Source organism: Heterodontus francisci, chromosome 36, assembly GCF_036365525.1.
Source record: "Heterodontus francisci isolate sHetFra1 chromosome 36, sHetFra1.hap1, whole genome shotgun sequence".
Classification (NCBI taxonomy): domain Eukaryota; kingdom Metazoa; phylum Chordata; class Chondrichthyes; order Heterodontiformes; family Heterodontidae; genus Heterodontus; species Heterodontus francisci.
Window position 1 is genome coordinate 32,874,236 of NC_090406.1, and position 288,358 is coordinate 33,162,593.

Sequence of the window (288,358 nt, forward strand, 5' to 3'; positions counted from 1 at the left end):
AGTGGTTAGCACCGCAGCCTCACAGCTCCAGCGACCCGGGTTCAATTCTGGGTTCTGCCTGTGTGGAGTTTGCAAGTTCTCCCTGTGTCTGTGTGGGTTTCCTCCCACAGCCAAAAGACTTGCAGGTTGGTAGGTAAATTGGCCATTATAAATTGCCCCTAGTATAGGTAGGTGGTAGGGAAATATATAGGGACAGGTGGGGATGTGGTAGGAATACGGGATTAGTGTAGGATTAGTATAAATGGGTGGTTGATGGTCGGCACAGACTCGGTGGGCCGAAGGGCCTGTTTCAGTGCTGTATCTCTAAACTAAACTAAATGTCAAAGACATTTTGGTCTTTTCTATACCTCCTACTTATTTTTTCATCCTCCATCTTTTGAATTATACTCTTGCCCTTCATTAGCCTTGATAACAAACAGAACAATCTTTCCACTAAATATTTTTAGCTACTGTGTTATGACCTCAGTGAGACCGTTAATGTTAAAACACAAGATATAAATCCCCAGACCAAAATAAAGAATTACGCACGATTTCATGTTTTAAGACTTTTATTTTAACAATTAAATTTTAAAAATCCCCATTAACTAAATAGTACTTTGTGGCACAGTGGAGCAGTGGTTAGCACCACAGCCTTACAGCTCTAGTGATCCAGGTTCAGTTCTGGGTACTGCCTGTGCGGGGTTTGCAAGTTGTTGGTTGTTGCGGGAGGTTGGAGGCCTCTTGGTGGGACCAGAGGCCTTGGGGGGGGGAACATAAGAACACAAGACATAGGAATGAGAGTAGACCATATGGACTGCCAAGCCCGCTGGCCATATCCCTTGATTCCCTGGAGACCAAAAATTTGTCTATCATAGCCTTAAATGTATTCAACGATGGAGCATCCACAACCCCCTGGGATAGAAAATTCCAAAGATTCACAACCCTTTGAGTGAAGTACTTTTTCCTCATCTCAGTCCTAAATGATCGGCCCCTTATCCTGAAACTGTGCCCTCATGTTTTAGATTCCCCGACCAGCAGAAACAATCTCTCAGTGTCTACCCTACCCAGCCTCTTCAGAATCTTGAAAGTTTCAATGAGATTACCTCTCATTCTTCTAAACTCCAGAGAAAATAGGCCCAATTTACTCAGTCTTTCATCATAGGAGAACTCCCTCATCCCAGGGGCTAATTTAGTGAACCTTCACTGTACTGCCTCCAATGCAAGTATATCCTTCCTTCAATATGGAGACCAAAACTGGGAAAGGTGGTGGGGGAGGGGGGAGGTTGGTGCCCAATTGCAGAGCCTTCTCAGAAGATAGATACCTCCAAAATTTATCAACCCCTTGCCTGTAGGAAGATGTCAACAGCAGTTAAAGTTGAAAAGTAGAATGACATTGAGGCTCACAAAGTTCCAACCTCCTCGGAGGGAGTTGTTCCCCTGCCCACCTTTCAGCCTCAGTTAAAGCTGGAAATGGGTGGATATGAGGCGGGTTTGGGTCAGGAAACATATTTCTGAACCTTTAAACCACCCCCCACCCGACCCAAACCCGCACATTTTTTAAAAGTTAAAATTTAGCTCAAAGTCTTTGCTCTCAACGAATACTAGTATTTGGGAAATTCTTGGCCTTTTTCAAACTCCAGTATTTATCCTCCTACCATCTACAAGATGCACTACAGCAACCCGCCAAGGATCCTTCGACAGCACCTTTCAAAGCCGCAAACTCTACCATCCAGAAGGGCAAGGGCAGCAGATACATAGGAACACCGCCACCTGCAAGTTCCCCTCCAAGCCACATATCATCCTGACTTGGAAATATATTGCTGTTCCTTCACTGTCGTCAGGTCAAAAACCTGGAACTCCCTTCCTAACAGCAATGTGGGTGCAGTTACACGAGATGGACTACAGCAGTTTAAGAAGGCAGCTCACCACCACCTTCTCAAGGGCTATTAGGGATGGGCAACAAATACTGGCCTAGCCAGTGATGCTCACATGCCATGAAAGAGTAAAAAAAGGTGTCCAACCCAACACTTCTGTAACTCTCTTCTAAAGTAGAATTTTCCAGATATGCTCCACCGTGCTTTATTTTATTGGAACAATCCTGTGGGCATTGTGGCTTTTGCTACCATTGCCAAGGAAGGAGGAAGTTGGATACATAAAAGGAAGTTGGATAATAAGAGAAAAACTTAGAGAGGTCAGTGATGGGAAGGAAAGAGATAGAGGGAGGCGGAAGATAAGTGTTGCAAATACTGACTTGTGTCAATCTTACTCATTATTTAATATGCTCTGTTCTGTGAACATAACTGTGTTTGGAGTTTGGTCAGGAAGTTGAAGACCATGCAAACTTGTACTTAGTTGGATCTTCACACTATGTACGATTGACAATGGTGAAACAATATCTCACATCATTGTCACTTTTATTCTTGGAAATCTATGTGACATATGAGTGAGCATTTCAAAATTATCCTGTCAGACACAATGGGCTGGATTTTCGTTACGGAGGCAGGAAACAGGAACCAGGTCTGGTTTCAGGTCAGAAACCCGTCTCCGGTGGGAAACTGATTCAGATTGAGATTTTCAAATGTGTAAGCCTTTAATTGGTAATGAGACAGGTTTCCTGCCCACTTACAGCCAGTGGGGCCAGGAATGGAGGTGGATTAGATCAAGTGTGGGGCTTATGTCGACTCCCACAACAGCCATCCACGACAGGCTGCTGGTTGTCGTGAGGGAGTGATCTGCATTTTGTGCCAAACTCTTCCACAGCACCAGAGGGAAGTGAGATGTCACAGGGGAGCTGGAGGCCTGGCACTAGGGGTAGGGCTGACTCTCGCGTCATTGATATAGACCTAGATCTAATCCTGGAGGACATGAGGAGAGAGGTGGCAGAAGGAGGCCACCTCGTTGTGCAGCAGGGGCACTTCTCTGTTCAGTGTTCTTCCCCCTCTGCCTCCTCTCTTCCTTCCCTCTTACCTCCTGCTTCTCCCCCGATGAGCTGTCTCATTCTAGGGCCTCACTGTCCTCAAGGTCCACACCTCTCTGGAGGGCCATGTTATGGAGAGTGCAACAGACCACTACAATGACTGAGACTCTTGCAGGCAGGTCTTGGAGGCTTCCGCCTGACCAGCCCAGGCACTGGAATCACATCTTCAGAAGCCCGATGGCCTGCTCAATGGTTGGCCTGCTGAGCAGCTGGCATTGCTTGTGTCACCTTTGTGACACTGTCTGGGGCTCCCGTACAGGGGTCAGTAGCCATCTCGTCAAGGAATATCCTTTGTCCCCTTGGCTCCACCCATGCACTTTTGGGGTTGGAGTGAAGATCTGAGGCAGCCTGGACTGGCGGTGGATGAAGGAATCATGGCAGCTGCCTGAAAAGTGAGCACACCCATAGAGGAAGCTCTTGTTATTGTCACAGACTAGTTGTACATTGAGGGAATGGAAGCCTTTCCTCTTCAGGGATCTCACTGGATGGTCACTGGGTCCCTTGATGGCAACATGGGTGCAATTGATGATGCCCTGCACTTGGGGGAATCCAGTGATGGAGGTGGAACCCAATGCCTTCCATGCCTGTGCGGGCACATCTGTGTCAAAGTGGATGTATTCCCCCGCCCTCCTGAATATGGCATCCGTGACTTAGCTGACGGCATGATGAACTGCTGTGTGTGACATGCCACCTAGGTCCATAGCTGATCCCTGGAATGAGCCAGCTGAGTAGAAATTCAGGGCGACGATGACCTTGATGGCTGCAGGTAAGGGACTGGCATGGGCCACGAGGTCTCAGGTCAATGTGGATCAAAGCACACAAGTCTGAGACTATCTGCCTGGATAGGCGCAGCCTCCTATGGCACTGGTGCTCTGTTATTTGCAGGTATTTGACTCTTGGGCAGTAGACCCGGTGTCTAGGGCACAGCCTTCTTCTCCTTGTAGCCCCCTCCTATGCTCCTCTGGCCTCCTGCTGTCCAGGAGTGTGCATCAGCTGAAGCACAACCTAGCTACTTTGTTCAATGTCAGAGTTGCTTGTTCCCATCCGAACTGCCTCATTCACTAGGCCTTCCCCTGCCAACACCAGCATACCCAAGTGATGCCAATAGCCTCACATCCCTCTCCGGATTCCTACCACTCACCACTGAGAAAAGCAATTCTTACAACTGCAGCAATGGCTACACTGCGGTGTAGCTGAGCTTTATCTCGGGCCTCTGCATTATTTAAATCAGCCCATCCCATAGCCCTCATGGCTCCCCACCTCCCCCCCAGTGTTCACAACTTGTACACCCTGCCGTGTTCCAGGCATGGCATTTTCCCCATTCCCTTCCTTTGAAAATTGAAAACTACTGCTAACAAGCCTGTTAATGAGCTCCACAATGAGCTCAACAGGCACTTCATTGGAGGCAGCGAGGTTGCCATTCCTTCTCTCCCAGGCATCCCTTTAAAAATGGTTTTGCATTCTGGAGGCTGTGGGACCCGATGCCAACCTCCGAGAACGCGATCTTTAAATCGCGCTCACACCTATGCCTGCACCCCCCCAAGCAGGCTTTAAAAATCCGGCCGATAGAAATATTATTGAGAAACTTGCTCAGACTGTCCTTGCAAGCTACCATCCCATCTCCAAACTCCCTTTACTCTTCAAGTCCTTGAACATGATGTCACCTCCTAAATCAGTACCTATCTTTGAATCCCTCCAATTAGGTTTCTGCCCCAGCCACAGTACCGAATCTGCTCTTATCGTAGTCACAAATTACATCTCATGTGACTGTAACAAAGCTAAACCATCCCTCCTGGACCTTCCCGACCTGACTGCTTGATCTGTCTGACCTGTTTGACAAGGTTGATCACACCATCTTCCTCCAAAGTCTCTCCACAGTCATCCAGCCGGGTGGGACTGCTCTCACCTGGTTCCATTCTTACTTATTTAATTGTAGCCAGAGAATCACTTGTAATGGCTTCTCTTCCTGCTCCTGCACCCTTACCTCTGATGTCCCCCAAGGATCTCTCCTTGGCCCCCTCCTATTTCTCATCAAATGCTGCCCCTTGGCGACATCATCTAAAAACACAGCATTAGTTTTCACATGTATGTTGACATCACTCAGTTCTACCTCACCACCACCGCTCTCGACACCTCCACTGTTGCTAAATTATCAGACTGCTTATCCGACATCCAGTCCTGGATGAACAGAAATTTCATCCAATTAAATATTGGGAAGACTGAAGCCATTATTTTCGGTCCCTTCTCCAAATTCCTTTCTGTAGCTACCAACTCCATCCCTCTCCCTGGCTACAGTTTGAAACTAAACCTGCCTGTTTGCAACCTTGTTGTCATATTTGACCCCGAGATGAGCTTCCGACAACATATTTGCACCATCACTACGATTGCCTATTTCTATCTCTGTAACATCGCCTGACTTCACCTCATTCCAGCTCATCTGCTGCTGAAACCCTCATCCATGCCTTTGTTACCTCTGGACTTGACTATTCCAATGCACTTCCAAATGGTCTCCCACATTCTACTCTCTGTAAATTTGAAGTCAAACAAACTCTGCTGCCCGTGTCTTAACTCGCACCAAGTCCCGTTCCCCTATCACCCCTGTGCTCGCTGACCTTCACTGGCTCCTGGTCAAGCAACGTCTTGCTTTCCAAATTCTCACCCTGGTTTTCAAATCCCTCCATGGCCTCACCCCCTCCTTGGGCTGGATTCGGTGAGCTCAAAAACGCCAAAGAGCCGTCGCAATCTCAAGCAGGTGGCACATTTGAAAAGCCGGGGTGGCCCCCCCCCCCCACCTCCCAATCCCCACACAATCTTATGCAGGGGGCGGGCTGTCTGTCCCCGGCAATGGCGTCAGCTGCTTGTGCACAGGTGCCATTTTTAAAGGGCAGCCAGCTCTGCCACCTAATTTACATTTTTAAACACATGCCCCCCAAAATTAAATCAATGAATTTCTTATGCCCCTTTCCCACCCCCCCCAAAAACCATTATGTTAACTATTTGCTCTTCCCCCCCAAAATACTTACCTTTTACATCTGACTTTCTCCCCCAAACTGCATCAAGTTTGAAGTTCAATCCTTACCACCATTCCCTACACCCATTATGTGCATTTGACCTGCTTCCCCCCCCCCCCCACACCCCACCACACTGCAAATCTTACCTCCTCCCCCCTCCCCACCAGTGTCACGCCGGCTTTCCCCGGACGGGGAACTAAAGGCGCAGGAGTGGCAGACGCCGCACTGAAGATTGCGGCAGGCTTGTAAGATCCCAGGTAAGTGGATATAATGGATTCATCCTATTCATTTAAATATTTAAGTCCAGGTCCTGTCGCCCAGCGGTGGGGGGGGGGTCACCACGGAGCCTGACCGCCAGTGGGGAGATCGGGCCGAGCCCTCTCGGTGTCGAAGTCTGTGGCGGGCCTCATCCGGAGCCATCTTCAGGGCACCCCCCCCGTCACGGAGCCTGAAGTCGAGGGCTTGGTAAAATCCAGCCACCTATCTCTGTAATCACCTCCAGCCTCACAAACTTCCAAGATATCTACACTTATTTAATTCTAGCCTCTTGAGCATCCCCGAATTTAATCACTTCACCATTGGTGGCTGTGCCTTCAGTTCAGCCCTAACTTCTGGAATTCCCTCCCTACACCTCTCCACCTCTCTACTTCACTTTCCTTCTTTAAGACACTCCTTAAAACCTACGCCTCTGACCAAGCTCTTGGTCATCGGACCTAATATTTTCTTATGTGGCTCGATGTCATATTTTGTTTTATAATGCTCCTGTGAAGTGCCCTGGGATGTTGCATTACATTCACGACGCTATATAAATACAAGTAGTTGTTGTTGTTGGAGGAAGCCATCCAGATGTTGGGAATTCAGCAAATCGCCTAATTGATACTTGAGACAGGATTGAAGGTTTTTTGTGTCCTGATTTTATCCTGATAAATCTGACCATTCACACATCTGCTGTAAACACATCACGTTATACAATGGAATAAATACATTTTTTCACATCAAAGAAATCATTAAATCACAGAAACAATCCCATTTGATCTTTTGAGTGAAAGATATTGGCCGAACATTAAGTGAACCAAACAAATCAAAATTTGTGACAACTCTATTCATAGAATATAAACTACAGTGTGGGAAAAGGCAGTTTACAGTCCTCGGATACCGTTCCAGTGGCATAGGCAACCCTCCGCCCCTTGCCCAAGTGACCATTATTCAGCTGTGAACATAGACAATAAAAGTAAACAGGATATTCAACCACAGAAAGCATCACATGGGGCCTAATCTTGGCCTTATCTGGCAGCCACTGTGCATTTTCCATCCGGGGTAATGGGTTAGTGATCAGGTGTCATGACTGAATTTTCCCATCTCTGAACCAATGGTGCTGAGGCCAATTATTGTCCAGCACATTCAATTCAGCACAGATTGGGGCTGGAACCTGATTACTTTACAGTCTACGTGGCTCAGTACCGGCATGCCATTGGTAGCAGCTAAGCTTCTAAATGGCATAATGTAGGATAAAATGAATACTCTGCTAGGAGGACACGGGTTGATTAAAGACAACCAGCACAGATTTGTAAAGGCAAATTGTGTTTGACAAATTTAATAAAGTTCTCTGAGCAAAGAAATCTGAGTGTGATGAAGAAATTGCAGTAGATGTTGCATATATGCATTTTCAAAAAGCATTTGATTAGGTGCCACAGAGGATGCTTGATAAAATTAAAGCAATGGCCTTAAAGGGAGTGTGGCAGCTTGGATAAGAAGTGATTAAAGAACAGAAAACAAAGAGTAGTGGTTAATGTGTGTTTTTTTAGACTGGAGAAATATAAACATTGGTACCCTCAGAGATCAGCATCCGAACTGTTCTTCCCAGTATATATAAATAATCTGGGAACCTTTATAGAGGACACAATATCAAAATTTGTCAATGATACAAAAACAGATAGAGTGATTAACTGTGCAAGAACACTGTAAACAATTTCAGGAGGATAGTCAGGTTTCTAGGTTGGGCAGTTTGATGTCAAGTGAAATTTAATGCAGATAAATGTGATGATATATTTGACAGGAAGAATAAGGAAAGAAAATATACAATCTTTGAAAAAGAGAGGCTAAGTTAATAAAGCTGTTAAAAAAAGCATATAGGACCCTAGGTTTTATATATGGGGGCATAGAGTACAAAAGCAAATTAGTAACGCTAAATCTATACAAATCATAAGTTAGAAATTCCAATGAATATTGTGTCCAGTTTTTGGCTCTTTTAGGAGGAATGTCAAAGTCGTGGAGAAGGTTCAGATCAGATTGACTAAAATTATACCAGGGATTAGAGTTATGAGGGTCGATTAAAGAAACTGCATCTTATTTTACTTTACGGTAGAGAAAGATAAGAGATCGGATAGAAATGTTCAGAATAGTCATTTGTTTAAAGTTTTGAGGAGTTTTGATAAGATAAATGGGAAAAAAAACTATTTCTTCCAGAATGTAATCAGAATTGAGATAAGATACTGGATGTCAGCCAGCATCTGTTGAACCTACATCAGAGCGTGAGTCAACCTCTTCAAGAGAGTAGAGGTGAAAATTGAGAGACAGGAGGAGAGGAGAAAAAGTACCTTTTTGTACTTGTATCAACAATAGATAACTTTTCTGCAACCTGCATGTGGTACCTTAACCCCTCGTTAGCCAAAATCATTTCCCTCAGTGAAATTCCAATAATACCTCACCCTGAAATAGAAGCTTCACAATCTTTGACAGGTGGAGGTTAGTTTTCCACCAGCTGCAAATGTTCAGATTAAACAAAACTCATACACCAACCTTTGCCAGACCGCATCACCCTGTTTCTAGGTGCTTAGAAAGGGTGTGTCTGCAGAAAAAACATTGCACTTTCTGTTGCTCTGTTATGTTTGTGTTACTGAGGGTGTGTACCCAGTAATTTCTAAAGGACTTTACAAACCACCTGTCTGTGTGCTAACAGCACTCGGCTCATTCCTTTCATACCTATTCAGTTGAGTTAATCTGGTTTATGGAAAGACTTAGTCTGATGTAATGTGACACTGCGCGAGGGAACAAGATGGAGGACGTGTGACGAGTATAAGGGATTCAAGAATCTATGTAAATTACCTAGGAGCTGCCGTTAGGCAGAGGTGATGTTTATCACAGATTACCAGAGGAAACCTGCAAGTCGTGCCCATGTTTCTTAAATGTCAGCCATGGATCAGTGGGTAGCGCTCTTGTCTTTGAGTAAGAAGATTCTGGCTTCAAGTCCTATTCCAGAGACATAAGCACACAATCCAGGCTCAGTACTGAGGGTGTGCTGCACTGTTGGAGATGCCATCTTTCAGGGAATGTAAAAGGTCCCATAGCATTATTTGAAGAAAAGTATAGTTCTCACCAGTGTCCTGGCCAATATTTATCCTGCAACCAATATCACTTTAAAACTTTATCTGGCCATTATCAAGTTTCTATTTGTGGGACCATGCACAAATTGACTGCTGTGTTTCCTATATTACAACAGTGAGTACACTTCAAAAGTATTTCATTGACTGTAAAATGCTTTGGAATGTCCTGAGTTGTGAAAGGTGTTACATAAATACAGGTCTTTCTTTTCATTTCTGTTTTATTAAAAAACAATATAAAGTCGATACTAAGCCCTGATATTAACTGCTTCACTGTGGGGTCTTCGTTTATTCTTGCTCCTCTTTTTGTTTTGCTCAATCCTATATACAGTGACTTCCAGTTTCCAGCTCTGACGATGGCTGTTTAATCGAAACTAGAATCTATCTTTCCCCTTTTCAGATGTTGAAAGAGCTGCTTGAATTTCTAGCATTTTCTCTTTTCATTTATGATACTAGTGGATCTCTTGTGCTTTTGTTCACTGTAAGTTTATTATAACAGATGCCTATTGTAGCATGCAATGCAGTAATATTCTACTGATAGTGTATTATTCTGCTGCTAAGGTGTAGCTTTGTGTAAGTTGACTTGTCCCTTTATAGTCACAAAGTCTGATTATTGTAAAGAGGCATTACATAGAATATGCCGTCTTTTCCCATTGAGCCTTCGCGGTGGCTGCCCCAAGCTTTAGTGCATCCCTCAGCATGTAGTCCTGGATGTTAGAATGTGCCAGTCTGCAACACTTGGTTGTCGACAGCTTTTTGCACTGGAAGACCAGCAGATTTCAGGCAGACCAAAGAGCGTCTTTCACAGAGTTTGTGGTCCTCTAGCTGTTCATCCTTTCCTAATAGGTATAACCTCTTAGTTCTAGTATCATCCTTGTAGTTACTTTTACATCCTCTCCAGTCCCTCTATATCCTTTTTATAATATGGGGACTAGAAAATTACACAGTACTCCAAGTGTGATATATCCATGGTTCAATATAAATTTAGCATAATGTCTCTTCTTCTCAGTTTTATCCCTCTAGAAATAAAGCTTAGTGCTTGGTTTGAATTTTTTAAATTTCCTTATTGACCATCATCTCCACTTTTAGTGATTTGTGTATTTGTACCCTCAGATCCCTTTGTCCCTCTAGATAAGAAATAGGAGCAGGAGTAGGCCATTTGGCTCCTTGGGCCTGCTCCACCATTCAATAAGATCATGGCTGATCTGACTATGGCTTTAACTCCACTTTCCTGCCTGCCCCTCATAACCTTTGACTCTCTTGTAGATTAAAAATCTGTCTAGCTCAGCCTTGAATATATTCAATGACCCAGCCTCCACTGCTGTCTGGGGAAGAGAAATCCAAATTGTAACAACCCTCTGAGAGAAGAAATTCCTCCTCATCTCCATCTTAAATGGAGACCCCTTATTTCGATACTGTGCCCCCTAATTCGAGATTCCCCAGAAGGGGAAACATCTTTACAGCATCTACCCTGTCAAGCCTCCTCAGAATCTTATATGTTTCAGTAAGATCACTTCTCATTCTTCTAAACTTCAATGAGTATAGGCCCAATCTGCTCAACCTTTCCTCATATGACAATCCTTTCTTCCCGGGAATCAGCCTAGTGAACCTTCTGTGAACTGCCTCCAATGCAAGTATATCCCTCCTTCGATAAGGAGACCAAAACTGTACACTGTACTCTAGATGCAGTCTCACCAATGCCTGATACAGTTGCAGCAAGACTTCACTACTTTTATACTCCATCCCCCTTGCAATAAATGCCAACATTCCATTTGCATTCCTAATTACTTGCTGTACCTGCATGCTAACTTTTTATGATTCCTGTATGACAACACCTGGATCCCTCTGTACCGCAGCATTCATAAGAACATAACATAAGAAATAGGAGCCATTCGGCCCCTCAAGTCTGCCCCGCCATTCAATAAGATCATGGCTGATCTGTCCTAGGCCTCAACTCCTCTTTCGGGCCTGCTCCGCATAACCCTCAACTCCCCGAGGTTTCAAGAATCTATCTACCTCCTCTTTAAATACATTTAGTGACCTAGCCTCCACAACTCTCTGAAGTAGAGAATTCCAGAGATTCACCACCCTCTGAGAGAAGAAATTCCTTCGCATCTTAGTTTTAAATGTGTGCCCCCATATTCTGTAATTATGTCCTCTAGTTCGAGATTCCCCCACCAGTGGAAACATATTCTCAACATCTACCCTACCGAACCCCCTTAAAATCTTATATATTTCAATCAGATCACCTCTCATTCTTCTAAACTCCAATGAATAAAGGCCTAAACTGTTTAGTCGTTCTTGTTAAGACAACCTCTTCATCCCAGGAATCAGCCTAGTGAATCTCTTTTGAACTGCCTCCAATGCTAGTATATCCTTCTTTAAATACGGGGACCAAAATTGTCCACAGTACTCCAGGTGCGGCCTCACCAACACCCTGTACAGTTGTAACAAGACTTCCCTATTTTTAAACTCTAACCCCCAAGCAATAAAGGCCAAAATTCCATTTGCCTTCCTAATTACTTGCTGCAATTGCATGCTAACCTTTTGTGTTTCATGTACAAGATCACCCAGATCCCTCTGTACTGCAGTATTTTGTAGTCTTTCTCCATCTAAATAATAATCTGCCTTTTTATTCTTCCTACCAAAGTGGATGACCTCACACTTTCCCACATTATACTCCATCTGGCAAATTTTTGCCCACTCACTTAACCTATCTATATCCCTTTGCAGACACGTTGCGCAGGATTTTATCCTGCCCTTGGAGACAGGCACAGAGGCGGGGTGGTGGTGGGGCAAACAAAATGGCAGGGGACACCGTTCCCGATGTTGCTCGGGTTGCCGCCATTTTGTCTGGGGCGGGAAAGACCAAGGACAGTCTTCCCACCCCAGGCCAATTTTATTGAAGGCGGAGGGGCCCGCTGCTATGTGGAGACGTCGCCAGGTAAAGACTGGAGGCCTCATATCAGGGTTGGGTTGTGGCTGCCCCCCCCCCCCCCACCCCAACCTGTTGCTGGGACATGCCTGAACGGCCCCGGCGACCCTGACCCCACTCACCTCTCCTGGGGTCTTCGACACGACAGGGCCTCCTGCAGTACCAGCAATGGCCACTGCTTCCAGTGGTACTGCCTGTGCTCCAGAGCTGCCAGTCTTCCAACTGACTGGCAGCCATGGAGGCAGGAGCACATCCCTTAAAGGAACAGTGTCCCTGATGGCGGGCAGTTAATTGGCTACCTGCCATTGAATAGCTGCGGGGGTCTTACAGAGGGCCGATGCAGGCTTTCCCCCACCTTCCAGCATGTCGCCGGGGCCCCTGCGCCAGAATAAAACGGCGTCCTTTTGTCCTCCTCACAGTTTACTTTCCTACCTATCTTTGTATCGTCAGCAAATTTGGCTGCAATATACTCTGTCCATTCAACCAAGTCATTAATATATATTGCAAATAGTTGAGGTCCCAGCACTGATCCTGTGGCACCCCACTTGTTACAGTTTGTTAATTTTTTAAAAATTCATTCATGGGATGTGGGCGTCACTGGCCAGGCCAGCATTTACTGCCCATCCCTAATTGCCCTTGAGAAGGTGGTGGTGAGCTGCCTTCTTGAACCGCTGCAGTCCATTTGAGGTAGGTATACCCACATTGCTGTTAGGAAGGGAGTTCCAGGATTTTGACCCAGCGACAATGAAAGAACGGCGATATAGTTCCAAGTCAGGATGGTGTGTGACTTGGACGGGAACTTGCAGGTGGTGGTGTTAATCTGAAAATGGTGCACTTATCCTGACTCCTGTTTCCTGTTAGTTCGCCAATCCTCTCTCCATGCTAATATATTACCCCCAACATCATGAGCTCTTATCTTTGATGTGGTACCTTATCGAATGCCTTTTGGAAATCCAACTTCACCCACATCTACAGGTTCCCCTTTATTCACCCTGCTTGTTACATCTCAAATTTGTCAAACACGATTTTCCTTTCACAAAACCATGTTGACTGCCCCATTTAGCTTCTTATTTTTCAAGTAATATGTGATCTCCTTAATTTTTTTTAACCAAAATATACCTCACACTTATTTATGTTCAAATTTATTTGTCAATGAAATACCCATTCTGCAAGTTAATTAATGTCTTCTTGTAATTTAACTATCCACCACCACGCTCTCCAAATTTGGTGTTATCTGCAAAATTAGAAATTGTGTTTTTGATTCCAAAGCCTATATCGTTAATATAAATTGTGAACATGTTGAGAGGTCAGAGTTTAACTGCCTGTTTGGGGAGAAAAGTTTGCAGATTGCCAAACGCTTGTGCATTTCCATCTCCAGCTCAGAACCAAATAGCATAAAATTAAAGTCCTTTCTCTTTCAATACACTTTAAACTCTGATGTCAGAAGTACTTAACTCAAAATATTTATTTATATATCTCTAAAACTATTAAGTTTGTGACGACTCAGGTATCAATTAAAACAGAAGGCTGGAAGTAAATAAGTGATGGGGGGGGGGGGGGGGGTTGGGGGATAAAGCACACTGCTTTCTAATATGATGGAGCAAGAGAGTAAAACACATCAAGATGCCACACATTGTTTTGCTTTACAATAACCTATATTTTGAAAAATCATCCCAATCCCGTTATTCCGACTGTGCCCTGGGTATCTGGCCCCTCAGCTACCTGAGCGAAATTGTCATTCTTCATGTAAGCCTAGACAGTGAGTGTTGGTAGGCTATTTGACCAAGGAGGACATCACAATTTAGCCCGATCTGTCCTTACTACATGCACACACACACACTTTTCAGAAGTGGTCACTGGTTAACAGTTAGGAGTGGGGGAATCCCAGGGACACTGGGACCAATTGTAGCTCCCCAACTGCAGCCCCTGCTGTGATTGGCGAACTCAATACAGACCGGAGATTGTACTTTCCTGGTGGTGCATTTATCAACAGAGCCACTTTTAAAATCAGCTGGAGTAGCAATGAGTACAGGGAAGAGAGTCGGGTTGTTCAGACTGACTGGCACCATTCTGTTCCTGGGTGTGAGTGTGGAAAGAAACCAATGTTTATATTCCTGTAACTTTCAACTCATTCCCAGAATTTTTTTAAACCTCGTTACCATGAGAGTGAGATGCTTTGGAGCCGGGTAACCAGGTAACCGTGGAAACTCGTCACTATTCTGTTGAGTGAGTGGAGATTGCTCCTGACCGCCTTTTGCAGGGCAACAAAAAAAACATTCAATCAGAACCTGGCTGCAGCCGCTTAAAAGTAGTGATCCCAATTTTCCCCTCCTGCATTTGTTATCTATTTAAATAAATGTTCTCGAGTGGCCCTCCTGCTGGCTCATTTAGGGAATGCACTGCTCGGCGTTATATTAAGTTACACAGAACAGGAAGATTCCAGGTTCGATCCCAGGTCCACGCTGCATGAACTCATGTTACCAATTTGTCTCAGCACTTCTCAACCAGCGAGAGAGAAATCAACCAGGAAACAACAGCCACTGACACCTCCCCCCACCAGCTCCAAAGTGCCCATACACAGACATTGGATCAAAGCAAGGTCCAGTTTGCCTGCAATGCCTCCCACAGTCAAATAGCTTGTCAGCAATCACTGCCTGGACTCAGATAGGGGAAGAGCAGCCAAGGTCTATGGAATTATACCCCAACAAGAGGCAGCACCTTTAGGAGAGGAAGCGAGAACAGTACAATTTTTTTTGGCCCATAGACATACTTTGCAAAGACTGGAAATAATTTGCTTTGTGACATTCAGGAATATTGTATGCTTTTCATTTCCAGACAACAAAGCTTGTGCTGTTCTGTAATCTGGAGCACCTGAAATCTCTGTACATTTGGCACCAACAAGCAGCCCTGGTGAATATCGGCTCCTCGATCCTCAAACATTTCCTTGTGTAATCATAATGAGAAGGATTAGGCGGTATCAGAGAAGGGGGAAGGTTCAACAGGTGCCGTCCGCTCACCAACTGGACATCAGCCTGCTCCTGGGGCGCTGTCTGAACATCGGAGAAGGTTCCAGGGAGAAATACCCAGTAGCCCGAGTGGCTGAGACACAGAGGAAATGGAGAGGCAGCATGCGGCATCCGCACAAACCTGCCATTCAATCTGGTCAGGACGATAACATGTCCAAAATGGTGTGTGATGTGGGGCTCAGAGGGGCTGAAAGCTGCTTGATTGTCCCAGAAACTGTGCCCCCGAGCAACGTGCAGAGAATCACTGTTGATCTTCGCACAGCTTTAGCCAGAGTCCACGAGCCAGATGAGCCTGGAGAGGAGGTCCAGGATGAACACATTGTGTCAGAAGAGGGAAAGCATCTCCCCTTACCCACCCCCAGGGATACTCTGGCATTTGAGAAATACAAGAACCAGCAGCGAGCAAATACCAGGATCTCAGACCCCAAAGCCAGCCCAGTGTCTAAAGAAAATCGGAGTAAGAAAGATTCCTTTGAACTGTGGAAAATCAAAACGTCTTTGCCACCCATAGTAAAGCCTCCCAGTCAGAGAGGTGCCGCTTCGAACCGCCCTCTCAGTAACTCTACCCGCAGCACACAAATCAGCCTCCTTCAAGTTACTAAACACGGCAGCATGGAAAATGCAGACCATCACCCAGTGAGGTCCCAAAGTCACCACTCAGTTTCATTTCCGAAGATATTCCGAACAAATAGTTTGAATAGTGGCTCGGCCGTTGATGGGTGTACCTCCAAGAGAGCGGTGAGAAGAGTTTTACTTTGCTTTGAGCTCTGCTGGTAGTCAGTCCCTTTCTCGGAGTTTGCAGCCTCCTCCCCTCAGGTCCTGAAAGCACCCGCAGACTTTCATTGCTTACAGGCCCAGTCCTGTGAGTTCCTCTCCCATACCATGGGGCAAACCAGAGTCGACAGACTATCTGATCACAGGAGCATCATCTGGTCCTTACTTGACGTTCAGGCAGGTGCACTTTCCAGCATGAGTCAAAGAGCAGCAATCAGGAGCACCCTGCCTGACAGGCCCCTCTGCTGTTGCTCCAGCTGTGGTCAGATAATGCAGCACAGAGCAGGGATCCAATGAGGAGATATGAAAGAAAGAACTTGCATTTATACAGCGCCTTTCACATCCTCAGGGCCTCCCAAAGCACTTTACAGCCAATGAAGTAATTCCTGAAGGTAGGAAACACAGCAGCCAATTTACTCACAGAAAGGTCCCACACACACCAAATAGACAATGACCAGATCATCTGTTTTAGCGATGTTGAAGTAAATAATAGGGGTAAATAATGTCCCAGACACCAGGAGAACTCTCCTGCTCTTCTTTGAAATCGTGTCATGGAATCTTTTATATTCACCTGAGAGGGTAGGCAGGGCCTCAGTTTAATGTCACATCTGATAGACAACACCTTCAACAGAGCAGCACTCCCCCACTACTTCCCTTTAGTGCAGGTCTGGATGATGTGCTCAAGTCTGTGGGTGCTACCACTGAGCCACAGCTGACATCTTCTGCACTAGGTTTCCATCCCCTGATCAAAACCAGCGAGCTATGCTGAAAAGTGCATGTCAGGAATCCTGGATGTGGATAGGATCAGCCTTGGTTGTATGATGCTTCCCACTCTCCCATGATCGAATGCCTTGCCAATACTAACTGCCTAGATTTACCCATTAACACTGGCAACTTGGGCTGGGTTCTGAGAAATTTGCCCCAACACGAATCACTGTACTGTTCAATTGTTGGGTGAGACACTGACATAAAATGCAGCTCATTGTCTATCAGCTAAAACCTATCAGCCCAGGACTGAGACTGAAATGAGTAGCTGCTTGTCTATTCATTTAAAGTTCCAGAGACTTTACTCAGCCTAGCCCAAGATCATACCTTGTTATACTTCACCATGCTGACAGTTTGATGTTATCACATTGACAAATGAAGAGATTGGAACTGGTCTGTTACCCTGCATGAGCTCCCTTCTTGACAACCTAATTCAGAATCAGCCAGCAATGATTTCAGCACAGTCAGGTAATCGTAGGAGTGGCATGTTCTGCAAATGCCTACATTAAAATAACTCTCAGTCCTTTCGCCTCTGGGACCTGATGGAATAAAAGTCTGCATCTCTTCGCTGGCTGTGAGGGTCACACAGGAAATGAGTTTGGGCAGACTCATTCTAGTTCCTAGTCCACAGCTCAGATTGCTGTCAATTTAGTACTGAATTGGCAGTGTCACTTAAGGAGACCATATCATGTCTGGTGTGGAGATTGGAGGGGGTCCTTTAAGGTTGGGGCTGAGCCCTACTGAAGTGCAATGAGAGGTTCATTCGGTATCTAACCTCTGCTCCATTGACCTATGAATGTTTGATGGGACAATATGGACATTATAATTCTGTATGAGACCTTCTGTAACTGACCTAGGAAGGTTTGATGGGATATTGGGTTCCTTAAATAGTTCCATTCATAGAAACATAGAAAATAGGAGAAGTAGGCCATTCGGCCCTTCGAGCCTGTTCCGCCATTCATTATGATCATGGCTGATCATCCAACTCAGTGACCTGTTCCCGCTTTCCCTCCATATCCTTTGATCCCTTTAGACCCAAGAGCTATATCTAACTCCTTCTTGAAAACATAGTGTTTTGGCCTCAACTGCTTTCTGTGGTAGCAAATTCCACAGGCTCACCACTCTCTGGGTGAAGAAATTTCTCATCTCAGTCCTGAAAGTTTACCCTGTATCCTTAGACTATGACCCCTGGTTCTGGACTCCCCCACCATCGGGAACATCCTTCCTGCATCTACCTTGTCAAGTCCTGTTAGAATTTTATAGGTTTTTACGAGATCCCTCCTCACTTACATTTAGTTCCCTCATCTAAATCATTAATATATATTGTGAATAGCTGGGGTCCGAGCACCGATCCCTGCGGTACCCCATTAGTCACTGCCTGCCATTCGGAAAAAGACCCATTTATCCCTACTCTTTGTTTCCTGTCTGCCAATCAATTTTCTATCCATCGCAATACACTACCCCCAATCCCATGCGCTTTAATTTTACACGCTAATCTCTTATGTGGGACTTTGTCGAAAGCCTTTTGAAAGTCCAAATTAACCACATCCACTGGCTTGCCCTCATCAACTCTACCAGTTAGATACTCGAAGAATTCTAGTAGATTTGTCAAGCATGATTTCCCTTTCATAAATCCATGCTGACTCTGCCCGATTCTACCACTGTTCTCTAAGTGCTCTGCTATAAAATCTTTGATAATGGACTCAAGAATTTTCCCCACTACCGCGTCAGGCTGATTGCTCTATAATTCCCTGCTTTCTCTCTACCTCCCTTTTTAAATCGTGGGGTTACATAGCTACCCTCCAATTTGTAGGAACTATTCCACAGTCTATAGAATCTTGGGAGATGACCACCAATGCATCCATTATTTCGAGGGCCACTTCCTTAAGTACTCTGGGATGCATACCATCAGCTGTCAGGCCACCAGGTGGCATACTTACTCATTGAGCTGTCAGCCGGCCTCCTCACACTCACTTATGTTAGTTTAAAGTTAACTTCCTGTCAGAATACAGATTACTGTAACTGACATGCCTTAAACTTTCAGAGTATCTCAACTAACCCACAACTTAAGGGAATGGACCAGACTTTCATGAAATCTATTGACGAATCCACCATCCCATTTCATCAACTACTGCATCAAATGAGGAAAAAAACATCCAGTGTAAACCATGTGCTGATTACAGAGGTCCTGAAGTCTTTGAGGGAGGAACTGTGGTCAACTTCCGAACAACCAGAACACAGCCATCTGAATGAGTAAGTGTCACAGCTTCCTCTTGCCCAATGGCTCAGTGACCTCCCTGGTGTGGCACTGAGTCACAAAGACCAGAAGATCTCTGATTCCGCTGCCGATCTTTGCTGATTTTAACTGATTTCAGAGGAATGGTGGTAGGTGAATTACAATAGGCATCAGTGTCTCAGCTTAAGAAGGGGCAAAAATCTGTTCCTAGTCACTATGTGGTGACACCCTGCTGGAAAGTAAATGCCTGAACAGGATTGGGATGAGATGCGGTGGTGCAGACCACTCATGATCCAGGCTTACGCACAAAGTATGGCCAGTTAGGAAGGAGGCTAAGATCAGTGGCAGAATCCAACATTCACAGACTTACCATGGTGACAGGGAGCAGGAAGCACTGATGATACCCCTGCAGCCTAATGGGGAATCACTGGAATACAGGAACCCCCATATCCTGAAACTAGAGGTTAATTTTTAAAAATTAATTTTCAGGATATGGACAATGCTGGCACGGCCAGCATCTATTGCCCATTCCTAGTTGCCCTTGAGTAAGTGGTGGTGAGCCACCTTCTTGAACCACTGCAGTCCATGTAGTGAAGGGGCTGCCATGGTGCTGTAGGTAGGGAGTTGCAGGATTTTAAACAGCAACAATGAAGTAACGGCTGCTGCACTTGTCGTTCTAGGTGGTGGAGGTCACAGGTTTGGGAGGAGCTACCACGGTAAGTTGCTGCAGTGGACCCTGTAGATTCAGTCACCATGCGCTGGTGTTGGAGGGAGTTGATGTTTAAGGTGGTGCTGCCGATCAAGAGGCGATTGACATAATGACCTTCATAAGTGGCTAATCTTAGCTCCAGTTATTTTGAAAGACTTTCTGCAGGTTATCATTAGTGTTTAATTGTTTCTCACCCTTTGTTTCAGAGGAAGCACTATCAATACTCAATGCGTCAGAAGAACTGTTCCACTGTATCGAAGGGCTGAGAACAGAGCAGAGACCAAGGCAAGGTGCGTGTGTCCATCATCTGCTGAATTTGGAAACAAATTACCCTTCACGATCAGCTTGTTCAAAAACAGGTCTCTGTAGCAGCTGTGTGTGACAGTCACAGGGTGGAAGAGGCATCACCAATTAAACAAATACTCCAGACACATATTGGAGGAGCAGAGGATAATTGTAGCATCCAGTGCAGTACTGAACTGGTGGCGAGCTGCAGCCAAGTGGAGTATGAAGGCATGGCTGAAGAAAAGGGCTTGGGGCAGGTTTTTTTTTTAAACACAGGGAGGCAAGTAGTAAGGCAAATGGAATGAGGCCAGAGAGTGCAGTGACTGGAGACCGATGGATTAGAGAGAACAGGAGACAAGGATAAATCAGTGTGCAGATGGTGAGCCCAGGCAGGTTAATCTGCGAGAAATCATGAAGATGAGGGTGGGGGAAAGGGAGGGCAGTGGGGTTAGCAAAAGGGGAGGAGGCATTGAGGCAACTTGAAAGCCAGGATGAAAATCTTCTTGTCAGCTCTGTGGGGTATGGGGAGCCATTGGAGCTCAGTGAGTGAAGAAATGTCAAACTTTGAATTGTAATTCATGGAGTTGAGACAGGTTGAGTGTGTAAGAGAAACTCAGTCTAGAGGTAATAAGGGCATAGAGTAAGATACAGAGAGGAAAGTCCCAGGTTTATCCTTGATCAGTAACAAAAACAGAAGATGCTGAAAATACTCAGCAGGTTTGGCAGCATCTGTGGAGAGAGAAAGATCTTGACCTGAAACGTTAACTCTGTTTCTCTCTCCACAGATGCTGCCTGACCTATTGAGTATTTCTAGCCTTTTTAGTTTTTATTTCAGATTTCCAGTATTTTGCTTTTGTTGAATTATCCCAGGTCAGTGCTGAATAAACTGATTTTAGCTGCAGCAGCAGTTGGGGTGCTAGAATTTTCTCCAGAACCCTAGGGATAGGAAAGGATTAATCAACCATGGTCCCACTCCTGATTCCTCTACAGTGATGCCAGTATGAAAGTGTGTGGACAGGACCAGGCTTGGCTGTGCTGTTCCTTACCGTCTAGCTCAATAGCCATAGCTCACTGGCAGTCACTAAATGAACTGATGGGTGAGTAACAACTACTTTGCTAAGGATCAGAGGCTGCTAATTTCGGTGTAAACTTATGTGAGAAGACTATGAATTTTCAGCAGATTAGGAAGGGAACTTGCCGAATAAAATAGATCTATTTAAATACTTGTCAAGTTTCCCTTAATTTTTTTTCAACCTCTGTCACAGCCAATTTCCTTCACCTGCTAGGAGGTTTGTGACGTCAGCCTCAGCTACACCCCCACCTTGCTCCCCCACTCCCCTATGGACAAGCCCCCTTTCTGCTTACTAGGCCTGGCTGGCTGAGAATATGAATTTGTGAGTGGTTGCGGGTACAACTGGTCAGAGTTGGTAAGCTGTTTGGAGGAATTACGTCATTTGAGTCCATTCTGGGGATGCACTCTTCCTATAGAGATACCTGTCCGGTTGATCCACAGATAAAAGGATTCAATATTTATTCTCTGTGTCCTGCCTCAAAGTATAATAGTTAAACAAACCCATCACTTGTGCAATAATATTATAGAGAGAAGGACCACCAGCTTCAGGATTTAGACAGGCATGGGCTACAAGGCCAAAAGCACATTTGGACGCAGCATTCAGATTGAGATATCCTGGGGAAAGGTTCACTTATTTTCTGTTGTGTCAGCCGTGGCTCAGTGCTAGCACTCTTCCCTCTGACTCAAGGTTCTGAGATCAAGTTCCATTCCAGGACATGAGCATAAAATTTAGGCTAACATTCCGATCCAGTACTGAGGGAGTGCTGCACTATTGAACAGTGCTGTCTTTTGAATATGTTAAACTAATGTCTGCCCTCTGAGGTACGTTTAAAAGATCCCATGGTACTATTTCGATCAGCAGGGTAGTTTTTCCCCATATCCTGCCCAATATACATCCCTCAACCAACTCCTGAAATCAGATTGCTGCTATCACATTGCTGTTTGTGGGAATATTAAAACAGTAACTACACTTCAAGAGTACTTCATTGGTTGTAAAGAATTTTGAAACATCCAGAAGTCATGTAAAGTGTTACATAAATTCAAGTCTTTACTTCTTTTCAGATGCAGTATAAAGAGAACATTGCTGTCTTTTTTGTGAAACATGTTCTTTTAAACATGGGTTCTGTTTGAGAATGTAGAAGTGTAACATCGATGAGAATGACTATGGTCTACACTGCAGTCAGCAGCATCTTTTCAAATTGAAAAACCCAGGTGAATGGCTACAGTCTACTCAATAGGACAGCCACGGAGTTAGAAATAGGAGAAGAGAAAGTAAATTGAGAAACATTCGTTTGGGGTTTGAAAGACTATAGCTTGTAGGAAGAAGTGGCAAGATCAAGGGAGGAGAGAGGTTCCGCAGTTCAGAAACCCTAGGAAAGAATGAGTTTGAATAGAAGACAGTGCAATGAGAATGTAGGGAGGAAGGAGAGGATGTAGGATAAGGCATTTGGAGCTTAGGAGGAATAAAGAGGAACATTCAATTGACAACAGTCTTTTCTGACACTAATTGGCTGTTCAGTAAACCTAACATTGCTGATCAATTGTACTGACTGGATTTTCGTATTCACACTCAGGTAGAGACAATCATTGGGAAGACAAGAAAACATGGGAATTATTACAAGGAAATCTGAAAGTATTTTTCTGTCCTTGACAGACCAAAATAATTTTATAATAATTATTGCTTTGAGTTAAATTTAAGTCATTTTCTTCAACCACTTTACAATTTCCCATGTGCTGGACAATGTTTTTTTGTGGAATATTATAGCAGGTCACCTTCTCCTTGATACAAGTCTCCACTGCTCCAGAGCTAGGCCCTAGGAGATGTGAGATCAGGTTATCTTGTCTACAGATTCTGTCCTGCTCCTGGCATTGTTCTGGTGGCAGCAGTTGGATTCAGAGTTCCAGGCATCAATTGCTGTCCCGCCAAATGATCACCAATACAGTGTCACCTCTCTTGCAAGAACAAAGTCTGGGAAGATGCAATTGCAATGAGATCACAGTCACTCCCCATCAACATAACCTGTTTGCCAATGCTCAGTTTGGGTTCTGCCAGACTTCAAACCTGATTACAGCCTTGGTCCCAACATAGACAAAAGAGCAGAATTCCAGGGGAGGTCAAAGTCACTACCCTTGACATCAAGGCAACATTTGACCGAGTGTAACATCAAGGATTCCTAGTAAATTTGAAGTCAATGGGAATTGGGGGGGGGGGGGCACTCTCCAATGGTTGGAGTCATACCTAACACAAGGGAAGATGGTTGTGGTTGTTGGAGGCCAATCATTACAGCCCCTGGACATCACTGCAGGAGTTCTTCAGGATAGTGTCCTAGGCCCAACCATCTTCAGCTGCTTCACCAATGACCTTCCCTCCATCACAAGGACAGAAGTGGGAATGTTCACTGATGATTGCACAGTGTCCAGTTACATTTGCAATTCTTAAGCTAATGAAACAATCTGTGCACGCATGCAAGGCTTGGACAACATCCTGGCTTAGGCTGATTAGTGGCAAATAACATGCACATCAATCAATCAATCAACCATCTCCAGCAAGAGTCTAAACACCTCCCCTTGACATTCAATGGCATTACCATGTCAAATCCCCCACCATCAACATCCTGGGGGATCACCTCGATCAGAAACCTAACTGGATCAGCCTCAAATACTGTGGCTGCAGCAGCAAGTCATAGAATGGGTATTCTGCGTTTTCCAACCACAGGGGTAGAGGTCAGGGAAGCAGTTGGACTCTGTGTACACAGATCAAACAAACCTGTAATTTGTTGCTTCAAACCACTTTACAGTTGTTTTTCTGATGTTCCAGCTGCTGTCGAACCTGCTCAAATGCAAACAGTGTATTTTCTACAGCACCAGGCCTCCCCAACCCCACTCTACCCCCCTCCCTCTTCCTGCCCACCATTCTATCACTAGATACTGCCTTGAAGCATTTTTACAATAAACACTAGCACCTGCTTTCATCCATCTTTTAGCCTCAGTAATTCCCACCCTTGCATTTACCTTTGTTGGTCCTTTATCATGGGAGAACTTTCTACCTCGGGAGTGGGAACGGTGGTGTGAACTAATCCCTCTGCTCCAGCATCACAGCTCCTGTTGGCTAACATCCAGAAGCTCCAGTGATAGAGACATCAGACAGCAAGTCGCCCAGTAAATGGCAGAATTCAAATAAGTCAGTTTGCCAGAAATCAAGAAATTCCTGCAATTGAATCTGGAGCCATGTCTAAATCACAGCTTAATGTTTCTGAAAGCAGGTGCTGGTTTGATGATATATAATTTAGTATTCCTGTTAATTGTGCTTTAATTCCAAAAGTGCATTCAATTTAAAGGCCATTAACCAATATTTAGTTTGTTTTATTGTGTTTCTTTTAAACTGGATTAAAAATATAACTATTAATATCTTATCACACAGTGGGGGCACAGGACAACAATCCAGAATCCGATGGATTCCACCTTCTTTGCCCTGGGTGCTGAGGTCAATTATAGCCCTCCCTGCCCCCACACCCCCACCCCCCACCTCAGTTAGGAGGAGCTAAATCAGCACAGAGTAGGGATCAAATCTGGGAGCTTCTCTGCACTGGTGACCAGATAAAATCTAAATCCTTCTGTTGTGGGTGTTTCCTTTTGTGCTTGGTCAAACTCCAAATCCAAGATAACAACAGCCTATGGGGATCCTGTTGAAATCTGTCAGTTTCTTTATTCATCACCAGTGAAAGTGCTGATTGGTCAGATATCTGGAAATGTTACAGAATATTTAGCATCACCCACTGCCGGAGCAGGCAGCACAGACTACATAAACTGGTCATCAACTAGTGGAATTTTAAAGTAAGAGATCCTGTCTGCTCTCTCAGGCAGATGTAAAAGACCCTATGGTATTATCCAAAGAAGAGCAGACAAATTCTTCTGGTTTCCTGGCCAATATCTATCCCTGAACTAACATTTCTGCTGCGTTTTCTATATTTCTTCATTGGCTATTAAGCACTTTGGGACTGAGGTTATGAAAGGTGTTATATAAATGCAAGTTATTTTTCTCTACTTGGCTCAGTGTTTGATGAAGTAGAGGTGCTGGGGATTAAAACTTTCATTAGCATTGAAATAACTCAAAACTCAGGCCCTAATCCAAACCCGTCCTGCCCTTCTCCTCTCCCACCTTCTGTCCCACTTCAACAACATATACTTAGATAACAGTTTTAACATATATTCCGAGCTGCAACATCCTATCCCACCTGTTCCTGTATGCAGTTTCTATAATTCTGGCATTCTGGCAACATTCCACTGAAGTTTAGAGTGACATGGAAGTTTCCCTGGGCAGGCCTAGAAGCTAAAAACTTATAAAGCTTGTGCATGGAATGAATGGGGTTAGATTATCCTTTTACCATATCTCTTTACTCAAAGATGGACAGATGCCGACTATAACTGCATTTTCTACAATAGGCAGATAACCCCAAACTGGCACACCATCTAATTCTAGGTAAAACTACAAAATCAAACTTATTGCAAGATATAAATTTGTACAGAAAAGGTAGACAACATTACTGTAGTTCACTTACATCTATATCTCAAAGAATTTCTTGAAGTCAAAGTGTAAGTGTTTTGAAATTCTGATGGTTTCAACTAACCCTTGGATGAACACAAGACAAGTAAGTGGTTTAGGCTTACAAATTCTGTCTCACCACCATGATATGAACATACTGTTGAGTTGAGTGAACGAATGAAACTAGGGCTGTTGGCAGATACACCCCTGGATTGTTTGATGTGAAGCCTAGTTTCTTTGAAGAACACAAACCCCCATTAAAATTGGCCTTTCCTGTTAACCTTAAAGTAGCCCAGCAGGATCCTCCTTGATGGGTAATCCATTTTAGGAAGGATATCAAGGTTTTAGACAGCATGCAGAGAAGGTTTACTAGAATGGTACCAGGGACGTGGGACTTTGGTTGTGAGGAAAGACTGGAGAAGCTGGGGTTGTTCTCCTTAGAGCAGAGAAGGTTAAGGGAGGTCTTAATTGAGATGTTCAAAATCATGAAGGGTTTTTATAAGAGTAAATAAGGAAAAACTGTTTCCAGTGGCAGAATGGTCAGTTACCAGAAGACACAGATTTAAGGTAATTGATATAAGAACTAGGAGCGTGATGAGAGTTTTTTTTCAATGCAAAGAGTTATGATGATCTGGAATGCCTAAAAGGGTAGTGGAAGCAGACTTACTAATAACTTTCAATACAGAATTGGAGAAGTACTTGAAGGGGAAAATTTACCAGGGCTAGAGGGAATGGGCAGGGGAGCACGACCAATTGGATAGCTATTCAAGGAGCCCACAGTCACAATGGGCTGAATACTTCCTTTGGTACTGCATTATTCTATGATGGCAGTCCATCCAGACAACAGGTGAACATCCTTACACTCATAATCTCATGTAAAGGCAAAGGAAAGTCTTTCAGAAACAAGAGACTTAGCTCAATTTAAAATCCTGAAGCATTGATCCAGATAAAGTTTCCTATGAACAGCTAGAACATATATTATGATGCATTACCAAGCCCATCTCCATCATGTGCCCTCAAATACAAGACAATAATAAACTTACAGAATGGGCATGTAATTGGTAAATTAATTTAAACAGAGTGACATTTTGAAAGGAAGAATAAAGAGCCACATGCGCCTTGGGAAAATACGTGCCTAAATAGGGGAGAGGGGCAAAGGGATCTAGGGGTACAGATATTAAGGCCATAAAAAAAGAGCAAACCAAGAACTTGGGTTCATTTCTAGAGAGAATTGAAGAGCAAAGAAGTTATATTAAACTTGTTAGACCACATTTGGAGTACTGTGAACAGTTCTGGTCGTCTTATTATAAAAAGGATTGGGGCACTGGAGAAAGTGCAAAAGGTTTAAAGGATGATACCAAAACTGAGAGGATATACTTATCAAAAAAGGTTGAACAGACTGGGTCTCTTTTCGGTAGAAAAGGGAAGGCTGAGGGGTTACCTAATGGAAGGTCTTTAAGACTATGAAAGGGTTTGATAGAGTAGACAGCAAAGATGTTTCCACTTCTGGGGGAAACCAAACCATAGATATAAAATAGTCACCAAATAAATACAAAAGGGATTTCAGGAAAAACTCCTTTACCCAGAATGTGGTGAGAATGTGGAACTCTCTACCCCAAGGAGTAGTTGAAGCAAGTAGCATAGATACATTTAAGGAGAAAGGAATGGGATATTCTGATAGGGTTAAATGAAGGGGTGGGAGGAAGCTCGTGTGCAGCATAAACACTGGCATAGACCAGTTGGGCCGAATGGCCTGTTTCTGTACTGTAAATTCTATTTAACTCTCCACTTTTGGCTTCGATCAAATGTGGAAGCTGGATTACATCGCGAATGTGTGACAGTGCACAAGACCAAATGCGTGTGAGAGTACATGTGTAAATGTGAGTACAAGAAAGTGAGTAAACATGTATGTGTGGGTGCGTGGGTCAGTGAGTGTGAAAGTTAGCAAAATGTGTATGAGCTAGCAAATGTGTATGAATCAGTGAATGAGAGATTCAGTGAGGGTGCACGTGGCAGTGTGTGATCATGAATATATATGTGTGTGTGTGTCAGTATGAGATTCAGCAAGTATGTGTCTGTGTGGTGTTAGTTCCTCTCAGCCATGTACTGTAATATACACTGGAAGTAGTTTCCCAAAATACATCTCGCTGGGTGAGACATTTGCATTTACAGTTAAGTACAATCCATCCCAGTAAAAGGTGAGGTTTTCCCACAGGGATCGAAATAAGAGTGCTGAGAAATTCAGAGAAACACAAACAGTTATAATCCCCACCTTCTGAGACATGTGTGAAAAATGCAACTATATACATACTTAAATTAATTAAGTCTGGTTTACATTTGAGAAATCTCTGGACAACCAGAGCACCCGCTCTGAAACCCAGACTGGCAGAGTCCCTTATCAGTTGCATCAGGCTGAGAGTAGGAATGCAAGCATTCGCTTTGCTCCCAGTCAGTGAACTTGGCCTGGATGTTGCTGCAAGGCCACAAGTCCTGGCGGCAGCACCAGATGCAGGTGCTGCTTTTGTTCGGGTGCACAGCGGCCAGCCACATACAATGTCACTGCAGCTGGCCAATTAACTCAGAGGCGTGGCTGCCATCCAATTGAAGTGCAGAGGTGGGAAGCAAGGCGGCGAAATCGGCGTCAGCTGAGGCCGCAACTGGTGCTGGCGCCATATTTAAAGGGCTGCCAGCCCTGCATTCACTGGCGCCGTACCCAATGGACCTCTCCACCTGACTTTCCAGATTGGTATGTAGTGCATAAAGTCGCTGGCCCTCTTGAACATCGCATTGGTCACTTCCTTGATGCACTGATGGGCCACAGACTGGGAGATCCCACACATGTCCCCAGCGGATCTCTGGAAAGAGCTGGAGGTGTAGAAGTTGAGAGCCACAGTGACTTTCAGCGCCACTGGCATTGGGTGTCCACCAACCCCTCGTCTTGCAGCATGGTGCAGAAATCAGTAACTGTCTCCCTGGGGAGCTGCAGTCTTCACTGACAATGCTGCTTGGACATTTAGAGATAGATCAGCCCTGAACGGTAGACTCTCTCCTGGGTTTCGCCTCTTCTGTGCGCAGGTGGCTGTTGGCGTGCCTCTCTGAATCCTTCTCCGTGTACCCACCCTGAGGCTGGCCTGCTTGCTGGTACTGAGATTCCTGATGTACCCTTGCTGGTGCCAGGACCTCCCACCTTCCCTCTGATCTGCCTAACGGGGGCCCCGAAGCCTGGGTGGATGAAGCCCCTAGCAGGTGGCCTCTCTCCTAGTCCTTCTAGCCAGAAAGACCCCCTCTCCACCACCCCCCCTACCCCATACCTTTCCCAGAGTTGTTTCTTTGCAATAAGTACCACTGACCCAATATGACCCTGGCAATACACCTCCTCAGTGCTGGCACTTTCTCCTTTTCTGCTGCCATTTGACAATGCTCTCTGCACCATCCTTCCTGCCACTGCCTACTGGCTATCTCGATAGCTGCCTGAGAGCCAGCACTGAGCTCCCACTTTCTTGCTACCTCCTTTAATTAGCCGAAGTTCTGAAGCCCATGGTTCCTGTGTGCCATCAGTAAAATTCCAAAATGCAGCATAAAATTTCAGTTAATTGGCCATTTAAATACCTTAATTGCTGTCCTGCCATGTCGATGTGTGAAGTCCACCCTCCATGGTAAAATCTGGAAGCAACTTCTGGCCAAATACGTTCCACTCCCATTTTACAGCCGCCCCACCTCTGAACTCGTTCTACGTGGCTCAGTAAAATTCTGGCCCTTGTTTCTACCAATTGTTCTGCAGTAGGAAGCTGAGCTTGTCAGTTAACCTCCTGTTAACCAAGTACATGGCACTCTTTGCTTTGCCACAAATTCCAGAGGGTGCAGAGTTATTGGGTAATCCGGGCATACTAGAAATATCTTTTCAAATAGATGGCGTGGAACACAGCCTGCACAATGGCCAGGAACTCAACTCAAACACAACCGGCTCAAGCGATTAATGAAGATACCAGAGGCAAAGCAGTCTCAGTGTATGTCTTTATTTTCATGTCAAAATTTAGTACACTGTCCAATACAATAATAATAATAATGAGTGGGACCATGAACAGAAGCAACACTAAGAGCAGCTCGAGAGAGAATTAAAACCCAGCTCAAATACACATACTTTACTTTTGTGCAATGTGCACCCAGAAGTATCCGTATCTCACCCATAAAATGACAGAGGATGCTGGAATGTGCTTTTCAGGAACTGCATCTAGAATAGATCTACAGCAACTCCATATCAGCATCACTGTAACACTTCATGAACATTAGATTTTGAAGGTTCCAAACTCAATTCCCAGTCGCTATTCAAGCTCATGAATCAACAGGGCTCAGAATTGAGGTGCCATGATTGGCCTCAGTGTCTCTGACTGGGGAAACCCAATACTGTCCTCACCTGACAATCACACACACGCCGGTTCCATCAGGGGTCACTGATGGCTGTCAGTAGCGGGAATTTTGGCTAATTTCACCCCCTCCGCCCCCCAACCCTCGTGCAGTATCACTGATGTCAATAGTAGCCCTCCAGTCACCTGGCTAAAATCAGTTAATGTATCACAAACCAGAGATCGAACCTGGTATCTTGCTCAAAGCTGTTTTCACTTTGATCAATATTGGTACTGGGAAGGGAAAATTTGCCCTCTTTCGTACCAAGTCACAGAACTGCGCAGTCCCAGATCAGGTACAGTACTGCGTCAAAAACGTTCTTCAGCCCTAACCTCCAGAGCATTCCAAAAATAATATAACATTTCATTGTTAAATGCTACTTGTGTTCCTAAACTTGTGCAAGTGAAGAGGAAGCAAATTCTCTCAGAGAAGTCGTTTCTGCTCAAAACATTTCCCCCATTTCATGGAGAAAGAGATGGAAAAAATTTTGGTTGGCGTTTTTCATGCAGAGACCCTCGAGTTGAGAATCCCTCCCTGCTAGGCCGCTCCAGTGTTACCAGTGGCGAGGACCATCCCTGAGTGGCTTCATAGGAAACATTTCATAGGCCAAGGTTTTGGAGCAAATCCAAGAGCTCTAGGGCCGTGAGATACTATATCTCCACTGGGTTTGAGGTTTGCATCGGGTAAGAAAACCAACTGCTTTTAAAAATTTCTGGTGAGGACATCTCCTGTCAGACTTATGACAGCATTTTGAACAAAAAGTACCCCTTCTCCAGACATTCACGTCCCCTTCATGAGATAACAGAAAGAGCTGGAAAAGCTGAATTATATCTTGATTTACTGACAATTCCAGTGTTGTGACTCATTTCAGTGCCCTGCTCACAATCCTTTAATTAATAGTGATTTTATTCTCAATATACACGTGGCTTTTTGTTCTCTGCTTATTTTCTGGCTTATTACAGTCCATCTCAAATATAAAAGTGCAAAGTAATGAAGCAAAAAGTATGTAACCTGTAGCACGTTTTCAAATGTTTTTTTCCACCACCCATCAGTGCCACACAGAAATATCCAATTGAAGGTTGAAACCCTCACTTTGGCCCTTCACAGGAAAGCCATGATTAATTGGATTTTCCCAGTTCCACTCAATGCTCCTTATGCATCCCAAAGGCTACTTACCTATGGAGTGTGATGTCCACCGACTGACTAATGCTTCATGATCAAACACCAAGGTGAGATTCATTTCAAGGACCAAGCATCAATATTGCTAACTTTTTGTCAGGCCACAACCAGCGCTTTCTTCGAGAGGCAGGAACCTCGCTCTCAGTGATGGGACACGAGTCGGCACCCGTGATTCCCTCACACACTGAGCTCTGATCTCAGTCGTCCTAGTGTAGGCAGTTGTCAAATGGAGGCCCTTCCCCACAGGAAAAGAAACATTTACAAGCCCAATAGTTCTATTTTAGTGGGGCCTTTTCACTGGCCCCTGTGGAATCTGCAATAGTCCTACATCCCAATATTGTTTGTTTTCACAGCGGGTGGACAGTAAGGGGAGAGGGAACTGCACTAATGTAAGCTCTGTTAACATGCCATAGATACTGTGAATGGAGACCCTGAGATATGTGGACTAGCAGCTATGGTGAAGGCCGTAGGTGCAGGGTGGTGGGCTGCAAGCAGCTCCTGGCCCATGCATGGTTCAATTTCAACTTGGGTGATGGTGTTGCTTGGGTGAGAGGCTCTGAGGTGGGCAATAGACCAGACTCCATCACTGGTGTGATGTTAACAGTCAGGCCTCATTGACAGGCAACTTGTCAGCCTCATAGCTGAACCCAATACCTGGCCAGCAGGTAGGAACAGGACCTCGGGTGTTGGGTGACAGGAGGTTGCCAGAGTATTGCAGGAACGATCCCCATTACTTGATCTTGTTCGAGGAGTCATCAGGTGATCATGGTTGAGCGGGGGAGGTTTGCGGAGCTCTGGGCAGGGAAGGCCCATGATTTCCTTGTGGGACCCACAGGAACATGCCTGACCCTCCAGGCCCACAAGGAAAACTAAGACAACTACTTACCTCATTGAGCTTCTTCCAATCCTTGAAGCAGCTCTCAGTAGTTTTGGTCTGGTGGGGTACTCACTACTCACATCAGGCTAAAATCGCAGACAGATCTGCATATTCAGATGGAAAGAGAGGGCAGCTGCTCGAGCCAACATTCTGCTACCACCTCTATCAGCTGATAACTGATGTCCTCACTGTGGGAGAGCCTGCAAGGCTAAGATAGAGCTCATTAAACATCTGTGAACCCACAGCCAATAATGACATCTCACTTCCACCCAGCCATCCACAAGGAAGAATCATCTTCGACGCGAGGGATTGCCGATGATGATACTTAAAGCAGTGTACCGCTGTCTTCTTGCTGGCTGCTGTCCTCTTGGGCTTCTGAAAACAGCGGGTTATGTTCCAAACCCACGGGAAGGCAGTGGGTAAATTGCTGCCCTCATTTAGATTGCAACCCCCCCCACCAATTGGTTTTTGCCCTGTTGTGATGGTAGGGGGTTGGTTAAATTCTCCCCAGTAATGTTCACGGTGACATCCTTGAAACTTCTAGCCAGCTGCAACAAACCTTCATAGTGAAGTATCCAATAAACTGAATGCATCTGTCTTTGAAACAAAGATTGAGGTGATGCTGCTGGGGACAGTTATCCTGGATGCGCAGGTACATAAAGGATTCCGTCCCATTAACAGTTAAAAGCACACATTAAATATACAAGTTACTCTGATCTTGCACCCTAATAAAGGACACTTTCTATAATATGCATCTTTGGGTAAAGCTGCTTCCCAAGGGTAGTATTATAGCGAGAACCATACGCACTGATGAATGTCAGTCACACTCAAGTGCTTTTTCACTAGTACACTAGTGTCAGGTGTGGCTCATTCTGAATCACTCTTGCTTGAGTCAGAAGGTTGAGTTCAAGTCCACTCCAGGGAGCATTTAATCTAGGATGACACTTCCAGCAGGACAGTACACCCTGAGTACTGCACTGAAGTGCCATCTTTCTGATGAGATGTTAAACGTTGGCCCCATCTGCCTTCTGAGGCGGACGTAAAAGATCCCATGGCGCTATTTTGAAGAAAAGCAGGGAGTTCTCCCAGTGTCCCACCCAACACTGATACCTCCACCAACATTTGAGAGAGATTATCTGGCCATTATCAGATTGCTGTATGTTGGAGCTTGCTGTGCGCAAATTGGCTGCTGCATTTCTTACAATAGTGACTACACTTCAAAGTACTTTGAGACATCCTGAGGTCATGAAAGGCGCTATAAAAATGCAAGGTATTTTTTTTCTCTTTTTACACCTCCAGCTGTAAGGCATAGGAATGGACTGTCCATCTCCCAGTCACACAGACATTTTTGCATTGATTTGTAACAGAAGTGCAAATTCTTAGTAACTGATGCAACTCATTGAAACTTCCATTTATCTTTAAAAGGCTGACAGTAAGAGTAAACGACACAACTTTTTTGTGATCAATGGCCAGCTGTCCATTGCGCCTCTATTTGATCACTCCTCAGTTTAATGTATATATTTGGAAAAGGGACTTGTGTGGCTTGAAGTGGGGGTTGGGGTGAGGATTTGGTTTGAAGTTTCAGCACAAGTAATGCACTGGGGGAGACTCCCTTTAAGTGGGATCCAGTCCGCTCAGCTGCTAAATAAGATGCCAACAGGAGTTGTGCTTGAGCATTCATCCACAGGAATTGGTCAATGAGAGAGAGAGAGAGAGAGAGAGAGAGAGAGAGAGGTGGGCACTTTCTGCCTGTGCTCAGGCTGCCTGCTAATTTTGACGCTGAGTTCATTGATTAGAGGGAGCTCAATGTTGCAGAAATGCATACTGGAAATAGTCCCGCAATTATTTTAAAAAAAACTCAGATCCTTCAGGTAGAACATAGAGCTCAGATCACCATCTGGACTTGGGAGTAAAATGTGTGCAACCAGTGACATTTTCAAAACAGGTACAAGACGCAGCGATTTGAAACATCGGAAATATAGATACTGTGCCCAGCTGTCAGAATCACACTGATCAGGCAATACTTACGTATCAGACCTGAACTGTAAATAGAAAATGTTAAAAAAAAAGTTGTGTTAATTTAAGAGATAGAATTAATTTGTTTATTGCTTTCTTTAAAAATTAGAATAATTTATCTCAGAACAGCAAGAGCTGTGAGCCTGTGTGCAATGGGAGTCCCTAGATTGGAACTTGAACTCACAACCTCCTGACAGAGGCGCGAGTGCTGTGGTTGAGTTCTGTTCAGTGTAGAGGGTGCCCTGCTTAGCTTCCATTGTCTGCATGAAAACTAGATGCACACAGAACTGAGCAACATCCTGATTTTGGGATGGGGCTATGGAGAATAGGGAGGGGCTCCATGTAGCTGAAGCTGATATCTATAATTCAGTTTACAGCAGTTCAGGTAAGGAATTGACAGAATCTGCCAGCAGCCTCCAAACAGCAGATGGACCAACGTAATGGGCCAAATGACCCTTTCTTAATCTCCTCATCCCACACCTTATCCACTGCCCATAAAAGCCTTTAACCCCTGGATTCCTCCCTCTCCCTCCACACCTAGTAGTTTATCATCCTTTGTCAAACAAGCAAAACACTGTGGGTCACTCTGGCAGTATAGAACCACTAAAGTGGGATAAGTGGAGGTTTACTGTAATGTGGTCGTCATGATATCATTCATATTTTTTCTGTTTCAGAAAACTCCAGGACAAAAGTGCCAGGTAAACTTCAGCTGCAAGAGCTAAAAAACAAAACAAAAAAAGTACTAAAAGTGTAGAAAGAAACAGTATAAATAATGTACATTTGAACCATCGTTCATACAAATCCAGAAAGGAGTAAGGTTAGGAATAAAAGTTTTTTTTGTCGCAGGTTAATTAAAGGGAACTTGAAATGGGGACAATGGGGGTGGTTGGGAGAAATAGGTTTGTAGTTGAGAAGTTGGTCACTGATAGTCCAGTGATGGATAGTTCAGTCCTGGCACAACCCTCAACTTACTGCATTTTGGAATCTTCCATTTACATTTCAGATGGGAAGCGGTTTCACTCAAGCTTGGATCATACTGAACTCTCTCTCATATTTTCATCTGCTAAAAAGTTTGTGATGCGCTTTACTGTGTCCTTATATTGTGATCCATGCGTGAAAATGTCCTTCAAATAGTCGTCTTCACTTTGGTCCTTGGCAAAATTGACAAATACCTGGATGAGAAAAAGGAACGAGTTAAAAAAGCAGGAAATGGAAAATATAGGTCCAACAAGTAGAAGTATGTTTATTTTAATATATATTATAAAGAAATATTTTCTTGGATTTTAATTCTCCTTCTGCTTTCTTGAAAGTGCTGACCTTTGCTAGGACAAGGGTCCATTGGCATAGGAAATTCTCCATTACCTCACGCAAGGGGGCATTTCTCACTTGTGAGCTTGGAGAATGAATGTCAACAAGATAGTCAACCATGGGGAGTATTGGGAGTAACAGTGCCGATCCTGATGCTGTTCTCATTGTACGTCCACACATGCATTTTCTAGCAGCGATCAGGAACATTTGGTAATTTCCCCTCCCTGGCCCAGAGCATTGAAGCCAACTGGAGCATTACATGCCCCCACCCAACCAGTGAGCAGCTAACCAGTTAGCACAAACTGGAGATGAGATTTGGGATCTTCCTGCCTTGTATGGCTCAGTTATTCACAGCCTTTACAATCCAAGCCATGGACGACCAATTCTAAATGAAGCTGCCAGTAGAGATATTAAATACAATACATAGTTCATTAAGTCAATATTGTTCCTATAGCCCTATGAGCTGGTCCTTGAGCTCCACTTTCCACAGCGCAGACAGATAACGCAGAAGAGTGCGTAAACAAACTTCTCTTCACCTCCGCCACCCCTCGCTACTGTAGTTTGGTGATTCCACTTGACATGACAGCGGAAAGGGTAGAAAATAAGCTGCTGCACCCATTCATCTCTTGCATGTTGTTCAAAGCATTCACCCCACAGAAGAGTTTAAGTTTCTCAGCATTTACCCATCCAATGAGCCACATACTGCTAGAACTGTTCCCTTTTTCATACTGAAACATGGTCTCATGTGGGAGAATAACCCTCGCTGAAACTCAAGGGCAATGGACTGCAGAGTAACAGCGAGGGTCTGAAATTAGAGGGGAATGGGATGGAGAATAGCATAGACAGATTTTGGGATTGTATGGGGAGGGGGTAGATTGAGAACAACCGGGGAGGAAAGCAGAACAAACTGGTGGGGGGATTGAGAATGCACAAAGCAGTGATTGGGGGAGGGCAATAACTTGAGAACAGCTCATGGTCTCAGCAGCAGTTGGTGCACAGGGTGGGACCAAAGGTAGTTTTCATATGATAATTTCTACTGAACATTAAATGTGATGGGTGTCTCCAGAAAGCAGCCTGATACCTCCAGGGCTTTGTACCCACTGCAGTGTATCTGGATTTAGTGCAAACTTTAAAATGGCCTGTTAATGCAGTCTTGGGAACTATTTAAATGAACACATTGAATTTTAAAAATGTTTATCAAGAGTAGACACTAGATAGTAAAATTTAACTGATATGTGGACACTGGTAATCATAACTCCGTGTACACATCAATGGCTCGCCTTTCCCTGGCCAGAGACCAATATGGGAGCTGGCAGTGTGCCCATGTGTGCCGGACAGCAGTGTTCCGACCCTGGTCTAAGAGGTCCTGGTGTATGTGGTAAATGAGCTCTTACTTGATCTAATGTGGTTTGAGACACTGAATAATCTTCGATCTTCAGCTTTTCTTTGTTGGTTGTGAGGGCACAGAAGATTTTGGCCAGGGAGCAGCACCCAGTTGGTATCTGGTACTGCAGCATGCTGTGGTGCTTTTCCTTCAACACACAGCCTGGGAATGTGCACATCATGAACTCCTCGACAGGAGACAAGTCCGGCGTCGAGCCATCCATTCTCAGGATGATGGTGTAACCGTCTCCAAACCTAGGGGCAAACAATCATTAGTTTGACTGCAGAAAATTTCCAAATACAGACATAAATTGGAAGGTTTCTTAAGTTTGGCTTCCATTGCAGCTTTGATCCTCCCTCCTGCGACAATGCTCTGCAAAAATACAGTGTTTCACATGTGAAAATGTTGAGAACAAACAGGCGCTGAAGAACTGCTTGATCTTTGAATTGTGCCATGGAATGCTTAACATCCACCTGAACAAGACTGGGGCCTTGATTTCATGTTTTATCCACCGATGCAGCATTCCCTCAGTGCTGTACTGGAGTGTCAGCTTAGGTTTTATGCTGAAGTCCTGCAGTGTGATCTGAACCCACAATCTTCTGACTCAAAAGGAAATAATGCTATTGATTCAGGCAAGTCGACATTAAGTAGGTCAGACATGTAGGGGCCAGCACCATCAACGTTATTCGAAAGATTAATTTATCCTGATCTCGCCGTTCTAATTGTACAGGAGATGTTGAATGGCTGGCAGTAATTACAGGGCACTAATTCAATTAAGGAGTCTAGCTAACCAAAGTTAACCAAATGCTCAGTGGCGCTGAAACAAACACTGATGTTACAGTAATACTGAGTCAAACACCAGGAGCATGACTTTATTACTATAATATCGGTTTGTTTCCATTAGCCATTTAAATAAATACTGACAGCCCAGTTAAACTGATATTCCCCTCAACTGCAGACCATCTAAAGGTTCACAGAAGACTTTAAAAGTGGCTGGTTTATTTGACGTCTCTGGTGATTTCAATAAACTGATGTAACACGAGGACCTTGCGAAGCCGCTTCTTATAGAGTCATAGAGAGATGCTGCACCCAAACAGGCCCTTCGGCCCAACGAGTCCACGCCGCCCATCAACCACCCATTTATACTAAACCTACATTAATCCCATTTTCCCTCTCACATCCCCACTTTCCCTCAATTCTCCTACCACCTACCTACACTAGGGGCAATTTTTACAATGGCCAATTTACCTTACCTATCAACTCACAAGTCTTTGGCATGTGGGAGGAAACCGGAGCACCCGGAGGAAACCCACGCGGTCACAGGGAGAACTTGCAAACTCCGCACAGGCAGTACCCAGAACCGAACCCGGGTCGCTGGAACTGTGAGGCTGCGGTGCTAACCACTGCACCACCGTGGTGTAGGCTGTAGTACATTTCAAGAGTTTTTCTTGCAGCCTTATTAATAATGTTATGGCCTTGAATGTAATTCTAACAATACATAATATTCAACTTTATTTAATTTTTTAGAGCTTTTGCAGTCGGACTCTGAGCAGAGTTGAGAGCCGGTCACTGCTACCTTCTGGCAGCAGAGATTTTCTTGAAGCTCTGTCACATGGCAAGGAAGATGACATTTTGTAACTGAATGATGGTAGACCAGGATTATAGTGGGATCAAGTACGACAAACGTGAGCACTGTCCTGCATTAATTATAAAGTATCACATCTTGTTCAAGTTATTTTAGTTAGACCAATGTGTTGGTATTTTGAAATAGAACTCTGGTTGTTCGAATCTCCTTTGCTCTGAGGTGGGATGGAGATATAGCCTGGACAGCTATATCTGCTGCAACTCTCCCGGTTTTCAGTTCACTCAGCCCAACTGTATTTCCATATCATAGTCCTGAAGTGAGCTCCATGAATCTGCAGCAGCCACACTACATTCCACCAAAATACAGTTCAGATTCTGAAACGGACTCTGCTTCTGATAGTGATTTACAGAAGAATTCACTATTCAATGAGTTAGAAAGGTATAGCTTTGACTTATCCAAAAACTGTATCCTTGTGGTACAGAATATTAATACATCTCCTGATATTCTGTTTGTGTCAGAAATACACAACGTTAAATCGTACATGCTTGCATCGTAGTTTAAAATCATAGTTTGATTTGAAAGCAGAGGATGATGTTACCTGCTCTTCAGGTGCTGCACACTGCCCAGACAGCGGAATCGCCCATTCACCATGATGGCCATCCTCGTGCACAGAGCCTCACATTCCTCCATGCTATCTCGAGCAATAAAAAGGTCATCAGATATACACATACTGTCATTCTTTTACTGATACAAAGCCCTGCAGGTGTTGGCTAAACTTTCATCAGCCAAATCAGACAAAATATATCTCTATTAAAAATGTGGTGCTTATAATGAGCCAACATTGCTGATCAATCCATGCTAACCACATGAGTACACAATCCAGACAGATCCCCACATTATATGCCATTAAAAAAAAAATCTACTGTAAGTTTTCTATTTTTTTTCTCCTTTTTAAAATATTTTCCTCCGATATCCCACTTTATTCAACCTCTTTCCCTTGCCTGACTGGAATCACCTCGACCCACTAAACTTGGCTGAATGTTGAGCCCGCCCTCTCTCGCCTATTTAACCACTTGCATCTACACAGCATCTTTAACAGAGAACATTCCAAAGCATTTCACAGGAGCAGAATCAGACAAAGGCTGACATTGAGCCAAAGAAGTGGATATTAGGAGGGTTGACTAAAAAGGGTTTTAGAGAGTGGAATGTTTAAAGGAGGAGAGCAGTGAAGAGGCAGAGAAGTTTAGGGAGGGAAATTCCAGAGTGTACGGCCTAGAAGGCTGAAGACATTGTCACTAATGGTGATGCAATGGCATTGGGGCAAGTGGCCTGTCAGAGCAATGCAGAGTTCTCAATGGATTGCAGAACAGGAGTAGGTTGCAGAAATAGAGATGGACAAGGCCATGAAGGGATTACAAATGGTCGGCACAGACTCGGTGGGCCGAAGGGCCTGTTTCAGTGCTGTATCTCTAATCTAATAATCTAATCTAACATGAAGATACAAGTTTTAAATTGGAGACATTGGGAAACCAGGAACCAATGTAAGTTGACAACGACAGAGGTGGTGGGCGAGTGGGACTTGACATGAGTTAGGATATGGGTAGCAGTTTGGATGAGCTGAAGATTATTAAAGATGGTGGATAGGAGGCCTGCCAGGAGATCACTGGATTGAGAAAGTCTGGCAGCATAGATGAGGGTTTCAGCAGCAGATGGCTTGAGACAAAAGCAGAGATGGGTGCTGTTACAGAGGTGGAGGTAGGCCGTCTCTGTGATGGAGAGGGGTGATGTCAGAGACTTACCATAGGTGTTGGCTTCAAACTCTGAGTGGCTGGGGAGGGGCAGTTTTGAAAGGGAGGGGGCGCGTACCTCAGGAGAGGAAACCATCTACAAAGTCAGCCAGCATGGGGCCAGGTGGTCAGCAGTTTAGTGGAAATGGGGTCAATGGAGCACAAGGTGGGTCTCATGGATAATGTGAGCTCAGAGAAGGCAAGAGAGGGGATAGAATGAAGCTAGAGAAAGGCATGGATTCAGGGCTAGAGAGGTGGGGGAGCCTGGGGAAGGCTTGATGGGCAAGGTGAAGGAAGCAAATGGGCTCTGATCAGACAGAGTCTCGCAGATTTTTTTTTCTGGCTGGAAAGCACTGCTGATAATTGGAAACCAAGCAGAATCAGACCACTCCGAGATGCAATAGAATGCTGGCCATTCAACATATAGGCAGAGCTCCACTCCTCAGGTGGCTAATGTTTAATCAGAGGAGAATGGGGTGGGTGAATTACTTTCTGCCAACATCAAAAACATTCCACTTTATGTTGTCAAAGTTTTGAAAAGATCCACAAGACTTTTCAGACACTTCTAAAAGACTCATACTGGACAGGAGCTATGTCGTAGCTGCTGCAGACTAACTGGTGTCAGACAGGCCACTGGAGGGGGTTTTATACTGTGGGGCTGAGATTAGACCCAAGTGTTGACCCACACACAGCACTTCACATGGTGTGATAGAAGGAAGTGTAACTTGCACCTTAATCTCCTGCAGGAAAGTTCTGCATAAATACTCCCCAATCTTCCAAGGTATTCAAGCAAATCCCAGAATATTCCATTCATTCTATTTATTCATTATTTCTGCTATTTACCTCTGGCCCACTGCTCTCCACAAACAGCAGTCCCCCATCCCACCCCCCCTCTCCCCTCTCTATTATATTGAGTATCTGATCTGAGAGTGCTTGTTGGGACAGTGTACAAGGAGCTTTATGATGTACCTGACCTGGGAGTGTTTGATGCTGACACCATGAACCTGCAGCAGAAATGTTTCCATTCCCCAGGATTAACACTCCTCACTTTGATGAGAACAAAACTGACCAAAAGAAAATGTGAGAACCAGACAGTGGAGGATTTTAAATATCGATACACCTAAATCAAGAGAGAGAGAATTCGAGAGAGACTTGTAAAGGCCTAATTTCAAGGTATGTCATTTTAATCTAAATCATTTTCAGTCACTACAATTACACTACTCAAACTAAACACACAGCTGACAAAGCACCTTTCATTTTAGGCTAGGCTGCATGTGGGCCTGGTAACACACACATTTCACTAAGCATTTGTCTCCAATGGAAACAGCAGTGAGGGCACACTAACCTATGTGAGGTAAGTACCACAGATCTCCCTTCTTTGATCACACTCAAGATGCAATTCCAGAGGAACCGCCTGGCCTTGGGATCCATTCCCGTTGTAGGTTCATCCTATAAATGAAGGAGAAGAATGAGGCATAGTCCTTTAGTGACAATATTACTTTCAGCCCAACTTTTCTCCATCCTGTCCTGAAGGTGGTGACACTCAATGGGAACAGCTCCATAGACACCTGGGATCCTCCTAGAGCTTGAGAGCAATGGGAAATCACAGCTGAGCCTGGTCCTCTGCTCAGCCACATGGCCTCTCCAGTTCTTGACCACAATCAGCACTCTGACTGATTTTCGTTCTCCTCCCTCATGCAATTTGGAATGCTCAGTGAACAAACCAGCTCAAATCAGTAAATTTTGTACGTGGCAGGATTGACCCTTGAATCTGCCTGGTCTGTGTGGCCTTGGAACACTCTGGGCATGTACCAGCTGCGCCACAGGAAAAATTCATCAGTAATATTTGTAATTGCGTTTTGTTAAACTTTCTGAACCCTCAGCAACTTCTTTATTCCATTCATAAATTGTGTGGGAATTTCCTTAGAGTTGCTCCCACTCCACACCGTAACTTCCATGGAGGTACCGTGGAAATCCTACTTCTGCATCTAACCGGGATTTCCGCTGATGTCACATTGGCGGAGTGAGAAGCTCCGAGGAGATTCCTGGTCATTGCCTTTGTTACTCATGCGTCACAGGACTTCTCACTAACCAGGAAGATGACTGGTGGGCATCCAATCAGTGCGATGGCAGTCGACAGTTTCCGCTTGTTGCCACCGCTGTATGTCCCAGAAGGTCTGTCTGCATAGCGTGTCAGTCCTAGTTTCTTCATGCCCCATTCAGTGACCTACAAAACAATCCTTAAGGTAAACCGCAAAAAAAAACTCTCGTTTCATTGAAAAACAGCATTTCAAGCTATGGTGAAGACATTTTTTGAAAGCCTTGCTCAAGGAATTGAGTCTGCAGTGCAGGGCACCAGGTGAAGGATCCAGTTCCACAGCGCAGGGCACCAGGTGAAGGATCCAGGTCCACAGCGCAGGGCACCAGGTGAAGGATCCAGTTCCACAGTGCAGGGCACCAGGTGAAAGATCCAGTTCCACAGTGCAGGGCACCAGGTGAAGGATCCAGGTCCACAGCGCAGGGCACCAGGTGAAGGATCCAGGTCCACAGCGCAGGGCACCAGGTGAAGGATCCAGTTCCACAGCGCAGGGCACCAGGTGAAGGATCCAGTTCCACAGTGCAGGGCACCAGATGAAGGATCCAGTTCCACAGCGCAGGGCACCAGGTGAAGGATCCAGGTCCACAGCGCAGGGCACCAGGTGAAGGATCCAGTTCCACAGTGCAGGGCACCAGGTGAAGGATCAGGGTCCACAGCGCAGGGCACCAGGTGAAGGATCCAGGTCCACAGTGCAGGGCACCAGGTGAAGGATCCAGGTCCACAGCACAGGGCACCAGGTGAAGGATCCAGTTCCATAGTGCAAGATACTAAATGAAATGCTGAGGCCCACAGTGCAGGACACAACCAGGGTTGAAAAGAATGAGCGGGAGAAGACAAAATAACTTTTAAAACCCAGTAACTAAATGTTGCCAAGCTTCTGTTTCAAAAGTCTTCAGATTGCATGAGGATGGGAAGACTGAGGGAGGTAAGAAATGCAATGAAAGGAGGATTCAGGGTAAGATCTGACAACCTGGATTTCAAAACAGTGAGGATACAGGGAGAAGAAAGGGTGCGTAGGGAGGAGGGATCTGGATTTTACGAGGTAGAAAGGAAAGTTCTGATGAGCAATAACCTTGGCAGCACAGATAAAGGAAAAAGGAAAAAACGAACAGTACAGTAAGCCCAGAGTAAAAGTAAACCTCTTCTCTGACACTCCTCTTGCTCAGTTTAGGACTTGAACTAGTGATGCAGTTTAAGGGCCGGTGGCAGTGTACAGGAAGCTTTATTTTGCTTTGTGGTTGGCGTCAGTAGTTTTGTCTCCTGCAGTACAATATGGCCATATGACTTTGGTTCATACTTTGTAAAGCTCAACTTACTTTAGCAACCTCGTGCTCGGGAATGCCACGCAGTCGAGAGTAGAACTCTACATGTTCCCGTCCTGTTAGCAATTTGTTAATGGCATCAAACTGTGGACAATATCCTGTGTTCTGGTGAACGTCCTGGATGTGAGAGAGTATGCTAGAGGAGGGAAAAAAAACTTAGGCATTAAAATAAATCATTTTCAATTTCCAATTTTATCCACTTGCTCTGTCTTTCCATCCTCACACCATCAACTTGAGGTGCAATAATCTGGGCTCCAGACATCTTCATGGTTGCTCTCCATTCTAAGTGACATAAGGTCACTTTGTAGGTGTGAGGGCTCTGTGCTGCTCTGGTCACCTGATCACGTTCCTGCTCACGAGAGGAGACGACGGCATGATTTTGGGTATTGGGAATCTAAATTTAGGATGAAAGGCTCAGGAAGTTGCTTTTGCTTCCTTTGCTCAAGAGCAGACTCTAAACGGATCTAACTAAAACTTACTATGGACAGAATTGACAAAACCGATCCAGGCAAACTGTTCACTACCAATAAAATTGCAGGGGATACAAGTTAGAAATGTGAAATTAGAAGCAAGAAAGGAAGTCAGGAAGAACGTTGTAACCAGAAGGGTAATACACTACTGGGGACTGACAGTGAAGCAGACCATATAAATGGGATAAAGAGGTAATTATGTGGGAAATGTCTCTATTTTTGATATGCTTATGAATTTTATTGGAGTAAATCTCTCCTCAAATGTGTTTCTGGAGAGAGGGAGATTGCTGAAGATGGTGAGACGTTGTGTAGATGAGGATTGAAGGATATGGTAAAGGGTGGGTAGGAGATTGAGAGATATGATGAGGCAGTGGTGGATAGAGGAGATTTAGGGATATAATAAGATAGGTAGAGATGATTGAGGGACATGGTGAGATGGTGGGTAGGGGATTATTGAGGGACATGGTCAGATGGGTGGTGGGGAGGATTGATGGATGTGGTGAGATGGCAGATAGGTAGGGTTGAGCTATCCAAGGTTTACTGGGTCTAATGGCCTTTCCCTGTTTTAACTGTGTGTGTGTAGTTAGTTATTTAGCATAGGCATATCCAAGCTTTTTGTCTTCATGGGTCACTTAGGACCTCAGGGGCAATACATCAAGTTTAAATCCACATTTCCATCAACCTGTATTTATCTCAATCTGCTTATATTAATAGATCTTACCACCAATGAGACAACAGTGCTAAAACCAGACCTATCCAAACCTCTAGGCCCATGAAATTCAAACAGGACAAACTAGTGAGTAATATTCATAATTCCCAGGATTTTGGACTGGATATCACCCACTGGTTCTGGTTGGGACACCGTTTGCTTAGCAGGTTAATTCTCAGGAATCACCAAATACCATTTATAAAGGAATTTGTACCTATATCCGTCAAGGAAGGCCTCACCACTGCTGACCTCAGTGTCTCCTGTCAGCATCTTAAAGGTGGATGTTTTCCCAGCTCCGTTGATCCCCAAAAGTCCAAAACACTGCAATGGAACATTTACAGAAACTTCAGAAGAGATTTGTCATGCCAGCATCTACAGTACGGTTAACAAGAGCAGGGCAGAGAACAGCAGTTTTGTGAATCTACAGCTATCTTTCTATTAAGTTACTGGGTCCAGAGCTGCTACAAAAATATGAAAAATAATATAGGAAAGTGAATTTAGAATTTTTCTCCCTTTTGTTTGCTCTGCATCACCGCTAAAGGTATTTTTTGCTGGATATGGGACCCACAGGCAATGGGTCATCTCTGATATCCCACCAATTCCAAATGTGTTAGGCATCATCAGTAGGCTATGCTACCATGGAAGGACAGTAGAACTGAACCCAATCCTCTCCTTTCTTGATATCTACACAAGTACATTTCCCAGCAGGTGTCACTGGATAGGAAAACATGACACACGATATTGACAAAGCTATGTAACTATCTTATCCATTTGTAAATGTCCATGCTTATGCGCACATGCAAGCTCTCACCTCCCCTGGGGGAATTCCCACACATAATCGGTCCACAGCTGGTTTCTTTTTCCTTCTGTAAACCTGAGACACCAAATCAAGTGATTTATCATTAGATAATGGCAATGGTTTTATGATTTTTATTTTTGGTAACTGACATACAATAATCTGTCCCTAGCTTCAGTTTGCCATAAACAGAATGCACATTCTCTTCCCTCAAACCAAATCTGGAGAGACATTTGTTACAATCCCGTTCAGGACCATTAACTTTTAAAAACAAAGTTGAATTCCCTTTATACAGAAAGCTGAAAGAATTACGCCACAAGATTTCATGTTATAAACAAAAACTTTACTGAACAAGAGTTAAATAAAGCAAAACACTACAACTTCAGATATTTATACTTTAAACTTAAATTCTTACAGAACACTTTAATTTGACTTTTACTTCCATCCCAAAAAATCCCCTATAAGTTACAGGATCTTGGTGGTTTGTTCATTTCTCCTAGAACCAATCCAAAGTGTACCACAGTTCTTGGGAATTCACTTCGATTTCCTTAATTTCTCAGCTGTCTTCCGAGGTTTTAGATTTCCTGGGGATTTTCGCTCTAGCTTCAGCTAGGCAAATCCTCCATTCACCTTCAACACCTCTCAAATCTGGATTTCCCAGCTTGAGCATGGGCCTGCCTCAAAACAGAAACACCCCTGGTTCCCGAAGGCCTCTTTGCTCCTGAGTCAAACTGTCTTCCAAAAGCCAACTGCTTGTCTGAAGCCAATAGCTTGTCCAAAAGTGAATTGCTTTTCCATAAACCAACTAACTGTGTTAGCAAGCACACAGATCAAAAAATCAACAGACACCTCCTGCATCATATATCTCCATAGCAATGTGGTACATATGGGATGTACCAGATAACAATTTAAACTAATTATTTCCAACTCCAAATCTTCTCTTTGATTCCCGATACCCACATAAATAATTGATATTGTTAGCGATGACGGAACAAATTCGCAAACCAGGTGTTCTCATTTGTCTTGCATTAAAAAAAATCAATTCCCAAATTAAAAGTTAGCTCTAGAAAATTAATACAAACCATGAACCAGGTGATCATATCACTATGCACAGGTTGGCAAAGCACAGGGTACTGGTAAGCTACCCATTGTTTGTCGAGCTGGAACCGCCCTTGTCATTCGGGTGATGGCTTGTAGGGTTATCTGCAGCTGAGTGGGAAGGATCCCAAATCCCAGTCATTATCCTTCCCAATTCCATTAGTGAGCCAGGCTGCCTGGTCAATTAGTAGCAGTGTCGCCCAGTATTACAGATCGTCCTGGTTCTGCTACAGACTTGGTTCCAAACTACCATCATCAGTTTTGTCACCTTGAAGCCAACTCAGAAATTCCACTCACCACCACCACTGCCACACTAACCCTCAACAAGCAGGATAATCACTGATTAGTCATTCGACAACTGACAAGTACAGGTTTGACCCCGCACCTGCTGAATATTATTAGGTAACAGCAGCATCTCACAAGCAGTGTAACTCACCATTAGATATGTGGGTGCATTGCCACCATTCCTCTGGCATGAACACAATAGCTGTGAGGAGTGCCACAGTGCTTTCAGAAATGCCAAGAGCAGACACTCTGAAACCGTCTCAACAGAGATCAGATAACGCAACACAGAACAGAGTTCAAACCTGGGACTCGCTGCTTTGTTAGACTCAGTTGTAGTTGCCAACCGCGTCATCAGAGAAAGCTTTGTGTTGCGTTTCTGAATAGTGAACCTCATGTTTTGTGTCACTATGATCAATCTGTTGTAATTAGAATTATGCAGTCTTAACAGAGTGAACATAGAGCAAAATCTGGGATATCGCTTACCTTGGTGAGATCCTTGATGACTAGAATGTCACCCTCGCTCCCACCATACGTGACCCTCTGCCTCTCTCTGGCTACATCCTCATCTTCCGTTCCCAATGGTGGAAGCTTTAAAGACATAGGCCTGTGGAGAAACAGCAGTGGGTCAGATGCTTGTTGTAGTCCAATCATGAAGTAAAACCAAAACCTTTTGTGCCCTACACATGGATTCTTGAAAGTATAACATTGAAGATGATTTTACATTTCCCCCAGGGCTTCGGAATGTGATGTCAAACTGGCTCTGTGCTTCACCCCCACCCCCCCTGCATTTATCTACAGGCTGGTGCCTCTAGAGTCCTTTAGGCCCATTAATGGCTGATTTGGAAAAAGATCTGGTCTGATTTTGCAGTGGCAGTGGATAGCATAGTCCTCCTCTGGATTAAGAAAAATTCTTTTTTATTTTATTTGGAGATACAGCACTGAAACAGGCCCTTCAGCCCACCCATTTATACTAATCCTACATTAATCCCATATTCCTACCACATCCCCACCTTCCCTCAATTCCCCTACCACCTACCTACACTAGGGGCAATTTATAATGGCCAATTTACCTATCAACCTGCAAGTCTTTGGCAGTGGGAGGAAACCGGAGCACCCGGCGGAAACCCACGCGGTCACAGGGAGAACTTGCAAACTCCACACAGGTAGTACCCAGAATCAAACCCGGGTCGCTGGAGCTGTGAGGCTGCAGTGTTAACCAATGTGCCGCCCCAAAAACAAAAAACTGGTTCACAGCCCCTGATCCAGCCCAGTGTGTTTTACACACATACTCATCATTCCCCAGCATCCCCTCCCCGTAATATACACACACATCACCACATTCCATTACATTATACTGTCCAAATGCTCTGACCCTCCTATTGTGTTATACATACATACATAAATCACTCCCTGACCCAACTCACACATCACTCATACAATTTCCTTCTCCACTTTGTTGTGTACATACACACACATCAAGATGTGAGCAGGGTGGAGCTGACCCAGCTCAGCACATTGACCATCCCACCGAAACAGCTGCGAGTATCTGAGTGAGGCACCAGGAAAACTGGGGACGGGATTTAACATGAAGGCGATGCCCCGTCCGCCAGCTAGAAAGTTGGGGGCGTGCCCGCCTCCACCGGCCCAGGAAGCCACGACACAATTTTGCATGGCTCAGGTAATTAGTTGTAGCTTCTGCCTCCAAACGCTGCTGGCTAATTAGAGAGCCGGGAGCTCGCAAGTCCTAGCAGCGCCACTGGGAACAGTGGCCACTGCTGGGACTGCACCCAGCTAGCAGTGGAGGCCTGGAGTTCAGCGAAGCGGAGTGGGCTTGCTGGGGCCAGTCAGGCGAAGAGGGACAGGGTAGCAACTGGGAGGGTGGGAAAAATCAAGCCAGGACAGCCCTTTCCACTGGGGGCAGCCCTCTGTGGGCAGAGGATGCACAAACAGGAGGCCTTCCCAAGCTCACAGTCAGGCTGCAAGGGTATATTTGGCAGCCTCGCCACGTGATGTGGCACCCCCCACCCCCTCCCTCCCACCGGTAAAATACCAGCAGCGGGGGGCGGGAAGAGGCCCTTAAGTGGCCATTAATTAGACTGGCCCAAGAGCGGGCAGGCTGCCAGCCTGCTCCCGGTTCGGGGTGGGGGATGTGTTAAGAGCGGGGGTTGGAAAATTCCAGCCTGGGTCTTTGATACACAGAACTAAAGCCTGACTGCCCGACCCAAACCCGACAAGACCCCACTACATGCACAGGTTCGGGTCGACTCTTTATTCAGAGTCTAGCATTCAGGCTCGGGTCCGGTCGGGCTGGACAGCGCTGCTACTGGGAAGTCATGGGATCAGGCTTACCCATGATTCCCCACAACTCTATCTGCAGGAATAGCCTGCTGCTGGAACGGATGAACGATATTTGGGTCGGGTACAAAATAAAATTAAAGGACTTGGGCCCAGGTCGGGTTCGGGTTGGCTGTGGTCGGGTCTGGCTTCAATTTTATACCCGAGCAGGCCTTTACACAGAACTGAATGTGGGCCTGAGGTTGATATTTGGTAGGATGCCTAGATAGTGTGAGGCAGCTTATGAAGACTCACACAGAAAGAATGGCGACTTATTGCAAGGCGGCAGAGGTTGACTGATGCTGGTGGAAATGAACCGAGCAAAAAGTCCGTACCTTCAGAAGGGGAGGAGAGAATGCGGGAGAAAGAAAACCCCTTCTACACCTCTTCATACTGAAATAAACAGTGAGGTTCAGTTTGAAACCTGTGGTTAAGGAGAGTCAGGAGTCAGCAGCACTGTAACGTGTAAAATTAGATTCTTAAAAACTCGTACAGAAATATTTCATGTGGACATATCACAAATCAGTAAACTTGCAGCTAGTAACTTTGCAAACCTGCAAGTAAGATACAATTAGTAGATAACACTATGGGACAATAATCCAAGTAAATAATCCTTCTGAATTAGGAACAGTTTTGTAGTGTATTTCCACGCCCACTCGGAAGTGGACTGAAACTGTCCACTCTCAAGTCAGATAGGACCCTTACAACCAGCTGATGGAAGAAACTTTCATCCCATCAGTCAGGGCTGGATTTAGACCCTAGAGTTGAAAGGTTGGAGTTTAACCAATTGTTACCGTTTGCTAACACACAGTTCCACAATATACACTACAATAGAGGGTCAGGCCTACCATATTGCATTGTAAAAGAAATCCACAGTCACTGATTGATCATAAAGAACATTTCTAAGAAGCTGTTTGAGTAAAACTAGAAGCCACCAGCAGAGTACCTCACCTCATTTTGATGAAGAACTTGTACTGCAGTAGAATTGTGAACAGAAAGAAGACGGCTCCCTGGACAGCCATGGCAAACATGTTCTTCCCCACCAGGTCCCAGGAGAGTGGAGACATGAACTTCTTCTCACCTGCACCACAAATCACAAAATACTCGGGTGCAAATTTCTTACCCAGTTTCAAATCAAATCAATAGAAACATCGTCACCTGTACTAAATCTGCACAATTGGTAATAAAACTTTCTCCTGCTGACTTTGACAAAGTCACTGCCCTAATTGTCACATCCATGATGAACCATTAAAACAAAGACATTACTTTCAGTATTATGTTGCATTAACTGATTTCAGCTGGGGGGGATATTAGAGGCTTTACAATTGGCCTCAGTGTCCCGGAGTTCGAGAAGGTTTTCAGTAACCAACCTCTGTCTGCCCTCCTCACACCTCCCCAGGTGTAGCCCACATCTGGATGTTCGCCAAAGCCAGGATCAGGCTTGACTGTGAGGCCTTCCATTAACAGACAGCCTGCAGCCACTCACATGAGAAATGGTTACTCGGGTGAAGCAGCAGAGGGTGACTGCTGCCCATGGAACATGTAAAACAGCAGAAGTCAGCACCCTCAGAAGAGGGAGGGGGGATAAAAAAACAAGTTTCAGTCTGGGAAGAGCAGCGTAAACAGAATAATGCCTGTTCTTCCCCGAAATGAAGAGCTTATGAATGAAATTATAGAATCACAGTGCAATTTTAAAGCGGGTGCAGGTACAAGAGGAGAGAAACCTGGGAGTCTTTGTGCACTAATCTTTGAAGGTGGTAATTATTAACAGATTAACAAAGTATATGGGAACCTGGGCTTTATAAAAAGAGGCATATAGAGTACAAAAGGCGGGAAGTTATGCTAGATCTATATAAGGCATTAGATTAGATTTTTTAGATTAGAGATACAGCACTGAAACAGGCCCTTCGGCCCACCGAGTCTGTGCCGACCATCAACCACCCATTTATACTAATCCTACACTAATCCCATATTCCTACCAAACATCCCCACCTGTCCCTATATTTCCCTACCACCTACCTATACTAGTGACAATTTATAATGGCCAATTTACCTATCAACCTGCAAGTCTTTTGGCTTGTGGGAGGAAACCGGAGCACCCGGAGAAAACCCACGCAGACACAGGGAGAACTTGCAAACTCCACACAGGCAGTACCCAGAATCGAACCCGGGTCCCTGGAGCTGTGAGGCTGCAGTGCTAACCACTGCGCCGCCCATTAGTTTGGACCTAGCTGGAATATTGTGTCCAATTCTGGGCACCACACTTTAGGAGGGGCATGAATGCTTTGGAGAGGGTACAGAAGAGATTTACTAGAATGGGTCCAGGTATGAGGGAGTTACATTGTTAGATTGGAGAAGCTGCAGATATCCTCCTTGAAGCAGAGAAGGCTAATTTGATAGGGGTGTTTGAAATCATGAAGGGTTTAGATAGAATAAAGAGAAACTGTTTCTAATGGCTGAAGGATTGATAACCAGAGGGAACAGATTTAAAGGTGACAGGCAAAAGAACCAGAGGCGATATGAGGACATTTTTTTTCTGCACTGAGTGGTTAGGATTTTGAATGTGTTGCCTGATAGGGTGGTGGATACAGATTCAATAGTAACCTTGAAAAGGAATTGGGTAAATACATGAAGGAGAAAAATTTCCAGGGTTAGGGAGAAAGAGCCAGGGAGTTGGACTAACTGGATTGATCTTTGAAAGAGGTAGTGTAGACTCGATGGGCTGAATGACCTCATTCTATGCTGTACGATTAATGATTCTTCCTCATAATGAAGAGCCTATTAATGAAATCATGGGGTCTGTAGCTTTGTAATGTACAAGTGTTGACAAATTAATTTTGTCAGTCACTATTTAGAGTCAAATTGGATAATGACATTCATCAAAAGATAAACTTAAGGCTAGATTTTACCTTAGGCGGACGGGAATTCGCCACCAATGTAAAAGTTGGTGGCGAACCCGCTTCCGCCTAGCCCGGGGATCTGATCCGCATTTTACGGGTCCCCGGGTTTTAATTGTGCCGGGCGGAACCTCCACCCGCTTGAGGTAGGACGTCCCGCCTCAGTGAGCTATTGGCCAGTCAGTGGGCCGGCAGCTCTTAGACCCAGCAGAAGCAGTGGCCGCTGCTGGGACTGCAGCCCAGCTGACCAGATGGAGCCAGGAGACGAGGTAAGTTGGGTATGCCTCACCAGGGAGATCGGTCCTTTCCTGGAGAGGCTGGAGTGGTCCTTTGGGGGTGGGAGGGGTGGAGGGGGGGGGGGGGGGGAGGAGGGCATCTTGGGTCCTGGGGGTGGGTTGGGAGGTGGGGGCAGCCCTCAATCCGGTACCCTGTGCCCGACTGCCATGCAGCCCCCCCCCCCCCCCTCCGGCATGCAGAAAGGCTGGCAGCTATCACTGGGCGGCCTTTCACGTCCCCAGCATGCCCGCTTGCCATGGGTAAAATACCCATGGAGGTGGGCGAGGGCCTTTAAGTGGCCATTAAGTGGCCTCAGGTGGGCAGGCCATTTCTGACCCCCCACCATTCGGCCACCATAAAGTTGACTGGAGGCGGAAGCGGGGCGGTTAGGCCTCCACTCAATTTTACGCTGCCCCCACGCCATCATCTGACCCACTGGGGTGGTGTAAAATTCAGCCCTTAATCTCCAAGATCTTTATGTGCATGATATTTAAATTGACACATCTGATCATCTTCCCTTAATTGAAGCATTGATTTAAATTAATTACTTAATTAAAACGAATGGGTGTGAAACTGGCAGGTTCCTTTAAGGGCATTTGTACAATCTATGTGATTTTTCTAAACTTGCTGCAATCCAGTTGGCCCAGGTGCAGGAGAATCTCCTCCATTGTGTCTTACATATTATTACACTCCATATTGTAGCAGATTTATAGCAAGCGATGCCATGAGAGGCTCAGTATAGGAAATTGTATCACACGGCTATCAGGAAAGATTGAGTGGGTTAGGGATCTTTTCCTTGGAAAAGAGAAGACCAAGAGATGACCTATAGAGGTCTTTAAAATGATGAAGGGTTTCAATTGGATGGTGATGGAGAAACTGTTCCCACTTGTAGGGGAATTCAGAACAAGTGGTCCCAAATATAAGAAGGCCACTAAATGATCAAGTAAAGAATTTAGGAGGAATTTCTTTACACAAGGAGTGATGGGAACGTGGAACTCGCAGCCTCATGGAGTGGTCAAAGCAGATAGCTCTGATGCATTTAACGGGAGGCTTGACACATTCATGGGGGGTGCAGGATGGGAAGAAGTAATTAGATTGGGAGGAGGCTCGTGTGGAGTATATACACTGGCACAGCCCAGTTGGGGCTTCAAAATATCCAGAAGATTATAAGCTCAAACCACAAAGATACAATCTCCTTCTGTCCAGTGAAGAGCAGCACTGGCTGGAATGAGGAAAATCATTAGCAACAGTAACTGACCAAGCCTCTCAAAAGCGTCCGCCACAGCTTGATTCTTCACCATGTCAATCAGTCCTCGGCCCAGGCAAAAATGTGGGAAAATGAGGAAAACTTTCTTCAGGATTCGATTGACCTCATTCAATTTCTACAAAGATGAAAAATGGAGAGACAGTCAAAAATTAAACCCTATTAGTTCCACTTTCTTCCTTTCTTGAACACTGATTCTGATTCTTACTCCATGGGCACTGACTGCCTGCGTACCTCACTGAAGTACCCCTTATCCAAGTGTTAGTCTAGTCAGTGATGGTCAATAGGCTTTCAAATTTGGGGGGATTTTTCCATGTATGATCCTGTCCTTACCTGACATCCAATACACACTCTCCAGCAGGAGTAACCCGAAAGGTGATCAGGAGCAGGAGCCCCAGTTGATTTTTCTCTCCCCAGCCAGGCAGCCTGAGGCCAAATGCAGGGTCCTCATCACTGCCCCAGCCAAGATCAATCTTGCTTGGGAGCTCCTGGCTTTGTATGCCTCAGTACCACATTTACATTTCTCCAGCACAAACAGCAGCTGGTTATGACAAATAAAAATTGTGCAACCATTGTCTCACTGCTGCTGGCGAGGAATGTTGGTCAGAACACCAGGAGACCTCCGTCCTCTTCTTCTGACAGTGCCACAGGATTAACACCCAACTGAACCACCTGAGCAGACACATAGGGACTTGGTTTAATGTCTCGTCTGAAGGACAGCATATTGAACAATGCAGGGCACCCTCAGTACTGCACTGAAGTGTCAGCCGAGGCGTATGTGCTCAAGTACTGCAGTGGGGCTTGAAACTGCAACCTTCCTACTCAGAGGTGAGAGAGCTACCAATTAGGCCCAGCTGCAATTCATTCATTCCACCATTACTGCTTTCTTCACAGTTCACGTTTCTAAAGAAATAAAAACAAAAAATGCATAGTGGATCCATCAGCCTGTAAGAGAAATTGCAACTTTTTAATTCCAGTGTTTTTGTTTCGATTTCAGACATTTGCTATTTCTTTTTCAATCTCATGTTCATGGAAAGCAAATTCAAACTTCTTGTTGCACCAGGCTCAAGGCCTCACAGAAATTATGTGACACCACCACATCCCTCTCCCTTACCCTGCAGGAACTAAGGGCTGGATTTTAACAGCCCGCCACCAAAAGAAATGGTGGCCCGCACGCCGCCAAGATCCACAGTGTGCCGACTCATTTAAATACACGAGTTGGCCCCCCCCACCCAATCACGTGGGGGGGGGGGGGCAGGCTGGCAATGGCATCTGCTGCCTGTACGCAAGCGCTGGCACCATTTTTAAAGGGCAGCCAGCCCTGTTGGTCAATTTGAATTTTTAAAGAAGTATCCCTCCAAAATGTACCAAATAAAAATTGTAATACCCCTTTTCCACCCCCAATAACAATTACAATAAGTATTTGCCCTTCCCCCACAAAACACTTACCTTTGAAATGTGACCGCCCACCACCCCCCCCAAGACTGTACAAAGTTTAAAGTTCACCCCTTCTCACTATCCCCTACACTCATTACAATTATTTGACCCCGTTTCTCCCCCCCCCCACCGCACTAAAAATCTGAACTCTACCCCTCCCCCCCCCCCGCCCCAACCACCAGTGTCAAAAAGGAGTAAGCCATTCAGCCCATCAAGCCTGCTCCACCATTCAATATGATTATAGCTGATCATCCACTTCAATGCCTTTTTCCCACACTATCCCCATATCCCCTTATGTCATTGGTATTTAGAAATCTGTCAATCTCTGCTTTAAACATACTCAATGACTGAGCTTCTACAGCCCTCTGGGGTAGAGAATTCCAAAGATTCACAACCCTCTGAGCAAAGAAATTTCTCCTCATCTCTGTCCTAAGTGGCTTCCCCCTTATCTTGAAATTGTGTCCCCTGGTTCTAGACTCTGCAACCAGGGAAACATCGTACCTGCATCTACCCTGTCTATCCCTTCAAGTATTTTGTAGTTTTCAATAAGATCACCTCTCATTCTTCGAAACTTTAGAGAATACAGGCTCAGTTTCCCCAATCTCTCTTCATAGGACAGCCCCACCATCCCGGAAACAAGTCTGGTGAACCTTTGTTGCACTCCATCTGTGGCAATAATATCCTTACTAAGGAAAGGGGACCAAAACAGCACACAGTATTCCAGGTGCAGTCTGACCAAGGTTCTATACAATTGAAGCAAGACTTCACTACTCCTGTACTCAAATCCTCTTGCGATAAAGGCTAACATACCATTAGCCTTCTTAATTGCTTGCTGCACCTGCATGTTAGCTTTCAGTGACTTATTGACAAGGACACCCAGGTCCCCTTGTACATCCACACTTTCTAATCTCTTACCATTTAAGAAATACTCTGCACATCTATTCCTCTTGCCAAAGTGGATACCCTCACATTTTTCCACATTATATTCCATCTGCCATGTTCTTGTCCACTCACTAAGTCTGTCCAAATCCCCTTGAAGTCGCTCTGCATTTTCCTCACAACACACATTCCCACCTAGTTTTGTTCCATCTGCGAACTTGGAAATATTACATTTGGTCCCCACATCCACATCAGCGATATATAAACAGCTGAGGCCCAAGTACTGATCCCTGCGGTACCCCACTAGTCACAGCCTGCCAACACGAGAATGTCCCATTTTTTCCTACTCTCTGTTTTCTGCCTGTTAACCAATCTTTAATCCATGCCAGTATATTACCTCCTATCCCATGTGCTTTAATTTTGCTAACCAACCTCCTGTGGGGAGCTTTATCAAAAGCCTTCTGAAAATCCAAGTATACTATATCCGCCAACTCCCCAGATGGGGAACCAGGAGTGCCGGCTGCCACACTGAAGATCGTGGTGGGCCCAGAAGATTCAGGGTGAGTGTATTTAAATTTATTCATTTACATATGTAGATGCAGGTCCCATTGCCCAGCACCAGGGGGCTGCCATGGAGCCTCACTGCCGCCAGGAGAATCAGGCCCGGCCCTCCCGGCGTCAGGCTCCATGGCGGGCTTCAGTCAGAACGATTTTCCAGCCACCCGCCCCCGCTACGGACCCCAACATTGGGAGCTCCGTAAAATCCAGCCCTAAGTTATCAGCATCATGTCCAAAAGCATCACTGTGAATTCAGTATTTTTTTTTCAATAGCTCTGGGAAATAACAGAGCGTCTGCAGCCAGATTTAGAGGGAAATAAAAGAATTCATACCCAGAGATGCAGAGATATACAGGGGAAAACCAAGGCATCGACATCCAGTGGATAGTGGAGAATACTAGTATTGGTGGGTCTGTCAGTCATCGGTGATGGTGCAGTTTGAGGAGAGGAATTAAGCATTATATAAAAAGCATATCAGAAAATAGGAATAGGAATTGGGTTTAAGAGTGATTTTCCTGGAATATATCTGTATCAATACACCAAGAATGCTCAATGACAACACTCGCATATACAACCTCATTATGTTAATTACTCCAGACGTCCCTTGAGATTCCTGAACAATATTATAAGGCACAACTTATCATGCAACAAGCAGGAAAATGGTGGCTTACTTTGTCTAAGAAGAGCTCCAGGACAAAGGTGGCCACACTGCCATTGATACCGATGAACAGGTTAACACAGGTCAGAACCACATAAGCAGTGCTGGGGATGCTGAACAAAAAAGACGCTGGATACATGAGGGGAGTGATGGACCACCTGAAGGAACAGAATCAAGAAACATGAAACCAACTAGAAAGGGCACCGAGAACGTTCACAAGTTCAAATCGAAAATACTGCTCAGGGCTGAAAGGCACTGCTCACTTACCCATAGAGGAACAGCAGAAGAATCAGTGCTGGCAAATTGGAGGCAGATACATAAGATTTTTGTTGAAAACAGATGAAGATGATTACTACCAGCGTGGCTGGTACTGCGTAATTACACTGAAAAGGAAAGTATGGAATGAGTTAAGTCACTGGCTATCAGTACACTCCTTCTGAACAGCGATCCACCCCATCATGGACTCTATCTGACTCATTTAATCTCCTTTCAGCATCAATGTACACTCCACACAAAGGTTTAGAATGAAGAAGGAGCCATTCGACTACTGTGTGGCTCTTTGCAAAGACCATCCAAAACTAATCCATTGTTCTGCTCTCTGTGTAGCTCAGTTTCTTCCTCCAATTCAAACACTTAGCCTATTTCCCCTTCAAAGATGCAATGATCTCTGCCTCAACCACACCATGGAAAAGCATTTTATGTATTAACATAAATAAATTTTGCTCTAATCTCTCTCCTCACTGTCAATTTTAAATTGAGGATACCTTGTCTCCAACTCCTCAACTAGAGGAAATAAATAATAACCTAAACATTTCATAATTTTAAAACCCACTATTAAATTTCCTCTGCTTTGTCCACACTATTGGAAATAATCCCTTATTTGAAGTCTCTTCTTGTAATCAGAGTTTCCCATCCCTGGAATCCACCTAGTGAATTTATGTTGTATGTTCTCTATTGCTTTCTGTAATGGGGCATGCCATCCTGCACACAATACTCAAGTTGTGGCCTAGCCCATGTTTTGTGTAAATGCTTCTTTTACTCTTGTACTCTTTGATCCGACTTATCCATATTAAATTACACTTGCCACCCGTCTGCCCATTCCACTAACCTGGCTTTCTCTTCCTGAAGTCTTTCAGAGTCATCAGCGTAACAATAATAATAATGTGGAGTAATCAGTTCAGCCATGAACTTACTGAATGGCGGAGCAGGCTCGAAGGGCTGAGTGACATACTCCCGTTCCTAATTCGCCTGTTCATATGTTCATCCTCACTGTTTGCCAAGCCTCTATCCTTTGCGTCATCAGCAAATTTCAATATTGTGCTCTTGATACCCAAGCCCAAATCATCAATATAAACAGAGAATGAAAGTAGACCTAACACTGACCCCGGAGGTTCACAACTTTCAATCCTTTTTTGGCAAAGCCCATTCATGCAGAACTCTTGGTTTACTGTCTGTCAACTAATTTGCTGCCACATTCCCTTCTGCAATAAAAGAGAGACTTTCTAACAAATCTCTTGACCAATCTATCTAATGTCTTCTGCAGTTCTATCTACACCACATCTAATACATTCCCTTTATCTATCCAATTGGTCACTTCAAAAAATACTTTGGTCAAAAGCAACTTGCCTTTAACATATCCATGCTGGTGATGTGAGGGTTTTGGACAGAGTGCAGAAAAGATTCATGAGAATGGTACCAGGGATGTGGAACTTCAGTTATGAAGATAGATTGGAGAAGTTGGAACCGCTTGCCTTGGAGAAGAGAAGGCTGAGCGATGATAGAGGTATTCAAAATCATGAGGGGTCTGGACAGGGTAGATAGGGAGAAACTGTTCCCACTCATGAAAGGATCGAGAACGAGAGGGCACAGATTTAAAGTAATTGGCAAAAGAAGCAAAAGCGACATGAGGAAAACTATTTCATGCAGCGAGTGGTTAAGGTCTGGAATGCACTGCCTGAGAGTGTGGTGCAGGCAGATTCAATCGAGGCATTCAAGAAGGAATTAGACAGTTATCTAAAAAAGAAAAATGTGCAGGGTTACGAGGAGAAGGCAGGGGAATGGCATTAGGTGAATTGCTCATTCGGAGAGCCGGTGCAAACATGATGGGCTGAATGGCCTTCTTCTGTGCTGTAACAATTCTGTGATTCTGGTTATCCGGGTTAACCCATGAATTTCCAAACGATTTTATCTCCTTTCTTGAATAACAATGTTAGATAGGCTGCTCTCCAATCCCACAGTACTTTGTCCCATCTATTTAATCATGTTTAGTTTAGTTTAGAGATACAGCACTGAAACAGGCCCTTCAGCCCACCGAGTCTGTGCCGACCATCAACCACCCATTTATACTAATCCTACACTAATCCCATATTCCTACCACATCCCCACCTGTCCCTATATTTCCCTACCACCTACCTATACTAGGGGCAATTTATAATGGCCAATTTACCTATCAACCTGCAAGTCTTTGGCATGTGGGAGGAAACCGGAGCATCCGGAGGAAACCCACGCAGACACAGGGAGAACTTGCAAACTCCACACAGGCAGTACCCAGAATTGAACCCGGGTCGCTGGAGCTGTGAGGCTGCAGTGCTAACCACTGCGCCACTGTGCCGCCCCAAAGTCTTCCAAAGTCCATTTCAGACTCTAACCAATTAATTCAGTTTCCTTTCACAGCCCCTGAAGACTTTACTCTATCATGAACTGAAATGTACTTACCATATCCCATGCAAAATTAGCGAGCCAATAAATGCCAGGTTTCACGCCACTAACAAACTGAAGGTGCTTGGCTTTGCTGACACGTTCTTCAATGAGGAAGAGAACAAAGCTGGCTGGCACAAAGGACATGGCAAAGATGACACAGATGGAGACGAGTACATCAACAGAGGTAGCTATCCTATAAGAAGGGGAAGAGGCTCTGTGTCACAAGCTAGATGTTAGCACATGTTCATGCAAACAATGGTTTCAGACATCACTTTCTTCCTCAATGCGTGTTTGAAAACTGAAGGCCACATGTCAACCTAAAAAGGCACAAGCATGATAATTGGGTAAAACAACCTCATTTGTGAAATATCAGTCCAGTGAGTTCCAACGAACAACAACTTGCACCTACACAGCACCTTTAAATGTAGATCATAAGGTGTTTCACAGAAGCATAATCAAAAAATGGACACCGAGCCAATATATTAAAGTGTGACAGCAAAAAGCTAGTCAGCAAGGTGGGTTTATTGAGGCTTTTAAAGGGCATGGGGAAGGTGGCAAGACTGGAATTCTAGACCATGGGACCAAGCCACCAATTGTGGGGCGAAGGGTGTGTGGGGTTGAGGGGGGTGGTGCGTGGTGGTGGGTGTGTACAGGAACACAGAGAATCTGGTGGTGAAGAGTGAGGAGTTGCAGGGCTGGAGAAGATTACAGAATAGGTAGGGGTGAGACTACAAAGGGATTTGAATATGAGGATGAGAATTTGAAATTTGAGGTGCTGGGAAACAGAGCTAATGTGCATCCGTGAAGATATGGATAATGGATGAGGGGAAATTTGAGAGAGATACGATACGGGCAGCAGAGTTTTGGATGAACTAAGTTACAGAGGGTGGAAGATGGGATGTTAGTGGGAGAGAATGGAACAGTCCAGGTTGAAGGTGACAAAGACATAGATGAGAGTTTCAGAAGCTGATGTTAAAGTGGTTGAAATAACTGGTCCTTGATGTGAAGAAGATATGGGGTCAGAAGCTCAGCTTTGGGTTAAATAGGACAAGGCTGCAAAATGTCTGGTTTAGCCTGAGACAGTGACTAAGGTGGGGGTTGCAAAGATATGGAGGGGGATTTAATGTGGATGACAGGGGTCTCGGCCACTGGCTGAAAAACCAGTGAGAGCCCCACATCGCCTCATCTGGAGAAGGCCCGCCACATTACGTGCCAATTAGGCACTCAAGTGGACAGCGATGGCCCTTCCTGGGATTAAAGACCCCAGTGACAGAAGTCCCGCCTACTGAGAGCTGTCAGCTAATCTGAGGCTGGCAGCTCTTTTACTGAGCAGCACCACCACTCAGGCAGTGGCTGCTGCTGGTAATGGACCGACTGGAGGCTTGGATTGTTGAGGGACCCAGACCACAGGTGAGTCAGGGGGAGAGGAGTTTTACGGGGTGGGAATTGTAGGGAAGGTCGACAACAAGGGCGGGGGTGGGGGGTGCCTCTCAGCAGGTGCCCCCTACATCCCCCCCCCCCCCCTCCCCATGATGCCAGGTCCCTCAATCAGGCACTGTGCCGTTTAACGAGGGCCCACCCCCCACCACAGCTGGCAAGCAACCCACATGGGTTTGCTTGTCGTGCTCCCCATGTGGCAAAAGGCCTGCCCACCGCTGAGCTAATTCCGGCGGTGGTGGGATGAGACCTTTAATTGGGCATTAATTACCCACTTAAGGGCCTCAATTGGTAGACGGACAGGAAAGCTGTCCATGGGCCTTCCCATCCCAGACTTAATTGGAGTGGAGGAGGCAAGGTGGCAAGGTTCTCCGTTCCCCTCCCCACCCCCGATTAAATGCTGTCCTCAAATTCCTTAATCTGAGGCTGGCAGCTCTTCTACTGAGCAGTGGGGGAAGAGCATAAAATCCCCCCCCCCCATCCCCATAAAGTTTGTGGCAGGGGCTGAAGATGTTGGCTCTGGTTTTATCAATGTTTAAGTGGAAAAAAAAAATTGTGGCTTATCCAAGACTAGATGTTGAACAAGCGTTCCACCCACACAGCAGCAATGAAGGGGAAAATTAAGAGAGGTGGTAGAGAGCTGGAACTGTATGGCATTGGTGTTCATGTAGAAGCTGACCTGCATACCTGTGCCAAGGTTCAGCGAGGCAGAAGAGAGAACCAAAGATAGGGGAGACTGCAGGTAATGGTGCAGGGACTCGTGGTGAAACTTTGGGTGGAAATGCTTTGGCTTGAAGTTTCTGACAGGGCTCGACAGGGTAGACAGAGGTTTCTCCCCCTGGCTGGGGTATCTAGAACATGGGGATTGATCATTTAGGACTGAGATGAGGAGAAAGTTCTTCACTCAGTGTGATGTGGATCTTTGGAATTCTCTACCCCAGAGGGTTGTAGATGTTCCATTGTTGAGTATATTCAAAGCTGAGATAGACAGTTTTTTGATCTCTCAGGGAATCAGGGATATGGGGAGCAGGCAGGAAAGTCGATTTGAGGTAGAAGATCAGCCATGATCGTATTGAATGACAGATTAGGCTCGAGGAGCTGTATGGTCTAACACTGCTCCTGTTTTTTTTAATGTCATTTGGATTGTAAGAATGGAACCAAGCGAATGCAGTTCCACTGATATGGATAATGGAGGAGCTTGGTTGGTGGAAGCTAGTTTGGTCCATGATTATAAAGGCTGTAGAGAGGTCAAGGATGTCGAGAAGGGATAATACACCTTGACAAGGTTCGAGTGACAAGGAGGTGGGTCTCATGGATGAGATGAAGCAGGCAAGGCAGGAGGTGGACAGGGAAAGAGATGAGAGAGAAAAAAAAATGGACAAAGGTGCAGTTTCAGGGCTAGAATGGAAGGAAAGCTGGGGGAGGTTGTCAGGTTGTCTTGGTGGGAGAACAGCAGAAACAGTTGAACAGATGGTCTCAACCTCACACTTGTTATTGGAGTTTAGGATGGAAGGGACAAGGCAGAGGGGTTTATGTTCACTCGTAGTAGAGAAAAGAAGCCTGGAGAAGTGGAGTCTAATTTAATAATGAACAGGCAATTTTCAGTATCGGGCTGTGTAGAGATAGCTTTATTCCATACAATGAATGGCAATTATTTATCTGTATGAGCCTCACCAGCAGGCTATTTACTTGTCAAAGGCATCACAGCTGAGTCAAATACTGTCCTTGCCTAATGTTCACACTCACAAGATCCCAGAGCCACTAGACAGTGATCACCAGTAGGAACCCTGGCTGACTTTTCCCCTCCCTTGTAGTGAGGCCAACTGCATCCCAGCTGCTGCACTGATAACGATCAAAAGTGAGATTCCTGATCTGTCTAGCTCAATGCCGGTGGGTGCTGTTTAACTAGTAAATGTACTGATGAGGTTCTACCAGCTACTTACAGTGCAACCTCAGAGAGCTGTTCTTTGGTCAGGTTGAGTGGGTGGTTGAAGGCTGTAATACCAAACATTCTGGGATCTTTTCCTGGTGGAAGATTTGCTCTCAGCACTGCATTGTTCATGATATTCACAAAACTCACCATGGCATGCCAACCTTTATTATTGAACCACACCTGCAAAGAAAGGAAAGGAAAGATTCTTCCCATCATATGAAGGGTGCACTCGAGTCTCCTATGAAATAACTCAGTGACTTCTAAACATAACATAGTTGGGCAAAAGGCAAACAACATACTGGTAATCACATTGAAGCTAATTACAAGCAATATTCTACTGGAATGATACCCAGGAATCAATTTCCTTCAACCTATGACTAATTTTCTCCCCTCCTCTCCTGTAGGTGCTGACTCTTTGGGCTGAATTTTACAGAGCCCCCGATTGCAGGGGTTGTGGTGGGGTTTTGGGGGGAGAAGACTGGAAAAAGACTCCGGCAGAGGTCCACCATGGGCCTCAACACCGGGAAGGCCCGACCTGATATTGCTGGTGGTGGTGAGGCCTCATGGCAGCACTCCTTCTGCTCAGCGACAGGAGCCAAATTTAAACATTTAAAAATATTTAAATTAAGGAACAAATTACCTTCTTGTGCCCACCATCTGTCCCGGTGAGATATTGGTGCTGGTGGCTGGCACTCCCACGCCTTTGGATCCCCATTTGGGCATCCGAGGCGGAACACTGGTTGGGAGGCGAGGAGCAGATAAGTTTCGGGAGCAGAGGGGCCTGGTGTCAGAATCATTTCATTGGTGTAGAGGATGGTGGGAAGGGGTAAAGTTTAAAGTTTATGAACTCATGGGAGGGCTAGGTCAGGTACACAAGGTAACTGTTTTTGGGAGGGGGGTGAAAGAGGGCAGGTACTTAATTCCATGGTTATTGGGTGGGGTGGGAGAGGGTCAGGATCAATTTATTTAATATTTTAAAAACACTATATCTTTAAATATTTAAACTGAAAGTTAGGGCTCGAAGCCCTTTAAAAAGTGCGTTAGCGGCGGTGCAAAGGCAGCTGACGTGCTACTGGGGATTGACAGCCCACCCCCTCCATGTCATCAGTTTGGGCGGTCCATTCCGGCTATTTAAATGAGCTGTCGCACTTAATATCGTGGCCGCTCCCTTAAGTCTTCCACCGATTACAGCGGCGGAAGTATAAATTTCAGCCCTTTCTGTCAGTCTTTTGGCAGCTTCCCCCAGTAACCATTCTTCATCTATAAGCTAGCTATTCAGTTGTGGAGGCATCACAGCTGAATCTGGTCCTGTCCTTGGCTGACATGCAGAGACACACATTTTCCAGCAGGGTCCAGTCAGTTTAAACAATGAAACTGCGCCGTGCCGACCCTGGACTGCATGAAAATCGAATTGAAACGGCTTGCAGCAGTCATGGAGGCAACCTATCCTTGTTTGCCCCGCTTGGCTGACACCAGGAGGAATCCTGTACCACAGTGTAACCATATAAAAATTGGGTTAACAGCCTCATTGCCCAGCAGAAAATCCAGCCTCCAAAATTTTAGAAGAAAAATGAGCAGATCTCCTGTGGTATTGCTCATGGTAATGGATGGGTAACAGGACTGTTATACCGTGCGACACACGGCATACTAAAGTGCAGTTACATAGTATGACAGAACAGGGATAGACCTTTTGGCCCAAGGATCCATGTTGGTGTTTATGCTCCACCTCGGCCTCCTCCCACCTCACTTCATCTATCAACATATCCTTCTATTCCTTTCTCTCTCATGTAACTATCTAGCTTCCCCTTACATGCATCTATGCTATTCACCTCTACTCCATATGGTTTAATTTGGCCTCTCCTTTTAAGGCCATGTGGTATAACTGATGTAATCCTAAGGTCAATTTGAGTTTGATTGCTGTATGGAGGGAAACTTGTAGGTTGGTAGCTGCTTGTAAATTTTTGGCTTCATATAAAAGAAAACAGCAGCAAACAACTGACTTAAAAAAAAAAATACTTTTGACACGTCAAAGTGTAAAGGACTCAAAATTAAAGAAAGACAGACAAACAGGAAGGAAAAGATTGGTGGAAATCTTTCAGACTTACTTTTACATTATTTTTTGTGCTCAGCCCCTTGATAAAGTTTGCGATGTTTCCCAGCAGTCGGTCCATGGAACTGCCCTGAGAGTAACAGGAAACTGAATGTCAATAATTTAAAGTGAGACACAAATAGTTTAACTATAAAACAATTCCAATAGCCACATGTACACTGATTGTCAGAGTCCCAAATGTGATGAGACAAATTAATTAATGTCTTTGTTTCCAAGCCGGTTACATTTCATGTTCCACCAACTTAGTATATAAAAAAAGTGCTGAACAATTTCACAAACTTATTTTAAACAGGTTGCAGTTTGACTAAACATGTGCTGATGGCACTCCAGCCCGAGCCTTCAGAAGCAGTTGCAGCAGATGCTCGGACCTGCGATTTATGGAATGTCATTTAGAATATATTTGTTACAATACATTCATAATAGAATATATCCATCACATATTTATAGTTTGCAAAATTTGATTCATAGGTGAAAGGTTATATTTTACATCAATTATACAACAAGTAAACCCCATCTATCAGGAAAGATCAATTGTACAATACAAGGCTGGTCGGGCCACCTTTAGCCAGGATGTGGATTTCAAAATGTATTTATATCTAAGGACAGATTTAGGTTTAAACTGAAAACCATTTAAATACACCATGCCAACAACATATATAAAAAGCTATCTAACTCAGAACTGATGAAAATTTATAATAGCACGAGTTGACAAATACAAGTGTTCACAACTCCTGACGATACAAACTAAGTTGGCAGATTCATGAATCACTCTGGAGCTGGCAGTAAAGCTTCCTCTGTTTGTTGCATGTAGAAATCCAACATAAAACCACTTTGGACAGTCTCAATCAGTTGCTTCTTAACATTAATAAACTGACCCGAATTCCAAATGTAAATCTCACTGGTGGGGTAATTAGGAAAATGCCACAGTTGAGCAATATTGGATTCTTCAAAGGCTTGGGTTAATTAGAAGCTTTACTCTGTATCTAACCTGTACTGTACCTGAAATGAAAACAGGAAGTGCTGGAAATACTCAGCTGGTCAGGCTGCAACTGTGGAGAGAAAAACAGTTAACGTTTCAGGTCTGAAGAAACGTTCTGATGTAAGGTCACAGACTTGAAACATTAACTCTGTTTCTCTCTCTACAGATGCTGCCTGACCTGCTGATTATTTCCAGCACTTTCAGTTTTTATTTCAGATTTCCAGCATCTGCAGTATTTTGCTTTGATATTAGAGTACTGTACCTGCCCTGGGTAATGTTTGATGGGGCAGTGTAAAGGAAGCATATGTTGTTTCTAACCTGTGCTGTACCTGACCTATGAGTGTGAGATGCTAACATTACATTAAATGACAAAGTGTTCCATTCCCCGATGCCAACAAACTCGTGTTTATGTTCACAAAACAAAGACCACCGCGTTATAGCAGCTCTGAGCAATTCCTGAGGCTGGTGGAATGGACTGTATGTTACTCACTGTTTAACAGACATGCAGCAGAAGACACAACTTAAAAAATGCCACGGTTTAGGCCAGTTCCATACCTTTGTGACATTCAGTCGTGACCTGATCTCAATAATGGAGTTGTTCACTTCTTTCAGGGAAGGTAAAATCTGGGAACTTTGTGCTCCCAATGAGAATCCTCCATACCTACAACAGATCATCACAATGAGGGGTCTCATTTTCTTCATTCTGTTCACCACTCATTGTATCCACTCGAACCCCGAACAGGACATGAAAACACGTCAATTTTATAGCTTTAGGTTTATAACTACATCAAATTAAAAGAAAATACTACAAGTGTTGGAAATCAAACAAAAAAACCCAGAAAGTGCCAGAAATACACAGCAGGATTGTCAATATCTAAAGGAGAAAAGACAGGTTCATGTCTCTCAATTCGAATGAAAGGCCTGCACCTTAAATATTAGCCTGATATTTCTCTTTCAAATGCTGACAGGTTTGCTCTTTATTTCTAGCATTTTATGTTTTTGTTTATAAATACACACATTCTTGAATGTAAAATGGTTAAAAGCTTTCAAACCCTCCAAAATGCCCACTGTACGGTAACAAAAAAATAATTTTATGAACATTAGCGAAGATTATACTTTTGTACTTGTGTCAGAGAACACAAACAGCAGCTTGACATCATCTGACACCAGTGAATGTCAAATAACAGATCACAGGACTCAAAGGGAGGGACAGATTCTTTCTACTTGGGGCGGTTAAAGAACACAATGCTCCTTAATATTTGCATAACCAAAATGTAAATGCAAACCTTCTCTTCCTGGTTATCGTGCAAACATCTCTTGGCTATTAACTGAATGCAATAACTTACCTGAACTCGTTCACCCACTTCTTGGTTTTCAGACTGTAAACATGAACAAGAGGTTTAAGTTACATATAGAAAACGGCACTAAAAAGGCTGGCTTGAAAAGCATACTTGAGTAATTCAGTACCAGTTTAATGACAAAAACATTTGGTTTGCACCCAAGCTGGTGCCACTTTGTACCTTTTACTCATGATCTGGGGGTAGGTCTTCACAAGGTAGTCAGAGATATTCCTGCCAGTTAGGTTCTGAAGTATGTCTCCTGTCTTCCGCTGTAACTGTTCAAAAATAGAAATCCGATGCTGTCAGCACAAAGCAATGTTTATTATTCCTGATTACAGTCACTGCAGTTGTACCCTAAGCAACTGGCCCATGGAGTCTGAATCCCAGCCTGTGTTCTAATGCTATCATTTGTATTCAGTTCAGCAGCCTAGCTCAACATGAGGCTTCACCCAGGGCCAGACCGGTTCATAATGCACAGTAATACTCAACAGCCAGGGTTCCCGATCCTAATCGCTTTCCACTGACTCCTGATAGAAAGAACATGTACACACAATACAAACTTGTATATCGCCATTAGCAGAATAAAAGACCGAGGAGAAGATGAAATGGGCTCAGCTGTCATGCTTTTGACATTTACTGTTCAGGCTCACAGGAGAAAGGTGACTGGTGCCTGTGGAATCTATTAAAATAGTCAGTAGAAGAGAGAAGTTGATTGAGGGCAGGAGGGGAGAGAACAGTTTCTCATAATAGTCAATTTCCCATGGAGCTGCACACAGCAGGTAGTTTTTAAACTTTGTGCGACTGTGTTAAATGACTGACAGTGGATCAGCCGCCCATTCTACATCTCTCCTGATTTGTATTTCCATTGATGTCATTACCCATTGACCTATCTTACACCATCACACAAAGTCAAGATTGATCCCAGAGAGTCTGGACCATGTGTAATCTTCAGGTGAAGCAGGGTTAGTGGTTGGGGGATAACTGCACCAGGGCACACAGATGTAATTCAGTCCCGGCCTTAAAGTCATACATTCTGTCCGTATTTTTAAACTTGTATTATAAACGCATTATAAATGTAAATGTAGAAAGATATCTATGTAAATTACACCTTCTTGCCACTGGAGTGGGAATTTGGATTGAGGGTGGGGGTGGTGGAGGTGGGGGTAATGATTAGGAGAAGTTAAACATTTTACATACATATCTAAAGACTTTAAAGTCGTGTCCCAGAAGACAGAGGGTCGAAAGATTAAAATTTTCTATTAAAATTATTTCAAGCAACCTAAAGCTGCTGGAGCCACGGAGGGAGGCATAGGTGTGACATAAACACCCACTCCAGAATCATAGCTGGATGGTGTGATGGCTCACAGCTTAAAACCACAGAAATATAAAGCATTTCAAATAACCGCCAGCAGCCAGAGGACCTTAAAATTAAAATATTAACAAAAGCAATACTGAGCCCAACAAATGGCTGTAGGAAAATGGGAGGCCCCTTAGGCAGGGTTAAAATGAACACCAGAGATGCAGCCAGATGGCTTGATGGATGCAAAGGCAACATTTTCAGAATAAATGTTTCTAAATACAAATCTGATCTGGAATGCACTGCCTGGAAGGGTGATGGAAGCAGATTCAATAGTAACTTTCAAAACTTTAAAAAGTTGAAATCTGAAGAGCAGGCAGCAGTATAGCCTGAGGACAACGAAAATCAGGTCATTAAAAAAATGGAGAGAACTCTCTTAAAAACAATATATAAATAAGTTAACATAGATTTTTTTAAAGCTTCAAAATTTTACATATATAAATTTATTTATGTGAAAGAGAAAAATCAAGATGGAGTCCAAGTTGGGAGTCACACACAATCGTGCCAGAGTTGTGACAAGCTTACACTGGCAATTTCCACAGAAATGGTGGGTGCAAGAATTGATATAGGATAAAATAGATAGAAAAAGTGAGACAAATACATGGTAACAGGAGGTGAAGCATGTAGACAGGAATTGCGTACAGCCATAATATTTTTGAATAAATTACAGGTATACAGTTACACTGATATTTCAGAATTACAGCCACACTTCAATTATGTGGGATGTTCACATCTGAGCATGTGCAGTGGCATCAAAACAAACATAGTAAGATTTTCTCAGCCCAGATTCTGTTTACAATTCCACTAGAAATACTTACAATATCACTACACACGACCGTGTTAAATCATTCCCTCTAGCGTCTGGCTCTGAATTTCCAATAAATTAGCAAGCAACCTTACAATCTAGAAATCTGAGTAACATACAAATGAACCCTAGCCTCCCTGAGAATTTCAACCATACAGCGAAAGCATCAACACCACAGAAGACAGCGGGCAGGGTAAAACACATCATGACCTGTCCAACTTACCTCAGAGGGCGGGAGCCCTCCTGCTCCTTCTCCACATTCAGGCAACATCCTCTTGCTCTCCTTCGAGCTGCACTCACATGTGGGGGATGGGTCTTGCATAGTCCAATTACCATTGAGGAAGATGGCCATGACTGATTCTGGGACTTGGGGAGTTATCCATTCAGTACTACCTGCTGGGCAATGCACATCTCTATGGTGGAGGAGGGGAACGAGACAAAAAAAAATGGAGGGAAGAAACACAATGTAAAAGAAATTCTTAAAGTCCATCCAATATAAACACAATGGTTTGAGATTGATTACAAATTCAAGGGAAAGGAATGTCTGGGGAGAGAATGTTCTAGCACAGCAGTGTCCTGTCATAAACTCCGTTTCCCAGCCACCGAATCCATCCTTCACCCTGGCAACTGTCATGCGGCTAAACCAGACTGTTTGCAACCTTGGTGTCGTTCACCCAGAGATGAGCTTCTGACTACACATCCATGCCATTACAAAGACCATCTTTTTCCACCTCTAATATCACCCGACTCCAACCCTGATTCAGATCATTTGCTGCTGAAACCTTCATCCTTGCCGGTGTTATTGCAATGCTTTCCTGGCTGGCCTCCCGTCTTTTACCCTTTATGACCTTGAGCTCACCCAAAACTCTGCTGTCTGTATCCAAACTCGTACCAGGTCCTGTTCACCTATCAGTCCTGCACTTGCTGACCTGCATTGGTTCCTGGTTAAGCAATGTCTTGATTTTAAAATTCTTTTCCTTGTTTTCAAATCTCTCCATGGCCTCCTCTCTCCCGATCTTGTAACCTCCTGCAGCCTTAAAAACCTGCAAGATCTCTGCACCCCACCAATTCTGGCCTCTCGGATCTCAGATTTTAATTGATCCAACATTGGTGATCATGCATTCAGCTGCCAAGGTCTTGGGCTTTTTGAAATTCCCTTCCTCTGCCTCTCTTCCCTTCTTTAAGACGCCCCTTAAAACCTACTTCTGTGACTAGGTTTTTGGCCACATGCCCTAAAATCTCGTGTCTTGGTATCAAATTTTGTTTGATAACACTCCTGTGAAGCACCTTTGTGACATCAAAGGCACTAAACAAATACAAGTTGAAGTTGTTGTCCCTAGCTTTTGCCTTTGTAGGGTAGATCAGTGCATACCCCAGAACACTGGTAGTCACAGAGTTTGCATTCTTGTTCCAATTACATCAAGTTGCTGATATTATTAGACTTTAGTATTCCAATTTAGGATGCATCTACCAATGAATCAATGGCATGAAGAACAGCCATTTCCAAACCTCCAGATCCTTGAAATGCAAACAGGACGAACCAGCTAATAGGAATGTCAAGTGGAAATAGAACAGAGTGGCCCAGGCTTCATAGTTTGTAGTTGGATCCAATGCTCAAAAGGCAGAAATTAATATTGTGGGTGCTTATGGAGACGTTACTCTGTTTATTAGGAGCTTTAAATGAGTCCCATGCATAATCCGGGCATAGTATCCAGAATTAGTACATATATAAAAATAAATTGTGGGACTGCTAAATTTGGAATCTCATTAATTCAGTACTCTGATCGATTGTCTGTTTCTGTGAGGTTCACACAGAATGCATGGTGTACCTCACTGAATCTGTAATGTGGAATGGGTCCCAAGGTTTGTAAATGTGTTTATTTTAAGTGGCTCTAATAAAGTAGTGCTGAGGGGGATTAGATAGAGGGAGCTAAACTATATAACATTGTCAATAGGAGTTTCTATCGTTTGAGTTAAAAGCAACAGTGGAGAGAGGATGATAGAGTAAGTGCAGCACTGTACAGCGTCTGAAGAACAGAATAACCTCGGGCTGATACTCACTCATTCAATCCATCTGCCATACATGTGGTGCCAAATCCAGGATCATTGAGAAGTGCACTGATCAGCTCATGAGTACTGGGATCCTCTGGTCTATCATCACTGAAGGGGCAAAAAGATAAATTAGATCAACAATATCAACATTGGACCCAACAGATCTGTTCACAATCAGCAACTCAAACTACACAACAGCTGGAAAGACAGTGCTGAACCAGACACTACAGGCAAAACACCTGCCTGAGCTAAAAACAACAGGTAGGCAGAGAAACCAATAAATTCAAGGGGCCACTGCAGTCTTCTTTCACTTACTTGAGAACTACAAGCTCAAGTAAGGAATGCCCTCCCTGGGGTGGCACAGAGTCAAACAAACAGGTTGCATCACCAGTCTGTGCCAAGGTGGCTGACCTGAGCCAGGATGGTGGCTGAGGTGTAGAATGTGGCTTTACCATTCTTGGGAGTGGGTAGGGAGAGGGGGGGGAGGAGGGGGGGGGGTAAAGAAGAGGAGGTGGAGAATAGTTCTCTTCCTGCTGGGAAGTGCACGTGTGTCAATGTCGAGAAGACAAGAGTGGGCTTGATTGCACAATATAAATATGGATAAGAAAGGCCATTCAGCCTACCTTAACTCATCCATCCAGAAAGAGTCTAAAGGCCCCTCCCAGCATCCAATTTTATCATTAAGGGCCTATGAAGACCACACTGCTGATGCCGACTGGAAATTTCAGGCCCCCACCTGAGGCTGAAACACAGCCCAGGGCTGGAGGCAGCAACATGGCAGCAGACGAGGGTGGGGGGGGGGGGGGGGCGCTAGCACTACATGTAACAATCTTAACCACACACCCCCCTCCCATGACCACGATCCACAGCCGCGGCTTGAGGCAGCCTGAGGAGGAGCTCCCCCTCCACGACCCCACAGTAATGGTCTGGCAGCTGTAGCCAATTTTTATTTCACCTTTTTGGAGAGACTTCAGAAAGTGCCTCCATCTTGAGGTTCCCTCTCTCTCCTACATATAGACAGCTCCCACATCCTACTGGCCCTCCAGTCTCGGAAGCCAGCCCGTTGTCCTCAATTGAATGGCGAGCGTGCTCCCTGGCCACTAATTGGCCTGCTCGTCAAAAATCATGTTGGGCATCAGGCACCGACACGATGCTTGAAATGCCCCAGACGCTGGGGTCCCGACCCCAGAGCTAAAATCCAGCCCTTAGAGTTTGCCTAGGCCACTATTCCACCCGGACACCCATTCCACGTGTTGATCACACTGCAAGAAGACAACTGTCCTAATATCAGCCTAAAACACTGCTGACATTCACCGTCTTGGTTCACACACATAGCGTAGCCACTTCAGTGAGGTACCAGAGGCCAGCTGGGTGCTTTGGAATCCATACCCCAGTGACAGTCATAAGGGGAGAAAACGGAAAAGAAACTACATTCGCACTGACCTTTTTTCTAGTATTGTTGATTTTTGTTTAATATTTATAACACTTCTATGAATATTCAGTGAATGTAGTATTACAACCAAGGCAGGAGGAGTACACTGTTAATTCAGTCCCACTTTTCCACAGGTCACAGCATATCAATAAATTTTCCCAATTACCAAAAAAAGCCAATTACATACTCTATTTGTCCCCTAGAATAAAGCACACCAACCAGGTTTCTTTAATCAACAACATTAACTATTTATTATAAAACCACGTCTTAACCAATAATGGGATAACTTTATATATGAAAAGCTCCTCATTTCCCTAGCCCTCATGCACACACATATATATTCAAAAAAACCGATTAACTGAGTAGAAAGGATTTTTTGGTTTACAGCTGTTTCGTAGGAATGAAAGGAATAATAAAATAACTTGGGTTGTCATGTTCTGGTAGGAAGTTCTACGGTTTGGTGAGGTGTCCTAGAGCCACTCAAAGTCTCTCCAGGTGAGGTTGATGAACAGTCTGTGATGGGTAGAGAGTAAAGGCAATTCAACTGCAGCAGGTTTCACATAGCTCTTTCATCAGGGGTGTAGCAACAGGTCTTAGGTTTTACAGCAGCAGTCTAGCAGTAGAAGATTTCTTCAGATTTCAGGATTTCTGAAAACACAGGAGGCAACAGGAACCATATCTGATGCAGGGATTCTTCAGAGACAGCAGGCAATAGGAATCTGCCACCTTTGAAATAGAGTTTCTTCTCAAGAGATTCCTTTACAGAGAGGTAACACTTTTTCTGGGTCTTCCTCTCTGATCTCCAGGCAGGTCAAAAACCTAATTTCAAATGCCTGCTCTTTGTCCAACTCACTGGCTTTTTAAAAAGGTCCAAAGTGAAAGCAAACCTTTCTGAACAGGTCACATGTCCAGACATAGCATCTCCCTTGTCATTCAAAGAGTTGCTCTGAGGAGGTCAAACCCCTTGCTGATTTCTTTGAAATTGCCTGCTTTCCTGTCTTTGTATACAAAGTCAGCTTCCTTTCAAAACATCCAAAACTTTCAACTATTTGCAGGTATCAATGTCCACCGAAAAATCCTTTTTCAGTTTTTTTAAAAACACACAGCCTTCTAAGTTTTTAATACAAAAATAGAAACCTTGTAATAGTAGGATCAGAGATTATTGAAATATGTACAGAGGGAAATGATCAAATACTTCACGGCTTCAAGTAGCCGAGATGGAAGAGCGAATGAATTTCTGGAGTTTTTCTCAATTAATTTGGGGGATTTGCAAGCGTTTACACAGAACTTTCCCTCAGGAGATCGAATGGGTGGATAGAGTCCATAATAAGACAGACTGTACATGAGTTGCAGAAGGAGTGTGATTGGTTGGCCAAATGCTATCTTTTACCAGCTTGGTTTAATTGGGAGCACTCTTGCCTCTAAGTCAGAAAGTTTCAGCTCACTCCAGGACTTGAGTGTTAAATGCCAGCCACTATTCAAAAAGCACTCCCAGCATCCTAGCCAACATTCCTCTCTCATTCACCACTACCATAAAGAGACTGACTGGTTGCTCCTCTCAGTGTGGTTTGTGGAATCTGCTTGTTTACAAATTGACTGGTGCATACACCTACATAACTGCTGCTGGAGGACCATCAACTTGGTGAAAGACGTTCTTTGGTCTGCCCGAAACCTACTGGTCTTCCAGAGCAAAGAGTTGTCGACGACAGTGTTGCAAACTGGCACATTCCATGGTCCAGGATGACATGCTGAAGGATGCCTACGGCCATACTAGTCTGAAAACGCCCGATCTCGTCTGATCTCAGAAGCAAAGCAGACTTAGGCCTGGTTAGTACTTGGATGGGAGCCTGCCTGGGAATACCAGGTGCAGTAGGAAAATGGGCGGCACAGTGGTTAGCACCGCAGCCTCACAGCTCCAGTGACCCGGGTTCAATTCTGGGTACTGCCTGTGCGGAGTTTGCAAGTTCTCCCTGTGACCACGTGGGTTTTCGCCGGGTGCTCCGGTTTCCTCCCACAGCCAAAGACTTGCAGGTGATAGGTAAATTGGCCATTGTAAATTGTCCCTAGTGTAGGTAGGTGGTAGGGACTATGGGATTACTGTAGGGTTAGTATAAATGGGTGGTTGTTGGTCGGCACAGACTCGGTGGGCCGAAGGGCCTGTTTCAGTGCTGTATCTCTCAATAAAAAATAAGATGCACTAAAGCTTGGGGCAGCCGCTGCAAAAGCTCAATGGGGAAAGGCCACTGTGTAAGGTCCTCCTGCCATAGTGAACTGAGGGTCTGGAACCCATGTAAAACCCCTCAGGCTGTATGCACCAGAGAATGTTCTGGTATGTATTGCGAATGTACATTGTAAACATAACCTGGAATGGCAAGAGTACTGAGGCCTTCAAGTACTATATTGAAAGAAACTAATTATTGCACTTTAAATGTCCAACTTGAATTATTTTGTAATGTATTTTTACAAATTTTTATGAATAAAGTATATTTTTGGAAAACAAAACAATAGTGACTACTAGAAAAGCAATATGCACTTAAGAACAATTCTGAGATATGATTGGGCATTGTACAAATGAAAGCCCTTCTTAGGGCTCTGATCAGTGCTTCCAGCTACATAATAGTATAGCAATGTTTAACACCCATCACTGGTAGATTTGGACTCTTGGGAGGTATACATTAAGTTGAGTACCTGATGAAGGTGTACTGTTCTCCATACATCCATGGATTCAGTTCTAATGGTGGATACTTCCCAAATGGAGGCACAATCAGACTAAAGAGCAGGGCAACAAACACAAACATTGCAGGCAGCACAATCTGGAAAAGATACAGCAGGAAATATTCATTGGTTCATTTTACCCAGTAACTATGCACATTGTTTTATATATACTTGTATTGCATAAGCTCACCCAGCTTTGATGTGCTGTATGTTATATAATCTAGTGATACACTAGGGCTTAAACAAGGACCCTGCTAGCTGAGGGAGGGGGTGGGGAGGGGTTTAGTTGGAGGCTCCAATATAAAATTGCCCTCCCTGCCCATTTTCTGCCAGGTTGTGGGAGTCGGGTGGAGGGAGAAGGAGGAGTTAAAGTCGCCTCAGTGTCAACATTCAACATTGCCAGATAGGTTCAACACAGGTTAGATGTTGAGTAGAAGTCCCTCTGCATCGTCCCTCAAAAATTCACCCCGTGCTTCACCAGTACGATAGTTCCATTTCCCACATAGGACACCTTGAGTGAGATTACTGAGCAGTGTTGAATTGAGCCCAGTTTATGTTGTGGGCTCACAGGAACGAGGTTGAAGCTGGCCAAACTAATTTCACATCGGAGTCTTAAACCCATCAGCCAAGGAAAACATTAAATCATACTAGGCTGCATTTTAACACAGATCCCAGCAGTGGAAGGTAGTGGCAACACTTTAATCAGCCTCTGACCCTGAGCTATGGAAAATTAAAATCCAGCTAGAGTTGGTGCATTGGGTCACTTTTCAGCAACTCCTCCAGAAAGTCTGCACGTGTTGGAGTTGAGTGAGACAGGATTAGTGAGCTTGGGCACGTTACCCACACTGTCGAATAGCCCATTGACAAACTCTGCATAGGCTGATACATGACCATTCGGACAAGGCACTGGATGGGAGCTGGCAGCTGTTGAACTGTATCCCTGCAGATATCAGCTGCAGTTGGAGGAGGACTTTTTTTTTTCAAATGTTCATTCTCAGGATGGAAGTGTTGCTGATAAGGCTGCCATTTATTGCCTATCCCTAGATACCCTGAGAAGGTGAAGGTGGTGGGCCTTCATCTTGAACCACTGGTAGTAGTTTGATGCAACTCAGTGGCTTGCTAGGTCACTTCAGCCAATAGATAAGAGTCAACTATTTTGGTGTGGGACTGGGAGTCATGAATAATGTAATTCAGCATATAGAACTATACCCCAACAAATGTCAGCTGCTTTGGGTGGTGGGGTGAAGGAGGGAAGGTGAGAAAACTGGAAAAATAACATCACGTTTCAATCCAACAGACAGTTAAAACTACCTGAGCAAAAAGTCCTCTGTGGCTTCGCCTGGCATAGAGAAAGCGTTTGAGGAACAAGGAATGAAACTGCTGTCTGGTGAGCTGCCAGCCATGCAACTGGTAAGAGCCTCTACCTTCCACATTGTGCATGAAGTCTGTCTCCTTGGATTCTGAGCAAAGATTCAAAGGAAACCTTTATTAAAAATGGTGAAGCTCGATGTCTTAACTTAATATTTTATAAAATACCAGCATGTAACTGTAAATTATTAGGTTAGTGAAGACAGCAAATAATTCAACAATAATCAATGCTCTTTTATGTTGTTTTGTCTTCTAAACTTTTGCTCAGCAAAGTTCATTGACACTCTGCCTGTTTTGGTAAGTGGCCAAGCTCAGTGTTCCCTGCTGAAGATGCACTTAGAAAATTATCAACTTAAACTCACATATAAAAAGCTTAATACCCCCTCCCCTAAAATATTCTCCTCTCGGTGCTCAATTTTCCCCAGATACCAGGCATCCTTTGGTATTTTCCCCAAGCAGCTATCCTTCACAGGTAAGCCCAGACATTGAGTATCTGCAGATAGGCCATGAGGGGCATCACAGCCAAGCCTGATCCTACATCCACACATACGCAGTTTGCAGTGAAATCATGAGCAGGAATCTCTAGTCCCTTTTCTTCTCCTTAAACCAGGGACAGAGCTCCCTAATCTCAGTCCCATTTGAGATCAGCTAGCTCAGCACAGACTTTGGATTGTACACCCTTAACCCTGTCACTGCAGGTCATTTTTTCACTGAGATGTTACTCTAAGAGATAATGGTTTAAATATTGGGCAAATACGTGAGGCTCGATGATCGAAACAGCTTCTCTTTCAGGTTTTGCATGCGCTCCTATCAGGTTAACTTCAGTCAAAACTGTATCCAATTTATATTTAAGTCATACCTTTCGTTCGAACTTTCCTTTTTACTGGCATTTGGGAAGCATTAGAAACAGAGAGACAATATGTTCAATATAAAAATTCAGGAAATAAGTTTCATGTAATAATCCTGAATTTGCTCCAAATTTGCACACATACTGCTCCCGGAAATGGACCAAGTGATAGATGCACCTAAATTTAGCAATATTCTTAACATTAAATTCGGACGTTAATACCTGGAGTCATTGGGAAAAATACAGCGCATTTTTCACCTCCCTTTTTATTAGGGTATTTGTTGGGTCAGTGTTTTCATTTCTTAGTGATTTTACTCCTTTCTTTTTAGTCTGACACCCTATGGCTGTGTTGGCCACTCAGGAAGCTCCCGCCTAGCACTGATGCTCCCTGTAGCTGGCCACCTTGAAGTGTCAGGGATGTTCCAGCTGAGTCTCCCCTCTGAATTTCCCTCCCTAGCCTGCATTCGGCACTTTGCTGCTTGTTGCTGCTCATATTGATAAACGAACAGAGCAACGAGACTTGCCATTGCCTTTCCTTTTGCCCTTTGGATTCTGAAACTGATTTCTAAGGGGTGCCTGCTGTTCCTTTTTCCCCATTACTTGTTTCCCTTCCATTTCTATTCAGAAAGAGTTGGCACTGGTCATTGTCCTGTACCTCACCCAAATGGTCGTCTTCCTCTGTGAGCCTAGAAGGTGAGTGCTAGCAGACTATTCAACCTTGGGTACAGACAAGTCCAATAGCAACAGAGCACCAGGCACTGGATAGTGGTCAGTGGGAGACTGGAGCTGTTTTTTTCCCCTCACTTGTCCAGGGCCACCAAGGCCTAAGGTGCCACCATGACTGTTACCCCAGCTGAGAACAACTAACAGACTGGGGATTGACTCTGAAACCTTTCTGACCTGTGCGGTTTAATATCACAACAGCTGGCGGAGGGGGTGGTTGGGGAGGGTCTGTTCAACCTTTGAACCTTAATCTGGCCTCAGTAAACACAAAACAACATTTCCCCCAAAATCAATCAGGAACATTAAATATGCATATTACCGGGTTCTGCATCAGGCATCTCAAAATCCCCTTCTTCACTGACTGGCTGTAGTGTGTGCTCACTGGACCTCGAACATCTGACTCTTTTAATAGGGATATTTCCATCTGTCAGACCCAAGAAAAATAATAAGGACACAGAAATTTACACAAAGAAATCTTGTGTAAATAAAATGGTTACAAAGTTCATGAGTAGCTTGATGGATGAATACAAGCCCTGCTGCTGATGCAGCCTGATCATGTGTGAGCGTTTGACTCCAATATGCTGACTTCCATTTACTGTAATAATTGACCAACAGCCAGATCCAGCACAGCATGAAATCCCACCTCAGAATATGATCTTCTGTTGGTGTAAACGCAATGGACTCATGACCAATGTTCCCTCTAATCTCTCTTTGCTGTGCATACCTGTTTGTTGCACTGCGCAATCCCTTTAAAATTGAAGTGTAGCCATGCATGTGCACACCTTCAAGCGAACATTGGTTGTGCGCAGCCTGTTTGTCTCGTGCGCGATATGTTCTGGATTGCTGTGTGGCTGCACACCCACACGGCTTAAAGGGAACACTGCTCGTGACTTGAAATCTTGTTGATGATGTAACACATTCTTCCCCCTCCTCCCATCATCCAGCAACTCACATTAATGTGGTTAAGAAAAAAAACACCCCGACCCTGCAAATGTCCAGATTCTTAAATGAGCACAGAATCCGAGCGGGAGTATAGAGGTAAAGCAGGAGTCACGCATGCCTCCTTTGGCTCTGCTCCAGTGCGACTGCAATACTCATGCTAGTACACTGTGTGAGACTACCCTCTGAACTGAGTGTGCCGGCAATGCTGATACTTAAAACAAAGTGCATAGGAACACTGGAATTGTTCGGCGAGAAAAGGCCAAGGTCCATCTAATTCACCTTCTACCATCCTGGCAGCTGCATAATGCAAATGATAATGGAGTTATTGACTAATCATGGCTATACAAGAGACTCAGAACTGACACGAGGAAAACCCCAGGGGTGGAGAGCTTTGGGAACCTTTCGTCCAAAGCCCCTTGTTCCCTCTCAAGCTTGCTATACTTGGTACACATTATGCTTCAAATTACTCATATACTGAACCCCCAAATGTATGTGTATATATACCTAGAGAGGCCATTTAAATAACTTAAAAGATCTCAAGTAAACGGGACAATGCCACATCAAACACATATGGCACAGCCCCATCACACTCATTTGTTTTTTTGTTATATTATTCCTCCACTACCCGCTCTCCAAAATTCCTTCGCCCTCTCTTAAGATCTGGATTCTTGTTGGGGAACACTCCATGAGTAGTGGCAGCCATCCAATTCCAGTGAGTGTCGGCAGGCTCTTTCTCCATGGGGGACATCACAGCTTAGCCTCATTGTGTCATCCTTCAACATAGAATCATAGAATAACATGGCACAGGAGGTGGTCATTTGGCCCATCGAACCTGCACTGGCTCTTTCAAAGGGCAATCTAGTTAGTCCCCACTCCCCTGCGCTTTTGAACACCTCTATCAAGTCTCCTCTTAGCCTTCTCTGCTCTAAGGAGAGCAATTCCAGCTTCTCCAGTCTAGCCACATAACCATAACCATTCCTGTAAATCTCTTCTGTACTCTCTCCAAAGCCTTAATGTCCTTCCTAAGGAGTGACGCCCAGAATTGGGCACAATACTCCAGCTGGGGTCAAACTAATGTTTTATATAGGTTTTAAGTATAACTTCCTGGCTTTTGTATTCTATGCACCGATTTATAAAGCCCAGGATCCCATCCGCTTTTATTTCTGCTTTGTTAACCTGTCCCAACACCTGCAAAGATTTGTGCACAAATGCTTCCCTTCCCCCATCCCAGGTCTCTCTGTTCTTGCGCTCTCAATAAAATTGTACCATTTAGCTCGCAATGTCTCTCCTCCTTCTTACAACTAAAATACGCCAACTCTCACTTTTCTGCATTGAATTTCATTTGCCGTGTGCCTGCCCATTGCACCAGCCTGTCTATGTCCTCTTGAAGTCTATTAATATCTTCCTCACTGTTTAACATCCACACATATACAGTTCCCAGTAGAATTCACTGGTTCATGAGCAGGAATTGGAGCCCCCACTAATTTTTTTTTTTGCCCCGTCCTTAGCCTGAGTTTGGAATCTGATTGGACTGCAGCGGTTCGAGAAGGCAGCTCACCACCACCTTCTCAAGGGCAATAAATGCTGGCATAACCAGTGACGCCCACATCCCATGCATGAATAAAAAAAAAAGATTGTAGGATGCCTACTGCCACCCTGAATAAGACCAGCTGACTCAACACAGACTGGTGACAAAGTCTGGCAGCTTGAAATAGGCTTTTCTAAATAAAATAAACGTCTGTGAAGAGTGAATGTGAATGATTTGAAGGTGTAAAAGATAACTTTTAAATTACCTGCAACATCACTGTCCACTCCTGTGTTTTCAGCCACTTTGAGAAAAATCTAGAAGATATACCACACATTAAACACACAATGAAATAAAATGTTATCGATTTCAAAAAAAGACAGGAGATAAAAAAAAGTGATGAAACATGGGATAATGGATACTGGGATGAGCGATAGAGAACTGTAATTTAATCTGCCTGTCATACATCACTAAATATGACAACAAACAGCAGTAATACCAGTAGCTGCATAAACTGTATTGTATCAACTATCAGAAGTCTGCAAGTGAGTTATCAAACTCCAATCTCTCGTCCTAATAACTCTGCCTCCAATTTGATCTTCCACTCTGTGGGCTGGATTTTACCTTAGGCGGACGGGAATTTGCCACTGATGTGAAAGTTGGTGGTGAACCCGCTTCCGCCTAGCCCAGGGATCCGACCCGCATTTTACGGGTCCCCGGGCTTTAATTGTCCTGAGGCAGAACTTCCACCCACTTGAGGTAGGAAGTCCCGCCTCAGTGAGCTGCCGGCTAATCAGCTGCCGTAAACTTGGCCGGAGGCGGAAGCGGGGCAGGTAGGCCTCCTGCTCAATTTTACACCGCCCCCACCCCACCATCCAACCCGCTGGGGCGACGTATAATTCAGCCCTGTGACTTTGTAAAACTCTCCAATGTCAGTGGTCAACATGTAAACCAGCTGTTGTGGGCTGGGTGATGCAGTGGGTTAGCCACTGTCCTTTCACCCTGGGCTCAAATTTAGTCCAGCTTGATGTTTATTTATTTATTTTTTATTTAGAGATACAGCACTGAAACAGGCCCTTCGGCCCACCGAGTCTGTGCCGACCAACAACCACCCATTTATACTAATCCTACATTAATCCCATATTCCCTACCACATCCCCACCATTCTCCTACCACCTACCTACACTAGGGGCAATTTACAATGGCCAATTTACCTTTCAACCTGCAAGTCTTTGGCTGTGGGAGGAAACCAGAGTATACGGCGTAAACCCACGCGGTCACAGGGAGAACTTGCAAACTCCGCACAGGCGGTACCCAGAACTGAACCCGGGTCGCTGGAGCTGTGAGGCTGCGGTGCTAACCACTGCGCCACTGTGCCACCCATAACAAACATCTTCTGTGTTCAATGGCTGCAGGGGCATGAGCTCCAATCCACTTCTGAGAGGGCATGGGCCTCCAGGACAAAGCTGCCCTTAATTGGCCATTCCTACTCTGAGGCCACAGGGTGGCTGGTTACCCAAAAAAAAAAAATCTACCTGGTAGAGTTGCTTCATTCTCCACCACACTTTAGGATTGATATCAAGGCATTCAGGAGGGTGCAAAGGAGATTTACTAGAATGGTAACAAGGATGAGAGACTTCAGTTATGTGGAGTGACTACAGAAGCTGGGGTTGCTCTCTTTAGAGTAGAGAAGTTTAAAGGGAGATTTAATAGAAGTGTCCAAAATTATGAGGCGTTTTGATGGAGTAGAAAGTTGAAGGAGGGCCGGTAACCAGAAGACACAGGTTTAAGATAATTATCAAAAAAGCTAGCAGATAAGGAGAAACTGTTGCTAGAGCAGGTGGGTGGGTAACCAAAGGACACAGATTTAAGATAATTGGTAAAAGAACCAGAGGAAAGATGCGTTTTTTTTAAACACAGGGAGTTATGATGATCTGGGATACACTGCCTGAAAGGGTGGTGCAAGAAGATTCAATTGTAACTATCAAGAGAGAATGGATAAATACCTGAGAAGGAACATTTTGCAGGGTTCTGGAAAAAGTGTGGGGGTTAGGGGTGGGGGGAAGCAGTGAAACTAAATAGTTCCTTCAAAAGAGCTGGCATAGCGACAACGGGCCAAATGGACTTCTATGCTGTAAGATACTATTACATGCACCCACGCATTCTATAGCAGTGTAGCCTTGCTGAAAGATTCTGGGGAAGCCATATGTTGAAAATGTGCTTGCAGATAGGCAGTGCTAAATGTGATATCCCATATCACAAAGTCCCATAATCTACACCATTTGTACAAAATCATTAGACCTGAAACTAAACTGAAATTAACACACCATTTACCCATAACCCTCAAAACTCTATCTCTGCATGGGCACCTGATGGGGGCTGATGTCTGCAGAATGCAAACAATATCCATCCTACCATAGGAACATACCAAAAGTACTCTTGAAGTGCACTCACTGTTATAATGTATGAAACACAGCAGCCAATTTGTGCAGAGCAAACCACAATGAGAGACATTATCAAATGATCCATTTTAGTCTATTGATTGAGCGATAAATCTTGTTCAAAACCCCAGGAGGGGTTTGCGCAGGGAATGGAACTCCCCTGCTCTTCTGCCATCAGTGCCATGGGATCTTTTATTTCCACATGATAAGGTGGCATAAAGGGAGCTTTACTCCATATCTAACTCTTTTTGTACCTGGCTGGGAGCTTCACTCTGCATGTAACCTGTGCTGCACCTGAGCTGGGAGTTGATACTGCCTGAAATCGGAAAGTGTTCTTTCTCTCACCCAGAGAGACACAACAGTTACAAAAACAGAAACAAAGACCTTCAAATATAATTCATTAACCATGAAGTACAATGGGTTGTTGTTGGGGGGGGCGGGGGGGAACAAGAAAGTCATCATATAAAGACAAGTTCTTTCTTTCGAAATCAATGAAAACCAACAGAGGAGTTCAGTTCTGCCCTCTGTTACGACCGAGGCAGGAAGAGTGCACTGTTTATTCTAGTTCCACTTCTCCATGGGTCACAACATATATTTAAATTTTTTCCCACTTACCGATATGGTTAATCATAGACTATTTTTTATCCCAGAATAAAACATACCAACCTGGTTTCTTTCATAAACAACAAAATTATCAGTTTATTATAAAACAAGTCTTAACCAGTAATGAAGTAAAGCATAAACACACAGATTGAAATATTAAAGTTCCCTTTTTACCTTAGCCCCTCACACTCATACATACACCGGTTAAGCAGGAAAATAAAGGGATTTTTGTTTTTAGGGCTCTATTACAGACAAAAAAAACACTTGGGCTGAATACTTCTCATTTTTGAAGTAACGCCAGATGAGATATGTTGAGTTCCAAAATTGGCATACAGGCTGGCCTCCGAGTACAGATAGAGGGTCACTGGGATCTTTCAGAACAGTTCTTTTCAGGTGGCATTGAGAATTAATTTAGCAGGCTTTTCTTCAAAGACAGATGAGATGATTTGACACAGTGGACTTCTCAGGGTCTTTCAGAGAGGTGCTGGAAAGCTGAGCTGGGTTGTGGTCTTCTCTCCTTGGAAGTTCTCTCCCTTTGTATACAGTTCAAACCCAACTCAAAACAATTCAAAAGTGAAACAGACAATAGGAGGTCAACATTTTGACCTCCATCAATCTTGACCTGCCACTTCTTTGTAAACAACTTCTCCAGGTGTCCAAAGTTCTCTGTTGTTTATTGAGCTGGAAGTCAGGTGGTTTCCCGGAAAGGTTTGTTTTCCTCACAAGACCTCTGCAACCCTTTTAAAAAACATTTCCAGGGACTGTTTTTCAAAATCAAGTGGCCTTTACATGACTCCCTTTGAAAATCCCAAAGTTTAACATTTCTTCAATCTTTCAAAAAAATGAATTCTCAAAAAATATATTTAACTAAAGAGGCACTTTCATAACACTTCCTCTAAAAATTTGTCCCCTCACAAAACAGCAACTTATATTTATATAGCTCCTTTCATGAAGTAAATCATTCTAAGGCACTTCATTGCAGCGTGATCCAACTTTAACCAAGCCACATAAGGAGATATCAAGGCAGATGACCACAAGTTTGGTCAAAGAGGTAGGCTTTGAGGAGCATCTAAAAAGGAGGAAAGAGAGGTAGAGAGGCGGAGCGGTTTAGGACTGAATTCCAGAACTAGGGGCCCAGATGGCTGAAGGCAAAGCCGCCAATGTTGGAGCAAGGAAATTCGGGTATGCACAAGAGGCCAGAATTGGAGGAGTACAGAGATCTTGGAGATTTGTAGTGTGGGAGGAGGTTACAGAGATCTAGACACAAGATGAGACTTTTAAAAATGAGACATTGCTGGACCAGTCATATTTTAGTCTATTCCTTTGTGTGCTTACCTCTTCGAGGCTGGTGTCCGAGATACCATAACTGGAAATTCCGAGCTCACATAGACGGTTGTCCAATTCCTGGAAGAGTTCCACAAAAGCGCCATCTTTTGCCCCAACATAGGGTAAAATATAAGTCATTTCGTGCCCGAAATCTTCCACCAGACGTGCATCAGAGACATATTTCTGTATCAGTGCTAGAACAGTCGATACATCTAGGAAACACAAAAACAAGGAGACAAACATGAAACACATGCCCCTGATCTACTGCCTGCAGCAGACCAGCCTGTCAGGGACAGTGTCATCCTGGTTTTGGCAGAGAGAGAGGTTCCTCCCACTGAAATATGGTAATCCATAACGGCACTGCTACACAACCAAAAAGCACCAGACACCAACAAGACAGACGGGCACAGCTGTGCACCCAGAAGGCAGATCTAGATCAAGCCTCTCTGAGACCCAGTCATCATCATTTTGTATCATCCACCCTGTCGTAGTTCAACTCCCAGGCCATGATCTTGAAGATAGACTTCAAAGCCTCTCACAGATCCACCATATAGCAACCCACGTTAATATGTTTATTAAAAAATTACACATTAATGATTAAAAGTTAGCTTGCTCTCTCTCTTTCCTCCACACCCACATCCGGGTCCCAAGAAACATTCCAAAAAAGGAAGGTTGCGGACAGCACATCTCCAAGTCCCACAGGGAGACAGGCTGCAAGTGGTTCCAGGAGCTGTAAAAGGAGGAATTGAGTACTATGAATATAATATACAAGAACGTTTAGCAACCGGAGAAAAGTTGCAATAAAGGAAGTGAAAACGACTATCCTTAAATCAAATTCTACTTTCCCAGAAAACAGAGAAATGCGAAATTTGCAACACGGACCCATCGTGTCTGCGACAGCCCACAAGGAGCCATCTGCCCTAATCCCATTTTCTGGCTCTCGGTCCGTAACCTTGTAGGTTATGGCACTTCAAAAGCATATCCAAGTACTTTTTAAATGTTATGAGGGTTTCTGCTCCTACCATCTTTTCAGGCAGAGTTCCAGATCCCCACCACCTTCTGGGTGAAAAAAGTTCCCTTCAAATCCCCTCTAAACCTCCTACCTCTTACTCTAAATCTTTGCCCTCTGGTTATGAACCCCTCCACCAAGGGGAATAGGGCCTTCCCATCCACTCTATCTAGACCCCTCATAATTTCATACATTTCAATTAGGTCTCCCCTTAGCCTCCTCGGTTCCAAAGAAAACAACCCTAGCCTATCCAATCTTTCTTCATAACAGAAATTCTCCAGTCCAAGCAACATCCTTGTAAATCTCCTCTGCACCCTCTCTAGTGCAATCACATCTCCCCTATAGTGTGGTGACCAGAACTGCACACAGTACATCAGTTGTGGCTTAACTCGTGTTTTATACAGTTCCAGCATAACCTCCAGCTCTTATATTCTATGCCTTGGCGAATAAAGGCAAGTATCCTACACGCATTCTTGACCATCTTATTTACCTGTTCAGCCACCTTCAGGGATCTATGGACATACACTCCAAGGTCTCTCTGCTCCTCTACACTTCTCAGTATCCTACCATTTATTGTGTATTCCCTTGCCTTATTAGCCTTCCCCAAATGCTTTAGAAAGCTCACAAACTCATTTGGTTTCAAATTGCACTTCGTAAGAAATTCCTCTCTCGGGTGTTTTAACCCAATCATTTTAAGTGGGTTAAAACCTTCATTAAAATAAGATTGAGAGGAATTCCACATGAACCCATTGCTAACATTTCCCAGCATGATTACAGCCTCAGTTGTCGTCTTTTAATGAGTTCAATAAAGCTTTTTTATCTGAGCACTGGAGCCATAACATTCTCCCAAACAAGGGCAGGAGCATTCTGCCATATCACACCCAACACCCAGTGTATTATTTTACTGGGAAAATGCAGCTACACACACATGCGCGCACACACACAGGACACACAGACAGAGGCAGAGACACAGACACACACAGAGGTCTATGAATCCCTTTAAGGTTACAAAGGATCCTTGTTATGCTTTGCTGGGTCAGTTGTAGATGACAACAACAACTTGCATTTATATAGTGCCTTTAATGTAGTAAAATGTTTCAAGAAGCTTCGTAAAAGTGTCAAACAAAATTTGACACCAAGGCTACTTGTTTATCAGCAGATCCTCAGGCCAGCTAGAGTTCATACTGGCTTTGTGTATTTGAGTGGGATACCTGAAGTCAATCGGAAGGTTTCTCTCTTTTTTTAAAAAAAGAAATGCTTTTTATTTAAGAGTTGCACTGAAATTTACCTGTGTCTCAATGTAAAGAAAAATATGGATTAGATTAGAGATACAGCACTGAAACAGGCCCTTCAGCCCACCGAGTCTGTGCCGAACATCAACCACCCATTTATACTAATCCTACACTAATCCCACACTAATCCCATATTCCTACCAAACATCCCCACCTGTCCCTATATTTCCCTACCACCTACCTATACTAGTGACAATTTATAATGGCCAATTTACCTATCAACCTGCAAGTCTTTTGGCTTGTGGGAGGAAACCGGAGCACCCGGAGAAAACCCACGCAGACACAGGGAGAACTTGCAAACTCCACACAGGCAGTACCCGGAATCGAACCCGGGTCCCTGGAGCTGTGAGGCTGCGGTGCTAACCACTGCGCCACTGTGCCGCCCTATATGTAAAATTCTTGAGTATATTTCGATAGGTATCCTGGTACTTCAGCAAAATATCAAAAATCCTTCCAAGATTGCTGTCTCCCATTATTTATTTATTATCCTCCTGATCGTTTCAGGCCAACACGTTATGTTGGGACAGAGAATGGCATAGTGGCAGCACTCCACTAAAACTGGATCCAGTTGAAACACAAAAGGTTATCATACCCAAGTGCTCTAAGCTACTGCTGAAATGGAATGATAACAAGTGATAAACTTATTCGTACTAACAAAGGGAGTGAAACTTACCCAGTGCACCAATTTCACTGTATTGCTCACTGCCAAGCCCAGTATCATAACTCCTCTCAGAATCACTGTCATCCTGGCAATATTAAGAACACAACAATCAATGATGAGAAAAGGCCATTTAGCCCATCAGAGTAAGTCCCTTTAGTGCCCCTGCATTTTGAGCACCTCCTACTGTTTTTACCTGCAGTACCTACCAAATTATTCCTCATCTATCACCCTTTGAGCAAAGAAATTGAGGTTAAAATTTGCAACAGAAGATAAAAACCAATTTCATCCTTGGAAACTAACACAAAGAATGTCAGGTCTGAATTTTATTGTTCTGATAATATGCAGACATCACAATGTGAAAAATTCCTAAAATAGCAGAGAATTTTAATACTCCAGAAAAGCAAATCTGTGTACGGTGTGTGCACGTGCAAGGACAGCAGAAAAGTTGAAAAGAATATATGAGAGAAGATGAGACAAATGATGCTGCTATATTTAGATGATTATATCAATAACTGAAATTAATACAAGTTTAAAAAATGTAAACATTAATCTAACCAGGGACCCAATTTACTTCCGGTGTCAAAATCAAGGTTTACTGCACCACCCCCTACTGTCGGATTCTTTCCCCGGAGCTCAAAGCTGTGGACTCCTCACCTCCCACAGCTTTCACTCCCTCCTACGATCGACAGCCTTTTAAAACCAAACTTGGTTTCACCCAACCACTACTTCCTAATGTATTCGATATTATCTCCTACTCATCTCACCCTGGAATTCCAACACTATTATAAATTAAAGCAAACACAAAATTTATCCAAATTTACCAGATGGTCTTTTTGGACAAATGAACACTTTCCACTAGGTCAAGAAGATCATTCCGAATCAAAACAACATCAGCTGCTTTAAAGGCTACTTCCTTGCCTGTACTACTGCCAATTCCAATCTCAGCCACTGCCAGTGCTGAGGAGTCATTCACAGCATTGCCACAACAGTCCCTTCATTCTGTAGCTGTGACACTGTGGGCCTTGGCCAGTTATACATTGCTCAATAGTATAACACACACACACACAAGCACCAATCTCAATGTACCTTTCTCAGACCGATGGTGGTGCTGCTGGAGCTGGCTGGTGTTGTCTTGTCATTCTCTTTTTTAACTAAGGTCAGGTAATAGCCAGTTCCCAAATGGTTTTTGAGGAACAGCGAAGAGCCACAGCAGCACAGCTTTCCATTGGAGATGATGGCAATTCTGTCCCCAAGGAGGTCCGCCTCATCCATGTAATGGGTCGACAATATTATGGTGCGGCCTGCAGAATGACAAACCACAACCAACAAAGGCAATTTCCTTTAAAAAGCTTCATAAGTAATTACAGGCTCGGCCAAGTGGTAAACTTCCCAAATTCAATTCCTGGTCAGTGATTAGTTAATTGATCTTAGCCTGCATGGCAGTAAGTGCCACTAAAATTGTGCTCAACAGCCCAAGTTTGGGGTTGGTGAGGGAGAGATTCAAGTCAGCTGGTATTCCTGCTCCTGATCATTTTCCAACAACTCTTGGCTATGATGTCCTTCACAGTTAAAACTGTCTGGCAACAGACGAAGAGTGGCTACCTGGGAAAAGTACCAAAGGACATCCAGCATCTTTACCCCAGCAACAGTTAAAATGTTTAGGACAGGAAATGAGTGCGTAATTTTAGATTGGTCTGGGAGTATAAAGCCTGGCATGAGTGGTGTTTGGAAAGACAGTAATGGAACCATTTGTTTCAGTTTGATGATCATTGACCTTTTGCTTTGGAACAGAAGTTTAAAGGATAAACAAAAATCCTGAACTTGGATTAAAATTTGGTTTTGGGACATTGTAATTACATCTCAAAATAACCTTTGGATATTGGAAAAGCAAAAATGCCTTGGACACAGAAGCAATTTGAAGGAATCAGTCGGGTTAGGGAGAGAGGAGACAAGGGGCTAAAAAAGGGGAAAAGACTCGGCAGAGAGAAATAAGCTGCAAGTTTCCAAAAACTCTGGGCCATTGAGAAACAACAGTTTTCCTAGTTCATTGACTAAAATTTGTCACAATTTTTTTTTTTTTTTTTTTTTGCAGTTTTTCAGAATTTACATCAGTAACTTGGGCACAAAACAATGAAAGGGTTGGAGGCAGGAGACATTCACTGATTTATTGTGGGTCTAACTGCAACTCTCAATCAATCAGCATTAGTCCTACTGACTAATTTATGTGTTACATGACTCACCTTTCCTATATTTAAGCAGGAGCTCCCATATTCCTCGGCGGGAGTAAGGGTCAACGCCAGCAGTTGGCTCGTCTAAAATAACAACCTTTGACCCACCAACAAAGGCTATGGCGACTGAAAGCTTTCGTTGCATGCCACCTTGAAATAAATACATAATTAGAATTTTTATACTTTTAGGCCGATATAACATGGCGATTTCCTACACTGGGGGAATGTGAAGAATTGACTCCTCACCTGAGAGATTTTTTGTTTGTTCTCTACGTTTGTGCAACAGATCCACATCATCAATCATCAGCTTAATTTCTTCATTTACCTCCTCCTCAGTCAGCCCCTTCAGTCTTCCATAAAACCAGATGTGCTCCTCCACAGTCAGTCTAAAGTATCAATTTCATAATTACAAACATCAGATTATTGAGAGATCAATACTGCAGTATCCCTTCTCCATTGGCCTTTTGTAGATTTGAATTGAAATAGATATGCAACACTCACTGAACTCTTTTGTTCTCCAATCAAATTTCGAACCTTTGCTCTTGAAGCTGTGTATTTATTAATGCTTACTCTGCTTTGCACAGAAGCGATGAATCAATTTTGCAGCACTCTCAGTGGTTCAGTGGGTATACGAATCATCCAGTGTGCAATCACGCCATACAGATCAGGAAGGTCCTTGGGCTTGTTCCTTGGTTTTTACTGAGTAAACTGATCTTGATCAGGGCAGAAGTTGGGGTACTACATTCGACCTTTGTGTTCTCAGGTTAGGGAGGCTTACTGCTCCCAATCACTACCCAGTGACCCACCAGCTGGAAAGTGTGTGCATGGGCATTGAGTGAAGACAGATTAAGGCTCAGTTATCATAGAAATTTACAGCACAGAATGAGGCCATTTGGCCTATCGTGCCTGCTCTGGCTGACAAGGAGCCATCCAACCTAATCCCACTGTCCAGCGCTTGGTTTGTAGCCTTGTAGGTTAAGGCACTTCAAGTGCATATCCAATTACCTTTTAAATATTATGAGGGTTTCTGCCTCTCCCATCTTTTCAGGCAGCGAGTTCCAGATCCCCATCACCCACTAGGTGAAAAAAATGTCCCCTTGAATCACCTCTAAACCTCCTACCTCTTATCTTGAATCTTTGCCCCCTGGTTATGGACCACTCCTCCGAGGGGAATAGGGCCTTCCTATCCACTCTATCTAGACCCCTCATAATTTTATACACTTCAATTAGGTCTCCCCACAGCTTCCGCTATTCCAAAGAAAACAACACCAGCCTATCCAATCTTTCCTCATAACTAAAATTCTCCAGTCCAGGCAACATCCTGTTAAATCTCCTCTGTATCTTCTCTAGTGCAATCACATCTTTCCTACATTGTGATGACCAGAACTGCACGCAGTACTCCAGCTGTGGGCTAACTAGTGTTTTATACAGTTCCAGCATAACCTCTCAGACCCTAAAGGCAAGTCTCCCGTATGCCTTCTTGACTACCTTATCTACCTGTCCAGCCACCCTCAGGGATCTGTGGTCATGCAATCCAAGGTCCCTCTGTTCCTCTACACTTCTCAGTATCTACCCTTAATTGTGTATTCCCTTGCTTTGTTAGCCTTCCCCTTAACATTACCTCACACTTCTCTGGATTGAACTCCATTTGTACACCTGACTAGTCGATTGAACTCCCTGCAGTCTACAGCTTTCTTCTTCATTATCAACTACAACCACACGACCAATTCTTCTATCGTCTGCAGACGTCTTAATCATGCCCTCTACATTAAAGTCCAAATCATTGATATATACCACAAAAAGCAAGGGACCTAGTACTGAGCCCTATAGAACCCCAATGGAAACAACCTTCCAGTTAAAAACACCCATCAACCATTACCCTTTGCTTCCTGCCTCTGAGCCAATTTTGGACCCAACTTGTCACTTTGCCTTGGACCCCATGGGCTTTTACTTTTGTGAGCAGTCTGCCATGTGACCTTATCAAAAGCCTTTTCTAAAATCCACATAAACAACATCAATCTACCCTCATCTGCTCTCCTTGTTACCATCTCAAAAAATTCAATCATGTTAGTTAGACACAAAATTCCCTTAACAAATCAGTGCTGACTATTTTTGATTAATCTGCGTCTTTCTAAATGAAGATTTATACCTTCCCTCACACTTTTTTACCAATAATTTTCCCACCACTGAGGTTAGGCTGACTGACCTGTAATTACTCGGTTTATCCCTTTTTCCCTTTCTAAAAAATGGTACAACATTAGCTGACCTCCAGTCCTCTGGCACCACACCTGTAACCAGAGAAGACTGGAAAATGATGGTCAGAGCCTCCGCTATTTCTTCTCTTGCTTCCCTTAACAGCCAAGGTTACATTTCATGCAGGCCTGGGAATTTCACTTTCAAACATGTTAAACCTCTAATACTTCCTCTCACTATGTTAATTTAATTTGATATTTCACACTCTTCCTCCCTGATTGCAATGCCTGTATAGTCCCTCTGTTTTGTGAAAACAGACGCAAAGTTTTCATTAAGAACCATACCCACATCCTCCACCTCCACACACAGGTTATCCTTATGGGCCCAAATAGGCCATGCTCTTTCTTTAGTTAGCCTCTTGCTCTTCATGCATTTATAAAAAATTCTTTGGGTTTGGGATAATGATCTTCATGGTTGAAATAGGTCGCTGACACTCAAATGTCCACACTCACTAGTTAGAAAAAATACTTGTGGGCTACCAACACAAACAACCTTGGGCTGTACCGCAGCCTTTGGGAGATGGAGGGGTTGGGTAAAAGGGGAAAATGTTTTCTTTTTACAGCAATAACTACTACAAAATTGGTTAGAATTGGAAAAAGACAAACATGGGATGGATGAAGATTCTTCACACAGAATGTTCACTGGTAGGAGTAGGGGAATGAAGGTTAAAAAAACCCTTGGAATTATTTAGGAAACAACTTGTGTTTACCTAGCACCTCCAATGTAGTAAAATGTTCCAAGGTGCTTGACAGGAGCATTATCAAACAAAATTTGACACCATGCCACATAAGGCGATATCAGGACAGATGACCAAAATCTCTGTGAAAGATGTAGCTTAAAGTAGACGAGAGAGGTAGAGAGGCAGAGAAGAAATTTAGAGAGGGACTTCCAGAGGTCTGGGCCTTGGCAGCTTAAGACGCAGCCGCTAATGCTAGAGATGGTTACAGAGATAAGGAAGGGCAAGGCCACGGAGGGATTTGACAACAAACAGAAGAATTTTTTAAAAAAATGAGGCATTGCCAGATCAAGAGACAATGTAGGTCAGCAAGCACAGGGGTCAGGGGTGAGCAGGACTTGGTACAAGGTAGGATATGAGCAGCAGAGTTTTGGATGAGTTTCAATTTTGGAGGATGCAGGTTTGGGAACACAGCCAGGAGAACATCGGAATCACCAAGTATAGAAGAAACAAAGGCATGGATGAGGGATGCTGTAATTAGGACGACTACAGATTTTTCTAGATAAATAAACTGGAATGGACTGACAGCCTGTCTTATCCACATCTATCTTGTGATCTGGTGATGTAAGTGTCCTTTTTAAAAAAAAACTTACATATCAAAAAGTACATTGTGCTGTGGGCACATCCCTAGTGACTTCCTGATCGAATCCATCTCAGTGAAGATATTTCTGCCCAGAATATATGCTGTCCCAGAGGTGGGTGGGAACAATCCGGTCAGGATAGACCTAGCAGGAAATAACAAACATTATTTTAGACTATAATTGAAGAGTCACTGTAGCAAAATACAGACCAGCAAAAATGTGAAACAGAAAATGCTACACAGCAGACACATCAACATCAGCAAGAGAAAAGACACATTAATGTTTCAAGTGCAAACTCTGTGTTGGAACTTGTTCGAAGCAAACATCAGGAATAGTATTTCAACTTCCTGTAGGGTAATCTTCAACCCACTTAAGGTTGACTTCAAAAATGCCAGAAGCCTATCTGTCCCTGCTCTCTCTTCCCCCTCCAAAATTTTCTCATTGGGTTTTCCCATTGACATTCCACTGCTTTTTGGAGACATGTTTAGCTCTTTTGTCTTTCCAATTTCCTTGCAGTTTAGCTGATACGACCTTGAACTGATACCTAGCCCTTTGCATCCCGATGAACGTCCCACCTGAAACATTAATCCACCTTTTCGCTTTGAGATCCTGATTGAACTACAGCACATTTTGTCCTGAAGGTGCCGGCTTGGCTCAGTTGGTTAGGTCTCCCCAACGTTAGGTTGTGGAGTCATGTCTCACTCCAGATCTCAGATACATAGAGAGATACAGCACTGAAACAGGCCCTTCGGCCCACCGAGTCTGTGCCGACCATCAACCACCCATTTATACTAATCCTACATTAATCCCATATTCCCTACCACATCCCCATCTTCCCTCAATTCTCCTACCACCTACCTACACTAGGGGCAATTTACAACGGCCAATTTACCTATCAACCTGCAAGTCTTTGGCTGTGGGAGAAAACCGGAGCACCCGGCGGAAACCCACGCAGACACAGGGAGAACTTGCAAACTCCGCACAGGCAGTACCCAGAATTGAACCCGGTCGCTGGAGCTGTGAGGCTGCGGTGCTAACCACTGCGCCGCCCCATCTCGAGCCTATAAACAAGGCTAGCACTGCAATGCAGAATGTACAACATTATCATTTAAAAAAAGCAAGGAATTCTCCTAGTGTCCTGACTAACATTCCCTTCTTAACCAAAACCACCAAAAACAAATGAGCTGATTAATTATCAAAGGGTAATGGGAAGGACAAACAAATAAGTAGATAGCTCTAGCTGGAGAGCTAGCACCAGCACAAGTGGGATGGACTGAATGGCTTCCTTCTGTGCTCTAAATGTTATGGTATTATGGATGTTTGTAAGATTTTGCTGTGTGCAGAACAGCTGCCACCTTTGTTTACATTAAAGTCAATGTGATTCGTTGTAACTCATTGGCTGTGAAGCTGAAATTTATTTGAGTTGCAAGGCACAGTATAAAGATGTCTTCATTTTTGCTTTAATTCTCTAGTTTTGTTCTCACAGTTTGGTTGCAAAAGAACTTGTTTCACACACAAGACAGTCACGTTTTCCAGTACAGGATAAGGGGAGCGACTGGTGGTGCACCTCAGCACAAAATCCCACCATGTCTACACTTATCCATGAAGAGAGATTCAAAGTTCCAGAGGCGGAGAATGCCAGTTTCACCAGCTCTGGATGTAACAAATCGTTGATTCTAAAAGAGGATCTAAAATAGTTTAAAAAATGTAATTTTTGCATAATGCCACTATTTTGTATGAGTGCCAGGATAAGGAGGTTTTGAAGGGAATGTCTAGAAGAACATTAGCTAGCCAGCCAAGCTCATCCCTCTTACAAAGTGTAGCACTTATAACTGTCAGTAAGTCATAACCTTATGCTTGTTTTGTACTATGTTCCAAAAGTGAGAATGTTTCTCAGGAGAGGGCAGGTAAGTGAGAGAGAGAATGAAAAAGGAAAAAAGATTGAGAGAAGTTGGGGGGGGGGGGGGGGGAGGTTGAAGAAAGAGAAAGAGAGAATACAAGAGGACAAAAATGAGGCGTGGGTGAAGAGAGAGAGTACGGTGTTTGCAAGGGGGTGAATGTGCACGAGGGGTGAATAGAGAGAGAAAGTGCAACGGGGCGAAAGGAAGAGGGTAGGGAAACAAGGAAGAGGGAGAGGAGGGGCAATGAGGGAGAGGGAATACGAGGGGGGTTGGGGGATTGACGGAGGGGAAGAGAATGAGGGGAGATGGAGAAAAAGGGTAAAGATGGAGAGATGAGAGAGCACAAAGGAAGGGGGGCAAGGGAGTTAAGGAGTCACATGAAAGGACGGGGGCAAGGAAATTTAAGAGATGGGAGCAAGAGAGTTAGAACGGGGAGTGATTGGCAAAACAGATAAGGAACTGAGAGAAGTAAGGAGAGGTAAGGAAAAACAGTAAAGATCGAAAAACAGAAAGACAAAGAGAAAAATGTCAAAAGAAGTGACCAACGGAACACAGCAGTCAGGATAATAGTTGCAACTATGAAGGGAGATGTGTCTCTTCTCTTTCTCCTCCAAATTGTGTAATTTGATGATTCTCTAACTCTTGATCAGAACTCTCCCATCAGGAGGCCACATCATCAGTGTTTAAATGGAGCATGGGTAATTCATAATTCTTGGAAATATATCAGGAAAATTGTAATATACAACTTGGCGGTATAATGGTGACCGACTGTTAACCATTATTAAATTAAAAATTATAATATTGTAATGCTTAATATTAAAAACTGCTTACCAGTTAAGACATCCCCTACATACCCATCTTAATCCATACCTACCGCCTATCAAACAAGTCTTACATGGTAGTTGTTTTTCCAGCTCCATTGTGCCCCAGGAATGAGGTGATTTGCCCTTCATAGAAATTGAGGCTAAGACCATTAACGGCCACCTTCTTCCCATTCCCATAAACCTTCACTAGCTTCTGGATAGATACGCCCAATTTGAGATGAGTTGGTTCCTTCTCCAGATGGACTGAAAGAAATACAAGAAATATGTTCCTAAATGTTAGTCACTCTGTAAAGTCACAGGTCAGTCACATAGCAAACAAAAAGACCCAAGTTTGAAAACATGCGCCCCTATCACTCAGCCGGTTTAAACTAACCACACACAGTTGTAGAGGAACAGTTGGGGGAACTTCCTTAACTGTGAAGGTAAAATGACACTAATATCAATTTATTCTTTGTCTCTCTCCTGCTTCCCCTTGTCACACACTTCTCCAAGAAGAATAGGTGGATTGGGCCTGCAATTCACAACAATTTTGTTTTTAAAAACTGAGGTGAGTTAACAGCTCAGCCTGCCCACGTACAGCAGCAACATTGCACACATCCACAGATAAAGCTGTAGTCACAAAGGTGAGAACACAGTTGTTCAAATGTCTCATCCAGCTCTCCAAATCCACCCTGTAGTGCAAACAAGGCATATTCAGATATCAGCTGTGTTACCCAGATCAATTTTTTGGAATATAAACTGACCATACATTGGCAAGACACTCTTGAAAGAACAAAAGTAAAATACTGTGGATGCTGGAAATCTGAATTAATAACAGAAAATGCTGGAGATACTCAGCAGGTCAGACAGTATCTGAGAAAAGAGAAACAAATTTAACCTTCCAGATCGTTGACCTTAAAATGACTGCAAACGTACAAAGGTAACAAATCCAAAATGGTAGATCAGAGCTATTTGATTCTGAAGCCCTTACCTTTATTGGTACTATTATCAGAGATTTGAAAGAGATCCTCATTACAATACAACTCTCCACACCAGTAACTCCTGAGGACAGGAAAATACCAGGGTTTGGGGACTCCATATTGACCTGCAAGCAAAAATCCAGTAATAAAATGGACCAGAATCTGCTATACTTGATCAACAATTAACACTCCCATTCATGTAACACTCTACGCACAGAAAAATGCCTCAAAGCACTTTAGAATAAGGAGGAAAAAATACATTCAAAATCAAGCATGGGAAACGAGGAGAGTGGGGCAATTAGAATGGTGAATCAGATGTGCTTTGAGGAGGAATTTTGAAAGTATAAGAAAGGTGGCAAGGCAGCAGGAAATGGATAAGAAAGAATATGCATTTATATTGTAACTATCACAACCTCAGCCAATGAATTACTATTAAACCGCAGTCAACGTTATGTAGATAAATGCAGCATCCAATTGGCACTCTGTAAGCTCCCATAGCAAATAAGAGTTGGGTGACTCAATTCATTGGTTTGTTTTGATGGCGCTGGTTGAGAGATGAATGTTGGCCAGGACACGAGGACAATTCCCTGACCTGCAAATTGCCCAGCAGGATCTTTTATATCCACCTAACCAGGGAAACAGGGTGTCAGTTTAAAGTCTCATGTGAAAGAGGACACTTCCAACAGAACTTCCTCAGTGCTACATTGATGTGTCAGCCTAGATGATGGGCTCAAATCCTGGATTGGGGCTTTAACTCACAACTTTGTGAATCAGAGAGAAAAGTGCTACCAACTAAGCCAAGCTAACACATGGGGGAGATTTTATGTGGGCGATGGGGGTCTCAGCCACAGGCTGAAGTGCCGGCGAGAGCCCTGTGTCGCCTCCTCTGGGGACAGGCCATCGTGATATCTGCCAATTAAGCACTTAAGTGGACTGCGGCAGGCCTTCCCCGGGATTAAGGACCCCGGTGACGGACGTCTGGCTTGCTGAGAGTTGCCGCCCAATGAGAGGCTAGTAGCTGTTTTACTGAGCAGCACCGCCACGGAGGTGGCGGCTGCTCCTGGTAGAGCACACACCAGAGGCAACGGCCCCAGGCGAGTCAGGGTGGGAGAAGTTTTGAGGGGTGGGGTTGCTGGAGAGGGGGGTATGGGGTGGGAGGGGTGAGGGAGGTTAGCAGCAAGGGCAGGGAGTTGGCTCTCAGCGGGGCCCCCGCACCTTCCCGATGCCGGGTCCTTCGATCAGGCACTGTGCCTTTTAACAAGGAATACCAGCCCCCCCACTCCCCCCGCCGCAACCTGCATTAGCTTGCTTGGGGTGCTCCCTGTGTGGCTACAGGCCCACCCTCCACTGCGGCGGCATGAGGCCCTTAATTAGGCACTAATTGCCCACTTACAGATCTCAATTGGCAGCGGGGCAGGAAGGCTGTCACGGGACCTCCTACCACGGACTTAATTGGGGTGGAGGTGGGAAGGTGGTGGGGTCCCTCCCGTGCCACCATCCCACCCAATTATATGCTCTCCCTGCCTCCATACCCCATGTGAGGAGAGCATTAAAGTCTCCCCTTAGAGAATTCCATAAGGCAGGAGTGCAGTGGCCAAAGAAACAGCTACCAATCATACGACAGCATAGTAAATGTGAAGCCATGGCAGTCAGGTTTAAGTTCTACTGAATTTTTAAATTGTGCATAAATTTAGGAATATTTGCCTTTCTTCCCACTTCTTCTGAAGAAGCTGACTCTTCCTAAGATTTGGTTCACGGATCCTGGTTGCATTCTGGTAAATGGCATTAAGTGACCATTCTTCATGTAAGAACCTATACAGTGCAAGTTGGCAGGATATATAACCGAGAGGGCATCACTGACCAGCTCTCACCCAATAGATAGCTGGAAACCTGGTAATTATTCCCGTCCCTAGCCCAAGGCATGGAGATAAATTGTAGCTTCCCTAAAGCTTTCCAATTGAGGGCAGCTAACTCAGCAGCAATGAAACTTGGGTCTTCCTGATCTGTATGCCTCAATGCTGCACTGTACAATGTACTAATGACCTGAACCAGCAGAAAGATTTCTCTAGATGAAGTGTTTGAAATGGATTTTCATTTGTCTAAAAGGTAAACAAATTTCATACACTTGTTCAAAAACATATTTATCCTTATTTAGCCCAGCTAGATCAAGGGGACATTTGCAATGCACTTTTGCCGTAACATAACTTGATAAAATAAGAAATTACCTGGAAACACGGCTTCAATGTACCATGTGGCAATGCCATAGAGGAGAGCGTCAAACAGCATGAGAACAATGGAGGTAGTAAAATTGTAAGCATCACCCTCCACAGGGCTGGAGACAAGGTTAAACCACTGGATACCAACTCCTTGTTCCTCATAGAGAGAGAAATATTCACATCCAAAACCAAATGCAACCGGAGACAACAGGCTCTATGAGCAAAGACACAAGGGATTTCAGAAATTATCCAATGCACTTTTTAATCCCATGAGCAGTAGGAAACTCCTGGTAGATCATGAAAATATGATTTCTTTGCCCAAGTAGTGTAGGCCTCAAATTCTAGGTCTGGGGAGAGCATTACGGACATAGATTACCGAAGGGACAATTTGGGATAGAAATTTAACCTGCTGGGTTCTGCCCTGGTTAAGTTTGGCCCCAAACTTTGGTGGCAAGTCAAGCTGGCATATCTGGAGACATTGCAGGGAAATCTATTAAGACCGAACAGAAATTTTGCCAGCTGAGAACTAACATATTCTGTTGTGGGCTTAGCAAAGGCCAAAAAACAAAGATTCTGGAGGGGATTAGTTATTTTTGAAAACATGCTCTCATGCTCCCTCAGGGGCAGAAGAATATACAACTTATTATTGTTATCTTTGGCCTTTCCCAGGCTTTGAGGTCTCACTGCTGGAACAGCCAGATCTCAGTAATACAGGGTGACACCTCTGAAGTACCCTTACAGAAGATGGCTCGAAAGATAATCAAGGCATGACGTCACAGAACAGCAGGTAGGTGACTTGCTAGTGAGTATTAACTATTACTTTATGAAATCAATAACTAAAAGCAGATAAACTAAAACAAAACAAAAAATATCAAGTAAATAAAAACCTTAATTAACTTTAACTAATTATATAAAACAAGGTTAGATAGGGCAGACAGGACAAGTAGAGTGTCATAACTGCTGTGTGGGAGTGGGTGGAGACCAGCGAGATCCCGAGCAGTAAACGTCTGCGACTCAGCAAACCTCAGCGCAGAGTTGTTGAGCTGGAGTCCAAGTTGCAGATATTTCAGGGGATCAAAGAGGGAGAGAGTTATCTGGATACTTTGATCCAGGAGGCAGTTACACCCTTAGGTTGGGCAGTAGTTTAGATTTGGTCAGTGGTCAAGGACAGGAGGATGTGACTGAAAGTCAGACAGGTATGGAGTCAGTCTTTGTCCTTGTCCAACAGGTACAAGGTACTTGCTGCCTGGATGGATGAGGACAAGGTCTGCAGGGAGGATGGGCTATTTGTCCACGGCACTGTGGTACAGGTAACCATTCAATTGGGGGGAATAAAAAGGAATGTGGTGGTGAGAGGGATAGGGAATAGTAGCCAGGGGGATAGATACTTTGCATCTGGGACCAGGAATCCCAAAGGCTTTGTTGCCTGCTTGATGCCAGGGTTAAGGGTATCTCCTGGCGGCTGTAAGCATCACCCTCCACAGGGCTGGAGACAAGGTTAAACCACTGGATACCAACTCCTTGTTCCTCATAGAGAGAGAAATATTCACATCCAAAACCAAATGCAACCGGAGACAACAGGGGGGGAACAACACAGCGGGGGAGAGGGGGGGGGACAACACAGCCCTACCCTCGACAATATTCAGCTTTTTTGAATTTTAATCTGATCACTAACCATTACTTTTTGATTTACATCATCTCTCTTTGGCCATGCATATGGGTTACTCACTTAAAATAAATGCGGCAAAGCACCATACAACAGAGGGAAAATCTTGGCTCTTATCTGTATATTAGCTAAACCTAAGTAATTCAGTAGGACAGAACTGGTCCAATCTTCACCTGGCTTGTGTTTGGATTATCAGATGGAAATTTCGAACACTGGCTTGGCCACCAAATCGCCTGTGAATTGGTTTACTTCTTCCTGTGTTCAATATAAAGCCATTTCCTCATCACTTTTAATAAGACGAATAAATTGGAATGGAGGGAGCATTGATGGAAATTCTTCACCATGTATTCAGGCAATCAGTTTTATTCTCAGATCAAAATGAGTCATGTCATTTATTATTCAACACCCATTAGGCAAAGCTCTGTTTTGATATTAGCAGATATTTACAGCACTCCCAGTCCTCATGATATATGCAGCTGAAAAGTGAATCCTGTGGGTGATAATATGCTACCCCTTCCCACTCTTGTACCTGGCTCTAATCCAAAACTGATGGGATGAAAGTTTCCCCATGTCTACTAGTTTGAAAGGTCTCACATAAAATGAGCTTCAATCGTCTCATAGCAGTTTAAGATTCAGCGTGAAAGTAGCTCTAAACAGCAATCTCACTTAGAAAGGATACGTGAGCACCGGTGGAGAAATGGAGAAATGACACACTGATCAAACTTTTGAGGGTGGGAGTGAGACACATTGTTGGGATGAAGTAGTGACAGCTTTACTCTCTATCTCATCGTGCTATACCAAACGCTGGAGTGCCTGATGTGGCAGTGTAGAAGGAGTTTTACTCCTATTCCACACCCATACTGTACCCATTATCCTCAGCCCTAGCCAATATTTCCTCCAAGCTGTGCGGCTGAGTGGCAATCCAGAAGTCTCCACGCAGGCCACACACAAGTCGGCCCCTTTAGGTTACCGAGTGTGTGCGGCCACACAGAAAACATACAGAGCCCGCACATTTACGACTCGGCTGCACAGTACAAAAAAAAATTAGAGGGTACTTTGGTCCCAGTCACAAACTCCATTCTCTTGCCACTGACTCTCTCTCTCTCTCTGGCAACTGTCTGAGGCTGAGCAATCATTACAACTCACCAAGTAAAATAATTTCCCTTCCTCTCCCTGCTGGCTTTTTTGGCAATGATCTTAAATCTGTGTCTTCTGGTTACTAGCCCTCCTACCAGTGTAAATAGTTCCTCCCTAGCTGCGCCATTGAACCCCTCATAATTTTGCACACCTCTATTAATCTCCCCAGAACCTCCTCTGCTCTGGGAGAACAATCCCAGTGTTGCTAGACTCTCCACATAACTAACGTCTCTCATCTCATATCATTCTGGTAAATCTTCTCGGCACCTTTCAAGGCCTTAACAAGGCTTCCTAAAGTGTGATGCCCAGAAATGGACATAATACTCTCGCTGTGGATTTTAAAAAAATTGGTGTAAAGTTCATGAGAACCAAATTGGTAGCAGGGAAAAAGAACACTGACGAAAATGATTGTCCAGTGAATCTTCTATCTAGCTCTTTAAACTTACTCCTGTAAAACGCTCAACTCCGAACAATCTTAGATACTTATATCAACATAATGAAGAATTGGCAGAAAGACCTGAAAAGACACAGGTGTTGCTATTCTATTATTTCTACATCATTTGAATAATATAATGAAGCTCTAGCTGCAGAGCCCCTCCCCACATCTAGCCAGAATGCACATGTCTACAAGGATCAGGGAATGACATTTCAGATCACTGATTCAAAGAGATAGGTTTTAAGGAGGGTCTTAAAAGAGGAGAGTTAGAGGTTTAGGGAATTCCAGATCTTAGGGCTGAGGTAGTCAAAGGCACGGCCGCCAATTAAAATCAAAGAACTGGGAAAGATGGAGCATCCACAAGCGAAACATTGACCTCTCCCTCGGCCATCTCCCCCTTCTATAATCTACGGACTTGTAAAAACCAAGCTAACTAGTGATGAAGGGTCCTGACCAAAGCATTACCCTACTTCTCTCAGACTCCAACAGACCTGCTGTGCATTTTCAACCCGTATTTTGTTTATTCCAGAATGAACAGCATTTGGATTCATCCAGTAAATACCATAACAGAAGCTGTACGAGATCATGCCAACAACTGCCGTTAAACTCACCGCGAATATTCGGAGGGGGTAAGTGACAAAGTTTCTCCAGGCCACGCACAGGACATATGGGAGGTAGAGGGAGAAGTAGATGATTCCTCCACATGCAGCTGCTAGGTTTGCCCCGGAGAAAAACGTGCTGATGAGGAAACACTGCATGATGGTAGCAACAGCGAAGGTTGCAAGGAATACGAACACAACAGAGGGGTCGCTGTAGGGCAGAATCCCTCCTTTCTGTAACAAAAGAGAAAAGAAAGCTGAACAAATATAATGCTTTGTCCTGTACATTCAGGACAAATATAGAAATCCAACCCAATCTTTTAACGAGTACATAAATATCCATGTAAGTGGTCCAATCTCTGTTCCAGGTTATTATTATTTTAAATTACAAACAAAGGCAAAACAAGGATCAATGCGTTTCCTGCTGCATAAATACAGCACCAAGAACATAGCTGGAATGCAACACAGATAAAGAGTTCTGACTGCGGGAGTTAGACATTTTGTTGACTGTTGTTTTCTAACAGACCGGGGTCAGACCAGCTCAGCCAGTCAGCAGAGCCCAGCTAAGTGCTTTCACTGACTGCCCCAGATATGCCCAGAGCTTCCTTAATCGTTAAGGATATGGGCGGCGCAGTGGTTAGCACCGCAGCCTCACAGCTCCAGGGACCCGGGTTCAATTTTGGGTACTGCCTGTGCGGAGTTTGCAAGTTCTCCCTGTGTCTGCGTGGGTTTTCGCCAGGTGCTCCGGTTTCCTCCCACCGCCAAAGACTTGCAGGTGATGGGTAAATTGGCCATTGTAAATTGCCCCTAGTGTAGGTAGGCGGTAGGGAATATGGGATTACTGTAGTGTTAGTATAAATGGGTGGTTCTTGGTCGGCACAGACTCGGTGGGCTGAAGGGCCTGTTTCAGTGCTGTATCTCTAAATTTAAAAAAATTAGATAGTACAGTGGTCAGCTGGAAAGCCAGGAATCAAGACTTAAAAAAAAACATGAACATACATATTGACTAGAACCAAGGATAATGGGTACAATATGGGTGTGGAATAGGAGTAAAGCTCCATCTACACTGCCACATCAAACACTCCAATGTTTGGTATAGTATGGCGCCTATGTCAAAAACTGTCCCTTCTCTTCCCCCCTCCATTTTCTCTCCTGCTCTCCAAAAGATGCCAACTCCTTCCCACCATATAATTCCACGACACAGGTACCTCGCCCAAGGGGACTTTCTCCATGCGTGAACCTAGACAGTGGGCGGTATCAGCAATCCACTGGTTTTCAAAGCTAAATATGATCCTGTCCTCAACCAATAACCACATATACACTCTTTCTAGCAGGAGTCACTCGATAGAGTTCAGGAATCCTGGCTGTTTTCTCCCCTCCATAAAGCAGCAGTGTTGAAGTGAATTGTCGAGCCCTACTAAGGTCAGTTCTCTCGGAACAGACCTGGAATTAAATCGGGACCTTCTGGTTTGATATGTGCAATATCATATCCAGTGAATTTAAAATTCAGTCATCAGGGAAGCTGAGGTTCCTGAAGTAGTTCTGCAATATAAATGTGGCATTAAATCTACAAACAGGAATGATGCATTAAGGATTGTCACAGCAAACGTGGGATCTAGTTAACCTCTCAGCAGTGGAAATCCACCAAAATCAATCTATATTTCACTTAAGCCCAGCAGACTGAAAAGTGAATTTCTAGGGAGCACAACATATTAAAACAGAGATCAACATTGGAAACTACAGATTAATAGAAAGAATATCTAAATACCTGTTAAATTAAGTCTAACCATCCTTTACTTGCTTCAGAAACAATTCTTGGCACTTGGCTGGATTACTTAACTTACTGAAATTTGAAATGAATTGTACTTTATATAAATTTTGGTGGGTTCAAAGTTTGACCTTGACAGGCAGACAAAAACAACTGTATAATAAATACAGAAATGAGGGAAGATTGCCACAAAAAAATTGGTACGTGCAAGATTTCAGAAGATGAACAGTTCCAAAAGGTTGATACGAGGTTTTGCACTCGTACCCAAGAGTATTGGTAACAAACAGCAGCAGTTAGAACTGTGCTGCACATTCCTTTACCATGGTGAAAGCCGATCTAGGCAAGAGTTTCATATCATTAATTGCCACAAGTAGGATCAAGCATGTGCCTAGACCTCCCCAATCCCAATGAGTGTGATTAGATGTGGTGTGGCATCCATCATATCACAGATGTGGTATCATTGAGAGACGCAGTGGGAAAAACAAGGCAAGAGAAACACAGATGGGATTGCCGTGATAGCAAGGCTGACCTCTCTGACCTCCGGAAAAATGTTCTGAGGAGCTTCCAGCAGGCGGCAAAGGTATGAGGGTGTAATCAAAATTAGCGGGAATTCAAGGGCTGCACTAAAACCCACAGGAGCTTTGGGTAATCACAACCTTAAAGTTAACAAGGAGGTAAGGGCTAATGATTATTTTAATGCCCGCCATTTCTAAATAAAGATCTACAACTCCCCTGGGGATGAAGATTAATTGAAAAAGAAAAGTTTAAAACATCCAACATCTTGTTCAAATAATTTAATCAGCCTTCAGCCATTACATGGCATTTACCTTCAGGATTAAAACGAGAAAAGCAGAACTGATGAGGAAAGGGATGAAGCTACTGATGAACCAGCTGACCCACAATATTCCATTAGTCAGTCCCATCATCTTCATCGTCTCCTTCAGCCGCGCCTCCTTCTCATGAACCATCCCCTTGATTATCATCGCCACTGAGTAAATCCAAGACAGGATCATGAAGAGGGGCAACGAGCGGTTCAAAACTCGCAAGAAACTGATTGAAAAGAAAACCAAAATTAATCAGCTATTTGGAAGAAAAAAAAAAGCTAACTAATTTGGAGTACATAGTTTTGAGTTTGGGAAAAGGATATTATTTAACAGCTACTTGGGCTGTCTGATAGGACAGTGGGTTTACTCAGTGAGTAGCCGAGATATACACGCCACAGACCAGGTGGGTCAAAGGGTAAATTACTGGTCTCTGCTGAATTAGCTGATCTCAGCCAGGATGATGGTTAGGGCATTGCCATTGGCTTCAACCCGGGTTGGTTGGGAGAAAAGGAAGTGAGGAGAATGAGAATCAGCTTTGTGTTTCAGCTCCTGATCGATATCCAGCACACATGTGACAGGTGAGGATGGGGCCAAACTCAGCTGTGACGTGTCGTGAATTTAAATAGCCTGTGAAAACTGTCTAAACTCACAAATAAAGACTGGCCACTTGGATGAAGTATCAGAAAGTGGCCAGGAACCAAGTGCCAACAAGAATCAGTGACTTCAAGAGAGGAAGAGAGAACACTGGAGACATGTGACAAGTACCCACTGTTATAAAAATGTCAAACAGACATTTGGAGCTGGTTATCTGGAATTCATTGCATCCCTAGGCACAAAATAACTGAAACAAAACAAAAAGTGCTGGAAATACTCAGCAGGTCTGGCAGCTAATGTGGAGAGAGAAGCAAAGTTAACGTTCCAGGTCTGTGACCTTCCATCAGAACTGGCAAAGATTAGAAAAGAATTGGGTTTTAAGCAAGTGAAGGGGAGGGAAGTGGGGGAGAGCACAAAGGGAAAGACGTATGATAGGGCAGGAGAGATTAAATAAGAAAGCTGTCCTAGGACAAAGGCAAAGTGTGTGTTAATGCTTGTGGTGAAAGACAAAGCATTAGTCCAGAGAGACTGTTAATAATGGAATAATGAGCAGCTCTAACTGCATGAAAAACAGGCGCATGGTTAAAAAATATTGAAAAAAAGGCCAGTCATGCTCTGAAGTTATTGAACTCAATGTTTAGTCCGCAAGGCTGTAGAGTGCCTAATCAAAAGATCAGGTGCTGCTCCTCGAGCTTGCGTTGATGTTCACTGGAACACTGGAGCAGGCCAAAGACAGAAATGTTGGCATGAGAGCAGGGGAGAGTGTTGAAATGGCAAGCAACCGGAAGCTTGGGGTCATGCCTTTGGACTGAGCAGAGGTGTTCATCAAGGCAGTCACCCAATCTGCGTTTGGTTTCCCCAGTGTAGAGGAGACCGCATTGTGAGTAGCGAATACAGGATACTAAATTGAAAGTAGTACAAGTAAATCGCTGCTTCACCTGAAAGGAGTGTTCGGGGCCTTTGATAGTGAGGAGCGAGGAGATAAAAGTGCAGGTATTACACCTCCTGCAATTACATGGGAAGGTGTTGTGGGAAAGGGACGAGGTGTCGGGAGTAATGGAGAAGTGGTTCAGGGCGTCGAGGAGGGAACAATCCCTTTTGAATGCTAACAGGGGGAGGGGAGGGGAGGGGAAGGGAGGGGAAGATGTGTTTGGTGAAGTCATCACACTGGAGGTGGCGGATATGGCGGAGGATGATCCTTTGGATGTGGAGGCTGGTGGGATGGAAAGTGAAGACAAGGGGGACCCTGTCACGGTTCTGGGAGCAAGGGGAAGGCTTAAGGGCAGAAGTGCAGGAAACGGGCCGGGCACAGTTGCGGGCCCTGTCAACCATGCTGGAGTGAATCCTTGGTTGAGGAAAAAGGAAGATCTATCAAAACGCTGTTGTGGAATATTGCATCATCAGAGCAGATGCATCGGAGACGGAGAAACTGGGAGAATGGAATGGAGTCCTTACAGGAGGCAGGGTGTTAAGAAGAGTAGTCGAGGTAGCTGTGGGAGTCGGTGGGCTTATAATGAATATTGGTAGACAGCCTGAAGTACATTTTAAAACATTTGGTTCAAATTTATTATTTCAAATAATGATTGCATCTCTTTAAGTATTTAAGTGGATCGGCTATAAAACTGTTTATTATAATTCAAATTACACTGGAATGGGTTTCTAAAGCTGAAGTCTAAACATGAAATATCTCTACCGAGTTCTGCCCCAATTTTCGCAAGACTGTAAGATAGTTATCTTTGAGAAAGGCCATTTGGCCCATTTAAATTCATCTATACAAGAGATCCTGAGGTTCTAAACCACACTGCAGCACCAACTATTTTTAAATGCTTCTGGATTTTTTGCTTGCACCAAACTATCTGGAAATCCATTCCATGCATTGATAAAACTTTGGGAATGAGGCAGGTGCAGAAATTCTAATATTTACCCATTTACTAGCTTGAAACTGCTTCTTTGCCCTATTCTTGCAATCATTTCCATCCCTGTAACTATCCTACAAGATATAAGATCAGCTCTCAGGAGGACTGCGAGTTTGATCACTTCTTCCTGTGGTTTATATTCTAGGACTCCGGCTGTCTAGCTGAACATTACGTTGGCTCTGAATTAGTTGCTCACGTTTAGCGTCCAGCCTTCTGAAACTCCTAGGTCTCTTTCAGCTGTGTGTGTTGCTTATTTTTCCTTCAAGGAAAAAAGTAAGGTGACTGCTATTAAGTAAGTGAACCTGACAACCGTAAACACAACTGTTTGCCTCTAAATTTCTCTCCTGATGGCACGGATGTTCGCTGTGACACAGGTTCCACGTGTGATTGGTACCTCAAATAACCATTTTTTGTGTGAGAGTCCATAGTGTTGGCATCATATCCCCCACAGGAGTGAAATAAATAGCGATCAGGACTGGGCTCATGAATGGTTTTCCCCCTCACTAGTGCAGAGGTCAACTTTAGTGAACCAAACGTCTACCTGGCTGAGATCAGCACACTCCCAGTAGCACTGGGCATTTACTGCTCTAGTTGCTTAAGTGGGTCAAGTTAGCACTTGTAGATAAATGTGTCAGGGTGTAGAAATGGATGAACAGATGAATGAACTGAAAATAAAATTTCCATAACCATTCTCGAGTTGGGGAAAAATATCAGCAGGAGGTTTACTTGCCCATGGTTGACCTGATACAATGAGACTTCATGGGGTCCAGAGTCAATGTTGAAGACTCCCAGGGCCAAATGTATACCACAGTGCTGCCACCTCTGATGGGTTTGTCTTGCCGGTGGGGCAGAACATACCCAGGGATGGTGATGGCAGTGTCCGGAACATGGTAAGGTATGATTCAGTAAGTAGGACTATGTCAGGCTGTTGTTTGACTAGTCTGTGGGACAGATCTCCCAACTTTGGCACAAGTCCCCAGATGTCAGTGAGGAGGACATTGTCGGTAGGATGAGCCTAGGTCGATGCCAGGTGGCCTGTCCAGTTTAATTCTTATTCAACCTTTCTGTAGCAGTTTGATAGAACTGAGTGACTTGCTAGACCATTTCAGAGGGCAGTTAAGAGTCAAACACATGGCTGTGGGTCCGGAGTCACATATTAGCTATATTGGGCAAGGACAGCAGATTTCCCTCCCTGATGGACATCAATGAACCAGATCGGTTTTTACGACAATCCAGTCGTTTCATGATCATCATTACTAATATTACTGACACTAGCTTATTATTTCAGATTTATTAATTAATTGAATTTCAATTCCCCTAGCTGCCATGATGGGATTTGAATTCATGGACAGGATTTTCCCCAAGGGCTTCAGGATCCCATCGTCAGAGTTAAATGAGGTCGGAAGCCAGCACGCTGTGGGCAACAGTCACCTGATAGTGTTTTTCCCCCAGATTGGCCAATTAATGGCCAGAGGGCCGGCTCTCCAAGCTGGAGGGCCAATAGGAGGCCCTGCAGCACTGAAAAAGTAGCAGGCTGTCTCTTTTCAGGTAGGAGAGAGAATCCAATTTTAACTTTCAAGTAAAAAATGCCCTTAGCAGCCGGGCCACTATTGTGAAGGGGGAGTCCCTCCACTGGGCAACCTGCGGCTACAGCTGAAGCCAGGCAGGAAGAGAGGGCCTCTAAGTTTGCCTGGAGAGCTGGCTCGCTGGTCTGCTTGTGGAAGGCCACCTCGAGGCAGCTACACTGTTCCCTGATGCCTCTGGGGACCTGGAGGCCGACTGGAAAATTACAGTCAGACTCTGACAATCGGCCTATATAGGCCTTTAATGAGGTCAATTGGCCTGCTGCGGCTCCATCCCACCTCTGGGAAAATGGCGCAGGGGTGGGACGGTGCTGGGAAACCAGCACGCTGGCCGGCGACACAAATTTACACGCCTGCTCGTCTCCATGGCTGATCTGATTGCAACTCCACTTCAACATTACCACTATGCTACTGTCCCTCTTATATTTATAAATCATCTCGATTTTATATCTATTCCAGCACTCACACATCATCTACATAGCATGGATATGGCATCTGTTGTAAATAAATCCCAGTTTTCTTGTGTTCACCGGTCTGTACTCGAATAATTGCCTGTTCCACCAAATCCTGGATGTAAACAAATCCTCCCCAGATGTACCGCAGGTCCTCAAACGGGTCGGCTGCAGGTCCTGGGTCCCAAAACCTAAGAGGTAACACAGCAAAAGAGCGTTTATCACAGTACCATGACCCAGCCTAAGTAATCCATACCTCTTGCACTGAGAAGGAGTCACACTGTAATTACACCTTCCTGCCAATGGTGGTGCACTTTTGTCTCTCCCAGCTCCTCGGCCTGTGCAGCACAAACTCCAAAACTCCAACCAGCACTAGCCCACCTCTGATACTGAAAGGTGAATTTTACAATGTGTTGTAATTGAATTTTATCTTACACACAAGACTGGTTGACCTCAGGAGACTTCATGATATTTTTTGGTCATACTGTACAATCCAAGTTTAAACTCATTGGTAATCATAAAATCCGTCTATATCTGTAACGTACAGAACATTAAAAAAAAATCTTGTGCCTATGTGTCCACTAAAGTTTACTTCCTGTTGTCATGCTTTGACCACATTTTTGTGTCACCTTTCCCAGTGCTAGCTCCTCAACATGTGGCAAAAAAACTGCAAAGCACCAAGCAATGTTGTTAATATAATATAATATGATAAGCAATGTTATTTCTCTACTTGGTAAACTGCATCTGCGCACGCACGTGGACACATAAAATGTCAGCAGAAACAACTGATCTGGCAGAAGGGAATTAAACTGGTAGGCTGGGATTTTACTGAGCTCCTGACGTCGGGCTCCATGGCAGGGGCTGGGTGCTGGAAGATCGTTCCAGTAATGGCCTGTCACGGAACCCAATACCAGGGGTCTCCGCGGCGGTGCCCCCACCCCCACCCACTGCTGGGCGACAGGACCTGGATTAATAGATTTAAATTAATGAACTGCATACATTTAAATAAAATCAACAGTGATCTTACCTTCGGGCCGCGATCTTCCGAGTGGCAGCTGGCACTCACGCGCCTTCACTTTCTCGTCCAGGGAAAGCAGGCGCCACCATGGTGGGGAAGGGGGGAAACTTAGAATTTTTAGTGCAGTGGTGGGAGGGGGGGGGGGAAAACGGGCTCTAATGCAAATTACTAGTGTAGGGGAGGGTGGGAAAGGGAGACCTCTGCACTTTGATTAGTTTGGGGTCGGGGGAAAGGTCAAGTGTTGAAGGTAAGCTTTTTGGGGGTGGGTAGGGGGCAAATGTTCAATTCAGTTGTTATGGGGGGGGGGGAAGAGGCGATAGATTTATCAGCGGTATATTGGGCGGGGGTGGAGTTGGCCTTTAAAATTTGAAAGACCTCGCAAGGCTGGCTGCCCTTTAAAAATGGGCCTGTGCACTGGCAGCTGATGCCATTGCTGGCATCGGAGAGCCCACCCCTCCTCATGATTGGGGAGGGGGGTGGGGGGAAAAAAAGAGGCCTGACTGGCTCATTATCCTGGGTCGCTGCGAAGGAAGATCGCGGTGGCACGGCAGTGCGTGGGCGGCCATTTTTTCCACCAGAGAAGAAAATCCAGCCAATGGTGCCCAGCTGGAATCAATAGTTCCCAGAATTGGACAACTCCTGGGCAGCCTCAAAACACCATCAGCTCCCTTTATAGCGAATTGAGCTGTGATGGGATTCATGCTGCCCCACTCAGTCACTTCCAGTCATGGAAGTGGCTGAGAAAGAAGAGATTCAAAATGGTCCAATCTCCTGAAGCTGCTGAGACAATATTTTGGAGAAAGTAACAAGTACACAATTTGATGGGTGATTATCTGTCACAGCCTAATGCCACAACTTCCTTCCCTTTAAGACAAAAGAGTGAACAACCGTTGGGAGATAACGTCATAGCTGGAGTTAATGGAAAGTGGTTTGATACATTTGGAGAGTACAGTTAATTACTTGAATCTGACAGCAGGCCTGAATTTTTGATCACTCAAGGGAAATTTCTGCAAAGGCCCAGAAGATATTAAAACAGCACAGCCTGGAATCTCCTTGGCCTTGATTGCACTGTGCCAACAAAACTTTGCATTAAATATGGCAGAAACCCCTTCACGCACACGAACGGGGTTTTCGGCGAAGTTACGAGAAGAGCAGAGAGAGGAGCGCCGAGGAAATTCCCAGGCCGTGCTCCCAAAAAGAACTGAATGTGAATAACAGGTACAGACCTGTCCTTGATTTTATTGGTCCGAGCAACATCATCAATGTCCATTCTGATCTTGTACTTGATGTGGGACTGAAGGTCGTGCAGCTCAGTGCCCATCTGCTCCTCAACCAAAAACACAACACCGGCCCAGAACTGTCGCTCCTCCAGGAGCTGCAACGCCCGAACCACTAACTTCTCTTCAGTCGGAACAGCTTCTAGTTTATTCAGAGATGCACACTGTCAAGAAAAGAAAAAAAAAAAACAGGCTTTTAACATTTTTTTTTTACTCTGTGCAATGTCCATAAATAACAGAAATAAACCTCTGCAAAGAGGATTAAAGCAAAATTATAGTTTATAATTTTATGGACCATAGCGTAGGATATTAAGGTTAAAAAGAGTTGGAGAAAATAAATGAGGGAGATCAAAAAATTGTGGTTAAATGATGCTATGTTTGCATTTTAAAATAGATTGTAGCTGGAGCCAAATAAAAAACTGTAGATGATGGAAATCTGAAACAAAAAACAGAAAACAGTGGAAAAACTCAGGTAGATCAGCATCTGTGGAGAGAACAGACAAGTTAATATCTCAAGTGTATACCCTTTATCAGAGGAAAGGTGATCTTGGCAAAGAATGAGTTACATTGGGAGACACAAGCCTTGATTTCAAAGCAAGGAGAAGGGTCAAGGATAATCACGAAGATTATATAAGATGAGGCATTTGGAGCTTTGGAGAAATGAGAGGTAACTTCAGAGGGGCGCTGACTATAATAGCATCAAAGAAAGAGGGACAGCAAGGGAACCATTTGTAGAATCATCGTGTCTCAGGTCTCACTTCTCGTCTAGGCCTAAACAAATCAATGGCAGCAATGTCACCGACAGCCACACAAACCCATCTTTAAATTACCATATGTAACACAAGTTCCAGGTGTCAAAGAACAAAGCCTCTGGTACAGGTTTCATGTTGCAACAAACTCAGAAGCACCGCAGTATAAACCAGAGACTCCAAGGGCTGGATTTTGTGCAGCCAGTGGGGCTCCCAGCGCCAGGCCGAAAAGGCAGAGGGATCCCTGCCTTGGCCTTTCCAAGCCCCATGGCATGATCCTCTGTTGTTCCAGAAATGAGGTTTCTGGCGCCGGGATTTCTGTCCCTTTAAAAGATGGGGATCCCACCTCCAAGAGCTGCCAGCCTATCACAGGTCCAACAGCTCAGCAGTATCGGCAATGCCACTGGGAGCGGTGGCCACTGCCGGTACTGCAGGCCCAGCAATGGAACCTCGGATCTCAGGTAAGTGAGGCAATGTCAGCGGGGCCAGTGCGAAAGGCCACCGCGGGGTTGTGCGGCATTGTCGGGGGGGGGGGGGGGGGGGGGTGCAGGGGTGGCATTAAGTCCGGGTGAGGGAGGTCCGTGGAGGTTTTGCTGGCGGGAATCCTCCTTGGGCCACAGATCCCCCATGGAGGAGGGACCCCCCTCCCCCCCCCACCAAGACCATAGGGAGGGCGCATCATATTACAAGGTGCCCACCCCATTTGGCAGAGAACACCCCCAGTTAAATCCCAGCGACAGGTGGAGGAGGCCCTCGAGTGGCTGTTAATAGCCACTGGGTAGGAGGATACCATCTCGGGGAGGGGGCCATGCAAACCAGCCCCAAGTTTCTGGCAATGGACAGTCACATCATCCACACCGTAGGGATTTGCTCACACAGACAGCACCTGTACATGTTCAAGGTCTCTCATGCTTATATGTGGGCAGAAGCAGAAAGAAGGAGTGGAGGTACTCCACTGAGAGCTGAGAATATAAACAAGGCACAGCTGGCTCAGGAATATGATCACCATGTGTCCATATAAACAGAATAATTTAAGAAATCTATTTATGAACCTCATCCTCTGCTTCTCTCTATCGGGACTTTTCTCCTCTCTATTTTTTCAGTGTATTTTTTCGGTATTACAATCAAGAATCATCACTTGTTTCCTACACTAACTCATTCTTTTCCAGAACTGCTACAGCACTCCTGACTCTTCCTTTAGTCTCCTCTACTTTCTATAACCTACAAACTTTTAAGCTTGGAGTCACCTGACCATTACTCCCTGATTTATCTTTTATTCTTTCCTATTCTTTTCAAATTTGGTGCTGTCCAACACTGTGGGTCCTGACCTTCATTTCTCAACAGAATTAAAAAGTCTTACTTTTTCTAACATCATAGTTCACGACGCAGAATAAAAAGGCAGACGTATTATTTTTCTGGGACTACTGAACTGTGTTTATGGGTTTAGATTTAGGAAAATAAAACTCATAGGACAATCTTAGCCAGGGTTGCCAGTTATTATGCAGCCAGTCCTGCTGGAAGGACGAATTGTGCTTTTGTAAGGACAGGAGTAGTACTGGTTATGATGCCCACGACAATTAAAATAACCTAGCAACTCAATGTCTCTGCTCATGTATGAATAATGGCAAGTTGAGTGATGCCTCAGGGGCACCTAGTGCCAGGGAACTCTAATCAACCCTTTGGGGTCTTCAAAAGAGGACAGGAAAAAATTGGAGAAAAAGGTTGGAGTGAAATTGCTACAGTTCAATGGAAAAGGAATTATTCACAGATAGTGTTCCTTGGGACCATAGGTTTGACACATCTTTTGGTGTAGTCCTTATTTAGCACATCATGACAAACAAGATCAACGGGAACCACCTGCTTTGTGTTTGAATCAGCATTTCCCAAACAGCGGAGTATATTTCAAATGATTCCCATATACCAAAACTATACTAACCTTTCTCCAAACTACATGCAGATCAATTATTAGCCCAAAGTACCAGACAATTTGTAAGCTAGCTGGTTTCCAAGAGTCATGACTCACATTAGTGGACAAATGCCCAGAGTAATCAAGCATCTGTAAATTGTACATTCACTCATTTAGCTCAAAACTCTGAATCAAAAAAAAATTGGTTTTGTTGTGTCAAATGAGTTTCCACATGTTTCACCCAGTAAATAAAAACACACATGTTGTCACTTCTGAATGATTGCCACATATAAGTTATTTAAATACATTAAAAGTTAAAAAGTTTTGCGAGCAGAAGCCTGTGACCGGTGCTGGGGCCCTTGCTGTTTGTAGTGTACGTTAATGATTTAGACGTGAATATAGGAGGTATGATCAGTAAATTCGCAGATGACACGAAAATTGGTGGTGTCGTAAATAGTGAGGAGGAAAGCCTTAGATTACAGGACAATATACGTGGGCTGGCAAGATGGGCAAATGGAATTTAATCCTGAGAAGTGAGAGGTGGTGCATTTTGGGAGGACTAACAAGGCAAGGGAATATAGAATGGATGGTAGGACCCTAGGAAGTACAGAGGGTCAGAGGGACCTTGGTGTACTTGTCCATAGATCATTGAAGGCAGCAGCACAGGTAGATAAGGTGGTTATGAAGGCATATGGGATATTTGCCTTTATTAGCCAAGGCAGAGAATATAACAGCAGGGAGGTTATGATGGAGCTGTATAAAACGCTAGTTAGGCCACAGCTGGAGTACTGTGTACAGTTCTGGGCACCAGACTATAGGAAGGATGTGATTGCACTGGAGAGAGTGCAGAGGAGATTCACCAGGATGTTGCCTGGGCTGGAGCATTTCAGCTATGAAGAGAGACTGGATAGGCTAGGGTTGTTTTCCTTTGAACAGAGAAGGTTGAGGGGGGACTTGATTGAGGTAAACAAAATTATGAGGGGCATTCATAGGATAAATAGGAAGAAACTTTTTCTCTTACTGGGGGATCAATAACCAGGGGGCATAGATTTAACGTAAGGGGCAGGAGGTTTAGAGGGGATTTGAGGAATTTTTTTTTCACCCAGAGGGTGATTGGAATCTGGAATACACTGCCTGAAGGGATGGTAGAGGCAGGAACCCTCACAACATTTAAGAAGTATTTAGATGAGCACTTGAAATGCCATAGCATACAAGGCTACGGGCCAAGTGTTGGAAAATGGGATTAGAATAGACAGGTGCTTGATGGCCGGCACAGACATGATGGGCCGAAGCGCCTGTTTCTGAGCTGTATAACTCTATGACTTTCTATGACTCTATTTGGAGGTGAAATTGGTCTAGCTAGCAGTACAAAACTGTGCCTGATCTTTTTTCTACTGAAGTTCACAGAGCGATTGTTCAAACACTTTTTGGAAACTCATTCCTTCGTCTCTGTTCCATTTACTTGCTTTGAAATTAAAAATCTTGGCAATATTTTCCAAGTCAATGGAAAATAAAAGTTGGTGCAGTGAAAAAAAAAAATTGGCTGCCAGTTCGCTAGGGGCCCATTTCACCCTGCTGGCGTAGACCAAATTCACCCCCATGGTGTTTTTAAATCAGTTCAGATAATGTGCATTGTAAATTGGCCAGTGTAAATTTGCCCCTAGTGTTGGTAGGTGGTAGGGGAATGGTGGGAATGTGGTTGAGAATATGGGGTTAATGTAGGATTAGTATAAGTGGGTGGTTGTTGATCGGCACAGACTCGGTGGGCCGAAGGGCCTGTTTCAGTGCGGTTTCTCTAAATAAATAAACAAACAAACTGAGAAGATACTAGTAACCTGCAAAGATCACTGGCAATGTAAGTGCCTTTCACAGTGGGATAAATTCCACTCCTAGCTGCTTCACATCAAGAAGTCTCCATCACAGGCACAGTATGAAAGGACATGAAAATATTATTCATTTTAATTTACTATGGCAACATTTGAATTTGCCGAGGGTTATTATAAAACATAAATGATAACGTTAATCAATTGGAACATGAAAAGCTTGGCGCCACTTTATGTCTTCCCTAAATCACCATGCCTTTGTGGTGGGGTCTGACATTTAAAGGGACTGAATATATAATAAAATGTTGAGTTTCTTTCGAACATCTTTAAATTAAATAACTTTGAGATCCATATCTTGAGAATATTGTTCCAAACAAGCTGAAAATCCAATTCGCAAGAGTTACATTCAGGTCCAGCTCCAAATATACTAACCAGCAACTTGTGAACTGCTTCATATTTCTCTGTGAGTAGCACTCAATATATTTATAGATTTGTAATATTGAAACAGTCAGTTGGCATTCTTAACTGCTAAACATCAGCAGCAGGCTCCATCTCCTTCTGTAGCTTAATTTGAGTTGGATTTGTATTAACAATGCCAGATATGAAAGTGCCTCAGGGATGAGTTATTAAGATATATTCCAGTGTATGCTTTTCAATACTAGCTAGCTCACCACTATGCAATAATTGAGGTCTTTTTCTGAATCCATGAGAAATGTAAAAATAAATTCTCAAACTATTGATCATAAAAGTACAATAAGGTGTTCTCTCACGTGACTGAAGTTGGTGCGTGGAAGTGGGTAGAAATTAAGCACAGTCCAAACTTTCTTTAATCCTCAAATCTTTTTAAGTTATAGAGATACCATGGTTTCCAACATGTGTGGATTAAAAGCAGTGCACTCTATTTTTGGAGCTTTGACTAAGTTGGGGATCTCTTCCCGAACTGGAAGGCTGTAAGTTTAACAGGAATGTACCTCAATGACTTGGGACAAAGAGTTGACCATCTGATCGACTTCTCTGTAGGCCTGTTTCCAGGTGTAAGTGGACTTCTCACTCTCCTGAGTTTGGCTCGACAGAAAATTAGTGATATTTGCTGTACTCCAGGAGGTAGAGTTGAGCTGTAGGTCAATAAGGCTGGCAACAGCAGGGTTCTTCAGCATTTCCTGGGAAAGATGAAATGGTAGGTTTTCGTAAGCATGGCAGGTTGATTTAATGATACAGTATTGAATTAGGCAAGGTCTCCCTTCTTTGTCCATGGCCCAGAAATGAGAGTTTGAGACACTAATAAATCTATGAGCTTAAACATCAGAGGAATTGTTACTCACAGATGACACACAAGATGACACGAAGGCTGCAGGAGGACCTTATGTTACTGTTGCTGAATCCAACAGTAGAGTGATCAGCTCTGGTCTTCCTAATTTGGTGGTAAGAAGTCTCACTTTTATCCCTTAGCTATAGGCCATTATATCATACCTCTCCCATGACCATTACCCTCAGTTTAGATCAACTACCATTAGCTCATTATCCCAAATTTGCTGACTCTGGTAGCAGCAGGTGAAAGCTCCCTAGTGGGCTTTAAGACACAGCAAAGCTGCCTGTCTCCTTGCATGCACAGAAATCTACAGTCATTAAACAAATTGATTTAAAAACCAGAAGGTCAGAACTACACCAAGAATCAGAAATCTATCTTACGTGACGCCAAATTCACAACAAGGAACCTTTGGGAACTGCTTGTTGACAGTACAGTCAGTGCATGTTTTACCAGATATTTTTATAGACACGGTCTTTTTGCTACAAAATGAAATCTTTAACATAAAATGTATTCTTTAATACAACCTTTCCTGCTAGCATCCTTCAACACTTGGACAGGAGGAGGAGCTGTCGGGATCATGGGATCCTGACCCTCAGGAGACAGAGTCTGCAATCAATTCAGATGCTGATCTATAGCCGATTCTGCCCTCTTTTTAAAGAGCTGCGATGGAGCTCGAGTAGTGCTAACCTGCGAAAGGCCTTAGCTTTGCTGGCACACTGATATTACCTCTGTCAATACCATCCTTCATATAATTATAAACTACTTGCTTTTATGTAAGACCTGATCATGCCATTTGTCTGAAAGGTGACTATTATGTAGGCAAATGCAGCAGTCATTCTGCACCAGAAACTGTCGACAAACAGCAATGAGATGAAAGGACCCATTAAATTGATTTAGGTAATTTGGTTCAGGGAACACTTGGGAGATCTCCCTCTCTTCTTCAAATAATGCCATGTTTTTTTAATGTCCAGCTGAACCAGCAGATGGAGCTAGGTTTAAAATCTTCCCCTCACTTAACTATTGTGCGTTCAAGTCCTGCAGTGATGCTACAACTAACAATGTTCTGACACAGAGGAGAGATTGCCCACTGAGGGAAACTAACAAATGTGTGAAAATGAGGTAAGCAGAGCACTAACCTGCAGGAGGCGGATTTCCTGGCTATTTTCCATAAACTTCCAGATCTGGGGCCCAGTTTCATTCCAAGCTCCTCGTACCTCCCTCAACAAACTGAGATCCTCAAATGTTCTGTTAACCTGATAAGCGAGAAGCAAGAAAGATAAGGAAAATTATTAGCATTCCCAGCGTTGAAACACTTCAGCATATTCAAACCCAGGTTTTCAGTTCCCATTGGCGTGGTGGGGTCATCCTACACTGGCCTATTGTGGGACAGTTTTACTAACATCCAATAACACAAGTGGATTTATTTGATAACCAATTGCTCGGATTATTAGTTTGCTCAGCATGAGTTCATGAAGCAGTAAAAATTGCCAACTAGGTCAGTCAAAACGTTTGTTTGTTCAAAATAGGTGCTCGTGGACTGTTGAGATCTAAGGCTTGATACACGACCATACGAATTAGGAGCAGAAGTAGGCTAATCAGCTCGTCGAGCCTGCGCCGCCATTTAATAAGATCATGGTGAGAAAGTCACTTAAACTTGTTTAGTTGGTCCCATCCCAGCATGTCAGTGCAAGTTAGAAAATTCATGGCCCATCAAAAATTCTTAATAAGCTAGTCAGTGCATAAAAATGGTCTGGCCAAGCAAAGAAGCTCCGAGTTAACTGAACTCACTGGTCAACACAAACTAGCTCCTCGCAAGCATTCAGATCTTGTTCAGATTTTGTATCTTATGGTCATTGGCCACACCAATTACATACAGGCCTCAATTAAGATGACATTTTCACCCCTAAAATCAAGTACCTCTTTCATTATCTTCAGCGTAGCTGGAGTATCTGGAGTGTACAGAATCTTCCCCACAAAAAGCGGCTTGATACCTCTCCACATAATCCAAGAGACAGGGTTTGATTCAAGAGTCTTAAGTAGATCGTTACAGTGAGGTGCTAGTAAGGAAAGTAAGGAGAAAGATTCGGTTCAGCAGAGAACACTTACAACCCTCTCAACATTTAAATGCATTACTGGCACTCAGCCTCCACCCTCACCCCACAGTTGTATTAAAATCATCAGCACGCAAGTAAAAACTTTTATCTTGAAAAATTCTGTTCTAAACAAAAATTTGGCACCATTAAAATGGAATAAAAGATCTTGCATTTATATAGCACTTTTCACAACCTCAGGGTGGCCCAACGTGCTTTACAACCAAATACATTTTAAGTGTAGGAAACGTAGGAAATACAACAGCCAATTTTCACACAGCAAGATTTCATATGCTAATGATCAGATCATTTATTTTTTTTTTTAAGTCTTGTTAGCTGAGGGATAAATAGTGGCCAGGACTCTCCAGCTCTTCTTCAAAATTGTCCCATGAGCTCTTTTACATCCACCCAAGAGGACAACTGGAGCCTCAGTTTAACGTATTTTCCATTATAGCAAGAGGCAGATGCAGAGTAAAGCTCCCTCCACACTTTCCCAGATAAAGTAACCTCCTGCATACCCAAGTTTCCACTCTTAACTTCTCCAATTCTTCCTCAATATCATGCATCTGCACAGCATCGTTCCCATTTTACCTCTCCATGGTCTCCCTCGACTCCATAACTCTTCTGTCCAACATCAGGTTCTGAATGGACCAGAACTTCGTGCAGCTCAACACCTCTAAAAATGTTGCCCATCTCTGTCCTGACCTCACTGTACATGCTGATGCATAAACCTTCACTCACCACACTGTCACCTCCAGGCTTGAATGTTTTCAGCACCTCCTTGCCAACTTCGAGCTCTACTCTCCTTAAATTCCAACTCATCCCCAAATCATATCCCCAACCCGATTCACTATCATCCCTCTGTCACGAACCTCCCTCACACTCTTGTTCTTCCAAACTCCTACCAACAGCCCCAGGGGTTTCAAACATCTCGCCCCATATTCTAGAATTCTCTCCCTAAACTCCTCCATCTTTGATCGCCTTTTCCACCTTCAACAACCTCCCTTTCTTCATCCCTTTAGCCATCTCCCAGCTCTCATTCTGATCTTACTTGAGTCTAACATCAAATGGTGAAGGACTTTACAATGCACATTAGCTCCAACCTCATAAGTGTCCCAGTGATATTTGTCCAGTTTCTCTACCAGCCAACCTAGATTCTCTGAATGAGACTGCCAAGTACTATTGAATTAGGGACAGCTTTGAACTGCAGACCCAAGCCCATTGGGAACTGGGCCGAGACTGCCTAACTCAAGTCATGTATTAGATCTTTTTCCCTTCGTGATTTACTGAGCGAGTAACACAGCACTCACGTGTTGAATTGTCAAAAGTGATCATTTTCTCATCTGTGCCATTCCTGCCAAATAAGGCCTTGTAGTCATCATCTTCATACCAGTTTAGGGAAGGTATCCGCAGGCCACCTCCATCTGGGTGACCACAAACTATCTTCGATATCATCCGAGACATCATATCTGGTGACCCAGTGGTGTTTGGATTCGTTAACCACTGAACTGCATCCCGGAACTCAGAAAAACTGGTCATGTTGGAAATCTTGTGATGCAATCATAAAACAGAACAAAAATACATAAAAACGGAAGCATTAGCAGAGAACATAAACACTGACTGTAAAAACTTCGATAGATATGTGAAGAGAAAAAGATTAGTGAAGACAAATGTGGGTCCCTTACTATCAGAAACGAGGGAATTTATAATGGGGAACAAAGAAATGGCAGACCGATTAAATGCATACTTTGGTCGGTCTTCACAAAAGGAGGACAGAAGTTACCTCCCAGAAATGTTGGGGAACATAGGGTCTAGTGAGAAGGAGGAACTGTATGAAATCAGTATTAGTAGGGAAATGGGATTAGGGAAATTGACGGGATTGAAGGCCGATAAATCCCTGGGCCTGATAATCTACATCCCAGAGTACTTAAGGGCCCTTGAAATAGTAGATGCATTGGTGGTCATTTTTCAAAATTCTATAGACTCTGGAACAGTTCCAACGGATTAGAGGGTAGCTAATGTAACCCCACTATTTAAAAAAGGAGGTAGAGAGAAACAGGGAATTATAGACCTTTAGCCTGATATCAGTCATGGGGAAAATGCTAGAGTTCATTATAAAAGATGTAATAGCAGAGCACATGGAAAACAATGACAGGATCGGACAAAGTCAACATGGATTTACGAAAGGGAAATCATGCTTGACAAATCTACTGGAATTATTTGAGGATGTAACTCGTAGATAAGGGAGAACCAGTGGATTTGGTGTATTTGGACTTTCAGAAGGCTTTCTATAAGGTCCCAAATAAGAGATTAGCATGCAAAATTAAAGCACATGGGATTGGGGGTAAGGTATTGACATGGATAGAGAACTGGTTGGCAGACAGGAAACAAAGAGTAGGAGGCAGTGACTAGTGGAGTACCGCAGGGATCAGTGCTAGGACCCCAGCTATTCACAATATATATTAATGATATAGATAAGGGAATTAAATGTAATATATCCAAGTTTGCAGACGACACAAAGCTGGGTGGGAGTGTGAGCTGTGAGGAGGATGCAGGGAAGCTCCAGTGTGATTTGGACAGGTTGAGTCAGTGGGAAAATACATGGCAGATGCAGTATAATGTGGATAAATGTGAGGTTATCCACTTTGGTGGCAAAAACAGAAAGGCAAATTATTATCTGAACAGCGATAGATTGGGAAAGGGGGAGGTGCAGCGAGACCTGGGTGTAGACGTGCAGGTGCAGCAGGCAGTTAAAAAGGCAGATGGTATCTTGGCCTTCATAGCGAGAGGATTCAAGTACAGGAGCAAGGATGTCTTGCTGCAATTATGCAAGGCCTTGGTGAGACCACATCTGGAGTATTGTGTGCAGTTTTAGTCTCCTTATCTGAAGAAGGATGTTCTTGCCATGGAGGGAGTGCAGCAAAAGTTCACCATACGGATTCCTGGGATGGCAGGACTGACGTATGAAGAGAGATTGGGTCGATTAGACTTGTATTTGCTGGCGTTCAGAAGACTAGGAGGGGATCTCACAGAAACCTACAAAATTTTAACAGGACTGGACAGACTAGATGCAGGAAAGATGTTCCCGATGGCGGGGGAGTCCAGGACGAGGGTCACAATCTAAGGATAAGTGGTAAGCCATTTAGGACTATCTGATGAAGGGTCACTGACCTGAAACATTAACTCTGCTTCCCTCTCCACAGATGCTGCCTGACCTGCTGAGTAATTCCAGCACTTTCTGTTTTTATTTTAAATTTCTAGTATCTGCAGTATTTTGCTTCTACCCTATCAGGGATTCACAAACAGTCTCACACCTTACCCTCCATCTGTTAATGACCATCACAGCGTTCACTTATCCACAATGCTCAAATACAAGCCACTAGAAAATAAATATTCTAAACCTATTGCATATACATTGTCAACTATCCCTTAATGCCTGGTGCTCCTACTGAGTGTCACCCTATTAGCTGCAGCATGGCTGGTGGAAGGCTGCTGACTTTCACTGTGGGGGGGGACTGTAGATGGTCTTGCAGGATGACCTCAAGCAGCTGAGTCAAGAAGGCCCAGCTTCAGTTCACACCATCCTGGCATGCGCAGAAGCAGTCTGGCTAGCTAGCTCACAGGCGACAGCAAGGGCACTTGTGGAGTGGCAGGGTGGGAGGACGAATGCTGCCAACCTAAGAGAGGACAGCAGGTTCATGTTCCACAAAACCACTGCCACTCCCCAGGGGCGGCACCTCAGCAATCCTAGTAATTTGTTGAAGGGTAAATTGCTGGACTACTGTGCTACTCTGCAAGGCCCTTTGAACTCTGCAAGTTGCAGAAATGATGGCAGCAGTCAAAGCCTGCATGACATCAAGCTGAGCTTGTATGACAGAAGTCTGGGCTTCCCCTGCAGCACCCAGATGTCGGGTGGCTTCTGCTGCAATGGAAGTTGAGACATTGGCCATCAGGTGCGACATCATGGTTAGGTCTGCAAGTGTGCTAATGGAGTTGACCACCACTTCCACACTGGCAAGGATGGCTCCATGCTTTGGGTAAAGCCTATACCAAGTTGGTGCCGGACTCCTCCATGCTCCTTGACGCTGACCATAAGTTTTCTGGCAGTCCTGCCAATACATCAGGCATTTTATTGTACTGTAAGCCACCACAACGAAGTCCTCATCTGAGTTCTCTGCAGCAAAATTAGTGTGCAGCCTCATCTGCAGCCAAGCATGCTCCTGTGTACCTGCCCTGGCTGCAGGTCCCTTATTACTTGTGTCTCACCAGGTGCACTACCCACCGCTGAGCTATCCTCTAAAGAAGTGTCACTAGCTGAGCTGGTAGCTGCAAGTGAGAAAGCAAGTGATGGTGTTTCTTGTTCATCACAGTCTTCCTCCTCTTCCAGCATTGCCTGGCCTGGTTGCAGTTCTTAGGTACCTGAAAGGAGAAAGGTGCCAGGGGGCAGGCTATGGTGAAAGGAAGGAGAAAACAAAAAGGTACATGCTTATACCATCTGCAGCTTGTACATATAGCATCACAGAATGGTTACAGCACAGAAAAAAGTCACTTGGTCCATCATGTCCATGAAGAGCAACTCAGCTAATCAAGAGATGTTATGCGATGAGACGGAAGTGGAATTTAAGAAGGAGCATGAGGTATGTGAATAACATCATCGCCGATGGTTTCAGCCCTGCCACTAGACACAGCCTCAATCGTGGCCACTCCAATGATGGAGAGTACGGTCTCCTCCATGGGGGTAAAGACATGCAGCTGTGCCCGTCCCCCACAGGTTATGTGCTGCTGCCTCCAGTAATGCACCATCTTGTCCTGCAACAGACAGGGAAGCGAGTCAGTGAGTGTGGTGCAATGTGTTTGATTGATGTGGCTGTCATGGTAGACTAGCTGGCTGTGTTAAAGCTGCAAGATGCAGGTGTGAGGCTTGCAACAATGCTATGTGCGTGAGGGTTGTTAACTGTATATCAGTTGTGTTTAATTATATGCAGGTGGAGGGTGTTAATCGGGGTCTTACTTGTGCACATATAAAGAGACACTTACTGAGATTTGTGGGGGGGGGGGGGGATGAGTTAATAGTTATATGTTTGTATTCTTTGACTCTGTAAATAAATATAGGACTGAGTAAAGGTTGCCTCCAGTATCATCCTTCAACAACTGGCTTTCTAAAATAGAATAAGGGTGAAGTGTAGCTATGAATGTTAGGAATGAGTTGTGATTGTTAGAGATTATTGGTAGGTGAGTAAGGGGGGTGTGGTTTACTGAGCAGTGTGAGGCTAGTGGTGCAGTTGATGGGACATGGATTTTAAAGATACAATCGCCCATCTTGTGAGGTAATGGAACTTCTTGTGGCACTGCATTCAGGTCCAAACGGGTAGATTCCTGGGATTAACCGCCATAGCTGTTGGGTCCCAATGTCTTTACAAAGTTTGACTGGAGGGCCTCCTGGCCCCCTGCAGTTGGATAATATCTCTCCTCCTTTCCACCTCCTGCACCAAGGCCTCCAGTGTGGCATCGGAAAATTTTGCAGCCCACTCTCTGCCAAGTTGTGCCATTCTTTTGTCTTTCCCAGATCAGAATCAGTTGCAGTTGTAGAATGACTACCAGCACGTGCTCCAGCCAAAACGCAACACCCTTGAAGAGGTGCAGGCTAACGTTAAGTAGTGCAGGCTGGCCTGTCACGATTTTACAACCCACCCTGACACCCCACCCCCCTGACCCCCACCCCACTCAGGCATGCAGGCACTCAACAGCCTGCTAAACATTGGCTGCATGCTACAATCAATTAAATTAGCAGGCACCACAAAGTTAGCGTGCTGCCTGCATAAGAAGCATCAGGCGCAGGTTAATCACGGATCATGATCCCTGTGCCTGTTTTTGAGGCTATCCAATTTTGCGGCTAGAATATTTATACTGCAAGGTTTGTCGATTGCCGAGCAGATTGTTACTAGTTATATATTAATGAATTTCGGTTCTAATTGTTTGGTAAATGGTTTTTAGTAAATGAAAACTTTGAAGATAAACTTGTGACACAGTCAGATTTATTTGTCTCCTTGACTATAAGTTTTAAGTAGTGTCTGATCTAAATAGCAGAGAGCCATTTTGATCTAATTGGTAGTGGCTGCCATATTAAAGAACTGGCTTGTTCAATGGTGCAGACACTGAACTGATTAAATAATGAACCAAATAACTAATGCACTGAGATTTATACATTGTCTTGCTAGACAGACGTGCATTTTCCCTGCTGTATATGCTAAGAGCTTTCCACTATGTTGCTGTAAAATTCTATAAAATCAGATGTTCATATGAATATTGCCCAGTTTGCTCAGAAAATAATCTAGAAGCAAACTCCTAGGTTAATCAGAAAGTTGCATGAGACATTGTTTAATTTGATCCGAGATCAGCGACCATTGAGATTTTCCCAGAAGTGTTGGTTTTGACAACCACTAAGTTAAACGCAAAAGCAAGGAATAACCTAGGGATTATTTCAAAGGCTGCTGGTGTGAAGAGATCATGAATTTCTTAAAATTAAGACTGTGTTGAAAGTTGAAGCCAAGCACAGTTAACGAAATCTTTGTTCATCCAATTTGACAAACATTTGAATTAGATCAGAAACAATGCATACGAAGTGAAATTTACACATCACAGATATTCTCATTGCATATGTTTTATATTGTACTTTTGACATGTACTGTTCTGATTCATATTTCTATTTGTTTGCAAATAAAATATTAATTGCTTTCATCACGGCAGTAAGATCCAATATTTAGAAGATAATTTAGTTGTGTAATGTGAGACTACATGATTACTGCAAGTGGGATCATTGTTAGCTCATAGAACACATCTCTGAAAGGTACAGTTGCCAAGCCTCCAGGATTGTTCTGGAGTCTCCGGGAATTAAAGATTAATCTCCTGAATACGACTGTGAGCAACCTGGGAGAAAAATCATAGAGGCATTAAAACCAGATACTTTTCCATTTTCTTTGAACTCTTTTGTTTTAGTTTAAAAAATATTAGAGATGGGAAATAGTCTGTTTAACTATAGGGACATTTGATTTTGAAATACATCCAACCAGAGTTGAAAATCCTAAAGGCAGAGTATAGAAAAGGTTCAGCCTCCTATAACATTGTCTGATCTCAATTTGAACCTTTTGGCTTATTTATATTTCTACTCTTTGAACATGTCCATGCTTTGAATAGGTTCAAGATTTTATTTAATGACCAGGGTGTTTTTGAATCACTGCAGTAAGGCACAAATAGTCACTCATACAATTTAAACTGCAAATTTTGTTATCTAGTTCAATTGATTTCATATCTGCAGTTGCTATCAGGGCCAGTGACGAGTGATGACTGGCAGAGCACAAGTGATGGGAGTGTTGGTAGTCTTTGATTTGGGTTCTGTCCGGCCAAACCAGCTCAGCCTAAAATAGCTAAACATAAAAAGCATTCAGAATCAGGATCAACCCTTTGCAAATTAACAAACCGAGGAAAGCAGATCCTGTTTTGGTACAAAGGTTTTATAGTGTAGTGTTATTGTGTTCAAAGGAATTTTGAGTAGCAGCTAAATTCTTTCCAATACTCTATCTCAGTAGTGAATGTGTTGAAAGCTGCCTGAACACAACACAATGCCAATGCCTGTATACAAGCCACTCCAATAAAAGAACCTTTTCTTAAGAGTGTCACTAAAAGCTTTTCACTGATTCTTGGCATCCGTTTTATCTGCAGTCTATGCTCCAACACCTCCTGAGAATTATAGGGAAGAAAGCAAATAAATTCACATAACAGAAAAGCAACAGTCACAAAAAATCCTACTGAGTAAGATTATGATTGGTCACTACAGGCATTACATGCTGGCTCGGTGCTGTACACTTACTGCAATAATGTATATAACAGGTCAATACCAAGTCTTCAAAATACAGAAAAGGAAAAGCATGAATAATATGACCAAACAAAAACAAGCCCTAGATGGCAGAGCTCCAATTCTTTTTTCAACAAAGCCTTATTTTGCAAATTTTCTCCCTTCCCCCTTCTTTCTTGAAGGATTCATTAGGGTACAATTCAATAATTGTAAGCTGCCTTTTCATACCTCAACCTACATGACCATTCTTCATGTGTGAACCCAGACAGAGTGTGTTGGTAGACTATACAATTGTAGAATGCATTAGAGCCAACTGTTATCATGTCCTCACCTGCACACTTAATTACAGGCTGGGATTCAGCAACGACAATGGACATATATAGTGTATTTAACAAAATGTTCCTAAGTGTTTCAGAGGTGAAAAAAAAGCAGTGGTGGGAAAGGCTTATGGTTACATGATCAAGGACTTTGGTATGATGGAGGAAAGAGAAATTTCCTCTTTTATTACACTTCAGTACTGGCCCTGTCCTGTCCCAGGACCTTGCAGTTTCAATTTAATTTCAGTATAAGAACTCTCATGTCCAGAAAGCTAGACTATTTCAATAATTTTGAATTGAGGCCTATCCAATAATCTAAGAGGTTGGAGGCACAATCTACAGACTTCAAGAACTGCTGACCAATTGTCTGACTGGACATAAAAATATAAACAGCCCAGAAGCTGGTTCCTAATTCCTTCTCCTTTATTCATTCTCGGGATGTGCGTCTCACTGGGAAGGCAGGCATTTATTGCCCATCCCAAGTTGCCTTGAAAAAGATGGTAATGGACCTTCTTCTTGAACCACTATGTAGCAATTTGATACAACTGAGAAGCTTGCAAAAACCACTTCAGAGAGCAGTTAAGAGTCAACCAGGCTGATGTGGGACTGCAGTCATATGCAGGCCAGACTGGGTTAGGACTGCATCTTATTTCCAGATTTTTTAAAAAAACTAGATCAAATTCTCAAACTGCCTTGCTGGGATTTGAACTCACGTTCCATGGATTAATAATCCAGCAACATAACCTCTGCATTTCCATAGTCTAATATCTTCATGCACTAATAGGTTTCCCTTTTTTTAAAAAAATTGTTGTTGCCCAAAGATGATAGCAGAAGGCTAAGGCGACACTATAATTTACGTAACAAATGTCAAATCGACATAGGGTGGGCTGGAAAGTTGAGTGAACAGAAAGTAGATATTAAAAGGGGGAACTGCATGATGGATATACAAGAGAACACATCATTGATCCTTGTCTGCATTAGGTTTGGGACATCTCCAATTTGCTCTGCTGGTGCAGCAACAAGTCTTTCTGTGCTCTCAGAAAAAGAGGCTAGTTGGGTCAAATTGAAGAAACATCTGAAAAAAGAAAAACACACACCAAGAGAGCAAGAAAAAAAGATATATAAAAAGGACATTTTTTTTGTGTCTTTCATGCCATCAGGATATCCTGAAGCACTTCATAGCCCATGAACTGTTGTTGAACTGCTGTTGTGTAGTCATTGTTCACATCGGATTCAGCTTACCTGCTGTATGAGAGATCCCATTCTGTGTATAACGCTGTTCAGGGCATTAGTTGCATCAAGTATGTTCCCGGCACTAAAAGTAACCCTCTCCTGCAGAGGAAACAATAGATCAGAAGCAGGTTAAGTGTACTCTTACACTGTAAAATGGGAAGTAATAGGAGTTGTCTTATCACCGTGTTTTGAGCACCTTAAGAATGTGACAGTAATACCAGATGAAATGCAAGACATTCTGGCACGACAGATATGACAATTTTTTAAAAATAGAAAACCATTAGTAAGAATACATTTACTCACCACTTGGCAAATTCACTAAAATAGGAGCTTGTTATAATATATGGGGAGGATACAGGTTATTGAAATTCCACAACTACATCTGGGTCAGTCAGAAACATCAGTAAATGGGTAACAAAGCATTTTACTCTTTCAGCTTAAGTAGAATAAAGGCGTTACTTTGAATGGAGCATTTTAAAACTAAGTTGGAGTAAGAGTCAGAAGGGTCAAGCTACATTCTAGGACTAACCTAGTCTGGCACTTCAGTCCAGTGCTGAGTGTGTGCTGTAATGTTAGAGGTGTAATTCTTCAGATGAGATGTTAAATCAATGTTCTTTCTGCTTAGGTGTACTTTAAGACAGTGTACAGAATACTAATTATATTAAGGATGGGATCATTGAGCATATCTGAACTGATCTTTTATATTCTCAGATCTCCTGCATTGTTGCTCATGGCAAGTTCGAGGATAATGGCAGGAGCTACGTAACACACAATGTATTAAAACTGTTGTAAGGTGGAGCTGTATAACTGAGCCCCAGCAGTGGGGCAATTGAAGTTACCATGCACTTAATTAACATGCCATACAAAGATCCTAACACAAATCATACAGATTTCCAGATTATTTAAATAACAGAAACAAACTAACCGCCAAGAGTTTAGAGATGTTGACCTCAGAAAAGAAAATAGTTGTTGCTTTTTGCAGTGTCTCCACCGGCAGGGCACACAGATTCTTGTGCAAACGGTTGAATGCCTTCTTGTTCTTTGTAACCAAGAAACCAGACAGATGGGATACGTTGCAAACAATCTCTTTAAAACTTGCCCTTGGACCAGCAAGGGGTATCTGCAAAAATCCAAACCCAGGAAGACTAAAGTCAAGTCACAAATACGGAATTCTGATGGAAACAAGCTGTTTATAAGTTCCAATTTTCTTGTCCTACGGCACAAATAACCTTCCAGTTACACATAACCTTAGCCACAGCGCTACGCTCATAGTTCCTCATTTGGTGCCACTGACACTGACAGAATGTGCCAATAAGTGGATGCCAAGCAATTGCCTGGAGGGGGGGGGGGGGGGGGGGGCAACTTTTCTTTTGTGAATAATTGGCTCAGGTTTTGAATTACTGCTCACAGGCCCTGCACAATTTCTTGGAACAAGATGATTTTCTGATATATGAAGTAGAAGTGTTTCTAGACTCAGCACAAATGTTCACATGAGGTGTCATGAGTACAGACCCAGAACCCAGAACTGCATGTTGCAGAGTTCCCAAAAGTGGTCCTTCGGCAAGAGGCTGATTGAGGTTGTGGTCCACAACAAAATGTTAGGGAGTAATACGGATGGAGAAATGGACTGAAAACACACACTAACAGTACAACACAGAAAGCAGACATGTTGCAGGGGAACCCAAAAGAGACACAGGAGAAGCTCAAACACCCATTACATCCCATAAAAACGTGCATGACTAATCCAACATCTCATACCAGTTTTTGCATCCCACTTCCTCCCCTTCCCCAAGTTTTCTCAAAGATATGGACCCTGAAATTTCACAAGGGTTTGTCCAGTCTCCTTTGTAAGCTTGGTCATTTTTCTAGGAGTTCTGCCAATCTCCTACCAGCCAAAGTGGGAGCAGAGGCAGAACCCCAGAAGATTTTTAGGGCTATTGTCTTTACCTGGGTACAACTGTATAGCTACCAAGTACCCTGTACAAGGGGCAATTCTTTCTCTGACACTAGACAAGGAATGCTGGTATGTTATTCGATCCTGGCGACACAATAGAGATCCACATCTACCTTTGTAGACTTTTTATTTTATGCTTATTGTATAACAATCAGGAGCAGAAACCTTGGTTTATTTGTTCCCTTTGCGGCAAATGTACCATTGCCTTTGCTGCCAAAATCAGCTTTCTCATCAGAGACAGGGGATTGGGCCTTTTTGGTCTGCCTAGCTCAGTTCCACAACGCAATGGCCAACACGAACTCTACTCTACTCATTACATCACATTGTACCCTGCAGTCACTCAACTCAATATAGCCCCTTAGTACGAACTTTATATACTACTACATCTTACAGTAGATTACCTGCTTGAGGTTTATTTTTGCTGTCATTAAGTCATTGACTACCTCTGTAGGAAGTGATGCATTGTTCACAAGGAACTGGGATAATGTATGATTCTTCTCCAGGTATTCTCTTACTGGCAGACCTAGTGGAAGAGTCAAAAGTAAATCAATGCATTGACTGTATACATATATCGAAACTCAAAATAATTTCTTCTGAATTATGAATGTGGAGAACCCACTTATGGTACCGCAATCTATCCTGCTGACGGCAGGCCTGTAATAAACAAACCTAACCCAGTTATTGCATCAGGGAGCCTAGGAAAAACAAACCATAATTAACAGTAAAGCTGATCATTGCTAAATAATAAAGATTTTTAAAATTGTGTGCTTTCAAGAATTCAATACTGGGTTGATTCTACAAACACCTCTGCTGCACTGCTGGGCAGCATAAAGGGAGGTTTGTTGTCAGAAATGATCTCTCTCTGGTCTCCAACCTCTCCTATCTATAATTTATCAAAACATCGTAAGTTATTGCTCCTCTGAACTTTCCTCTCTTGCTCTTAAGCTCCAAATGTTCCATCCTACACACTCTTCCTCCTCCCTGAATCATCATTACTGAAGTCTCCCACTCTATCTCATTATTTCCCAGGATGTCACCTCCCTCAGTTGTTTCCTTCCTCCTACAATATCTACTTTTAAAAATCAACCACCCAACCAATACTTGCATATTTATTTCATCTTCTCTCCCATTCTTTTCAACCTTGGTGGTGTCCTGCCCCATGAGTAATGGCCCTTCATTTGCACTCCTCGATTAAAACAAAACAAAATTTAACTATTTGAATTCATGAAAGTTCTTTCAATATTTGAAATATCATAGCTGGTTCAAAATCTAGACCTAGATTTCTAGCTGTACACTGTCATAGCAATGATAGCTTGGTGCAGAATTGCACATTTGCACTATTTACAACAGGCGGCAAAAAAGGCAAATGGTATGTTGGCCTTCATAGCGAGAGGATTCGAGTACAGGAGCAGGGATGTCTTGCTGCAATTATACAGGGCCTTGGTGAGGCCACACCTGGAATATCGCGTGCAGTTTTGATCTCCTTATCTGAGGAAGGATGTTCTTGCCATAGAGGGAGTGCAGCGAAGATTTACCAGACTGATTCCTGGGATAGTGGCACTGACGTATGAGGAGAGATTGAGTTGGTTAGGATTTAATTCGCTGGAGTTCAGAAGAGTGAGGGGGATCTCATAGAAACCTATAAAATTCTAACAGGACTTGACAGGGTAGATGCAGGAAGGATGTTCTTGATGGTGGAGGAGTCCAGGACCAGGGGTTAAAGTCTAAGGATACGAGGTAAACCTTTCAGGACTGAGATGAGGAGAAATGTTTTCACCCAGAGAGTGGTGAGCCTGTGGAATTCGCTACCACAAAAAGCAGTTTGGGGCTAAAACATTGCAGGTTTTCAAGAAGGAGTTAGATATAGCTCTTGGGTCTAAAGGGATCAAAGGATATGGGGCGAAAGCAGGAACAGGCTACTGAGTTGGATGATCAGCCATGATCATAATGAATGGCGGAGCAGCCTCGAAGGGCCGAATGGCCTACTCCTGCTCCTATTTTCTATGTATGTTTCTATGTATTTAATTGGATATATACCAGATTTTTTAAAAAACATTCTTGGGACGTGGACGTTGCTGGCTAGGTCAACATTTATTGCCCATGCCGAGTGTGTGATTTGATGCAACTGAGTGGCTAGATAGACCACTTCAGAGGATAATTCAAAGGCGGCCATGTTGGTGTGGGACTGGGTCACTGGCTTGGATTAAATCAAATTTTAATTGCGAGGGTGGTTGGCAGATTGTAATCTAATTGCTAATTTCTATCTACAGATCAGGAAGATCCATAATAAACTAACTGCCTTCATTTATCGTTTGCTTATACTTTAGGCTGGCTGGAATGTGACAGCTTGAGTATGATGTCCGCAATTCATAATAAGCCAGGTGATATGATCCCCGTGGGGACCACCAACAAACCAAAAAAGAATACGAATCCACTGACCGACCCCAATTTAAGAAACCAAAAACCAAACAGACAAGAAATAAAAACAAGAAATGCTGGAAATACTCAGCAGGTCTGGCAGCACCTGTGGAGAGAGAAGCAGAGTTAACGATTCAGGTCAGTGACCCTACTTCAGAACTGGCAAATATTAGAAATGTAAAGGTTATAAGCAAGTAAAGCGGGGGGTGGGGCAAGAGATAACAAAGGAGAAGGTGTAGATAGGACAAGGTCACAGCATAGCTGACCAGATGGTCGTGGAGCAAAGGCAAACAATATGTTAATGGTGTGTAGAAAGACAAAGCATTAGTACAGATAGGGCGTTAACGAACTGAAAATTGAACAGCCGCAAGTACAAACATGAAAAAAAAGTGGGTAAGCAAACTGAACAAACTAAGATGAAGTAAAATAAAATAAAATAAACAGAAAAAAAATTTTAAAAGGAAAAAGAAAAAAATAACTAAAAATAAAAGTAAAATGGGGGGCCCAGCATGCTCTGAAATTATTGAACTCAATGTTCAGTCTGGCAGGCTGCAGTGTGCCTAATCGGTAAATGAGATGCTGTTCCTTGAGCTTGCATTGATGTTCACTGGAACACTGCAGCAATCCCAGGAGAGATGTGAGCATGAGAGCAGGGGGGAGTGTTGAAATGGCAAGCAACCGGAAGCTCGAGGTCCTGCTTGCGGACTGAGCGGAGGTGTTTCCCAAAGCAGTCACCCAGTCTGCGTTTGGTCTCCCCAATGTAGAGACAACAACATTGTGAGCAGCGAATACAGTATACTACATTGAAAGAAGTACAAGTAAATCGCTGCTTCACCTGAAAGGAGCGTTTGGGGCCTGGGATAGTGAGGAGAGAGGAGGTAAATGGGCAGGTATTACGCCTCCTGCGATTGCAGGGGAAGGTGCCTTGGGAAGGGGACGAGGTGGTGGGGGTAATGGAGGAGTGGACCAGGGTGTCACGGAGGGAACGATCCCTTCGGAATGCTGACAGGGGAAGGGAGGAGAAGATGCGTTTGGTAGTGGCATCACGCTGAAGGTGGCGGAAATGGCGGAGGATGATCCTTTGGATATGGAGGCTGATGGGGTGGAAAGTGAGGACAAGGGGAACCCTGTCGCAGTTCTGGGAGGGAGGGGAAGGGGAAGACAAGATTTCACCGTTATAAATTTTACTTCAACACCCAAACCAAAACCAACATAAATTAAACATGAACTAACATGTTAAAGGTTACATGTTAGTTAGCAGATGCAACAAAGGTAGTCCTTACTAATCCCCTGAACAGTCTCATCAGCAAGGTGGCATTGAACAGTGCCACAGTACAACTAAATCAGGATCTTCCTCAGGTAGTTTTTCCAAATTCTGTACTCCAGAATGCAGATACGGAAGTAATGAGGTCTCATTGATAAAGGGAAGATTGCATCGCTCGCTAACAGCGTGGTTTTGTTGCCTCTTGACCAACCTCAGTCTTGCTCACTACCGACCCATTGGCACCACGGATAACTCTCAGTCACCGAAGACAGCTGCCATAAATCATTCGCCAATAATCAGCCCTCAGTCCAGGCTCTTTTGCCTGCAGCCAGATTGCTGCTTTGTAGTCTGCCTCAATTCCAAGCAGCCTCTGCGGAATCACAAAAACCTGCAACTCGCAAGCCGGTTTCTTCAAACTATAACGAGCTGATTTTTTTCTGCAGAATCCTTCTCAACTCTCAAAAGCCTTCTGGTTATATATTCGTAACTCCTCAGATACTGAAGCAGTCCATGCCTGCATGAAGCAAGACCTGGACAACATTTAGGCTGGGGCTGATAAGTGGCAAGTGACATTCGTGCCACACAAGTGCCACGCAAAGACCATCTCCAACATGAGAGAATCTATCCATCACCCCTTGATGTTCAATACTGCTATTATTGCTGAATCCCCAGCCATCAACATCCTGCGGGTTACCATTGACCAGAGACTGAATTGGACCAGCCATGTTAAGACTGTGGATAAAAGATAAGATCAGAGGCTGGGAATTCTGCAGAAAGTAACTCACCTCCTGACTCTCAAAGGCATACGATCTGCAAGACATAAGTCAGGAATACGATGGAATACTCTCCACTTGCCTGGATGAGTGCAGCTATAATAAACACTCAAGAATCTTGGCAGCATCCAGGGCAGAGCAATCCATTTGACTGACATTCCAACCATCACCTTCAATATTCATTCATTTCACTGCTGCTGCACAGTGGCAGTAGTATGCACCACCTACAAGATGCACTGCAGCAGCTCACCAAGTCTCCTTCGATAGCACCTTCCAAATCCGTGATCTCTACCACCTAGAAGGACAAGGGCAGCAAATGGAAGGGAACACCACCACTTGCAAATTCCTCTTCAAGGCACACACCATCCTGACTTGGAACTATATTGCCATTCCTTCACTGTCACTGGGTCAAAAACCTGGAACTCCCTTCTTAACAGCAATTAGGGATGGCAACAAATGCTGGTATTGCCAGTGGCGCTCACATACGCCATGAATGAATTAAACAAAAAAAAAAGTCAGACGATTCACAAGGACAGCATCATTATAACATGGAAAATACATTGGCCCAGAAATTGCTGGAGCTCACATCCCATGGTGATTGCCATGAATTGGATATCTTTCCTCATCCTTCATATTGTATTTTTAAGCCACAAATTGGTAACTAGGTCAACGGGACATCTGAGGTCTCAAACATTGATTAAGGGGAGAGACCACTAAATTTAATGATATTCAGCAAAGGAGGACCAAGGGATTGATTAAGAAGGGGAAAACAGAGTACGAGAACAAGCTTGCGGGGAACAAAAGAACTGACTGTAAATGTTTCTATAGGTATGTGAAGAGAAAAAGATTGGTGAAGACAAATGTAGGTCCCTTACAGTCAGAAACAGGGAATTTATTATGGAGAACAAAGAAATGGCTGACCAACTAAATGCATACTTTGGTTCTAGCTTCACAAAGGAGGACACAAATATCACACCAGAAATGTTGGGGAACACAGGGCTTAGTGAGAGAGAGGAACTGAAGGAAATCAGTATTAGTAGAGAAGTGGTGTTGGGGAAATTGATGGGATTGAAGGCCAATAAATCCCCAGGGCCCGATGGTATGCATCCTAGAGTACTTATAAAGTGGTCCTAGAAATAGTGGATGCATTGGTGGTCATCTTCCAAGATTCTATAGACTCTGGAACAATTCCTACAGATTGGAGGGTAGCTAATGTAACCTCACTATTTAAAAAGGGAGATAGAGAGAAAGCAGGGAATTATAGAGCAGTCAACCTGACGTCGGTAGTGGGAAAAGTTCTAGAGTCCATTTTCAAAGATTTTATAGCAGAGCACTTAGAGAACAGTGGTAGAATCAGGCAGAGTCAGCATGGATTTACGAAAGGGAAATCATGCTTGACAAATCTACTAGAATTCTTTGAGGATCTAACTAGTAGAGTTGATGAAGGGGAGCCAGTGGATGTGGTTAATTTGGACTTTCAGAAGGCTTTCAACTAAGTCCCACATAAGAGATTAGCGTGTAAATTAAAGCGCATGGGATTGGGGGTAGTGTATTGCGGTGGACAGAAAATTGGTTGGCAGACAGGAGACAAAGAGTAGGGATAAATGGGTCTTTTTCCGAATGGCAGACAGTGACTAGTGGGGTACCGCAGGGATTGGTGCTAGGAACCCAGCTATTCATAATATATATTAATGATTTAGATGAGGAAACTAAATGTAATATCTCCAAATTTGCAGATGAGACAAAACTTGGTGGGAGGGTGAGTTGTGAGGAGGATGCAGAGAGGCTTCAGGGTGATTTGGACAAGTTGATCTGAGTGGGTTAATGCATGGCAGATGCAGTATAATGTGGATAAATGTGAGGTTATCCACTTTGGTGGCAAAAACAGGAAGGCAGATTATTATCTGAACGGCTATAAACTGAGAGGAGAATATGCAGCAAGACCTGGGTGTTCGCTTACACCAGTTGCTGAAGGTAAGCATGCAGATCCAACAGGTGGTAAAAAAGGCAAATGGTATGTTGGCCTTCATAGCGAGAGGATTCGAGTACAGGAGCAGGGATGTCTTGCTGCAATTATACAGGGCCTTGGTGAGGCTACACCTGGAATATCATGTGCAGTTTTGGTCTCCTTATCTGAGGAAGGATGTTCTTGCTATAGAGGGAGTGCAGCGAAGGTTTACTAGACTGATTCCTGGGAAGGTGGGATTGACGTATGAGGAGAGATTGAGTTGGTTAGGATTATATTCGCTGGAGTTCAGAAGAGTGAGGGGGGAATCTCATAGAAACCTATAAAATTCTAACAGGACTTGACAGGGTAGATGCAGGAAGGATGTTTCCGATGGTGGGGGAGTCCAGAACCAGGGGTCATAGTCTAAGGATACGGGGTAAACCTTTCAGGACTGAGATGAGGAGAAATTTCTTCACCCAAAGAGTGGTGAGCCTGTGGAATTCGCTACCACAGAAAGCAGTTGAGGCCAAAACATTGTATGTTTTCAAGAAGGAGTTAGATATAGCTCTTGGGTCTAAAGGGATCAAAGGGTATGGGGCAAAAGCGGGAACAGGCTACTGAGTTGGACGATCAGCCGTGATCATCATGAATGGCAGAGCAGGCTCGTAGGGCCAAATGGCCTACTCCTGCCCCTATTTTGTATGTTTAAGGATAGAGCAAGAAACAGAATGGAGAAGGAAACAGAGTAAATTCGCATCAAAGTAGGTACAGAAAGGGGAAAAGAGATGGAGCGGGGGAGGGGAAGGGGCAGAGACGGCAAGACGGAGAGAGAGAGAGGGCGACAGGGTGAGTGAGTGAGTGAGTGAGTGAGTGAGTGAGTGAGTGAGTGAGTGAGTGAGTGAGTGAGTGAGTGAGTGAGTGAGTGAGTGAGTGAGAGTGATTTTGTGCCATGTACTCCCTCTTTGGCAGTCTAGCTAAGATTATCAAACCTCATTTCATGGCAGACCCTTGCACCCGTCGAGGAGGGGGAATGTTTATCTCATTAGTCTAGGGTGCAGTTAAACCAATATTGCACATGTGAAGTGCTAGTTTTGCAGCCCACAGCACCACATGCTCCAAAGCTCTGCTACCTCTACTGCACATCACACCAAGTCCCACTCAGTCATCACTCTTGTTTGCTGAACTACATTGGCTCTGGATTCAGCCAACGCCTCAAATTTTAAAATTCTGATCTTCATTTTCAAAGTCCTCCATGGCTTCGCCCCACCCCTCTCTGTAACCTCCTCTAGCTCCACCACCCTTCAATATCAGCAGTCCTCCAAATCTGCCCTCTTGCACATCCCCAATTTTAATCACTCCACAATTAGTGACTATGCCTTCAAGTGCTTAGGCCCCAAGCTCTGGAATTCCCTCCCTACACCTCTCCACCTCACTACCTCTCTTTCTTTAAGTCCCTTCTTAAAACCTGACCAAACCTTTACTCACCTGTCCTAATATCTCCAAGTGGCTTGTTGTCAATATTTCTGATTACACTCCTGTGAAGCACCTTGGGACATTTTACAACATTACAGGAGTTATATAAATATAACTTCTTGTTCCCTCAGCCCAATAAATAACCTCGCTTCAGCCACAGTTACCACTAAAAAAAACTCAAAACAGACAAAACAATTCTCTTGTGTACAAAGTTTGAGTTTAACTCCCCTTCTTTTCCCCGTCCCTTCTCATTGGCTGCAAGCCGATTTGTTCCTAATGGTGACGATTACTGGCTTTTAACATCAGCAGCATTCTCAGTGACGTGCACAGAGTTGTATGGTCTCCACTCAAATTGCTCTCTGGTCGGGGAAAGCGGATCAATGCCAAATGCCCCCGACTGCCAAGGAAATTTCAAAGCTGATAAATGAGCTCATGGAACTGTCAACAGCAGATAACTTAAGAGTCCAGCAGAATAATTTTAAATAGTAAAACGATTCATGTTTAAAAGCATGTGTTTGCAGTGACAGGGATTGTACTGCACCTGAAGCAGCATCAAGATGCAAGTACTTTAACATTACACAGGGACCGGCATCTCTACCAGCTGCACTCCATAATATAAACACCCCCAATCAGGGGTAAGCAAATACGTCAAGTCTACCAATGTGCAGTCATATTAAGGGACTGATGCAGACTTTGGGGAATTAGACCGCTCGCATTATCCACTGAGTAACTGGGTCTTCATGTTACACAACAGAGCTCAGCACAATCAGCAACCTGCTGCAAAAGTGAGGGGGAAGAAAACAGCAACTGATGTCACTCTGTCCAGACAGTAACCACAAGGAAAAATCGACTGTGTGAGGCTAGACCTGTCATCCAGCTATAGTTAAAATACAACATAGCAAATCACAGTGGATATTATAACTGCATGGGTGGCAGGTGCAATATTCAGGATGTCAATAGATAGCTATGAGCGCTTCAGGTTTCTGAGAATCTCCTTTGAGTTTCAACAGGAAGTGACTCAGCATTTCCTCTAGCAGCAAATCAAATGTGCAATAAAGCAACACAAAAACCTGCATTTAAAAAAAATGCAAATTCTACAAGCCCACTGAATCAAAATTTTTTATTTTATAAACTTTGAAGGCCAAAAAACACAAGTTACAAAACACCAGCTTTATTTAAAGTCAGTGACATGAGCAGAGACGACAAAATTGCCAAGAAAAGATAACAAACCAAAAGTTTAAACCTCAAGCAATTACTGCTCAAGGGGCCATTATTATTAGATTAACACATCACTAGAGCCGCATGGAAGATGGCAGGATCCCCAAAGACACATTGTACAGCGAGCTCGCCACTGGTATCAGACCCACCGGCCGTCCATGTCTCCGCTTTAAAGCCGTCTGCAAACGCGACATGAAGTCCTGTGACATTGATCACAAGTCATGGGAGTCAGTTGCCAGCGTTTGCCAGAGCTAGCGGGCAGCCATAAAGGCGGGGCTAAAGCGTGGCGAGTCGAAGAGACTTAGTAGTTGGCAGGAAAAAAGACAGAGGCGCAAGGGGAGAGCCAACTGTGTAACAGCCCCGACAAACAAATTTCTCTGCAGCACCTGTGAAAGAGTCTGTCACTCTAGAATTGGCCTTTATAGCCACTCCAGGCGCTGCTTCACAAACCACTGACCACCTCCAGGCGCTTATCCATTGTCTCTCGAGATAAGGAGGCCAAAGAAGATATTTCTGTATTAGGTAATATTTAATTTCACAGAAAGTGGCAGACCACAGACTGATCCGATCACCAGATTCTAATATAAGCTTGCTCAATATTAATTTACGGAAGTTTAAACGTCGAAAAATGTTCAACTTTTGGGTGAAAGGAAGGGTAAAAGATAGAAGGTCGGTTTATAAATGGAGATCGCAGAGGGTCTGGTCTGCAAGATCATTACATTTCTGTCTGTCATCAGGTGTTTGTATATTTGCTGAATTACTGACGCATTGGGCAGAGTTTTACTGGCGCCCAGGTGATAGGACCGGAAGCAGAGCTGACAGTAAAATAGCGGGGATCCATGTTGGGACAGCACCCTGAGTAAGTCCGGCAGCCGAGGGATTTTCCAAGCAGTGTGCGGTGAGGTGGATCGGCTGCCCACTCCAAGGAGGCAGGCAGCAAATTTGCATACATAAATGCCCTATTAAGGGCCATTTTACTGAGTCGCCAGCATTTTGCTGACAGCGGGCGACCCCACCCCCTTCCAACCCCCCCCCCCCCCCCACCCCACTGCGGGGAGGCTGCCAGCTTAATGGAGGTGGCCTTCCTGGAGAGCCATTGGAGCCAAAGGTTTCATGCCCAAAGAGGGGGCTGCAGGCAGGGAAGGCAGCCCCCACGGCCCCAACGATGTACCCGGAGGGGTTTCCCCTTTGACCCTCGGCACCCTCAATTTTTCAGTTTTTATTTACTTACCTGGAGATGCCCAGAGGTATCCAGCCTGCCTGCCTGCCGCGGCATCCACCTCTCCCCATGTCCTTAATTGGAGGCCAACTGTTGTAAAATCACCGAGCTGGTCCCACTGCTGGTAAGCTGTGATCTCGGGACCCACTTTCCACCCCAACCTCGGGGTCCCAAAGCTCACGGTAAAATTCACCCAATACTCCAGTAGCTGTATAGTAATAAATGATGTTTTTAGCCATTACAGGACTTGGGATAGCTATCATTGTCTGACTGAAGTTAGGAAGGGCTTCTCGGTGACTATTTACATGAGGCCCTCATCTCCCCCCTCCCTCTGGTGGTTTAGAATAACTCACAATGAACAGTTGAGCTTTATTCATTATGGTACATATCTACTTTCAAATCAGCTTAACTGCTTAAGATACACAGTACAGTGCCGGGGAACCGGATCGACAGGCTCCTATGGAACAAATTCCAAGATGGGTGTCGGAGAAAAAATATATTTTGTTAGTAATTTCTAGTGCTCCTTGCATCCACTGCCACTTTTACAAGCCTTTCAAACATCTTGCGTGGCTCCACTGGTTAAAGCAGGCAGTGGCAGAGTTAAAAGCTACTTCTATATGGATTTAGAGCTACATTAGAGCCACTTAGTGAATACGGGAAGTTTATTTCAGAAGTGTCACCAGCTGTGTGTTGGGATCACTGGCCTGAAAACAACACTAATCCAGTCTTCAAATTTATTTATTTTCAAGTTTGTTCTCTGGATTGGGTGAGGGGTGGTGTGGTAACATTGGCAAAGTGGTATTTACTGCCCAGCCTGAGGTGGTGATTTTTAGCCTCCTCGAGTGGTGATGCTCCTACAAAGTAGAGACCTATGGCTGTATTTTACGTCAGGCAGACGGGAGCTGGCCACCGCATTTTATGGGTCCCCGGACTTTAAGTGTTCTGAGGCGGGACTTCCACCTGCTTGAGGGAGGAAGTCCCGCCTCATTGAGCTGCTGGCCAATCATCGGGCCGGCAGCTTTTAGTCCCAGCGGTGCCACCGGGAGCAGTGGCCACTGCTGGGACTGCAGCCCAGCAGAGAACATGGAGCCAGGACTACAGGTAAGTTAGGGTTGCCTCGCCAGAGTCATTGGTCGTGCCCCGGCGAGGCAAGGGTGGTTGTGGGGGGGGGAAGAAAGGGGGAGCGTTTCGGGTCCTGGGGGTGGTTGGGGAAGCAGGGACATCCCTAAATCGGGCACCCTGTGCCTGTTTGTCAGGGCCCACCCCCGAGGCTCTGAGAGGCCGCCAGCTTTCACTGGGTGGACTTTCACGTCTCCCAGACGCCCGCTTGCCATGGGTAAAGTCCCCGTGGATGCGGGCGAAGGCCCTTGAGTGGCCGTTAAGAGGCCACTTAAGGGCCTTGACTGGCCTGTGGCAGGCAGTCCGTTTCCTGCCACCCCACCCCGTCCCCTACCCCCAGCCCACGCAAAGTGGGGCGGAGGCGGGTCAGGAAGGCCTCCTGAGCCTCCCGCTCAATTTTATGCCAACCCCCGCCACCGCACCCCCCACCTGGCTCACTGGGGTGGCGTAGAATTCCAGCCATAGGCCCAGCGATGTGAGTGTTCACATGAAGATGGTACATGACTTGGAAGGGTAATTTGGAGGTGACGATGATCCCACAGAAATGCTTCGCTTGCTTTTCTCAGTGATAAGCAATTACAACTGCAGTGTATTAGGTAGATGGTACTCACTGCCACTACAGTGCCAGTGATGGAGGAAAGTATAGAGTCAAGTGGCAAAGATATGACATTAAGCAAATTTCTCACTCCTGAATGACGTTGAGCTTCTTGAGTGTTGCTGTGGCTGCACCTATCCGACCGAATGTAGACAAGACCCTGATTTGATGAGTAATGTGATGATTAGGAGGCCTCGAGATGGTCAGGTGGTGAACAAATGGTCACATGGTGCTCAGCTGTTGTCCTGCTTGTAACCAAGATGTTCATATGGTTGATCTAGTTAAGCTCCTGGTCAATGGTGCCACCCACCTACAATAGGTATTAATAGGAGACTCGGCAATGGCGATGCTTTTGAAGGTTAGTGCGGGAAGGTTGGGTTTTCTCTTGTTGGAAATGAGCACTGCCTGGTACAAATGTTACTGCCATTTATCAGCCCAAGGCTGCATGGTTGTACAATTACTGCTGTTGCCAGAGCTATTACATTATGGGAGCAATTGTGAATGCAGCTGAAACTGTAGAATCAATGAAGAGCCCCACTCCTGATCTTATGACAAAGTCAAATTAATGAAACAACTGAGATGCTTGAGCTGAGGATGCTTTCTTGAGGAACTCTTTGGCAATGTCCTGAGACTACAACAATTAATTCCCATTGTGTCAGGTAGGATTCCAACCATTGGAGGGTTTTTATTTGACTCTTATTGACTGCCGTTTTGTTAGGGCTCTTGGATATATTTGGTCAGATACTGCAGGGAGGAGGAGAGATAGGAAGGGAGGAAGAGAGAAAGGATGAGAGGAAGGGGAGGAGGAGAGGAAGCAGGAAGGTAGAGGAGAGAAAAGGAAAGAGGAACGAAGTAGATGAAAGAAGATAAAGCAGGAAGGATGGAAAGGAGGAAAGAGAGGAAGTAAGCGGAAAAAAGGCAAGAAAATAAAAAAGGAAACAGCACCCAGCACCTGAAGGGTTAAATATGTTCTATGCCAAAGTTGCCTCCATTTCCCAAGTTCGAAACAGGACAGGGACTAACTCAGGCAGAGACTGAGATCAGGGTTTGAATTCTCACGTTTGCTTTGCTGCTCATGAAAATTCATTGAAAATCTCACCGACATGATCAATAATTAATGCCTCCACATCATGGGACACAAGTGGAAGAAATGATTTGCTATTTTAAAAATCAGAGACATTGTTTCCAATTTACATTCTAAAAATTTCCAGACAACCAGTTGAAAAAAAAAGATTGTTCAGTCCAATACCAGATGGGGCCAATCCTAATCTATACCCACATGGAATTGCATTTAAACTGCACTACCACACAATAAAATGCAAATCTATTCTTGTTAAATTTGTTGTTTAGATTTGCTTGACCAAAGACTGAATTACCTAACAGTTAAAATTAAGCATTTTAAATAAAACAGCACAGGAGACTTTTTTGTTGTGTGTTTTCAATTCCAATCAAGAGATAATGCAAATTAAGCAACTTTGAGTTAAGAGGAGTAGATGAATTTCTGTACTCATGGCATTGCAGTGAGAATACCCAACACTTTCAGTTTTCACCATTTCACGTTTTGTTTTGAAGACAGAGATGAAGGTGAGTTTCTGTGCGCAGATCACCCACCATCAATCATTGTCCATTTTACAATCACACTATTGACCATTTTGTATCCCTGTTCTCCATCACTGCCACTTTTCAAAGGTACAATTACTTCAACCAGGATTAACTAGTTCAGCAGAGGAAGAAAATCCAGCCAGGGTGTCCACTCAAGTGACAATTACTGAAGGGCCTGTGTGGACAGATCAGCTGCTCTGCCCTTCGTATTTCAACTACTAACCAGTCAACTAGCTGCACCTCACTGTCCAGACTTCAGCATGAACAATTACTGTGAGCTATAAGCATGTGGTCAGTGCCTATGGAACCCCCATCATAGTAAGGGACAGCAAGTTCAGAAATGGAGGGGAAAAAAAGGAAAAAGAATTTCAAAAATGAAAAAGAAAGCTGACATTCTCTTCCTCGCTCTCTCTCCCCTTCCCTCAGCAGACAGGCTGTTATAGTTTTCTGCTGTTTTCTTTGAATCTTAAGTGCAGAACAGTAAATTGAAATGTGTTTAGGACCGTTTGGGAGAATTGCACAATTAAATTTCTGCAGCAGATATCGACTCTGGCTAAATGAATAACAGAAATACCACACATGGTGACACAATGCAACATAGGTACATCACAACACAGAATAAACCAGGTACACCAGCACAACCCACTACACTACCAACAGCAGACCAACACCATGAATTGAACCACCACCAGCTGGTGTACCATGAGGTACACCAACAACAATGACTTCCATTTATATAGCACCTTTAAAGCAGTAAATGTCCCAAGGCATTTCACAGAAGCATTAACAAAATATGACACCAAGCCACAAAAGGAGATATTAGGATAAGAGGTAGGCTTTAAGGACTGTCTTGAAGGAAAAGTAACTCAAACTGATGATTGGTTAGCAGCTTGTTGCTGAGTAAGTGCCACTTGATGGAAAAGTGACGAAAGGTGTCACAACAGTGCTGATGATTGAGAGTAGACTGATGGGGCGGTAATTGGCTGGATTGCATTTGTCCTGCTTTTTGTGGCGAGGACATAGCTGGGCAATTTTCCACATTGTTTGGTAGATGTCAGTGTTGTAGCTGTACTGGAACAGCTTGTTTACGGGTGCGGCTAGTCCTAGCTTGGCAGGAGGTGGCTAGTGGTGTACCGCAAGGATCTGTGTTGCGGTCTCAACTGTTCACTGAATTTGTTAGCGACTTAGATGATGGGATAGAAAGCCACCTATTCAAATTTGCCGTTGACACTAAGATTGGTGGCATTGTAAGCAGTGTTGATTGAAGTGTAAAATTAGAGACATTGATAGATTAAATGAATGGGCAAAACTGTGGCAAATGGATTTCATTGTAGATACATATTTGGACCTAAATGGTGTAAAGCCAGAAACAGTGGCGGTCCAAGGAGGTGTGGGGGCTCCAGGTACATAAATCATTAAAATGTTGTAAACAGGTACAGAAAATACTCAAAAAGACTAATAGAATGCTGGCTTTTATATCTCGAGGAATAGAATACAAGGAGGTAGAAGTCATGCTTCAGCTATACAAAGCCTTGGTTAGACCACACTTGGAGTACTTTGAGCAGTTCTGGGTACCACGCCTTGGGAGTGCAGCACAGGTTTACCAGAATGATAGCTGGACTCCAAGGGTTAAATTACAGGGAGAGATCACACTAACCAAGGTTGTATTCCTTGGAATTTATACAGTTAATGAGTGATTTGATCGAAGGTTTCAAGATACTAAGGAAACAGATCAAAATTATTTCTGCTAGCTGGGGAGTCCAGCATCAGGGGGCATAGTCTAAAAATTAGAGCCAGACCTTTCAGGAGTGAAATTAGGAAACATTTCTACACACAAAGGGCTGGATCTTGTTCTCCTCCTGAAGGCGGGTTTTGTGGTGCCGGGGGTTGGGGATGGGGGGGGGGTTGTGGCTGGAGAATTGGAGCGGCAGTCACGGAGCCTGACGTTGGGATTGCAGGTTCCATCTTCCTGGGGGTGGTGAGGTTCTGTGGCAGCACCTCCGCCACTTGGGAGTGGAATCCGACTTTAAATATGGTAAGTATCTCTTGCATCCATTTGAATGTAGTTCGCCGCAATCCTACTAACAGTTTCCAATCTTGAGTTCAATGTGCGGTACTCGCGCACCTTCGCTTTCACGTCCATGAGAAGCTGGTGCCACTGAGGCAGGGAAGGGGTCAACTCTGCATTGTGTGCATGGTTAAGGGGGAAGAAGATGTCAACTCTGCATTATTTTATGGAAGAGGGGAAGGGGGCAACTCTGAATTTGGATACATTGTTTGCAGGGCTGGCAGCCTTTTAAAGATGGCGCCAACACCCGCTCCTGCATCAGGTGATTCCATTTACAGTGTTGCCAATGCTGCCCCTGCTATGTGATTGTGGGGGGTGGAGGGTGCTGTAGGCAGTAGCTGTCATTATGGTAAGTGACTACCCGCCACAATCACGTGTTGGGGCCACTTGGGTCACGTGCAGGACGGCCGCTGTATTCTGCACGGACTAAAAAAAATCCAGCTGAAAGAGTAATAGAAATTTGCAGCTGTCTTCTGCAAACAATAATTGATGCTAGATCAATTGTAAATTTCTAATCTGAGATTGATCGATTGTTGTTATCCAAAGTTTTAAGGGATAAGGGGCAAAGGTGGGTTTATGGAGTTAGGTTGCAGATCAGCCACAATCTCATTGAATGGTGGAACAGGCTTGAGGGGATAGATGGTCTACTCCTGTTGCTATGTTCCTATGCTTGGATGCCCACATAGCCCCTGGTCTTGCCTTAGGTACTTGGTGTCCATCACTTAACTGCTTCACCATTCTAGATCTCAGAACATTTTCTTGAAGGGAAATGGAAACGAGAGGGCTGTGTGGCATGGGAGTGGACTTTGAATTGACCACATCCCAGGACTTTATCAGAGACTCAAACACTGCAGTGCCACAGGCAAAGGATCTTAATAGTGTTCAAAGCTCCATTGACTGCTTGTTAGTAAATGGATATCCTGAGCAGCAGAGGCATCATGTGGTAAAATTGGGTTGAACTGGATGCTCATTTCAATGGATATGAGACAGGAATAGATTGGTTGATGTGTGATCCCGACAGTCAGGTAACAGGTTAATTCTGTTGGGTTATTTAACCTGGTATAACAGAAACAGAAGGAAAGTCTGTGTTGGGTTTTTGATTCCCACTTTAACTTGAAATGAAGAATTATGTGAGAAATTCTGGCCAAATCTGCATCATGAGACTGGATGGGACTGCATATTGAAGCACCAGTGCTTTATACGACCTTGGTAATTATGTTCTGCACCCTTCACCTACATAATGTCAGTAGCAACTTTTCATTCTCCTTTTTATCATTAGTTCTACGGTAAGTGCTTCTCTGAACTTCCTTCTCTTGTTCCTTGTGAGTTCCAAATACCCCATTGTACACACTCACTGCAAATTCACTGTTAAAACAGACTCATTGTATTGTCTCCTATTCTCTATAGTTCTTTCTCAACACTTCAAATATAGTGGAACTCTCTTCCTCCCTCAGTCTTTCCTCTCATCCGTGTTGATCATTGTGTAATGTTATTTATAGCGTACTTGCATTTGTGTAGCGCCATATCATGTCATAACACTCTAAGTACTTTCTGAAAGAGCTAATGAATTATTACAAATGAACTATCTTGAAGTGCAGTAACTTGGTCTGTTAAAAACATTGCAGCAATTCTGCGCCAGCAAGTTTAGCGACCAATTAAACACTTCTTTTGTTCAACGCAGCCACTGAATAAGTGAAATGATGCAACAGGATATCATGGGACAGGAAAACACAGCTTCGTTTAGCTTCTGTCATTGCAGATTAGTTAAAATGGTGGTCTCCTCAATTGTTAGTATATTTTGCATAATTTCTCTCACTGTCAGTCTTAATGTAAAACTACAGCACGACAGTTAGGAATAATAAAAAGTGGAACTTTGAGAACGTTATTGAGCCATACAAAATGTAGAATTTTCTTAGAAATAATTTATTTTAAAAAAAATTGTTGGTGGCTCTTGTGAAAGATCCTGAGGATCACTTATTATTCAGATGACATGCTCCCACTGTTCTCTTTCCCAGTGCTTTTGTGCATAATTGTAGAATGATTTTCTTTTTTGGAGGAAATTGTCAAGACATTCTGTAGCTTCTGCTGAGTCTAGATTGATGGGGGTGGTGTCTGCAATAGCTGCCATGGAAGACATTAAATCTAATGACCTGTAAATTTAGAGTGTCATGAATTGGGTCCACAAAATTCCATACCCATTTCTCTAATAATCCAGCCTTCTGTGAATCAAGAAAGAAGACTTGCATTTATCCCATGCCTATTATGACCTTGAGATGCCCTAAAGTGTTTCACAGCCAATTAAGTACTTTTGAAGTGTAGTCACTGTTGAATGTAGGGAAACGTGGTGGCCAAATTCCACACAAAAGCTCCCAGGACACCAGGAGAACTCCCCTGCTGCTCTTGAAATAGTGCCATGGGATATTTTACATCCACCTGACAAGGCAGGCCGGGCCATGGTTTAACAACTCATCTGGAAGAGGGCACTTCCAGTAGTGCAGCACTCCTTCAGTACTGCAGTAGAACGTTAGCCTTGATTCCTAAAAATAGTACTTTACAGCAGGGAAAAAGGCCATTTGACCCATCATTTCCGTGCCAGTTCACAAGTAGCCATCCAGCCTAATCCCAGTTTCCAGCTCTTGGTCCATAGCCTTGTAAGTTATGGCAGTTCAAGTGCATTTCCAGGTACTTTTTAAATGTTATGAGGGTTTCCACCTCGACCATCCTTTCAGGCAGTGAGTTCCAGATCTCCATCACCCTCTGGGTGACAAAATTTCCCCTCAAATCCCCTCTAAATCTCCTACCTCTTAACCTAAATGTATGCACCCTGGTTATGGACCTCTCAAGCAAGGGGAATAAGGCCTTCCTATCCACTCTATCTAGACCCCTCCATAATTTTATACTCTTCAATTAGGTCTCCCTTCAGCCTCCTCTGCTCCAAAGAAAACAACCCCAGCCTATCCAATCTTTCCTCATAACTAAAATTCTCCAGTCCAGGCAACATCCTCATAAATCTCCTCTGTACCCTCTCCTGCACCCTCTGTAGTGCAATCACATCTTTTCTACAGTGCAGTGACCAGAACTGCACGCAGTACTACAGCTGTGGCCTAACTAGTGTTTTATACAGTCCCGGCATAACCTCCCAGCTGTTATATTCTATGCATCGGCTAATAAGGGCAAGTATCCCCGATGCTTCTTAACCACCTTTATGCCTACTACATTCATGAATCTGTGGACATGCACTTCAAGATCCCTCTATGACTCTGTTCCTCTACACTTCTCAGTATCCTGCCCTTTATTCTGTATTCTTCTGCCTTGTTAGCCTTCCCCAAATGCATTACCTTACATTTCTCTGGATTGAACTCCATTTGCCACTATTCTGCCCATTTAGATTAGATTAGATTAGAGATACAGCACTGAAACAGGCCCTTCGGCCCACCGAGTCTGTGCCGAACATCAACCACCCATTTATACTAATCCTACACTAATCCCATATTCCTACCAAACATCCCCACCTGTCCCTATATTTCCCTATCTTCCTCATGATATCTTCCTGCAGTATACAGCTTTCTTCTTTCTCATCAACTGCTTGACCAATTTTTAATCATAACCTTACATTCAAATCCAAATCATTATATATACCACAAAAAGGTACCTAATACAGAGCCTTGCAGAGACAGTAGACAGTGGCGCAGTGGTCATGTCATACAACTAGTAATTCGGAGGTCTGGGCTAATGCCTTGGAGACACTGGTTCAAATCCCACCATGGCAGCTGGTGGAATTTAAATTCAATTAATTAATTTTTTTTTTTAAATCTGGAATTGAAAGCTAGTTTCAGGAGTGGTGTCATGACACCATCATCGATTGTCGTAAAAATCCATCTGCTTCACTAATGTCCTTTGGGGAAGGAAATCTGCTGCCTTTACCTGGTCTGGCCTACATGTGACTCCGGACCTGCCACTCATTTGTCAAGGGCAGTTAGGGATGAGCAACAAATGCTGGCCTTGCTAGCAATGCCCATATCCACAAAAACACCCTTTGACCATTACCCTTGCTTCCTGCCTCTGAGCCAATTTTGGATCCAACTTGCCACTTTGCCTTGGATCCCATGGGCTTTTACTTTGATGACCAGTCTGCTGTGTGGTGCATTCTCAAAAACTTTGCTAAAATCCATATAGTCTACATCAAATGCACTACCCTCAACGACCCTCCTTGTTTCCTCAAAAAAATTCAATCATGTTTGTCAGACACGATCTTCCCTTAACAAATCCGTGCTGACTGTTTTTGTTTAATTCATGTCTTTCTAAATGAAGATTTATCCTCTCCCTCAAAATTTTTCCAATTATTTTCCCACCACTGAGGTTAGGCTGACTGGCCTGTAATTATTTGGTTTATCCCTTTCTCCTTTTTTAAACAAGGGTACAATGTTATTAGTCGTCCAGCCCTCTGGCATCATGCCGATAGCCAGAGAGGATTGGAAAATGATGGTCATAGCCTCTGCTATTGCTTCTCTTGCGTCCTTTAACAGCTAAGGATACATTTTGTTTGGGCCTGGGGATTATCCACTTTCAAAGGTTTTAAACCCCTTAATACATCCTCTTTCACTGTTAATTTAATCTAATATTTCACAGTCTTCCTCCCTGATTGCAGTGTTTGTATTGTCTGTGTCTTTGGTGAAAACAGATGGAAAGTATCCATTCAGAGCCATGCCAATATCCTCTGCCTCCACACACAGGTTACCCTTTGGTCCCTAACAGGCCCTACTCTTTCTTTAATTATCCTCTTGCTCATTATGTTTTTATTAAAAAAAAATTGGGGGTTCTTTGATTTTACTTGCCAATATTTTTTCATACCCTCTTTTTGCTTTCCTAATTTCCTTTTTAATTTCACCCCTACAATTTTTATACTCCTAGTTTCTGCAGTATTGAGCTCTTGGTGTCTGTCATAAACTTTCCTTTTTCCTCTGTTTTAAGCCCTTGATATCCAGGGAGCTCTGGATTTGTTAATCGCACCCTTTTTCTCTAAGGGAATTTACTTGCTCTGAACCCTCAGTATCTCTTCCTTGAATGCCTCCCACTGATCTGGCACTGATTTACCTTCAAGTAACTGTTTCCAGTCCACTTTAGCTAAATCACATCTCAGCTTAGTGAAATTACATTTTCGCCAGTTGAGAACTTTTATTCCTGGTCTATCTCTGTCCTTTTCCATAACTACACTAAATCTAACTGAATTATGATCACTACCACCAAAGTGCTCCCCAACTGATACCTCTTCCACCTGCCCAACTTCATTCCCTAAAACTAAGTCTCGTACCACCCCCTTTCTTGTTGGGCTTGCTACGTACTGGCTAAAAAAATTCTCCTGAATGTATTTTAAAGAATTCTCCTCCCTCTGTGCCTTTCACACTAATTCTATCCCAATTACCATCAGGATAGTTGAAATCCCCCACTCTTACTGCCCTATTGTTTTTGCACTTCTCAGAGATTTTCCTTTGTATTTGTCTTTCTATCTCCCTCTGTTTGGGGGTCTATAGTACACTCCCAGCTGTGTGATTGCCCCTTTTCTGTTTTTTCGTTCAACCCACATGGCCTTATTTGATGATCCTTCAACCATATCATCCCTTCTCAAAGCTATTATTGCACCCCACCCCCTCTTTTTTATGCCCTTCTCTATCGCGTCTGAATGTTGAGCTGCCATTCCTGCCCTCCTTTCAGCCATGTCTCAGTAATAGCAATATTATTATAATCTCACATGTCAATCTGTGCTCTCAGCTCATCTGCCTTATTCCCTAGACTTATTGCATTGAAGTATATACCATTTAGCACTGCCAAACTTTCCTTCTCTCCCTTCTGAATCTACTCTCCAGTTTTCAACCCCTGCCAAGCTGGTTTAAACCCTTCCCAACAGTACTAGCAAAACCTCCTGTGAGGATATTGGTTCCAGTCCTGTTGAGGTGCAACCCACCTGGCTTGTACAGATTTCACCTCCCCCACGAGTGGTTCCAATGCCTCAGAAATCTAAAGCCTTCCATCCTGCATCATCTCTCCAGCCACGTATTCATCTCTATCTTCCTATTTCCGTACTCACTGGCACGTGGCAGAGGAAGTAATCTGGAGATTACTACCTTTTGAGGTGCTGCTTTTCAATCTCTCTCCTAGCTCCCCAAACTCTGCCTTCAGAACCTCATCCCTCTTTCTGCCTATGTCATTGGTACCAATATGGACCATGACCTCTGGCTGTTCACCCCATCCCTCAGAATGTCTTGCAGCCAGTGACATCTATGGTCCTGGCACCAGGGGGGCAGCATATCATCCTGGGGTCATGTCTGTGGCCGCAGAAGTGCCCGTCTGTTCTCCTACTGAATCCCCTACCAGTTTTGCAGTCCCACTTTTCTTCCTCCCTGCCCCACCCCCCATGCAGCTGAGCCACCCATGGAGCCTTGAATTTGGCTCTGCCTGCCCTCCCCAGAGGAATCATCACTTTGAACTGAATATTGGTTGGAGAGTGAGATGCCCTTATGGGATCCCTGACCTGCAGGCCTGGTCTTCCTTCCCCTTCTGGCGGTTACCCATACCCTGTCTGCCTGCACATTTTTAAACTGTGGGATGACCACCTCCAGAAACGTGTTATCCACGAAGCTCCCTGTCTCACGATGGCCCGTCATGACTCCAGCCACCGCTCAAGCTCCGAAACCCAGTGCTCGAGCTGCTCTAGCTGGCAACACTTCCTGAACATGTTGTCATCCAGACCACAAGGAGTGTCCAGGATTTCCCAAATTGCACAAGATGTGCATTTCAGGGAGGTGAGGTTCCCTGCCAGGCCTTTATTTTCTTGACTGTTATCTAGAAACACTTACCAGCTACTCACCAATCGGTGGCTTTCCCTGGTTGATGATGTGTTGTGATTTCTGTAGGGCTGCTGACTGAGGCAAGTGACTTTCACTGAGCCACGGCTGACATTATATAAAACTCCATAGGCTGAATTTTCACCCCCATTTGGAGGTGGCAAAAATCCTCATCCCTGGATGGCGAGCCAGTTTGCTGGCACCATCCTGACCCCCAGGCTATTTTCCTGGAGGTGGGATAGGTGGTGAAGGACTACTCACCAACAAGTGGCAGGTAGCCAATTGAGGTAGGTAAATGGCAACTTAAGACCAATTAACAGGCATCAGGGACTAGGCCAGCTGCCTGAAGGCAGCCTCCAGGTGGCAAACCAAGGTGCCAGTGCTCCAGGCAGGCTTTGAGGCCTTCCTTCTGCTTGCTTGGCTGTGGCTGCAGGCCATCCCGTGGACAGGCTCCCCCTGCACAATGGTGGTTCAGCTGCTGAGGACATTTTCCTGGCCCTCCAGCTTTGAGAGCCTGCCTGCCATCCTGAATTGGATCATCTTGCTATTAAATCATTGCGGGGGTGGTAGTTGGTAGTGGGGGGGGGGGGTTGCGGGTGATCATCTCACCTGGAAAAATATCAAACCAGATTCTTTCTTGCAATGTCTATCCAGTGACCTCTGCTGGAAAGTAGATGTCAGTTGGGGACAGTAGCAGAACCTCCTGTGAGGATATTGGTCCCAGTCCTGTTGAGGTGCAACCCACCCGGTTTGTACAGATTTCACCTCCCCCACAAGTGGTTCCAATGCCCTCCAGTATTAGGTTCGGCTGTAATGCTCACAATGGTCAGATTGTGTTAAAGTCTAGGCCCAAAAATGAAAAGGAATCACTTCCTCATGGTGCGGGAGGGTGACTATTACCCAAGGATCTATATCCCAACAAGATTCCGTACCCTAGGGACAAGGCACGAATATTCCTCTCTCTGATTTCTGTGCTGTTGGAATTGACTCCTCTAGTATTCGGGTTGCTGTGAACAGCCTATCAAGATATATCAAGAAACGACTGAAGGCACTGGATACTGCAAAGGCTATGGGCCCTGACAATATTCCAGCAATAGTACTGAAGACTTGTGCTCCAGAACTTTCCGCACCCCTAGCCAAGCTGTTCCAGTACAGCTACAACACTGGCATCTACCCTGCAATGTGGAAAATTGTGCAGGTATGTCCTGTACACAAAAAGCAGGATGAGTCCAACCTGGGCAATTACCACCCCATCAGCCTACTCTCAATCATCAGTAACGCGATGGAAGGTGTCATCAACAGTGCCATCAAATGGCACTTGCTTAGCAATAACCTGTTCAGTGACGCTCTGGGTTCCACCAGGGCCACTCAGCTCCTGACCTCATTACAGCCTTGGTTCAAACATGGACAAAAGAGCTGAACTCAAAAGGTGAGATGAGAGTGACTGCCCTTGACATTAAGGCAGCATTGACCAAGTGTGGCATCAAGTTGCCCTCGCAAAACTGGTCAACGGGAATCAGAGGGAAAACTCTCCACTGGTTGGATTCATACCTAGCACAAAAGGAAGATGCTTGTGGTTGCTGGAGGCCAAACATCTCAGCCTCAGGACATCACATCAGGAGTTCCTCAGGGTAGTGCCCCAGGCCCAACCATCTTCAGCTGCTTCATCAATGGCCTTCCCTCCAACATAAAGTCAGAAGTGGGGATATTCACTGATGATTGCACAATGTTCAGCACAATTCGCAACTCCTCAGTCCATACCCGCATACAGCATGACCTAGACAACATTCAGGCTTAGGCTGATAAGTGGCAATTGACATTCATGCCACACAAGTGCCAGCCAATGACCATCTCCAATAAGAGAGAATCTAACCATCTCCCCTTGACATTCAATGGCATTACGATCACTGAATCCCCCACGATCAATATCCTGGGGGTTACCATTGACCAGAAACTTAAGTGGACCAACCATATAAATACAGTGGCTATAACTTGTACATGAAACACAAAACGTTAGCATGCAGTTGCAGCAAGAAATTAGGAAAGCAAATGGAATTTTGGCTTTTATTGCTAGGGGGTTAGAGTTTAAAAATAGGGAAGTCTTGTTACAACCATACAGGGTGTTGGTGAGGCCACACCTGGAGTACTGCATACAGTTTTGGTCCCCGTATTTAAGGAAGGATATACTAGCATTGGAGGCAGTTCAGAAAAGGCTCACTAGGCTGATTCCTGGGATGAAGGGGTTGTCTTATCAAGAACGGCTAAACAGGTTAGGCCTTTATTCATTGGAGTTTAGAAGAATGAGAGGTGATCTTATAGAAACATATAGGATTTTAAGGGGGCTTGACAGGGTAGATGTTGAGAAGATGTTTCCACTGGTGGGGGAATCTCGAACTAGGGGACATAGTTACAGAATAAGGGGGCACACATTTAAAACTAAGATGCGAAGGAATTTCTTCTCTGAGGGTGGTGAATCTCTGGACTTCTCTACCTCAGAGAGTTGTGGAGGCTAGGTCACTAAATGTATTTAAGGAGGAGGTAGATAGATTTTTGAAATCTCGGGGAGTCGAGGGTTATGCGGAGCGGGCCCGAAAGAGGAGCTGAGGCCTGGGACAGATCAGCCATGATCTTATTGAGTGGTGGGGCAGGCTTGAGGGGCTGAATGGCCCACTCCTGCTCCTATTTCTTATGTTCTTATAAGAGCAGGTCAGTGGCTGGGAATTCTGGGAACTCACCTGCTTATGCCTGTCCACCATCTACAAGGCACAAGTCAGCAGTGCGATGGAATACTCTCAACTTGCCTGGATGAATGTAGCTCCAACAACACTCAAGAAGCTCAGCACCATCCACGACAAAGCAGCCCACTTGGTTGGTATCCCATCCACCACCTTAAACATTTACTCCCTCCACCACCGGTGCACACTGGGAGCAGTGTGTACCCCTACAAGAAGCACTGCAGCAACTCGCCAAGGCTCCTTCCACAGCACCTTCCAAATCCATGACCTTTTCCAACTAGAAGGACAAGTGTAGCAGATACATGGCAACACCACCACATTCAAGTTCCCCACCAAGTCACTCACCATCTGGACTTGGAACTATATCGCCGTTCCTTCACTATTGCTGGGTCAAAATCCTGGACCAACCTCCCTAACAGCACTGTTGGTGTACCAACAACACATGGACTGCAGTGATTCAGGAAGGTGGCTCACCACTATCCTCTCTAGGGCAATTAGGGATGAGCAATAAATGCTGGCTTATCCAGCAATGCTCACATCCCATGAATGACTAAAAAAAGTGAGAGAGTACCAGGCCCATTATCCCTACTCTTTCTCCTGCCACTCAGCTAATTTCCTAAGCAGGTGAATAATTTGCCTTCAAGTCCATGGGCTTCAACTTCAGCTAACAGTCTCTTATGGGGAACATTATCAAATGCCTTCTGGAAGTCTATAATAAAACAACATCAACTACATTAATAACCTCTTCAAAAATTGCAATCAGTTTCATCAGGCACGACCTACATTTACAATCCATGTTAGATCTCTCTGATCAGCTGAAAATGTTAAAAGGTGTTCAGTTACACATTATAGACTCTAGCAATTTCCCACTACCGATGTTAGGCTAACTGGTCTATAATTTCCTGGTGTTCCTCTCTCATTTTTCTTAAATAATGGAGTGACATGCGCAATTTTCCAATCTAAAGGAACGGTTTCCGAGTCACGAGAACTTTGCAAGCGTGGAGGAGAGGCCGCAGTGCGAGATTTGTTTCTCCCCCCCACCCCGTTCCCCCCGGAGGATCAGCCTTCCCATGGTGCTTCCCCAGGGCTGAACAAGCTCCCCCTCTCCACCAAGACCAAAGAGGGTGTGAACCCCGAGGCCACCCCAAACACAAAAGAGATCAATTCTTTTCCAGGAGGTCAAAATTTCTGGAACAAAATAAATTAGCCAATACATGAAACTGAAAGAACATCCCCACAGTCAAAGGAGTTCCCCTAAAACAAACAATGGCCCCTTTTGTTTCCTCTATTTTGATGCCTAAACTTGCGCAACTTTATAATTAAGCCACAAGTATGTTACCAGAGAAGAAATGAGGCAATATTGGAACGGCAGATACCATTTGTGGATGAGGAACTTATTGGAACATTTGGGGGATAATTAACAAGTTTTTGCATCAAATAACCGATTCAATATAACAAGGTGCTCATACCAGACAATGGAGGGCTGTTTTCATTGAGCTTTCTCAGTGTACTGATGAGTTGATGGAAGCTGTGTAGAGTGCGGTCCTGGTTGGCCTGATGAAGCACCTTCTGAGCATCAGAAAACAAACGAGAAACACTGCACAAAGACAGGAGAGAAGTTGTATCCATAAACATTCATGTTCTATGTTTAAAAGGTGAAAAAGGTCACAATGGCCACAAATTAGTCTCTTTCCTGTGATATTTAGCCATTTAGTAAGGGAATGGTTCCCTTTTTAAAAATTCTACCCTCCTTTACCATCAGTGCCATTAGGATACAACTTCAGGGGCACTGGACACCTCTCTTATGCCACCCCGGTGAAGACTGACAGGGAATGTCAACCTGCTAGTTGAACATGGACCGCATTACATTAGAGTGATCCTTTTCTCACTTGTCGATACATTTATTTGCCTGATGATCAGGAACAAGAATCCTGGCTGATTTCCACTTCCCAAAATTAGGGGAGGACAGACCAATCATACAGACCCAATGTTCCCCCATTTGAGAACAGCTAACTCAGCACAGAGCAGTAATCAAACTTGGGACATTCCTACTCTGTATGGCTCAGCAACTCACTGAATAAGCTCCCGAGGGGGTTTTATTTTAGTGGCATCTGTTCTGAGGATATTAAAGCCTTGCAGCACTGGATAATTTCAGCTACAGCTTGGATATTTATGCTGTTGTTCTCTGCTATTTGGAATCAGTATTTGCCGGGAGGGGCAGGGGGCGCGTTGTTGGCACAAGATGGAGTGGGGAGGAATGAGGAGTAGGAACAGGAGCAGGAAGATGGTGAAAAGGCAAAGGAGAGTGTTGACACTGATGCAAGTACCCAATATACCAGTTCCTGAAATAAATGCCCACTGCTAAATGCAATGGGACTCTGGGTCTCTATCACATACATTTCTACACGGCTGAATTTCCATTCCAACATAAACTGAAACCTTAGTTATAAGCTACAGACATGTATTATTGACCCAAAATAGGAACTGCAAAGCAAAACTGAATAATGAGACCAGACACAGCCAAAGCTGATCAGAAAATAATGATAGATGACGAAGGCCATTCAGCCCATCTATATTCATCTGGTCAGAAAAATCTTATTCATAGAATCATCGAATGGTTACATCACAGGAGGCCATTCGGCCCATCGTGCTGAATCCAAGTGGTTCTTAAATGATTCCAGGGTTTTCACCTTAATTGTTCTATCTAGAAGCTGATTCCGCACATTCATCACTATGTATGAAGAATTTTTTGGTTTAATAACGAAATATATAAGTTTGAGGCTGTGTCCTCTTGTTCTACACTTTTTGATTTAAGGTAATATGCTGGATTAAACTTTTCCATTTCATTTATAATTTTACTTACCTTTAACAAGATCACCTCTCAAACAGCTGCTTTCCAGGCTGAAACTTTTAAGGGCCAAATTTTTTGAGGTCCAATGGAATTAGGCCCAGAATTTCCCACTGCTGGCCAGTGTGCTGGTTTGCCGGCACAGTTCTGACCCGGAACCATTTTAAGAAAGGTCAGGTCAGGGCCACAATGGCGTGTAGCCAATAAAGGCCAGTTAAGGCTTCTATTAAGGCCCCTTTCCTGTGAATCACAGCCAGCTAAACAAGACGGCCTCCTGGCCTGTGGGGAGGGCCCACTTCATCCCACAAGGACCCCCTTCCCCACATCCGTCCTGGCTGTCGGGCCACAGCTGTAGCTGCTGGCCGTCCAATGGAGGGGTTCCCCTCCACGATCATGGCCAGGCAACTGTGGCCTATTTTAATTTAAATGGTTTTACCTGGTCTTCAGAGGGTGCCTTCAGCTTGAGGCACTCTCTCTCGCGCTCTATGTAGGAATCAGCAACTCCCCCCTCGGCCAGTGGGGCTGTCGATGCGGCATTGCTGCAGGGCCTCCAATTGACCCTCCAAACTGCAGGAGCCTGCCTGCCATCCTTAATTGGATGGCAAGCACCCCCTCTGGCCATTAATTGGCCGATCCTGCAAAAATAGTGTCAGATGACTATTCCCGAAATGGTGTGGGGATGGGATCTGCATTTGATCCTGACCCCAAATGAAAAATTCAGCCCCAGGTGTCTCCAGTCTTTCCCCATATCTCAGACCCTGACAATGGAGATCAACCTCGTCGATCCTTCCTGTACTGCCCCCAGCTCTTGGAATGCCTCTCTTATAACTTGGTGACCAGAAATGGACACAGCATCAAACTCTAATCTGACAAGAGCACTGTACAGTTTGATTAAGATGTCTTCTGAGCTGTTTAGGCTGTGTAGCTCAGCGTGTATTGACTGTATTCAATCACTACTTACATAGATTTGTTGAAGTTCCCCACAATTCCTGGAGTTTCTCCTGGTGTAGCATGCTGGAAGCAAGGATTGTTAATATTACAGATGATTCCCTGTAACCACGGCAGTGTCCCTGCTGATGGTAGTGCTTTGTTTGGAAAATGACCTGTAAAGAGAAACGAGCAAACAGTGAAGCCAAATGAAAGCCGCACTTCAATCCTTTCCCACTCAGCCTCCGGAATCTCCAGTTTTTGTTTTCCAGATATTATTAGCTACTTTGAGTAGAAAACACTAAACACAATTAATATTGAGCTTTGAACATGATGTGATTGGAACATTTCATCTGCTGTACAAGTTGAGATTTGGCAGACATTACTATCAATGTGAAAAATCATTCATCAGCAAACAGTCTATAGGAGTTAGCACAGAGATAAAGCAGCTACATTGTTTGTGTTCACTGAGGTAAAGTATGTTAGAATCTAGAATTGAAACACTAGTCCTTTCATGTACTGAAGGCAAATTTCCATTTCACTACCACACCTGCCAGGAACATGTATGGGAACATGTATTGGAACACTGCTCACCCCAGGCTATGGTTTACTGCCCATTAAAGTAATTGAACAATAAATACTGGGCTGGGAGTCCATGGTTTCTCACTGTGGACTACGAGTGGACACAATTCCATGTGGGCACAGAAAACCACCACCAACTGTCACCATCAAGGACTCCAAGCACAACAATTCCCCTGCTGATGGTAGCACTTTGTTGTTTGGAAAATTACTTGTTAAGAGCAGTAATTCCAAGCTGTTACAGAACAAAGTTCTCAATTCCCTAGTCAGGTGCAGCACAGGTTATATACAGAGTAAAGCTCCAGCTATTCTGGATCAAGCATGCCCAGGTCAGGTCCCGCATGGGTTATATACAGAGTAAAGCTCCCTTTATTCAATCCAAACATTGTGCCCATGCCCGCATTCAAGAATTGTAGAAAAACGTCATTTCCCTCACCAGCTATCCAGTGGTATCTCTGATTAGAAATAACAATCTTGGGGGAATTTGTTATTCTATGTACCTCAATGAAATCTTCAGCTGAACTACAGAAAACTTGTTCAAGCAGCACTCAAACAGCTCTCAAACAGCTGGCAAAGAGCAGCTCAGGGACTGTATGGAGCCAAAACACAGTAGAAACAGTTTCTTTTCAAATTTGGAATGGTGCCAAATGAATTGCAAGAAAAGTGTAGACATTCTATTGGAATAAAAGTCAAACACATAGTCATGAACAGTGAAGGACTCAGAACCCAAAGATCTGGTTCACAAGGCATCTTTTATTTGTGAGTAAATCCATTATGTGTAATCAGCTATGGAGTGATAGTTACCCTAGAGCATTGACTTTCTGCCAGTGACTCCAATGTTGGCAAAACCCTTATGCTCTGGATCAACTTATCTCATGGCACAGGTCCCAATTCATTGGGCAACACTCTTCAGTGTGGCTACATTCTGACAGTCAGGGTTTACTGGCTGCTCACACTAGCTTCACTTCCTCTGAAGCATGGAGTACTGATGTTGTATGCAACATATGCATTGAACAGCAATATATTGCAAATGCACCCACATAAACTACAGATTACACAAGCCTCCACGTGCCTATATACACACTAATATAGGTTACATCCATATATCACACAAGCACTCCCATAACTTGTGGCATCAGCCCACATATATGCATATACACTCTAAAGGTGATGTTGCTAGACATTTTTAATGCCCTGATGGCTCAGAGGGTAAATTTGCCACCAAATAAGGTACTAAGCCATGAGGCCAGGTGGCCCTCAGGTTCAATGTTGGCTTTCTGTTTTGAATTAGAGGTTTTTTAAAAAAAACGTTAGAGCTCCAGTTTCCAATTACCCCAAGGACTCCTGCTGGAGTCTGGTGAGGGCAGGACAGTGTTAGGTTCATCTTCAAAAGCTACGAGGTCAAGGCAGAAAGCAGGGAATTTGAGAAATAAACAAACAACATGTTTGTGGCCTCCTGAAGTTTGATGTAGAGGGGTAGGAGAGGAATTGTAACAGAAATGGCTACAAGTCTCTGCATTTTTGCCTCTCCCTGGAGGGGCAGGAATATGGAAAGGGAGGGAGGGTTTGGACATGGGACTAATCCAGCAAGAAGCACAGGAAACACATGATAGCTTCTTCTCATCTGAATACATAACATTACTCCCCACCGCCACTTCCTCCCCCCACCTAAGGTTAACTATTATGCCGACAATCACTTTGAAGGTTCACACATTAAGAATGGCCACTTATACAAGGCCCCAGAGGGCAACACACACCTGTGGAACCCATACCCCCGTGAGAGGCAGCACCCAGGGAACTGTCCCTCAGTGACAGGCAGAGTTTTCAAGAGAGGAGAGAAATGGTGGAGGGGAACTTGGAAACAGTACATACTCGTATCAAGCACCATATTACTTACATTCATGCTGCTCAAATGGTGGATGGGACTGACGCACTGAGACTAATATAAGGAAGAGAAAGAGAGGCCACAGAAGCTCGATAACCAGCTGAATCTGCAAAACAAACGTCACAGGAATTACGAAGTGTTAATGCAGGTTTTAACATGCATTGCACACAGAACGTTCTATATCACATCACAGTCTGCTTTAATGAGCCTGAGACAACAGCAAAGGTCTGTTCATTCTGTTCGCTAATAAAAAGGATAGAAGGACCAGCAAAATGGACATATGTTGATCTGCCACACCGGTTTTGTTTATCTTTGGGCTAAAATCATCAGACTTGGTAAAATCCAATTCACAAACACCACAGAGATCAGCAACCTCCTGTAGCTTGTAAATGAAAATGACCTCTGATGCACATTTATACCATCAAAGGAGAAGGAAAGTCAGATGGAGACAGTGGGGGAAAGTAACAGTTTTAAGGCAGAAATAACTCACATTTATTTAGCACCTTTCATAACCTCAGCAGGTCCCAAACCACTTTACAGCCAATTAAGTATTTTTGAAGTATAGTCACTGTTGTAATGTAGGAAACACAGCAGCCAAAGTGCCACTAAAGTCCAACAAGCAACAATGAGATAATAACCAGATAATCTGCTTTAGTGATATTGGCAGAGTGATTAATGTTGGTCAGGACACCAGGGAGAACTCTCCTGCTCTTTGAAATAATGCCATGGGATCTTTTACATCTACCTGAGGGGGCAGATAAGGCCTCAGTTTACAGTCTCATCAGAAAGATGTCACCTCTGACAGTGTGACAGTCTGTCAGTACTGCAGTCGAGTGTCAACTAGATTTTGTGCTCAAGTTTCTGCAGTGTGAATTGAACCATAAACCTCTGACTCAGAGGCAAGAGTGCTACCACTGAGCCACAATTGACGCCTCAAAACTACTTCCCCAGCATCTGTGCATACTGATGATGATGATGGTGGTGACCGGTGGCTGCTACTTTAACCACTAACACTTTGTGCTCTTGGATTCACTCTCCACTTTGCCACCTCCCCGCACTGCTTTCAAAGCTCCTCTTTTCACCCTGGTCTTCACAGACCCCCTGTTCCCTGACTTTTTCTGTATATTTTTTAAACTTCCTCCTGCCCCACGCTATAATGAACTGAGGAGCATTAGAGATAAATACAATTATAAAGTATTTTAAATTATTTCCAATAAAGAATTCAGGAGAAACATCTTTATTTGGAGTGGTTAGTGTGTGGAAATCGGAGGAGTAGTTGAGGTGAATAGCATAGATGCATTTAAGGGAAAGCTAAATAAGTGCATGATGGAGAAAGGAATAGAAGGATATGCTGATAGGGTTGGACAAAATGATGTGAGGAGGCACATGCAGAGCATAAAACACCAGCATAGACTAGGTGACCCATTTCAATGCTGTAAAATTCTAGGTAATTCTGTGCAATGTCATTGCAATTTCAAAAATAAACACAGCACATTTCCTATCCCAACAAAGACGCAGCTTGCCTTCAGCGCCGCATAGCGATATCAATGACAGGGAGAATCTGGGAAATGTTTCATTTGTTTTAAATCAAGTCCACAACTTTAAAGTAGTCAGGGAAGCAACTTTTGAGTCACCCAATGACCGGAAATGACAGTACCAGAAAAAAAGATGCAGAGAGTGCAGTTGGAAGCTGCCTGGAGTTTTCCTTAAATTCGATCATGGAGATGCGGGCATCACTGGCAAGCATTTATTGCCCATGCCTCATTGCCCTTGAGAAGATGGTGGTGAGCCGCCTTCTTCAACAACTGCAGTCCTTGTGGTGTACCTACACCACAATACTATAGGTAGGGATTCTGATGCAGCAATGAAGGAACGGCAATAAATTTCCAAGTCAGGATGGTGTGAAACTTCGACTGGAACTTGCAGGTGGTGGTGTTCCCATATGCCTGCTGCCCTTGTTCTTCTAGGTGGCCAAGATTCAGATCGTGGGTTCAGAAGGTGCTGTCGAAGGAATCTTGGCGCATCTTGTAGATGGTACACATTGTAGCCACGGTGTGTCAGTGATGGAGGGAGTAAATGTTTAAGGTGGTGGATGGGATGACACTCAAGACTGCTTTGTCCTGGAAGGTGTTGAGTTTCTTGAATTTTGTTGGAGCTGCACTCATCTGGGCAAGTTGAGAGCATTCCATTACACTCTTGATTTGTACCTTGTAGATAATGAAAAGTGACAGAGACCTACAATACTCCAGGCAGGAAAAGTGGTTGTGTTTTGGAAAAGTAACACATCTTTTCACAGAGAGAGAGATTGGGAAATGACTTAGAATAAAGTATTAAATAGAAATATGGCCAACATTAAACTAAAATGACAATGCAGAAGTTTTGGAATAGGGCCTGCCCGGCAGTACAAAACTGCCCCAATTCTGCACTAATTGGCAATCTCACTTAGAGAGGCCACTGGATTGCTGATATGGGAAAGTAAATTAACAAGTTACGCTGGTACGTATCTGAGGTGGGGGCTAAGGCACATTGTTGAGCAGAATGGGTTTTACTGCACACCTGGCCATGCTCTACTTGATGTCAGAGAGCTTGAGGTAGATACTGGGTGCCAGAAATGTGAATAGTTCCATTCCCCAACACTAAGATGTGTCTCCTTGATCAGCACACAATAAAAAAGTTAAAAAGCTCAAAAAAATAATTTTACTGAATTATAAACCAATGAGAATTATAATTAAAAAGTCTTTAGCTTTACACAATTAAATTACTGTTTGACAGTTGTTACGAAAGTGCTTCCATTTTTTAATATTTTATTTTTTTGAGGACTTGTGTTAAAACTGAAAAGATTCTGTAGATTGTTTTTGAAAACCAAGTTCACTGAAAGGACACTTGAGATGTTATTTGAAAACAACCTGTGCTGGAAATCATGTGTTTTGAGTTCAATAAACAACAGAAACCTTGGTGACCTGGGGAAGATGTTTACAGAGAAGCCACATGTCAAGGTTTATGGAGATCAGGAGGTTGACTTTCTGTTTGTGGTTTCACTTCTGAAATATTGTTTTGGTTCAATTGGGGTGTGAACTGTTTTGAAGACAATTGGTGTTTTGGCTGCCAAGGAAAAAGCATCTCTTTCTCTACCTCTTTGAAGAAACCCTGCAAAGATCCAGTGTGGAAGAGCTAAAATCCCTGGTGCTGCATCTCTCCTGAGAAGCTGGAAAAACCTGCCAGATTAATCTCAACGCCACCTGAAAAGAACTGCTTTAGAAAAGATCCCAGTGACCCGTCTCTGTATACCCAGACACCAGACCATAAGGGACAACTGACTTCCTTCCATATATTCTTTTTTTCTACAAGAATTAGCAAGTATTTGGCTAAAGTTTTTTTTTGTCTTTTTTTATAACAGACTTCTGCAGAGAGAATTTCTGTATTTGTGTGTGCGTGTGCGCGAGAGAGTGTGAAATTTATAAAGGAAACTTTCATATTTCAATCTGTGTTAATGCTTTGATTCGTTATTAGATAAGTCTGGTTTGATCATAAACAGCAAAATTATTAGTTTATTAAAGAAACCTGGTTGGTGTATTTTATTCTGGGATAAAGAGTAGTGTATATGATGATGAATCGGTAACTGGATAAACATTTTTAAAATATATGTTGTGACCTGCGGAGAAGTGGGACAAGAAAAAGACAGTGCACTCCTCCCACCTCGGTCATAACACAGTCTATTCTCATTTGTTTACGAGTACAGGGTGCAATTATGTACATCACAAACACATCAGTCGTTGGATATGTTATTGCAACAAATGTCACACTGCTTCTATGCCTCCACAAATCATATGCCAAGCATTTCTGCATCGATGCCCCAAAGGGAAATACACTGCCAAGGTGACACTGAGCTGGGAAGCTCCCAAATTCATTGCCCTCTGTAACTAGTTGGCAGATATCAGTCATGGTCACAAGTGGTCTTACTGCCCCAGCTAGCGAAGAAATAAATCAGCCAGCCAAAGTTCAAATAAATGATCTTTATTCAGGTGACAGGGAATTACTCGATTGTGGAAAACAGATGAGTACAGGATTGCACTTGGCTATGATCCCAACTTGACTGAGTAGCCTGTCAACACTGTCTATGCTTCACATGACAAATGGCTAATTCGGTGAAATACCAGAGAACTGACAAGATCTATGGAACTGCCCATCAGCAAGGAATGAGTGACCACGGGAGCAATGAATTAAGGAAGAAAAAACATTTTGCAAAACACTCTCATTCAGACAGTGCCCCTTTAAGAGCTACTCTGCAGTGACCTCCAGCACTACAAACAAGGAGCATTGAAGATAGCAGAACAGTCCAAATACAAGGACCACACTGGCTTAATAAATCTGTAACTCACAGTTTGTCTTTTCCGATAGGTGAAATTCTTCCAGAGGAGAAGCCTGAGCTGTATCCAGAAGTTCATGTTGGTTATTGTGCATTAGGTAGCAAAGGTAACCTGTGCTGGAACAGAGACAAAGAGTGTAAAACTAATCGAGTTCATTTAATTCAACACCGGACCGAAATATGGTCTTCCTGAAAATTAACCACATTTATTTCTTACCAAACCCAATTTTCTCCCCTCCTCCCAGAGGGTACGGATTCTTGCTGGGGGACAGATCGCTGCTTTCTAACCCTTGCTGGGGAAGAATTCTGCAGATGCTGATTAATTTCGAGATTATGGTTCCTTGGCGACTGATTCTTAATGAGATAAGGTTCCACTGCTGCCCCCAGTACCTTATCAAAATGGTCATTCATCAATCTTTCAAACCCGTGACCTCTACCAACTAGAAGGACAAGGGCAGCAAATGCATGGGAACACCACCACCTGCAAGTTCCCCTCCAAGTCACACACCATCCTGACTTGGAACTATATCGCCGTTCCTTCATTGTCGCTGGGTCAAAATCCTGGAACTCCCTTCCTAACAGCACTATGGGTGTACCTACCCCACATGGACTGCAGTGGTTCAAGAAGGCAGCTCACCAACACCTTCTCAAGGGCAGTTAGGGGTGGGCAATAAATGCTGGCCTGGCCAGCGATGCCCACATCCCATGAATGAATTTTTTAAAAATCTAAATCTAGAGTGTTGGCAAGCTATTCAACTATGGACAGCATTGCAATGGAGCCTAACCCTGTCCTTACTTGATGTCAACATAGCAGCATTATCCAGAGGGGTCTCCAGATAGTGATCAGGATCAGGAACCTCTGCTAGTTTTTCTCCTCCCTAACCTGGGGGTGTTGAGGCCACAACATAGATGCCCCCCACTATCCTAAAACCACCAATACTCACTATTCTGGGAATAGCCTGCCATGCTTACCATCTTGGATCACATGAAAGATATCACTTGGAAGAGATACCAAATGGCAGCTTGAAGCAGGGAACAAAATGCCAATGAGAGTCAGGAGCTGGGGAACTGGAGCCCAACACAAATCAGGATCCTCAAGGCAAGAGGAGAAAAATTTGGTGAAAAAAAAAAGTGTAAGAAATAAAAGTGAGGATGTTGACTAAGTTTGAATACTGATGTAAAATAGGAATTGAAAAGCTGCCATAGACAGGCAGCCATTGGTAGCAGGAGATTGAGGCCTAGGTAGGTCAGGAAAAGACAGAGAATGAGTTGGAGAACTCTCAGCTGGTTCCAAGGTCACACTTTGACAGTACTATAAATAAAGCAGCATTTGGACTCAAAAGGGAGCAAAGCTGGAGTTGTTCCAATTTCAAGCTTAAAGTTAGCACAAAAAAAAGGTTGCAGTTCCTTAAAACATTAGAAACAGTTAATAGGAGGATAATGACCCACACTGGAGCGCTGGGCGGGCCAGATAGAAAACCTCAGTATTTCCCAGATTCCCCTCTGGGAAAACGAGTTTGTAAACTCATCCCGGTTACTGATGGAAGGTAGGTGGAGGGTGGGGGCGCAGCGGGGAAACAAAAACCACAACAATACTTTCAGATGTGTCAGAGTGGCAGAGGGTCACGGTTGCGAAGGGCAGGTTTATTACAGGGGTATTTCTTTACGCAGGAGGATGATTGAGGGTTCGGTGGCATCAGTCAGTCTCGTTTAGTTTTGTGGAGGTTGTCTCACAATACTCTAGGTTTACTTGTATGATAGTGTAAAAATAGTATACCCTTGTGACCAGAGCCTGATATTCATGGCTTTCACACACGGACTTTGTTCAACCTCACTGACGGCAGACTGAACAAACAAGATTTCATACAAATTAAGCTACTTTATTTCACAGCCGAATAAACATACAGAGCAGTAGTTGTGATCAGATTCACTTAGTTTAAGTGGTCCGTGTTTTTGTGTAATATAATGAACATTCTATGCAAAACTACAATCAGCAGGTTGTCCTGCGTGACAAACTAATTTCCTAACTCCTCTATTCTGTGTTGCATTCTTCTCACAGCCTTTTCCATCTGACTGAAAAGAAATGTGGTGAGGTAAACAAAAATATTGTGTCTCAGTTTTAATTCTTACTGCTCACTGCCAGAAAAGGAATCAAAGACTTTCCACTACAATTGCCAAGACAGGCTAAAGAATTGATTATTTACAGTCCGGGAAACAACAAAGGAACACAAGAAATAGAAGCAGGAGTAGGCCTTGCCTCAAATCTACTCCACCATTCAAGATCATGGCTGATCATCTACTTTAATTTCACATTTCCAACCTATTCCCATATTCCTCGATTCCCTTAGTGTTCAAAGCAAGTTTATTAGCATCTTCAACACCTATTGCACCAACATTTTTTTTTTAATTGTCTGTATACATTTTACACTTGACAACTCAACATTACAAGTGACTATTTTCTTGCCTAATCTTCTCAGTGGGAAAAATGGTTAAAACTCCCAAGATGCAAGTTACTAATGGGATTGGCAGTCAGGTCCATGGCACCTGATGTTTAAGAAACAGCTAAATAGCGTAATGGGAATACATTCAGAATGTATTCTGGAAGGGTCAAGGATCAAACAAAGGGAAATTCAGGGTTGATGTCAAATATGTTCAATATAACACTTGGAATGAACTTCTGGGTGGCAGCAGAAACCCTGCAATCATTTAAGAAACAAACAATTTGGTTGTTGGGGGGGTGGGGGGGGGGGGGGGGGTGGATAATCGGGGGAACTGTAAAATGAGCCACACTCATCTGAACCATCTGGCTCGGAACGATATGCTCTTGTACCATCAAATCAGCTTCTGGTTGGCCATTCATGGTGGAGTCATTGAGCTGGACCAATCTGACCCATGATCGAGGGAGGCAATACTGGCACATTGAACTGCTTCACTCCCACGAGAAAGAACAAGAAATGAAAAGCTACCAAAAACCTACAAAAGGGAGGACAGAAGTCAGGGACCTTGTTTAACCTTAATCTAATTTCCGGTTTCCCCATGCTCTTCCTTCTGTCCTCTCATGCCCATCTCCCATGGTTCTTTGCTCTAGCTGGTACATAGCTTGTTTTGACAGCTTGGCATCTCCTGTTTTGTACATACCAGCTGATCTCCTGTGCATTTCTGGGGTCCAGAGGAGGGTTCTAATGTTTTGTTGTTAATGTGGAGCTGTGTTTAGATTGGTCTATCTCCTTGACAGCACTGCTCGGGTACTCCCTGTTCAGAGACAATTTAAAAAGGCTCATCCTCAGGCCAAGCAGTAGGTAGTTATTGCTTGCAAATAATTGGCTTGTGCCAGAGCAGGCGATTGGGAGTAGCCTGGGTCAAAAGAGGTCCAGACTTTCCTTCTGGGCCTGCAGGAACACTCCTCCTCCTCCTGGCTCCACTAAATAAAGTTTCTGCCATATCTTAGAGGGCCTCCACTTCTTCCCAGACAGGTTTTACTGAGTGGAGTGCATCCGGCAGGCACTGATTCGGTAGGCTGTTAAAATACCATCGGGGTCCTAACAACATCATAGGACCAATATCTCCATCTATTAGTAAGGCGTCTGTCTGTGTCAGACAGCCAAACAGCTCAGTCAGCAGCCGTGAATCCAGTGGGAACAGGGTGGCAAGTCTTTGTACATCCATTTTTAACTTCACGCCCAGCCCATTCTCTCCCACCACTCAGTCAGCTCTGCTGCTCCCCGATCTTACTGTAGGCAAGTGTAGTGGGCAGCGTGGTGCTGAATATAAGGTCCCAGGTTCCATTCCCGTTCTGTGCTGAGTTAGCTAATCTTAGCCAGGGTGACAGCCAGGGGCGCTACAACTGTGTGTTGGAGTTTGGTGCAGAGCGTGGTTTAAAATTAGCCAGCATTTCCACTCCCAGACACTACACAATGGCCCATACTGGACAATGCACAGATGTGGGCACCAGGCAATGTACAAGTTTGAGGTCCACTAAGATGCTTCATGTTCACATAGCCTGTAGGAACCAAGCATATGTTGGTACTTGTGTGAGCTAATGGAGAGGGTCTGAGAGCCATGGATGTTACTCATAACCCTAAACACATGGAAATTAAAGGCAACCTTTGTTCAGATCTTTATATAAACATTAGGAACATAACATGTTGACACGTCAGATAGTATATACAGACTTTTTTTAAATTCATATGCAGTAGACATGAGTCACATAATAACATACATTTTAAATCTTTATCAAGACACTACCAAACACTTCCCAAATATGTCTGAAGGGTTTAAAAAAAGGAGCTAGTAATAGTTACTAGGAAAAGCATGAATTAGCCCCACCCCTCAAGAGTTTTTATTTTGAGAAATCCAGGCAAAAGTCCAAGGCTGATAGGGAAGCTCACCACCAAGGCTGAAAAGATTAGACAGAAGACAAGATAAACTAAGTAGTAGTAGCTAGGTCAGGGGTAGCCAAGCTTTTAGTCTTTGTAAGATACTTACTTGCATATCATAGCGCCCAAGGCCTCAAAGTTACAGCCTCTTTACATATGATGTAGCTCATATGAAATCTCGGGCTTTCCGATTTAAGACTTACCCGCCAATGAGGCGGCAACACCAAGAACAGCCCTTTCCAAACTTCCAGGCCCACAAAGCTCGAACAGGACAAATCAGCAAGTAATAAGTAAGTGCAAGTACAATCGAGTACCCTGGTCTTTGAGGACCAGATTGTCCAGACTCACAGACCATTGGTCGATGCAAAGCTTGATTTTTAGAAGCTTATGATTGCAGAAGAAAGGGAAGAATGAAGGAGATAAGGAGTCACAAGCTTTGAAGTCCTGGAAATAAGTGAGAGCAGCAGATGATGCAATGAGTCTCGATTTCAACTTCGCAAGGACGCAGGGAGGCGGAAAAGTGTATAAGACAGGGTATCTGGAAGTTCGGAGGAACATTAAAGGAGAGTTTGTGAGCGCTCGCCACAGTAGCATAGACAAAACAGCAAGATAAGAAAAGTTACGAGAGATTGCAAAAGTAATTAGTTCATAACATTTCTTCCAAAGCTACCACTCCTGTCTCATTTTTGAACCCTTGAGATCGTTAGGCAAGTCCTGTACCGAATGTCAACTGTTCCTATTCAATATACAGAAAGGTAATGAGATTACTGCCACTTACACACAGCAACTAGCCAAGTGCAGCAATAAGCTGACTGTAGCCACAGTGACACATTTGTCCGAAACAAATCATTTTTAGGAGGGAATGGGAAAAATATGCACCAAAAATAAGTTTAATTGTATAGTCTCAGTTACATGGTGTAATCTAACACCATTCATAACTTGTCTGAATTCTTTTCCTCATGAAATAGCTTTAATCACTGGTCACAATCGGCTTTACTTAGCGCTGCAGAAAAATAAAAATGGGAGTCCATTCTTCTTAAAAGAGCTCTTTGTTTTCTAAAGAGCGGAAACTCACATTTTGTACAGCGGCCTCCAACCATTTCTTTCTCTCTGGCACGGACATGTGGGAACTGCCAAAATATTGTTCAATATTTGCAGCACATTTTACACGAAATAAGAGAAAATTTATTACACCCACCTTCTTCTGCCCTGAAAATTATTTTTTATTGAGGGAAGCATCATAGCCAAGGCTGATCTTTTCCTCACTCACCGTGACTGAATAGTGACCGAGAGCAGGAACCTAGTCTGATTTTTTATCTTCTCCTTTACTCAAATGTTGATGCCGACTATACCAACCACCACCCTCGACCCTTCACCCCAAAAACACCTCAGCTAAAGGACCTTTGTTCAGCACAGGCCAGGCCAGGGATTGAACTTGGAGCTTTCCTTACGTGGTTCAGTGGGAAGCCACAGGACATCTAGGAGCTCAACTTTTTCATTTTAGGGTTTATTTATTGTTGCAAGAAAGAAAATATGGTTAGGTTGTACATCTGGGCACAGTGGATAATTGCAGTAACACACAAAGATTAGACAATGACGACAACATGTCTTTAACATAGTAAAACATCCCAGGTGCCTCATAGGAGCCTTACCAAATAAAATTTGAGGTCAAGCCACACAAAGAGATACTAGGGCAGATGACTAGAATCTTGGGGTCAAAGAGGTCGATTTTAAGTAGAATCTTAAAAACAGGAAAGAGAGGTGGAGAGGTTGAAGGGGGGAATTCCAGTGCTTAGGGCCTAGGTAGATGAAAGCAAAGTCCCATCGGTGGAGTGATTAAAATCAAGGATGCTTAAGAGACCAGAAATGGTGAAGCGTAGATATCTCAGAGGATTATAGTACTGGAGGAGGTTACAGAGAGAGGGAGGGGAGAGGCCATGGAGGGATTTGCAAACAAGGATAAGAACTTTAAAAATTGTGATGTTGCTTAACTAGGAGCCAATCTGCTCAGCAAGCACAAGGCTGATCCTTGAATGGGACTCGGTGCAAGTTAGGACACAGGCAGCAGTGTTTTTGGATGACCTCAAGTTTATGAAGGGTAGAATGTGGGGAGCCAGCCAGGTGTGTGTTGGAATAGTCAAATCTATAGATAAAGGCATAGATGAAAATTTCAGTAAGTGAGCAGAGGCAGGGGTAGAATTGAGTGATGTTAAGGAGGTGGAAATAGGCAGTGTCAGTGATGGTGCTGATATGTGGTTGGAAGTTCATCTCTGGGGCAAATATGACACCAAAGTTGCAAACAGTCTGCTTGAGCCTCAGACAGTTACCAGGGAGAGGGATGGAGTCAGTGGCTGGGGAATGGGGTTTGTGTTGGGGTCTGAAAACAATCACCTCAGTCTTCTCAATGTCTAGTTGCAGAAAATTTCTGCTCATCCGATCATGGCTGTCAGACAAGCAGTCCGACAATTTAGAAGCAGTGGAGGGGTCAGAAAGGTGCTGGTGAGGTAGAGCTGGGTGTAGTCAACATTCATCTGGAAACTGATGCTGCGTTTTCAGATGATTTTACTGAGGGCCAGCATGTGATTGAGAAATAGGAGGGGATCTTCGGTGTCACTAGGTGTTAACTCTAAACAGGACTCAGTTCATGAATAATTTAAATTGACCCAGCATCCACGGCCATTTTGGGTAGAAAGTTGCAGTTTTCCACTACATTTTAATGTAAATAAATGCTTCTAAACTCAAGGGGATACAAACCAAGTTTATGCAACCTGTCCTCATAATTTTGCCTTTTAAGTTCCAGTGTTATTATGGTGAACCTGTGTTGTGCCACCTCCAATTGGAGAAGGTCCACTAGCACCTTCTCAGGGCAACTTGGGGTGAGCAATAAATGAGCATTTTCAACCACTACCTACATCCCAAGAAAAAAGAAATAATTGGAAAATACTGTGTTTCGATCTGGTCACCGTGTTGCCAAAAGGACAACTGAGATGCAGAGAAGAGCAACAAGGCTGATTCAAGTGTAACACGAATGAGCAAAGACTGTAGAAGGTGACTGTGTAGAAAGGTGGTGGTTTTGAAGGGGCCTCCCAGAGGGATATGAAGAATTAAATAAAGTATAGCCAGCATACTACTGCAACATAAACAAGGAACAAGGACCAAAAAGGTAACCTATGTGTAGGGGTGGAAGGTGTTGGTATTGTTCTTAATGAATACTTTGAAACTGTCTTCACAAAAGAAGGGGACGATGCAGATATTATAGTTAAGGAAGAGGGGTGTGAAGTATTGGATGTGATAAACATAGGGAGAGAGGAAATCTTAATGGGATTAACATCCTTGAAAGTTGACAAAATCACAAGGGCTGGATGAAATGTACCCCAGGCTGTAAAAAGAAGTGAGAGAGGAAATAGCCGAAGGTCTGACCATCATTTTCCAGTCCTCACTGGATACAGGTGTGGTGCCGGAGGATTGGAGAACTGCTAACGTCGTACCTCTGTTTAAAAAGGGAGTGAGGGATAGACCGAATAATTACAGGCCAGTCAGTCTAACCTCAGTAGTGGGCAAATTATTGGAATCTATTCTGAGAGACAGGATAAACTGTCAGTTAGAAAGGCACAGGTTAATCAAGGATAGTCAGCATGGATTGGTTTAGGGAAGATCTTGTTTGACCAACTTGATCGAATTTTTTGAAGAAGTAACAAGGAAGATAGATGAAGGTAGTGCAGTTGATGTGGTCTACATGGATTTTAACAAGGCTTTTGACAAGGTCCCACATGGCAGACTGGTTAAAAAAATAAAATCCCATGGGATCCAGGGAAATGCAGCAAGGTGGATACAAAATTGGCTCAGTGGCAGAAAACAAAGGGTAATTGTTGACGGGTGTTTTTGCGACTGGAGGGCTGTTTCCAATGGCGCCAATATGGAGTCCCTCGCTTTATGTGGTATATATTAACGATTTGGACATAAATGTAGGGGGCATGATCAAGAAGTTTGCAGATGACACAAAGATTGGCCGTGTGGTAGATAGCAAGGAGGATAGCTGTAGGCTGCAGGAAGATATTGATGGTCTGGTCAGATGGGCAGAAAAGTGGTAAATGGAATTCAACCTGGAGAAGTGTGAGGTGAGGCATTTGGGAAGGTTAAACCAGGCAAAGGAATACACAATTAATGGGAAAATACTGAGAAGTGTAGAGCAAGTGAGTATCCACATTTCCCTGAAGGTAGCAAGACAGGTCGATAAGGTGGTTAAGTAGGCATATGGAATCCTTTCCTTTATTAGCTGAGGTATAGAATGTAAGAGCAGGGAGGTTATGCTGGAACTGTATAACTCATTGGTTAGGCCACAGCTTGACTACTGTGTGCAGTTCTGGTCACCTCATTACAGAAAATATATAATTGCACTGGAGGGTACAGAGGAGATTTACAAGGATGTTGCCAGGACTGGAAAAATGCAGCTAGGAAGAAAGATTGGATAGGCTGGGGTTGTTCTCCTTGGAACAGAGAAGGCTGAGGGGAGATCTGATTGAAATGTACTAAATTGTGAGGGGCCTGGATAGAGTGGAGGTGAAGGGCCTATTTACCTTAGCAGAGAGGTCAGTGACGAGGGAACATAGATTTAAAGTGATTGGTAGAAAAATTAGAGGGGAGTTGAGGAAAAATGTTTTTCACCCAGAGGGTGGTGGGGGTCTGGAACTCACTGCCTGAAAGGGTAGTTGAGGCAGAAGAACCCTCAACTCATTCAGAACGAGTCTTGATTCGCACCTTAAGTGCTGTATCTGCAGGGCTATGGACCAAATGCTGGAAGGTGGGATTAGAATGGGTGGATCGTGTCTTCAGCCGGCACAGACACGATGGGCCAAGTGGCCTCTTTCTGTTCCTTAAGCTTTCTATGATTCCACGAAACTAAGAACAGAGGACAAATTTAAATGAATTTACATTTATTTTTCACTAATGGACAAAAATAAATTGCCTTTCACTTTCTGCACCTGTTGTTCCTGTGTAACGCACTGGGCCATTTTCTTACTTTAAAGGCGCTATATAAATGCATGTTGTTGCTCCGAATCATATTCCACTTTCTAATTCCTTTTCTCTGTAAAGCTCTCAAACACTTTTTGTCATTGTCTCTGTATCTGTGTGACTCTTTCTGACCTTTCCCCTCCCTTTATTCCTTGACCCACTTTGTCTCTTTCCTTTTGATCGCAGCTCTTATGGAGACTAGACCTGGAGCCAGACTCTTGGCTCAGTTCCCATGACTTCTGCAGAAACAATTTTGTTTCTCTCTGGGTACAAAGGATGGAATTGGAGGTGCAGAGACTGGAGGGAGCAAAGGTCAAAGGTACAGACCAAATTCATAATCCCAGGAGTTGGTCACAAAACTCAGATTGGACAGGGCAGGGATGCCAAACTAAGGTTGGGGTTGTCTGGAAGAAAGACAAGTAGCGGATCAGAGGGAAGGAAAGGGGAGGTTCAGCTCCAACAGACCTGAGAGGCGGAGTTGGTCAAACCCAGTTGTGTAGGAGGAAATAAATACTTATTAAAAAAGGAACATTAAAATAATTACAAAAATGTTAAGAATAGAAACATAAAATAAAAAGTGTGGTTTGTGTGTTGGATAGGATCTGATTAATCAATATAATCACACAAGAGCTGCTTCTTGCATCAGTTAGCATGGACCTATATTGGGATTTGATCCATGGAGCAATTAGTATTGTAATATTGTAGTGATCCTTAAGCAAACACAAAACTTTTCACAATGTAGAACGCTTTCAAACAAAGAGTGATTAGTGTTTGGAATGTTAATGTCTGCACGAGAAAGGCAAAAGCACAGGGGAAATACAAAAAAAATTGGGTACAAAGATGGGACTGAGAGGGTTGAGCTTCAGTGATCTAACTGACCTCATGTGTGGCCAACATTGGTGGCACAGCCCCTATCCTGGCTGAAATCAGCTAAAGCAGCACAGACTGGGGACTGAAACTGGGTCCTTTTTGGCCTGTATGGGCTGGGTGCTTTACTCAGCAATGTCTTCACCACCTTAGCTACAAAGGGAGTTGAAGACATTTAACATTCACTAAACACAAATTCTTTACATTTATTGCATTTTCCACAATCCACAAAATAACATTGCATCCATCATGCTGCTGACCAGTCCCTAATGATCTCCCCCGCACCACCCCCCACCCCCCCGCCGCAACCAGCTCAATTTTCTGCCCTCTTCTCCTGATGGAGCTGATTTTGACCTAGGTACCACTCTATAGACTGCAATCGCCTTCTGGTATCTCACATTCAAGTGGCAATTCTTGATAATTGGGACTTTACGATGAGTACTGACTGGCTTATTAGGCTGTGGAGGGCACTGTAAGTGAGCTCAAAGACATGTGACTTTAATTATGCCCTAAAATCTCTCTTTCTCCCACTCTAAATTCCCAGACTGCTTAAAGTAGCATTAAATCTTTAAGTACCTGAAGCAACACAATCAGCAATAATGTGAAAAACCTCTTACAATTTGGCATGTTCAAGCAAGCTGTTGGAAAATTTCATTTTTAAATATGGGGGAGGAGTGTGGTTATGAGATTTCTCTCAGGAGAAGGAAGGTGGAAAGAGGGCCATAATAAATCAGAATATTTCCCAGCTTCCAGTGGGCTTGAGCTCTGGTGCCTGCTGGAGAGCTGCCAATGTCCCGGGAGCCAGCTGGCAACCTCTCAGTGACAGGAGTCGGACAAACTAAGGCTGCGGATAAAAATATGGTAAAAAAGGGAAAGTGTTCCCCAAAAACACCCTTACAAAAATAGTTCAAGGATTTCAAATAAGACTCAAGAATGAGATACATTTGGACAGAATGTAAAGCATCTGGGACATTTAGCAACAACAGTTCCAATGGAGCTGACCCAATGAGCACAAACATTAGCCAATGAGCACTTCTGGTACAGCTTATCAACTCTAATACACACCAACATGTGCATATAGTCATCGAAAATACAGCACAGGATAAGGTCATTCGGCCCTTTATGCCTGTGTCAGTCCTTGATCTTCAACTGGAACTATCTACTCTGATCCCACTTCCTACTCTAATTCTCTTATATTCAAACTTTTCAGAGTTTACCAATTCCTGTTAAATGATGTTATAGTGTCAACACCAAACATATATTCTTCATTTCCAAGAATAGTGGGAAAAAAGGGGATGCTAATGGGTTTGCAAATGCCAACACCCTTGCCCAATCACTTAAGACACCTCACACTATCAAATACCCTCCTTGCTCTGTGCTGAATTTGCTGATCCCAGCTGGGATGTCTGTAGGGTCACTACAATTGGCCTCAGTGTCCCTGTGTTGTGGGTGGGGGGGCGGTGGGAATAGAAGAGTCATTTAGAATTGCTAGTCCTGATCATTGTCCATTGACTTCCACTGGAAAATGAGCGAGTGAATGGGAGTGTGTCAGCTGTGATGCCTCCACAGTAGAGCAGGCTGCTGATAGTCACAATCTAGGCTGAATGGTCACTTGGGTGGGAAACCAAAACAGCAGCCTGAACCACTGGAACCACACCCCAGCAAGAGAAGGGAAAATAAGACAAAATAAAATATTACAGTTGCTTCCATCCTCAGTAACAATTTAAGGTAGTACATAACTAGAGCACACATACTTAAGGGGCAGTACTCACTTGCTCGGCTAAAAATACACAAAATTAAAGGACTGCCATGTAGGTGTAAGTACAGATCTGAGGTAAGTTTCAGCAAATAAGCTCTCCTCCCTCCCTCAGCCTGTTATTCTGTTAATTACTCTAGTTACAGGCTCCTCCACATCAGAAGACTGGACATGCTGGATAACAGCAAAAATTTCCAAACATTGCAAATCTTTTCAGACAATTTTTTTTTTTTTAAAAAGAAAAAGATCCATGAATCATATTCTAGTCAGACTTTAGATAAGCAATGCTCATAACAAGGTCCCAACAGGATTTGCAGCCTGGTCTTTCCCCTCACTCTCAGTTCACCAGATCTGCTGCATCTGGCGTGTGTGGCTCAAACTGCTGTCCTTTATCCCATCATTCCCCAGCAAGGGAAACAAGTGGAGTGCTGTTCAGAATGCCAACCACAGAGCAAGTGAAGGGGCCCTATTAGTCTTTCAGTCCCATAATCTTTTTTCACCCTTCCCCATCAGGAATTGCCCAGGGTGACTTCTGAAACCACAAGCTCTGCATGCGGGATGATGCAAATGACTCCCATCACTACAGTGGAATGAGTTGCAGCATTCCCAAGAGTGACCCTTGAACAACATACAAGCTGGGGATTGTAACCTTTGACAAAAGGTTAGTAACACAGAAGGTCCAGGACAACTTGTGTTGTTTCATGAATCGACTCCCTTTGCCACTTCAAAGCCTCTGCTGCTCTGAAGAGGACTGGACAACACAGGACTCTGTCTAAAACAGCAAACTCAATGGCACCTCAGGATAGAGTGCAACTCTCTGCACTTATCCTACAGTATAGTGTCCTTTCAAATAAATACTGTATGACATTTGCCAATTCTAGCAGTAAGAAAAGTTCAAACATACATTGCAAAACAAACCTGACCTAACAACTCAATGTCTCCATGACCTTTCTCTTTTGCTGCTACAACGTCCCAGGTGACTTCATTCCTACTCTCTACATTGTATCCCCACCACAAAGCCCACCTCCTGCCCCAACTTCCACTTTAACCACTCTCCGTCTTTCAATTTCTCCATTGGTGGATGTCACTCAGACAGAGTTACAGCATCAAGTTAGTGCCAATATCTTCAATACTAGTGAAAATAATCCATTCCCTTTCACTTACATTCAGGATCCACTCAGCTGCCATTAACCTCTGTTTTGCATGACCAAAATTGAGCACCAACAGAACAAATGGTGAAAGGAAAAGCAGGAATGGCCATTTCGCCCACAGGGGCTCTCCAATTAATAGCATGCAGGTTAGAGGGATTAGAATAGTTAGGTGCTTGATGGCCGGCACAGACACGATGGGCCTGTTTCGGTGCTGTATAGCTCTATGACTCGATGACATGAGAGAGCAGGTAGGCACTTTGGTTTGTCAATCCTAGATGAAAATAATGATTCCCCCAAAGCTCAACTCTGGAGCTCTTTGTGGCTCACAGATGAAATTGTAGGGAAGATTTTCATTGATTATAGCACCTTCCCCCGACTCTCAAAGTTCTCAAAGTGCCTCACACACAATGAGCTACTCTGAAGTGTAGTAACTTTTGGAACATGAAAAAATGAGACAGTTATTTTGCACACAGCAAGATCCCATAAACAGTAAGGCAATAAATCAGCAATTAATCTGGTTTTGTTGGGATGCGTTAATGGTGGCCAGTACACCAGGACAACTCTGCACACTAACTCAAATAGTGTTGTGGGATCTTTAACATTCACACTGAACCACTGAAACAGGCAGATGGAGCCTTCGTTCAACCTCTCAGCTGAAGGATAGCATCGGTAGCAAAGCATCAAAGTCTTTATTTCAGCATATTTCTAAATTGTGAATTATCTACACATCTGACTTTTTCAAGACTTTTCCAGATTCTTATTTAAATTTGATTGTGGTAAAGGGAGAACAACAGCTGGCATGACATTCCACTAGTCAGTGATGTCCAGATTGCTGCCCATGGGTCCTAGGGACCCAACCCTTCGAGAGTAGACAACTCAATGATATTTGTTCTTCTATTTTTTATTCTTGGTTTATTCTGTTTGTATTTTATGGGCCTCAAATATTTGGGAACAGCTGTCTCAGCAGGGTCACTTCATTGGTGGATCAATCACCAAATGAACCATGCAATACCAATTAATGAAACATGGATTACAGGTTTAAATGTGAACCTAAGGTTTCATGGTGCTCAGCCAAAGACTCCAACACAAAAGCACAGACGCCCCATCACAAACCAGCACAGATCCACACGCACAAACGCACACCCAAGGCAGCCATACTCCACATTGTAGGCCTGTGGTGAGAGCTGAAAGCGCCATGATATTTCCTATCTTCTTATCTGCAAATTTATTTCTTCCTCTCGTGCTGGCACTGTGTTTTCCAGGATTATGTGGTGCATTATTGCCAGGAACTCCTTTCTTAATACAGTGTCAGTGGGATATTCAATTGCAGACTCCATCCCACCCACCCACCCAAGCCTGATCCTACTCTCAGCCAACATCCACATGTGCACATTCCAGCAGGAGCCAGTGATTAGGACCTCCCCCACCCCCCCGAATCCCCATCTCTAGCCCAGGAGCACTGTGCGCAACCAACACAGACGGAGATTTGAATCCATGCCCTTCCTAGTCAGTAAGGCTCAGTAACAAGCGAGGCAGTGCATTCAACCACTAAGCCACTGGGCAATGCCTCTGGTACACGTGTAAATATTATCAGACACAGCTGTGGGCAGAGAGTAGCTGCTGATTCACCTTCGTGACTTGCTGTCTTCTGAGCTGCTGGAACAGTGCTGCTAATATGCCAGACGCAAATTAATTTACATCCTGGACACAGAAACACAATAGGCTGCATCATAGCCTCCACAAGCTGCAATCAACCTGGCATCTACCACAACTCCCAATCACTATGTGTCTGCAGTAGATTGTTAAAAGTGGAATGACGCTGGTGTCTCTGATCTCTCTCTGCAACTCTTTTCAGTCCGACTTTCACCATGTACCTGTTGTTGTTTTCACTTTGGTCCTCCCTTTCTTCTTCCATTAATGGCAAATACTAAAACCACCACACCCCTATACCCTGGAACTCTCTCTTCACAAATCCCTCCTCGTTGCAATCTCTCTTCTCCTTTTCAAAAACCCCCCAAAATCTAACCTTTGAACACACTGTCAGCCCCAAATCTTGACTTTTCCTCTAGGTCCTGCATGGTATGGCTGGCCCCTCATCCTATAAAGGGGCATTTTGTTATGGGACAATCCCCATATATAAATATAAGCTGTTGCCGATAATGTATAAACAGTCTCAGTGACAGGCAAGAATGCATCTCCCAGGACCAGTTGGGGAGTCCAGGGCCAGGGGACATAGTCAAATAATTAGAGCCAGGACTTTCAGGAATGAAATTAAGAAACAATTTTTCACACAGATGGTGGTAGAAGTTTGGAACTCTCTTCTGTAAACAGCAATTGATGCTAGGTCAATTGTCAATTTAAAACTGAGAATGATAGATTTTCATTAGCCAAAATTATTAAGGAATGTAAGATGGAGGGTATATGGAGTTAGGTCAAAGATCAGCCATAATCTCATTGAATGGCAAAACAGGCTCAAGGGGCTTACTCCTGTTCCTACTCTGACAAATGGTTCAAATACCAGGTACACAAGTTAGGAGGATTGGAGTAAGAAGAAAAGCCACGTAGAAGAATTTTATCCAATGAGCGATCAAACTGTGGATACAGAGGGAAACACCTCCGGGCTCATACATAGACAGTGTACAACACAGCTACACAGACTAGAAGGCCACAAGTTCAAAACCCCAATTGTGTTGTGGTAACTGATCTCAGGAGGACAATAGTTGTTAATTGCATATTAATTGTATTTAATTGCATGCAGGTGGTGGGCATCAACTAGGGATTCACTTGTGCTCCTATAAATAGGAGCAGACTGAAACTGTAATTAAAAGCAAAATACTGCGGATGCTGGAAATCTGAAACAAAAACAAAAAATGCTGGATTCACTCAGCAGGTCTGGCAGCATCTGTGGAAAGAGAAGCAGAGTTAACGTTTCGGGTCAGTGACCCTTCTTCGGAACTGAAACTGTAATTGTTGGATTAGGAGCGGCATGTTTGCAATATGTATCTCTGTAAATAAATGCTTACAAAAGTGTGTAAAGATTAGCTCCAGTTCTATCCTTCTCCACCTGGCTTTCTGGAGTATAACAATAGGGGTGCTATAATTCACCCCTGTGCTCTCACATAGGGAGAACAAAATTAACAGGTAAAGTTATTGAACTAAAAACAGTACAAGTAGATGGGCTGAGTGGTATGGCAATGAGATTGGTAGGTGGAGTTGAGGTGCAATGATAAAGTGGGTAGGTGGGGTTAAAGTGCATGGTGTGATGAGAAGGTTGGTAGATGGGATGTGGAGTATGGTAAGAAGATGGGTAAAGAATTGCAAAGAGAAGGTTGGTCAGTATAAGTGGGGTTTTGAACCTTTCCTAGTCCCTACATATTCTCATGTTCCTATATCTCTACATTCCTTATGGATGGAGGATAGATAATTAGCTTCTTCTAGTGAATGATGCTTCTTGTTCTATTCCTATCTAGCTTTGTCTGCCAAGTATTGTCCTGTTCACCCAACTCTCTAACTACTGTTAAAAATAACTTGGTAACCTATACCAAGGCAGAGTCCCAGTATATGCATCACTCATCTTTGCCTGCCCCAGTTAACACATCATTCATCATTGTCTACTGATACTGTGGGTACATTACTGAGAATTTTTTTTCGTAACAGGGAGGTGATGAGGTTTGGCTCCTTAGCTGGCAGGTACACAGGGCAAAAAACGGAGCTGACCAGCCTGGAACCAGTCTGTGTTCTGAACAGATGGTGTGAATGACCTGTAGCACTCACAGCTAAGCCTTTTAAATCTACTATTTCATTTTAACCTTTCTTGCCTGAAGTGCTGGTTCTGTGCTGGAGTAAACATCCATACAGGGGAGGGGGGTTAGAAGGAAAAATCTGATGCCTCCCCTAAATGGCTATTTTACGTGTGAACTGAGAGAGCATGAGTTTCACATTTATAATCCTGCGGGAACCCACTGCCTTGCTTTCCCCCCGCCTCCGCAACCTGCCATACCAACCCCCAACCCAAGAAGAGTTAAGGCCAAATGTAGCAACCCACCGACTGACCAGCTACCTCACCACAGACTGGGAGCTTCCTGGTCAAGTGGCCGAGTCCTACACTGAGCTGCAAAAATACCATGGACGAGGAACACCCAGCGTCCTTCAGTACTTTATGTGGGGAAATATATTTATGACATCTCTGTCTAATTCTCCCGCTGGCTAACAGCAGCAGGAGACAGGAAAAACATCATGCAGCAGACAGGTAGGGCAACTGTACATGTGCCCACAGCTGGAGGGGGTAGCAAGAAGCAAGGGCTCCTATCTCAATAATGGGAAGCGGTGCGAGTGCCTATATACATGGAATATGGTATGCTGCATATGGACGGCCTGCTCATAATTAGGGAATATGGATATACTCCTGCTTTGGTCACTGTTATTCACATTGGGTCTCACCTGGGTAGGGTTGTGAAGTTCTGCTCTGTGGGAGTGAGGCTGTCAATGAGGTTCAACAGGGGGCAGTCAAGTGGATTCAGAGGATCTGTTGGGAGTGAACGAAAGATGGAATGCGCACATCTAGAGACAACTTTGTGATACGTTTTCTCAATTGCTGATTTTTGAATGTATTCATTGTATCATAACTATTCATTGAGGCATACACACTGCATGGTAGTTAAAAAAAATTCCACAACCTAAACAAAAATAACACACAATTTAATTAACTAAAACAGCACACTGATAACAGAACACGCTGAAAATACAATTGTTGGAGTTTCAGGAGCTCAGGCAATTTTGGCTCCTTTTGCTCTTCATGTCCGATCTACCCCTGCTTCCTTCATCACATTTTATGGAAGAAACTCATGGAGATAATTGAGCACAGCAGGTTTAAAAACCAACAAGTTCCCATTTTATTATATGCTCCAATCTTGCCAGGCTTCTAGTTTTTAAGATTATATCATCTCAGGCCAAAGTTAAACTAATATTTTCACAGCCCATATACAAATATCGCGAACAGCTGACTCTGTTCAGCGTGACTAACTCCGGTACTTTGCTCTGTCTCTCTATCACAAACTTTCTCTTTCCTCTCTCTTCAAAAATCAATACTGGTATAGTAGGTGCTCCTCTGAACTTCTAAAATACTCCATTCTGCACACTCTTTCTTCTTCCCTGCATTATGTTGAAATTGAGACTCGTTACAGTATCTCTAATCCTTAAAACTGTGGAATGCCTTCCTTCTCAGTTTTTTCCTTTCACATACAATCTACAGGCTTTTAAAAGACAAGCTTGGCGTTAGTTAACCACTATTTCTGATTTCTCTCCTAGTCTTTTCAATCTTGGTGTTTCTCCACTTCGGCCTTGCCTTCATCTTGTTTTCTAAAAAAACAAATAACTAGATTCCTTAAATGTTCTTTTCTCCCTCAAAGCCCCAAGTCTGTCAGTATCATTCCTGCTCTCATTCAAGGCCGGGTGTTCAGTTCTGATGAAAGGTCATTAACTTGAAGCATTAAATCGGTTTCTCTTTCCCCAGATACGGCCTGACCTGCATCCACACTACTTTGCTTTTGTACAGATAACGGTCAGTTTTACTCCCTCATGTTAGTCAGTGATTTTATTTTTATTCAATCATGGGAAGTGGGCATCACTGACAGCATTTATTGTCCACCCCTAATTGCCCTCGAGGAGATGGTGGTGAGCTGCCTTCTTGAACCTCTGCAGTCTATGTGGTGTAGGTACACCCACCGTACTGTTCAGGAGGGAGTTCCAAGATTTTGACCCCACGACAGTGAAGGAATTGTACTCTCAAGATGGATACTTATCCAGCTACTCAAGATAATAGAGAATTTTCTTTTAAACTTTTATTGAGCACAAAATAGCATCCACACAGGAGATGTAAAAGATGTATCAAAGGCGAAAATTGAACTTGACATCTTCTGATCTGTTTAGTTCAGTTACTCGTTGTGTTTACCAACTGGGCCGTCAGGGAAAGTACAAGTAATGTATTGGATCTAAGGAAGAACTTCATCAGATGAACAACCATTTCACCACTTCTCCCTAACTGAGAACAGATAAATAGTACCAAAGCACAATTATCACATGCATAGTAACTGGAGTCAGCCATTCAGCCCCTTGAACCTGTTCTGCCATTCAATTGGCTGATGGCTGATCTATATCTTAACTCCATTTATGTGGTCTTGGTTCCATATCCCTTACCTAACAAAGTTGTATCAATATCAGTCACTGTTCCTCCTCTATAAACATTGCAACCAACTGGCAAGTACATTGTCGGAATTCTAGTTAACTATTATAGAAAAAATCCAAGCTGGAAAATTGGCTTCCCTACACCTCCAAATTTCTGGGTGAATTAGTGCTTATGAGTGGTATCAATTAAAGGAGAATGGGGCACTTTTTCCACATGTCAGCAAACACTCCCAGGTCAGGTACAACATGGCTTAGATATAGAGTAAAGCATCCTCTATACTCTATCAAGTACCTCCAGGTCAAGTACTGCATGGAGTAGATGCAGAGGAAAGCTCCCTCTACATTGTCTGATCGAGCACTCTCAGGATAGGAAACACCCCAACCCATATTAATGATTTCTCCCTCGACCTTGCCATCCAACATGGCCTCACTCCTCCCATTGCACCTATCACAGATAAGGCCAGTCTGATCACTTCCTTGAATCACCCTCACCCACATCTCTCTTCCCCTTCCCTCTGAGTCCACCCCAAGAAAAAACTCACCCAATTCACTTCCAACTACACTTTTAAAATTCCAACTGGCTAGCCTTTGGTCTTCCATTCACCATGACATTTCCACAATGACTGATCTGCTCAACCACACCCTCATATCCATCTTTGATGCCTTAGTCCCCATTAAACCTTTACTCTCTATCACCCTGGTCTTTCCCCCCAGTACATCCCTCACCCCTGTTCCCTTAAGTCCATGGTCACAGATATGAATGGATATGGCAAACAACTGGTTCAGCCATTCACCACCAGAGTTGGCTGGACCACAAAGCACTCAGGCCATGCCCCCATCTGCAAAAACTGCTCACTATTCCAGGATCATCCTGGAATGCAAAGATAACCCTCGGCTTCTTTTCTCCACTGCAAACCGTCTTCTTAAACCCCTTTCCCCTGTCTCCTCCACCCTCACCTACAAAAACAAGTTCAAGGAGCTCATAAACTTCATTGGACAGTCTCAATCTTAGTTACAATCAACTGCCTCTGCCATTTCGCTCCTTTCCCTTAGCCCACTGGGCTAAACTTGATCTGAGGATCCCCCCCCCCCCCCCCATCCCCCCGGCCCAAACCCCGAAGTCACGTTGTTCTCTAGTTTCTCTCCTATCTTCCCATGAGCTCATCTTGTCCATGAGCCCCAACTCCCACTCTCTTGACCCTATTCCCACTAAACTGTTGACCACTCAACTTCCATTTCTGGCTCTCATGTTAGCTGATATTGTTAACACTCCCATTCACCTATTACCCCTGTGCTTGCTGACCTACACTGGAGCCCAGTTAAGTAATGCCTCAATTTTAAAATTCTCATCTTTGTTTTCAAATTGCTCTATGGCCTCGCTCCCTCCTTATTTTTAATCTCTTCCAGCCTCACAACCCTCCAAGTTATCTGCACTCCTGGATTCTGGCCTCTTGAGCATTCCCAACTTTAACTGTTCCACCATTGGATAATGATGCCTTCAAATGCCAAGGCCCCAAGCTCTTGAATACCCTCCCTAAACCTCTCTGCCTTTCTACCTCTCTCTCCTCCTTTAAACCCGCTTGGACCAATCTTTTGGTCATCTACCCTAATATTTCCTTATGTGGCTCTGAGTCAAATTTTACTTTATAACAGTCCTGTGAAATGTCTTGGGACATTTTATTGCATTAAAAGGTGCTATATACATACAAGTTGGTGTTGTTGTAGAGTAATGGCGAGCTATTGATAAAACTCCATCTACACTGTTTGATTGAGTGCTCCAAAGATAGGTATAGCCGACTAGATGCAGAGTAAAGCTCCCTTATCCGGCAATACGCCAGCTACATTAATCACTTCAAACACCAGCCTTTCTGTGCCCTTCCTCAGTGAGTGGCAGTATAGTGCCAAATTAGGGACAGTGTTGAGCTACAGACTCACATCCACCAAGCACTGGCTAATTGCATTTAAAATTTGACCTTTGAAACAGAGACAGAAAGGAGATTTTCATTGGAGCAGTCTAGATTGGATTTGAACTCAGGTCACAGAAGTTAAAGGTTAATGTCTCGCCCACTGAATCACTCAGTCACCTAGCAGTTAATTTATTTTTATTTGCAAATTAAAGCCAGTGCAGTACTGATGTCCTGTTATTATATTTCAGCACATTTAGTAAATTGAGTATAATGTTTGTTTACAGAGTACGCTAAATATACCTTGAGCTAGACAGTCATTACTGCACCCGGACTCCCTCAACCTAACACAAATAGTCACACCCTCAGAAAAATATCCAGTGATTTGACCAACCTGGAGTGGGGCTGCTGGTCCTACAACAAAACCATGAGTTACATAAATCTGCTACCCAGCTGAAAAAGTCAGCTACCCCCACAGGTAGCAATAGTGGAATAAAGTACCTATTTTTGGTGAACCTTCATTTTTATTTTACAACCAAAATCGCTACAGCTGCTCCTTCTCAGTGGCAGTTAGTCTCAGCCCTTGTTTTTTGAAACTTATTTTCTAAACTCCTCTCCAGATGGCACCAATTCTTGTTTAGGAACAGACACCATCTAGTAGTACCTCGCCCAACTGGCTATCCTCACGCGTGAGCCCTGACACGGCTCATGGAAAACTTCACAGCCAAACCTAATCATGTCTTTCGGATATCCATAAACAGGCACTTTCCAGCAAAGGTCACTGAATAACTTTCAGGTGCAACACTTGCTCCTGATCAGATTTTATCCCAGGGGCACTGAAGCCAATTGTAGTGCACAGTTACTCTCCCAGCTAACGTCAGCTCACTTCACAACAACAGAGGATCAAAGCTGCGACCTTCTACTCTTTATATGGCCATTTGCTTACTGACAGCAACATGGATGCTATGCTCCCTTACCACTGAGATAAAGATCAGACACTGACAACATCACAATTAAAACTTCATTGCGACAGACAGTAACTAAAATAACAGAACCAGCAAATATCACAGAAAATCTTAAAAACCTTAAAAGTTATTTTTAAAAAGAGTAATACAAGAAACTTTTCAAAGATATACAAGTCCAAATAAAATTTACACTTTGTGCTATATTATATACCAATATATAAATCTTAAATATTTACATTAACAAGTAAAGGCAAGCCAAAAACAAAATATACATAAGTAAAAATGTAACTTTAAAAATAATGTAGATTTTAATTACAAGTAAATACTACATTTAAAATTATGCATGCGTTTTGAACAAGATAGATCTTGTAAAAAAAAATACAGACTTTAATAACACTGTTTTAGCAATATTTCATAATATATGAATTGCATCAAAAAATTGACACTGGTAAACAATAATTTAAGTATAGGTGGATAATAATTCTAGTGCATAAAGAAGCTGAAACACAAGGACAAATCCGCTCCAAGTACATGCGGCTGTAATAAAATCTAATGCAACAATATCTGAGGCAGGCTAGAGCCTGACAGCATCTCTCCGCAGCCTTTCCTGTATCTCCTGAAAATTATTTATAAGCAGCCTCACTTAAAACCATTTTAGGCTGTTGTCAACAGGCCATTTGTACCTTTTATCAGCATACAGCTGTCCCTGGCTCCATGCTGCCCCGCTCTTCAGGTATTTCACTCTGATCTCTGCCTCCTCTCTTCGCTCTCTATCTCTCGCACTTACCCCAAGCTTCCCGAGTCCTCCCCACCCGCTGCACTCCTATTGGCTCAGCTTCAGCTCCCAGCCCGCCCATCCTGCGCCTCCAGTGGCTGGCGAACCTGTCAATAACCGGCATTGGCTCAACACTGCAACACTGGAGCCTGCCTCTGATTGGAGAACATGAAAGTCGTCCTGAGGACAATTTCTTCATATAAGGGCAGTGGAGGGTTCAGTCCCAAACTCGTTGAGGCTGGTGAAAGGGCAAATTATTCCAAGATGTACTTTTTTTTTAAATGACCTTAGTATTGCTGCTCTTCCGAATTATTCCCCCAAACCTCTTCACTCATCAGCTTGGCTCATTGGCATCATTACTACCTTCCAGTCATTGGCCCACTCCAGCCACTTGAGCACAAAATTAAGGCTGACACTCCAGTGCAGTACTGAGGGAGTGCTGCACTGTTGGAGGTGCTGTCTTTCACATGAGATGTTAAATCGAGGCCCCATCTGCCTGCTCGGGTGAATGTAAAAGATCCCATGGCACTATTTTGAAGAAGAGCAGGGGAGTTATCCGCAATGTCCTGTATTTACCCCTCAATCAACAGCACAAAAACATTATCTGGTCATTATCATGTTGCTGTTTGTGGGTGTTTGCTGTATGCACTGACTGCCTGCCACATCTCCTGCATCACAACAGTGACAACACTTCAAAAAGTACTTCATTGGCTGCAAAGTGCTTTGAGATGTTCAGTGGTCGTGAAAGACGCTATATATATGCAAGTCTTTCTTTTAAGATGTTTCCATGGTATACTAAGGTTGTGCTATATTGTCAAAGGTGCTTTCCTACTGGAGAGGTGCTGTACCAAAGCCCAATCTGTCTGTTCAAATGGGGGTTAAAATCTTACAGCACTATTGAAGAGAAACAAGGGGAGCTTCTCCCAACATCTTGTTCAATACAAGCAAAAACTGATCATTGCATCTTAATTGTTTGCGGAATCTTGCTGTGCAGAACTGGTTGCCACATTTGCCTGGCTAACAGCAGTAACCACACTTCAAAAGTAATTTGTTGGATGGGAAGTGCTTTGGGATTTAATAAGGTATAAATGTAAACTCTGTCTTTATTTGTCTCTCTTCCTCTTTTCAAACGCCTCTTAAAACTTAGCCTTGAGTGGAGCATAAATAGCGACATGGACCGGTTGGGCTGAATGGCCTGTTTGTGTGCTGTATATGCTATGTAATTCTATGTAAAACCATAAAAACCTATCTCTGCATCTGGTTCTCACTTCCTAAACGAAGGCTAGTGGTACCATTTCGCAAAAACACAGGGTAACTTAGTAGTTTAGAGGTCACCCTTTGACGTAAATAATTGGCACTGTTTTTTAAAGACTGCTTAATATTTTTATGAACACCTTTTTTCCAACATTTATTTCTCAGCACTTTGAGTAATAAGTTGTTTTCCTTTAAGGGTCATTACTGAGTGATAAAGAAAAGAAAGAACACATTTGTTTTGTACTTATCATATCCTCATTGTTAATGATGGCGGTCTTCCGAGAATCGTTGATTTGTGTAAGGTCTTCCGACAGGCCAAGACACTTAGTTCTGACGTTCCAGCTTGCAAAATGAAGGACTGGTACCTTCTTTCCTTTTTTGGTCATGCTGTTTGTTGCGGTGTTACAGTCCACTTTTCGGGCAATGACCCTGAGCTCCAAGCACCCATTGAAGCAGGTGAACTGTGGCGGGACAGAACCTTACTGACCGGGGGCTGCCCAGTTTGAGGCGGGCGGTAACTGTCCAGTGAGATGCGATGACCTCTCCCACTGACAAAGGCAACCCGTGGAGCCCAATCTCTACGCCAATTGAGCTGGACTTATAACCCGTAACTGCTGCCTTCTGTGTTGTTTTGGTCGCTGTGGGGCGACTATGGAGTGACCTCTCCATGGCGCATGCCTGGGCGAATGTATGGAGGTTGTGAGTTGCCCAAGTGTCAAAACCCCCCTCTCGGCCTTCCTGGTGGGGTCCAAAGGAGTGCAGAGCACGACGTTTGGCACCAGTATGGCTGCAGGAACTGCCGGAAACATGCCAAAGTTGACACATGACCGCCTTCGGGGTTCCGCTCCAGATTTTCTGTTAGGGTTTACTCCCTTAGCCTTGGTCTCTCCCAAGATGCCCACAAGGCAGTGGGGTTGTTAGGGCCCCTGCTCAGGGATAGGTGGATGCCGGTGGGAAGAGGTGGGGTGAGGGGGGAGAGGGGGTGCGAGGGGTAGAGGTGCGGTGGGAAGGGGTGGATGGAAGGGGGTGCAAGGGGGAGCTGGGAAGGGGGCTGCAGGGGGGTAGGGGAGGGGGTGCAGGGGAAGGGGGTGCGAGGGGAAGATGGTGCGAGGGGGGAGCTGGGAAGGGGGTGCGAGGGAGTGGAGGGAAGGGAGTGCGAGGGGGGGAGGGCGTGGAGGAAGGGGGAGCAGGGGGGAGGGGGTGGAGGAAGGGGGAGCGGGGGGGGAGGGGGTGGAGGAAGGGGGTGCAGGAATAAAACATTTCATCAGCTCCCACCATTGTCCTCTAGTGATCTGAATGCTGGTGGGATACCTTCATTAATTGGTTAGTAGTAATGCACTGAAGAAAGGACCTTATCAGGGTAATCGGGCTCTCAGTGAACCTGTTCGCATCCATCTGCATCGTCTTCGTCAGCAAGTGGATCACAACCCTAGCGAGCAGGCCAGCCCGCAGCCTGCACGGCCTCCTCAATATCAGCGTCCCCCAGTGTACAGCATGGAAGGAGACCTTGCCTTTGTTGTACCTGATCGTTCAGGTACTCGGATGTGGCTCGAAGCACATCTGCAGCGCAATGTCGGCGAATTCCTGCTGGTACTGGTGCTCGAAGCTGTCGCCCACCTCCCGGAGGATGCGGTGAGATTTCTTGGCAGCGGTGGACCATTTAGAAGAGCTATGTAGACGTTGCAGCACTTCAGGAGACACGCCTCCCTGCGAGCGGATCTCGAAGAGAGCAAGACTACACCTTCTTCTGACAGGGTAGGGATCCTGAAGAACCAAGACAGCATGGAGTGGGCTTCGCCATCAGAAACTCTTTGCTCAGAATGATAGAGCCACCCTCAAATGGCTCGGAACGCATACTGTCCATCCGACTGCTCACCGCCTCTGGTCCAGTACACCTACTCAGCCTCTATGCTCCAACACTCTGCTCCCCACCTGAAGCTAAAGACCGGTTCTATGAAGAACTCCATAATATCATTAGTAGCATCCCCAATACCGAACATCTGTTCCTGCTGGGGGACTTTAATGCCAGGGTTGGGGCCGACCATGACTCATGGCCCTCCTGCCTTGGGCGCTATGGCATTGGAAGGATGAATGAGAATGGACAGAGACTGCTGGAGTTGTGTACTTATCATAACCTCTGCATCACCAACTCGTTCTTTCATACTAAACCCTGTAACCAAGTTCCTTGGAAGCATCCAAGATCACGTCGTTGGCACCAACTGGACCTCATCGTCACAAGGCGAGCCTCTTTAACCAGCGTTCAAATCACACGCAGCTTCCACAGTGTGGACTGCAACACCGACCACTCCCTGGTGTGCAGCAAGGTTAGACTCAAACCAAAGAAGCTGCATCACTCCAAGCAGAAGGGCCGCCCGCGCATCAACACTAGCAGAATTTCTTACCCACAGCTGTTAATAAGTTTCTAAATTCACTTGAAAAAGCCCTTCAAAACACTCCGACAGGGGATGCAGAGACCAAGTGGGCCCACATCAGAGACATCATCTATGACTCAGCAATGACCACCTATGGCAAACGTGTGAAGCAGAATGCAGACTGGTTTCAATCTCACTTTGAAGATCTGGAACCTGTCATAGCCGCTAAGCGCATTGCACTGTTGAACTACAAGAAAGCCCCCAGCGAGTTAACGTCCGTAGCACTTAAAGCAGCCAGAAGCGCTGCACAAAGAACAGCCAGGCGCTGTGCAAATGACTACTGGCAACACCTGTGCAGTCATATTCAGCTGGCCTCCGACACCGGAAACATCAGAGGAATATATGCTGGCATTAAGAGAGCTTTTGGGCCAACCATCAGGAAGATCGCCCCCCTCAAATCTAAATCAGGGGACACAATCACTGACCAACGCAAGCAAATGGACCTCTGGGTGGAACACTACCTAGAACTGTACCCCAGGGATAATGTTGTCACTGAGACCGCCCTCAATGCAGCCCAGTCTCTGCCAGTCATGGATGAGCTGGACGTACAGCCAACAAAATCGGAACTCAGTGATGCCATTGATTCTCTAGCCAGTGGAAAAGCCCCTGGGAAGGACGGCATTACCCCTGAAATCATCAAGAGTGCCAAGCCTGCTATACTCTCAGCACTCTATGAACTGCTTTTCCTGTGCTGGGACGAGGGAGCAGTACCACAGGACATGCGCGATGCCAATATCATCACCCTCTATAAGAACAAGGGTGACCGCGGTGACTGCAACAACTACCGTGGAATCTCCCTGCTCAGCATAGTGGGGAAAGTCTTTGCTCGAGTCGCTTTAAACAGGCTCCAGAAGCTGGCCGAGCGTGTCTACCCTGAGACACAGTGTAGCTTTCGAGCAGAGAGATCCACCATTGACATGCTGTTCTCTCTTCGCCAGCTACAGGAGAAATGCCGTGAACAATAGATGCCCCTCTACATTGCTTTCATTGATCTCACCAAAGCCTTTGACCTCATCAGCAGACATGGTCTCTTCAGACTACTAGCAAAGATCGGATGTCCACTAAAGCTACTAAGTGTCATCACCTCATTCCATGATAATATGAAAGGCACAATTCAGCATAGCCTCATCAGACCCCTTTCCCATCCTGAGTGGCATGAAACAGGGCTGTGTTCTCGCACCTACACTGTTTGGGATCTTCTTCTCCCTGCTGCTCTCACACACATTCAAGTCTTCAGAAGAAGGAATTTTCTTCCACACAAGATCAGGTGGCAGGTTGTTCAATCTTGCCCGTCTAAGAGCGAAGACCAAAGTACGGAAAGTCCTCATCAGGGAACTCCTCTTTGCTGACGATGCTGCTTTAACATCCCACACAGAAGAGTGTCTGCAGAGACTCATTGACAGGATTGCGGCTGCCTGCAACGAATTTGGCCTAACCATCAGCCTCAAGAAAACGAACATCATGGGACAGGACGTCAGAAATGCTCCATCCATCAATATCTGCGACCATGCTCTGGAAGTGGTTCAAGAGTTCACCTACCTTGGCTCAACTATCACCAGTAACCTGTCTCTAGATGCAGAAATCAACAAGCGCATGGGAAAGGCTTCCACTGCTATGTCCAGACTGGCCAAGAGAGTGTGGGAAAATGGCGCACTGACACGGAACACAAAAGTCCGAGTGTATCAAGCCTGTGTCCTCAGTACCCTGCTCTATGGCAGCGAGGCCTGGACAACGTATGTCAGCCAAGAGCGACGTCTCAATTCATTCCATCTTCGCTGCCTCCGGAGAATACTTGGCATCAGGTGGCAGGACCGTATCTCCAACACAGAAGTCCTCGAGGCGGCCAACATCCCCAGCTTATACACCCTACTGAGCCAGCGGCGCTTGAGATGGCTTGGCCATGTGAGCCGCATGGAAGATGGCAGGATCCCCAAGGACACATTGTACAGCGAGCTCGTCACTGGTATCAGACCCACCGGCCGTCCATGTCTCCACTTTAAAGACGTCTACAAATGTGACATGAAATCCTGTGACATTGATCACAAGTTGTGGGAGTCAGTTGCCAGTGATCGCCAGAGCTGGCGGGCAGTCATAAATGTGGGCTAAAGTGTGGCGAGTCGAAGAGACTTAGCAGTTGGCAGGAAAAAAGACAGAGGCGCAAGGGGAGAGCCAACTGTGTAACAGCCCCGACAACCAATTTTATCTGCAGCACCTGTGGAAGAGTCTGTCACTCTAGAATTGGCCTTTATAGCCACTCCAGGCGCTGCTTCACAAACCACTGACCACCTCCAGGCGCTTACCCATTGTCTCCCGAGACAAGGAGGCCAAAGAAAGAAGAAAGATCATATCCTCAGGCTATTCCAAAGTGCTTCACAGCTGCTGAATTACTTTAGAAATGCAGTCACTATTTATTAGGCAAGCATACTGACCAATATGTGCCTGCAATGCCCCACAAACAGCATTAAAATGAACTTAAAGTCAGCTCTTAGACTATTGATGTGACCTTCTCACTGAGCCAGCTGGTTTTGTCTGATTCCAGTTCATACAGTATGACATTGAAGCAAATAATAAAATCACAGGAATGGATTAATTACTGGAATATTTATACTACCATATTAAAATAAATACATTAATTTTTTTCCAAAAGCTGCTAAACATCCTGACACTGGTCATGAGATCTGACTGTTCTAAAACTTCCTGGAAGAATGAAAGAAAACACAATAGCTGTGCTTACCATCAGGTGTATATTGAGAGAAAGAAGTGACAGCAAAACAAAGAAAAAGTCTATTAATGACAGCTTCAAAGTGAAGAACACAGTGTGAGCTCTATTGTTACAGTGATAGTCACAGGATCCATATGCTCATTGCCTCTTCACATTGGTATGAAATCAATGAAGGGTGGGACTCCACTTATAAACTTAAACACATCTACCAAATGCTGCTTCCTGGCTACCCACACAGTGAGATTTTCGATGATTGAGAACTGCTAAGAAGGTCGTCATAATTTCCAATTATTAAATTGCTGATGGGGTTGCAGCAAGTCTCAGAGTTTGCTTTCGCTTGCCTTTTATTGCCCCCTCCCCTGCTCCTTCCAATAGTGCAATGACTAATGTTACTGGTCAGTGCAACAGGAGGGAGCAATCAGGAGTGAGATTAGGGTTTCCATTTCCAGTCGGAAGTATTCCTGGAGGCCTCATCAATGACCTCTCATCTCCAACCGCCAGCCCGGTCAAACAGACGTTTTTTTCCATCTCCAATTTTCTTATAACTAATACACAAAAGTTCCGTAGAATATGCAGCACAGAAACAGGCCATTCGCCCCAACCAGTCCATGCCAGCATTTCTGCTCCACTCAAGCCTCCTTCCATCCTTCATCATCTAACTGACTCAGCGAAGCCCTCTATTCCCTAACCCTTCATATGCTTATCCAGCTTTCCCTGAAATGCATCTACACTATTTGCCTCAACTACTCCCTGTGGTAGTGAGTTCCACACTCTCACCACTCTGGGTAAAAAGTTTCTTCAGAATTTCTTATTTGATTTCTTGGTGACTATCTTATATTGATGACCTCTAATTTTGCTCTTCCCCACAGGTGCAAATAGTCTCATTGTTTCTACTTCATCAAAAACCTCTTTTAGATCAGACCCTCACTCAGCCTTCCCTTTTGAAGAGAAAAGAGACCCAACCTGTCCATCCTTTCCTGATAGGTATCACCTTGCAGTTCTGATATTTTCCTTTCAAATCTTTTTTTCACCCTCTCCCGTACCTCTGTATCCTTTTTATAATATAACGATCAGAAATGTACATAGTGCTCCAAGTGTGGTCTAACCAAGGTTCAATCCAAGTTTAGCATAACTTCTGTACCTTTCAATTTCACCAACGATGGTCAGGAAATCAGTGTATGGCTCTCCCCAGTCTTCACAGAATCACAGAGTTGTTACAGTGCAGGAGGCCATTCAGCCCTTCATGTCCGCCTTGGCTCTCCAAAAGAACAATTCACTTTGTGCCATACCCCTGCCTTCTCCCCGTAACTCTGCACATTCTTCCTTTTCATATAACAGTCTAATTCCCTTTTGAATGCTTCAGTTGAACCTGCCTCCACCACACTCTCAGGCAGTGCATTCCAGACCTTAACCACTCGCTGCGTGAAAACGATTTTCCTCATGTCACTTTTGCTTCTCTTACCAAATACTTTAAATCTGTGTCCTTTTGTTTTCAATCCATTCACGAGTGGGAACAGTTGCTCTCTATCTACTCTGTCCAGACCCCTCATGATTTCGAATACCTCTATCAAATCACCTCTCAGCCTTCTCTTCTCCAAGGAAAACAGTCCTAATTCTCTAATCTATCTTCATAACTGAAATTCCTCATCCCTGGAACCATTCTCATGAATATTTTCTGTACTCTCTCCAATGCCCCCACATCTTTCCTAAAGTGCGGACCCCAGAATTGGACGCAATACTCCAGCTAGAGGCCGAACTAATGTCTTGTACAAGTGCAACATGACTTCCTTGCTCTTGTACTCTATGCCTCTATTAATAAAGCCCAGGATGCTGTATGCTTTATTAACTACTCTCTCAACCTGTCCTGCCACCTTCAATGACTTATACACATATACACAGGTCCCTCTGCTCCTGCACCCCCTTTAGAATTGTATCCTTTATTTTATTTTGTCCCTCCGTGTTCTTCCTACCAAAATGAATCACTTCACATTTCTCTGTATTGAACTTCATCTGTCACCTTTCTGCCCATTCCACCAACTTGTCTATGTCCTTTTGCAATTCTACACTATCCTCTTCACAGTTCACAATGCTTCCACATTTCGAATTGTGCCCTGTATGCCAAGGTCTAGGTCATTCATATATATCTGGAAAAGCAAGGGTCCCAACACTGACCCCTGGGGGACTCCACTAAAAACCTTTCCACACCCCAAAAAACATCCATTAACCACTAAAATATTTGGTAGATACCTTATCAAACACAAGGAGGGAAATAGAAAGCAATGAAGGTGAACAAGGTAAAAGAGACAGCACTTGCTGCTGTTCAATATTCAGTGTATTTACACCTAATCTGTACTAATGCTTTGTCTTTCAACACACCATTAACATATTGTTTGCCTTTGCTCCGTGACCTTTTGGTCAGCTATGTGGCCTGGTCCAATCTAGACCTCCTTTGTTATCTCTTGTCCCACCCCCAACTCACTTGCTTAAAACCTGTGACTTTTCTAATATTTGTCAGTTCCGATGAAGGGTCACTGACCCGAAACGTTAACTCTGCTTCTCTTTCCACAGATGCTGCCAGACCTGCTGAGTGATTCCAGCATTTCTTGTTTTTAATCCATTAACCACTACTCATTTCCTGTCACTCAGCCATTTCCATATCCATGTTGTTACTGTCCTTTTATTCCATGAGCTATAACTTTGCTCTTGATCTACAACAATGGGTTCAATGAAAATGAGGAAATGCACCAATGCCATGATGATTTTTCTTTTAGCACAAAAATCTAGGCTGACATCCAGTGCAGTATTAAGGAATTGCTGCACTGTCAAAGGTACTGTCTTTCACAGGAGGTGTTAAACCTCTGCTCTCTCAGGTGGATATAAAAGAGTCTATGGCGCTATTACAAAGAAGAGCAGGGGAATTAACCTTGGTGTCCTGCCTAATACATATCCCTCATTCAACATTACAACAACAGATTACCTGGTCATGATCACATTACTTTTTGTGGGAGCTTGCTGTGCACAAATTGGTTGCCGCGATTCCTACATTACAAGTCACTACACTTCAAAAGTACTTTATTGACTGTAAAGCAGTTTGAGATGTCCTGTGGTTGTGAAAGGTGCTATGTATTTTCTGTGTTCTCTGGTGTTACGTTCAGAAATGGTAGATTGACTGTTTCCTTCCATCTGATGTTGTTTTATTGGTGGTTTTCAGTTGAAACCAAAATGCAATATGTAAATGTATACTTGGGAACTGTCTGCGTTTCTCGCAGATCTATATGCTTGTGGTTTCCATTCGTGCTGCTTACCCCGACCTCATAAATTCGATGATCCTTTGATGTTCCAACTCAGCCTTCTGAGGAGAAGGCACAAAAAAGATTTTGCAACAATGATTATGAGACAATCTCACTGGTTTCCAGACCCTCTTGGGCAAAAGGGAAACATTGCCAATTATGCACATTTGAATTTGTTAATATTAGTTCAAACCTAACAGCTATAACCTGGGAGGACCAGTGATGAGCTAAGGTTTATTATGTACATGTTCAGATGCTGAAGAAAGCCAATTACATCAGTTACCATTATTGCATGTTATCAATTCATTCTAAGGTCTTCTAATCTTGGGACTGCTTGTAACAGGTTATGGCCCTGAAGTTGTGCGTGGTTGTACTTGTCTCCCATCATAGCTCAAGTGGAAGACTGGTGAAATGCCATAAATGGACATTTCACCATTTCCCTGGGGTTTCTGCCAGTCTACAGTTGGAGTGGCAGCAGGAAGCAGATCACACACTCCTGGAATTTCAGTGTCAATTTGTCAACTTAATAGGTAATGAGTGAAGTAGGAATGCACAAATATAAAATGACCTGATAATCTGTGAAGAATAATCTGTAAAATAAATAATCTTATTTATTGTGAGAAATATTATATTGGGTTCATTTAATGGATCATTAAAGTAACTACAGTTTTGTTCAGCATCTAAAAGAGAAATATCAATTCTCAGTTCTGTAATGCTTTGTGAAAAGGCCACAAATAGGTTGTTGGGATAATACAGTACGGTTTCCAGCTTCTAACTGGTATTACATGGAAATGTCCTTGTAAAGCTTCAAACATCATTCTGTGATATGGTTCCTTGTGTTCTAACAAAATGTAAACTCATAATTGCCAACTACCTACACTTGGAGTAGATGATAATTTTTTCCAAACCCGTTTGTTTTGTTCATGCAGCAGCTTCTAGAACAACTTTTCTGGCTCTGGTTGAGGTTACTGTATAAAGTAGATTAATCTGACCCTTCTGTGCAAGTGCAGAGGGGGCAAGTCACTGTACTATATACAGCCAGAGCCATGAAGCTCTCTTCGAAGCTGCCAGCAAGCAAGGGTTGGCAGGTAAGCTCATTGTTTAGAAAGTGCCAAGCAATATGTAGGAATTTCACCATCCTGTTCACCCTTCACTCCAGTGCCCGCTGACCTACATTGGCTTCCAGTCCGGCAACACCTCAATTTTAAAATTCTCGTCCTCGTTTTCAAATCTCTCCATGGCCTCACCCCTCTCCATCTCTGTGACCTCCTTCAGCCCTGCAACCTTCCCAGCTGTCTGTGCTCCTCCAATTCCGGCCTCTTACACATTGCCAATTTTTATCACTCCACAATTGACAGCGGTGCCATCAGCTGCCTTGGCTTTAAGCTCTAGTATTCGCTCTCTAAACCTCTCCACCTCTCTATCTCTCTTTCTTCCTCTCTCCCTCAAAGCCTACCTCTTTGAATGAGCTTTTGGTCTTCTGTCCTAATATCTCCTAATGTGTCTTTGTACCAAATTCTGTTTGATAATGTTCCAGTGAAGAGATTTGGGATGTTTTACTATGTTAGAGGTGCTACATAAATGCAAGTTGATGTCCTTGTTGTTGATATCCTAGTCTCAGTGATTTGTTATGCACTCTTTTTGGAGATGAGAATTAGCACACACATTGATGCAACTTATGAGATCTTTTGCCAATGGCTTCATAAAGCAGTCTTCAATTTCAGCAGTAGTTAAATAACTCTAAAACGTTTATCGTTAAACTCAATACCCTTAACCACTGATTAAACTGTCTACATGGCCTCATTCTGTGCTGTAAATGAATCGATGACTCTATGCTCCATGAACGAATTCATTGATGATCAACAAGATCATTTCAGTGCTTAGTTCAGGTTAACAATATCAGATAACACAACACACATGTGTGTATCAAAATACCTGGTTTAACAAGACCTTTCAGGATGAATAAAACAGCATCTGCTTTGTTCACATTCAGGCCTGCAGCTGGACCAAAGCAGAGGTACAATGCTGCAATTCCCATATATTCCTATTAACCAGCATTCAAACTGTTTGTCAGCTTTCCAAATTTTGTATGTGGACTGTGCCATGTACCAGCTGGCATATACACAAAAAGAAATCTGTATATGAAGTGTGCGCTTTTGGGGTGGTATTTTCATAAATGTTGATTTACATTACTTTCTACAAGAGCTCCCTCTGGTGTCCAGCTGAAGTTTTCTTTCCCTCTATTTTCTATTTTCTATTCTGCACAGGTTGTTACTTCATTTATGAAATATAGTTTGAGTACAGCCAGTACTGCTGCCTCACAATTAATGGCACACAATACCTTGTTCTCAGTCAACTAAGTGTCTGCAAGGGACACAATTACCATATGTCGGAGCTGTGACTAAACCGTGACTAAATCCACACAGGCAGAGTTTCTGTGCAAACAGACACACTGACACACATGAAGACGCTGTCACACGCAGACTCGCTGTCACACGTGGACACATACAGACACACTGGGCTGAATTTCCATTCCAGGGTCAGGACCCTGTCTTCAGGACAATTTCTGGTCCCTGACCCCACTTGACGTCGCTGCCAAATGTCCCACGGTATTTTCAAGGCAGCAGCCAATTAGTTGCCCGCTAACATGTTCTTTGTCCAATCGGGGGGAGCGGACACATTGAGGAGACAGGAAGTAGATGGGGATCACCCAATTTAAAAGGCACTCAGCCGCTTATGATTGTGCAAGCCGGCATCCCGGGTGATGGCAGAGGTCGGAACGCAGTGGAGAAGCAACATGGCATGCACCTGTGGAAGGGCGGTCCCACTATTTGCCGATATCTCTCTGGAAGCGTTGTTAAAGGCAGTGGCAGCCCCAAGGATTGTCCTATTTGTGGAGAGTGGCAGGAGGAGGCCAGCCAGCCAGACAAAGCAGGCATGATTGGAGGTGGCTCAGGAGGAGAGCAGCCACAGTGTGGTCAGCAGGATGTTCATGCAGTGCAGGAAACACTTCAACGACCTACTGAGGGCTGGCAAGGTGAGTGCAATGCTACACCCAGATGACGGGCCGCCAGGCCTGGAGTCACCAGCACATCTATGAGCAGAGTATTATAAGGATGCATAGTACACAGTCACAGTGAGGATATGTGTGCCCAGGTCCACTCCTGAGCTGTGGGCAATGCTCACACCTCAGAACTTGTGGAGGAGGTGATACTGGAGCCAGATTCATCACATGTGAGTGAGCTACAAGATGCGATGAAGCAGAGCATCATGGTCTTAAATCTCTCACTCTTGACTTTGGAGGAAAAGAGAGCACACAATGCACGGGAAAGGAGCTTTCAAAAAGAGCGGAGAGAGCTGGGAGGGGCTTCATTTCAAAAAGAGCGGGAAAGTCTTCATTTCAAAAAGAGCGGGGAAAGTTCATTTCAAAAAGAGCGGGGAGAGCGGGAAAGTCTTCATTTCAAAAAGAGCAGGGAGAGGCTTCATTTCAAAAAGAGTGGGAAAGTCTTCATTTCAAAAAGAGCGAGGAAAGTCTTCATTTCAAAAAGAGCGGGAAAGTCTTCATTTCAAAAAGAGCGGGGAGAGCTGGGAGGGGCTTCATTTCAAAAAGAGCGGGTAAGTCTTCATTTCAAAAAGAGCGGGGGAAGTCTTCATTTCAAAAAGAGCGGGAAAGTCTTCATTTCAAAAAGAGCGGGGAGAGCGGGAAAGTCTTCATTTCAAAAAGAGCGGGGAGAGCGGGAAAGTCTTCATTTCAAAAAGAGCAGGGAGAGGCTTCATTTCAAAAAGAGCGGGAAAGTCTTCATTTCAAAAAGAGCGGGGAGAGGCTTCATTTCAAAAAGAGCGGGGAGAGCGGGAAAGTCTTCATTTCAAAAAGAGTGGGAAAGTCTTCATTTCAAAAAGAGCGGGGAGAGCAGGAAAGTCTTCATTTCAAAAAGAGCAGGGAGAGCGGGAAAGTCTTCATTTCAAAAAGAGCGGGGAGAGTGGGAAAGTCTTCATTTCAAAAAGAGCGGGGAGAGCGGGAAAGTCTTCATTTCAAAAAGAGCAGGGAGAGCGGGAAAGTCTTCATTTCAAAAAGAGCGGGGAGAGCGGGAAAGTCTTCATTTCAAAAAGAGCGGGGAGAGCGGGAAAGTCTTCATTTCAAAAAGAGCAGGGAGAGGCTTCATTTCAAAAAGAGCGGGGAGAGCGGGAAAGTCTTCATTTCAAAAAAAGCGGGGAGAGCGGGAAAGTCTTCATTTCAAAAAGAGCAGGGAGAGCAGGAAAGTCTTCATTTCAAAAAGCACAGGGAGAGCGGGAAAGTCTTCATTTCAAAAAGAGCGGGGAGAGCGGGAAAGTCTTCATTTCAAAAAGAGCAGGGAGAGCGGGAAAGACTTCATTTCAAAAAGAGCGGGGAGAGCGGGAAAGTCTTCATTTCAAAAAGAGCGGGGAGAGCGGGAAAGTCTTCATTTCAAAAAGAGCGGGGAGAGCGGAAAGTCTTCATTTCAAAAAGAGCGGGGAGAGCGGGAAAGTCTTCATTTCAAAAAGAGCGGGGAGAGCGGGAAAGTCTTCATTTCAAAAAGAGCGGGGAGAGCGGGAAAGTCTTCATTTCAAAAAGAGCGGGGAGAGCGGGAAAGTCTTCATTTCAAAAAGAGCGGGGAGAGCAGGAAAGTCTTCATTTCAAAAAGAGCGGGGAGAGCGGGAAAGTCTTCATTTCAAAAAGAGCAGGGAGAGCGGGAAAGACTTCATTTCAAAAAGAGCAGGGAGAGCGGGAAAGTCTTCATTTCAAAAAGAGCAGGGAGAGCGGGAAAGTCTTCATTTCAAAAGGAGAGGGGAGAGCGGGAAAGTCTTCATTTCAAAAAGAGCGGGGAGAGCGGGAAAGTCTTCATTTCAAAAAGAGCGGGGAGAGCGGGAAAGTCTTCATTTCAAAAAGAGCGGGGAGAGCGGGAAAGTCTTCATTTCAAAAAGAGCGGGGAGAGCGGGAAAGTCTTCATTTCAAAAAGAGCGGGGAGAGCGGGAAAGTCTTCATTTCAAAAAGAGCGGGGAGAGCGGGAAAGTCTTCATTTCAAAAAGAGCGGGGAGAGCGGGAAAGTCTTCATTTCAAAAAGAGCGGGGAGAGCGGGAAAGTCTTCATTTCAAAAAGAGCAGGGAGAGCGGGAAAGTCTTCATTTCAAAAAGAGCGGGGAGAGCGGGAAAGTCTTCATTTCAAAAAGAACGGGGAGAGCGGGAAAGTCTTCATTTCAAAAAGAGCAGGGAGAGCGGGAAAGTCTTCATTTCAAAAAGAACGGGGAGAGCGGGAAAGTCTTCATTTCAAAAAGAGCAGGGAGAGCGGGAAAGTCTTCATTTCAAAAAGAGCGGGGATTGCGGGAAAGTCTTCATTTCAAAAAGAGCAGGGAGAGCGGGAAAGTCTTCATTTCAAAAATTGCGGGGAGAGCAGGAAAGTCTTCATTTCAAAAAGAGCGGGCAGAGCGGGAAAGTCTTCATTTCAAAAAGAGCGGGGAGAGCGGGAAAGTCTTCATTTCAAAAAGAGCAGGGAGAGGCTTCATTTCAAAAAGAGCGGGGAGAGCGGGAAAGTCTTCATTTCAAAAAAAGCGGGGAGAGCGGGAAAATCTTAATTTCAAAAAGAGCGGGGAGAGCGGGAAAGTCTTCATTACAAAAAGAGCGGGGAGAGCGGGAAAGTCTTCATTTCAAAAAGAGCGGGGAGAGCGGGAAAGTCTTCATTTCAAAAAGAGCTGGGAGAGCAGGAAAGACTTCATTTCAAAAAGAGCGGGGAGAGCAGGAAAGTCTTCATTTCAAAAAGAGCGGGGAGAGCGGGAAAGTCTTCATTTCAAAAAGAGCAGGGAGAGCGGGAAAGTCCATTTCAAAAAGAGCGGGAAGAGCGGGAAAATCTTAATTTCAAAAAGAGCGGGGAGAGCGGGAAAGTCTTCATTACAAAAAGAGCGGGGAGAGCGGGAAAGTCTTCATTTCAAAAAGAGCGGGGAGAGCGGGAAAGTCTTCATTTCAAAAAGAGCTGGGAAAGTCTTCATTTCAAAAAGAGCGGGGAGAGCGGGAAAGTCTTCATTTCAAAAAGAGCGGGGAGAGCAGGAAAGTCTTCATTTCAAAAAGAGCGGGGAGAGCGGGAAAGTCTTCATTTCAAAAAGAGCTGGGAAAGTCTTCATTTCAAAAAGAGCAGGGAGAGCAGGAAAGTCTTCATTTCAAAAAGAGCGGGGAGAGCGGGAAAGTCTTCATTTCAAAAAGAGCTGGGAAAGTCTTCATTTCAAAAAGAGCAGGGAGAGCGGGAAAGTCTTCATTTCAAAAAGAGCGGGGAGAGCAGGAAAGTCTTCATTTCAAAAAGAGCGGGGAGAGCGGGAAAGTCTTCATTTCAAAAAGAGCTGGGAAAGTCTTCATTTCAAAAAGAGCAGGGAGAGCGGGAAAGTCTTCATTTCAAAATGAGCGGGGAGAGCGGGAAAGTCTTCATTTCAAAAAGAGCGGGGAGAGCGGGAAAGTCTTCATTTCAAAAAGAGCGGGGAGAGCGGGAAAGTCTTCATTTCAAAAAGAGCTGGGAAAGACTTCATTTCAAAAAGAGCGGGAACGACTTCATTTCAAAAAGAGCGGGGAAAGTCTTCATTTCAAAAAGAGCGGGGAGAGCGGGAAAGTCTTCATTTCAAAAAGAGCAGGGAGAGCGGGAAAGACTTCATTTCAAAAAGAGCGGGGAGAGCGGGAAAGTCTTCATTTCAAAAAGAGCGGGGAGAGTGGGAAAGTCTTCATTTCAAAAAGAGCGGGGAGAGCGGGAAAGTCTTCATTTTAAAAAGAGCGGGGAGAGCGGGAAAGTCTTCATTTCAAAAAGAGCGGGGAGAGCGGGAAAGTCTTCATTTCAAAAAGAGCGGGGAGAGCGGGAAAGTCTTCATTTCAAAAAGAGCAGGGAGAGCAGGAAAGTCTTCATTTCAAAAAGAGCAGGGAGAGCGGGAAAGACTTCATTTCAAAAAGAGCAGGGAGAGCGGGAAAGTCTTCATTTCAAAAAGAGCGGGGAGAGCGGGAAAGTCTTCATTTCAAAAGGAGAGGGGAGAGCGGGAAAGTCTTCATTTCAAAAAGAGCGGGGAGAGCGGGAAAGTCTTCATTTCAAAAAGAGCGGGGAGAGCGGGAAAGTCTTCATTTCAAAAAGAGCGGGGAGAGCGGGAAAGTCTTCATTTCAAAAAGAGCGGGGAGAGCGGGAAAGTCTTCATTTCAAAAAGAGCTGGGAAAGACTTCATTTCAAAAAGAGCGGGAACGACTTCATTTCAAAAAGAGCGGGGAAAGTCTTCATTTCAAAAAGAGCAGGGAGAGCAGGAAAGACTTCATTTCAAAAAGAGCGGGGAGAGCGGGAGAGGCTATCCTATCCTCTATAATCAAGTGTGATGTAACAGGCAAGCAGGTCGGTGATTGGTTTGGTGAGTATTTGGTAAGCAGTTAAGGTCTATTCTAATCCTAATGTTTAAAATAGTAAAGGAACTGGTGGTAAGCTTAATAAAATATATTAATAAAAGTAAAGAAAATAAGTAATTGAAGAAAATTATTAAGTAGTTAATTGAAAGACATTAAGAATGGCAGGACAGGTGATGCGTCATGGCTGTAGCATGTGGGATCTCCTGGATGCCACAGTGATCCAGGTCAAACACGTCTGCAGTAAGTGCTTGGGACTCAAGGAGCTTCGGCTCAGTGTCATTGAACTGGAGGCCGAGCTGCAGACACTGTTACCTGGACATTTTGTACCAGGAGGCAGTCACACCCCTTAGGATAGGGTCTTCTGATTTGGTCAGTGGTCAGGGACAGGAGAGTGTGGCTGCAGCTGAGGGAGGTAAGAGGACCCAGAGGGCAGGAGTGCAGGAGCCTCAGCCTGTGCAATTGTTCAACAGGTTTGAGGTTCTTTCAGCTTGTTTGGATGAGACTGGGGGCTGCAGGGTGGATGAGCAACCTAACCATGGCACCATGGTACAGGAAGCCATTCAAGTGGAGGGAGAAAAAAGGAATGTAGTGGTAGTAGGGGACAGTATAGTTAGGGGGATTGACACTGTTCTCTGCAGCAAAGAGTGAGAGTCCAGACAGCTGTGTTGCCTGCCCTTTGCCAGGGTTCGGGACATCTGCTCAGGGCTGGAGAGGAACTTACAGTGGGAGGGGGAGGATATAGTCGTCTTGGTCCATATAGCTACCAACATGGGCAGGACAAGGAAAGAGTTCCTGCATAGTCTGTCTGAGGAACTAGGTGCCAAATTAAGAAGCAGAACCTCAAAGGTAATAATCTCTGGATTATTACCTGAGCCACCTGCAAATTGTCATAGGGCAAACAAAATTAGAGAAATTAATGCGTGGCTCAAAGACTGGTGTGGGAGGTGGGTTCAGGTTCATGGGGCACTGGCACCAGTACTGGAGAAAGTGGTGACTGTACCATTGGGACGGTCTATACCTGAACTGTGCTGAGGCAGGTGTTCTAGTGAGCCACATATCTAACAAAGTAGAAAGGGTTTTAAACTGAATTGTGGGGGCAAGGGATCAAATTTGGGAAGATATGGTAAATCAAGGAGTAGAGACAAGGCAAGAGAGAAAAGTATTAATATGGGAAATGATAGACTGTGACAGGAAGGGACAGAGCGTACAAATCTAAGAGTAAATCAACAGATAAGGCTAGAGGTTAAAAAAATAATAAAAGGACAAAACTAAAGGCTCTGTATCCGAATGCATCTAGAATTCGAAACAAAACAGATGAACCGACAGCACAAATAGAAATAAATAAATACGATCTGATGGCCATTACAGAGATATGGCTGCAGGACAACATAGATTGGGACCTAAATATTGAAGGGTACATGGCATTTAGGAAGAACAGGAAGCTAGGAAAAGATGGAGGGGTGGCTCTGTTAATTAATGATGGTATTAGGGCAATAGAGAGAGATGACCTAAGTTTAGGAAACTAGGATGTAGAGGAATTTGGATAGAGATGAGAAATCATGAAGGCAAGAAATCACTTGTGGGAATGGTGTACAGGCCACCTAACATTAACCACACTACAGGACGGGGTATAAAGGAAGGAATAATGGCAGCTTGCCAGAAAGGTACAGCAATAATCATGGGGATTTTAACCTACATATAGACTGGAAAAGTCAGATGGGCAGAGGTAGCCTGATGAGGAGTACATAGAATGTTTTCAGGATAATTTCTTGGAACAATACGTTCTGGAGCCAAACAGAGAGCAGGCTATACTAAACCTGGTATTGTGCAACAAGATAGGATTAATTAATGACCTCATAGTTAAGGGGCCCCTAGGCAGCAGCAATCATAATATGATTGAATTTTACATTCAGTTTGAGGGAGAGAAGGGTGGGTCCAAGACTAGTATTTTAAACTTAAATGAGGGCATGAAAGCAGAGCTAGCTAAAGTGAACTGGCAAATTAGGTTAAGGGATAGGTCGATAGAGCTGCCGTGGCAGACATTTAAGAGGATATTTCAGAATACACAGAATAGATACATTTGAACGAGAAAGAAAAATTCCAAGGTGAGGACCCACCATCCGTGGTTAACTAAAAAAGTTAAAGATAGTATCAAACTTAAAGAAAAAGAATATATTTATGCAAAGATGGGTGGCAGGTCAGAAGATTGGACCAAATATAAAACACAGCAAAGAATGACTAAAAGCCAGAAATATAAAGACAAATAGTAAGAGTTTCTATAGATATTTTAAAAAGAAAAGAGTAAACAAAGTGAGTGTTGGTCCTATAGAAAGTGAGTCTGGGGAATTAATAATGGATAATAAGGAGATGGCAGATGAATTGAACAAGTATTTTGCATTGGTCTTCACTATTGAGGATACAAGTAACATCCCAGTATTAGCTGTAAGTCAGGAAATGGAAGGACGGAGGAACTCAAGAAAATTACAATCACCAGGGAAATGGTACTGAACAAATTGTACAAAGCTCATGGTGTAGGGGAAACATATTGGCATTGAGAGAAGATTGGTTAGCTAACAGGAAACAGAGAGTAGGCATAAATGGGTCATTTTCTGGTTGTAACGAGTGGTGTGACACAGGGATCTGTGCCGGGGCCACAACTTTTTACAATTTATATAAATGACATAAATGAAGGGACTGAAGGTATGGTTGCTAAATTTGCTAATAACACAAAGATAGGTAGGAAACTAAGTTGTGAAGAGGACATAAGGAGGCTACAAAGGGATATAGATAAGTTAAGTCAGTGGGCAAAGATCTGACAAATGGAGTATAATGTAGAAAAATGTGAAATTGTCCATTTTGGCAAGAAGAATAAAAAAGAAGCATATTATCTAAATGGTGAGAGATTGCAGAGCTCTGAGATGCAGAGGGATCTGGGTGTCCCAGTGCATAAATCGCAAAAGGTTAGTAAGCAGGTACAGCACGTAATTAGGAAAGCTAATAGAATGTTATCATTTATTGTGAGGGGAATTGAATACAAAAGCAGGGAGGTTATGCTTCAGCTATACAGGGCATTGGTGAGACCATATCTAGAGTACTGTGTACAGTATTGGTCTCCTTATTTAAGGAAGGATGTAAATGCATTGGAAGCAGTACAGAGAAGGTTTACTAGACTAATACCTGGAATGGGCAGGCTGTCTTATGAGGAAGGATTGGACAGGTAAGGCTAGGCTTGTATCTGCTGGAATTTAGAAGAGTAAGAGGCCACTTGATTGAAACATATAAGATCCTGAGGGGTCTTGACAGGGTGGATGTAGAAAGGATGTTTCCCCTTGTGGGAGAATTTCGAACTAGGAGTCACTGTTTAAAAATAAGGGGTCATCCATTTAAGACAGAGATGTGGAGAAATTTTTTCTCTCAGAGGGTCATGAGTCTTTGGAACTCTCTTCCTCAAAAGGTGGTGGAAGCAGAATTTTTGAATATTTTTAAGGTAGAGGTAGATAGATTCTTGATAAGCAAGGGGGTGGAAGGTTATTGGGGGTAGATGGAAATGTGGAATAATCAGTTCAGCCATGAACTTATTGAATGGCGCAGCAGGCTCGAGGGGCCTGCTCCTAATTTGTATGTTCGTATGAGTCTGTCCGATGTTGGAGTGGCGCATCTCACTACACTGTCTGCCATGGAGGAGAAGGCCCTTGAAATTGCCAGGGTGGCAGCTCGGCAGGAAGTCAGTGAGGATGAGCTGGGTGTCTGTCTGAGAGAGGGTGAATGCATGTTACCATTTCCATGTGAAGGGGATGGAGCTCCATGCTCATTTGTGTAATCCATGCCAATGCATAAGCTGCTATGAGATGCTGCAGCTCTGCATAAGCAGCTACTGACCGAGAAGACCTTTCCTAACTGATATCTTATGTCTCCTGCAGGGCCAGTTTGTGGAGGAGCAGCCTCAGCATGCCCAGAGGAGGAAGATGCATCCGAGGCACCACTGTCACAGCAGTCAAGTGCATCTTCCACTAATGCACTCACCTCAGTAGAGCCTCACATGAGCTTAGAACGGGTGGCACCAGGTGACCAGCACTTCATGTGTGAGCAGGAGGAGGTGATGGAGGCAGAGGCAGCTGTGGACAGCCCCCTCGTAGGATGGAGGACAGACACAGCCATGGTCAGCTGGGTGGAGATGGGCAGAGCCTCAGGGGTCACATACAAGGTGGGTCCTTCTAGAGCAGCAACAGGAGATGTGTGTCCAAATGTCGGTGTTCCCTGAGGCGGTGAGGGGTCTTGGGCAGAGAATGGAGGAGTCCATTCGTGAGATGTGTTCCGCAATGTCTCGGGTATGAGACCATGTGCTCCTCCATTGAAATAATGGCCAACCTCATGTAGAGCCTTACGCAGCAACACACTGAGTGGATGCAGGAACACTGCACTGCCATGCACAGAATGCACGTCAATTTCTGCAGCAATGACCGGTCAGTTGCACTGATGGTGCAAAGATGCATGGATGTGCAGCCAGATGCCCCCCCAGCTGCTGGTTCCCTCAGATGTGCATGCACGTCCTGCAAGGGCTAGGATAGGCAGGGATGATATCGAGGGGGCCATCCCTCGTGAGGCACCTTCGTCATTGGCCACCCCCTTGGCCTCTCTGACTGAGGCACCAGTGAGCAGCCTGCCCCCACTTCTGCCTCAGCCAGAGGGGGAGTACCCCATAGGAGTGGTTGTGTCTGGACAGTGCCGCATTGTTCGTTTCACTTTGGGGTTCACTTGGGTGACTTTTGTGTGCTTCTGTTCACTGATTAACCCTCAATGTAATGAGATAGTTCATGGTAGCACCCTGAATTCTGCAATCCCATTGTTTTGAGGGCATTAAAGCACCAGCATGATGAAGTGGCTGTGCGATGCAAAATGCGTGGTCGGGGACGCTGTGTGGTCGATGGTGATGTGTCTTCCAGGAATTGTGGGGAAACAGCAGACGGCGCCACACGGCAGGCATTTTGGAACCAGCTGGTCCTTGTGGGAAAGGTGTGGTACTGGGCCAAATGCAATCCAGGATGAGCCGTCCTCAGGAGGTGGGTCCGAGGAAGAGTCAAATTCAACTCAAAATGTCAACTCTGTTTCTCTCTCCACAGATGCTGCCAGACCTGCTGAGTATTTCCAGCACTTTCTGTTTTTATCTCAGGAGAAGCATGTCTGGGTCAGCGTGACCCGAGCTTCCCTTACATCCTGCTCAATGGTTTGATGCTTCAGCTGGGCCTCTGGAAGGTGTTGCAGTGCAAGATCACCATGCTGCACCATGTCGTCTTCCTCCTCCTCCGCTGAAGACATGCGCCGCTCCTCAGCATCTTCCTCCTCAAGGTCCACACCTCTGTGGAGGGCCATGTTGTACAGAGCACAGCATACCACCACCATGCAAGAAACTCTTGTGGAAGCGTACTTTAGGATGCCCCCTGACCAGTCAAGGCAGCAGAACGCATCTTCAGGACTCCAATGGCCTACTCTACGATAGCCCTTGCGCTGAGATGGCACTGGTTGTAGCACTTCTGTGCCTTTGCAGGGCTGTGCACAGGCGTCAGCAGCCATTTCTTCAATGGATAGCCCTTGTCCTCCAGCAGCCATACACATGCTCTCTCTGGTGTCATGAACAGCTGTGGCACCTGCGATTGCCTCAGGATGAAGGCATCATGGCAACTGCCAGGAAACCTTGAACATGCCTGCAGAATATTCACTTGACCGTTGAGGGAGTGTAATCCCTTCCTATTCATAAATACCCTTGGCTGCACCACCAGGGCCTGGATGACCACATGGGTGCAGTTGATCATGCCCTACATCTGAGGGAATCCTGCCATGCAGGCAAAGCCCACAACCTGAGTGGCCCTATCAATCTGGAAGTCAATGTACACCTCTTATACAGGACATCCACCACTTGCCTAATGCTATGATGGGCGGCCACTTGAGATGCCACAAAGATTCACTGCCACCCCTTGAAACAACCCAAAGGCAGAGAAGTTCAAGGCCACTGGCACTTTCATGACTACTGTCAGGGTGTGCCCACACAACTGGCGAATCTGAGATACTCGTCCATGAGGGCACACCAGTGAGCAACCACCTGCCTCAATAGGTGCAGCCTCAATAGCTGCAGCCTCCGGTGGCACTACTGGTCCAACATCCAGGAGTATTTAGCAGTACACCCTATGGTGAGCATAGCACCTTCATGTCCTCCCTGCCCTTTGAGCATCACCTCTGCACGGGGAGGTTGCATGTGTTGCTGCACAGCTGCTTCAGAATAGCTGAGCCCCATATCCAGCGATGGCCTCACTTGCCACAAGCTGCACTGAAATATCTGCCAGGACTCCCCAGCTGTGTCCCACTGACTGTTGCAGATGCACTGCCCTGCAATTGCCCTAGTGCCTCCCCCTGAGACACTCTGCGAGCTCTGCTTATGCAATGGCCACTGTGCAGCAATGCATGAGCACCTCTCTACTTATTCCACCATTTAGGCAGCATCAGGAATGGCTCCCGCTTCTCCGACTGGCTGCCTGCTGTGCAGTCACCTCATCTCCTTGGATGTGCTGCTGACTCAGTGTTTCCCATGCACTGCCTCGAAAATCTAAATCAGCTCAGCAACGAGCTCTCAAGTGGCTCAAGAACTGACTTAATTGATTTGTCGCCTCTTTCGGGCAGGTTGCTGCGAACCCCCCAAAATTACTGGCGGGCAGGAACGCATCAGGAAACCGGTATGCCGCTCGGCACTGCGGTTTTCATGGCATCTGCCTATCCCTGTCCATCTATCCCTGCTTTATCTGGGTGGGTAGCCCCCACCTGCCACTCTCCAGGAAGAGGACCTCTCACCTCTCCATCATGACCTCCTGCTTGACCTCCAGGGCCGCATCTGAAAATTGAGGGGCTGCCCTGCCCCAGGTTCTAGGCCTCCGGTTCTGCCGAGACCTTGTGGACTTCACGACTTCAGTGCTCTTCCAGTCTGCAGTCGTAGCACTCAAACAGCAGCCACAGTCATGGCGGTCACGGTCAGTTTAAATCAGGCTTGCGCTTGACGAGTCGCACCTCTGTTCCCACCCCCACAGCTGCCAAACGGCTGCCAAGTCTGTCTCCATAGCAATTATGGGGGTGCCCCTTTGAAACTCGGGGCCGATTACTGTTTCCCCCGGGAGCGGGTTTGAGACCCGGAAACGGTCCCAACTTCTATTTCCCACCGCCCCCAGTGAAAGTCCAGCCCACTGTTTCAGACGGACGTTTACAAAGACACTGTCGCACATTTCTGGTTTTAATAGAGCTCTCAGGGGGCAGCTTGCTCATTTAAATATTTTAATGAGGGTGGGTGCCTCAGATTTTATCTCTCTTCCAGCTTTAATGCTGGCCAGCCAGGTTTCCCAAAGCTGAGGAAATCTAGCAACTAAAGGGAGGCGAGGACTGCTGCATGGGAGAGGTCAGTGCTTTTCCAGCAATGCTTGTGTACCAGGAGGAGCAGGTATTTTTTCCCCCTCCCCGCCCCCCCCCCCCATGGACCCTTCCAAACTAACCTGCTTCCCACCCCATGATCAGACCCCCCCCCCCCCACCACCATCTGTGACCCTCCACCGCAATCAGACTCCCTGCAATTGTAGCCTCGGCAATTGGACCGCTGCATTGCAATTGGATCCCCCTCACGATCGGAAACCCTTGTGACCACTGACCTCCCGCATGATCACTAAATTCCCCTGTGATCTCCGACGATCTTGCGATCACTGACCCCTCTTCCAACCCCGAGCTCTGTCTGACTCCCTCATAATCACCAACCCCGCCTGCCCTGGCTCTCCAAGCCATACTGAATCACCAAGAGATATCACGTCCAACAGAAGAATCAGGAGACATCGGGCGGAATTTTAAACTGATAGACCTTGGCCAAACAGAGGGACCATTAGCAAAACCTCTTGGAATGTCTAACGGACATTGTGTGGCTCTTTAACTGAGTCACAGCATTAACATCCCATTTCCAGGTTCCATGACTAATCAGAATGGCGCACAGGATCTGTCAAAGGAAGGATTTCTAATTAAAGGTACCCCGACATGGGTTACAGTGGACATAGATCTTCGAGGCTGCAGCAACCACAGGAATGAAGAAGAGACCTGGAAGGTTCCCATCACCTTCCCCCCCACCCCCCACTCCGGGTTTCTCACTCTTACCTATAGATCCTTCTATGGGATCTGAGCTGATCTTTCCCAAGGATGGGAGGAAGAGGACAGTGTCTCCAAGTGGTTGGAAGTGACTGAGGAGATCACCAGCTGAAGTGCAGTTCCTCCAGCCTGGAGACACCAACAGGATCCAGGACCTAAGGAGGGTGGGAAAGGTGAGTGACATAACACTTGCAGGTGCCAGGTCCCACACTCTGATTACCCAGCATTCTCTTGCACAGCACTCTTCAGGACAACAGGACAACACACCGTGCAGCTCCACTCATTCCACTCTCTCCAGGCACCTCACATCCCCATCTGACCAGGCAACACTCACACTCACTCTCATACTATTGTCCTTTCACATCCATGGCTCACAGTCACCCTCCACAATTGGTGTCCTACCCTCCTCTCCACAGAAGCCGTTACTAACATACATAACTCTCTGCTTTCTCTCTTTCACAAGAAGAGTGCACACAACCTTGGGGAGAGCCAGAGAGCCATTTTGAGGGGGTGGGGGGAGTGGTGGGGGGGGGGGGGGGGTGGTGGCTCTCTGAGCACACTTGGTCCACTGGGAAATAGGTCTTGTCCCAGGAGACTGCAGATGTCAACAATGACCTGCCACGAGAGTCTGAGCCTCCTGAGGCACTGGTGCTCACACATGTCAAGACAGCTGATCTTCTGCCTCTTTCAAGCTGCATCTCTGTGTCTATCCCCTCTGTCCTGTGGAGTGGCATGTGGCTGAGAAGAAGGCAGCTGGTACTGTGTGCTGTTGGTATTGCTTCTCCTCTTGTTCCTCATCAAAGGTGTAAAGTAGAGCTGCATAAGCTGCTCCCATGCCAGGTGGAGGCTGGCAGCAGGGAAGTGCAACTGAAAGTGAGTGAAGTACAAGACAGACGAAGTAATTACCAAGATTGGCAAACATCTGCCAAGCAGTGAAAGCACTGTCTGAGCAGGAGTTCTCACCTGGCCATGGCTGCAGCTCTTCAGTTTTACTGATCAAAGTCTTCCCAGCCTGCCAGTTTCACTGAAGAAGCACTCCTTGCTGTGCATTTGTCTCGGTGAGTTCCACATAGCTCAGGAAATAGGTCCGCTGGCTGTTAAACCCAGAATCCTTGGTTTAAACGTCTTATCAGATAGTTGCACAGGGCTTCCCTGCATACCTTCAAATCCGCCCAGATTAAATCCAAAAGAGGGCGAGATCATGTCGGGACCCTAATCCGATGTCACTTTTAGAGGATTTAACTCCTCACAGGCACCCAAACACACCTACCCTTGTCTGTAAAAATTCTGCCCATTATGTCCATCAGAAGAGTCTGCAAGTCGGCTACATGTCCAGCTGTGGAATTGAGGTTCTACAACTGGCCTCAGTGACTCTTGCTGTGGGAGAGGAAACACAGTTAGTAACTCCTGCTAGAAAGTTTCTACATGTGGAGATTAGGCAAGGACAGGTTTGAGCTCTGCTATAATGCCCTACCCAGTGAAATAACCTGTTGATGGTCATGTCTAGGGTAAGACTTAAAGTATAACAATTGGGTGAGGTAATGAAGAGTGCCTTTTGTGCCTCCAAAACAGTACCCCAGCATAATTACCCCTTCAGGAAAGGAAAGAAGGGGACAAGGTTGGCTAAGAAAAAGACTGACAGAAAATTATGCAACTGATCAGTTTCACACTAATGGAGGTGGGAATTACCCATAGAACTCTTTCAGTGAAACTGTGCTATTATCATTGCTGTTTGAGCAGGCTCAATGCAAGTTGCTGTCAACCTGTTGCAGGACCTGGAGACTGTGACCCTTTAGGAGACATTCAGATTATGATCCATTTTGGCATCCTTTAACCACTATTGCTGCCATTGGACAACATTTGAGGCCTGTCCACAATTAAGGTGTAAATATTTTGCTCCTTTTCAGTCTGCAGCAGTTTGTTCACAAGGATTAGCAGAAACTTAGCTGCTGTCTGATGCATTTTGCCTTTTAGCTGACTCCATGGATTTAAGCACAATGGCCAAATGTGGAGTAATAAGTGGTGCAGAGGGCACAATATCCATTCCCTCCAACACTGGCACCATGTGTGTTATCTACAGGATGAACGACAAAAACTCTCCAGGGCATCTTTGACAGCGCCTCCTAAACCCGCTCCCTCCACCCACTAAAAGGACAAGGGCAGCAGATGCACGGGAGCACCACCACCTCCAGGATCTTCTGCCAGGCACACACCATCTCAACTTGGACATATATCGGCACCACTGGGTCAAAATCCTGGAACTCCCTACCTAAGAGTACTGTGAAAACACCTTCACCACATAGACTGCAGTGATTTAAGATGACTGCCCCCTCCATTATTTTCTCAAGGGTATCTAGCAATGGCCAATAAATGCTGGCCCTGCCAGCAATGCCAATGAATCAAAAAAACAAAGCCCACCAAGTAGGTGGCTTGATACACTCCTGTACCATCTCTGCCCCAAAGCCCACATGAAGCGTTGCTTCCATGGCAACTAATATCTTTTGCCACATAACCTATTTTGAGATACAGATAAGATGTGCAAAATTTAACACAACAATGCAATGGGAAAAATTGTATCATATGTGTGTGTTATTGTCGTTGCAATATTAATTTGCGCTGTGCAAGAAGTTCCCAATCTCAACCTACCACCAACCTAACTAGCAAACGGACTGTGCACTTCCCCCATTACCCAGGCACCATGTAGTGGGACATGCTGCAACCCACCTTCTTGTGGAAGATTACAAAGCTGCAACAAAAGCAAATAAATTCAACATTAGAGGAGCTGGAACCAGCTGTGCCCTTAATAAAACCAATATCATTTGCTAGAACCAGTCCCCAAGCCACCTGGTACCTCAACTTACTCCCATCGCGCTCTATTCTGCACACACAGGAACTCAAAAGAATGAAACATAGTTATGAAAAATGCTGCACTTCTGTTTACAGAACAGGGTTACACTTTGGGCATTGTATATCCTGTGCACATGGTTAATGTGTGCAAATCTCGTAAAATCTGTGGGAAACACCTTGCCCATTTTTACCTCCACTACCAGTCTCACATTCTTTCCCCATGCCCCCAGTCTTCTGGTTCTAGCATCCTGTGCAACCCCTTCAATGCACCATCAGTGGCAGAGCTTTTAGCCATCTCAGCCACACCCACTGGAACTCCTCCACAAACTCCTCAGCCTCTGTACTTCACCCCAATTCCCCCAGATCTCTGACCAAGCTTTTGATCTCCTCTCCTAACTATCCCCAAAGATGTTCAGCTCCTATACTTCTTCCTCCTGTGTAAAGGCCTTTGAGGCGTTTTTACTATATTACAGACACTATATGTTGCAGTTCTGTGCTGAGCCGAGTGGAGATTCAGGAAATTCACAGGAAAACCTACCTGGTCTGTAAAACTGTCAACTCTGGTTGTGAATGAGGGACAATTGTAATGATAAAGAAAACTTGAACAAGAATCAAAACCAGCAGACAGCTTCACTCCAAACCTTCGTCACCAAGTATGATGGCATCAGGCAGAGACATTCATCTGAAGTTACGAGGTCGTCTTTTTAAATGTGGCAGTAATATACCAGCAGTCTGTGAAGCTCAACCTGAAAGATCAGAGTCTAGTCCAGCCATTCAGATTAAACATTGCCACAAGATGGTGCTATTACTAAAGGTTCTTCCTGCTGCCTTCAAGTATCCATCACCCATAATGAGGACACATGCATTTAACAGTGATTGGATAACTATTAGTTTGGAGTAACTGCAAAACAAATTTTCTGTGTCCATGTATTAAGTTTTATTTTTGTCAGTCTCGGTGTTGCATTAAATGTCAATCAATAGACTCTTTGTCAGAAGGCCCTACAGTGACTTGACAATCCAGTGCAATACTGAAGGAGTGCTGCATTGTTGGAGATACCATCCTTCAAACGAGGTATTTAACTGAGGCCTTGTCTTCGCATTCGGCTGGTTGTAAAAGAATCATGGTGTTATTTGAAGAAAAGCAAGGGTGTTTTCCCTAGTGTCCTGGACAATATTTATTTTTCAACCAACATCTAGAAACTGAATATCAGGTCATTATCATACTGCGGTTTGTGGCACCTTATTGTGTGTAAATTGCTGCATTTCCTACATTACAATGAAAACTTGTATTTATATAGCACCTTTAACATAATAAAACATCCCATGGCACTTCACAGAGGCATTATGAAACAAACTGTGACACCAAGCCACATAAGGAGATATTAGGTCAGATGATCAAAAGCTTGGTCAAAGAGGTAGGTTATAAGGAGTGCCTTAAAGGAGGAAAATGAGGTAGAGAGGTGTAGGGAGGGAATGCCAGAGCTTACGGACTAGGCAACCAATGGTGGAGCGATGCTCAAGGGGCCGGAATTAGATGAGTGCCGATATCGTGGAGGGTTGTAGGGCTGGAGGAGATTACAGTGATAGGGAGGATGAGGCCATAGAGGGATTTGAAAACAAGGATGAGAATTTTAACATCGAGGCATTGTTTAACTGGGAGCCAGTGTAGGTCAGCGAACACAGGGGTGGTGGATGAACAGCTCTTGGTGCGAGGTAGGACATGGGCAACAGAATTTTGGATGATCTCAAGTTTATGGAGAGTAGAATGCGGGAGGCTGATCAGGGGTGTGTTGGAATAGTCAAGTATGGAGGTAACAAAGGCATGGATGAGGGTTTCAGCAGCAGAAAAGCTGAGGCAGAGGCAGAGATGGGCGATGTTACAGAGGTGGAAATAGGCAGTCTTAGTGGTATGAATATGTGATTGGAAGTTCATCTCAGGGTCAAATGTTGCAAACAGACTGATTTAGTTTCAAACTTGCTAAGGAGAGGGATGGAATTGGAGGCGAGGGGATAGAGTTTGTGGTGGGGGCTGAAGACAACGGCTTCACTCTTCCCAATATTGTGACTCAACTTGAAAAGTATTTAATTGGCTGTAAAGAGCTTTGAGACATCCTGAGGTTGTGAAAGGTGCTATATAAATGCAAATCTTTTTTTTTCCTTTTTAGCTGAATGCAGTCCAATTGATGTCAGTTATTTGAAGTGACCACCTTCTCCAGAGACAATGGGAGCTTCCAGCTCAACTGGAGATGTCCCAATCCTGGAATCGCTGCTACAGCATTCCTCCTGGGATCAGGTGACGTTGCACGGTTCACAAGGCGCTCTTGAGTTTTTGTCCACTGTCAAATTGGTGGAGCATAGGCTGTCTCTATCACTCAGATTACCACATCAGCTCTGGAACAACAACCTGCATTTGTATAGTGCCATTAATGTAGTAGAAGATCCTGAGGAGCTTTGCAGATGTGCAATCAGAAAAATATTGACACTGAACCAAAGAAGGAGATATTAGGATGTGACTAAAAGCTTGGTCAAAGACATAGCTTTATGGAGCTTCGGAAAAAAGGAGAGAGAGAGCTGGAGAGGTTTAGAGAGGGAATTCCAGAGGTCAGGGCCTGGACGTCTGAAGGCACAGATGTCAATGGAGGGACAGAGTAATGAGGGATGCACAGGAGGCCACAGTTGGAGGAGAGTTTAGGGCAGGAGGAGGCTACAGAGATAAGGAGGGCGAGGCCATTAAAGGATTTGAACAAGAATGGACATTTTTAAATTATGCTCAGTCACTGGGAGAGATTTCCCATGGAAATGTAAACCTGAACTTGATTCTTCCAAAAATGAGTAAATGTTTACTAGCTCAAGGGGTGTTGGGAAGCGGTTAGAAGCAGGATCTTTAGCTGATTTTCCTGTTCCGATCCCACGGGTGTGGAGGATGATTGTAGCACTCTTGAATCATGTGATCAGCTAACTCAGGCCAGACCAGCCATTGAACCTGGGAGACCTACGTTTCTCTGTGAGTCTCACTGTTTATACACACAAGTGTTGCTGTCTGAGGCAAAGGAGGAGAAGGCTTGCTAGAATCAACAGAGCTTGAAACTTGATCTCAAGGCTGGTCACAGCCTCTCCCTGCATGCACTGTTTGCTGTAGGGGTTCTACTTGTCAATGTGACACTCTTGTATTGGTTTATAATGCTAGTTCGCAGTGTTAATCTGTGACTACAGCCTCTCCAGTGGCTCCTTAATTGCATCGCCCAATGTGCTGAGTCTGTGCCTGGAATGTTACGTTTAATTTACTGTTACATTAAAGTTGTTTACACGTGAGTCTGTTCAAATTACAGTGTCTGTGGTGCCAGGGTTACTGCTGTTTCTGTTTCCAGGAGAGAGATGAAACACGATACCTTTCTAATTTCTTCAACAGGGGATGTTGTTTACAAGCTCAGTGTGAACTGCCCGACCAGCCCATTACATCAGCTTGTACACTGCGTCAGAGCAAAGTAGCAGGTAAGTATTCCACTCACTCCAGGTGTAGCTCATTCGCTGATCTGCAACAACATCGTATTTGTTCAGCTTCCCCCCCTCAATACCCTCTGCCTTGTGAAGATGCTGACTCTTGCTTGGACATGGCCACCTCATACCTCACTCAAGTGAACATTCATAATGAGTGTTGGCAGGTAAACAGTAAGTTAAAGACAGCAATTCAATGAAGTATTGAGGTTAGTTCAATGAAACACTCTAACTGTAACAAAGTCCCAAATATTTAGCTTGGCTCGACTGCCAAACATATCACCCGAGTGCTTCTAGAACTGGTCCACACAAGCCAAAATATACAGCCCATGTTGATGAGGTCTCTATGGAATGTGACTGTGCTCCAGTCATGGAGAGGGAATGTTGTCCGGACAGTTCAAGTGTTAATAATGGTTAAATATTCTGGAGCTTTGCTTAATTCTGTTGGGGATCAGCAGTGAAGACAGAAATTGAATTTCTATAGTATCTTATTGCCAAATCCCAAAGTGCCTCATAAACAATTCATGACTTTGAGGTGCAGTGACTGTTGCTAAATTATCAGACTGCTTATCTGACATTCAGTACTGGATGAGCAGAAATTTCCTCCAATTAAATAATGGGAAGACGGAAGCCATTATTTTCAGTCCCTGCTCCAAAGGCCATTCTCTAGCTGCCAACTCCGTCCCTCTCCTTGGCGACAGTCTATTCTCCACCTAGGTGTCACATTTGACCCCGAGATGAGCTTCCGACCTCATATTCGTGTTACCACTAAGAACGCCTATTTCCCCCGCTGTAACATTGCCCGACTTTGCTACTGTCTCAGCTCATCTGCTGCTGAAACCCTCATTCATGCCTTTGTTAACTCTAGACTTGACTATTCCAACACACTCCTGGCAGACCTCCGACATTCTACTCTCCGTAAACTTGAGGTCAACCAAACCTCTGCTGCCCACGCCTTAACTCACACCAAGTCCCATTCCCCTATCATCCCTGTGCTCGCTAACTTACATTGACTCCTGGTCAAGCAATGTCTTGATTTTAAAATTCTCATCCTCATCTTCAAACCCCTCCATGGCCTCGCCCCTCCCTATCTCTGTAATCTCCTCAAGACCCACAACCCTCCAAGATATCTGCACTCCTCTAATTCTGGCCTCTTGTGCATTCCTGATTTTAGTTGCTCCACTCTTAGTGGCCGTTGTCTCGACCCCAAGCTCTGGAATTCCCTCCCTACACTCTCTGCCTCTCCACCTTGCTTTCCTCCTTTAAGACACTTATTAAAACCTACTCTCTGACCAAGCTTTTGGTCATCTGACCTAATATCTCCTTTTGTGGCTTGGTGTCATATTCCTGTGAAGGACCTTGAGACATTTTATTACATTATAGGTGCTATGTAAATATATGTTGTTGTTGCAGTGAATATTATGTTAACAAGCATGGCAGCCAATTTGCACAAATGGCAACAAAACAAATGACCAGTTAATCTTTGTTTTGGTTGATTTTACTTATGGTGGGGTTGGGCTGGATGAGGGTGCGGGTGTTGGCCAGAACACCAGGACACCTCTCTAAATATGCCATGGGATCTATAATGTCCACCTGATAGGCAAACGGGACCTCAGTTTATTCGAAGAATAGCCCCTTGAACAATGCAGCCCTCCCTCAGTGCTGAACTGAGTATCAACCTAGGCCACATGCGCAAGTCCTGAAGTACGACTCAGTAAGACAACTTCTGAATCAAAGGCAAACGAGCCACCAACTGCACCAGGCTGGCAGGAACCATTTATACAGAAAGGAGGCAGGCGAGAAGCAGACAGGTCAAGCCTCTGATAAGGTAGATTATACACGGGCTGTGGAAGGAGTGGACTTCACACTGAATGTTACAGAACTCATGCACTGACCCAGAGGGACATCAATTCAAAGATAACTGAGCTGTTAAAAAGGCAGACATCTGCTTGGGAAATGAGAACATTCAGGGATGTGTAGAAAAAGAGAGAGATTAAGAGGTTAGAACTGGTATAGCTAATAGTCGAGCAGTTTGATGTTTATATTTATGTTACCTGAAACTGGGACAGCTGTTTGTGATGTTGAAATAAAGGAGGAGAAATAGGAGGGTCATTGCAGCTTCATTACTGTGAGTCTAACACTGCAGAATGATTTTCATTTATTGGGAAATCTAAATAAGGAACTAAGGCCGTGACTGCTAGGCACCAGACAAGGAGACAAAGCCCAGAGCGTAGGACACCATATGAAGGGCTGAGGCCCACACTGCATGACATCCCACGAGAGGCCCAGTCCTGCAGCGCAGGGCACCACCAAGGTTGAAATGAGTAATGGGGAAGAGGAACTAAATCAAGAATTAGAAGGTAGGTATTGCCAAAATTGGGTTTTAAAAGCCTGCAGAATTTAGGATGAATGCAAGATTGAGGGAGGTGAGGAGTTGGACAGTTCAAAGGCTTTGGGGAAAAATGAGTTAGAGTTGGAGACAATACAATTAGTCTTGATTTCAGCACAGTGAGTGTACAAGAAAAAGGACTGGGAATTTAGAACTTTGGAGTTAACAAAGGAAGAAACATATTCCCTTAAGGGATTGCAGACCAGTTTTCCATCAGCTCCAAAAATCCTTAACGAGGGATTCTTGTTGGGAAGATGGAAAATCTGGCTGGAAAGTGTAGGGAAACTCCTCATGGTTACCTGACATGGTTAAAAGGAGGGGATCCCATTAAGTGGCAAATTTAAAGTTCTGATATTGTTCATGATATGTTACTCACATTCCTGAACCTTTTCTACCTTAAACACGCCAATTACAAACACACAGATCTGCCACCAACGACACCGATCATGCCAGTAGTGGTTGGGCAAATCCAAATTCATTGGTCTTACGATCTACCATCAAAATGGTGGCTTCGTTCTCCTCACTAAATGCTTCAAAGAAGAGGTATATTCTCAAGTGGCACCCAATGAACCCACTGGAGGGTAGCGGCAGACTGAAATATAAAAACTAAAGAGTGAGGTAGGGAGGTTGCTACTGGTCGCTGTCTCAGACCCCAGAGTGTGCTGAGCCGTAAAGCAAAAGAACCTTTAGATCGGTGAGAGGTTAGTACAATACTTTCTCACAATGCAACCCGAAGGTGAATTGTGGTTCAGTCTTGCCTTCACCTGTGGCCTGGGCAACTTGTTACTCTTTGTTTCTAGACCCCTCCCTCTGTCCAGTGAGAGGATAATGGAATGCCATTAGGATGTGGGACCTTCTCATCAGCCATAGCATAAGTGAAAGGCCTTATTAAACTATAGGATATGCAGAATCAATAGAAAGATTGACCCTTAAGACTAGATCCGCACCTTCCCGAGGGAAGCGCCTGAATTCCGTTCAGCAACTGCATGGCCTGACAGACTTTGAAACCAGGAGCTCGGTGTGTCGGGGAATCTCAGGCTGAGAGCTGTCTCCCGTCACAGCACGATGCAGCATACCTGAGATAATTCTCAGCACAAAGGTAATGAAAGACACTGGATCACAGCTTCAAATTCCTGAATTCTGGAATGTTAGGACACTGCTTTCAACAACAACTTGCATTTATACAGCTCCTTTAACATAGTAAAATATCCCAAGGTACCTCACAGGACACTGAGCTACATAGAGATATTAGAGCATGTGACCAAAAACTTGGTCAAAGGAGTAGGTTTTAGGAGCGTCTTAAAGGAGGGAGAGATTTGGAGAGGTTAATGGAGGGAATTCCAGAGTTTAGGGCCTAGATGACTGAAGACACTGCCACCATTGATAGGACAATGGAAATTGGGGATGCACAAGAGATCAGAATTGGAACAGCACCAACATCTGGGAGGATTGCAGGGCTGGAACGTCTCACATGGAAACTTCCACATTTTAGTAATGCTGTGGAGATGCTCCGAATACCAACCAGCCATATTTTAAGGTCCAGCCGTGGAAGTGACATAGAGATGCCAGCAGCCTCCCCATGCGATGTGAGGTCATTCTGAGCTTTCAGGATCCCAGTGAGAGGCCTCGCTTGCTGCCTTTGCATACTGAAAGTTCAATTGTACATTGGTCACAAAACAGTGGCATTCAATCTTGTGCTCAGAAAAGTCACACAATGCAGATGCCCCCATTCCCATTATACACCATCAGCTGGAAACAGGAACCCTTTCGTCTTTTAACTATAGAGACAGTGAACAGTTTCAGTTGGCTATTCGATTAGAGGGGGAATCACCTGATGACATACACTTTCCAGAAGGAGTCATGGATTCTAATCAGGAATTGGAACCCTGGCTACTTTTCCCCTCCCTAGACCAGGAACACCCAAATCATTTGTCACTCCGTCGCCCTTGCTGAGATGAACACTTTTAGCAAGGTTTCCGTGCTTTCAACAACAGTGTAAAGTTCCTATAAACATCTAAAATTGCTGCACCTTCACAAATCTCTTTTATATAGATACACACCCAAGCGCATTGTAAAAACATTTAAAGGGATGCTTGTCTGAAGGAGCCTTAGTGAAAATGTTTTAAAAATCCAGTTTCATTTATAGAAATCCTCCAGGTTGAAGAAGCAGTAGCTGTTTACTTGACAAGAGACTGGACACATAATTTCTCCATCACCCTTTATACTTATTTAGATCATGTGACAGTGGTTTAGTAAATTCAAGTTTCTTCTTTGGTCTCCTTGTCTCGAGAGACAATGGTTAAGCGCCTGGAGGTGGTCAGTGGTTTGTGGAGCAGCGCCTGGAGTGGCTATAAAGGCCAATTCTAGAGTGGCAGACTCTTACACAGGTGCTGCAGAAAAATTTGTTTGTCGGGGCTGTTACACAGTTGGCTCTCCCCTTGCGCTTCTGTCTTTTTTCCTGCCAACTGCTAAGTCTCTTCGACTCGCCACACTTTAGCCCCGCCTTTATGGCTGCCCGCCAGTTCTGGCGATCACTGGCAACTGACTCCCACGACTTGTGATCAATGTAACAGGACTTCATGTCGCGTTTGCAGACGTCTTTAAAGCGGAGACATGGACGGCCGGTGGGTCTGATACCAGTGGCGAGCTCGCTGTACAATGTGTCTTTGGGGACCCTGCCATCTTCCATGCGGCTCACATGACCAAGCCATCTCAAGTGCCGCTGACTCAGTAGTGTGTATAAGCTGGGGATGTTGGCCGCCTCGAGGACAGGGAACTCCTCGAGATACAGTCCTGCCACCTGATGCCAAGTATTCTCCGAAGGCAGCGAAGATGGAATGAATTGAGACGTTGCTCTTGGCTGCCATAGAGCAAGGTACTGAGGACACAGGCTTGATACACTCAGACTTTTGTGTTGTGTGTCAGTGCGCCATTTTCCCACACTCTCTTGGCCAGTCTGGACATAGCAGTGGAAGCCTTTCCCAACCGCTTGTTGATTTCTGCATCGAGAGACAGGTTACTGGTGATAGTTGAGCCTAGGTAGGTGAACTCTTGAACCACTTCCAGAGCGTGGTCGCTGATATTGATGGATGGAGCATTTCTGACGTCCTGTCCCATGATGTTCGTTTTCTTGAGGCTGATGGTTAGGCCAAATTCATTGCAGGCAGCCGCAAACCTGTCGATGAGACTCTGCAGACACTCTTCAATGTGAGATGTTAAAGCAGCATCGTTAGCAAAGAGGAGTTCCCTGATGAGGACTTTCCGTACTTTGGTCTTCGCTCTACGATGGGCAAGGTTGAACAGCCTGCCCCCTGATCTTGTGTGGAGGAAAATTCCTTCTTCTGAAGACTTGAACGCATGTGAGAGCAGCAGGGAGAAGAAGATCCCAAACAATGTGGGTGCGAGAACACAGCCCTGTTTCACCCCACTTAGGATAGGAAAGGGCTCTGTTGAGGAGCCACCATGTTGAATTGTGCCTTTCATATTGTCATGGAATGAGTTGACGATACTTAGTAGCTTTAATGGGCATCCAATCTTTTCTAGTAGTCTGAAGAGACCACGTCTGCTGACGAGGTCAAAGGCTTTGGTGAGATCAATGAAAGCAATGTAGAGGGGCATCTGTTACTGTACAATATATCTCTACTTCTCTATTCCCAAGGTTTCTCCACTCTGTGCAGACTAAGTGGAAACTGAGTAAGATTTTGCTTCCAATTTTTTAGATACCATTTGCTGATCCCTCACACCATGTTCTCCATTCACCGACTAAACAGTTTGACCTCACACCGATGAATTCTATCTGTTTGAGCAGTCCGGCACAGTCCATATTACACTCGTTCTTTGAGAAGGGACAGAGAAGGCAACAAAGGTAACTTTGGGTCATTCTGAATTTAAATCCTGGTTGGGGGGGGGGGGGGGTGGGAAAGAATAAGGAAGTCATTTTTTATGAAACAAATAAACTTCAAGGTGACAAAATTGAAATTTTCCATTTCTAAAAGGAATTGACAAAGCAAATCTACTCAAATTGTTCACCGCAATGAAGGGTTTCAAGGAGATACAAGTTAAAAATAAGGAAGTTGGAAATATTGGGCAATTCAGGAGGAACCTTTGCACCCAAAGGGGAATAGAGATGAGGAATAAGTGACAGGGAATATTACCGTGCTGACTGAGTCAAAAGACGCAACATGTACCTAAGCCAAAATTACCAAAGTCCAAGGTTCAATTTCAGCTCTGCACAGAGTTATCTGATCCTAGTCCTTACGTGATCTGCCACTTGTCAGTCCAAACCTGACATCGTCTTAGCCAGCTGCATTATTGAAGGAATCGTAAATGGAGCTCAAGACTGTAGAATTATCAGTGAACACCCCATTGGGCTTACAAGGAATTCCTATAGCAATGTTCTCGAGCTGTGGTGATTCACCTCCAACAAACTCAGTTAGGGGTGCGGTGGCGTAGTGTTATTGTTACTGGACTAGTAATGCAGAGACCCAGGGTATTGCTCTGGGGCCATGGGTTCGAATTCCACCACAGCAGAAGGTAGAATTTGAATTCAATTAATAAATCTGGAATTAAAACCTAGTCTAATGACGGCCATGAAACCATTGTCGATTGTTGTAAAAACCCATCTGGTTCACTAATGTCCTTTAGGGAAGGAAATCTGCTGTCCTTACCTGGTCTGGCCGACATATGATTCCTGACCCACAGCAATGTGGTTGACTCCTACATGCCCTCTGAAATGGCCTAGCAAGCAACTCAGTTGTAGCTAACTGCTACGAAGACAATAAAGAATGAAACCTGACAGACCACCTGGCATCGACCTAGGCAGCAAAAATGACAACGGCAAACACAGCCCTGTCGACCCTGCAAAGTCCTCTTTACAAACATCGGGGGGCTTGTGCAAAAGTTGGGAGAGCTGTCCCACAGACTAGTCAAGCAACAGCCTGACATAGTCATACTCACGGAATCATACCTTACAATGTCCCAGACACTGCCATCATCATCCCCGGGTATGTCCTGTCCCACCGGCAGGACAGACCCATCAGAGGTGGTGGCACAGTGGTATACAGGTGGGAGGGAGTTGCCCTGGGAGTCCTCAACATTGACTCTGGACCCCATGAAGTATCATTGCATCAGGTCAAACATGGGCAAGGAAACCTCCTGCTGATTACCACCTACTGCTCTCTCTCAGCTGATGAATCTGTACTCCTCCATGTTGAACACCATTTGGAGGAAGCACTGAGGGTGGCAAGGGCACAAAATGTACTCTGGGTGGGGGACTTCAATGTCCATCACCAAGAGAGGCTCCGTAGCACCACGATTGACCGAGCTGGCCGAATCCTAAAGGACATAGCTGCTAGACTGGGTCTGTGGCAGATGGTGAGAGAAAAGCATACTTAACTTCGTCCTAACCAATCTGCCTGCCGCAGATGCATCTGTCGATGACACTATTGGTAGGAGTGACCACCGCACACTACTTGTGGAGACGAAGTTCCGCCTTCACTTTGAGGATACCCTCCATTGTGTTGTGTGGCACTAACACTGCGCTAAATGGGACAGATTTTGAACAGATCTAGCAATGCAAAACTGGGGATCCATGAGGTGTTGTGGCACTGCAGCTGAACTGTACTCAACCACAATCTGCAACCTCATGGTCCAGCATTTCCCCCACTCTACCATTACCATCAAGCTGGGAGACCAATCCTGGTTCAATGAAGAGTGCAGGAGGGCATGCCACTAGCAGCACCAGGCATACCTCAAAATGAGGTGTCAACCTGGTGAAGCTACAAACCAGGACTATCTGCAAGCCAAACTGCATAAGCAGCATGCGATAGACAGAGCTAATCGATTCCATAACAAATGGATCAGATCTAAGCTCTGCAGTCCTGCACATCCAGTCATGAATGGTGCTGGACAATTAAACAACTAACTGGAGGAGGTGGCTCCACAAATATCCCCCTCCTCAATGATCGGGGAGCCCAGCACATCAGTGCAAAAGATAAGGCTGAAGCATTTGCAACAATCTTCAGCCAGAAATGCCGAGTTGATGATCCATCTTGGCCTCCTCCTGAAGTCCCCAGCATCACAGATGCCAGACGTCAGCCGATTCACTCTGCGTAATATCAAGAAACGACTGAAGGCACTGGATACTGCAAAGGCTTTGGGCCTTGACAATATTCCGGCAATAGTACTGAAGACCTGTGCTCCAGAACTTACCACACCCCTAGCAAACTATTCCAGTACAGCTACAACACTGGCATCTACCCTGCAATGTGGAAAATTACCCAGGTATATCCTGTACACAAAAAGCAGGACAGGTCCAACCTGGCCAATTACTGCCCCGTCAGCCTACTCTCAATCATCAGTAAAGTGATGGAAGGTGTCATCAACAGTGCTATCAAGCCATACTTGCTTAACAATAACCTGCTCAGTGACGCTCAGTTTGGGTTCCGCCAAGACCACTCAGCTCCTGACCTCATTACAGTCTTGGTTCAAACATGAACAAAAGAGCTGAACTCAAGAGATGAGTGAGAGTCACTGCTCTTGACATCAAGGCAGCATTTGACTGAGTATGGCATCAAGGAGCCTTAGCAAAACTGAAGTCAATGGGAATCAGGGGGAAAACTCTTTGCTGGTTGGAGTCATATCTAGCGCAAAGGAAGATGGTTGTTGTTGTTAGAGATCAATCATCTGAGCTCCAGGACATCACTGCAGGAGTTCCTCAGGGTAGTGTCCTAGGCCCAATCATCTTCAGCTGTTTCATCAACCTTCCTTCAATCATAAGGTCAGATGTGGGGATGTTCGCTGATGATTGCACAATGTTCAGCACCATTCGCGACTCCTCAGATACTGAAGCAGTCCATGTAGAAATGCAGCAAGACCTGGACAATATCCAGGCTTGGGCTGATAAGTGGCAAATCACATTTGCGCCACACAAGTGCCATGCAATGACCATCTCCAAGAGAGAATCTAACCATCGCCCCTTGACATTCAATGGCATTACCATCGCTAAATCCCCCACTATCAACATCCTAGGGGCTACCATTGACCAGAAACTGAACTGCAGTCACCATTTAGTACCACAGCTAAAAGAGCAGGTCAGAGGCTAAGAATCCTGCCATAGTAACTCACCTCCTGACTCCCCAAAGCCTGTCCAACATCTACAAGGCACAAATCAGGGGTGTGATGGAATACTCTCCACTTGCCTGGTGGGTGCAGTTCCAACAACACTCAAGAAGCTCGACACCATCCAGGACAAAGCAGCCCGCTTGATTGGCATCCCATCCACAAACATTCACTCCCTCCACCACCGATGCACAGTGGCAGCAGTGTGTACCATCTACAAGATGTACTGCAGCAACGCACCAAGGCTCCTTCCACAGCACCTTCCAAACCCGCGACCTCTATCACCTTGGAGGACAAGGGCAGCAAATGGTTGGGAACACCACCACCTGCAAGTTCCTCTCCAAGCCACACACCATCCTGAATTGGAACTATATCGCCGTTTCTTCACTGTTGCTGGGTCAAAGTCCTGAAACTCCCTTTCTAACAGCACAGTGGGTGTCCCTACCCCACATGGACTGCAGCAGTTCAAGAAGGCAGCTCACCACCACCTTCTCAAGGGCAATTAGGAATGGCAACAAATGCTGGCCTAGCCAGTGACGCCCACATCCCATGAATGAATTTTTAAAAAGTTATCTTTCTTTGGCCTGCTTATGACCCCAGCCACTTGAGGGGTTTCCTTTGACCCCTATTGACTTCAGTTTTGCTAGGGCTCCTTAGTGCTACATATGGTAAACACTGCCTTGATATCAAAGTGGTTACTTTCACCTCTTCTGTGATATTCAGTTCTTGTGCTCATGCCTGGATCAAGATTCCTGTAGAGTCTGGAGCCGAGTGGGTCTGTTGGAAACCAAACTGACCATCTGCTGGTAGATTATTAATGAGGAAGTGTGGTTTGATGATGCTATTGAATTCTCCTTCTGTCACTTCTGATTAGTGGCAGGACCTTTATGGGAAGTTATTGGTCAGATTAGATCTATCCTGTTTTTATTGGCTGGAATATATCTGGGTACATTTCCAGCACAGATGGAGGCAATTTGGCTCTCACATTGTGCTCTTTCAACAAATTATCCACGGAGTTTAATTCTCCCTGCTCCTTACTGATCCAGTTCCCTTTTTATAAAATATATGGATTCTGTCTCCACCTCTGTTTCTGATTGTGAGTTGTTCGGATATAGGATTCACTGTGTAAAAAGGAAATGTCCTAACCTTTCCGAGACATACACAAAAAGAATGGGCAGTTAGGCCAGGTCTCTAGACAGCAGCCATCCAGCTGTGCAGCAAAATTCAGTACTAGCGGGGGAAGAGAGGAGAAAGTTAGCCAAAGAAAATGTAAGAAAGCAGCAAAGCAGTGGCTGCATATGAAGCACAGGTGAGGTGAAGTCTCACTTCCCATCGGGCCAGTGACTGTGCCAGAATTAGCCAACACCCTTAATGAAAATGAATGACCAGGTTTCCTGCCGATTGCAGCCATTGTCCCAGGCCGCTCAGGCTGTTTGTTGCTCAGTTTGACATGTACTGAAACCTCTTTGATATCAGAATCCACTTACTGTGGTTCTTCCACTGGCTCCAGATTATCACAAACTGCTTATCCCAAGGCAACAAGCCAATTTCATATTCACTATCCAGCTGAGTTATAGTTTCCTTGTGTTCTTACTGGATGTAAAAACAGTGTTTGAAAGTAACCATCAAATGAAGGTTACTGTGCTACAGTCACAGAGTGTGCTTTTTCCATCTGTTTTTTGTTAATGTGACTGGGATTGCTTTCCCCTCTCCTCCCCTCCCCTGGAAGGCACAGATTATTGCCAGAGAAGAGTTCTAAAACTGCTCGTTGCAATCTCAGCAAAATGACCATTCCTCACATGTAAACCCAGAGAACAAGTCATCAAACCTTCCAGCAAGTCTCAATGAATAGCAATCAGGAGCTAGAACCATGTTCAGCTTTCCCTTCTCTAATCCAGTGGTGCTGAGGCCAGTTGTGGCCTTTAGTCTTATTTTGGCTGAGGGTTGCGGAAGGTGAAACAGTTAAGCCAGGGAACCTATTGTATTAGAGAATATTCAGAATTTACAACTAACATTCCAGGAAGGTCTCAGAGATTATCCCTGATGTACACTTTGTTTGCTCATTTCACCCACGTCAGCAGTATGTGTGCTGCATTTGGCCTGAGCATCTAGCTATGGTGTGGGCTGGGGAGGGAAACCAGCCAGGGGTTTCTGCTGGAAGTTGTGTGTTGGGATATAATCAGGCTCAGGTGTGATGGCTTACGTAGCCAAATAACTTGCTGATTCACAGCTGGAATTTCCTCTACTACATCACTCATAAATCAAGAGCAGTAGAGGGAAATGGGGCAATGGAGGCCTATTTGCCATATACCCAGCCTTACCATCACCATCCTAGATAGTAGCTCTTCTGCCGTAGAGAAACTGCCTTTTCACCACTCTAGTACTTGTAAATAATGGGGGTACACGGAGTCTGAGAAACTAGCCCATTTCCCTGCTTCCCACGTCTACTGACCCCAGGAACCAGCAGGACAGGGGTGGAGTCTGGATCCAGGGCAGCAGTAGCAAACTCACGGTGACAGATATAGAAGGGAGAGGATAATTTAGTGGGCTGCTTTCCCTCTCACTTCGTGTTGGAGATTATTTGACACATGGAAGGTCTTATGTAATATTTTATTTAAAAAAGTCAGACTTGTCTGACCCTTCAACAGTGCCTCCTCCACTGCAGAGTTTTTCATCTGTCACAGCTGTGAGCTACCGCTTGGTGCCAGAGATTGTGCCAGAATCCACCCTGCTAACGTAATGAGCCCCGACCCAGAAGAAATGTATGAGTCATGGGGGGGGGGGGCGGGGGGAGGTCAGGGTAGAAGTCCCACCATCTTGGCTATTGTACTGAAGACCTGTACATCCGAGCTAGTCGCCCCAACTAGCCCAGATATTCCACTGTAGCTATGGCATTGACATCAACCCACCAATGTGGAAAAATACCTAGGTACACCAGATTCATTACTTAGCTGGTACAACACTTAAGAAACAGTCCACTTGATCAGCACCTATGCACAGGACTGACTATTCAACACTGGTATGGTGTGTACTATTTACAGGATGCATTGCAGCAACTCAAACATACTTCAACAGGATCTGCATGATCAAAATGAGAAGGACAAGAGCAGCAATAACAAACAACACCATCACCTCCAAACTCCTATCCAAGACACACCATCCTGGTGGAGATAGACTGCCATTCCTTCATTATTACTTGGTCAAAATCCTGGATTTTCCTACCTAAAACCATCACAGGAACAATATCAACAGAAAAAAGGTCCACCAGAAACTTCTCAGGATTAGAGATAAACATTGCCCTGCTAGCACTCCCAACGTCCCAAAAACAAATTTATTTTTTTTTAAAGGCGGGAAGGGCTCAGGTTTAATCCTGCACCTGTATTGGCCATGCTGAGCTCACCTGGGGTTCTACAATTGACCTTCATGCCAGTGTTAGAAAGGGGACAAAAAGACAGAATTCTGTTCTGTGACCCTGCTGGAAAGTGCATCTGTGACAACAGGATTGGATGGGAATGATGCCCTCCAGGATCAAAGAGCCCACTGAGACTCCCTATCTAGTTTACATAAGAAGAATAGGCACTTGATAGGTTAATGGAGGGCAAACAACATCTATTCTCCATACTGGAGTCAGTGTCTTCAGAAGAGAAGGGATAAAGTTAGAGCAGGGATAATGGGAGAGCAAGGAACAGATCATGGTGAGTTAGATAATATGACAACCAAATGGAAGATGCATTGCTATTTGCAAGATACATTGAACAGAAGTTTTATACCACATTTTCTACAATGTATTATGCTGCAGTTAAAGTCAAAGTTTAATTATCAAGTAAACACAGCACAGCAATAGTTTTGATTTCCTTTTCACTGAGGAAACTTTGTAAATTGGACATTGAAATGCTCTTGTAAATGTCAAGCCCTAGGACACTGTCTGGCTAGAGAGAGATTATATTGCATCCGTAGTAAAGTGTGATGGACATGCACCAGAAACAAGATACAATCAGACTTCCACATCCATCACACTTCGTTACAGGTAAAAAATATCGCATTTTTGACTTTCAGCATAACATTTACCATCAATTACAGCTGCCCTCTGTAACAATTTTAAACTTGCTGAGCACAATTACTCAGATTTGCCTATTTGGAGCAGCTGGTTTTAAAGAGACAGGTCAGGTTAACATCTACCTCAACCATTCTGCAGACTCGAGACTACCCATGAGCAATGCCACAGAGATCCACTAGCATATTAGAAGTTACAAAGTGAAATGAATGCTGACAAATAAAAATTACAAGAACATTTAATAACAAAGAGTTACAAATAATATGCATACATAGTACACTTCACTGGTGATGTGCGGTCCGCAGGAGAGACTGTAAAGTCTGAAGGCACAACACATTCTATTGTAGTAGAAATTCAGTCTTTCATTCAGCAGAATACATGGGAAAATGGAGTAAAGTAAAGCAAACAAAACAGATTTTGCTAGAACTGCAGCCTTTACTTTGCAATATGAATATAAACTGTGGCTGTTAGGTAGAGATACATCACAGCAGCATTATCCTGAGAGTGTAATGAAAATGATGTTGACACAGATCCCTGCCCCTAGATGTAGATATGATTTCGAGGTTACCTCAGTGGGGATGGGGCAACTTTCATAGAAGAAGCGTAATGTGGCAATTATTCTCTCCACATGTAGGTCTGAGAGTCCAAAAGCAAGCAAACCTAGAGCTGGATTCTCTAACATTACCAGTATCATATGACCTGCATTACAAACCCTCCTCAACAGTCTTATCACCAGGATTTCAGTCATGTGTAATGATGGGTGTGTGATAATTTCGTACCATGCTTTGAACTGTAAGACGCCCAGTACAGTTCTGAATCCTGTGCTTCCAATTTGGGCATTTGGAGCTCAGTTATACTACAAGTGGAAAAAGGAAGGATATATATGTATTTTTATGGCCAGGGGTTGCAGCAAGTCAAGCGGGATGTATGAAGAGGGTCGCACAATAAGCATATCACACATGAAAAAGTACTGACCCTCGTTCGGCTCAGCAATAACCATAATCCAGTTCAGCTTTGTAAAGGTATTGGTCAAGTCACGAGACCAGACTTCGGAAAAAAAAAAACGAAAGTTTTCATTCTTATTAAAGAATCCGTCTTACCCGGTATTGTAGCTCATGGGCTCGAGCATTGTGCAAGACTTCGTCCCGAGAGTTTACTTTATACACAGTCTCCACACTCCTAACCCTTTGGAATGTTAGTCAGATTTGAGAAGAATCCAGTTTGTTTTTAAAAACAACAAAAAAAAATAGATGTAAATGCAATGGCCTTGGAACATTATTGGAGTTGGCAGGGTGGAAAAATTGGAAACAGCTGGCTGCATTTTCCCACCCAGCTTTAATGATTGGTCTTTGAAGACAATGGAATTCCAACACATTCCCGCATTCTTGTGGAAAAAGGGAGGATATATATGTGTTTTTTTAAACAAATCATCCTAAAATATGCTGTGCCCAACTGTTAATGGAAACAATAGCGGTGATGAGTCACAATTACTGAAGTGGGTCTAAGGACAATCTCTAAAATACTGTTTCAGCAGCATCACTATTTACTGCTGCTTTTCTGAGTGACCTCATTACTGGAACAAGAATTCTCTTTGCCCAGCAACGTCCCCCCCCCCCCCCCGTGTCAGTTGTTTCAAATTGACTTCAATGAAAACCTTGCTTCAATTATTTTTTAAAACACACTTTAAAAAAAGACGCATTTTCTTTTGCCCAATCACTGCAGGATTAAAATGCAAGTTAAAATAATGGTTCCAAACCAAGAAAATTGCTATCAACTTCTGGTCACATCCTTTAAAGTAAAAATTCCACTATATACACATTAAAGTAAAAATAGGACAGGTGTTATAGGGGAGTTTAGCCACGTGTGAGTTGGCCACATGTAGAAGCTGGACAGCGAGTTGCTTTTTTCTTTAGTTGTCATGTTGCAGTGATGGATTCAGCCATATTATTCGGGATAATTGGCAGGGTTTTCTGGGAAGCGCTCGGCATTGTAATCCAAATTGCTTCCATTCAGTCCAGGCACAGCATTTGGACAATACTTGGGATTGTAGATCTGGCGGCCTAGGCCGAAGTTGGTGCCACTCTGGTTGGCTCCTTGATTGCTGCCCATCTGCAGAGATGTGGTACTGTTATCACACTGTTCGGTGCCCAGCTTCTTATCGTAAATGGGTCTTCGGGTACCTGGTGCAGTCATGCCAGCCTGAACAAGAGTGGAAAAGGTTATTGTTCAAATTGCAAAAGGCCAAAGCTGCATAAGCAGCAGCAACAGTCTGCCAAGGGACTGCCCATCAGGATTAAAGTTGCCTTCTAACAGAGAGGGGGAAAAAAATACTCCACTTGGAAGCAAAAAAGGAATTCAGGGAAAACTTTTTCACCTAAAGGGTAATCAAATTCTGGAATATGGTACTGGGGAAGGACACTAAAGTGACAGTCTCCACCTGTGGTATCTTGGGGATCAAGCAATTATCAGATATTCAGGAGAATGGATTGAGGGATATGGTGAGAAGGTGGGCAGGAGGTAGGAATCAATGAAAATGGGAGGGTGGAGGAAGACCACACTCAATGGGAATTTTTCAACAACATTCCAATGCGAGATGAGGGGCTGGCATGAGAGGAGGGGAAATTTCTTCACTCAGGGGTTGCCAAACTTTGGAATTCTCTACCCCAGAGAACTGTAGATGCTCAGCCATTGAGTATATCCAAGACCGAGATCAACAGATTTTTGGGCACCAAGGGACTCAAAATTATGGGAATAGGATGGAAAGCGGAATTGATGTGGAAGATCCGCCACAATCTTATTGAATGGAGGATCAGGCTCGAGAGCCATGTGGCCTACTCCTTCTCCTATTTCTTATGTTTTTAAGTGAGAATGTCACACATTAACATAGAAATGCAATTCACCAAGGCTCCTTCGACAGCACCTTCCAAACACGTGACCTCTACCAACTAGAAGGACAAGGGCAGCAGATGCATGGGAACACCACCATATGCAAGTTCCCCTCCAAGTCACACACCATTCTGACTTGGAACTATATCACTGTTCCTACACTATCGCTGGGTCAAGATCCTGGAACTCCCTTCCCAACAGCACTGTGGGTGTACCTACATCTCAAGGGCTGCAGCGGTTCAAGAAGGCAGCTCACCACCACCTTCTCAAGGGCAATTAGGGATGGGCAATAAATGCAGGCTTAGCCAGTGATGCCCACATCCCCCAAACGAATAAAAAAAAGTAGCTAAAGATCTATCTCTGATCCATCTTTGGATCATCTCCATTTAGGATTTTCATTATCATGACCACCATTATCAGCAGGTCAAATCTGGTTTTGCTAGCACTAACCAGATTGTTAGGACCAGGTGAGGCAGGAGTCTAGAGTTCTCCTCTCAGCCTTTTCCTGGTTTAGCCGTAACAGGGTTTAATTTTTAAAACACTGTGCTTTTAGCTTCCCCTCAGTGAGTCCTTATTCACTGCTCTCTAATTGTAATTGCAAAGAAATCAACCAGACAGGCTTTCTCAGATTTAATATTAACCTTAAAACTCTAACTCAGTTAAAACTACTAAGAATACACGACGCGACCACGCTAGCATGCATACACGATAAACACACACACAAATAGATACAGAGGAAGAGAAAGAATTAAGGGGGAAAGGTTTTAAATAATAGATGGAATTCAGTTACTGGTTCTGCGTTGGATGTTAAGTCCTTGATTGAAGTTAAGTCTTGCAGTTCTCGCTGGGGCCCAGTGCACACTTTCAAACTTGTTTTACAGATACCAGAAGGCTGCAGGTGTCTTCTATCTTGAGGGTCAAGTTACTTTCGCGGGTCCCTGGAACTTTGCATGAGAGAGAGAGAGAGAGAGAGAGAGAGAGAGAGAGAGTGCTTTCTTCTTGAAGTTCAGTTGCAGTCTCTTCCAAAAACTGTTCTGTGAGCACAATTCAATTAATTCCAGGTTGGCCAGAAGGTTAGTCATGTGACTAGCTTTTTTCTTGAGATAGCCTCGCCTGGGAGGTTTGTGGAGTCCTCACAGCTCAGACACTCTCAGTGGGGGGTGGAATGCTGGCTCTTACACATTCAATGACCCTCAACTTCTCTTGATCATTACTATTGACAAAACCCATCTGGCTAATTGGATCAGGAGTGGTCTCATTGTTTCTCCATGCAACTGTCCTTTAGAATGCAAATGTGCAGCCATGTTTTCAGCCACTGTTCTGTAGTCTTTTTAAATGAGTTATTTCAATGTCCAATAAACATTCAAATATTAATCTTCCGTATGACGAAATTAATATGTCTCGTTTTAGCAGGTGTGGTTTCTGTCACAACATTCATAATATTGGCGGAATACAGATATTAGTCTGTGATGCCGACACAACCAAAGCAGAAGCAGATGATCAAACTATTCAAGTCTGAAATATTCAGGGCTGCGGTGTACTACTTCAAATCCAGACAGGATGAGAATATCTAGTTTTTTTTTTAAAAATCAGTGCATGTAAAAGAAGAAAAGGCTGGAATTTTCCCACTAGCTAAAAAGGCAGGACCAAGCCTGCCTCCACCAGGCCTGGAAGCCACGCAGCAATTTTACTTTGCCCAGGCCCTTAATTGGCCTTGGTCGGGGCAATCCTGCCTCCAGGAGCTACGGACCAATTAGAGGGCTGGAAGCTCCTCAGTCTCAGCAGCACCACCAAGAGCGGTGGCCACTGCTGGGACTGCACCAAGCCAGAAAAGCAAGAGGGATGCCGGCACCGAAAGTCAAGTGGGGTCTTGGGCCTTGCCAGGGAAAATTGGCTGGGCCTCAGTGAGGGAGAATGGGGGTCAATTAGGAGGGCAGGAGAGGTGTTCCAGCAGGGGCGGCTTTTGCTCCAGAGAGTGCCCTCCATGGGGCACCCCCTCGAGCCCACTCCAGGTAGCAAAGTACCCAGGAGGAGGCTCTGAAGTGGCAATTAATTGGCCACTTAAGGGCCTCAATTGGCCTGAGGTGGTCAGGCCGTTTTCAACCTCCCCAGCTGCTGGTAAAATGGCAACGGGGGCGGGTAGGTGACAAGAACGGGTCCCCCCGCTTGATTTTACACACCCTACTTCCTGTCCGCTACCAGCTGGGGAGTGAGGGGGGGGGTGGGGGGGCGGGGAAGCGGGCGTATAATTCTGACCAAAGACTTGCATTTCACAACCTCAGGACATCTCAAAGTGCTTTGCAGCCAATGAAGTACTTCTGAAGTGTATCCTAATCCTTTGGCCTCCTTATCTCGAGAGACAATGGGTAAGCGCCTGGAGGTGGTCAGTGGTGTGTGGAGCAGCGCCTGGAGTGGCTATAAAGGCCAAGTGTAGTCACTGTCATACTATAGGTCCTACAAACAACAATGTGATATGAGCAGATCATCTGTTTTAGTGATGCTGATTGAAGAATAAATACTAGCCAGAAAACCTGGGGAAATTCCCATCTCTTCTTCGAATGCGGATGTTGCATGTTTTATGTCCAGAGAAGGAAAGTGGAGCCTTGGTTTAACATCTCAACTGAAAGATGGCAGTTCAGCACTCCTTCAGTATTGCACTGGAGTGTCAGCCTAGATCTTGTGCTCAAGGCTCTGAAGCAATCTTCTGACTTGAGAGACACGAGTGCTATCACTGAGCCACATCGGTCGCCATAGAACTGATCTACATTCACAGTTGAAGATTGGACTTTTGCTCCCCGGGTTTCAATTGTCAAATTAACAAGTGGCCTCAGCAGCAGAAACTGGCACAAACCTGACTTGCTCCTTTGTTGGTCCCCATCTGTAAACTAATAGTAGACTGGTCCATTGAAGGGGGGATATGGGTCCTTGGATCATACAGATGTCGCCTGGTACCATAGGCACTCATTCCAGTCTGGCTGGCACATTTGTTTGTTCCCATCTATAGAAAAGACAGAGATATAACACCATTAACACAATGCATAGATGCAGGAGAGACAAACAGCCAGAGACAGAAATTATCTACAAAAGCTTGCAGCACAATCGTTCCTTTCCCTTTCTTTAGTTCCCCCCCCCCACCACTCTTTCTTGAAGGCACGGACTCCAGCTGGGTTACAGGTTTTGCAGACACCAGGTACTCTCCAGTTCCTCGACTAGTGGCCATTATCCACGTGCAACCCTCAGCAGCGGTGGTCATCAACTGCAGATGCATCACAAACAAGTCCAATCCTATCCTCACCCAATGTCCACGCACATGCATTTTCTAGCATGGATTATTGCAGTGATCAGGAGCAGCCGCCCGACCTGAAATGTTCTCCTCACTCACCCTGGGCGTGCACAGCTAATATCATCCTTACAGCTGTCATGGTTGGGATCAGCCAATAGAACCAGGGACCTTAGTGCTCTGTATGGTTCAGCAATTCACGGGATCAGCTCTTAGGTAGCAGGAGTCTGAGCTCAACATTCATAAAAGTCAAATATTAATACCTGAAGTCCAATGACACATTGTCCAGCATTCAAGGTCTCCTGATTGAAAGAGCGTCGCTGTTTGTCGGCATATTTGACACCAATATCAACTCCGGCATTCACTCCCTTTGTTTTTGCCTAGGATGAGAGGCAATTGAATGTTGTTTATAGACTTCAAGTACAGATCACAGCCATTTGGCCCATTCTATACCAGTTAACTGTGTTGCAAACTCGCACATAGCCCAACCCTGCAATATACGATACAGCTGCTCCCTCCCATTATCTAATAGACAGCCCAATTTCCATTCTCCCCCCCTCACCCCACGAGATACACATCTCTATGCCGACTGACAGAGGAAATCTCTATAACAGAAAGTGGCCTTCACATTGCAGTCTCTGAACCTTTAAATTTGCAGGAATGAATATTTAATAAATGTTTCTTGAATTTTCTTCCTCAATGTCTCGGTTGGTAAATGCACAACCCAGTTTGGAAAGGATCCTGAAGGATCCAAAGTTCCAGCCCTGCTCTGTGTTGAGTGAATGAACAATAAGGGACAAGAGTGATGATTGGCTGTGGTGATATTCTTAAATCAATAGTCTCAGGCAAGAAGTACAAGTGGACCCGACACTCGGAACCAACTCACCAACAACCGAGTTAGCAGACGAGTGGAGGAACCTGAAGGATGAAATCAAGGGGCATATACACACAAGCCAGACTAGAAGGGCAAGATAACCTTCTGGATCATCCTTCGTTACCTCTAAACTCAAGGGTCCTGTAATTATCCTTAACTGTAGTCAGTGTTCAGACAGACCCATGCTTTTTGTAATAAGGGAGGAGAGAGGATGGGAGGAGAGGGTAGGGAGGGGGAGAGGGAGGGGCTTCTCAAAGATAAACTTTTACTGGTCAATATCCACCCCCAAAGTCGGTGGACTGGCAATGGGAGTGATAAAGTGACTCTTCTAGATCATTTGGACCAGAGACTGTGAAGTACGGAGTACATCAAATGATGGAAGCTGTAAATTAGCTGTGGAAACATTAACGTGGGTTGTCAAGTTCATCGTTTTAAGCTGATGCCAGTCTGGTACTTACCATCCCTGCCAGGGCCAGCAGTGCCGTCTGTACCTGAGTCAGATTCCCATTCTCAAAAAGGTCATTTGCCTCAAATGTGTCATGTGGTTTGATACCATAATTCTGCATCGCTTTGATAAAATTGGACAAATTCTCCAGCTGTTCAGAAGAAAATCAGATTAATTCTCAACCTCTCAAAAGAATTTGAACGCATTTTTCATGATTTAGCTTTGGCTTCAGTTCCTACTTTCCTCATTTATTTTTCAGGATAAGTTGTATTTCTCTTATTTGCTCCATTTAATGTTATATGTCGCTCAATGAGGTGCCCCCTCTACCAGCCGAGAGTTTGAACACTTTCCTCCGAGCTCATCCCTAATCCACTGGGATTGCTCTGGCTGTTCTTGTCTGCTCCAATGCCTGGATATCCAGCACTAACTAAAAACCTAAGTTTCCTTCATTAATGTTTAATGAAGCAGGAAAATTCCAGAAAATATGTTGTCAAAATCTTTAATCACTTTATCCCTACTATTACAATCAAAAATATTAGTGTAATGTTTTACCTGATGCCAGTTTAAAGTTGACCTGTTGATTTTCTTCACAGACTTGGGCATGATTTTGTTCATGAGCCTATCAGTTGGAGAGAAGAAAATGAAAAGAACCTAGTTAGACTGGGAAGGTGGGGCTGCAATTTATAGTCACAGGAATTTAATATTCAGGTAGTAACCTAGAATAAAGAACCATCATGGCCATTGATTTACAATGGCTAAGTCAAATTCCATACGATACCTCAGTTCAGTGACTGCACTCTCATTTCTGAGTCAGAAGATCATGGGTTCAAGTCCTATTCCAGAGATTTGAGTCCATAATCTAGGCTGACAGTTCAGTGCAGTACTGAGGGAATACTGCATTTTCAGAGGTGCTGTCTTTAAATTGAGTTGTTGAAGCAAGGCCACACTCTCAAAGGAGAGTGAGCGAGAGAGAGAGACAGTGAGGCAGTGAGAGAGAGAGAGACACAGGGAGAAAGAGAGAGAGAGAGACAGACACAGTGAGACAGACAGTGAGAGGGCTGGATTTTACCTTAGGCAGACAGGAATTTGCCACCGACATAAAAAATGATGGCGAACCTGCTTCTGCCTAGCCCGGGTATCCGCCCACATTTTACGGGCTTTAATTGTCCCGAGGCAGGACTTCAATTTGCTTGAGGGAGGAAGTTCCGCCTCAGCGAGCTGCCAGCCAATCAGCGGGAAGGCAGCTCTTAGTCCCAGCAGTGCCACCAAGAGCGGTGACCACTGCTGGGACTGCAGCCCAGCTGACGACATGGAGCCAGGAGGGAAGGTAAGTTTGGCATGCCTCACCAGGGAGATTGGTCATGCCCTGGTGAGGCTAGGTGGTCATTTGGGGGGGCGGCCCTCTATCAGGCACGCTGTGCCCAATTGCCATGGCCTCACCCCCCCCCCCCCCCCCGGGGCTTAGAAAGGCTGGCAGCTATCACTGGGCGGCCCTTTACTTCCCCAGCACGCCCGCTTGCCACGGGTAAAATATCCTTGGAGGCAGGCGAGGGCCCTTAAGTGGCCGTTACGTGGCCACTTAAGGGCCTTGATTGGCCTCGGGCGAGCGGGCCATTTCCCACCCCCCGCCCGAAAACCGTAAAGTTGACCAGAGGCGGGAGCGGGGTGGGAAGGCCTCCCAGAGCCTCCCGCTCAATTTTACACCGCCCCCATCCACACCCATGCCACCATCCGACCCGCTGGGGCGGCATAAAATTCAGCCCAGAGAGAGACATGCACAAAAGGAAAAAGAGTTAGCCAAGTCACCAGAATAAGTCCTGGCTAATTTGTGCGTACAACACTGATCCTGTGTCCCATGGTGCAGTGTCTCACCGACACTGACCCCCGTGTTGCTGTGTCTGGATCGACATATAACAAGGTTTATACATGAAGCACAATTCAAAAATGCTAAGATACCATTCTCTCCACAGCTGTAAGTCTCAGCAAGTCTGACAAGTTGAGCTTGGGTTATTACTGGAGACCACCCTCTGGGAGACATCCGTGTCAGGAGGTTGTTGGTACAAGCACCCACTCTTAAGGCAAATGTAAAAACAGCTTCAGTACTCACCCACAAGGTGGCCTGTATCCAATCAGATCAAAACCACAGCCAAAAATACACAAGAGTAAGGAAAATTACTATAAAAATGTAAAACCTAGTTTGACATTTGGCCCTTTAAGCAGCAGATGGCATGACATCATTGCATTGCTGAGCTCAGGTCTGTGTGCACTCCTGTTAACAAATTTAACAAACTCTTTTACAGCTCTGCTCTGACTCACCCACAGACAGGAAGACCTCAGGGGCAGTGCCTCACTGCTCATCCCCCCCCCCCACCCCACTCCAGTAGTGGAGTTAGCTGATCCCAGCCTGGGCAGAGGCAGAGATGCTACAACTGGCCACAGCCCCTGATTAGGGAAGGGGAAGAAAAGATCAACCAAGTTCCCATTCCTCTTTCTAATCACCTGTCCTGGAAAGTGAATATATTGTATATGCCGTACCCTGGGCCAGTTGAGAACAGGTCAGCATCAATTGAAATGCCCTCCACAATTTAAGATCTTGTTGAAATCAATTAACACAGCTCACACATAAAGCATGGCCACTTAGGTAAATGCCTCTCAGAAGAGTCAGTACTATATGAAGGTGGTTGGACAGAACAGGCTGGAGGGGTGGGGTGGAGATTTACACAGTTTGCCTACTTCGTGCCTCCTTTAAACAAGCCCAAATACTGTAGTTAGAAATGTCGCGGCCATCTGGGTTTATATTTGCTCCCGGGGACATGGCCAAAACCCAGTGCCAAACAGCAACAGCTCTAAAGTGGGGGCTGCCATCAGCTAAAAGTAACAGGTCTGTCTGTTCTGCAACTGCAGACCGTGAGGGGATACTTTCAGCTGACAAGAGTTTTCATCTTTACATATAGTGAAAGAACATTCATTTATATAGCGCCGATCACAACCTCAGGACATCCCAAAGTGCCTCATAGCCAATTAATTACTTTTTGATGTGTGGTCCCTGTTATTATGTAAAAAACGTGGCAGCCAATTTATACTCTATAAGATCCCACAAACAGCAATGAGATAAACAACCAGCTCATCGCTTTTCAGTGTTAGCTGTGGGATAAATATTGGCCAGAACACTGGGAGAACTCCCCTGCTCTTCCTCAAATAGTACCACGGAAGGTTTAATGTCTCATCTGAAAGATAGCACCTCTGACAGTGCAGCACTCCCTCAGTACTGCACTGAGCTGGCAGCCTAGAACAGGTTCTCAAGTTTCTGGAGTGGAGCTTAAACCCATGATCTTTTGACTCAGAGGCAAGATTGCTTCCAGTGAGCTCAGGCAAGGGCCCTATTAAATAAAACAGTTGTTCTTATATCTTTGTTTCTTCCCATGGGGAGATGCCCGACTTCCACTTATCTCCACCCAGAGCAATATAACCAAAACCAGGAGCTCACTGCATGGGATTAAAGCCTGGAAGAGAGATCGCAGACACTGGCCATCTCCAACGTTCCCTATAATTTCTTTATTGATCGTGTGGGCAATTTCTTCAAGTGCACAGCCTGTTTAAATTTTTTTGAACTGCTGTGCATATGCGGTAATTTAAAGAGGCTGACTTATGCACGGCCTACGCAGGGACTTTTGCATTGCTGCACAGCTATATAGCTTAAAGTCCCCTTGCTCCCTGTACAGAGTCTTGCAGCAATCATAAGTGACCTTTGAGTGGGTTAGTGGCTGGGCCTGCGCACCATCCAACTTTAGATAGCGATATATATCTATCAAGACTGAACAGGTATATGTACTCACACCCACATGCATGTCTGTATCGATATGTTCTGCTTTGAAGGCATTGCGACACGTCATAGCTTGACATCAAGGTTGATTAACACATAAAGAACAAAGAACAGTACAGCACAGGAACAGGCCATTCGGCCCTCCAAGCCTGCGCCGATCTTGATGCCTGCCTAAACTAAAACCTTCTGCACTTCCGGGGTCCGTATCCCTCTATTCCCACCCTATTCATGTATTTGTCAAGATGCCTCTTAAACGTCTCTTTGGTACCTGCTTCCACCACCTCCCCCGGCAGCAAGTTCCAGGCACTCACCACCCTCTGTGTAAAGAACTTGCCTCGCACATCCCCTCTAAACTTTGCCCCTCTTACCTTAAACCTATGTCCCCTAGTAACTGACTCTTCCACCCTGGGAAAAAGCTTCTGACTATCCACTCTGTCCATGCCGCTCATAACTTTGTAAACCTCTATCATGTCGCCCCTCCACCTCCGTCGTTCCAGTGAAAACAATCCGAGTTTATCCAACCTCTCCTCATAGCTAATGCCCTCCAGACCAGGCAACATCCTGGTAAACCTCTTCTGTACCCTCTCCAAAGCCTCCACGTCCTTCTGGTAGTGTGGCGACCAGAATTGCACGCAATATTCTAAGTGTGGCCTAACTAAAATTCTGTACAGCTGCTGCATGACTTGCCAATTTTTATACTCTATGCCCCTAGCAATTCACAACAATTCCATTCCGAACTCCCAATACAGGACAAAGTAAAACAAACTCAACATGGCCACACTCCAGTCTCAGTACATTGCAGCTCAGTAGAGGATCAGTAACAGTGCCGCACTCTCCACATGGTCAGACACTTGCTGGATGTCAGTCACAGACTCATCCTTTTAAGACAAAACATCTCCACACAGAGCATTCTCTGCAACCTTGATCAAAATGCACAACTTCTCATGTGAAGTGAAACCCGAATCCTTTAAGAAACAAAACGGCCCATTTGTTACATTTCTTTGACCAGCAAAGTCTGGCCACAGTTGTCACTATGACAACTCGCAATCCTCAAGCAAACAGATCGAACCAGCGCAGTAGTTTACTGCTAAGTATTTGATTCTTATCTAAACCATCCAACTGACACAAGTAGGACTGGGGCCAGGAGGTTAGAGTACCAGAGAGCTACTAGACTGCACATTTTACCAATAGGTGCATTAGGAGACCAGAAGCACATAACCGAGGTTCAGGAGAGGTGCTTCTGAACGTGGGCTGGCACATGAAAACCCAGAATAATGGTGTGAACTCTGTTAACTGTAAGGGTCTCAAAAGTAATGAGTCTGGGAAAACTTGATACAGTTTCTACAGAGCGGACAAAGCTGCCCCTAACATGACAATCGCACTGAGAGGCCACAGAGGGCTGTTGTGGAAAGTGGGAAAATTTCCTGCGGGTGCAATCAGGAGCTCATGTCACATGTTGATGTTGGGGCTGGGGCACATTACTGGTACAGTATGGAGAAAGTCTTACTCTGGGACCTGTACAAGAAGGACAGGTTGCATCTAAACTGGAAGGGCACTAATATCCTGGCTGCAAGGTTTGCTAGCGTCACTCGGGAGGGTTTAAACTAGTGTGGAAGGGGGGTGGGAACCACAGCAGTAGGACAGCTAGTGAAGTAAATGAGAAGGACATAGTAAATAAGGCCAGTAGGACTAAGAGGAAGAGCAGGCAGGGAGATGTTGCTGAGCACAGCAGGACTGGTGGTCTGAAGTGCATTTGTTTCAATGCGAGAAGTATAACAGGTAAGGCAGATGAACTTAGAGCTTGGATTAGTACTTGGAAATATGATGTTGTTGCTATTACAGAGACTTGGTTGAGGGAAGGGCAGGACTGGCAGTTAAATGTTCCAGGCTTTAGAAGCTTCAGGCGGGATAGAGGGGGATGTAAAAGGGGTGAGGGAGTTGCATTTCTGGTTAAGGAGAATATCACAGCTGTACTGCGGGAGGACACCTCAGAGAGTTCATGCAGCGAGGCAATATGGGTGGAGCTCAGGAATAGGAAGGGTGCAGTCACGATGTTGGGGGTTTACTACAGGCCTCCCAACAGCCAGCAGGAGGTAGAGGAGCAGATATGTAGTCAGATTTTGGAAAGATGTAAAGGTAACAGGGTTGTAGTGGTGGGTGATTTTAACTTCCCCAATATTGACTGGGACTCACTTAGTGCTAGGGGCTTGGATGGGGCAGAATCTGTGAGGAGCATCCAGGAGAGCTTCTTGAACCAGTATGTAGATAGTCCAACTAGGGATGGGGCCATTCTGGACCTGGTATTGGGGAATGAGCCCGGCCAGGTTTCAGTGGGGGAGCAGTTCGGGAGCAGTGACCATAATTCCATAAGTTTTAAGGTACTTGTGGATAAGGATAAGAGTAGTCTTCGGGTGAAGGTGCTAAATTGGGGGAAGGCTAATTATAACAATATTAGGCAGGAACTGAAGAATTTAGATTGGGGGCGGCTGTTTGAGGGTAAATCAACATCTAAAATGTGGGAGTCTTTCAAACGTCAGCTGATTAGAATCCAGGACCAGCATGTTCCTGTGAGGAAGAAAGACAAGTTTGGCAAGTTTCGGGAAGCTTGGATAACACGGGATATTGTGAGCCTAGTCAAAAAGAAAAAGGAAGCATTTGTAAGGGCTGGAAGGCTAGGAACAGATGAATCCCTTGAGGAATATAAAGACAGTAGGAAGGAACTTAAGCAAGGAGTTAGGAGGGCTAAAAGGGGTCATGAAAGGTCATTGGCAAACAGGATTAAGGAAAATCCCAAGGCTTTTTATACATATATAAAGAGCAAGAGGGTAACCAGGGAAAGGTTTGGCCCACTCAAGGACAGAGATGGGAATCTATGCGTGGAGCCAGAGGAAATGGGTGAGGTGCTAAATGAGTACTTTGCATCAGTATTCACCAAGGAGAAGGACTTGGTGGATGATGAGCCTAGGGAAGGGAGTGCAGATAGTCTCAGTCATCTCATTATCAAAAAGGAGGTGGTGTTGGGTGTCTTGCAAAGCATTAAGGTAGATAAGTCCCCAGGGCCTGATGGGATCTACCCTAGAATACTGAGGGAGGCAAGGGAAGAAATTGCTGGGGCCTTGACAGAAATCTTTGCATCCTCATTGGCTACAGGTGAGGTCCCAGAGGACTGGAGAATACTCAATGTTGTTCCTTTGTTTAAGAAGGGTGGTAAGGATAATCCAGGAAATTATAGGCCGGTGAGCCTTACGTCAGTGGTAGGGAAACTATTAGAGAGGATTCTTCGGGACAGGATTTACTCCCATTTGGAAACAAACGAACTTATTAGTGAGAGACAGCATGGTTTTGTGAAGGGGAGGTCGTGTCTTACTAATTTGATTGAGTTTTTTGAGGAAGTGACGAAGATGATTGATGAGGGAAGGGCAGTGGATGTTGTCTATATGGACTTCAGTAAAGCCTTTGACAAGGTCCCTCATGGCAGACTGATGCAAAAGGTGAAGTCACACGGGATCAGAGGTGAGCTGGCAAGATGGATACAGAATTGGCTCAGTCACAGAAGACAGAGGGTAACAGTGGATGGGTGTTTTTCTGAATGGAGGGATGTGACTAGTAGTGTTCCGCAGGGATCAGTGCTGGGACCTTTGCTCTTTGTAGTATATATAAATGATTTGGAGGAAAATGTAGCTGGTCTGATCAGTAAGCTTGCGGACGACACAAAGGTTGGTGGAATTGCAGATAATGATGAGGATTGTCAGAGGATACAGCAGGATATAGATTGGTTGGAGACTTGGGCGGAGAAATGGCAGATGGAGTTTAATCCGGACAAATGTGAGGTAATGCATTTTGGAAGGTCTAATGCAGGTGGGAGGTATACAGTAAATGGCAGAACCCTTAGGAGTATTGACAGGCAGAGAGATCTGGGCGTACAGGTCCACAGGTCACTGAAAGTGGCAACGTAGGTGGATAAGGTAGTCAAGAAGGCATACGGCATGCTTGCCTTCATTGGTCGGGGCATAGAGTATAAAAATTGGCGAGTCATGTTGCAGCTGTACAGAACCTTAGTTAGGCCACACTTAGAATATTGCGTACAATTCTGGTCGCCTCGCTACCAGAAGGATGTGGAGGCTTTGGAGAGGGAACAGAGGAAGTTTACCAGGATGTTGCCTGGTCTGGAGGGCATTAGCTATGAGGAGAGGATGGAAAAACTTGGATTGTTTTCACTGGAACGACGGAGGTGGAGGGGCGACATGATAGTGGTTTACAAAGTTATGAGCGGCATGGACAGAGTGGATAGTCAGAAGCTTTTTCCCAGGGTGGAAGAGTCAGTTACTAGGGGACATAGGTTTAAGGTGCGAGGGGCAAAGTTTAGAGGGGATGTGCGAGGCAAGTTTTTTTACACAGAGGGTGGTGAGTGCCTGGAACTTGCTGCCAGGGGAGGTGGTGGAAGCAGATACGATAGCGACGTTTAAGAGACATCTTGACAAATATATGAATAGGAAGGGAATAGAGGGATATGGGCCCCGGAAGTGCAGAAGGTGTTAGTTTAGGCAGGCATCAAGATCGGCGCAGGCTTGGAGGGCCAAATGGCCTGTTCCTGTGCTGTACTGTTCTTTGTTCTGCATCTTATACCCTTGCTGTATATAACCTGGGAGTGCGAGCTGATGACATTGAGTGTCCAAAATTGAAAAGTGATATTCAGTCCTCACATTTCCCGATCTGCACAAAGCTATGTGTAAAGATATTTCTATGCTACCCTCACCCCTATTAGCTTTTGCATCATGATCCAACACCAAATGTAATGACAGTTCACTAATAGAGTCATGTCAGAGCTGTGTTCGAGCAAGGGAGTGCCTGAATCAATTGATTTGGAGAGGATTAGTGGTAAGGCAGCAAGGACATGATGCAATTCTGACTGACTGGAGCCAAACAAAGAACTGAAGTACTAGAGGGTGGATGTAACCCATTGAACATAACTCAGCACCTTAGAAGGCGAGGTGGGAGGGAGAAAAACTGAGGGCAGGGTAAATAGAGTCAAATTTAAATGTTTTACAATTTAATGTTTTGTCAAATTGCCAACTTATTGACAAATCAAAGACTGGGAACACAGTACTCACTCGCAAAGGATTACACCATCCTTCAGACCTTTCTGAAAGTTGTCCCCAATTTGCATCCCAGTGCTATCCTCGATCCAGACTCGCAGCTCTTCCTCCTTCTGAATATCATATTTCTGAGCAATCTGCAGGAAAACAGGACACAGATCAGATTGTTCTCTTTGTTATGAAATTATGCATTTGTTCTTTTACTTATGGTTACCCAATTGCACTATCAACAGTGGCATGGAAATTCATCCCGGGTCTATGTTTAGGCAAAACACATTCCAAAGAAACTCAGGGCAACTTGGGAGGGTTGCTGAATCACCAGTTAAACAAATCTTAAACAAATTGAGCATTTTTATGGCACTATGGATCCTGGAATGAGACATTCCAACACCACCATAATTTAATACATGCTTAGGGCTGGATTTTGTGTTGGAAGTGGAGTTCCTGGCACCGGGCCGAAAAGGTGGGGGAAAGCCCGCCTCTGCCTTATTGTCCCCAGCCCCCCGCAGCGATCCTCTGGTATTTTTAAATCTAAGTTTTCAGGAGTCAGGATTCCTGTCCCTTTAAAGACAAGGATCCCATTTCCAAAAGCTGCTGGCCAATCACAGGACTGGCAGCTTAGCAGTATTGGCAGCGCCACTATAAGCGGTGGCCACTGCCAGTATTGCAGAAGCTTTGGACCCGGACCCGTGCTGGAATACCACACCTCAGGTAAGTGAGGCAGGGTCACCGGGGTCAGTGCAGAAGGCCCCACCGCGTGTAGGTGGGTGGGTGATCATGCAGTTCAGAGGGAGGGGGTCCTGGCCGGGGGGGGGGGGGTAAAGTATTCCTGGCGGGGTTCCTCTGTGGGCCACAGATTGTCCATGGAGGAGGGACAACCCCCCCCCACCCCAAGCCCGCAGCAAGTGCACCTCGTGTTACAAGGCATCCTCCCAGTGTGGCGGAGGCCCCCCCCCCCACCAAGATCCCAGTGGTGGTGGGAAGTGGCCCTCAATTGGTTGTTTAATGGGCTACTTAAGGATCTCAATCGGCCTCTGGTTGGGAAGGCCATCGTGGCCTATCCCATCTCTGGGAAGATTGTTTGGTGACGGGGCCTTCGCCACTCCCCCACCACCTGTCTCGATACTCCATGCCCCCCCCCCCCCACCGCCTCCGACCCCACCTCAGGGGGCCACATAAAATCCCGGCCTTAGAGCGTCAGAACCATATGAGGCTGGTGCAGTGAAGGAGGGACCCGAGGTGGGTAGATGGGATTGAGATGAGCTCTTTGGACCTCATGGGTTTTTTGTCTCTTTATGGATATTAAATAAAAGGCCCCATAAGGGACCATCCTGTCCCCTTCCCCATTCAGACCTGCAGCAATGTACAAACCACTAAAGTTAGACATGGCTGCCATCGCACTAGACTTTCTTCAACCTCCCTGACATGATATAAATTATGTGCAGTTTTGAAATGAATATTCAGCTTGTACATCATTACAACTGCAGATCTACTGTAGAGTCTTCTCTTCATCTAGATGGTAAATGGGCCTGTACGTCATAAAACAGTTTCCAAAGCCACTATGGGCAAGAAGCATTTTCTAACTACCCAGACAAATTAATGAATAGTTTCACTCTGGGAGAACAATTATTTAGAATATTCACCACTCTATGCCTGACATCCTGTTTTAAAAATCTTCTGAGAACACATACAGCTTTCAAAAAGCCAGCATTAACTATTTTTACAAATTCTTTTCATGGAAGTGGTCAAGAAAAAAAAATAATCTTGAAATCATCCGACACACTGACTTCATTCGTTAACCACACTTCCTGTACTGCTTGGATTCTGCAGGTTTGCAATCTTAAAATCAGTTATATTGAAGATTAATTAGGCGTTAAAGTGAGGTGATTCAGGCAGTGCCCAATACCTCCTGCTCTTCAACTTTTCATTTAAATTAACTTTGAGATAGTTAAGGGCTCCCATCCATCACAACCCAGTAATTCATGAGGTCGGTTTGAATGAAGGTGGTCCTTGCAGAATTGTAACCCTGCTTTTAGCATCCTGAGCAGACAGCCAGGTCGTCAGATTAATGCCTCATCTGCAACAGGCACCTTAGGCAATGCAGCACTCCCTCAGTACTGCTCCTAAATGTCTGTCACATCCTGGAGTTGGGCTTCAGCTGGCAACCTTCCAGCTCAGAAGCAGGACTGATAACAGTGAAGACAAGCAGAAACATTTACAACTTCCAAACTGCCAATGCAGTTATAAAGTGCAACACTGAACATTTGGATTGGTCAATAAAGGTTTTCCCGGAAAAGGAAAAGCATCAAAATGATTTCTCCAACCCTCCCCCATAGTTCTGGAAAGAGGTAGACCACCTGTTGTGGAGCTGAGTCATGTCGACTAGGAGAGCCCCAGGTTTAGTCCCTAGGCTGAGCTGGTTGGCTGCTATCAGCAGGGACAGCATTGGGGCTGTGGCTTCAGGGCACATGGAGATGCTGATTTTGTGACATATGGAAGGTCAGCAGGTACCTGTGGAATGTTTATTGCAGCACAAGCCAGTTTCTGGGGGAGGTGGGGACTGCATAAAATAAATTAAAAAGGCACCGAATTTCAACCCTCATGTAGCAGTGTCCATGGTTAAATTCAATTCAATATACACCAACTTAATCCTCTAAGGCTCCATGGTATTCATGTAGATGGACATTCCTGGCCCAGTGGATAAATACACACCCAGTATAGTTCTAAACTAGACTAGGAATGTACCAGCTTCGATCCTGGTTTGCGCTGAGTTACCTGTCTGCAGTCACAGTGCAGGTCGGATGCTACAATTGACCTTAGTATTCCGGGAGTTGGTCAAGATCACCACACCTGGTTATTGTCCAATGAGTCCAGTTGGGAAATACCTGCACAGAGGTTGGGCAAGGGCAGAATTAAGCTCAGCCGAGATTCCCCCCCATCAGGATTAATCAGCTTGCCAACACGGAGGGTCTCAGGTCACAGGTGGGTAATGACCATTTGAAGGAGGCCCAGCAGCCATGAAATGGTGTCCCAGGAGGCAGCACCAATGAGAAGGAAGGAAGGGATTTTTTTTTTTAATTCGTTGGTGACTTCCATAGTTATGCTTCATTCTGAACACATGACAGGATATGAATGTTTCTTGTTATCTGATTTATACCTGTCCTTTTCCTGGGCCACATTCTCCACTCTTCCTCTCTTACTGCTGCTGCATTAAGTTTATCAGTTGCTAAAATTCAGAATGGCTGACAAAAGAGTATTCGTTCACCTTCAATAAGGGATAGTCACTCAAGATAACATGGATTGTTTTCAATTTTAACATGAATTGAACTGGAAGATTCTCAGCATTAAACATTAACTGTGATGATGCCTTTGCTATATTAAATGAACTCTTTCTCAACTGACCGATCAACAGATTTTGCAGTCAGTAACACCAGCCAATTTCATTTACAGGCACAAACTGGTAAACTATCCAAGGGCACCGATTAGACAATTAATTAGCTGCATCAGCATTCCTAATTTGCAGTGCTTCTAATTTTATTCATGAAAGTTATATAACCGGCAAGCCCGATTCTGCAGTCAGCACTCCCATCCAGTGAGGCTCCAAGCCTGGAGCAGAGTCTTGGAGGATTTACCTTAAGTTTTAAATTTACAAACTTTAAAAACAGTTCATTCTCGGCAGTGGCTCCCCAGCTGCCTGGGAAAGATATGTGGAGACCAGCTTACTGCAAACAGTTTTTCTGGCCTGCATAGTATGGATTTTAGCACAGCAGTCCTTCAGCCTATCAGTCAAAAAGATACCATTCCAACATCAAATCACTTTGTATTTTCCACGTACCTCCCAAATCTGCAACCTCCTCCACCTAGCAGGACGAGAGCAGCAAGTACATGCACCGCCTGCAAATTCCCCTCTAAGTCACACACTTGGACTTGGAACTATATTGCCGCTCCTTCATTGTTTTTGGGTCAATATCCTGGAACTCCCTCCCCAACAGCACTGTTGGAGTACCTTCACCACAAAGACTGCAGTGGGTCAAAAAGAAGGCACATTATCTTCTCAAGGGCCACCAGGGATGGGTATTAAATGCTGACCTTGCAAGCAATGCCTGTATCCCGAGAATCAATTTAAAAAAGAACACTCTTTGGGGTGTGTGAGGGATGGTATTGCTGAGATAGAGAGATGGAGGTGAAAGGGAAGTGGTACAAATCACACCTCCTATACACACAGAGGACATGAAATTCCTGTATTTTTTTCCCCCTGGCCTCATTGATCCTGGCTATTTGAGTTACTAACCCCCATCACTTGGTGCACAGTCTCTGGGTCCCTGCCAATCATAAAACCACTATCCCAAAGAGTGTAGAGTGGCCAGTGGCCCAAGTAAGCAAACTCAGATTGCCACAGGTCACACGTGAAAAGTGGTCACTTGCATGGGGTGCCGGAAAGGGTGGGACCCGTGTCCCAAGCATGAGTCAGCATCTTCAGAACAGGAAAGTAGAAAGAATGGAATGGGATTTCAGCTAATTCCATCCGCTGCATTCTACAGCCATTTAAGCAGCTGTTTAAAGCCTAGGCAGCAAAAAAAAATTGAAAAAGATTCAAGGGAACAGATGCAAGCATGACTAAAAAACACAGTTTCACCACCCCCAACTAAACCAACCCCTCATAACACAGTCACTGTGGAACTTCCACTCACTAAGTGAAAAAGGTGGGTGCATAATTTGCAGCACACAGATAAAGCAATGAAGTTTTGTTATACACAGAGAGGCCAACGGCCATGATGTAGGATATCACTGACTCCAGGAGCTGGGCAAGGGGAGCTCACTGTAGTACAATCAAACTCAACATACTAAATCGTGGACATGAGGGAGTTGGTTGCAATTCCTTGGCCTATATTCTCCCTCACTGAAAAGGTACTTAATGCTGCTCCTGTATTTCGCTAAAAGCAAATTTAAGAAAAGTTTCTGATTCATGTGTTAGGTTATCCTGCTTCAGCATCTAGCATAGTGTTTATTGTCAGTTGAGAGAAGGGACAGAGAACTCACTTACTACAGCAAGCCTGGACAGTAAAAAAAAAAGTTTGTTTGCGGGAGTGCTCATTTTAATAGTGAAAAAAGCTTCAAGATGATTATTAAAACCAAGAAATTCAGATCAAGGACAGGAGAGCATCAACATTAAAGAGTGGCAGTGAAGATAAGGGTGGATCAGGAAGTACTGAGTCAGTGAAGACAGGCTTGGTTTTAAAACCCTGTAGACTATAGGAGGAAGAGAGGATTTAGAGGTGAGGAGGTGCACAGTCTTGAGATCTTAAAATGCATAAATTAAGAGTGGGAGATAGTGTGAGACGTGTCTTGACTTCAACATAGTGAGGGGATGAAGTGTAGAACAGGGTATTTGGAACTTGGGGACAACAGAATAAAGTTCATCTCCATTGTGATGCCACCAAATACATCTTCCCCTCTTCTTTCAGCATTCCAAAGGGACCATTCCCTCCACAACATCCTGGTCCATTCTTCAATCATTCCCAACATTCCCTCCACTTCCCACAACACCGTTCTGTGTAAGCACAGGAGATGCAACACATACTTCCCCTTTTACATCCTTCCTTCCCACTGTCCAGGGCCCCAAATACTGGGGAGATCAAACGCAGATCGTGTGATCACTTTGGGGAGCACTTCTGTTCAGTCTGAAAGCATGACCGAGAGCTTCCAGTCACCTGCCATTTCAATTCTCCACTCCACTCCCATTCTGATCTGTCAGTAGTCTCCTACATTGATCCAATGAAGCTCAACAGAAGCTCGAGGAACAGCACCTCATCTTTCAACTAGGAATGTTACAGCTTTCCAGATTTAAAATTGAGTTCAGCATTTTCTGAACATAACCTCTACCCTCATTTTTTCAGACAGCAACTGTTGGTAATGATTCTGCTATTCCTTTTTGCACCTCCTCTAGAATCATCTCGTCTGTTTACTTGTCCCATTACCTTAACCTTTTCGCCTTGCACCATCATCCCTTTTGATAGTTAATCTCTCCCATCTTCCTCCCCATCACTGACCCTCCCTTTTTTGTTCCTTCTCTCCCTCTTTCCCTGCCTCTGTCCTTGCTTTAAGCTGTTACTCTATCTTAAAAGTCTTTAACTTTTTCCAATTCTGATGTAAGGTCATCAACCTGAAACATTAACTTTATCTCTCTCTCCCAACAGATGCTGCCAGATCGACTGAGTATTTCTGGCATTTTCTGTTTTTATTTCAGATTTCCAGCAATTGACTTTGGAATAAAATTCATAGAAGGAATAACCATAAAAGAGAGAGATGAGAATGGAGTGACAGACAGTGGAGAGATTGCCTATTACAGAGCTGAGGGTGTGCAAGTGGTATTACTACCCCCTGCCCACCTGTCTATTACCAAGCAAAACCTTCTCACCAAACCCTGGCTGGATCAAATTCAGGGTTCCTCAGGCCAATTGTAGTGCCTCTACTGTCACTCTAACTGGGATGAGCTAAACCGGCAAGGACTAGGCACCTTCCTGCTCTGTACAGCTCAGCTCTGCAGCCTACAATTGGGTAGAAGATTACAAGGTCTTTTTCTTGGCATTATTATGGCATTTGCCAAGCAGCACCCCCTCCCCCCTTTGCAGCGGTTGCCTGGGACAGCCAATTTTTCACTCTTCAGCCTCACCTCCAGACTATCTCCCTTGAAGGTGTCAACGGTGCAGCAGTAATTTATAAGCCATGTACTGTGACAAACAGCTCAAATGTTGAGTTTACAAAGATTAAGCAATGGGTAATAGCAGGACAGGTGGTGCATCTCCATTGCCCAATTCCTCCATTCTTCAGTGCACATATCATTTCCATATTTCCTTAATCCAATGCTGTAAAGAACAGGACTCGAGTTGCTGGATGGAGTTGTGTAATTGGGAGTCAGCTCATGCTGTGTGGTGACAGACTCAACCCCTGGAGTCAGTACTAGTGGCTGAAATCATACTCAGAGGACATACCCGGATCTCTCTTATTTTAATAATGTTAGCTTCCGTTATGTAGCGGGCACAGGAATTTCATATCGACATTCCTACACTAAGAATACACCCACAAATTCATTTATGCTTCCTGCAGTCTCACCAGATAAATGCACCATGCGCTGTAGAACTGAGCCATAAAAACCAGGGTAATGCCCATTTCGGCCGATGCTGAATCAGCTGATCTCAGGTGGGCAATGGATAAGGACAAGATCAGGCTTCCCTTTGGTTACCACTCCCCACCTACATAGTCAACTAGCCTGCTGACTCAGTGTCTGGGCTCATTGGACCAATGGCCACTTGAATGGTGAGTACTTAGAACTGTACCCATGTTTGGGGGTGCGGAGACTAGATGAAAGGCAATCCAAAAATAAGTTAACCCCTTCACATAACTAAATCCTATTACACAAAGCCATTTGGTGGTGCGGGGCAGAGAGTGTACACAGTGCTGTGGGGCCCTGATTATAAACTTATCGAGCCCGGAATCTTGCTGGCCTGTATGCAGTTAGCAATTGAGTCATTAGTGCAATTGAAATTATTTTTAACAGATGTATGTTTTGGAACCAGAGGGAAAACTCATCATGGTCCAATCAATTATTCAGTCGACAAACTGTCCTAATGTTTAACATTGGATGTGAGAGAGTGCGTTAGAAATCTCCAACCCCACCCCCAACCCGTATCATTCATCTATAACACAACTTATGTTAAGTAAATTGATTTTTACTGAAAAACACACAAGCAAATCACACAAACCTGCTCAATTTGTTTGCTCCGCTCTTGAATGATGAGTTAGTTGAGCTCTTATCACCTGTTTATCCAATCACTCCTTATGTCCTCTGGAGCTCTTTGCCCAGTTCTCTGTGCTAAGCTGCCTCCTTTTAACAACCTTCCAACCATGCTTTCGGTTGCCTATCCCAGCCTCTCTATTCTCCTCTTCATTTCCCATACCAGCCTCTTAATTCCCCTTCCCCATGCTCTGTGTTCACCTTTCCTCCTTATTGTAAAACACTGCACAAACGTAACACCGAGCATTTGAGTGGCAGTTCCCAGCCATGACATCATGGTGCCCATGTTTAATTGTGTAAATTCTCATAGTTGATCTGCGCCCATGTGAAACAGTTAGCCCCACAGGTTCAGCTGCTTTAAGGGAGATCCACCACACCAGCCATGGTTAAATGTGGGGAAAGCAGTACTTTTCTGTCAATTTCCCAAGACCCTGGCTGTAGTCTCAAAGCAACTTGTGATGCCTGTGCAAGACATCTACTCTCAAAGATCACCAAATGATCAGAGAGTGAGGAGCTAAGGGGGCGATAGATAAGCACTTATGCTGTGTTGGTAACTAGGGTCTTGCCTTTTGATTCCATAGCTAATGTCTGATTTCAATAAAAGGTCTATCAATGAATTACAATATGAATGCCCAACATTCATCTTCATGAGTAGTGTGTGTTCACGTCATTGTGGCGGGGGGTTGGGGGAAGGTGGTCACAATGACAGTTTAACTCCATGTTGCATTCAATTTGGCAATGGCTCCGGTTGTGGATGTCAGATATTTTGTTCTAATTTAGAATTTAGGTAACAAGGCGGAGAACAGTGCTGTCCAAACCTCCAGTCTTACAAAATTCAAACAGGAAAAACCAGAGAAGAAATAGGACATTGTATTTATAGAGTCAGAGTCATTATGGCACAGAAAGGGGCCATTTGGCCCATCGAGTCCATGCTAGCTCTCAGTAGAGCAATCCAATCAGTACCATTTCCCCGCTCTAACCCCATAGCCCTGCAAGTTTATTTCCCTCACGTGCCCAATCAATTTCCTTTTGAAATCATTCATCATCTCCACTTCCACCAATCTCGTAGGCTGCGAGTTCCAGGCCATTACTACTTGCTGCGTAAAAACGTTCTTCCTCATATTCCCCCTGCATCACTTGCCCAATACCTTAAATCTGCGTCTCCTGGTCCTTATACCATCAGTTCATAGGAATAGCTTTTCTTTGTCTATCTTATCTAACACTGTCATAATCTTGTATACCTCTGTCAAATCTCCCCTCAATCTCCTTTGTTGCAAGGAGAACAACCTCAGCTTCTCCAACCTAACCTTCTAGCTAAAAATTCCTCATCCCTGGAATCATTCTGGTAAATCTCCTCTGCACCCTCTTAAGGACCCTCATAGCCTTCCTGAAGTTCAGTGACCAGAGCTTTATAAAAGGTTCAGCATAACTTCCCTGCTTTAGTACTCAATATCTTTATTTATGAAGCTCAAGATCCCATATGCTTTGCTAACTACCCTCTCAATATGTCCTGCCACCTTCAAAAGACTATACACATGAACCCCCAGGTCCCTTTGTCCCTGCACACGGTTTAGAACTGCACCATTTAGTCTATTTTGCCTCTCCCTATCCCTTCTACCAAAATTCATCACCTCACACTTCTCTGTATTAAATTCCACCTGCCATTTGTCTGTCCATTCTGCTAGCCTAAGTCCTGTTGTAGTCAATTGGTATCATACTTACTGTCTAACATCCTCTAGTCTGAAAAACAACCATTTACCATGACTAGCCATTTTCAGTCCTTAAGCCAATTTTTTATCCAAACTGACACTGACCCTCCTATTCTGAGCCTCAGTTTTGTTAACCAGCCTTCTATGTCGTACTTTGTCAAATGCTTTCTTAAAATCCACATAGACAACATCTATTGCATTCCCTTCATCAAACTTCTCTGTTACTTCAAAGAATTCAACAAGATTAGTCAAGCATGATCTGCCTTTTACGAATCCATGTCGGCTCTCCTTAATTAACTCAAACCTCTCCAAATGCCTGTTGATTTTTTTTCCCCCTGATTATTTTTTCTAAAACCTTATCCACCACTGATGTTAAACTGACCAGCCTGTAGTCACTAGGAATGTCCTCACATTCCTTTCTTGAATAAGGGTGTCACATTTGCCACTCTCCAATCCTCTGGCACCTTCCCTGTATCTAGGGAAAATTGGAAAATGTTGGCAAGCACTTCCACTATCTTCACTCCCATTTCCTTGAGCAACCTGGGATGCAAGTCATCCGGACTAGGCGACTTATCTATTCTATGCATAGCCAGCTTTTCCAGTACATCCTGCCTATCAATTTCCACCCCATCCATTACCTTTCCAGTTATTTTGTCAACATCTTCTTCCTTAATCAACACCAATATTCAAGCCTTGCCCTGCACCACTAAGCATATATCACTCTCTATGTCCCCAGTAGATCCCACCCAGCATCTTACTACCCGCTTACAATTTACATTTCGGTAGAAGATTTTTGGATTCCCTTTTATGTTAACTGCCATTCCATCTTGCCAGTCTTATTTTCCTTTTCAACATCCCCTCTCGACTTATTGCATTTCGCCTGGTTCTTGCTGAAAGGATACATCTGACATGCATCGTGCAGTCTCTTTTTGTTTCATTATATTCTCCATCTCCCTCATCATCCAAGGAGCCCTGACTTTGGTTCCCTTACCTTTTGCCCTTGTTGGAATGTGCCTCTCACACCTGAAATACCTCCTCCTTAAAGATCACCTATTGTTCCGTTACAGTTTTTCCTGTCAATCTAGTTCCATTTCACCTTGGCTAGATCCTGCTCATCCCTCTTCCAATTTAGTAGTTCTACTTGTTCCTTGCTCTTCTCCATTACTAATCTAAATCTTCTTATACATTGATCATTCTTACCCAAGTGTTCCCCCACAGACACTTGGTCCACTTGGCCCACCTCACTCCCCAACACCAGATCAAGCAATACTTCCTTCCTAGTTGGACTGAAAGCATATGGGTCAAGGAAGTTCTCCTGAACACATTTCAGAAATTGTTCCCCCTCACTCTAACATTAATTACTTTATCCCAGTAGTTGGGATAGTTGAGTAATTAAGTCCCCAGTATCAACACTCTACAGTTCTTGCACATCTCCGTGATTTCCCTGCAGATTTGCTCCTCTCTCTCCACTCCCCTCTCTATTTGGAGGCCTGTCGAATACCCACAGTAGCGTGATCATACCCTTTTTGCTTCTCAACTCGAGCCAAATGGATTCTCCCTTTGCCCCTTCAAGGACATCCTCCCTTTCCAACACTACAATTTCTTCTTTAATTAGTACTGCCACCCTCCCTCCCTTTTTTCCCTTCCCTATCTTTTCTGAACACTTTGTATCCTTGAATATTAAGTGCCCAGTCCTTACCATTTTTAAGCCAGGTTTCCGTTATTGTCACTACATCATATTTCCACACTGCTATTTGTGTCTGTAGCTTACCAACCTTATTCACCACTTTGTGCATTTACATACATGCATTGTAAACCTTGTAGTACTTCTTATTCTATCCAATATGGTACTACTTCCTTCTCTAGTACTATCCAACACCCTCACTTCTTTTCAAATTCTATATGCTAGTGCCCATCCCCCTGCCAAATTAGTTTAAGCCCTCCCCAACCAGACTAGTGAACCTCCCTGCGAGGACATTGGTCCCAGTCCTGTTTATAAAGCAACTTTGACATAGAAGAATGTACCATGGCACTTCAGATTGTCAAAGGATACAGCAGGATATAGATCGGTTGGAGACTTGGGCGGAGAAATGGCAGATGGAGTTTAATCCGGACAAATGTGAGGAAATGCATTTTGGAAGATCTAATGTAGGTGGGAAGTATACAGTAAATGGCAGAACCCTTAGGAGTATTGACAGGCAGAGGGATCTGGGCGTACAGGTCCACAGGTCACTGAAAGTGGCAACGCAGGTGGATAAGGTAGTCAAGAAGGCATATGGCATGCTTGCCTTCATCGGTGAGGGCAGAGAGTATATAAATTGGCAAGTCATGCTGCAGCTGTACAGAACTTTAGTTAAGCCACACTTAGAATATTGTGTGCAATTCTGGTCGCCACACTACCAGAAGGACGTGGAGGCTTTGGAGAGGGTACAGAAGAGGTTTACCAGGATGTTGCCTGGTCTGGAGGGCATTAGCTATGAGGAGAGGTTGGATAAACTCGGATTGTTTTCACTGGAACGACGGAGGTGGAGGGGCGACATGATAGTGGTTTACAAAGTTATGAGCGGCATGGACAGAGTGGATAGTCAGAAGCTTTTTCCCAGGGTGGAAGAGTCAGTTACTAGGGGACATAGGTTTAAGGTGCGACGGGCAAAGTTTAGAGGGGATGTGCGAGGCAAGTTTTTTTTTTACACAGAGGGTGGTGAGTGCCTGGAACTTGCTGCCGGGGGAGGTGGTGGAAGCAGGTACGATAGCGACGTTTAAGAGGCATCTTGACAAATACATGAATAGGATGGGAATAGAGGGATATGGTCCCCGGAAGTGCAGAAGGTTTTAGTTTAGGCAGGCATCAAGATCAGCGCAGGCTTGGAGGGCCGACTGGCCTGTCCCTGTGCTGTACTGTTCTTGCTCTTTGTACTACAAACAAGGGCTATTTACGGCTCATTTCCCAATCCCTCCATTGGGAATAACAAAGCTCTCGGCCAAAATGGCTCACAGACAATCCTTTGGCTCATCATTAACTGCTTAATTACTTGAGGGAATACAGCCAGAACCAGTGGCCTTGGATAATGGATTAGTGTATGTGTCTGTGTGGGTACACATATTGAGTAAGGGTAGAATTTCCAGAGTTAAATAGCATCCTGACATTAGCCATCTGGGCTCACACTGCCACTCAGACAAGACAGTGAAGGGGAGCTGTCAGAATCTGGGGAATGCAGGGCCCCAGCACAGGTCAGGATCATCAAGGGAGGTGGGGAGTAAATGAGAAGAAAAAAGAGCCAACCATCTGGCATGTATTTATTGAGCATAGGCAGGTGAATTAACTATTACTATCAGATCTGTTGTTAATGTTTAGTGTTCAAACTTTTCACATTTACTAAATTATGTACATGTACAACACTGATGGTTCATCCTAGAGTTAATGCTGTGATCCTGGGACCACACAACTCTCTGGCTACGAGGAAAGAATACTACCAGCTGATCCATACTGACACTTGTGATTAACAGATATGTCGTTCGTGAACACTAACTGAGTCAACACTGTAACGAATATACTTCAACTAACAGGTTCCATACCTGCCAAATCAAACAACATACTGAACAAACAGAAATAAAGTGAAGCTCCACAGTAACTTACTGGAAAATGCATCATCAAGTCTGGTAAGAGTACCTCAGTCAAATGATCTTTATTAACCCAAGGGTATAGAGTGGAGTGTCAGCTGGGGATTTAATTGGGTTGGGGAATAGCAGGATAGCAGGCGCTATGGCTCATTTCAACTTTCCTCTCGCCCAGAACACTGATTAAAAAGACTTGTATTTATATAGCACTTTTCACAACCTCAGCGTTTCCTAAAGCACTTTACAGTCAACGAAGTACTTTTGAAGTGTAGTCAAACGTGGCATCTAATATGCGCATGGCAATCTCCCATAAACAGCAATGAGATAATGATCAGATAATCTGGTTGTAAAGTGATGTTGCTTGAGGGATAAATATTAACCAAGACACCAGGGAGAACTCCCATGGTCTTCTTTGAAACACTGGCAAGAGATCTTTTACATCTGGCCCCACTCCCTTGGTACTGCACTGAGTCTAGATCAAATCTCTGGAGTGGGGCCTGAACCTGCAACCTTCTGACTCAAAACCAAGTGTTACCATGGAGCATGGCTGACATTTTTTTATTAATTCATGGGATGTGGGCATCGCTGACTAGGCCAGCATTTATTGTCCATCCCTAATTGCCCTTGGGAAGGTGGTGGTGAGCTGCCTTCTTGAACCGCTGCAGTCCATGAGAGGTAGGTATACCCACTGTGCTGTTGAGAAGGGAGTTCCAGGATTTTGACCCAGCGACAGTGAAGGAACAGCGATATAGTTCCAAGTCAGGATGGTGTGTGACTTGGAGGGGAACTTGCAGGTGGTGGTGTTCCCATGCATTTGCTGCCCTTGTCCTTCTAGTTGGTAGAGGTCGTGGATTTGGAAGGTGCTGTCTAAGTAACCTTGGTGCATTGCTGTAGTGCATCTTGTAGATGGTACACACTGCTGCCACTGTGCGTCGGTGGTGGAGGGAGTGAATGTTTACAGATGGTGTGCCAATCAAGCGGGCTGCTTTGTCCTGGATGGTGTCGAGCTTCTTGAGTGTTGTTGGAGCTGCACCCATCCAGGCAAGTGGAGAGTATTCCATCACACTCCTGACTTGTGCCTTGTAGATGGTGGACAGGCTTTGGGGAGTCAGGAGGTAAGTTACTATGGCAGGATTCCTAGCCTCTGACCTGCTCTTGTAGCCACAATATTTATATGGCTACTCCAGTTTCTGGTCAATGGTAACCCCTAGGATGTTGGTAGTGGGAGATTCAGCAATTGTAATGCCATTGAATGTCAAGGGAGATGGTTAGATTCTCTCTTGTTGGAGATGGTCATTGTCTGGCATTTGTGTGGCGCAAATGTTACTTGCCACTTATCAGCCCAAGCCTGGATATTGTCTGGGTCTTGCTGCATTTCTACACGGACTGCTTCAGTATCTGAGTCGTCGCGAATGTTGCTGAACATTGATGCCATTTATAGTGCCTCTACTGCCATCCTGGCTGAGATTATGTCACCAAGACAAGCAAAGCAGGAAGCACTCTGGTCACATGTTACATCCTTGCTCTGAACAGAGTTAGCTGCATGTACTATAGTAATGGGAGGGGGGGGGATGGGGGTGGGGGTGCTACAATTAGCCCCAGCTTCACATGGGATAGGAATGCAGGATGGCGGGGGGAAGGAGAGAGAATTTTTTCTATATACAACAAGGTGCCTACCCCAGACCACTATCCAGTGGCTTCTGCTAGAATAAAAATAATAAATGCTGGAAATACTCAGCAGGTCTGGCAGCAACTGTGGAGAGAAAAGCAGAGTTAATGTTTCAGGTCAGTGACCCTTCATCAGAACTGTTGCAGCTTCTGCTAGAAAGTATCTGCCTGTAGACATCATAGGAAAACAGAATTGGACTCAGCGTGATGACCCTTGTGGTCAAATATTTGGCCACAATTCACTATCTAGGCTGGCATAAAGAATGGCCACTCGTATCAGGCACAGTCAGGCAACTGGTGACCACAGAATCATATCCCAGTGAGAAATCAGCACACAGGACACCCTCAAATCCTGCGAGAGTGTTAGCTCAGGGTGCGCAGTAACAGATCCAGAGAGCATTTAGAAGCTTCAGCACAGGCAGTACTAACTGGACCAGAGATGGACCCAAGTCACACACAGCCTCACACACCAGTGTAACCACACACTGTTCAGGAAACAAGATTTTGTTGGATTTGGGGGGTGGGGGGTTGCTGGTGGAGGGTGTTGTGAAGAACCCTGTGTTTTAAAGACTTTCCTTTGTTCTGTTTTGACCCCCAGTTTATAAATATACAGATGATACATCCCATAAAAGGCCATACAACCTGGTGCTTTAGTTGTAAACATAGGCAAGCTGCTTTATTGGGCTAGCAGGTCTGTTTTACAGTAAGACACAGCTGGGAAATTGAAAATTTTGAAAAAGACCAAATGGGTCAGGAAAAAAGTTCCTCTGTCACAGCTACCACAAACCAGAGTTTCACATCCCCCTTCAATTGGAGGAGGCAGGCTCAAAACAGAAACAAAGTGCATGAAGAGAGGAATCTCCTTAGAAAACCCCAAGTCCTGGTAGTGAGGCTTCTTGCAGGGGCTCAACTGCTGAAATCTCAGGAGAATAAGCACAAAGATTGCATAGGCAATCCTTACAGTTGGTGATGAACAGCCTCTTTAATGGGAGTATTTCAAATGGGAAAGTTCAGCTGTGCATACAAGGCCACATTATCGAAAGGAACCTCGACGTAGTATGAAACCAGAGCACCACATCTTCAAATAAAGCAATTTAAACAAAAGAGGTTTGAAGAGATAGTCATGCGTTATGAATTATATGCATAAACATCTATGGAGAGACCTATGCAATGGCAAGTACAATGGACATCAATTGGCTCATTTGCTGCAGCTGCACTTGACATGAAGGCATTGAGAGCAAATCAAGCTCCTTCCATCTGGGGAGCAATTTCTTCTGAAAATGAATGTCACATCCAGCTTGGCTTTATTTCATATATAAAGAGATCTTTTATTTACAGCCCAGAGAATCTTCACAAAAAGAGGAATTCAGAAGATTAAAAATTAATTTAGCAATTACAAAAAAATGCTACTGAATCAAAACAGCTGAGACACTTTTTTTTAAATATAAACATCCCAGTTTGTTCAGGCCTTGTACTGTGCTAAAACTAGAGCCTCTGGAAGCCAAGCCGAGGCTCAAGTTAGCAACTGGGCAAAGCGAGAGATTTAGGGTCAAAATGACTGAGCTAGAATGCAAAGCCATTTAATAAATAAACAATTTGCTTTGAGAAAACTGCATAATATTTTTAAATCAAGATGAGGAAGCATGAAAGCCGTCTGCCTCCCTTAGTTGACTACTTTCAGTTTTAAGAGACATTAAAAAGAAATTATGACTGATCCTAGATTTTTTTAAATTTCCAGAATTATGCAAGAAATTTCCACAAATATTTGTGTGGAAAAAAGGAACTATGCATTGAAATCTTTAAAAATTCTCTAGTACAATATTAAAAATGAATCTCTCTCTTACCCTCCCCTAGACTCTTCCAATTCTTTCTCTTCCTCTCCTGAAGGTGCTGCCTCTCGCTGGGGCACATATCCAACGAGTATCAGCTGCCCTCTGGTACCCCACTCAAATGACAATTGAGAGTACCAAGATATTCAACTGTGATGGGCATCATTGTGGAAGCTGACCTGTTCTTAGCCAACAGGCATTGTCTACTGAGGTCACTGGATAATGATCAGAAGCAGCAGCTCTGGTTGATTTTTCCCTTCCTTAATGCAGAGTTATGAAGGCTAATGTAACCTTCTTACTGCCAACCTACTTAAGATCAGCTAACTCAGCACAGACCAGGAACCTGAGCTACTTTTGTCACTTCCCTGAGAAAACTTGAAGGGTAATCAATCTGACAGAAACTAGGAGATGGTCCTTGATCTGAAAGTGCCATTTAAGGTCTAAACAGAACTTCACTAAATGAACAGCAATATTAAATACATTGCTGGGAAAGCAGGGATCTAAATAACACAACCACAAACAGGGGCTAGTATCCCACCATCTATACTGAATGACCACTAGTCTTTGGTTAAAAGGGCACTGTCAGAGGTGAGCCCACAAAGCAAACCTTCAGACCCCCACCACAGGCACTGCATTGATCCTGAGGAGGTAAAGAGCCAGTGCAGACGTCTGGCATTTTGGCTTTTCACCAATGTCGGCTTATACAGGCTCTCCACAGACACAGAGAAAGGTTTTGCAGTCAGAGTTTGTGACTAATTTACAAGTGCACATTGCTTCTAATCTCGGAGTTCCCCACCTAGGGCTGCCAACCCTCCAGGATTGTTCTGGTGTCTCTAGAAATTAAAGATTAATATTCTGTACACTGATGTGAGCAGCCCTGGAGAAAAATCATAGGAGTATTGAAAAACAGGTATGTTTTTTGTGATGCAGACCTGAATTCTTGTGCCTTAAGTACATTAATCAAGTTAATCTCTCCGAGGAAGAGCAAGCAGTCATTTAGCTCAGTTCATAAATTACCTTCTTTCATGCTAAAATCATAAAATGGTTACAACATAGAAGGAGCACATTTGCCCATCCAGGCTCTCTGCAAAAGCAATTTAGCTCGCTGCACTCCCCGACCCTTTTCCTGTAGCTCTGCAAATTCTTTTCTTTTCAGATGCTTATCCAATTCCCTTTTGAAAGCTACGACTGAATGTGCCTCTACCACCCTTGCAGCCAGTGCATTCCAGATCGTAACCACTCGCTGCGTAAAAAGGTTTTTCCTCATGTTGCCTTTGGTTCTTTTGCCAATCACTTTAAATCTGCGTTCTCTGTAGACAGACCATACAGACCAGCAGATACACAAAGTCAGTCAGGACAATCAGTTCACCCAGCTTTAGAAAAAAATAAAGAATACATGTACCACTGGGGGTGGGTCCTTACTCAAGGTAAAAAGGTTTCCCTTCTGCCCAAAATAAATGTTAAAATCGCTTGCATCCAAATCTCTTTCGTGGAAGAATGGCCAACGAATTCCAAACTACTTGACTTTCATTCTTTTTACTATCCTCAGGATAACAGCCCTGCTGATTTGCCTCTCGGCACATGTCTGGGTGAAATTTCAGCCAAGTTCTTCATAATAGCCAATGTGTTGTGAATATTACCTGCCCTCCCAATTGTTGCAGGTTCTGAAACAGCAGTGCTACCACTCGACTCTCCAACATAGCACCAAGAACCTCTATTCCTTCTTCACTCTCATACAGAGTCTACCACTGCAAGTCCAGCAGCCATCGTGGCTGAAAAGGCCAACCAGAGACTGTACAACAAGCGATGCAGAGTTTGCATATTGACAATTGCAAACATCACCTGTTGTTATACCATTGTATTAATCTAACGCTGATTCCAAGAACTTCTCCGGATTCTCTGAATTTCATGTACAGTTCCTGATTTTTATAAGCCATCTTCTCAAATATCAGGAGCTTTCTAAGGCAAGGGAAACCTTGTGGTATTACAGTCACTCGCTACAGCCCCCTTGCACCTGAAGTAGGTCCATACAAAATGCTGCTGCAATGCTTACAGTCTGCCACCTAATGTTTTCTCAATAAGCACAACATTGAGCTCTGCCTCAGGAACTTTCCTGATGTTGAGAGGAAGCTTTTGAAGACAGGTCCTCTCCATCAGTGCGAGAAGACGTAAATTCCAGAGATGAGCTAGGTACATGTTAAACTACAATGGATATCAGGCAATAGGAAAACTTCAGTGTAAATTTTGACTGAATTTTTGGCAACACTGTTTGAAAACTCTGTTGAGGATCATGCTCTTAGCAGCAACAGTTAATGCATTTTGATTACTTTTACCTGGCCACACACCGCAGCCAGTGGCAGGCCCAGCCCCAGCCTTTACCACCAGTGCTGCAAGACAAACTGCAACTATGTATAAACACAGCCACTGTCATCAGAAGCCGCTGGAGTTGAAATTAGACATGGGCAAGGATGCAAAACAGGCAGGATTGCACTTACTGTCCATTATACCACAGCTGATATTCAGCTCATTAAAGTCAATGGAACTGAATAGCGGGCAGACTCTATTACAGGCAACCAAGGCAATAATGCCTGCTGTGTGTCTCCATTCATGTCCAATTTCACCCTCACTGTCTCTGGCCACTGACAAGTCCAGCTACTCATAGAGGCCAAGTGCTTTGCACACCACCACTCCCCAATCAACCCCAGCACCAAGTCCAGTGATACATTTTCCCCATTGTTTTTACAGATCGACCAGGATAGGTCTGCAGCCAACTTTGAATGTGTAGATTGGTCCATGCACAATTGTTTTCCCATGACCAACATAAAGAGGGCAGATCTCAAAGCAGCCATACACCACATCACCAGTACATTATCACTTCTTAAATCAGTTCCAGCAATATAAAAGGAGGGAGGCTGAGAATTCTCTCAACTTCACAAGCACCACTTTTTTTTTTAAAAGTAGAGGGTGTCGAATGATATACAAGCATAGATTTTTTTGTTAGGGGTGGAAAGGGAAAGAAGAGTGGGTTATAAAAGCAAAATACTGCAGATGCTGGAAATCTGAAATAAAAACAAGAAATGCAGGAACCACTCGGGTTGTCGGCCATGAAATTTACACAAATACAAGGGTGAACCATGCAAAATTGTTAATGCGGAGGAACTTGTGGGGGAGGGGAAAAGACACAATTCACATCCATGTCTCACAGGTTTGATGCATAAAACACCAACGTAGTTTCAATGTTAAGGTGACTTTTTGATTTTGATTAAAAAAAGATTAGTAGGGCTGCAGGGAAAGCTAGCAGTCTGATTGGTTGATGGAGAAAGAGGGTTTGCTGATCACAATCATTATGTATCAAAACTACAATTGTTGGCCCTCCTCTGAACTTATATACCTCATTTCTCCTCTACTCCAATTTCCCCATCTTACACATTCCTCCATCTCCCTGTATCCTCAACATGCTCTCCCATGGAGAGGTGGTAGCATAGTGGTAATGTCACTAGACGTAACCCAGAGCCCCAGGCTAATGATCTGGGGACATGGATTCGAATCCCACCACGGCAGATGGTGGAATTTGAATTCAATTAATAAATCTGGAATTAAAAAGCTAGTCGAGTGGCGATCATGAAACCATTGCTGATTGTTGTCCTTTAAAACATGTGAGTCCCGACCCACAGCAATGTGGTTAACTGTTAAATGGCCTAACAAGCCACTCAGTTGTTTTTTTAAATTTTATTTATTTGTTTAGAGATACAGCACTGAAACAGGCCCTTCGGCCCACCGTGTCTGTGCCGACCAACAACCACCTATTTATACTAACCCTACAGTAATCCCATATTCCCTACCACCTACCTACACTAGGGGCAATTTACAATGGCCAATTTATCTATCACCTGCAAGTCTTTGGCGGTGGGAGGAAACCGGAGCACCCGGTGAAAACCCACCCGGTCACAGGGAGAACTTGCAAACTCCACACAGGCAGTACCCAGAATTGAACCCGGGTCCCTGGAGCTGTAAGGCTGCAGTACTAACCACTGCGCCACTGTCAAACCCTTACAAAATCGAAGAAAAGGAATGAAACTGGCCAGCCACTCGGCACCAGAAACGACTATGACAAACCCAGTCCTGTCAACCCTGCAAAGTTCTCCTTACTGAAATCTGGGGGCTTGTGCCAAAACTGGGAGAGCTGTCCCACAGATTAGTCAAGCAACAGCCTGACATAGTCATACTCACCGAATCATACCTTGCAGATAATGTCCCAGAAACCACCATCACCCAGTGGGAGGGAGTTGGCCTAGAAGTCCTCAACATTAACATCAAGCCTAATGAAGTCTCGTGGCACCAAGTCAAACATGGGCAAGGAAACCTCCTGCTGATTGCCACCTACTGCGTCCCCTTGGCTGTGAATCAGTGCTTCTCCATGTTGAACACCAACTGGAAGAAGCACCGAGGAGAGCAAGGGCACACAATGTACTCCGGGGGGACTTCAATGTCCATTGCCAAGAGTGGTTCGGTATCACCACAGCTGGGGTCGTGTCCTCAAAGACATAGCTGCTAGACTGGGTCTGTGGCAGGTGAAGAGGGAACCAATTAAAATTGGGGATGTTCAAGAGGCCAGAATTGGAGCAGCACAGATATCAAGGAGGATTGTAGGGCTGGAGGAAAGTAGACAGCTAGGGAGAGGTGAGGCCACAGAGCTATCTGTAAACAGTAATGAGTGCTTTAAAATCAAGGCCCTGCTTAACTGGGAGCCAATGTAAGTCACCAAGTACAGGGGTGATGGATGAACAGGACTTAGTGCGAGTTAGGGCACAGGCAGCAGAGCTTTGGATGATCTCAAGTTTACAGAGGACATAACATTAGAGGCTAGCCAGGAGTGCATTGGAAGAGTCAAGTCTAGAGCTAACAAAGGTACAGATGAGGGTTTTAGCAGATGAGCTGAGGCACGTGATGTTAAAGATGGAAATCAGCAATCTTAGTGATGGTGTGGATATGTGGTCAGAAGCTCATCTCGGGGTCAAATATGATACCAAGGTTGCAAACAAGCTGGTTCAGCCTCAGACAGCTGCCAGCACAAACTTTTAAAGCATTTGGGCTTTCCCTCATTGCTTTGGTTTTAAACATCAAAGGAAAATCTAGCCCTGTTTTCATATCAATTGCAAAGGCACTGACACAGGGAAGTTTAACACTTCATTCAGGACAGCACAGGCAACCAGTGGAAGGGAAGAGAGAGATCCCTCCAGTCACCTCGTGGATCCCAGGAACAATACTGAATAAAAAGCAAAAACAAACATTCACCCCGTGTCACCGTCCACCCCTGACAAAAAGTACAGTAAAAGCACACAGCAAACAAAGATTATAAGGAGAGATCATGCTCCCTCTTTACATTCAGGTGCATTGTCACCGTTTGAGGCAAACCATACGGGAAATTAAAACGCCACAGCCCACGAGATCTCGGATGAACACTTCCGACTCTTGGTGCGGGGGATCAATTGGCCGAGATAGAGAGAGAGAATTCACTGAGGATTGAGAGCTGCAGACAGATGGTGGTAGAAAGTACAGAAAACATACTTCAACTAATCTAATCTTGCAGCAGCAACTGGGACAACGCCCAGAGCCACTACAAAAAAGTCAGAAAAACAAAGTTATCTTACCAGTAAGATGGGAGCGACACTGAATCCAGTTACAAAGCTACCTGAGACCAGCAATTACCAAACAGCAACACGCGGCTCCCTAAGACTCTTTAAAATGCCACATTAAAAGTTAAACTTACCCTACTTTTCACCTCTGCTGATAAACCGTACGCGGGTCCGCTGTTAAACTGTTTGCTGGACATGCTGTTCAAGACTTTGCAATGTTAGGCTGAACCCAGGCTGTGGGCAGCTTTTTCGTATAGATGCAGAAAAGGGTGAAGTCTCCGCGTCTTTTTGATCAGTTTCACTGCCGAGTTCTTCTTCCCCCGCCCGCGCAGCGTGTATGTGCCCATATACGGGCAGAAACTTGACAAATTCCAGGCTGGGCGGGACTGCACTCCCCTCCTCCAATTCTCAAAATCTTTGGGTCATTCACTGACTGGGAAAGCTCTGGGAAACAGGGACAGACAGGAAACTGACGTCAAGCAGTCACATCACCTTTAAACCCAAAACACACAGCTCTGGATTAGACAGAGAAGTAATGATGTAGGGAGGCAATAAAGCCTTATCTGAAAATCTGGAGTAAAAAGAGAAAATACACAGCAGGTCTTGTCAACAAATAGCATATTGACGTTTCAAGCGGCGAACTAACAGGGAAGTTAGATTTTTTGTCACATAGAGGATGAGACCAAGGAATGTCTTACTGCAAGTGGCCATTGAGCCTGAGACCCTGATGACATCTGAAAGGGAATCGGATCTGTATTGAAGAGAGGATTTAGGGCCAAGGCAGGGCAATGGAATTAGAGTAGATTGCTGCAGCTCTGAAGAGGGGGCATCGGCACGGATGGTATGAGCTGAATGGCATTCTCTGGGCTGCAAATTCTATATCATCATCATTCAAGGACATCAAACTTATATTTTTCATCGACTGTACTTGTCTGAGTATAAATGTATTTATAACTTTTTTTACACCACCACTTTGCCCAAGTGATCATTCTTTATCTGTAAATCCAGACAGTGAGTATTGGAAGGCTGTTCATCCACAGGGGTGTGGTATCTGATCATGAGAATTGTCTGAATCCAATAGGCACAAACACACAGACACAGACTTTCCAGCAGGGATAGCAATCGCCTGGCTGCTCTGTTCCTTCACTAACACTATTGAGGTCCAACTGCAGTACCCCAATGTTCAAGTGCCCAGTGTGATGGAGATCAGGAAGGCCCGAGGTTCAATCCCTGGTCTGTGCAATGTTAAAACTATTCTTGGCTGACTGGTGGTAGGGGCGGTAGAATTGGCTTCATAAGCCCATGCTAAGGTTAGAGTTTCCACTTGTGCCTGCTCCTACTAGGGATGTGCAAGTGAGGTGAAGGTGAGACCAAGCTCAGCTGTGAGGCTTTTTACAATGATACACATCATCTGGGCTCAAACATGAAAAATGACCACATGGGCCGTGCAGAGCAGCCAACACCCAGAGAACTGTACCCTGGAAAAGAGTCAGCACCGTTACAAGAGGTGAGGGGGAAAAACTGATACAAACAATTAGAACTAAACCACATTCTGACACAGAAGATTATGTGACTGGTAACATGTAAAGAAAACTGACTGAATCAGAAGGGCCTTCTCCTGAGAGGATCCATCCCCCGAAGTAGCACAGCCACGAAATGTAACACTGGCTCAAGCACTGAATACTGAGAAAGAAGGAATGCTCACATGGAAATGATCTCATTGAAGCTACAAGATTATTTCCAGTGTGCATCTAAGTGCACTCAGAGGTTACCAAATGGTATGTGAACTGGAATGCACTGCCTGAATGGATGGTGGAAGCAGATTCAATTTACCTTTCAAAAGGGAATTGGATAAATACTTGAAGGGAAAACATTTACAGGGCAATGCGGAAGGAACAGGGTGTGGGACTAATTGGATAGTTCACAATGGGGCAATGGTCTCCTTCCAGGCTGTATTGTTCTATGAGTCTGTAGATAATCCCAGCAATCAACAGAACCCAGGCAAGAGAGGCATGACAAGTGAATCAGTGACAAGTTCAGTCACAGCATGGGGATACCGCTAGTTTAGAAATTCTGTAATGGGTAATGGATACCCTGGGACTGATTGCAAAGCAGAGCCCAATAGATACTTTCTGATGATGTTTGATAACAAATCCTTGTAATCATTATTTAAGTTTCAAAATGAAATTACAGTTTTGAGCACCATCAAGTAGTCATTTATTTTTTAATACTATGGAGTTTGTGTGAAGCTTTTCCCATTAGCTTCCTCCCTTTCCTGAAAGCGTTAATCCATGGGGGTACCAGCTCTCCTGCTATTGATTGCTCACTTTATTGGCTATTCTATATGCGTAATCCTAGGCAGTATGTGTTGGCCAAATTTTCAGTTGTGTGGTGGCGGGCGGTAACTTGCAAACCCACTCCTGTTCTTTCCTGAAGCCCAGGCACATGCACTCTTTCCAGCAAAAATCGGGAGTGGGAATTTTTCCCTCCCTAACCCGGAGACAGGAAGGTCAATTGTAGATACCCAGGCTGAGATCAACTCATTCAGCTCAAGTTGGAACTTTCCTGGTCTGTATACTTCAGGATCACAAAGGGTGGTGCAACTATTATGGAACATTGGGGGCACTCCTCATGGTTGGCGTAATTCTGTTGGGGGGAGTGGGAGGCTGTGTTTTTATTTGCTGCCCAGCAGGCGTAATGGAGATGGCGGGTGTTAGTTAATGGGTTAAATACTGTGACACAATCGCTGCGAGTCACTGGTGCCATCTAAATTGGGCCAGACCCTCCCTGAGGAGGCTCTCTTCTGGACTGCCACCTGCTCCTCTCCATGTGAACCAGAGTCTCCTCCCAAATGTGTATCTCTCCCTCTTCCTCCGGAATAAATAGTCTTGTGATACAGTAGTGAATAGGGGACTGGATGAAGGCCTGATTAGGAATTGAATCCTTTAGTCTGAGAATGCTTTTCGAATTAAATTATTATTACAAAACACCTTTCCTCAGCAATATCTCATCGACATTTCTGGAGAAAAGTTTTAAAATATTTTAGAATCCCTGGACCTGAGAAATAAAGAAAAAAACACATAAATGCGCATTCAGTTGTTAACAGTCTCTTCTCTGAGTGCAAAGTTGGAGCCCATAATCTCCATAATCTAAACAGACCACTGGGCGGCACAGTGGCGCAGTGGTTAGCACCACAGCTCCTGCGACCTGGGTTCAGTTCTGGGTACTGCCTGTGCGAAGTTTGCAAGTTCTCCTTATGTGTCAGGTGCTCTGGTTTCCTCCCACAGCCAAAGACTTGCAGGTTGATAGGTAAGTTGGCCATTGTAAATTGCCCCTAGTGTAGGTAGGTGGTAGGAGAATGGTGGGGATCTGGTAGGGAATATGGGATTAATGTAGGATTAGTATAAATGGGTGGCTGTTGGTCGGCGCAGACTCGGTGGGCTGAAGGGCCTGTTTCAGTGCTGTATCTCTCTATGACTATGCAGTGCTGGTGGAGTGCTACCTTGCCAGAGATGCTGTTCTTAGGATACACTGTTAAACTGAGACTCCGGCTGTCTGATTTGGTGTGCTCTTTGAGCAGAGCAAGGAGTTCTCCTCGCCAATATTCTTCCCTCAAGCAATACCAACAAGACTAGATTAACTGCTCATTCAACAACAAATTGGACTTGTTTTAATGGAGAAAAGTCTCAAAGTGCTTCACAAAGAGGTATGAGGAAATAGACACCCAAGTCAGGAAGGAAGGGTTTAGCAGAGGTGTTGGAAAGCTTGGTTGAAGAGGTGGGTTGATACATTTCTTAAGCAAGATAATATATGAGGCAGCAAAGAATAGCATCTGTCAATAGAGTGAGATGAAGTAAGGAAGGAGGCTCATGTAGAGTGTAACACTGGCTTAACACACGGGCATAGGCCAATTGGGCCAAATGGTCTGTTTCTGTGCTGTAAAATTCTCTGATTTGAGGAGGTTCTTAAGAAGTGGAAAGGTTCAGGAAGGGAGTTCAAAAGAATAGGACCAAGATGGTTATAAGCTGTGCTGCCAATGGTGAAGAGAGGAAGGGTGATGATCAGAAAGCTGGAATCAGAGGAATGGAGTGTTCAGGAGGGGATGACAGGCTGAAGGAGATTGCACAGAGGATGATACCACGTAAGCATTTCTAAATCTGAGTAGGATTCTGAACTTAACATGTTGGGAAATGTGAAGCCAGTGAAGGTCAGTGAGAGAAGGGGGTGATGGACAGGTGGGACATGGTGTGGGGCAGGATACATGTGACAGAAAATTAGATAAGGTGGGAGCTTATGGAGAATGGGGGACTGACAAGAAGGGCTTAAAATGGTCCAGTATAGAGGTGGCAGGCATGTATAAGGATTTCAGTGGCAAAGGGACTGAAGATCTCACCAGCAACTTTTTTGTGGGATCTTGCTGTACACAAAATGTTTGTTGCATTTGACTGCATTAACACTCTCTGCATTTCAAAGTAATTCATTGCTCCTGTGAAGTGCCTTGGGAAATTGTTACTATGTTAACGGTACTATATAAATGCGAGTTGTTGTTGTGAAGAACTTTGAGCCATTTTCAGGAAATGTAATAAGGTGCTGGATAAATGTGAGTCTGGCTTTAAAAATCTTTATTGGACCAGGCAAAGAGTATCTGAGTCTGCACAACAGAGGGTGGACACAATTTTCTTATTTTTTTTCCAAAAATATACTTTATTCATAAAATTTGTAAAAAAAAAATGTTCAAATTTGATGTTTCAGAAAGTGCAATAGAGATCAGATTCCTTCGATCCTTGTGAGCTGCCTCACAACTCTTGCTGTTCCATTTTATATACAATGTATATTTGCATTACATAGCAAAAACATTTTTAGGTGCTTACAGCCTGAGGGGATTTATATGGGTTCAAGCCCCTTGATATACTATGGTGGGAGGACCTTACACAGTGGTCTTTCCCCATTGAGCATTTGCAGCTGCTGCCCCAAGCTTTAGTGCATCTTTCAGCATGTAGTACTGGATCTTGGAATGCACCAGTTTGCAACACTCGGTCATGGACAACTCTTTGCACTGGAAGACCAGCACGTTTCGGGCAGACCAAAGAGCATCTTTCACTGAGTTGATGGTCCTCCAGCAGCAGGTGATATTTATCTCGGTGTGTGTCCCTGGGAATAGCCCGTAGAGCACAGACTCCTGTGTTATGGAGATGCTCGGGATGAACTTTGACACAAACCATTGCATCTCTTTCACATCTGCTTTGCAAAGGCACATTCCAGAAGGAGATGGACGACGGTTTGTTTCCCCACTGCAGCTACCTCGAGGGCAGTATGCAGAGGCGGTGGGACTCCGGGCAAGCAGGAAGGATCTGACGGAGAGGGCCCTTCTCACCGCCAGCCAAGCTTTGTCTTGGTGCTTGTTTGAAAGTTCCGGTGATGAGGCATTCTGCCAAATGGTTTTAACAGTCTGCTCGGGGAACCAGCCGACAGGATCCACCATTTCCTTTTCCCGCAGGGCCTCGAGGACGTTATGTGTGGACCACTGCCTGATGGACTTGTAATCAAAGGTGTTTTTCTGCAAAAACACTTCCAAGAGGGACAGATGGTATGGGATGGTCCAACTGAATGCAACGTCCCACAGCAACGTGGCCAAACCCATCCTTCTAAACACTGGTGATAGATAGAACCTCAGCATGCAGTGACACTTGATGTACTGGGGGTCTAAGCACAGCGTCATTCAGCCGCAGACAAAGGTGGCCATCAGGGAGACCTTGGGGATGTTTTTCTCCCTTTATCTAGAGGTTTGAACATGATATCCCTGCAGACACAATCCATTTTTGATCTCCAGATAAAGCAAAAGATGGTGTGGGTGATTGCCATGGCGCAGGAGTGGGGTATGAGCCAGACCTGTGCCATGTACAGCAACACTGAGAGTGCCTTGCACCTGATGACCAGGTTCTTACCTGTAATGGAGAGGGAATGTCACTCCCACATGCCCAGTTTCTGTTTCACCATGGCTGCTCGCTGCTTCCAGATTTTGGCGCATGCCCTGGCCCCTCCGGACCATATCCCCAGCACCTTCAGGTAGCCTGACCTGACGGTAAAGGGGACAAAGGATCAGTTGGCCCAGTTCCCAAAGAACACGGCCTCGTTCTTGCCGCTACTTACTTTAGTTTCTGAGGCCCATTTGAACTGGTCGTAGATGCTCATCGGCCTGTGAATGGACAACAGATCTGAGCAGAAGACGGCGACATCGTTCATGTACAGGCAGGCTTTGACCTGAGTGCCTGGGATTGTCACCCTCCTATGCCCCCATCCTTCCTGATGGACTCAGAAAAAGGTTTGATACAGCAAACAAACAAGACATGGGAGAGAGGACAGCCCTGTCTGATTCCAGATTTGATCGGAAAACTCCAATTCCCATCCATTGATTGAAACTGCGCTACTGATTTGTGTGTAGAGCAGTTGGATCCAATTGCGGATTCCCTCCCCAAATTCCATTTTGGAGAGCACATCCATCATGTAGGTGTGCCATATCCTATTAAAAGCCTTCTCCTGGTCCAAGCTGATGAGGCAGGTGACCACATCCCTGTCCCGTACATAGGCGATCGTATCCCTGAGTAGCGCGAGACTATCAAAGATCTTCCTGTGGGGTACAGTACAGGTCTGATCAGGGTGAATCACCAACTCCAGAGCAGACTTGACCCAATTGGTGATGACCTTGGACAGAATTCTGTAGTCTACATTAAGCAGTGAGATGGGCCACCAATTTCTGATATTGGCCCTCTCCCCCTTCCGCTTGCAGATGAGGGTGATGAAGCCTTTCCTCATGGATTCTGACATGCTGCTGGCTTATTGCTCACCTGTAACTGTGGCTTCTGGTTATTATCTCAATCCTGTTTCTATTCTATCATGGTCAATATGATGTGACACTGCATATCCATCCTATTGTGAGATCCAGCAACATCTTCCAATCACCTCTGTTCCCACCCACTGTTGTCTTGCCCAAGGAGGTTGAACTGGTTTTCAATGTAATCTGATAAATGTTTTTTTTCTGTCTGACCTGGAGAGACAAGTTCTGCATCAGGTGCAGGAACAAAAACTGAGCTGCCTCCCTTCAGTATTATCAATTGGAAGGTCCGTCCGTTGGTCAGCTCCTCCAGTTATTTCTTTTCTCAACCACTTTTATCCACTTCCCACAAAGTGCATGAAACAGATTAAGATGAAGCATGTTTCAGCTCAATGTCTCAATAGGGGCTGTCATGGAAATTTCTCAGCAGGTTCACACAGGGAGCTTGGCCTGGTTGGGACAGTGCAGGAATGCATTGATTCACTGTAACATGCAGGTTTGAGGCCCATTTGTAATGCCCAATGTATCAGTAATATTGCATTCAAGAATATTCTGAGATAGTTCTATTCTATTGAGCTGTTATACAGGTAATTAGCATGCTTTTCTCCAGGGAGAACAAATTTAAATCAGTTGTGCAGCTAGTGCAGACAAGCAGAGACTAAGTCTAGTTGTGCTTATCGACTATGAATGGATAATAAACAAACTTTAAAAGGTTCAACTTAAGCAACTTGTTTTCTGTGTGTCATAAATCTGTTAGAAGGCACAAACAGCAGACTCAGAAACACATAAATGATCTTGGAACTCCCTTCCTAACAGCACTGTGGGTGTACCTACACCCCAAGGACTGCAGTGGTTCAAGAAGGCAGCTCACCACCACCTTCTCAAGGGCAGTTAGGAATGGGCAATAAATGCTGGCCTAGCCAGCGACACCCATATCCCACGAATGAATAAAAACGACACAGCAGTCCCAAACACACACACACACACCCCAGACCAAAACACAAGCACAAAACAGACACAAAATCTCAGTAGACATAAACACACACATCAGACTCAAACACACACATGCAGCAAACACATATACACACACATACACAGCAGACTCAAACACATACACAACAGGCAAAAATACTCACAGCAGACACACACAAACAGCAGATATAAACAAACATACAGCAGGTTAAACATACACACAGCACATACACATGTCAGAAACAAATACACGGCAGACACAACACATGCACACATAAACGCAGACACATCCTTCTTAGGCAATCCCTCGAGATTGAGGATGACTTGTTTCCACTCCGGTTCAATAGGTTCTGAGGTGGCTGATAAGTCCAATGTCTGATCTGCAGAGGAGCAGGTGGTGTTTGAAGGGACAGGTAGATGAGTAGTTTGGAGGTTTGTGTGCTCCCTCCAATGCCTTGACTTTGCCTCCGCATGTACCTGACGATGTCCCTTGAGGTGCATGATGCCTTCCCGAATGAGCTTTCTCCATCTCGGACAGACACGTCTAATTTCTTCAGGAATGCTTTAAGGACATCTCTAAAGCATTTCCGCTGTCTTCCTCGGAGTTTCCTGCCGTGACCAATTTCTGAATAGAACAGCTACTTCGGGACTCTGGTGTCAGGCATGCGAATGATATGTTCCACCAAACATTAGCACCCCGAAGCTGGGCAGATTGGCTCAGGAGAGGATGATGCTGTTGGACCGCCTTTCTTGCCACTGGATATGGAGGATCTTGTGGAGGTACCTCTAGTGGTACATTTCCAGTGCTTTGAGATGCTTGCTGTAGATTGTCCAAGTCTCTGAAGCATATAATCTACTCCATGATGACATGCAAACTGTGATCCTCATCAACGGAACCACCACAGACCCGATCTCAGTCAAGACTGGGGTCAAGCAAGGTTATGTCTCCATTTTTCTCACTGCAGTGCTACACCTCACCTCCAGCAAACTACCCACAAGCGTGGAGATAATCTACAGAATAGGTGGGAAACTGTTTAACCTACGCTGTCTTCAATCCAAAACCAAAATTGTACAACTTCAGTATGCAGATGATGCCTGTGTGTGAGCTCACTCTGAAACTGAGCTCAAGATCACTTTCCGCTCCTTCTCTGAAACAAATGAGCAAATGGGTCTTCTACTAAACACTCGGAAAATGAAGCTCTTCTTCCAGCTAGCTGCCACAGCACAACACTTCCCCCCATTAATCAAGATCAATGGCGAGATCATGGAAAATGTGGACCATTTTCTATATCTTGGGAGCCTCCTCTTGGTGAAGGCAGACAAAGACAGTAAGGTTCATCATCACCTCCAATGTGCAAGCTTAGACTTTGGCCTACTGAAGAAGAGAGTATTTGAGGATCAGGAGCTCAAACCCGAGATTAAGATTGTGGTTTACTGGGCAACAGTGATCCCTGTGCTCCTATATGCTTCAGAAACTTGGACAACACAGACACATAGATGGGTACACACTAGACAGACACACACACTCATTCATACTGAGACATAAGCAAACATATAGGCAAGGCTGACAGAGATAGACATACACACAGACCAATGCACAGGCATACACACTAAACTATTGTGCTCGGTTCTTGATAGGAGCCATGTTGAGCAAGGAGGTGTTGAGTAGAGGACATAGTGACTCCCAGCACAAGGGGTGGGGCTGATTACATGAATGCAGGCCGTACCCTGGAAGCAGCTTCTGCGGCCACTCGGTCATCTTCAGGATGGGGCGAATGTAGAAATAGGATTTTAAAAAACAGAAAATATAAAGAGGGACCATGTTGTAACATACCCCCATCAAAAATGTTAAAAATGAGAGGGTTAAAGGCTGCCTAACAGTTAATGGGATAATTCTGAAAACAGCATTACAACACATTGCTGGAGCTTCCTTGTGGCATTGTGGTTGCTTGAATGTAAATGCCAGTGGGAGGATGGCATGTGCTCTGGCAGAGGAACAGTAACCATCTGCTGTGCATATGTGGCAACAAATGCTGGCGTACCGAGTAACAGAAGGATGCACAGTTCTTGCTGGAAACATAAATTGCCGGATAACACGAGACACATCTGTCTCACTGAATTCCAACTAGCATGTGACAGGTTTCATCATCTTATCGGAGTAGTTAGTAATTACCTCACCTTCTTTCCTGAAGCTGTTGGTTCAGTGTCTCACTCAAGTACCTATTTTTCATGTGTGAGCTTAGACGATGAGTGTCAGCTGGCTATTCAACTGTGTAAGGCATCAAAACTATGCTTGACCATGTCCTTGCTCAGTTTCCATGCATGCAGCAGGGAAGCTCCCCCTTCCTGAGCCAGGTTTGATGAGGCCAATTGTAGTCCCGCCTCCCCAAATACCACACAGGCTGAAATCAGCTAACTTAGCACAGATTGGGAATGGGACCTACTGTACGTATGTGTTTGTGTATATGTGGGTGTTTGTGTGTATGTATGTGTGTTAATGTGTGTGTTTGTGTATGTGTTTGTGTGTACGTGTGTGCTTGAGTTAATGTTTGTGTGTGTTTATGTATGTGCCTGCTTGTGCGTGTGTTTTTGTGTATGTTTATGTGTGTGTGTTTGTGTATGTTTATGTGTGTGTGTTTGTGTATGTTTATGTGTGTGTTTTTGTGTATGTTTATGTGTGTGTGTTTGTGTATGTTTATGTGTGTGTTTTTGTGTATGTTTATGTGTGTGTGTTTGTGTATGTTTATGTGTGTGTTTTTGTGTATGTTTATGTGTGTGTGTTTGTGTATGTTTATGTGTGTGTTTTTGTGTATGTTTATGTGTGTGTGTTTGTGTATGTTTATGTGTGTGTTTTTGTGGATGTTTATGTGTGTGTTTGTGTATGTTTATGTGTGTGTTTTTGTGTATGTTTATGTGTGTGTGTTTGTGTATGGTCATTAACACCACAGACAGTGAATTTATTCAATAAGCTATAGTGGGAACTAACTAGCTTTTTAAAAAAAAAGTCTGATTCCTCTGTTTGAAGAACTCCTTCTTCAAATTTTCAGTTGCTTGCTGATTGTTAAACCACAGAACCTGACCCATCAGATGTCCAATCCACTTTTGGGTCAATTCAACTGGTCATTCAACTGCAATTTCGAGCTGTACCAGCTATGCTTCAAAGTGACATTGCAAGAGGCTCTGAGTCTCTGCATAGTGACAAATAATATTCCCTGCACTCCCATTCAAGCATCAGTACTCCATTTATAGAATCCAGCAACATTAGAAGCAGAGGGATGCTGCTGCAATCACAGACAATGACCTTGGTATTTCACACAGATTCCTGCAACCAGCATCTTATGTACCAGCCATATTGCTGACTGCAGCTCCTCTGTCCCTGTCAGGCCCCAAATCTGGCAGCTTCCTTTCTTACCCTCATTTTCTTGCATTCCTCATTTGAAGGCCCTTCCATGGATGCCAGTGGCCTTCCGGTACCACATTCGAATGGTTCTTATGTAAGTGTCAGCTATTCGACTGTAAGATGCATCTCAACAGAGCTCAATATCGTCTGTGCCTAAGCTGACACAGGCACACTTTCTAGCTGGGATCCCCTGTTTGTGATTAGAATCAGGAGTTCAGTCACAAATTTCCTCTCCTAGCCTGGGGAGCCATAGCCCTGGCTGAGATCAGCTACTCAGACCTTAGGCTCTGTACAGCTGAGTATGGTGGTGCACATACATAATGAACCATCGGGAGCGCTGACTGCTTCTGCTGACTTCCTGCTCAGCTGCTTATTTTGTAAATACATTGTCCATATTCTCAATTATCCCTGGAGACGCCAGCCCTTCTTGCTCTCAGTGACCAAACAGAAGCAGTATCATTCTGAGTGAGTTGGGTTTATGCCTCGGCTGTGTGGCCAGTTCCTGATATTATGTTTGACTTGGATGAGGCTAAACATCTTTCCTGGTTTTCCAGCAGTGTCCTACTGACAGGGATCATGTTTTACTTGTCATAATTTAATTCCCGATAAAGTACCCAACCTTTATTTTCTTTTGGTAGTGAGTTACTGCCCTGAAAATGAATCATGCGCATTCTCCCTTGGTTGTATTGAGCTCTCTTTTTGTAAATGCTGGCTCAAGGTGAATCTTCCATCTGTATATTTATTTGGTCCTTTCTTCTCTCTTTCTACTCCTCCCCATCCGCAACCTCCCACCTCCCAGCCTGTGAAAGGTTAGCTTAAGAGAATGGAAATCCCCCATAAGTAAACGTGCTACTTGCTGTGGTACTGAACTAAACTCTGCGCTGATTTAACTGATACCAGGTGAGGGGAGGCTGGGTGGTACAATTGGCCAGAGTTTCCCTGCGTGAGGAATGGGGGCACAAAATCAGCCAGGGTTCCAGCTGACTGTTGTTCTGATGAAAGGTCACAAACCTGAAATGTTAACTCTGTTTCTCTCTCCGCAGATGCTGCCAGACATGCTGAGTGTTTCTAACACTCTCTGTTTGACTGTTTTTTTCTGGGACAAAGAAGGTGTGAAGTCGACACATCATAACACAATGATACTCATTGGCCATGGATTCCACTTCCTGGTCCATTGTGTTGTCTCACCAGGGGAGAAGACCATGTGTCAGGCACCAGAAATGCTAATTTGATGAATTGTGGCCTTAAAAGGTAACCCTCTGGAGAGAGAGGGAGAGATCACAGACACATCACAGAGAAGGCAGTCGAGCCAGGGGCTGTGGAAAGATCCAGCCTAAACAAGAAGAAGCACTGCTGCTAATCCTACACTTCAACTGG

At 44.5% G+C, this 288,358-nt stretch overlaps 2 protein-coding genes and 1 pseudogene across 3 annotated transcripts; 1 reads left to right on the forward strand and 2 right to left on the reverse strand.

Annotated features, from left to right (window-relative positions):
- Positions 1–29,692: 29,692 nt before the first annotated feature.
- On the reverse strand, positions 29,693–191,977 carry LOC137351730 (phospholipid-transporting ATPase ABCA1-like). Of its 2 annotated transcripts, none has more exons than XM_068016475.1 (50): positions 191,888–191,977; positions 169,003–169,101; positions 164,636–164,729; positions 162,194–162,335; positions 159,854–159,981; positions 133,512–133,633; positions 132,082–132,276; positions 131,166–131,255; positions 123,065–123,302; positions 121,582–121,721; positions 120,801–120,917; positions 119,327–119,515; positions 113,827–114,041; positions 111,597–111,773; positions 107,041–107,263; positions 104,458–104,679; positions 100,617–100,821; positions 98,403–98,516; positions 97,504–97,675; positions 94,720–94,851; positions 91,384–91,523; positions 91,150–91,287; positions 89,996–90,210; positions 88,922–88,994; positions 85,957–86,159; positions 81,846–81,894; positions 79,430–79,534; positions 77,484–77,632; positions 76,146–76,270; positions 72,035–72,133; positions 70,197–70,386; positions 67,992–68,086; positions 67,818–67,850; positions 67,027–67,132; positions 65,488–65,562; positions 63,393–63,562; positions 60,028–60,205; positions 57,580–57,695; positions 57,326–57,470; positions 53,776–53,899; positions 50,296–50,425; positions 47,494–47,614; positions 45,643–45,705; positions 45,046–45,152; positions 43,647–43,788; positions 42,325–42,459; positions 41,578–41,681; positions 39,044–39,136; positions 36,871–37,114; positions 29,693–35,340 (listed from the first exon to the last, which is right to left on the reverse strand). In XM_068016475.1, exons 2-50 carry the CDS (start codon positions 169,066–169,068, stop codon positions 35,200–35,202), a joined length of 6,789 nt encoding a protein of 2,262 aa, XP_067872576.1. In that variant the 5' UTR covers positions 169,069–169,101; positions 191,888–191,977; the 3' UTR covers positions 29,693–35,199. The 2 variants fall into 2 exon arrangements, with proteins under 2 accessions (XP_067872576.1, XP_067872575.1); XM_068016474.1 differs by having other exon boundaries at positions 169,003–169,106.
- On the forward strand, positions 75,215–75,333 carry LOC137351840 (5S ribosomal RNA; annotated as a pseudogene).
- Positions 191,978–237,340: 45,363 nt separating the features above from the next.
- LOC137351731 (calponin-2-like) lies at positions 237,341–276,259 on the reverse strand. Its single transcript, XM_068016476.1, has 7 exons — positions 275,912–276,259; positions 253,538–253,659; positions 245,156–245,222; positions 244,617–244,754; positions 243,548–243,664; positions 242,856–243,002; positions 237,341–239,317 (listed from the first exon to the last, which is right to left on the reverse strand). Exons 1-7 carry the CDS (start codon positions 275,972–275,974, stop codon positions 239,063–239,065), a joined length of 909 nt encoding a protein of 302 aa, XP_067872577.1. The 5' UTR covers positions 275,975–276,259; the 3' UTR covers positions 237,341–239,062.
- Between the last annotated feature and the right edge of the window lie 12,099 nt (positions 276,260–288,358).

Bases quoted from the DNA above. Each gene is read 5' to 3' on its own strand.
- LOC137351730 (XM_068016475.1), bottom strand. From the start codon at position 169,068: ATGAACTTCTGGATACAGCTCAGGCTTCTCCTCTGGAAGAATTTCACC. The intron at 94,852-97,503 runs GTAAGACTTGTT...ATTTCCTGCTAG, and splicing joins GCTGGAAAAACAACTACCAT to GTCTATCCTGACCGGATTGT. The intron at 65,563-67,026 runs GTATGGAACTGG...TGTTACTCTCAG, and splicing joins CACGACTGAATGTCACAAAG to GGCAGTTCCATGGACCGACT.
- LOC137351731 (XM_068016476.1), bottom strand. From the start codon at position 275,974: ATGTCCAGCAAACAGTTTAACAGCGGACCCGCGTACGGTTTATCAGCA. The intron at 253,660-275,911 runs GTAAGTTTAACT...GTTTTCCTGCAG, and splicing joins CAGCAGAGGTGAAAAGTAGG to ATTGCTCAGAAATATGATAT. The intron at 245,223-253,537 runs GTGAGTACTGTG...TCCAACTGATAG, and splicing joins GATGGTGTAATCCTTTGCGA to GCTCATGAACAAAATCATGC.